A 282,291-nucleotide genomic window follows, 5' to 3' on the forward strand; every position below is an offset into this window, starting at 1 on the left:
CTTGCACAGGGATGTTACAGCAGTCTCTTACACAGTTGCCAAAAGCAACCAAGATGTCTTTCAGTAGGTGAACACATAAGCTGTGGTCCACCCAGACAGGGCAATTTCATCCAGCACTAAAAAGAAATGAGCTACCAAGCCATGATGAAACATGGAGGCAACTCAGCTGCACATCACCATGTGAAAGAAGTCAACCTACAAAAGCCACTTATTATATGACATTCTGGAAAAAGCAAAATTATGGAGACAGTAAACGGATGGTTACCAGAAGTTAGGTAAGGAACGGAATGAATAATCAGAGCACAGAGGAATCTTTAGGGAAGTGGAAACACTCTGTAGGATATTATAATGATGAACACATGTCATTCATACATTTGTTCAAACCCAGTAGAATGCACACCACCAAGAGTGAACACTAGGGGAAACTATGGACTTTGAGTGATAACAATGTATCAGCATAGTTTCATCATTTGTAACAAATGCACCACACTGGTGAGCCAGGATACTAAGAGATCTCTGCACGCTTTATTTCCAACCTAAAGCTTCTCTTAAAAGGAACAGCGTTATACTTCCCTAGCGGCACAGTGGATAGGAGTCTGCCTGCCAATGCAGGGGACGTCAGTTCAGCACCAGATCTGGGAAGGTCCCACACAGCATGGAGCAATAAAGCCCTGTGCCGCAACTCCCAAAGCCCATGTGCCCAGAGCCTGCGCTCTGCGCCTCGAGAAAGCCCGCACGCAGCGACAAGACCCAGGAACCAAAGTAGACAAATAAATCTGATTAAAAAATAAAGTCAATTTTTAAAAACTGGAATTGGGAGCAGGGAACATACTCACTCATGCTTTTCTGATTTCCTTACCTTCTTCTGTAGGCATCTTTGTATACAGATATAACACACAGGAATGCTCTCCCCCCTTCTCATTTTGACATAATCTTCTCCTCTCCTTTTCACCAAGGTGAGTCAGCATGGCCACAGGTTCTCCTTTCGCTGTGATCATTCCAGGGGTTCTGCGCTCCGTCTCCCTCTCCTGTGGTTGCCCCCACAGGTCCCCGAATGACGCAGACAGAGTAGCCTCGGTGGGGCAGGTTCTCCAGGGCAGACACAGCCCAGATGGAGACGCCAGCAGGGGCCCCCACCTGCTCCCTCCCAACATCTCTAATGCTCTGGAAAACGGGAAATCAACTTTATGAATACCCACACAGCATTCCCCAGGATTAGGGTCTGTCCTCATCCCTTCTCCTCAAGACATCCTCACCTCTCCTCCATGTGTCCCCCATTTTATTCCCCATCAAGCAGAATAGAGACCAGAGGGTGGAAAGGCTTCTCCACCAACTACCCCAAGGTCATAGTACAATGAGTGCCTGCAGCCCCAACATCCACCCCAAGGAAAGAAGAAGCTCACAAGAGCTGGAAACCTAAAGCTTTGGCTTAAACAGTCATCAAATATGGCTTTCTACTTTAAAACACATCTGCTTGAAGGCATCTGGTTTTGGTTAAAGGCACAGACCCTGGAGCCTTAGCACAGGGGTTTGAATCTTGCGCTTCAGTTTACCAGATGGGAGACCTCAGGCAAGGAGCTTCACCTCCAAGATTTCCTCATGGCTTTAGTGTGACGAATCGATGTGTTTAACAGACATCAAGTTCTTTCATGAGGGACAGTCACACGGTAAGCACTATCTAGGTCAGCTATTACTGTTGCTGCTGTTTTTCAGCCACTATGTCCAACTCTGTGCGACCCCATAGGATATACACCTGGCTCCTCTGTCCTCCACTGTCTCCCAGAGTTTGCTCAACTCATGTCCATTGAGTTGGTGATGCTATCGAACCATTTCATCCTCTGCCACCCTCTTCTTTTGCCTTCTATCTTTCCCAACATCAGGGTCTTTTCCAATGAGTCAGCTCATTGCATCAGGTGGCCAAACTATTGGAGCTTCAGCTTCAGCATCAGTCCTTCCAATGAATATTCAGGGTTGGTTTCCTTTAGGATTGACTGGTTTGATCTCCTTGCTGTCCAGGGGACTCTCAAGTCTTCTCTAGCACCACAATTTGAAAGCATAAATTTTTTGGCTTCTTTACAGACTAACTCTCACATCTGTACACGACTACGGGAAAAACTATAGCTTTGACTACACGAACCTTTGTCAGCAAAGTGATGTCTCTGCCTTTTAACACAGTCTAAGTTTGTCATAGCTTTCCTTCCAAGAAACAAGCATCTTTTAATTTCATGGCTTCAGTCACCGTTCACTATTATTACTTTAATATAAAAAAATGTGTTCAATTACTAGCTAGAATCCGAAACTTCCACCACTCCGTCTCTGTCCTCATCAAGTCTGAGCAAAACTGATGATATCTGATATGCTGTGTTCTAGAACCCTTGATACAACACTAGTGATCCATGTCTTAAAGGATCCAAGTAGGGAAAAGATGACTCCAGACCAACTCCAGCCAAAACCCCTGTAGCTGGCTAGTGCCAAATGGACCCATTGCTTCCCGCAGGGAGACTAAAACCACTTTGCTTGGCGTCAGAGCCCAGGTCAACCTTACTGAACCATGGATCTCCCTTGCAGTATCTTACTCCTGAGCACCCTCCGGGTAAATGTGACTTGTCTGACTACTAAAGGAACCTTCCCCCAAACCAGTATTTTGAAACATTTTTATACTTTAAGACAGTAAAACAATTGCTCAGGTGGAAAAGGCGCTACTTTTTGTTCTAATTTTTATTTTATACTGGACGATACTTGCTTCACAGTACTGTGTTAGTTTCAGGTGTACAGCAAGGGATCCCACTATGCGTACACGTGTAGCTATTCTCTTTCTAATTGCTTCCCATTTAGGTAACTGAAAACCAGTGAGTGGAGTTCCCTGTGCTATACAATAAGTCCTTGTTGGTTATCTACTTTGCTTTCTTAATTAATTTCATCTTTAAACTTAGCTGCACTGGATCTTCGCTGTGGTGTGCGGTCTCTTTGCCACAGTGTGCAGGCTTCTCCAGCTGTGGTCTGTGGGCTCCAGAGAGCGGGGGTTCTGTAGCTGTGACCTATGGGCTTAGCCACCCTGTGGCATGTGGGATCTTAGCTTCTGGACCAGGGATCGAATCCGCATCCCTTGCACTGAAAGGCAGATTCTTAACCGTTGGACCACCAGGGAAGTCTCCTGATTATCTATTTTTAAATATAACAGTATGTGTGTGTCAATCCCAAACTCCCAATTTACCAACCTTTCCCCTTTGGTATCCATAGGATTGTGTTCTATGTCTGCGAGTCTGTTTCTGTTTTGTAAATAAGTTCATTTGTATCAATTTTTTTAGATTCCACATATAAGCAATATGATACGGTACTTGTCTTTCTCTGCCTGATTTACTTCACTTAGACTGATAATCTCCAAGGCCATCCATGTTGTTACAAATGGCATTAGTCCATCCTTTTAAATGGCTGGACAATATTCCATTGTAGATAGGTACCACGTCTTCTTTATCCATTCATCTGTCAGTGGACATTCAAATTGCTTCCACATCTTGGCTGTTGTAAATAGTGCTGCAACGGACATTGCAGGGCATGTATCGTCTCAAACCATGGCTTTCTCCAATTACATGCCCAGGAGTGGGATTGCTGGACCACGTGGTAACTCTATTTTTAATTTTTTAAGAAACCTCAATACTGTTCTCCATAGTGGCTGTACCAATTTACAATCCCACCAACAGGGTAGGAGGGTTCTATAAAGGGGTTATTTCGTATGCAGGCCTCTTCTCAGACAGTTTTAGGAAACACAAAGAATTGAGGACCTAGAAACCAATATACTTAAAACTACTCTTGTGCGCATACTTCCTGAAAAGTCTCTGGCTACCCACAAAGACAGATCTACCCCATCTTGAAGACTGACGTTACAGACTACGATGCCTTGAAGTGGTTGGCACTTGCTACATTTAAATTTATTTGTTCTGGAGAAGAAACTACAGAGGTAAAAGCATGAAGACAAGCAAGCTTGAGGAACAGAAGAGAGCCTGCTCTGGCTGCAGTTAGGTATGTAAGTAAAGAGACTCCTAGGAAACGAGGCTGGAAAGGAAGGTTGGAGTGTGAGTACCAGGGCTTGACCGCCATGCTAAGGTGGTTGGGCTTCAGCTTTACTCAACAGTGGCTGAAGAGTCTTGAGCAGAAGCAGCAGCTGTGGGATGATGCCAAGAACACTTCCTGGAAATCCGAGGGCCTGGGTGCAAATTGTGCTTCGATCACCGTGCGACTTCAAGGAAGTCCTTCTGAGGTTTTGTGCCTTTGGTCAGGTTTCCCAGAAGCAGAGCCTCAGACAGGCTGTGCCCATGACTTCTGGGGGGAGGCGGGAAGCTGGGTGAAGAGGAAGTTGCCAAGCCAGACTGTGTCTCAGGTAAAGACCTCGGCCTGATCCACAGGTGCTCGGGGTATAACTCTGTGGCACAGTCCTCCCTGGGCCAGGGGTCAGGCGTTGCACTCCGCATGAGTTATCATCGGCCTGCAGGCCACCCAGAGGGGCACCCCGGTCAGCCAGAGCAGCCCCCAAAGGGTAGAGGGGATGGATACTGCAGCGGGGGGAGGGCACTGGGCGCTCAGGTGGCTGCGTGGTGTCTCCCGCAGCCGGGTTCTACTTTTTTCACACAGGCCTAATATACTGACGCTGCTGAAGTTTTCGTGGGAGCCACGAAACAGACATTCTGGGCTAGGAAGTCGCAAAGGCAGGGACAGAACCGTGTGACTGCATGGCTTCAGGACGGTAGTGTGCCTGAGCCAGGCTGTGTCAGCCTACAAGAGCTCCCGGCTACATTTTCAGGGACCTTGCAGTCTAGTTGTAAAACACAGTGGTTGCTGTTGTTGCCCTTTAGTCATTAAATCATATTCAAGTCTAGGCTACCCCGTGGACTGTAGCCTGCCAGTCTCCTCTGTCCATAGGATTTCCCAAACAAGAATACTGAAGTGGGTTACCATATCCTTCTCCAGGGGATCTTTCCTACCCAGGGACCAAACTTGCGTCTTCTGCTTTGGCAGGCAGATTCTTTACCGCTGAGCCACCAGGGTAGCCCCAACACCGTCATTACTTAAAATTAAGTCACAGAAGCTCACAATTAAATGATTATATTGAAGACAAAAGTAATAACTACTGCAAGACTTCATTTCTAATTAGTCTACTATCATTTATGTCATCTCTGATCATGAGGCTGTTCACGTCGACTGTTCTGGTGTGCGGGACGTAATATAATCCTGAGCCACTCAGTGCGTGCGTCTTCCCATCTTCACATTCAGTGACCGGAAGTAACTGTGGTGGAAGAATTTGCACCACAGAAATCAGAAAACGCTACACATCAGGGCTTCCCCTTTTCCCCTGGTGAACCTATTGTTATATATTTACCAGGACATCTGTGCTTCAGACAGACTCATTCTCGCCCTAACACACAAAAATATGTACACAATGGCCAAGTGACTGCCCAAAGAAGGGTCTCTCTGGGCAAGAGGATGGGCAGGTGAGAAGCCTTTGTTTGTTCCTGGATTTTTTACACCTGGGTGTTAGTGAGGGAAGAAACAGTATGTGGGGTTCTTCTCCCCATCCTGGCCCCCTCAGTTCAGTTCAGTCACTCAGTCGTGTCCGACTCTTTGTGACCCCATGGACTGCAGCGCGCCAGGCCTCCCTGTCCATCACCAACTCCCAGAGCGTGCTTAAACTCTTGTTTGTTGAGTCGGTGATGCCATCCAAGCATCTCATCCTCTGTCATCCCTTTCTCCTCCCGCCTTCAACCTTTCCCAGCATCAGGGTCTTTTCCAATGAGTCAGTTCTTCGCATCAGGTGCCAAAGTATTGGAGCTTCAGCTTCAGCACCAGTCCTTCCAGTGAACACCCAGGACTGATCTCCTTTAGGATGGACTGGCTGGGTCTCCTTCTAGGATCTCCTTGGTCATGGTGCCTGATCTCTATGAAGCAAAAGGAGTTTGTGGCCCCTGAAACTTTCTCATGTGCTTTGAATCCAATTATGGCTAGTCATCCATTCATTTCAAATTCTCTCCTGTGTCTGAGAGGGTAGGTCCCCCTTACTCCAGCCTCAGCTTCAACACGGGAATGAGTGATGGGGACTCAGGCTGACGCAGGCGCTCCTCAGCAGGAAGACGGCATTTCCCCAGCTCCTGACATTCAGAGTCGAAAGACTTAGTCCATCTGAAGCCCCAAGAGAGAGCAAGATGTAATTATTAAGGCAGCTTTATTTACAAAAGAATTATTATTTATTAGAGAAATTATTTTTGTAAATAGACTCTTAGAGGATCCTTAACAGGAATTCTGCACACAAAACTCTAAAACTGTGACGAACCTTGGGTTTAAGGTTTAGAAGCACACACCAGTCCATCTGCCCAGACAGATCAGTACTCTCCTGGGTCCACCCACCCAGAGGAGGTGGGAGGCAGGAGGGCTACCCATCCAGGCCTGAGTCTACAGACACAATGTACTGATGCTTGTTTAGAACAGAAACCTCCTCCTACTATCTCCCGGGGATTCTGTGCTAATAAACCGGCACTAATATGACCAACCCAGGTAGCATATTCAAAAGCAGAGACATTACTTTGCCAACTAAGGTCCGTCTAGTCAAGGCTATGGTTTTTCCAGTAGTCATGTATGGATGTGAGAGTTGGACTGTGAAGAAGGCTGAGCACTGAAGAATAGATGCTTTTGAACTGTGGTGTTGGAGAAGACTCTTTGAGAGTCCCTTGGACTGCAAGGAGATCCAACCAGTCCATTCTGAAGGCGATCAGCCCTGGGATTTCTTTGGAAGGAATGATGCTAAAGCTGAAACTCCAGTACTTTGGCCGCCTCATGCGAAGAGTTGACTCATTGGAAAAGACTTTGGTGCTGGGAAGGGTTGGTGGCAGGAGGAGAAGGGGACGACAGAGGATGAGATGGCTGGATGGCATCACTGAATGAATCGATGAATGTGAATCTGAGTGAACTCCGGGAGTTGGTGATGGACAGGGAGGCCTGGCGTGCCGCGATTCATGGGGTTGCAGAGTCGGACACAACTGAGCGACTGAACTGAACTGAACTGAATAAGATAAACGAACAGGGGTGGCCAGCCTATAGGCCAGGCTCTCATCTGCCCCCTCCTGGCTCCCAGCTCATGCTGGTCCTGGCAGTCAGCAGGGAATGTGCTGAGGGCCAGTGGGTAGGGGAGGGCAGAGCAGAGAAGCCTGGGTTCTGGGGCTGCAGAGTGCAGGTGCAGCCCGGAGGGTCTGGTCCAGGGCAGAAGGAGGCGTCCCGAACCATGTAGACTTCTGGTCCCTTTAGCAGAGTGCGACCACAGTCTGCAGAAGATGGGAAGGACCTGCAAGGTACAGGGATGGACAACCAAGAAACACTGACAGACAAGAAATGTTTGCATGTTTGCTGTGTGCAAGAGGCAGCATCAGAAATGTAATTTGGAGGTTGAAGGGTTGCAAAGGGTAAGGCATTTCCATGGTTTATGGAAAACAACAGGAAAGACCATTGGAAATCTTAAAATCTCACCTAGAATATCAGTGGCTACCATGTTACAAATCTTTTGTGGTTGTTACATGTGGTTGATATATATATATGATATATATATATATGGCTATATTTCCATAGCCAGCATGTTTATTTCTGTCAAATATGTTTACTTCTCCAAGAAATAATTCTAATAAAGTAACATTCATTTCATACAGAAGAAGGGAAGCAGACGGTTTTCAGGCTATGAAGACAGCCACATCTATTTACATTTCGTTTCTTTGGTCTGCTCACTATTTATGTGTTTGGCAATACCTAACCCTAGTGTGTTTACTTCAGTTAGCCTGTATTTATTTATTAACAGGGCATTCTTTAAATGTTCTCATGTCTGCCTTAGACCGTAAATGTCTGTGTGCTTCCTTGACCAGCAGCCTGCACAGCGCCACCTGCCGGGAGGTGCTTCATTCATAGACGCCTGCTCCGAACAACTGTGCAAGCCGTGCGCGGCCCAGCTCCAGGGGCCGCCAATGCTCTTCAACAGAACTTTCTTTAACGACAGAAATGTTCTTCAGTCTTGGCTGAAATGTGGCTACTGTGACTGAATTGAATTTGTGATTTTAATTACTTTAATTTTTTAAGAATTAATTTGTCTGTGCTGGGTCTTCGTTGCTGCGTGTGGGCCTTCTCTAGTTGCAGGGAGCAGGGCCGGGGGCCACGCTCTGGTCGAGGCGTGTGGGCTGCTCACCATGGCGGCTCCTGTTGTGGAGCGCAAGCTCTCGGGCACGCAGGCTTCAGCAGTCGTGGCCCTCGGGACGCTTGCCCTGTGGTGGGTGGGATCTCCCCAGACCAGGGACAGAGCCCAGGTCCACTGCTTTGACAGGCGGATTCTTAACCACTGGACAGCCAGGGAATTCCAATTAGTTAGATTAAACTTAAATAGCCGCCTGTGGCTTGTGGCTGGCACCACTGGGCAGTGTGGTCTATACTCACAGAAGCTCTGCTTTCATTCGTACATTCGTTCAACTGTTGAATAAATATTTATGGAGCTTCAGCTACGAGCAGCACGCGGTGTTTGACTCTGTAGAGGCACAGAGAATAAAACCTCCCTACTGTCAGGAAACTTCCAGTCTAGTTAGGGAGACACGTCTGTAAAGAAACGTGATATCACAAGCTATGAAGAGGACGTGTGACATGCACACTGCTGCCCAGGTGAAGGCAAAGGGAGAGGGGTGGGGCCTGGCAAAGGGAGAGGGCGGGGCCTGGCAAAGGGAGAGGGCGGGGCCTGGCAAAGGGAGAGGGCGGGGCCTGGCAAAGGGAGAGGGCGGGGCCTGGCAAAGGGAGGGTGGTTTTTCCCCACCAGAGAGATGTTTAAGCAGGGTCTTAAAATAGGAGTCTACTGCTAAATAAAGTGAGAGAGAGGTTTCGGAAAGAGGAATTGTTTAACATGTTTTAACCATTTGATTGTGGTGATACGGATGCTCTTGTGGTTAGCAGAGCCTGATCCCTCTCAGGACTATTTGTACAAGTGAATTTGCAAGACAGCTGCAGAAGAAAAAGCTCTTTCGGCAAGGATTTTCTAAATGCCAGGACTCTATGCTGGTGAAGGATCTTATTCATTCCTGTTTGGGGACAGGATTATGCCTAGAAAATGAGTCCTTATAGGCCTCTGGAAAACCAAGCTTTCATATATTTAGAGAAAAACAGTTTGAAGCTGGGCTGTCTTCGTGCTGGCTGGCTGGCTGGAGGAGAGAGGAAAATGTAAACAGGTGTGGGCTTTTCACTGCGGTGGAGAATAGCTCCGAACAGCCTACGTTCTCCAGCACATTTATGCGGGTGAAATTTGCCCCAAACGATCATAGTGGGCAGCCTTTAAAGGGGGAAATATGCTTCGTGTACAAGCATGAACTGGAGTGATTGCAACTCTCGCTCACAGATGAGGGACAGGGCTGCAACAAAGGCTGTTCCAGGGCCTCGCCTCCCCTCTGCCTGCCTCCTTGTTCCCTGCCAAGGGTGCAAGACTGATTCCACACCTTGCAGAGGGTTCCACATCTGGGAGCTAACAACACAGACATTGTGTGTGCTTTTCAAGTAAACTCAGGGCCTCAAGCCCTCCTGCCCTCAGTAGTAGATGACTTTTTAAAAAAAAAATTCCAAAGCAGGAAGTGAGAAATCAGGTCGAAAGGTGCTCTCCAGCTTGGAACTAAACTGGACCTTTCCTTTGGGGGCTGAGAGTAGGTAGTCAAGAATGTGCCAGATGCGAGGGCATTATGGGGCTCGTGGAAAGGACCATGTGTGTCCCCAAGTAGGGGAAGGATCAGGGCCCAGTCTCAGTTTTCTCCCTCTTTCCCTCAACAGTGGGTGAGTGAGTGAAGTCTCTCAGTCGTGTCCGACTCTGTGTGACCCCATGGACTGTAGCCCACCAGGCTCTTCCATCCATGGGATTCTACAGGCAAGAATACTGGAGTGGGTTGCCATTTCCTTCTCCAGGGGATCTTCCCCACCCAGGGATCGAACTGAGGTCTCCCGCATTGGAGGCAGATGCCTTCCCTTAAATCTACATACAAATCGAGGTTTAAACTCCCCTTCTGGCTTAGGGGACTTCCCTGGTGGCTCAGATGGTAATGAGTTTCTGCCTGCAATGCAGAAGACCCGGGATCAATCCCTGGGTCGGGAAGATCTCCTGGAGAAGGAAATGGCAACCCACTCCAGTATTCTTGCCTGGAAAATCCCATGGATGGAGGAGCCTGGGGGGCTACAGTCCACGGTGTCGGAAAGAGTCAGACACGACGGAGCGACTTCACTTCACTTCTGCCTTAGGGAGGGGAGGAAATGCTGAGGGAAAAGGAAGAGGGGGTGAAGGTTTCTAGCTTCTTAGGAGACCTATGGAAAATGGGGCTCCCTAGTGACATCTTCCATTGACTTTCTCTGGGCCTGCCCCCCTCCACGCCCTGCACTGCGAGGGGCACAAGCTCCTGGATCCTTCTAAAATCTTCAGTACTCCGTCTGAGCGCACCTCTCAGCTTGCTTGGCCACATCCTCACCCACCTCCCTGCCCCTTAGTGTGGCCATCATTCTGTTCTCCTTGCCCATCCACAGGAAGCTAGAATGTCTATCTTTCAGCACTGGTCACACAACGGGGCAGTGTAGGCAGTGCGGGGGACATGGGGAGGGGGCACACTGGCATCTCTGAGACTTTTGCGGGACTCCAGATTCCACCACTTACCATCTTCAGAGTTGGGGAGCAGTCCCCAGAACCACCTGCACTTTGTCACCAGTTGCAAGCTTGGGCATCCTCCAAGACCACCTCAGGTCCAATAATTTGCTGGGAGGACTCACAGAACTCACTGGAAGCTAGTATACGGCTGGTTATGCTCTATCACAGTGAAAGGACTCAGAGTAATGTAGACACAGGAAAAGGCGGAGCCCAGGAGAGCTCCACGTGCAGGGCCTCTGGACGTCCTCCCCAGAGGAGACACAGGGACAGGACCAAACCCCAGCAGGGATGTGTGATGGTGCGCACAGAGGACAGCCAGCCAGGGAGGCTCACCTGAGCCTCAGTGTGAGCGTCTTTATTGAGGCTCCATCACTTCCCCAGGGGCTCAGCTGGTAAAGAACACGCCTGCCGTGCAGGAGACCTGGGTTCGATCCCAGGGTTGGGAAGATCTCTGGAAAAGGGCATGGCAACCCACTCCAGTATTCTCGGGCTCCCCTGGTGGCTCAGATGGTAAAGAATCTGCTTGCAATGCAGGAGACCTGGGTTCAGTCCCTGGGTTGGAAAGATCCCCTGGAGGAGGGTATGGGAACCCACTCCAGTTCAGTTCAGTTCAGTTCAATTCAGTCGCTCAGTCGTGTCCGACTCTGCGACCCCATGAATCGCAGCATGCCAGGCCTCCCTGTCCATCACCAACTCCCAGAGTTCACTCAGACTCACGTCCATTGAGTCGGTGATGCCATCCAGCCATCTCATCCTTTGTTGTCCCCTTTCTTTCTGCCCCCAATCCCTCCCAGCATCAGAGTCTTTTCCAATGAGTCAACTCTTCACATGAGGTGGCCAAAGTACTGGAGTTTCAGCTTTAGCATCATTCCTTCCAAAGAACACCCAGGGCTGATCTCCTTTAGAATGGACTGGATCTCCTTGCAGTCCAAGGGACTCTCAAGAGTCTTCTCCAACACCACAGTTCAAAAGCATCAGTTCTTTGGTGCTCAGCCTTCTTCTCCCACTCCAGGACTCTTGCCTGAAAAATCCCATGGATGGAGGAGCCTGGTGGGCTGCAATCCATGGGGTCACGAAGAGTCGGACGCGACTAAGCGACTTCACTTTCTCTTTTCACTTTCATGCGTCGGAGAAGGAAATGGCAACCTACTCCAGTATTCTTGCCTGGAGAATCCCAGGGACCGCCGAGCCTGGTGGGCTGCTGTCTATGGGATCGCACAGAGTCGAACACGACTGAAGTGACTTAGCAGCAGCTTTCTTCACAGTCCAACTCTCACACCCATACATGACCACTGGAAAAACCATAGCCTTGACTAGATGGACCTTAGTCGGCAAAGTAATGTCTCTGCTTTTGAATATGCTATCTAGGTTGGTCACAACTTTTCTTCCAAGGAGTAAGTGTCTTTTAATTTCATGGCTGCAGTCACCATCTGCAGTGATTTTGGAGCCCCCCAAAATAAAGTCTGACACCATTTCCACTGTTTCCCCATCTATTTCCCATGAAGTGATGGGACCAGATGCGATGATCTTCGTTTCCTGAATGTTGAGCCTTAAGCCAACTTTCTCACCCACTCCGGTATTCTTGCCTACAGAGTCCCCATGGACAGCAGAGCCTGGCGGGCTAGAGTTCATGGGGTTGCAGAATCAGACACGACTGAGCGGCTAAGCAGCAGCAGCACTTAGACTTGGCTGACCCCCTTGTGGTTGTTTCCAGCCCTCTGGCGGTCATGCCTCAAACCCCCACCATAAACCACATTGTCGGCATAGACTATCTAGTGAGGCTGAGCCCCTACAAACAGACAAAGACCCTCTTGTCATGCAGGACATCGCTGGGCATCCCAGGGGTTCAGAGATGACCTCCCAGGGGCCAGGGGCAAAGGCTAAGCCTGTCTTTGGGCAAGGTTAATCCTTTACCTGGTTACCCAGGTGGTGCAGCGGTAACAAATTCTCCTGCCAATGCAGGAGATACAAAAGATGCAGGTTCAATCCCTGGGTTGGGAAGATCCTCTGGCTAGGAAATGGCAACCCACTCCAGTATTCTCCCATGGAGAGAGGAGCCTGGTGGACTAAGGGGTCTCAGAGTCGAACACAACCAAACACACACACACACACACACAACCCTTTACCACATCCCACCTGCAGATGCTGCAGTTTCAGGAGACACAAGATCCCTGGGTCGGGAAGATCCCCCGCAGGAGGGCATGGCAACCCTCTCCGGTATTCTTGCTGGAAAATCCCATAGACAGAGGAGCCTGGTGGGCTACAGTCCATGAGGTCGAAAAGAGTCAGACACGACTAAAGCAACTTAGCAGGCACACATACCTCTCTACCCCATAGATTATACAACCTATTTGACCACTGACGTCTGGATGGGCTACACTGAACGTCCTTGTGCATACACATTTTTGTGATTTGCGCCAGTGTTTCTGTAGGCTAGAGTCTTAGAGGTAGCACTGATGAGTTAAAGGCTACATTAAAGTTTTTGATGGCACTGGCAAATTGCCCTGTATCAAGTTAAACCTCCAGCAATAATGCAGGAACTGTCTGTTTCCCCACACCTGCTAGGAGCCATGCAGAAAAGGGTGGCTGAGGGTATAACGGATGCTGGTGGGACCCAGCCGTGTCCCTCAGCACTCCCAGGCCAGTGTCCCACAAGCACTTGAGACAGCGCAGAGTCTTTCTTTTGGCCTGAGCACAGGGTAAGGCAGGGCTTGTGCAATTGGGTTGGGAGCCATGAGATGCTAGGGGATGTAAGAATCATTTGTAAGAATCATTCGTGACTCAACACTCAGTATTACAGAGAACACAGGAAGTGGGGCTTCAAGTCTAGGGTCAGCAGAGTGATGCCTGCTGGAGTTTCAGACAGAACTAGAGACACACACTCAGGGAAGAAAAGGGTGCAGGAAGGCCAGAGAAAGGTCTGGAGAGAGAAAGCAACCGCTTTCTGCCCTTGGCACCGAGTCAGCCTGTTCCCGACACACAACCGTGAGCCCAAGCCGGTCCCTGTCCCCAGAGCCTGTCGCCAGCAGGTGGCGCCGTCCCCTAGTCAGGGGGACGCCTCGGAGGAGAGAGCACCTGCTGCGCGCGCTCCGCCCACTCCCCTCTGGCCCAGAGTTCATTTCTTCACACTACAGCTGTGAGACGCGAGTTCCAGTTCAGTTTCCACTACCAAATCAAAGCCTCAGTTTTCTTAGCTGTTTTGAAAAAGATGAAGGGAAGGAAGAGAAAGCTGGGCAACAGCTAACATGTGCGCAGAGCGTTTTAGTTTACGAAGGAACTTACCTGATTGGTGTTCACTTTATCCCTATTTTACAGATGAGAAAAGTAAGTCTTCGGTTAAATGATCTGCCCAAGTTCACTCTGCTGGTCAGCTAGGACTTTCTTGGCAAATCCCATGCTCCTTCAACATCAGAAGGCTCTAGGAGAGAATCTTCAAGAAGAGAAAAATTAATATAATACTTGAAAGCTCTGAACAAATGGAGACAACTGATGGAGAGTTTAGAGTTGAATTATAGATAATTGCTATATGTGAGGGCTTCCCTGGTGGCAACAAAACAAACCCAAAATGAAATATATTAAGTCCAGAAAAAAAACCAAAAAGTTTGCAGGAACGGAAAAGGTCAGTTGTAAATAGGATTTAAGTAATCATAATAAATGGAGAAGGCAATGGCAACCCACTCCAGTACTCTTGCCTGGAAAATCCCATGGACAGAGGAGCCTGGTAGACTGCAGTCCATGAGGTCGCTAGGAGTTGGACACAACTGAGCGACTTAATTTTCACTTTTCACTTTCATGCATTGGAGAGGGAAACGGCAACCCACTCCAGTGTTCTTGCCTGGAGAATCCCAGGGACAGGGGAGCCTGTTGGGCTGTCGTCTATGGGGTCGCACAGAGTCGGACACGACTGAAGTGACTTAGCAGCATCATAATAAACACTAGTTCTGATTTAACCAAAGTTGATATCTGACTAGATTGGGAGGTTGGAGAAGAGAACAGGACGGGTATATATGAAGAGTGTCTTTCATAGGGTGGAATCAAGAGATAATGCCTAAACAGAAGCAAGAAGTTGCAACATAGCATCTTATCAGATACACGGAAGTAAATAGGCAATAATCAAAGATCAAAAGGGTTGACAGTGATGGCTTCTAGAGAGGGGAAAGCATGAGAGAAACATATTTTGTAAGAAATCTTATAGAATGATTTGGCTCTAATTCATACTTGTAATTCTATACTTGTATAGATTTAATAATATTTTTCAAAAGAAGTAAAGGAAATTGCCCACATTCATCCACATCTGATGCAGTGGAGGTGGGATCTGAATCCCAGCAGGTGTCTCTGGCTGGTGTCATCACCACAGGCAATACCACCTAAAAAGTATCTCCATCTCATCACTGTAAAGAGCCAGCAAATGATCTAAACAGGAAACCCAGCAGCTGACATACAACAGATGCTTAGAAAAGGGAAATTATTTTCTTTATTCTTTGGAGACAGCCACAGCTGGACACGTCCAGTGAGAGAGTAAGGGGGTCCTGCCCTGAGTCCAGGCCTAAGGGCCCTGGTGCTTTGAAGCAACTTTCTCTAATTTTTCTAAGTTTCTCCTTAGTGCTTGGGACCAACTGGGGCCAGTAATGCATCTGGATGGGGCTCCCCAGTGTCCAGATTCTCCCCTTCAGAGAAATTTATAGCATTCTACCTCACCTGCCAGTGGGGCTGACCAGACCCCCCCAAGAGGCTCCTGGATGCTGCAGGGTCATCCCAGGGCCTTGTGGTTAGGCCCCACTCCAGGAGCATGCACTGTTCTGTTCATAGGATTGTGTGAGTGGGCTGCCAGAATGATGTTGAGACTAGATGTTGAATGAAGTCAAATTGTTTGTATAGATACGGGACCCTGCAGAAACTTTTCCCCAGGGTTCCTTACACCTAGAGGCAGCCATGCTTTCAGGTCCTGTCATATCAACACCTTCCTTTCCCATCGTATAGACTTTGCCTAATAGCTGTAATTGTAAGTCTCAAAGCACCTAACTTTGTTGGGTATTTGGATGATTCCTTTATTACTAGCCGTCATTCATTCCTTGATCAAGTATTGATTGAGCACCTACTGTGTGCTATGGCTGGGAACAGCTTGCGGAACAAGACGCATTCCTGCTCTCCAGGAGCCCACAGGCTGGAGAGGGGACAGAGAGGCTGGGGTGCAGCTCAGCAATCGTGGTGCTAGGGCAGGGGCTGTGTGAGCACAGGGAAGGGGGCTGAGTGTGCTTTTTCTTTTTCCTTGGCTTCTTTGACTGTGCCACATGGTACGTGGGGTCTTAGTTTCCAAATCAGAGACTCCTGCATTGGAAGCGGGGAGTCTTAACCACTGGACCACCAGGGAAATTCCCTGAACATGACTTTGAATGGGACCTCAGAGGGACCTGCCAAGGACCTGCCAAGGGAACTGTGGTTTGGGACGACAGATAGACTAGAAACTTCTTCCAAGTGCTTTTCCCGCCTAAGGTTATGTGATGCCCCAATCCAGATCTCTCCATGGTTTCAGGTGACAATGAGCTCGTGTCTCACTCAGCCTGCACTGGGCCTCACAGTTCCTAGTTCTGAGTTCAGTCCAGTTCAGTCGCTCAGTCGTGTCTGACTCTTTGCGACCCCATGAATCGCAGTCCATCACCAACTCCTGGAGTTCACTCGAACTCATGTCCATCAAGTCAGTGATGCCATCCAGCCATCTCATCCTCGGTCGTCCCCTTCTTCTCCTGCCCCCAATTCCTCCCAGCATCAAAGTCTTTTCCAATGAGTCAACCCTTCTCATGAGGTGGCCAAAGTACTAGAGTTTCAGCTTTAGCATCAGTGCTTCCAAAGAAATCCCAGGGCTGATCTCCTTCAGAATGGACTGGTTGGATCTCCTTGCAGTCCAAGGGACTCTCAAGAGTCTTCTCCAATACCACAGTTCAAAAGCATCAATTCTTCAGCGCTCAGCTTTCTTCACAGTCCAAGTCTCACATCCATACATGACCACAGGAAAAACCGTAGCCTTGACTCTTAGTTCTGAAGGGATCATCTAATCAACTCTTCGTCGTCCAGTTGAGAAAACAGGCCCACAGAAAAGCATCTCACCACGTCAGAGAGTCAGAGTCAGAAGGAGACTTTGGATGTCTGGCCTCCCAGTCCTGGGCTTCCTCCGCCTTAACTCAAGTCTGGGCAGGGCCTGAGCCCATTTAAATGAAATTTCCCGCTTTTAAAAGACCACTCCACCATCAGCAGGTGTCACAGCATTGCTCACGTCTCCAGTTCGGGATTCAACAGCTCTCCAGGAAAGAAAAGCTCCCGAGAGTCTACCAGAAGTCTTCCTGGGAACAAGCCCCCCAAGGAGTCCCAGTCTGATGGTGGAGGGGCGTGCACAGGACAAACGCGATAGTCCCGGATAGCCCGCCAGCGTGTTCCCTCCTGCAGGTCTGGCTCGGCGAACCGAAACCGGAGCGGATCACTACCGTCCCCAACCCCGGTGCGCAAAGAGGCCGGGGGTCCGTGCGAAGAGAAAGGCGGCGCGGGCCGGGCCCGCAAGCCTCTAGCCCGCGCCCCGCCAGGCCCAGCCGGGTCCAGGCCCAGCCGGGTCCCGGCCCGCGCGCTCCCGCATCCGGCCCTCCCTCCCCTCCCCTCCCCCGCCCCGCCCCGCCCCGCCCCGCCCCGCCCCGCCCCGCCCCGCCCCGCCCCTCCCCGCCCCTCCCCCTCCCCCGCCTCTCCCCTCCTCTCCCTTCCCCCCCCCGTCCCGGCGCGCGCGGGGAGGCGCGGGCGCGCGCACGCAGGCGGTCGGGGGCGCGCGGCCGCCGGGGCGCGCACGGGCCGCGCTCTGCCCTAATGCGGCGGCGGGCGGCGAGCGGCGCTGTGGGGGACGACAGGCAAGCGGCGGCGCGGGCGGCGGACAGCGCCGACTGCACCCGGGGCCGGAGCCCCAGCCCTTGCAGGTAGGCACGCGCGGAAGCCGGAGACGAGCTGCGGGTGGAACGGGGCCGTGGAGGCCCGTCCAGCGCCGTCGCCTTGCTCCCGCCCTTCGCTGCCTGTCTCCATCTCTCACCCAAGCCCATCCCCTCCTTCCACGCCCCGACCTCTCTCTCCGCGTCGTCACCTGCCCGAGCCCCGAGTCTGCACCGGGACCCTGCCCGACCCGGCTCCCCGCCCCAGCCCCCCGCACGCCTTTGCTCCTTGGCCGTCTCCCCTCCCCCTCCCTCCCCTCCGTCTCTTCGCCTGTCCTTCCGTCCCCGCCGCACCCCGAGCTCTCCCCTGACCTGTTTACCACCGCACCCCACTTTGTGCGACCCCGTCCCTTCTGTTTTCCCTTGCCCGCACCCCCGCCTCTCTCCTGCCCTTACTGCTCCGGCCCCCGATTCATGCCCCCGTCCCTCCGTGTGCGTCTCTCTATCAGCTCCCTCGCAGTTTCTGTCCCCACCGCGTCCCTTCTGCACACCGGGGCCCAGCCCCTTCCCAGCTGCCTCCTGGTGTCCGCCTCCACCTTCTCCAGAAGGCCGCCTTCTCCCCTTGGCTGTTACCTGGCGAGCCCCCCATCACTTTCCCCACCTGCCCTTCCTGGTGCTGTTTGTAGCCACACAGTCTTGTCCCAAGCCCCCTCACCTGCCCCTGGGCCCTCCTCCTCTGCTTGGGGAGGCCTAGGACTCTGAAGGCCCTGTGTGCTCACTGTGGCAGAATCCACTTATACCCCTTTCTGCGTGTTTGATCCTATTCATGGCTCCGCGGTGGGGAAGGGCAAAGGATGCTGCGTGTTATTAGGCCTCTCTTATGTTCCTCTTGAGCCACTGTCTTCCTGTAGCTGTTCAGGTTTGTTTCCTAGAGGGCTGGGGGTGGGGGGGAGGAGGTGTTAAGCTTAGGAAAACTAGGAAGGAGGAGAGGCAGAATCCAAAGAATGGCTTCACAGCCTCTTCCTGGTCTTGATCTGAGCCCTGGGATGCAAAGGCCTGGATGAGGAGCCTCTCTGGAGGGCAGGAAAATTTCAGATTTTAGAAAGGATTCTTTCACAGCCTCCAAGTCAGCACTTTGGCATCGAGAGCTGTCATGAGTGTGGCCCATGGGCTGGGCTGAGTGGGCAGAGTGCTGAATCACCTTAGGCTCTGGTCCCCATGGCAGTCCCTCTTGCCCTGAGCTGGGTTCTGTGCCTCATTCCTTACTTGGCATTTGGCAGTGGTGTGTGTGTGTGTCTGTGTGTGTGTGTTGGGCAGAGATCCCTCCTTCCTCAGTCCAACGGAGTGGATGACGATGTCCCTTTTCTGTCTGTCTGTCTCCCTGGCCTAAGGGCCCGGTGTGTATTATCTACCCTTGGAACTCGGATGAGCCCTTGCTGGGCCCTAATCACGTCTCCGGCAAGGGCAGACCACAGGGCTTGGAGACCTGGGTGGGCAGGAAGCAGATTTTTCGTCTAGAGCTGGAGACCAGCAGATTCACAACCCGTTGAACTTGAACCATAAGTAAGAGAGGCCCAGGGAAAATGTGTAGAGACCCTGGAGACTGGTCACACCGGCTGGTGGAACAGAGGGAGGAGGAGGACAGGAGCCTGCCCCCCCCTCCCCCCCCCCCCCCCCCCCAGTTTAGGGGCGATTGGATTTGGTGGCTTTGCATTGCAGGAAGATTTAAAGAAGATGGGGGTGGAATCTGCTCTGCCTCTAATAATTCTACTTTTTGTCCTGATAGAACTGGCACTTCGGAGGGAGTAATTTCTTCCTCTCCTGTTTAGATTCAGCTGAAGGGGTGTGTGTGTGTGTCTGTGTGTCTGTGTGTGCACACGCACACGCACATGCGTGTGTATAGAAAGAGAGAGAGCAAAGAGAATGAGAATGAATAACACAAATGAGGAAAGAGACTGTTACACTTAGCCCAGAAATTGTGTTTGGCACCGCGAACCAGGCAATGGCAGCCCAATTCCTGCCCTGGGGACCTCAGCTAAAAATCCCAAGTCTTAAATTGGAGGTTGAGAGCAAATTGCTGGTGGATCCTGCCCCTTCTCCACAAGGCTCCCTCACTTTAGAATAGAGAGTGGACTCCTTCAGCTCATGAGCAGCATCTGTGAATGAGCAGGCACAGGCAGGGCCCAGCAAGGGGCTGGGGGTTCGAGTGTGCTGCTGAGGGACTGGCTGTCCTCTGCTTTGTCAGTCTTCCGCGTTCCTCCCCGCATGAGTGGGGTGGGGTGGTAGCTTCCCCTGGCATCAGCATTCCCAGGGCCCACAGCTTTTCCTGCTCCAGGGAGGAGGTATCACCTGGAGCCATCTTTGAGAGCTGATTGGATTAAGTTACTGATGTTGAAATGCTTGCTTGGGGCTCAGGTTTAGTGGGGGATTCTGATAATTGTGTATATATCTCCTAGTTCTGTGCAGTGCATCTCATCTCTCATCCCTTGTTTGATATCACAGAGGCTATGGCAGGGATAAATTGAGGCACACAGAATGGAAAGCCAGCTCCCTGTGGGCTGAGACAGGCTGGGCTTATGGGGTCAGGCTGTATCGGTCAGGGGTACATTGAGGAGGTGGCCGGTGTTTGGGGGTTGGGTCCTCGCTTTGGATATCTGGTGGCAGAGGCACAGAAGATGGTCCTGTTTCTGCAGTGACGGAGAGACAGGATTCCAAGCTTCCTGTTAGTTGTTGCAGTGTGTTCCCTTTCCCTGGTGCCCCTCTTCTCTACGATCATCCAAGAGCTGGGGTGTGAGGATCATCACTTAGTCTTTAGAAAAAGAGTTTCCTAGGAAACTAGAAAGAGAGAGGCAGAGAAGTTCAGTCTTCAGTCTGTTTGGCTTGGGAGAAGAGGAGGGAAGGAAGTAAGGGGAATTTAAGGCTGGTTACCTACTTTCTCATTCAACAAATGCTAGTTAAATCCTACAGTGTGCTAGGTGCTGGGATCATAGAGATGGAAAGTAAAACAGGGTCTCTCAGAGCTGCCAGTGTGATGGAAAAGAGAGACAAGCGATCAGACAAATAGCACAGATAAGCTTGAGTGAGGACATGGGGCCAGGGGTGAGGGACGTCTTTCCCTCCAGCAGCATCGGCCCCCTCCACCGCAGCTGGGAAGAGGGCTGGGTTGGTGGTGTCAGAATGGGGCCCAGGGCTGACTTGGAGGTTGAATGTGAGGAAGAAGGTGGTGCAAGATATTAGCAGATCCCTGACTCGAGGGGGAAGAGGTGATGTTCTGCATGCAGCTGAACCCTGCTGGCTGCTGCCTCAGCCTGATGGGGGAACCCTGGGACGAGACTGAGGCTCCTCAACTCTCCCATTCTCATTTCTTAAGCACTTGTATTTTAGGGGCAAAGGATGGTCAAAATATGCTTAGAATGTCAGAGTGAGCCAGAGGAAAGAGGCCCAGGATCTGCCCTCAGGGAGCTCCTAACTGATGGAGAGACAGCGAGTACAGATACTTGCTCAGGAGCAAGGTGAGTAAAATTATTGTGAGCTCGACATGGGCAGAAGGGTCTTGGAGTTCTGGGAGGTCACGGTCAGGTGGGGGTCATCGGAGAAATTCAGATGGGAGGGAGGAGGCTGATGGTGACAGAGGGATCCGTAGAAGCTACACTCTTGAGCACAGGTTGCCGTGAACATCCACGGCAGCCCAGGATAAAGACAGCCATCCTCACCTTTCTGAGGAAGCCCCCTCCTCCCTACACATCTGCTTTACCTCATTTCATTAGTGTGTCCCAAGCCTTTGAATATATCCTCGGGCATATTGTTGTATGCCCAACTAAGCTACATGTTGGGCATATAAGTTGAGTTGGAGTTACAGAAATGAAAACAAATGTAAGTTCACTACAAGAAATGCTCCGCCAGAGGCAGATGGCTTCCTGGCCTTGTAGGAGCATGGCTGAGGGGTCCCGGCGGGCAGGAGGGCCTGGGATGACTGTACCGCCCTGTTTGGATCGACGGCCGCTTTGGCTAGAAAAGCCTCATGTCAGACTTTTGAGCGTTTACTCCCAATGCCCAGCTAAGGCTCAGGCCTGGCGGCAAGGGCAGATGTTAAATGTGTGCGGCCTGGTCCCTGGGGCTTCAGGGAGGGCTCTGGGAGCTAATGACTGTGCTGGGTGCTTGAGGAGGCGCTTCTCACAGCTTTGCTGACCCGGGGCATTGGTCAGACTTTGCCAGCCAGCTGGAGATCTCTTGATCCACCCTCTTTGCTTAGGTTTTGAGACAAGCGAGGAAAAATAAAAGTGGCGTAATTCAAAAGTGGCACCAAAGTGGTATCGTATAATTAAGTCTTCAGACCCTGGGCAGTGAGATTTCCAAGGAAGGAGTTATGCCTCAGTATGGCTTATGGAGTCAGGGAGGTGACAGCATTGTGAAAACTGCTCAGCTTTGGCTTCAGACAGACCTTCTGTCAAAGCTTGGTTCTTCTACTTACTGGCTGAGGAGCTTCAGTCTCCCCGTCTGTAAAATGGGACTGTTAATATGAAGTCTGCAGAGCTGTGTTAGGAATTACATGTGATAAGACAGAGAAGACTCCAACACCCTCCCTGGCCAGCAGTAAATACCACATGCTAACTGTTCTTCACAGGGGGGTGGAAATGGAGCTGAACCTTGAAAGGTCGGTAGAGTTTTGGTAAGGAAGGGAAGGTGAGAATTTTCTAGATGAGGGAACCCACCAGGGGTATAAGCAAGAACTCTGTAGAATCAGATTCTCTGGAAAGAAGTGACGTGCCTCCCCTGTCTGCTTGCCCCATTTTCCTGCAGTAGAGCCTTACCGAAGGGACATCATCATGAACAGCAGGAGGGGCTTGTTTTACTTTCAGCCCCATCATTCAGTGCAGTTCAGCTCAGTCGCTCAGTCGTGTCCGACTCTTTGTGACCCCATGAACTGCAGCACGCCAGGCTGCCCTGTCCATCATGAACTCCGGAGCTTGTCCAAACTTCTATCCATCGAGTCAGTGATGCCATCATTAACAGAGCTTCAATATGTTTCTCTCTCTCTCTAACACTAGAAGATTGCTAGAAGTCTCTAGTCCCAGAAGCTTGTGTCTCTGGAATTTATGTTATGGATTAATTTCTTGTCTTGCCTTCTCTCTCCCAAAAGCCATGCCTTGGAAAAGTCGGAGTGCCTGGGCCTGTCGGATCATCCCCTCCGGCTGTCACCATCTCCACTGACTCCACCAGCCCCTCTGACCCCGTAGCTCCCCTCCTCTGGGAAGCAGCTGTCTGAGCATCTGCCTTCTCCTTCACCTGCTCCCGCTCACTCTTCCCCTCCCAGACTGGGCCAGGCCCTCCTGAAAGGCCTGCGCGGCAGCCCATCTCCCCAGCATTATGATGCTAATCATGTTGTTAATTTTTCTGAGATGCAGAAAGAAAGCCCCAATCTGTTCTAATGAATTTAATTAGAGAGGGGCTTGGAGGGCTTCAGAACCTCTTACCAGGATCACAATAAACAGGGTTAACGAGATAAACAGCTTGGGAGCAGCGGCTCAAGGGTAGGAAGGGAGGATTTCTGACTCAGTCCTAGAATGAGGAAGCTCTTGGCACTGGAGTTGGAGGAAGGCTCTGTGAGCTGTTGCTCACCATGTGGGTTCCCTTTTGGGTTCCTTCTGCCTGCCCCACGCAGTCCCATGGACATAGTTGTATATCTAGGTCTGTCCTTGGGTAACAGGAACCTTTGGAGAGGTCTTACTATTCTTACCATAATCACCAAACATTTATTGAGCATGTGCTATGTGGGTAATGGGTACCACACCATCTTCTGGACCAAAATGGAGGCTCACAAGACCTTGTCTCTACTCTAATGAAGATAAGATAAATATATATATATATATATAGAAATATAAGAAACAGTTGCTAATTCCGGACAGTAAATGCTGAAAGGTTGACAGGAGATTATATTGGGCTTGGACGATCTGGAAAAGCCTCTTGCAGGAGGAGATAATTGAGGGGGATCTTGAGACATCGAGATTTGAAGACTTGGTAATCAGAGCTGCTGGAGGACTGCGGATTCAGTGGCAGGAATGTGCAGGGGTGTTTGAGTCACGATGAATAAATGGCATGGCTTGCGTGGTGGATGCGTGCAATTCAGTAGTGAGGGACGTTTTTGGAGCACGGTACTGAGACACAGTCATAGGGGTCCCTGAGTGCCGGAGTCTACTTTTCTAACCTGATTACGCTGGAGTCTCACTGCTTTCCCTCTCTGAGCACTTAGAATGGTCGGCTTGGGGAAGGGCTTGGGACAGGATGATTGTGGCCTTCATGCTGGGCTCACTTGCCTGCGTCCAGTTTAGACCAACTGGGGTCAGTTGACCAGATGCTAAATTTTGTTCTCAGATCTTGTGACTTTCTGGGATGAGAGTGAATGGCTGGCAGAGCAATTCCAAGGACTTTTCCCAGTGATGATAGTTCCTGGCCAATTTGCTTTGGCAGTAACACTTTTTTGCAAGAATTCAGTGGAATCTTCCAGTTCCAGGCTCAGTGAATTTCATAACTCATCTCTTTCTATTACTAAGAGTTCTTTGAATGTATGTGTATACAAGTATATGTATATTTATGTGTGCGTGTTGCTTTTGCTATTGAAATTGTTTCAACTGGATTCTCATTCTAACGTGATCTTTATTTGCAATCCAAAAGGTTTTAAACTCTTCTGGGTCTTAATTTCTCCATGTGCGTGAGGGAAAGAACCATCCCAGTATCCTATTGCATGTGGATCTGGAAGCTGGTGCTTTGAGAACAGGATTTTAAACCCAAGGGGGTCATATAACAATCATTTTGACAAGAAGTAAAATGTTGAGCTGAAATTTTAAGCCAGTGCTCGCTCCCCTTTGGAACCTCTTGACTTGTAAGACCAGTCAGAATTTTATTTGGGGGCACCAACAAAATTATGTTTTTTGTTATTTTCCATAGTCGGTCTGGGCTTATGCCTAATAAGTAGTGAGGTGAGTGCACTGCGGTCAGGTACTGGTTGGCCTGTCCATGGATGTCTGTATGAGAAACATTGTTATAATGCCAGTATTATAATACACTGTGCGATATTTTTCCCCATGTTAAAGGTGACGTGTTCTCTGAGGCCACAGGCAGTTTTCCTGTGCTGTGACGTAGGAAAGGACAGAAACAGGATCTCTTTCTGATCGTCATCACACACTGAGTGGAAATGAAGCCTTTGTGACTCATGTTGGAAGCTAAACCAGGGTTCTCTAGCTGTTCCCAGCTCTGAGCTGTGCCTTGGTTTTGTTTTTTTTTTTTTTTGGTGTGTTTTTTTTTTTACGTGGTGTTCATTGCATCTGCAGTTAGTCTTTGAAGCCTCTATTATGAGCACAGCACACTTCTGGGTGGCAATTTAAGAGAATCTTCAACTCAGAGAATGTTAGAGATGGTTTCATCTAAGATCATTATTTTATGATCAAAATGTCTAGTTGCTGGCAAAGGTAGGTCTTCCATGTACCAGGACACTGGGAACTTTAAACTCTGTATATGAACCTAGTAATTGTACAGGAGGGTATGTACTTAAGTTCCTTAAAGCATGATCTAAACTGGAAATGCCTTGGTATGTCAGAAAAGAGAGGATACCAGTGTAGACTAAAGTCCTTTGGGAAGATTTTGAAGATGCAGGGGCTGATCTGGGTCCCCAGAGATGGGTAGGAGATAAAGGTAAGGAAATGGGCTAAAGGAGCATAATCAAAGGTTTAGAGGAGGGAAGTGGTCCTCTGGCATTGACTTGGCCAGGCTGGAACAGTGGAAGGTACAGCTGGAGGGGCCAGCTGGGGCCAGACTCCAGAGAGTCCTTAATCTAACTAGAAATTGGACTTTGTCTTGAAGTTGGTGAGGAGCATTTAGGCTTCTTAGCTGAGCTTGCTCTTGTTCTGAAGACAAGATTGTGGCGTTAGGAGACGTGAGTGACATCCCTGCACAGGCAGTGCTGTCTGGGGAGTGTTGTTTCTGAAGGGTGTCTCGGGCGATGGGGAGGACTGGAACTCTTCCTTGGCAGGCAGGGAGCTTGTCGCTGTCCAGGGTGCTGACCTGCCATCTGAAAGATTTTTCTCCCCAGTGATGCCATGTTAAAAGGTAAAGCCAGGGAATGCTTAGAACCATCCAAGAGGGATCTGGAAAACAGTTCTGGCTAGGACTAGGTAGCATGTGGGCTTTTTGGCACCAAATTGGTTTGCAGCATTTGACTTCACAATCTTTGTGATGAAAGCAACAGTTTGGGTTAGGAGAAACTAGTAATAGCCCTTTTAAGAAGGAGAGACTGTGTGTGTGCACATATGCATGTTAAAATGACCCAGTTTGTAGCCTTGTAAATTTTCCCTTAGAGTGTTTGTGTTTACATGAGACTCCCAGCACGTTGCCTCTTTCATTGTGAAAAGGTACTCTTTCTACCCAGCATTCTGAAATGTACCTAAAACCTCTCCAGCACACCTGGATAGAACAACAGAAGTCCCCAGAAGACCCTACTCATTTCTTTAAATGAAAATCTAGATGTTCAATATTCGTGCTGTCCAATAGAGCCTTCTGTGATGGTAGGACTATTCTGTATCAGCATTGTCCAGCACGGTAACCACTGGCCACACTTAGCTGTTGAGCACTTGAAACGTGGCTAATGGGATTGAGAACTGAAATTTAATTTAATTTAAATATCCTGCACAGCTCTAGTGTCAGAATCTTTGCAATTTGCCACTTACATTTGCATATTTGTCTCTCACACTCGAATCTGTTTGACTTAGAACAAAAGTGGACTTTTGAATGGGGAGGAGTTTGACGCACTGCTGGAGAAGGCGTCATGCTGAATCTGAACTGAAGGTCTGTACGTGGCTGTGAGTTTTGCCCTTTTTTGTCACAGTGAGAACAACCATACGTGATGCACTGCGGTTTTCCTTTCAAGGGCAGGGAGAAGGCTCCTTGGATTCTGGCTCTAGTCCCAGGGACCTGATCCGAGACTTTTTGGAGCCTTGAATGGGCCAGGAACTCAGTGTGTATGGCTCTGGACACTTGACTCTGTGGTGAGATGGGGTACAGATTTTGTACTGTAACAGTAGATGTCAGATGTTTGTGGGCATCCAACAGAGAGAAGTTGCTGGTCTTGATTCATCTTCCTTTCTTACTGTAGGCGTCATTTCACCTTGTTTACCTGGTATAGTGGATGTGGTCAGTGGTAGAAATACCAGAGGGGAAAACGCTTCAAAATGCCAATCAATAGGCAAGTAATAACAAACTGTCAGAAAACTGAAATAGAAGATTTCCATTGTGTTGTTATGAGTCTGTGCACAGAGGTCTGTGTAAGCTTATTCTAAATATGTTTGATTTCTTTGCATCTCAGTCTTAGGCTTTCTGTGTATAAGTCTAGTTTTCTTAACCACAGTGTGTGCTTTTTTGAAGCCATGCTTTCTAGTTTTCTTACATAGAATCTCAGTTTTCTGATAATAATCCTTAATAAATGCCTGCTTGTGAGTAGCTCTTTGTTACCCTGGAGCTCTGGGTTTGACTCCTAGGAAATGCATGCGCATGAATACGGATAATATTTCTCAAACCCCTGCTGGGCCTAAGCCTCTGTACTTGGTATTACGGGCAGTGACAAAGGAGGAGCCAGGGAGGGTCGATCTCAGTCTAACAGGAGAGCAAAGGCCAGCACGTGAGAAAAATTACACGCACACACACACACTGATGGAAACAAAGACTGGAGGGCAGCGGGGGTGCAGAGCTGGGGGAGGGGCACGGGCCGCTGGCAGGGCCGCCCTGTGTGTGTGTCTCTGGCCTTCTCTTGAGGATTCCCTCCTTCGCGAGGCTTAGCCGGTACCAGCCACCCCGTGCCTGCAGAGACAGAGCTGCCTTTATGGTGGATCGAGCTGCCCACTGTCTTTCTGAGGCTGGGCTGAGGCGCCGCTGTCCTGAGCTTGCCTCTTCTGTGGTGGAGACGCTCCGATGGGGGGAGGGAGATGCAAGGGGAAGAAACTCCTTTTTCTTCTTGTCACTGAAACCGTGGCAGGGTCCTGCTCTCAGATTCCCTCCTGCTCGCAGAGGGGCTTGCTGGGGCTCCGGCGGCTCTGGTCCGTGGAGCAGCATCGTGCAGGCTCAGGTGTGACTCTGCGGGGACAGGAGGTGCAGAGCTGAGTGAGGCAGCTCCCCGCGGTCAGCCCAGCTCTCCTCTCAGGGGTGTGCCCTGCGTGGTGGGGAGCAGGTGGGCTGTATCTCTCAGCAGGGCTGGGAGGGCCTTCTCTGATTGACTCTCAGGACGGAGCCTGCCCTTGCCCATCCTCCACCTGCCCATGAGTCCCCGGGGATCTTGTTAAAGTGCGGGGCAGAATCAGTGGCTTTGGACTGGGCCTGAGCATCTGCATTTCTGACAAGCTCCGTACTGGGGCTGGTACCACTCGTCAGTAAACCGCACCGATTGGCAGCGCCCCGCACGTGTGTTCTCAACCTGGCAATGAGTTAGCTTCACCTGGAGAGATGTTCAGATGTGCTGATGCTGGGACCCACTTGCTGCCCATTAAATCACAGTCGCTAAGAGTCGAACCTCAGCATAGGAGTGTTTCAGTTTCCTCTCGGTGATCTGTAAGGTTATTTACTGATTTATTTTTGGCTGTGCTGGGTCTTCGCTGTGCACGGGCGTTTCTCTAGGTGGGGCCGGCGGGGGTCTGCCCTTGTTGCAGCGTGTGGGCCTCTCATGCAGTGGCCTCTCTCGTGCAGGGCACAGGCCCTAGGCACACGGGCTTTGGCAGTTGTGGTGCACGGGCACAGTTGCTGTTCCCCAGCTCTAGAGCACAGCGTGTGGGCTCCGCTGCTCTGAGGCATGAGGGGTCTTCTCAGACCAGACATCCCATCCACGTCCCCTGCCCTGGCAGGTGGATTCTGTACACGGAGCCACCAGGAAAGCCCCTCATTGATTCTAATGTACAACCCAGGCTGAGAACCACTGGCTCTCTGGATGGGTTTTCTCTTCCTCAGACCTGCTTTTCACCTGGCTATTTATTCCTCTCTTAGTGCAAGAGATAAGAAGTGCCTTTAGGGCGCGGAATGTCTTATCCACCAGCCTTGCCCACCAGCAGTCCTCAGTCAGCACACGGGTGGTCAGCTCGGCTGGCTGTATCACGCTGACCTCTGCTCCCAGAGGCGCACCACCAGCCGTGAGGCACAGAAGCCGGTGGCTGGCATAGGGTAGGCTGGTGCTGCTCCTGGAGCCGGTCACGTGGGCCTCCAGCCCTGCATTCAGGCCCAGGACAGAGTAGACTTAGAAGAAGCAAATAGTAAATGGATGATTATTCTAGTATCGGGTGGCAGGAAGGGCACTGGGTCAGGGATCTGAAGGGACTAGAACCAGTTATTTACCCTTCTTTAGCTTTAATTTTCTCAGTTGTGGAGTGGGGATAATAATGCCTACCTAACAGGACTGTGTAAGAGCTATATAGGAGAAGGTGCTCTATAAACGCTGTCGTGCATTTAAGCGCTTGTGTTTGTGTAAGGGTCTGTTTACACAGTGGCTGGCTGAGCTGTAGGTGCTGGGCTTCCAGCCCTTGTCGGAAGAGCCTCCCTCGTCCCACCGTGTGTGCCTCTGTCCACAGGACAGCCAGGGGCTGAGGGAGGCACGGTTGACCGGACATCGGCCCTGTGTCAAGGACTGTGCTAGACGCGTGCCTTCTGCCGATTCACTGACCCATCACAGCCTTGGACTGGATATTTATCCCCATCACCTGGAAGGGTAGAGGCTCAGAATGGGCCTGAAGTAAGATATCTCTGAGTGGCAAAGCTGGGATTGAATCTGATTCCAAAGTCATTCCTGGCTCATTACCCAATGGACAGCTCTGAATTCCAATATGTGCTGATGGTCCCTTGTTTGAGAAGTTTACGTGTCTGAGAGTCACTTGTATTGAAGAGTGAGATAAAAGTCTGGGAACACAGAAGCTCCGGTCTTCTGTTAGGAAATGTTAGGGTCTGATGGCCCTGGAGCCTTCTGAGTCTTGACCAACATGATACTGTAACACCACGGCTCGGAGGCTTCATCAGGACCTGGGGTGGAAGCTACGGCCCCTTCCCCATGCAAGAATCACCATCTGCCCCCGCGGTGCCCTCTCTGCTGGACGGAGCCTCTGAGCCCAGCTCTCATCTGCTTTGCCTGTCTGGGCTTGCCTTTCATGCTGGTGCTCTGTAAGAAAACGGGGCCCTGAAAGGGGACACTCCCAGGAGCCTCCTTTATGCACAAGTGTGACATCAGCAGATGATTTTCATCTCCTGGCTCCCGAGCTCCCACCCTGCGGTGTGTTGGGGGGGGTCTTCTCCAGTAGACCCAGCGCAGAGAGGAGACCCAATGTCTGCTGTCCTCCTGTCCACCTCTCTAAGCTCAGTAATGCTGCTGTTATTACAAAGACACACCCTGGCAGAAGCTATCCTGGTGAAAGAGAGAGGAGGGCTGTCTTCATGGTCTGACCAGTTAATGGAGGGACCTACCTCGTCCAGGTGCTTATCTGTCTTTACTTGGAGTTGGAAGAGTTCTTTAATTAAAGACCTTATCAGGTGTTAGCTGAGACTAATGGAATCTATACTTAGAGGACCCCAAAAAAAAAAAAAAAAAATTGACTGTAGGATGGGAATTTTCTCTCCTGTGTATCTGGCTAGGAAACTCAGGCATGACTGTACACGCACTGCAGATATCCCAGGTTGTGGCTTTGCTATGAATTTCTAATGCTCCTCACTGAGAAATGACTGACTCTCTCTTCTCTCTGGTCCACATTTACCCTCTTGCTCTGTTCCAGTTTGACTGGTTTTTTCCTCTTGTACATGCCATGAAATTCTGGGCTGAGATACTGCTTTCCTGTTTCAGAGCCAGTATGACAGCATCCAGACCTCTCTTAAACTTTGTTGATGAGTTGTTCAGTGTTTACTTTTAAGCACAGAGTGTTTATGCGTAGTGTTGCTTCGGTATTTTCTCCGCTAAATCTCCATTTCGTATTTTGGCTTTTCTTTCTCTCGGAGTGTCCCTAGGGTTTTCTGTTTCTGAGAGCTCTGTTTCCTGTCTCTGGTTGTGCACGATCAGCATATGCTGCCCTTCTGATAAGAATAAGGACATCCAGTTAGGCCTGGGCTACAAAATGAATCCTCTGTCACCTGGAGGAACTGATGCTTTTGAACTGTGGTGTTGGAGACTCTTGAGAGTCCCTTGGACTGCAAGGAGATCCAACCAGTCCATCCAAAGGAAATCAGTCCTGAATATTCATTGGAAGGACTGATGCTGAAGCTGAAGCTCCAGTACTTTGGCCACCTCATGCGAAGACTTGACTCATTGGAAAAGACTCTGATGCTGGGAGGGATTGGGGGCAGGAGGAGAAGGGGATGACAGAGGATGAGATGGTTGGTTGGCATCACCGACTCAATGGACATGAGTTTCAGTAAGCTCCAGGAGTTGGTGATGGACAGGGAAGCCTGGCATGCTGCAGTCCATCGGGTCGAAAAGAGTCAGACACGACTGAGCGACTGAACTGAACTGACTGATAACCCAGAAGCTTGGCCACCCACAACCTGTCTGTGTAACACTGTTAAATACCCTGTCTAACTTAGAGGTCTGGGGTCTTAGTACTTTAATCTTTTTCACTCTCCTGGACTGGGGTGTTCCAGCACAACCCATCCTGGGTTGTATAGGAATCAGCGTGAGCCTCCTGGGCTCTGGGACTTGGGTGGGTTTGGCCGGTGGCCCCGGGTCTCTGGCTCTTCCTTCTTCATCTGGCTGCCTTCACGCAGTGGGGGCCTTCATGCTGCACTGACAGATGTGGAGTGTGCAGGTTAGGGGAGTTCAGTTCAGTTGCTCAGTCGTGTCTGACTCCTTGTGACCCCATGGACTGCAGCACACCAGCTTCCCTGTCCATCACCAACTCCCAGAGTTTACTCAGACTCATGTCCATTGAGTTGGTGATGCCATCCAACCGTCTCATCCTCTGTTGTCCCCTTCTCCTCCTGCCCCCAATCCCTCCCAGCATCAGGGTCTTTTCCAAGGAGTCAGTTCTTCACATCAGGTGGCCAAAGTATTGGAGCTTCAGCTTCAGCATCAGTCCTTCCAAAGAATATTCAGGACTGATTTTCTTTAGGATAGATTGGTTGGGTCTCCTTCCAAGGGACTCTCAAGAGTCTTCCCCAACACCACCGTTCAAAAGCATCAATTCTTTGGTGCTCGGCTTTCTTTATAGTCCAACTCTCACATCCATATATGACTACTGGAAAAACCATAGCTTTGGCTAGATGGATCTTTGTTGGCAAAGTGATGTCTCTGCTTTTTAATATGCTGTCTAGGTTGGTCATAGCTTTTTTTTCCAAGGAGCAAGCGTCTTTTAATTTCATGGCTGTAGTCACCATCTGCCAAGATAAAAGGGAGCTTCCCCTGGTTGTTCAGCAGAAAAGAGTCTGCCTGCAGTTCAGGAGCCAGAGGACATGTGGGGTCAATCCCTGGGTTGGGAAGATCCCCTGGAGGAAGCTATGGCAACCCACTCCACTTTTCTTGCTTGGAGAATGCCATGGACAGAAGAACCTGGTGGGCTAAATCCATAGGGCTGAAAAAAGAGTCCTGCATAACTGAAGCAACTTAGCACGCATGCAAGATAAAATGAGATGTAGCAAAAGACTATGAGTGCTGTGTGGCTGGACCCTTCTGGAAGGTTCTGGTGCAGGAGCGGGGTCAGGGCCCCATTCCAAGTCAAACTGAGAAAGTCTCTGAACACATCCCGTGGTTCCTCTGCATTATTAAGCCTTGAAAAATAAAGAAAAAGCTTTCGGATGGCAACCTAAAAAATTACAGTGGGGCTTCTGAGAGCAAGAATGCTTTTGTTTCTCACCAGGCTGGTGACATCATCTTGGGTCTACCCAGATGTGTTATGTCGGGGACAGACTAAAACAGGCCAAGGACTACTCAGTAGTGGCTAAAGATATTCTATTGCCTTGGACTATTTTTGCTCCCGATTATTTGCTGCGTTCTTTTCTTTCTGCCCTCCCAGGTTTGTTTTTCTCAGCTCCCAAAGTGGAATGCTCAAGGGCATGCATCTGGTCTTGGAAGTAGAAGATGGTGCAAGAGCAAGGGTCTGGAGTCAGGCTGCCTGGATTCCAGCCTGCCTATCTGCTCATTAGTGGTGTGATCTTTGGCAGATAAGAAGCACCTGATGAAAGTGAGCTGCTGCTGTTACTTCCCCACCTTCCCGTCTGTAGCTTCATGCCCAGCCTTATTCAAGTACACCTAAAGACTTTGGGGAGCAACCAAAAAATATTTTTGAGCTTCATACAGGTGCTCATTTGCGTGCTGGGTACTGTGAGAATTCCAGTGGAGAGGGAAGAGGCCATCTTTGCTCAGAAACCTTGCGCTCTAGTTGAGCAAGCGTTCCAGGCATCCGTGCGTGGTGAAGATGGCTAACTATACAAAGTGATAAAGGGGGATGCCAATGCATGGTTTGGAGCACAGAGCTCTTGGAGTTTGAGAGTTCATTTCAGTCTACGGTAGCTTGGAAGATTCAAGGAGGCGATTCAGAGTGGAGCTTTGAAGGATGGAGCTGTAACTTTTTCTGTGTGCCTAGCAAGCTCATTAGATTGTCTCCTGTAAACAAGGGCCGATAGAAATTCAGAAGAAATGGATAGTCTGGTGATCCTCGAGCTCTAATTTCCTAATTTCATTTTGGCCACACCTACAAGGAAAAAGGGTGGCGGGGAGAAAGGGATGGCTTCTCTGAGGCACAGACACAGCAAGGTAATCAACACAAGGTTAATCAGTGAAACAGAGGCAGAAGTGAGACCACCTATCAGGCCAGAGTATGAGAGTTCATTTCCAATTATAAACCATTTCATTTCCCTTGTCTTGCTTCCTATAATCTACTTGTATCTTAATCATCTGTTTGCTACACTGAGTTAATACCCTAAGCTCATGATCGTTTCCGCTGTAGAGGTGGGGAAACCGAAGCATAGGGAGCTGGTGACCAGCTGAGGAAGCAGTGTGCATCAGAGCAGAGGCAAGCCACGTTTTCTACCTGTGGATTCCCAGTCTGCTCTCTTCTGGGTGTCTCCTGGGACATGGGGCTCAGCTGGTGTCCAGTGTAAGGCAGGCCCTGGATCCCCCGGTGGGCGATGGCGACCAGCTCAAGCAGCTCTGGCCCAGAACGTCATTGACCATTGATACCCCCTCCCAGCTCTGGCAGGGCTTCAAGTCCTGGTCTCACCAGCCCTGGGACTTGGTGGCCAGGCCTGGGAAGGGCCCACTGTCCTCTTGCATCACCACTGGCTGTGTGGCTGCTGGCTGGCTGGCTTGTTTGGCTTTAACTTGTTTTGTGTAGCTTGCTCTGAGCCCTGTATTCAGCTGCAGCTGGCAGCTGGCACCTGCTCAACCTTGGCCCCAGTGTGTCCTAGAATCCTCCGTGGTACCGATGGAAAACTGCTGGCTCTGTGAGTGCGTGTGCATGCATGTGCGTGTATATGTGTGTGTGTGCACGTGAGTGGAGATGGAGGGAGAGGATGGGGGTGTGTGTGCGTGTGTGTGTGCGTGAGTGGAGATGGAGGGAGAGGATGGGTGTGTGTGTGCGTGAGTGGAGACGGAGGGAGAGGATGGGTGTGTGTGCATGCATGCGTGTGTGTGTGTGTGTGTGTGTGTGAGCACGTGTGAGTAGAGACGGAAAGGATGGGGGTGAGTGTGCATGCACGTGAGTAGAGACAGAGGGAGAGGATGGGTGTGTGTGTGTGTGTGTGCATGAGTGGGAGAGGGAGGGAGAGGATGGGTAAGGAAGGTATTAAGCCTCCTGAAAAGCAGACCTCTTTCTTTATTGGGGGTTCCTCTGGGTGGAGGTAACTCAGAGCTGATGTGTGATTGTCAGGAACCTGTGTGGTTTTCTTCTTGCAGATGTGGGAAGCTGCCCTTGGTTAGCTGCCTGACCCCCAGTGGGAGGACAGGAAGTGTGGCGTGGTCATGAGTCCTGGCCATTAGTGGCCTGTGACCCTCCCCACACCGACTCCCCCCACCCCCGCCCTGGCTGTTGTCATAGCAGCAAACAGCAGTAACAGTAGCAAGAGTGAGCTTAGAATAATGGCAGTTTCCAGATAGTCAGAGCTTACCCTAGGCTAAGGGCTTTTAATCAATGTCTCCCCACTCAGGAAGTATTATTCTCAGTGGCCCTGCTTTACGAGTGAGTGAAGGGAAGTTCGGGGAGCTGGATGGCTTTTTTCTGAGGTTCCTCGGCTAGGAAGCTGTGCACCTGGGGCTTCGATTCAGATCCTTTTGATTCCAGTCAGATTCCATCTAACTGAGCTCGCAACCTCCGGTGCCCTCCTGAAGGCCGAGGAGGTCCTTTCCCACTAGAGAGCCCACTGTCGGCTGGACCGCCCCCCGCTGCCTCCTGGTGGAGTAGGAAGAGGCACCCATCCGGCAGCTCATGGGCTCCTTGGTTCTGTATCTCACGAGAGACTTGGCCGTCTGAGCTGGGGAGGCCCTCCCTCTGGGTGGGAGGAGGACGAAGCCTGGGGAAGGGACTCGCTCAGAGCTGGCGGCAACCTAGTGGCAAAGTGAGGGGTAGAACCCGGTCCCCCCACCGCCTGTTTGTCGATCACCTTTCTAGCCCACTTCCACCCCCAGATGCCAGTGTGAGACGGTGGGGAGGAGGAAGGCCAGGCCAGCTCTCTTTTCCCTACTGGGCTGTCGGCTTGAATGGGCAGCGGAGATTCCGCCAGCTTCTTTTCCTTTGTGTTTGTTACCCACTGGTGCACTTGGGAAGCTGGGGGGCTATAGAGGACTTGACTCTTTCCTGGCACTCCCCAACCCTCCTATTTTTTCTTTCCAGAAAATTTCACAACCCGAGTAGGTTCTTAGAGACCCCTCCCGGGCCGGGTGACGGATGCGCCTCCACCTCCATCTGGAGGCAGGCCACTTTGTATTTTGCACCTTCCCCTGGAGCAGTAGGCCTGGTGGGGGGTGGGGGGGGGGGCTGGCGCCGTGGTGGGAGTTGTCAGGTTTGCCTCCTTCTGAGGTGAAAAGCTCGCGGGATCCCTCCAGAGCCAGAGGGGCACAGTTGCGTTAGTCTCAGCTGTGATGTCGATGAGACGATGGATACACAGACAGGTGGGGCAATACGGGCTTTGGGGATTCATTTCTGACTCTGCGTCTGTCTTCCTGTCAACCCACTGGAAACAGTTATTTCCCCGTTTCCTGGAGGGACACACAGAGACTCAGGGACCCAGAGCCCCACCCAGGGAAATCTGGAGAACTCATCCTGTCCATTTCACCCATCCTGCCTGAAAACCGATGCTACCTTGTAGCAGGGATCAGCAGGACTCAGTGGGTTGGATGCACTCCCCTTTGTTATTATTTTTTTAAATAACTTGTATTAAAATAAAATGTATATACAGTAAAAGTATAGAAATCCACATTTTATGTTTCTTAAATGTAAGTTTTCTGGTTATAAAGGTAAAATTATAAAATTTGAAAAGCATTAACAAACCAAAAACCCCAAGCACTTAGAAATCACAGTCATTAAGAGGTGATGTGTATGTTTTCAGTTGCTCTTCTCCTGGTTTGAGAGGTATTACCAGAAGTCGGCTGCTGGGAACAGAGGACACGGACAGGGTCATGGAGGATCCTTTGCCCCTTCTCAGGATGCCTCACTGCTGGTCACAGCTGCTGCCTAGCTTCTATTCTTCACCTGCAAGTTAAAGACACGATCATCCCTGCCCCAGCTGTTAATAAATCAAATAATTAGTAGTAACACCATGCAAGCCATTATTTGAATTTTCCTGCATTGTTCAAAGTATAGAAGTCAGATGTGATGAGTTGGGAAGAGAGTCCAGAGTACTGAGGGCAGGTGCGGCTCAGGGAGGCCAGTTGGCCTGGGTAAAGGCTGCTGCTTGGGTCTCCCGCTGGGGCCTGTGGACAAGGCTTCGAGGGCAGCAGCCCCTGAGTGGGAGGATGTGGCCCCACTCTTGGGCATGTCAGCTGCAGCCACTTGCAGCTGCGCCTCCCTCCAGAGATCGCCTTCCACTGGGGCACTGAGTCATTTTACGTGGAGTGTTCAGAAAGTGCTTGGGGCTGCGACAACTCTGCCAGTGTTTGTGGATGCCGTCGTCATCCAAATCACCATCTCATTATTCAGGCTGGGATAGAAACTGTCAGAGCTGCAAGGGACCGTGAACACAGGCTAGTCTGTGATTCTCAGACCGGCCTGCGCCGCTGTACCCTGGATGGCCTCTTAGAACACTGGCCACTGGGCCCCGCCCCCACAGTTTCTGAGTCAGGCGTTCTGGGGCGGGGCCCTGAAGTGCGCATTTCTAGCAAGCTAGCAGCGATCCGCTACTGCTGGTTCAGGGACCGAACTCGGAGGATGGCTAATCCAGTTCTTTCATTTTCGGAAGTGTGGGCCTGCTGTGGTCTGAAAGTGTGTGTGTCCCCGCCCCCTACCCCTGCCAAAGTATCTGGGTTGAAAACCTAATGCTTAAGGTGATTGTATTACGAGGTAGGGCCTTTGGGAGTTCAGGAGGGTGGCACCCTCGTGAATGGGATTAGTGCCCTTACTTATAGAAGATCCCTGAGCTAGCTCTTCCCTTCCACTACGTGAGGATGCAGTGAGAAGGCAGACGTCTGTCCCAAGAGAGGCTGCTCACAGAACCTGACCATGCCGGCACCCTGACCTAAAACTCCCAGCCTCCAGCACTGTGAGAAGGAAGTATCTGTTGTTTGTAAACCGGCCAGCCTGCGGGATTTTGTTGCAGCAGTCGAAGGGGCTGAGACAGCATGGTGGACCACACTGTGTCCTGGGCCGCTTATGCTCCAGGAAGTGCCAGCAGCTGGGTCTTCAGAAGCTGCTTTCTTGATGAGATAGAAGCTGTCCCGACTCTGGAAAGGGGACAAGAACAGGCACCCCTTGACTCGGGGAGAGGCAGAAGCAGGAGTACACACCCTGACCCGCTGCGGCTTCATTCGTTACTTTGATCGAGTACTGGGCGGGGAGCTGCGCCTGGCTGTGGGGTGGCCTGCAGACGGGAGGGTCTGCGTGCTGTGCAGCTCTTTCCCGCTCCCCTCTCTGGTCCCCTGACAGGGCCTCACCCTCAGATGGCTTTGCAGCCACCCTGGCACTGCCAGGCTCACAGGGAGAGCAGAGGACCCAGAGTCAGGAGCTGGGTCCTGAGCCTCCTCCGCCCCGACTCTCAGGTGACCTCAGCTAAATCCTTGCCTGGAGACCTCGGTTTCTTCACTAAAAAATTCAGTGTAGCCATAGATGAGGTTGTGGTTGAACAAGACCTTTTCCTACCTTGTGATTCTGAAACTCTGGGGACTCTCAAGTAGTTAAAGTGTCGTCTGACTTCATTTCTGCTTTTAATCAGTTAATAGCTCTATTCTGTTTCTTCCTCCTTAATAGGAGACAGATTGGGCTCTGCTGGTATGTGAGGGGTGAGGATTTGGAGGTTAGTGATGTATTGTATTACCTGCTGAACCCTGCTGGCTGCAGGGTGCTTTTGCTCTCAGAGTTTTAATTTGCTTTTCTTCATAGTCATCTATGGTTTCTTTTATCCATAATGAACCATGAGTGGAGACAGGAAACATATGGAACGTTAGAGAGCTAATGGGGAACACAGTAATAATTCTACAAATTTCCCTGAAGATGGTGGTTACCATATTGTAATCATTTGACCAGAATTTTTATATAGCACATCAAGATGTTTCTAGTACTCAGAAAAAGTGATAATTATACCTAAAGTAGCTTTTCATTCACTGGGAATAAACACTATTTACACCTATAAAAGAGAAATGCATGTAAATTAGTCTGAACACTTTTCTCTTACAGAAACAAAATTTCAAACTTAACAGAGCAACCAAGAATAAGAAGTTCCAACTTCAGGATGTGAGAGCAGGTTTTGATTATTTTTATATCTTAACATTTGATTAAGTTAGTATAATTTTTTCACCAAGCCCGACTTGATATAATATACCATCTAAAAATGTGTCAACAGGGAATTCCCTGATGGTCCAGTGATTAGCAATGTGAACTCTCACTGCCAAGGGCCCAGGTTCAGTCTCTTCTCAGGAAACTAATATCCTGTGCCTGGCACGGCCAAAAAATGAATTTTAAAAAATGTGTGCTTTTTTTTAAGTCTAGTTAACCTGAACTAATTGGGCAACTTGTTAAGTTGGGAACGTGGAGAGTTCAGTTTATTCCTACAATAACCATTAGTAAGGATTGTGTTACAACCGCAGTTTATCAAAGTTTTGATAGTAATCTAATCTAAGAAAAGGCAGAGGAATCAGAGATCAAATTGCCAACATCTGCTGGATCATGGAAAAAGCAAGAGGGTTCCAGATAAACATTTATTTCTGCTTTATTGACTATGCCAAAGCCTTGACTGTGTGGATCACAATAAACTGTGGAAAATCCTGAAAGAGATGGGAATACCAGACCACCTGACCTGCCTCTTGAGAAATCTGTACGCAGGTCAGGAAGCAACAGTTAAAACTGGACATGGAGCAACAGACTGGTTCCAAATAGGAAAAGGAGTACGTCAAGGCTATATATTGTCACCCTGCTTATTTAACTTATGTGCAGAGTACATCATGTGAAATGCTGGGCTGGATGAAGCACAAGCTGGAATCAAGACTGCTGGGAAAAATATCAATAACCTCAGATATGCAGATGACACCACCCTTATGGCAGAAAGTAAAGAACTAAAGAGTCTCTTGATGAAAGTGAAAGAGGAGGGTGAAAAAGTTGGCTTAAAGCTCAACATTCAGAAAACGAAGATCATGGCATCTGGTTCCATTACTTCATGGGAAATAGATGGGGAATCAGTGGAAACAGTGTCAGACTTTATTTATTTCTGGGCTCCAAAATCACTGCAGATGGTGACTGCAGCCATGAAATTAAAAGACGCTTACTCCTTGGAAGGAAAGTTATGACCAACCTAGACAGCATATTAAAGCCCTCCCCCACCTGCTTCCGGCCGCGGCCCACTTCTCCCGCCTCCGCCTCCGCCGCGGCTCGCGGTCGTCCCGCCATGGCACTGTCGCGGGGGCTGCCCCGGGAACTGGCTGAGGCCGTGGCCGGGGGCCGGGTCCTGGTGGTGGGGGCGGGCGGCATCGGCTGCGAGCTCCTCGAAAACCTCGTGCTCACCGGCTTCTCCCACATCGACCTGATTGATCTGGATACTATTGATGTCAGCAACCTCAACAGGCAGCTTTTGTTTCAAAAGAAACATGTTGGAAGATCAAAGGCCCAGGTTGCCAAAGAGAGTGTACCGCAGTTTTACCCGAAAGCTAATATCATAGCCTACCATGACAGCACCATGAACCCTGACTATAATGTGGGATTTTTTCGACGATTTATATTGGTTATGAATGCTTTAGATAACAGAGCTGCCCGCAACCATGTTAATAGAATGTGTCTAGCAGCTGATGTCCCTCTTATTGAGAGTGGAACTGCTGGTTATCTTGGGCAAGTAACCACCATCAAAAAGGGTGGGACTGAGTGTTATGAATGTCATCCCAAACCAACCCAGAGAACTTTTCCTGGCTGTACAGTTCGTAACACGCCTTCAGAACCTATTCATTGCATTGTCTGGGCGAAATGTTTGTTCAACCAGTTGTTTGGAGAAGAAGATGCTGATCAAGGAGTATCTCCTGACAGAGCTGACCCTGAAGCTCCCTGGGAACCAGTGGAAGCCGAAGCCAGAGCCAGAGAATCTAACGAAGACGGTGACATTAAACGTGTTCCCACCAAGGAATGGGCTAAATCAACTGGATATGATCCAGGTAAGCTTTCTACCAAGCTTTTTAAAGATGACCGCAGGTATCTGTTGACGATGGACAAACTATGGCGGAAAAGGAAACCTCCAGTTCCACTGGATTGGGCTGAAGTGCAAAGTCAAGGAGAAGAAACCAGTGCATCAGATCAACAAAATGAACCCCAGTTAGGTCTGAAAGACCAGCAGGTTCTAGATGTCAAGAGCTATGCGTGTCTTTTTTCAAAGAGCATTGAGACTTTGAGAGTTCATTTAGCAGAAAAGGGGGATGGAGCTGAGCTCATATGGGACAAGGATGACCCATCTGCAATGGATTTTGTCACCTCTGCTGCAAATCTCAGGATGCATATTTTCAGTATGAATATGAAAAGCAGATTCGATATCAAATCAATGGCAGGGAACATTATTCCTGCTATCGCTACTACTAATGCAGTGATTGCTGGGTTGATAGTATTGGAAGGATTGAAGATTTTATCAGGAAAAATAGACCAGTGTAGAACAATTTTTTTGAATAACCAACCAAACCCAAGAAAGAAGCTTCTTGTGCCTTGTGCATTGCATGCTCCCAACCCTAACTGTTACGTATGTGCCAGCAAGCCAGAGGTGACCGTGCGGCTGAATGTTCATAAACTGACTGTTCTCATCTTACAAGATAAGATTGTGAAAGAAAAATTTGCTATGGTAGCACCAGATGTCCAAATTGAAGATGGAAAAGGAACAATCCTAATATCTTCAGAAGAGGGAGAGACAGAAGCTAATAATCACAAGAAATTGTCAGAACTTGGAATTAGAAATGGGAGCCGACTTCAAGCAGATGACTTCCTTCAGGACTACACTTTATTGATCAACATCCTTCATAGTGAAGACCTAGGAAAGGATGTTGAATTTGAAGTTGTTGGTGATGCTCCAGAAAAAGTGGGGCCCAAGCAAGCTGAAGATGCCGCCAAAAGCATAACCAATGGCAGCGATGATGGAGCTCAGCCTTCCACATCCACAGCACAAGAGCAAGATGATGTGCTCATAGTTGATTCGGATGAAGAAGGTCCCTCAAATAATGCTGATATCAGTGAAGAAGAAAGAAGTCGCAAGAGGAAGCTAGATGAGAAAGAGAGTGTCAGTGCGAAAAGGTCACGCATAGAGCAGGCAGAGGAGCTTGATGAGGTTATAGCATTAGATTGAACAGAAATGCCTCTGAACGGAACCTCTTATACTCCATTAAGGCCTTCTGGGCAGAACCAGGTTATTTGTTACGTCCTTTGTTCCAAAGGGAGGAAATTGACACCAGTGACTTGAAGATGATTCTGCTCTCTTTGAAAGCATTCATTTTGCTAGAACTATTAGAAACATTGCAGTATGCTATATTGAAAGTAGGAATATAGTTTTAAAACCCTTTGAACAAAGTATGTGCATAACCAGTCCATGAGATGAAACAACACAATGCATGTTGCCTTTTTAATGTAAATACCCTTAGGTATCATTTGACAGTTTTAAAATATTGTGGTTTAGTAAAGGTGATACCTGGTTATAAATATTATGCCTTTATTTTTGGTTAGAAGAAGAATTATTTTTAGCCTAGATCTAACCATTTTCATACTCTTAACTGACTGAAACAGGTTCAAAGAAGTATCGAGTGCTATGCATTGAAACTTGTTTTTAAATGTTAACTGGCACTATGTATATTAATGTAAAACAGTTGTTAATTTACTCAAGTTTTCAGCTTGTACTGCCTGGTATGTCTGTGTAAGAAGCCAATTTTTGTGTATTGTTACAGTTTCAGGTTATTTATATTTGATGTTTTGTAAAACTCAAATACAACTATACTGTACTTATGGACCAAATAAATGACATCTGCATACTTGTTAAAAAAAAAAAGCATATTAAAAAGCAGAGACATTACTTTGCCAACAAAGGTCTGTCTAGTCAAGGCTATGGCTTTTCCAGTAGTCATGTATGGATGTTAGAGTTGGACTATAAAGAAAGCTGAGCACTGAAGAATTGATGCTTTTGAACTGTGGCGTTGGAGAGAACTCCTGAGAGTCCCTTGGATTGCAAGGAGATCCAACCAGTTCATCCTAAAGGAGATCATTCTTGGGTGTTCATTGGAAGGACTGATGTTGAAGTGGTAACTCCAGTATTTTGGCCACCTGATGTGAAGAGCTGACTCATTGGAAAAGACCCTGATGCTGGGAAAGATTGAAGGCGGGAGGAGAAGGGGATGACAGAGGATGAGATGGCTGGATGGCATCACCGACGCAATGGACATGTGTTTGAGTAAATTCTGGGAGTTGGTGATGGACAGGGAAGCCTGGCGTGCTGCAGTCCATGGGGTTGCAGAGTCGGACATGACTGAGCGACTGAACGGACTGACTGACTGAATCTGATCTAAAACAGCATACTTTTAAACTTAAAAGTATGCAAAAATAGTCAAATTATATCAGCATTTCCTTGGCATGATTACATGCTAGAAAGATGAGAACCATTAATAAGAACAACCTGTAAGGTACCTTCTGGTTCCACTAGGATTCTAGGATGGTGTGGGGTCTGAAAACCATGAAGAATGTGACAGTTCTTCAAATGATACATCGGGGTTGGTGAACACAGTGTGCCCCCTTCCTCCTAGGTTGTTTATGGAGATAGGATTGGATGCGGTCTTTGAGGGTCCAGGTGTCAGAACTACAACAAGCAACATTCTGTCCAACTTACTTAAGAACTTCGGATTGGATCAGAGAATTGGAGGGGATCTTAGATATCATCTAACCCTTTAAGAGCTGGCCCCAAATAGGAAGTGGAGTGAGAAGCCTTGCAAGAAGTGAACTCTGTGTCTTAGGAAGTGTTTAAGTAGAGGCCAGTTGACCCCAGGCCTGGGATGATGGCCTGCTCTGCTGGCCTGCACAGCTGGAGCCTGCCAGTGGGGCTCAGAAATGAGCTTGGCCAAATGGTCACTGCTCTCCCCTCTCCCACCAGCTAAAAGCTGTCTTTGGCAAAGGTCAGTCCAGGGATGGATGGGTGTGGGACCTGGTCTTGGAACTCCTGGGAACACTGCTGCAGTGCTCCCTCTCGCCAGTCTCCTAGGCATGCCTCTGCTGGGTGAGCTGGTTGCGTGCCTTCTGTGCCATCAGAATTTTAGCTGCATGTTTGAAAGAAGCACTAATGACGTGGTCTGGTGGCCATTAGGTGTGGAGCCTGGTGTAATGGCCCTTGGCCTTGGGACGCATCTGAGGCCTCACGTCGCTTATAGCATCCTCTGCTGGGTCAGTAGACATTGTCTCCCTGCCACTTCCTACCAGCCTGGCTTGCTGCTTTTCTGACCACATTAACAGATGGGAAGCAATGTCACAGAAAGTGCAAACCCTAGATAATCTACGGTCCACATTAGGTTTATGAATGACTGATTACATGTCATTTTTGCACAGATTATCTTCCTTAACTTCTCTTTCATTGAGGCTGAAAATGAATGCTTTTACATATACTTGGAACCCATATTAGAAGTGGGGTACCCACTGAATTCATTCAGGCTCAGAAGTAAGCTGTTTGCTGCAAATAATTGATTGCTTTTCGTTTCCCACAGTCACATTAGCTTATGTTTTTATATGTTAATCCTCTTCAGCTTTGGTCATTTCCTGTGTGTGTGTGTGTCTCCTCATATACCCCATTTAGACTTGACCTTCCTCTCCGAGCCCAGCCTAGAGCATCTTTCTGCATCTTTCTATAGTCAAGACTCCGTAGCCGGCTCCCCTACTCTGGGGAGTGCAGTTTTAAGATGCAGCCAGCTGAAGCACAGGGGCTGTAACCCTGAACCAGTCCTCTGTGTTCTGTCCCTGTCCATGGGAGGCGTTTGCTGTGTGTGTGTGTGCTGAATGCAGCTGTTCACACAGTGCGCACCTCCTGGCATGATGTCAAGCCCAGCCAGCCCCTCCACAGCTCACTGACATATTGAGAGAAGTCTCTGATGTTCTTGACCTGCCCACTTGGAGAGTGAGAAGGACTCCCCATGGTGAAGGTGTGAATGAGTTTCTCAGTGGGGTTCTCAGGACACACCCTTTCTGCCTGCGACTCTGCCACCGTAGGAAATGGGGGGGCGCGGGGTGGGGAGATTGGAGACATATGGACCACAGGAGAGCTGATTAGCTTCTTTCCTGCTCTTCTGAGTGGGGTTAGCAAGCTTCCTGACAGTCTCTCACACCTAGACTTGACCATTAGCGTAATCTTGCTGCTGGACCGTTCCCCGACTGCCATGAGGCTCCTCTCCGCCCTCAGCTTTATGTCTGACCTGATCATAGCCTCTCAGCAGGAGCCCAGATCCTGCCACTTCTCTTTCTCTTGTTCATTCTGACCCTTGGGCGAGGACCATCCCACTGTGACTGGGGGTTGCGTGTAAGTGGCCCCAACTGCTTCCACTTTTCAAGCCAGGCCCCTTCATTCTGCGGCAGACCCTCCACCTGGGAGGTGCCAGACCCTCCACTGCAGAGATGAGCCCCTGTCTTGTGGGAAGGGCTGGCTCAGCAGGGAGCTTGGCCTGGGACTATGGGGCTCCGTTGCGTTGCCTCCCCTACCCTCCAGACCGGGAAATCCTCTAAGCTGACCTAATTACCTACATCGAGGAACAGTTTGAGGAGGGCGGGGACCCTTGGACTGGGGGTGTGCACCACTCTGGGATTAACCTTTTGGTTGCTGCCGCCTGAGGACAAGTATCTTCTTTCGGTTTGCAATCCTTGTGGAGGTGAACCCCTTTGGAGTCCTTCCAGCCTGGACAGTCCTCCCCTGGTCATTCATTCGTCTCAGGGTTGCAGGAACCACAGTCCCAGCTTGGCATAGATCTGCTTTGAAAGTGGTAAAGTGTTAGTCACTCAGTCATGTCTGATTCTTTGCAAGCCCATGGACTGCAGCCCACCAGGCTCCTCTGTCCATGGTTATCTCCAGGCAAGAATGCTGGAGTGAAGAAGCCATTCTCTTCTCTAGGGGATCTTCTCAACCCAGGGAGTGAACTCAGGTCTCCTGCATTGCAGGCAGATTCTTTACTCTCTGAGCCACCAGGGGAGCCCTTCAGTTCAGTTCAGTTCAGTCACTCAGTCGTGTCCGACTCTTTGCGACCCCATGAATCGCAGCACGCCAGGCCTCCCTGTCCATCACCAACTCCCGGAGTTCACTCAGACTCGCTTCCATCGAGTCGGTGATGCCATCCAGCCATCTCATCCTCGGTCGTCCCCTTCTCCTGCCCCCAATCCCTCCCAGCATCAGAGTCTTTTCCAATGAGTCAACTCTTCACATGAGGTGGCCAAAGTACTGGAGTTTCAGCTTTAGCATCAGTCCTTCCAAAGAAATCCCAGGGCTGATCTCCTTCAGAATGGACTGGTTGGATCTCCTTGCAGTCCAAGGGACCCTCAAGAGTCTTCTCCAACACCACAGTTCAAAAGCATCAATTCTTCAGTGCTCAGCCTTCTTCACAGTCCAACTCTCACATCCATACATGACCACAGGAAAAACCATAGCCTTGACTAGACAGACCTTAGTCGGCAAAGTAAGGTCTCTGCTTTTGAATATACTATCTAGGTTGGTCATAACTTTTCTTCCAAGGAGTAAGCGTCTTTTAATTTCATGGCTGCAGTCACCATCTGCAGTGATTTTGGAGCCCCCCAAAATAAAGTCTGACACCGTTTCCACTGTTTCCCCATCTATTTGCCATGAAATGATGGGACCGGATGCCATGATCTTCGTTTTCTGAATGTTGAGCTTTAGGCCAACTTTTCCACTCTCCTCTTTCACTTTCATCAAGAGGCTTTTTAGTTCCTCTTCACTTTTTGCCATAACGGTGGTGTCATCTGCATACCTGAGGTTATTGGTATTTCTCTCGGCACTCTTGATTCCAGCTTGTGTTTCTTCCAGTCCAGCGTTTCTCATGATGTACTCTGCATACTTACCTGGGCGCATCTCCACTCCTCTTTCTCAGCGGGGACCCTCAGGTGATGGTGTGTTTAGCCAGAAGCCCCAGTCTGTCCTCCTGCAGGGTCCCCTTCCACCCCGGTCCAGGCAGAGCCGTTCAGTCCCCTGGGGAGTCCCTGGAGAGACACAGGTTTCTGATGGACCCTCTCCAGGCCTGGCTGTGCTGACACCTGCTTCTCCAGACCCACTGCCTTCAGGGATGCTGGAACCTGGGGGTTTGCTGTGCGGGCAGCTCTCCGTGCTCATCAAGCAGTTATGGAGCGTGTGCTTTATGACGAGTGCCTTCTGTGGCCTCATGCTTCCCAGGGTGCAGGATTCTTTACCTGTAAGGCTGCTGCATTTGACCTTCCTTACAGTGCTTGGAGAACTCTGACTGGGAGCCTAGAAGAGGACCCCTGGGACTCAGGCTTAGTTAGTGAGGGAGACATGGAGCTGGGATCAGCTTTCAGCCCGCCTGCCTCCAGGAATGGGTTTCTGCAGCATGGCAGAGGCTGTATTAGGCCTCAGCAGATAGAGCACATGTGTGCAGCTCAGTGTCTTCCTCAAGGTTATAATCTTAATGTGGGAACGAGATTTACACACGCAGAAAAAGACTCAAGAAGGCCATTCCATGCGCGAACATAATTGACTCAATTGGCAACTGATAAACCGCAGTGGGGTTAGGAGGGAGGAAGTCCACCGTTGACTGGGGTCGTTGAGGAAGGCTTTGTGGAAAAGTCAGGTTGTGAGCTTGATGTGCAAAGATCAGCAGTATTTTGATGCGTGGAGAAAAGGAGAGAGGATGATTAATAGGCAGAGCGAGAGGGACGAGTGAGGAAACCTGTAGCAGCAGGGCAGGATACGTGTGTGGAGCAGGGAGGCCGAGCAGTCCCTGCTCGTGTCTGTGCGTGTGTGCGCACGAGTGGAAATGTCTGGGAAGCACCCGCCTAACTACCCATATACCTAGGGCTTAACTTAAAAAAGTAATCTGTTGAGAGGCAATTTGCATGACATAACGGTTTTAAAGTGGTGTTTAGTAGATTCACCGTGTTGCCCCACCACCTCTTTCTAGCTTCAGAACTCTCCCATCACCCCAGAAGAGCAGCCCATACCACTTGTTGAGCGCTTGTTCTCCATTTCCCCCTCCCCTGTCCCCTGGCAACCATTCATCTGCTTTCTGTCTGTATGGATTGGCCTGTCCTGGACATTTCATATCAGAGAAACCATGCAATGTGTAGCCTTTTGGGTCTGGCTTCTTCTACTTGGCTTTCACTAATCCACGTTGTAGCGTGTATCGTCCCTTTTCATGGCTAAGTAATATTCCATCACATGCATATATCATAACCTGTTTATCAGTTCAGCCGCTGGTGGCCTTTGCACTGTTTCACCTTTCAGCCCTTGTGAATGGCTGCTGTGAAACTGTGCACACGCACTTGTTTGGGTGCCTGTTTTCAGTTCTGGAGGTGTCTGCCTAGCAGTAGAATTGTGGCTCATGTAATTTATGGTTAAGTGGCGGAGGAACCACCAAACGGTTTTTTCCACCGGTCGCACCATTTTGTGCTCCCGCAGTGATGCCCTGGGAGTCCAGTGACTCACGTCTCCCTCCTGGTGCTTGTCCTTTGACCTGAAGATTGCTCTGCACAGTTTTACACCCTGGACTTCGAGGAGCAGGTGCTTCTTTCTCCCAGTAGGACTTAAGCCTGCTCACCTCAGGCTGGAGGCCCTGGCCGCTTCTGGTTCTTTTCATCCCTTGCTGTGCACTGGTCCTGCCCTCAGGGCAGCCTTGTGCTCTTCAGGTTAGGGCACGGGGCCCAGGAGGTGGGGTGACTCTGCTGTGCTCAGCCCAAGCAGAGGAGCCCGGGATGCCTGCAGCAGCCTGCCTCCCCGGCACTGAGTCTGCCGGCCGCTTTCCGGGCTGGGCCATCCCGTCTCCCAGCCTCATGCCCCTGGAAGCCCGCTGCATGGACACATGGCACCTCTGATTTCTCTGACTCTGCTGCTGAGATGATGTTTCCATTTTGGTTGGCACCCCAGAATGGCAGCTGGCTTTGAGGGGGTCCTATTTGGGTGGCATATTGCTGGGACAGCCATAACGAAGTACCACAGACTGGGTGACTTGAACAGCAGAAGCTTGTTTCCTCCCAGTTCTGAAGCCTGGAAGTCCAAGGTCAGAGCAGCAGCAGGGCCGGCTTCTCGCGCGCCTCCCCCTAGGCTTGGGACGGCCCCCTTCGCCCGGGTCCTTGCTTGCGTTTCCCTCTGCTCATGCCTGCGTCCCGCCTTCTGTTCTCATAAGAACACCAGTCATGCTGGGTTCGAGCCCGCACTAAGGACCTCATTTTACTGTAATTATCTCTTCAGGAGGTCTGAATTCTGTCCCATTCTGAGGTTCTGGAGGTTCGGACTTCAGCATAAGAGTGTTGGGGGCCGTGGTTCAGCCTGTGACGGGTGGAGAGGGCAGCCAGGGTGAGAAGGACGGGGGGCAGAGCGGTGCGGGGAGGGCCTTGGGGACCTGTGATGTCTCTGGGTTCCTGTTTGGTTCCTCTTTCAGCCAAACGCAGAACAGGTGGAGGAGGGGAGATGAATGGTGGCAGCCAGGAGGGCACTGGGGGCTGTGGGCAGGCAGGAAAGCAGTGTCCACGATCAATAATTTATTCCTGGGTGCCACGCAGGAGGGCGTCGTCATGGCAACGCTGGCCTGACAGTTGCCTCTCTGAGCTGCCCCTCCCCTCTCAGCTCCTCCCGCCCTCCCTCGCCTTCCCCTCGTTTTTCTTGTGGGGATGTTATCCTCACAGGAGCTGTAGCAGCCCCGTCTCCATCCCCGCGTGTCCACAGTTAGGGGGAATGATCAGGGCCTGACTCCTTTCTCAGAGGTCATCCCACTGCCTTTTCAGCTGCCGGGCCCCTCGCCTTAGTGCAGACGCCCTGGGTGCTGCTTTTTCTGCCGCCTGTTTCGCGCTACACCTCGCCATCTCCCAGCGAGTGGAATGAATCAGCTCCTTGTCACGCTCGCTGTGCTTGGAGCTGCCGTCTGTGGGGAGGTCCCTTCGAGCCTGGCTGCTGGGCAGTGCCTCCCCTGCCTGAGGCATCCTTGCGCTGCAGTCAGTAGCGACAGAAGTTGGTCCTTCGTTCCTTTCTCCCGACCTCAGGGGACTGGAAGACGCCAGAAGCACGCAGGAGGTCTGTAGTCCCCCCTGGTGCTGAGTGTGCAAGGTGTGAAGGCGGCCTCCGGTAATCCCTGAGTCAGGAGGAGGCCTCACATGCCTGGGTTGCTCTCCCGTCTTTCCCAGAGCCTGGGTCTCAGGTCCAGCAGCTGCACTGAGCCTTAGCCAGAGAGACAAAGTTACTTTTCATATGCACTACAATTCACTGCTTCCCCAGTTCACTGACTGTCACAACTAATAAGGGATCCGGGTTGGTAATAACCATTTAAGACTTAATGTTATTAGTCTTGTAATTGCTGCTAAGGGTCTTGTCTGTTCTCTGGATTTGTAAATCCTCACGCATGAAGATTAGGAAAACATACCCTAAGCTGGAGGCTGCCGGGGGCCGGTGGTTGGAGAGCAGCCTCAGCTGCCTGACTGGTGTGTGTTTCCTGCTCGAGCCTTGAGCTGGCCATGCAGAGAGGCGCCGGGAGCGTCCGTGAGCCCTTCGGGGAGCTAGGGGAGGAGGGGAGGGGTGCCTTGCAGAGCAGTGTGGCCTGGGTTGCCCTCCTGACAAGCAGCTGCTGGTGGAGGGAAGAATCTCATCTGCAGGGAAGGACAGCTCTTTCCCTGCCCCCGGCCCAGCCCCCAGGCTCCCTGCGCTGATGACCCAGAAGAGACAGGAGTGCTGTCCTAGGCAGCCAGTCAGGATGCCGCAGGCAGAAATGAGAGTCGACAGGGAAACCAGCTGAATTAGAAACGCTCTCCTCTGGCTTTGTCTTGGGAAATGTCCCTGCTTCTCACCACAGGGGATCTTTTGTCACACATGGCTTGAGTTGCGTTTGCTGCGGGCTGGCTGGTGTTGGTGGTGGTTGCTCCCGGCACCCCTTCTCCTCTCGCACCTGTGAGGCTCTCGGCCCTGCTGCCTGTGTGCTCCGCCAGCCCTCGCCAGCACCGCTGCCCTCTGCAAAGTGCTTTCTTGCCAGAGGTGAGCGTAGAAACCCTGCCCACTTACTTCTTTTGTCTTTTTCTCCTTTTCGTAGAATACCCACAACATAAAATTGACCGTTTTAAAATACACAGTTCCGTGGCATTTCGTTTATTCACACTGCTGGGTAGCATCACCACTGTCTAGTTCCAGACCCCTTCCATCACTCCCATCGCCCTTGGCCATCTCTTCTCTGCACACACCTCTTCTGGACATTTCATAGCAATGGAATCGTGTGCTCTGCGGCCTGTTGTGACTGGCTTCTTTCACCTAGCACGATGTTTTTAAGGTACGTTCATGCTGTAGCAGGTCCTGTGTGTGGCTCTATAATTCATCTGTATACACCACGTTTTGTTTATCCGTTGATCTGCAGGTAGGCATTTCGTTTCTTGTGAATAGTGCTTTCGCGAACGTTTGTGTTCACGTTTTTGTCTGAGCACTTGTTTTCAGGATTCTGGCATGTATACCTAGGAGTGGAGTTTCTAGTCCGTGTGTTTAACTTAACGAGGACCCGCCAGACTTTGCCCGCATCTCTGCACGTCCCAGTCTCTGTCTTCTTTAGAGAGCAGGCAGCCTGCTCCCTGTGCCCACTCTAGGCCGTTGGCTTTGGCAGCCACTTCTGGAAAGTTTCTAGTTCCATGGACGGGGGAGCCTGGTGGGCTGCAGTCCATGGGATCACTACGAGTCGGACACGACTGAGCAACTTCACTTTCACTTTTCACTTTCATGCATTGGAGGAGGAAATGGCAGCCCATTCCAGTGATCTTGCCTGGAGAATCCCAGGGATGGTGGAGCCTGGTGGGCTGCCTTCTCTGGGGATTGCACAGAATTGGACACGACTGAAGCAACTTAGCAGCAGCAGCAGCAGCACCCAGCCAGACACAGTGACGTGAGTGGATACAGCAAGGGATCTGTGGTGACAGTAGCGTGATTTCAGATTGCTCTTAATTGTATAACCAGATCTTACTCATTCACACATGTGTTGTCCTCCAAAACTGCACCATTTGAGGGCTGTGTATTTATCCCTATAAGGGGGCCAGTGCTCAGAATCTTGTTTCATCCTCCTAGGAATAGTGTTCGGAGATCTATCCTCGATAATAGTAATTCTCCGCTTTTAACATCAAATAGTATTCCCAACTGCGTCACCAGCTCTCTTTCCCATTCTTAGCCCTATCTTTCAAGCTAAGAAAAAAAATCGAATCTACCCACATAGGATAAACATTTGCCACCTTGGGGGCCCATCAAAAGTTATGCTATCGGCTTTGAAAGCAGTTCCAAAGAGAAGCTTCAGGAATGTTCTAAGGACAGGCAAGTGCCTTGTTGGAATATGTATATAGCCTCCCAAGGGGACTTCTTGGAAGGAGTCAGTAGTCATCCGAATGTAAAAATTCTGGTGTGTTCATTTAAAAGATCAGTCAGAAAGCCTTATAGGCATACACTAAAAAAGATGATGTGAATAGTTATTGAATTATGTACCCCTCCAAGATACCAAGAAAAATATGCATTTTAGGAGTTTGAGAGAGACCAAGTCCAAAATATAACTTGGGAATGTGGTGGGCTGCTAAACACAAAATAGCATTGCCTAACTGCTGGGGAGGAGGGGTCAGTGGGGAGCCCCGTCTTCATGAGGGTCGGTGGGGCAGTTAGGTGTTTGCAGTCATCGGTCTGGCTGGGAAGTGAACTACGCACAGATCATTCTCCCTCTTAAGGGGCAGTGTGGGAAGGGAGACTGGTGATGAGTGCAGGTGAACTGGTACCTTGGCAAGTGGAATTTTAAAAATTTTAAAATAGCACATCTCTTGGCGTCTATCTTCCCTGGTGGCTCAGACGGTAAAGCATCTGCCTACAGTGAAGGAGATCCGGGTCCAGTCCCTGGGTGGGGAAGATCTCCTGGGGAAGGAAATGGCAACCCACTCCAGTAGTCTTGCCTGGAAAACCCCATGGATGGAGGAGCCTGGTAGGCTACAGTCCATGAGGTCGCAAAGAGTCGGACACGACTGAGCGACTTCACTTTTCACTTTCACTTGCCGTAGCCTGAACAATCCAGGGCTTCTCTTTAAAGGTTAAATATTTCAGCCAGCTTTGGAAGTCTGGCAAAGAACTCAGGGCAAAGGCCCTAGGCCAGTGTGCTGGATATATTTTACCTACTGGGTGACAGAAGCTGAAGTCAGCAGTGGAGAGGGTGGAACTAAAGACATCTGGAGAGGGGCCTGGAGGGGAGGGGCCTGGAGGGAAGGTGCTGGGTCAGAGACAAGCAGTCTGGTTCTCAGGAGATTTCAGACGCACGTTGGAGGCTGGTGACGTGTCCCAGTTCTACAGCCAGGCCCAGGAAGTGAGTGACAAGGTCGGTGGAATTTCACGAATAGATCCCTCCACCACTGCATCATCACAGCAACTCACTCAAAGGTTTGCAGAGTATCGCCCTCTGGGGAAATAGCGCTTCTGAAATCTTCTGTCTTTGTCGCATTTATCCCTGACAGGCATTTGTTTGTAGTCTGATATTGATGGGTTTGGCAGCAAAGCAGGGGAGGGTGCTGCAGTGATTTTTGAAAAAATCTTTTTTATTGCTGTAACTACGTGTGTGCGTGTGGCACGAGATTTGCCGTTTTAACCATTTTAAGTGTACTGTTCCTGGCATTTAGGATATTATGTGATACAGCTGTCACTGCTCTCTATTTCCAAAATGTTTTCATTACTCCAGTGGAAACTCTGTAAACATTCAGCAGCAACTCCCCATTCTCTGCTGCCCCAGCCCCTGGCGACCTTTACCTACTCTCTGTTTCTGTGAATTTGACCGCATAGGTCCCTCATATAGGCAGAATCGTAGCGTTCTAGACACAACATTTATCACTTTGTGTCTTGCTTGCTTCACCTGGCATGTTTTCAGAACTCATCCGTGTCTCCGCATGACTCAGAGCTTCATTCCTTTTTATTGCTGGGTAATATTCTGTAGTTTGGATAGACCACATTCTTTTTAATCCTTTCATTCATTGATGAACTCTGGTGTTTGTTTTCCCCACCATTCGGCTATTTTGAATAATGCTGTGATGAACACTGGTGTGTAGCTATCTGTTTGAGTTCCTGTTTTCAGTGCTTTGGGTATGTCTGTGGGACTAGAATTGCTGGATTGCATGGTGATTCTGTGTTTAACTTTTTGAGGAACTGCCAAACGGTTTTCCACGGTGTCTGCACCGTATTGCCTTCCCGCCAGCAGTGTGGAAGGGTTCCACTGTCTCCACCTCACCAGCACGTGTTATCTTTCATTTTACTGACTGTGGCTATGCTAATAGGTATGGAGCAGTATCTCTTTATGGTTTTGACTCGCATTTTCCTAATGGTTAGTGGTATCAAGTGTGTTTTCATATATCTTATTTGGAGAAATGTCTTTTCTAATCCTCTATTTGTTGTTTGGCTTTTTTGTTGTTGAGTTTTAGGAGTTCTTTATATGTTACGGATGTTAAGATTTTATCAGATATGTGATTTGCAAATATTTTCTAATCTGCGGATCTTTTCACTTTATTGATGATGTCCTCTGATGCATATAAATTTTAAAGTTTCATGAATTCCGATTTATTTCTTCTTTTGTTTTTTGTGCTTCCACATCTAAGAAGCTATTACAAAACCCAGGGCCATGAAGACATATTTCTAGTTTTCTTCTAAGAATTTAGCGGTTGTAACTCATACTTACGTCATCGGTCCATTTTGAGTTAATTTTTGTGTATCATGTGGAATAGGGATCTAAAATCATTGGTTTTCATGTGTAAATCCAGTTGTCCTAGCACCATTTGTCGAAGAAACTGTTCTTTCTCCATTAAGTAGTTTTGGTACTCTGGTCTAGAATCAATTAGTCATACGATCATCAAAAAATCCACAGACAACAAGTGCTGGAGAGGCTGTGGGGAGGAAGAACCCTCCTACGCTACTGGTAGAGTGTGAATTGGTATAGCCACTCTGGAGAACCGTATGGAGGTTCCTTAAAACACTAAAAGCAGAGCTACCATGCTTCCCTGCAGTCCCACTCCTGGGCATCCATCCGGAGAAGAACACGATCTGAAAGGATGCATGCACCCGTGTCCATTGCAGCACTGTTTACAGCAGCCAAGATGTGGAAGCAACCTGAGTGTCCATCGACAGAGGGATGAGTGAAGAAGTTGTGGTGTGTATATCCAGCGGAATATTACTCAGCCATAAACAGAATGAAATAAAGCCGTTTGCAGCAACGTGGATGGACCTAGAGAGTGTCATACTGAGTGAGGTCAGACAGAAAAGGAGAAATACTTCTGACATCCCTTCTACGCCTAAAAAGAAATGGTACAAATATACTTACAAAACAGAGACTCACAGACTTAGAAAACGAACTTATGGTTGCCAGGGGTAAAGGATAGTTAGGGAGTTTGGGAAGGTCCTGTACACACTGCTGTATTCAAAATGGGTAACCAATGGACCTCTTGTACAACTCTGCTCAATGCTATGTGCCAGCCTGGATGGGAGCGGGGTTTGGGGAAGAATGGATACATGTATATGTGCGGCTGAGTCCCTTCACCGTTCACCGGAAACTACCACAACATTGTTAATGAGCAGGCGGATTCTTTACCAGCTGAGCCACCAGGGAAGCCCGAGAACACTGGAGTGGGTAGCCTGTCCCTTCTACAGCGGATCTTCCCGACCCAGGAATCGAACTGGAGTCTCCTGCATTGCAGGCGGATTCTTCACCAGCTGAGCTATGAGGGAAGCCCAATCAGCTATATCCCAATACAAAATAAAAAGTTTATAAAGTTTGAAAAAAAGATCAGTTGGCCATAGACGTATGAGTTCATTTCTGAACTCTAAATTCTGTTTCGTTGGTCGGTCTATCCTTGTGCCAATACGACACTGATTTGATTGCTGTGGTTTTATCGTGGTGGTGGTGCTTGTTCAGTCACTAAGTCGTGTCCGACTCTTGCGACCCTATGGACTGTAGCCTACCAGGCTCATCCATGGGAATCCATGGGATTCTCCAGGCAAGAATACTGGTAGTGGATTGCCATTTCCTTCTCCAGGAGTTTTGCCATAAGTTTTGCAGTTCAGAAATGTGAGTCTCTGGTTTGTTGTTGTTCTTCAAAATTGTTTTGGCCCTTCAGGTCCTCTCACAAGTCTGTATGAATCTGAGCACAGTCAGTCACTGCTGAACAAACCTTTGCGTGGATGTGAGTGCTGACTTCCGCTGGGTGAGCGCCCGGAGGTGGGCTGCCGGACTGCAGGTGTTAGTGTGCCTGGCTTTAGTGCGCACTGCCCAGCAGTCTTCCGAAGTGACTGTCCCAGTTCCTGCTTCCGCCAGCAGTGTACATGTTCCAGTTACACCACATCTTTACCAACGTTTAGTATTGTCAATTTTTTAGTCGAATTTTAGCCACTCCGGTATATTGGCCCAAAGTATGAGTCAAACACCACTCTTATTCTTGAATTCTTTGCTCAGGGGCTCTTTCTCCTGGCACCAGGCCTTGAAGAGTACTCCTTGCTCCCTTCCCCATCACTGTGAGCCAGGGTCTTCCTCTGGATGCTGGAGATCTGGCTGGTGGGCAGGCAGAATGGGCTGCAGAATTTCACCCTCCCTGGGGAAACCTCAGGATTGGGAGTGTGTGTGTAGGGTTGCTGAAGGAAATTTGTAACTGGACTCTATCCTGGCTGCAGCAGCAGATGGTATGTATTCCAGTGTGGATAGGGCTTTGGAGCTGTGCCCAGCTGCTGAGAGAGGTCAGTTGTTAGGTAACCATGCTTCACAAGAATGAAGAAGCTGGCAGAACTGTCCCATCTGACCTTGGGCATTTGCTCCCAGAGGCGGCTCCTTTAGGCACAGAACCTGAGACCACAGAGGCTAATAATAGGTTTTCCTAGCCCTGCAGCTCACCAGGGCTAGAGACTTGCAGGCCTTTATCTTGTACTTGCCCGGTTCTAAAGACTCCAAGACAGTACACGTCATTTCCATTTTCAGCTTGCTGGGTAGCTAAACCCAGTGAACGTTGGCTGCAGGCTCTATGCACCAGATATTGAACCAGGCACTTAGGGAGCTGCAAAGAACTGGGTGAAGTTCCTGACTCTAAGTGCTTCATCATCCAATAGTGGAAGAAATGCTTGTGCCCATCATTGCAATGAAAGGAGGGCAGGATCTGTGCTTAGTGAGGGATATAAGTAATTTGCTTGGAAGCCGGAGGCAGGAATGGTCACATCTTGCTAGAGGATAGGTCTCGTGGCTTCCTGGAGGAGGTGGCATTGGCTCTAGGCCTTAGAGGATGGGTAGGATTTTGTTGGGCGGGGCAGACGGGGTAAAGGAACTCCAGGCAAAGAAGCAGAGAAAGCAGAGGTAGAGATGGCCCATCTCAGACATTTGGAGAAAAGCAAGCGTAGCAGATTACTGGGTGTTGACGAGTTCCCTGGGTGTTAGCCTGGGAGAGGTGGGTTTTATTCTTCAGAAGCAGGGTTTGCAGGTGGCCGATTCATGCAGTGCTGTTCCTGACTAGAGAGCAGCAGGGAGACCTGGGCCTGTCCCACCCTCTCCTGACCCTTCTCCTCCACACCCATACACAGGCATATGCAGACACACGTAGAAAGATGGTACACACATCAGGATAGACACACATACCCATAAACATGCACAGAGGAGCCAGGACCAACACATGTGTGAGATTAACAGACCCACACATCAAAACACATATCCTTCCATTTTTAACTTACACACACGTATTTGTGCTCACATACCTACACGATGATGCCAACCCATAAACCCAAGGAGCACACATCCCATACCATGCATGTGTGTTGAAATACCTGTGCACATGCCCAAATACCCACACATATCGAGTCACACTAAAGTTGCACGCCCAGACCACTAGACAGACATTCTGGGACAGTCACACACATAAGCTCACCAAGCCAGGCATGTAGGTATGCACTAGGATGTACATACATTGAGACATCTTCACGCAGCGAAGGGTGCTCACACTCACGGGGGCACACATGTGGGAGTCAAAGCCCTCCCCCAGGTGTGTGCCTTCACACAGACTCACAAATGCACGCTCACACATAGGCACAGCCACAGACAGATCCGGGTGGCACAGCCCTGGGCTGGCTGCTCTGGGAACACCCGTCCTCCTCACCCCAGCTTCACATCGGAGCGACTGGCTTCCTGCTGGCCGCCTGCAGCCACGTGCACTCCTGGCATCTCGGCCCTGGATGAGCCCTCAGAGGCTCTCCTAGCCCGTCTCCCACTCCCTGTGGGCATTTTTAAACTGTCGTTGGGGGTCTCCCAGCTATTACTTAACCACTTTAAGGGAAGTGTTTCTTGACAGCAAGTTTCTGGCTTTAGTAGAATTTGCTTTTCTTTCTAGAAAGTGAGGATTCTGTGCCTGGAGGTGAGGCTGAACCCTTCACCGCAGGAGTTAATAAATGTGATGTGAGGACCTCAGGCGGGGACTCAGACCCGCCCCGAGCCTGCAGTTCCTATGCACCGTGGGTCACGCTCTGGCCGAGTTGCCAGTCCCCAGACGGTTTCATTGCTGACTGTCCTGGGGTGGAAGAGTAGCATTCCAGTCCTGCCAGCAGGGGCTGCAGATGGCAGAGGGGTGCTCCTGATCACTGGGGGCGAGGGGCTGCCCTCCCAGAACGGGAGGGGCTTCTCCCCCGGGCACAGCAGCCCAGCTGTTGTTCCAGCCTCTGCGGACGTGACCCACAATCCAGCCGGCCGCCCCGCAGCTCTCTGCCCTCTCCTGCCTGCCCCCCTCTAGCTGCCCACCCACCCCACCCCTGCTCTGCCCTGGGCCGTCACCCCGCATCCAGAAAGGGGCTGCCATCAGTGGGGGCTCCGAGGGACCGGCTAGCGTGGCTGCGCCCGTGAGAAGAGCCACAGACACCGAGAGCAGGAGAGGTGGGGCAGGGAGCGCTGCCCTCCGGGGGCACCCCGTCTGGATGCTTGACTGGCTTTCTCAGTCTTTCTCTCTATTCCTCTTCAACGTGGGATAAATCTGGTCTCTCCAGTCACCCCTGCCTACCCTACTGATGCGCAGGGGGATTTGCTTCTGCCCCTCATCTGAGAGGTGCCCTCTTCCAGCTCTGAACCTTAGGCCACACCTTCCACTCTGGCCTGGCCCTTCTCAACGATCCTTCCCAGACTTTCCCACACTCCACTAGCCCCACGTTCCTCATTGGCAAGAGAAAGGGCCCTAAGCAGCCCCTGGGGAATGGCCAAGTGGGATGCAAGTTGGGCTGAGGGAGCCGGGCCCAGGGCTGGGTTACCACCTTGCCACTCAGTGTGGGGCAGCCGTGGGAAGAGAAGGTCCAGGGTCCAGAGGGGCTTCCCCGAGGGAGGTCACGGCAGGGACCAGGGCTGCCCTGTCTCTGGGCTGGGGGTGGGACCATCCTGTTACACATACTTCTTGTCCACCAGAGTAATTTATGTTCTTTGCAGAAAATTTAGAAAATGTAAATAAGCACAAAGCAAAAATGCAAATTATCTATAATTGCACTATTCAAAGGTAGCCATTCTTACCCTATTTTTGTAATCTGCCTTTTTTTCACTTTTTCATATTATTAAGATGTCCTGCATTGTCTCATCATTTTAACAATTATGTAATATTTTGTGGCCTGCGGTAATAATAAGAATCAAAGCTTTTTTATTTTAAGCATTTACCTTATTTATCAGGTACTGTCGTTGTTGAATTGACTGATTGTTTTATTATGCCAATTATACAAATAGTGAGGCATAGAGAGGCTCAGGAATTCGCCTGAAGTAACACAGCCAGTAAATGGCAGAGTCGGAACCTTTGTTTCCATAGTCCACAGCCTGTCAAACGTAGGAGCTGCCATAGTGTGGTTAACATTTCCCCTAGTGATGGCTGTCTAGGGGTCTTCTAATTTTTTACCTTTATAAGCAATACCCTGATAAACATTTGTGTGACGTATCTAATTAAACTTGATTATTTGCTTAAGATCTACTCCTAAAATGGAATTTACAGAACAAAGGGCATAAACGTTTTAGAGACATTTGAATGTATCTCCAAGCTTTCCCCCGGAAGAATGTTACAAGGGACTCTCTCACCAGCAGGCTAGGAGAGCTTGAGGGAAAGCCTGACCTTCTGAAGTCTGGCCCTCTTAGGGGGAGCAGGCGGGAGCAGTAGCCTGGAGATAGCTTCCTGCGGGGTGGTTGGAGAGACTGGAGACATTTAGCCCAGAGGAGACTGGCAGTTTTGGCAGAGGCTACACGCATGGCCGCCATCAAATGTGCGATGGGCTGTTGAGAGGAAGAGAGACGGTTTGTCCTGGAGCCCTGAAGCAGAGGTGGGCCAGTGGGCTGAGCCAAGGTGTGCGGAGAGCCGCCCCCTCGTGTGGGCAGCACCTGGCTGCGATGGGCAGGGTAGGGGTTGAGTAAATGCTCCCTGACCCGCTGCCGCCCTGACTTGCCGGGGGGGGCCGGTACCACCCACAGCACACTGTGCTCCTCCACGACCATGACGTCTCCAGGTCTTAGCTGGGGGGTCTGCGCCCTATCCGCCCCTGCCTTGGGGAGCCTGGCTCGGCCTGGCACTTGTCTACGTCTGTCCCCCTCGAAGCCTGAGCAACACAGCCTGGCCTGTGTCACGGGTCGCACAACCCCTCCATTATGCAGGAGGGGACCCGGCGGGGAGAGAGCTAGCAGGCCGGCTGGGGGTGGGGACCCGAGTGCTTATTAATAAACAAGAGCATTGTGTGGCGTCTCATTCACAGCCTTCTCAGGGGACATGGTGGGCTTGCGATAACAGAGCCCTGTTTGTGCCAGGAGGGCCGGGGAGGTGGCACGTGGGAGGTGGCGAGGAGCAGGGAAGCCACGAGCTATTTTGACTCCACCGAGGGCCTGGCTGCTGTGTTGGCTCTGCGGGAGGCGGCCAAAGGGAAGTCCTAGCTAGGAATTCGCTCAGGCCTGCATCTGCCCCCCGGGGTGGCCTAAAGCACGCCTCGCTGTCCATCCCACCTGTCCCCACAGAGGGAGACTGAGCAGGCTCTGGGTGGACTGGCCGCCTCCCCCCGGACGGAGCTGGGATGCTTGCCTCTGCCCTGTCCCTTGGCCTCCTGTCCCCGCCCGATGCCTCCTTCCAGGTGAGTCCCGCTTCGGCCTATGTGGGATTCTGCATAATTCCCTGACACTGCTAGAGCTCTGCTTGTGTGCAAGGTCTGCAAAAAGCTTCCATGCCAGAGAGTGGACCTGTTTGGTGTTAGAATCAGGAACATGAAGCAGGTGGGCTAGAAGGGAGAGTTGCGATTGTGATGAATGAACTGAAACGTAGGAGGGAGGCAGGTGCGGGCGAGGTGGCAGGGGCGCTTTGGGCTGAGGAACAGGGGTGTCGGGAAAGGGCGGTGCTGAAGCTCGTTTCAGCCCAGGGAGGACTCGGTGCTGCAGACCTCACTGCATGGCTCTCTGCGTTAACGCTGTGACCTGGCCTTCCCCTCTTTCCTGTCTTTCCTGGCCTCTCCCTTTCTCTCCTCCAGCTCCTTTCTCTGGGTTCCACCAGCCCAGGCGAGCCCCTTGCCTTCCAGGCCTGCCAGGAAGGCTCAGTGTTGGCATCTCCGGGTCTCAGGTCAGAAGGCAGAAGCTGCTGCTTGTAGAGAAGTGAGAACAGGCCGTTTCCCCCTCATCTGGCTTCCAGGGATGAGAGCAGCTCCTAGTTCAGGGGAGTCCTGGTTCCCTGTCATTCAGTGCTAAACCAGAACAAGCGGGGAGTCAGATGCCTGGGTCAGCTGGCTTTCCCAGGAACTGATGGTGCCTCCCTTTCAGCCTTGGAAGTGAGTCTGGCTAGGAGCTACCTTGAATTAGGAAACCCTTCCATCCTAAGACAGCTCTGAGAGATGCATGCTGATCTGGTTGTGAGTTGGGAGGGAAAAGGAAGGGGCTCCTCCCGGCGCAGAGCAGACAAGGCAGGCTCTGAGCCTGACGCACCCCTGGTGTTGCCTGCCCGGGCCCCGGCCTCAGCGCGACAGGTGATGAGCAGGCTCTGCAGAGAACGCTGCCCTCCCGGGCTCTCCACAGCTGCCCGGCCGGGCATTTGCCTCCCTCCCTCCTCTACAGTGTGAAGCAGCAGTGACTATTTTTAGAAGCATCTGCATGCTCTTGGGAGCACTGTTTCTGTGGTTTATCTGCTGGGCCGGATGCTCGTCTGCTTAGTGCGTGAGCCCTGGAGAACCAGCTGGACGTGGGGTGGGGGAGTGTGTGCACATAGAGAGCCCCATGGGAGTCAGCCGCCCGGAGGGATGACCCAGCGTCCTCCACCAAGCTTTTGGGGTTTCCTTCTGGCTCTGTCTGTGACTGGCAGTTGCTCTGGGAGGTTCCTGAAAGGTCCAGGAGCAGAGACAAGGGCCTTCCCCAGGAGGGGGCGTGCTGAGTCACTGTGGGCACACCACCTTCCGAGGCTTCCTTGCACATGGGGCTCCAGGAGGAACCGGCCAGGTGGCCTCCCCGGTGATGCGGACACCATCAACAGCCGTAACAGTGGCGAACATTCGTGGAGAGCTTGCCCTGGGGCCCACGCTGCTGGAGCCTTGAGCTCTGTCATCTCCTGGAACTGTCCCAGTTAACTGTGCCGCTCTGCGCCGGGCTTGAGGAGGGAAGCATGCCCAGTGTCACACTGTCTGCCCCGCTCCAGAGCCCGCGCCCTCCAACCCGAGTGCCAGTAGATGGAAACAGTGCTTGTGGCCTCGGCAGCCACGAGGACCGAGGTCAGATGCAAGGATACTTCCTGACGGTGACAGGGGGCTGGGTGGGATGTTCCTCCTTGGAGATCTTTGAGAAGCACCCAGCTCTGCAGAAGAGGGAGGGGGCCTTCCTGCAGGCCGGACTCCGGGTTCATGACCACTCGAGGGATTTTCTTTCTTGGGGTCTTGGCAGCTTTGTTTCCTGGACCCCTGACCACCTCTGAAAGATGCCGGACTGTGTGTCAGTAACACAGGGTGCCCACCGCCAGCGGCTTCTGGGCGCACCAGGGACTCACCCAGGATCTGGGATGTGGAAAGCTGGGAGACTGGACCATTCACGAGGCCCCAGGAGGAAGGCTGAGAGAGGGGAACTACTCCTGGGAACTCTGGAGCGCCCGGGGGTTAGTGGCCTTCCAGGCGGATGTACCTTGCTCCCCTAGCAAGCAGTGCTTGGCGTTGCCGGGGCTTGTGGCCCTGGCCCTCTGCACACAGGCGTCTGTGGTGGATGCATGCTCAGCGAGAGCTGCTGGAAGCTCTCCAAGCAGACACCTTGTAGGTGCCAGAGCAAAGGGCCCCTCGGTGAGATCCGTGAGCTGTCGGGGAAGGGCTGGGGGCTCCGTGTGTCAACTGCTCAAGCAGTTTCTGCCCCCGTCACCCTGCCGGTACCGTGGAGCAGCCTCAGAAGGATGGGGAGTCTGTCCTCCCCCGATGGGCTCTGTGAGCAGCAATTGCAGTGTCCTGGAGGCAGTGTGGCAGGGTGGTCAGATATTGATAGCAGGTGCCTCTTGGTTTTTTGAAGGTGAGTGAATGACCCAGGAAACCGTTTAGCACAGGAGGAAGGAGCCGGGGCCCCTCTGTCGAGGGCTACATGGGTCTCTGTCCTGTGTGGGGCTGTGCTTCCACGTGCTGGTTTCCCCGCCGCTCACCTGGGCTCAGTGAAGGGGCCCAGCGGACCCTGGCTGCCTCCTGCCCCCTTGAGCTCTGGGAGCCAGCACCAGGCTGGACACTCAAGGCCCAGGGCTCCTGCTCTCCGGGCTGCCTTTGGCCCTGGTCGCTTCAGGTTTCTGGAGGTGAGCGTCCTCTTGTAGTTTATGCCAGGTTTGTGACTCCATGGGTCTGCCACACGGCTCACCTGTTAGCAGCACTTGGGGGTCTGGGAACCAAACCGCGGCTCCATTCCGTCCCCTTTCTGCCCTGTGACAGGCTCTCCAGGGCCCTGCCTCCAGTTCTAGCCTGCTCTCCTGCTGCCGCCTCCTCCCTCGCCTTTCTGACCCCTGTCCTGGTTGCATCTGCCGAGATCCTGCCCTTTCTCCGCCAGCGCCCTTCTCCCCTCCCGCCTCTGTCTCGTCCCTGCTCTGAACCTCACCTGGGTCATCCTTCTCAGTGATTCTGGCACACTGTGTCATGCCTACTGCACACATCTGTGGACATTTAAAAGTACTTCAAGGCCCACACAGCGTACCCTCTTTCTGGGGTGGGAGACTTAAAGCGGCCCCTGTGATGTGTCAGCCTGCATTTATCATCGCTTCTGAAAATGAGAGGTAACTGTCCACTTCACTCTGGACTGAGCAGGGGAGGAAGGCGGTGGATGCCCTCTGGCTGCCCCCAGGCACTGCCCAGGCTTCTGACACATGTCCTCATTCATTTCCGTCAGTAATCTGAGGAGGCAGGTACTACAATCCCCATTTCACTGACTGGGAAACAGAAAGGTTAAGTGACTTACCTAAGGTCACACAGCGATTAAGCGAGAGAGTCAGAATTTGAGTGTGGGTCTGTTTGTTTCTACTGAAATCATGCAGCTTCTAGAAGGAGGTGGGTCAAATAGGGGATGAGGGGGTGACAGAGGATGAGATGCTAGGACGGCATCATCAGTTCAATGGACACGAGTTTGAGCAAGCTCCGGGAGACAGTGAAGGACAGGGAAGCCTGGCTTGCTGCAGTCCAAGAGATCGCAAAGAATCAGACACAACTGAGCGACTGAACAACGTCAGAATTTTGATTACCTGGGAGCTGGATTTTTGACCCTGAGCAAATCCAAGCGTCCTGTTCACATCCCTTCCTTGCAACTCTCATCTCTTCGCCATGGACCTCCCTGAAGGCAAGATGGGAGACCCCAGCGTCCCATTGCTCTGTCAGCCTCTGGTTAGACCAGGCGTGGGGGGCACCACTGACGTTCAGATTACCAGAAGTCACACGTGCCTGAGAGTAGATGATATTTTGCCAGAGAAGGGAAAGGAAGACAGATCTGGAAGTGCCTGAATGATACAGCATTAGGAAGTTGAAGTGCTTTCCTCCCTAAGAACAGGCTGGAAAGGCATATCCTGCAAAGCTCTTGCAGACTGTCCGGGAGGCTTGAGTGCTGGGCACCTGCTCAGTCTGTGGGGTATCACTGCTCCTGTCACCGTCTCGGGGCTCTCCTCAGAGCTTTCTCGGTCCCCAAGCCCTCAGCTCCCCTGCTGGAGGCTTTTATAGGGAAAGATATAAGTGGCAGGTAATGGTCCTGAGCACACACCAAGAGCCAGTGACAGGGGCCAGCCACCTGGGTCCCCCTCCTCAAGTCCCCAACCAAGACAGGATGTTACTAACTAGTTCTGAGGGAGCATTTGAAGTTCGGCCTGCGCGGTCTGATTGGGTCTTTGTCTGCCTGACTCTGAAATCCTAGGGTTAGTGGGAGGAGACGGAGGCAGGTCTGTGGGTCTCTTAGACTCAACACAGAGCAGCCTGGCCTACACACAGTCATTTGGGATGTATCGTCTTCCTTCTCGAGCCCTTTAGGTTTACCTCCTAAATTACTACCAAAGCGTGTGACTTTGTTACCCGTGCTCTTTTTTTTAAACTTCAAAAATAAACTGTATTGAGGTATAATTTTCATTCAATAAAGTGTGCTCGTTTTAAAGGTATCGTCAGATGAGTGTTGATAGATGTGTACGCCCACGTAACCACCACTGCAATCAGGATAAAGGTTATTTCCTCTCCCCTAAAACTGCCCTCATCCCTCTGCAGTGAGTTTCCGCTCAGGCGCCGGCCCAGGCAGCCTCCCAGGGCGCTCTGTCGCTGAGACTGTCTCTGCCGCAGAGATGGCCTCTTTGTGCCGCTTCTGGGGTCTGATGAGATGCGGGGGAGAGGGAGTGGCTCGACTCCCCGGGTCTCTGCGCCCTTGCCGGCCTCCCGCCGTGCTCCCGTCTGCAGCTCACCGTGTCCTCAGGCAGGCAGGGGGACCGCTGTGCTCACCCTGGCGCTCCTGCGGCAGAGCCGCCCCTGGTGGCCCCTGCTGGAGGACACACCGCTAACGATTTGCTGCAGCTTACGAGACCTTTCTGGGATCCAGTTCACCTGTGCTTCAAGTGGCCTATTTGGGGATATATTGAGGTTGCTTTCAGCCTTTGGGAAAAAGGGATACAAGCTAAAACCAAGATGCTATCAATATGGCACTTTTCCCCCTCTTTATCATCATCACCATTATTGTTTAATTGTGGTTAAACATATGCAACATAAAACTTGCCATTTTAAACATTTTTAAATGTTCGGTTCAGGGGCGTGAAGTCCGTTCACTTCATGTGCAGTCACCATCTCCAGAACCTTCCGTCCTGCCCGACTGGAATTTTGTGCCCATTAGATACTAACTGCCCATGGGCCCCCCCTACTCTGGTAACCACCATCCTACTTCCTGTCTCTATGAATGTGGCTACTCTAGTAACCTCGTGTTAGGGAATCAGTGTTTGTTTATCTGGTTTATTTCATTTAGCATAATGTCTTCCAGGGTCATCCATGTTGCAGCGAGTATCAGAATTCCGTTCCTTTAAAAAACTGAACGTTATTTCATTGTATAAATAGAGTACGTTTTGTTTATCTGTCAGTGGCTATCTGGGTTGTTTCTGCATTTTGGCTATTGTGGATAATGCTGATGTTATGAACATTTGTGTACAAATATCGGTCTGGTCTTCGTGGTATTTAAATGCTCAGCAGACCCTTCTAGCATCTCCTCTTGCTTAAACCTGCTGCTGCCCGAGGCCTGGGAGAGGAATGCCCTTCTCCTTCTTAGCCCGCCGCCCTATCCCTTCTGGCTTAGTGCCTGTGACAAGCGATGCTATTCACACACTTCAGTCTTGGATGGGTATTGGGAGCTCAGGTTTCCCAGGCAGTAGAGTTGACTTCCTTTCTTTAGAAGCATTCTTTTGTGTCTTAGTTACTAATGTGTCTTAGTTATTCTTGGCCACCAGCTAATTTCTGGAGTTTGATTCCACAAGCTTCTTAAGAATATAATAGAACAGCTTTGTTTCATTAAGGGAAGAAAATAAATTTTATCCAGCATCTACTATGTGCTAGGTACCTTTTGAGGTGCTTTCACAGTACTGGAAGCTTCACTTTCTTTGCCTCACTGGGTAGCCCTGTGACGTAGGGACAAAGCCTAAGTTTTAAGGGTAAGGAAGCAGAGGAGAGGCTTAGAGGGCTTGGGTTACTTGCCCAAGCTCAGAGGCCAACACTCTTGCTATATACCACCTAAATACCATACTGATCTTTCAAATGCCAGAGATATTTTCCAGATCTTTTCTTTTACAATATAAATCCAGGCCTGGCGTTCCACCTGTGATTTGGAAAGAGTAAGCCTTTGGGCTTCTTTGCCCTGCTGCTGCTAAGTCGCTTCAGTCGTGTCCAACTCTGTGCAGCTCCATAGACGGCAGCCTACCAGGCTCCCCCGTCCCTGGGATTCTCCAGGCAAGAACACTGGAGTGGGTTGCCATTCTCTTCTCCAATGCATGCATGCATGCTAAGTTGCTTCAGTCGTGTCTGACTCTCTGCGACCCTATGGACAGCAGCCTACCAGGCTCCTCTGTCCATGAGATTCTCCAGGCAAGAATACTAGAGTGAGTTGCCGTTTCCTTCTCCCTAGTTCTGTAAAAGAAGGAATTATTAATCAAGGTTTTGTTTATTTTTCAAAATATACAAGAGTAGAGAGAACAGTCTCATGGATCCCCACGTCTCCCATGTCACCAGTCTTGTTTCATTGACCAGGTTCTTCTTTTTGGTCTGTGGGGTCCTCCCATGTGGATTGGTAGCAGTTGGCGTTTTCTGGAAGAGGGAAGGGGAGTCGGCAGATCTGGGCACCATGAAGTTAAATCTCTTCCCAGCTGGAAGAGTGTTAATTGCCATCAGTTGGAATCCCCTCTGATGGTTCATTATTCAGCTGGTTACTGAACAGCATCCAGGAGGCAGGGGGAGGGGACCAATCTTTTGAGAGGCCTGGTGAGTCCTGGCGAGGTGACGTGCAGAGAGACTCTTAAAGCACTTTCCTCTTTCCGTTTGATTTTACTGGAATTTTTCTGAGTAGGAGGAGAGGTTATGTGAGGATAGCCATCCCTTTAGGGGAACAGCCAAGGCAATCTACTATGAAGTGGGAACCAATAGGAAATAAGCTTATGGCCTCTTCAACTAGATTTATTTAACAGACATTTTAATTTTCTTTTTTTTTTAATATCCACCATGCGCCAGACACTGAGCTTCATCCTGGGAATCCAACTATGTAATGTTGATATCTGCTCTGGAAAAATTTGTGGTCCACAAAAATAGCAGCTATTATTAGCAACTAATGTAACAGCTGATAATAACAACTCACATATGTATGTGCTAGACGCTTGACATACATTGTCTGATTATACCCCCCAAAGCAATCTGTAAGATGGGTACAGTTTGTGTCTATTTTGTAGACAGTGACACTGGGGCCACCGCATCCCGCCTCTGGCAGAGGTGTGGCGCTGTGTGTGTTCTTGCCGTCCTGTCTGAGCAGAATGAATGTCGGGAGGGGAGACCGCAGGTGACGGAGGGTGGAGGGGACCAGGGGCCATCTCTGGGGCATAAGCGCCACCAGATGTGCTTTCGCAAAGGATTGGGGCAGCCAAATGGTACATTTTTTTCTCTCAACTTTGCAGAGGATTGTGGGATTCCTTGTATTTCAAAGCCAGGGCAGCTCTTTGGGAGAAAGGGAAGAGTGAAGACTGGAATTTAAGAGTGCTTTTTGGAGGCTGCAGAAAGTGATAGAGAAAAGACAGCGGGCTAGGTTTGTTCTGTTTTTGTTTTAAAAGAAAAAAAAGATTTGCCGTCTTTCAAGGGAGAAGAGTTGGGAAATGAGAGAAATGGTTTCTCGTGTGAGGAAGGGGCAGTTTCTGCTCTGGTTGACATAGCCCAGCTATCATATGGCTGGGACTCTGGTGGTGGGGTGTGGCTCCCTGTTCACGGGAGCTGGTGGTGACGTCACTCTCTTTCTGGGGTGAAGGTGGCTTGCTGTGCCCAGTTTCTTTCGCGTGGAAGCCTGCTTTCTGAGTTTGAATATATTTTCTAGGGTCAGATCGGTTAGTATCTCTGTCGAACGGGGCACCAAATTATTTGCATATTTTAAAAGAAAACCTGTGACTGTCTTTCGCATTCACCCCAGCAAGCCCCTCACCCCTACCCACGTTTAACCTGTAACCTATGGTGTAAGGAAAACGCAGACCCTCTGCCTCCCTGACTCAAAAGGAATATGAGACATTGAGATGAGGGTCCCAGGCTGAGATCCCTTTTAAGGGAAGCGTTTATTATGAGCGTTTTAATTTTTAACTCATTTAAAAAGATGTTCTTGATTTTGCCATGAGATCGGGTGAGGTGCCATCCGGCTCAGAGGCAGGGCGGCAGGACATCTCAGGTTCCTACCACCTGTATGATTTGTGTTTTTCTAGTTGTCCCTACTCCGAGCTCCCAGGTAACATAGAAGCAAGATTTTATGCAGGATCAGCTTCAAGTAGAATCCGGGAGAACATCCTACCTTTCAATCAGTGTATCATCTCCATGTATACCTTGCTGACAGAGAGGGGAAACAGACCAAAGTGTGTGAGGATACCTCTGTCAGGAATGGAGCCCTTCCCAAACCAGCAGGAGAAAAGCCTGTCTCCACTCAGAGTAAACAGCAAGAGTGATGCTGCCTGCCCTCCCTCCAGGGATGGCAAGTCACAAATGCCGGTTGCTATGGATACAGGCTCCCCTGGGGCAGCGGTGGCGGTGGAGGCCTCAAGGCTGTTGCAGCGATGCAGGGCTTGGGGTGGTGTGTTCCCTGCAACGGTGCCTCAGCGCGGGGCAGGGGCCAGCCTTGCCTGCACCTCCACCTGGGCTCCCCTGAGGGGCTCTGGTGGCCAAGCCTGCAGGGCGGGTGGGGCAGCTGGGGTCAGCCACGCTGTGTGGAGCCACTGTGCCGTAGGTGGCAGGTGGGGGTTCAGGATTGGGCCCCGAGGGGAGACATCAGTAGGAAGGGGAAGCATGGCCTGTACCATCAGGGAGCTCTGGTATGAGAGGCTCAGTGGGCTCCCAGTCTGATGGGGCCAACCAGAGGCACAGGAAGAGCCAGGGTGGGGGCAGAGACGAGGAAACAGCTGTCACCCCGTTTCGAGCCCTCCAGTGGCCTCCGTTTTGGCTCGCCATGAAGTCGGACTCCCCTGCGTGGTGCACACGTTCCTCCCCCAGGCTTCCGCCGCCCTGGGCTCTGGGCTTCAGGATTCCAGCTGGCCCCTGCCTTGGGGCCCTTCCCTGCTGTGCCCTGGCCTAGAGCTGTTCGCCCGTCACCTCCTCTGCCTTCACTTCATTCGGGCCTCTGCTTTGGTATCCTTTCCTGACCACCCCGTGTCAAATCAGGACTTCCTTCCTTCCTACACCCTTCACTTACCCGCTTTCCCTGCCTTGCTTTTCCTCACAGCACTTGTATACTTACTTGTTCAATGTGTGATTGCCTGCCCCCCCCCCCCCTCCTGGAAGGTCCGCTCCTCCAGTGCTGGGACAATGTCTTATTCATCCCAGAATCCCATTGCTAAAAGCATCGCCTGGCACATGGGAAGCACTCGATAAATATTGGATGACTAAGTGACAAACTGTGTAGCTCAGAGAATTGCATTTGGTCATGTGAGATTCTGTGAGAATGTTTACAATATGCTTTTGTATTGCTCTAACAGTTGTCAAGAGAAAACTTCTCTAAGTCAAGGAGAAAGACAAATACCATATGATATTGCTTATGTATGGCCTCTAAACTATGATACAAATGAATTTATCTACAAAGCAGACTTATAGATAGAGGGAACAGATTTGTGGTCGCCACGGGGGTGGGTGGGGGAGCGATGCATTGGTGTTTGAGGTTAGCAGATCCGAACTATTATATAGAGGATGAGCAGAAAACAGGGCCCTACTGTGTGACACAGGGAACTGTATTCACTATCCTGTGATAAACCATGATGGAAAGGAACGTGAAAAAGAGTGTGTGTGTGTGTGTGTGTGTGTGTGTGTGTGTGTGTGTGTGTGTGTATAACTGAATCACTTGCTGTGACAGCAGAAATTAACACAACACTATAAATCAACTATACTTCAATAAAATAAATTTTTTTAACATTTAAAAAGAAAAATTCTCTTGTACAATTCGAAGTTGCAATTAAGAGACAGTGTTTATAAAATTAGATTTTGGTTTTTTTAAGACAGTACCTCTTACGCTGGGATATACAGACCCCTTGGGGGGGTGCGGTTCTTAGATATGCCCGTGAGAATTTGGGGATTGTTTTTTCTTTGGGAGATGCTGTATGTTAGTCAGTTTTGGGAAATCCATGTGAATCACGCACAAAACGACTCATGAGGTAGAGTACGTTGGAGGTGGACTCTGGAGGACTTTCTGGAAAACAGATCTTAATCAGTAGTTATAGGAAAAAGGCAGGTCTTCATACAGGACAGAAGAGCTTTGGGTGACTCACTTTGAGGGCCTGGTTTGTAATGCTGAGAAGCCACAGTGGGCACGCTCTCACGGGCCACGGGGAGCAAGTGTGCCTGGCCGAAATGGAGTCTGAACTTGGGTAGAGCAAGGCGAAGCAGTGACGCTGAGGGTCTTTCCTGCTCTGAAAGCCTGGGCGGGAGTGACAGCTGTGCAGTGAGCTGTGACCCATGAACTCTGCTTTCTGGCCCCTTCCTCGTCACTCACGTCTCACTGGAGTCCTGTTGGCATGATGCCCCCCATGGCCTGTGCAGCTGGGGCGTGGAGAGTGTGCGAGAGTCAGCTGGCAGGTGGAAGATGGCCCGCCCTAGGGCAGGCGGCCCCCAGTTCACCAACTTGCAGTCCTTTGTTTAACTCGGAGTCATCCAGGCCAGAGGTCAGCCTTTTCCTTGGGAGACCGTCAGAGCTGGCCTGAGGTTGAGGGGGAGCGGGCCAGGGTGTGACCCTACCTCCTGCATCTGCCCTCCACTGTCCGCAGCCTGGCTGCCTGTGGCATGTGGTTGGCAAGCCTGGTCACAGGCTGCAGACCTGAGGGGCTGGAAGGCCATCTGCAAGCCTTGCGGCGGTGCCCTTGCCGTAGGGACGAGGTGCCTGGGGCCCCGAGAGTTCCAGAAGAGCCGGGACGCTGTCCCCACTCCCAGCTCGGAGCTCTTTGCACTGTCTCCTGTTTAGGGCAAGAGCCCAGGCGGGTGACCCGTGGGCAGCAGTGCATCAGCACCTCGGTTTTCAGCCCTGTGCCCCACCCGAAGCACTGAGGTTTGCTCTGGGAAGTTAGAATAAGTGGGTCCTGTTCTCTGCTGGAGTGACAGTTACTCTCCTTGGACACCGACTGCGATGGGGCTTCCTACCCTGTCGGGCTCCAGGCAGGACGTGTCAGGGGTGTCAGCCCTGTGGATGGAGTGGCCTCTGGATGGAAAGGCCGTTGGCCCACGGGAGGTATCTTTGCCCTGCAGTGCCCTCCCCTTCTCTGTCCAGTTTCCTGTCTGCCTCCTGCTGCTGCTTCTGGGGTCAGTCGTCTTGGTGGGCGCGTGCCTAGTTGCTCAGTCCTGTCCGACCTTTTGCGACTTTTTGGACCGTAGCCCACCAGGCTCCTCTGTCCATGGGATTTTTCAGGCAAGAATAGTGGAGTGGGCTGCCATATCTTCCTCCAGGGGATCTTCCCCACCCAGGGGTCAAACCCGAGTCTCCTGTGTCTCCTGCATTGCAGGCAGATTCTTTACCCGCTGAGCCATCAGGGAAGTCCAGTCATCTTGAAAGTGGTTCCTAGAACCACCACGTGGGCTGTGCACTCCCTTCTTCCTAACCCCTTAGCCTGGAGGGGCAGAGTGTGGAGATTAGGGAGGATCAAGTAGAACCTTTGGGGCTGAAATGCCTGAAGCAGAAGGTAAAGTCAGGAGTGTTCTGACCCCTTAATTTGGGATCTTGAGAAATGAGCCACATCGAAGCGCTGAGAGCTCTGCTTTTGGAGCCCAGGAGACATAGATTTGTACCCCAGCCTCTCCTCTTGACCTTGGATAGGCTACTTAACCTCCTTGACCTTGAATAGGCTACTTAAGTTTCTTGAGTCTTGGTTTTCTTATCTGAAAAGTGAATTTAATGGCCCCTGGCACCTTGCACTGTGTGGTGAGCTACCACATTACCCTGCATTACCCTGAGATGATGCCTATCAGCAGAGCATTTATCCAGGAACCCAGCACCTCGTGGGCACAGGTGATAAGGTGACTTAGCATCGCCGTCAGCACCACTTGACGGTGCTGCGCCTGTGTCGTGCCCAGTGCCATGCTGGACGCTGAAAAACACAGAGAATCACATGTCAGCCACCGAGGACGTAAGTTGGCTGGAAAGAGAAACACACACAAGACAGAGGACAGTGTACAACATACATAGAAATCTAAGATGAGGTTTAGACCGTAAGGGTGTTGGGGAGAGACCCATGGAGGGAAGAAGCCTGTTGAGGAGCTAAGGGTAGGGTTAGGAAAAAACTTGATATATATTCAAAGTAATACTCTACTTTTAGTATCTCCCTGCCCCTGCAAGTGAACACTTTATAATAACACACGTGGAGCAAGGAGGAAGCCCTCTGGCTGAGGGGCCAGGTAGAAGGTCCAAGTGGCCAGAGCCTTCTAGCCCCACCCTCGCCATGATCTCCGAGGGGCTCCTCCATGGGCGCCTCCTTCCCAAAGAGCAGAAGGTCTTTGTGGCTAGATAGAGGAGGAATCTTCCACCCCTTCGCTCTCACTGGACTCTGTGGGATGCTAGAAATATTTTCCAACCCACCGAAGGAGAAAGAATCGACCAGGGCGGGTGCCAAAATATTCAGTAAATTCGAAAGAGTCTTTTGTTTGCTGAAGAAAGCGCCTGGGCTGGAGCCTCCTCTTCTGATCTGACATCACAGCCTGGGGGGTTGGGCCTCCTGTTCTGGTCCAGCCCCCACTCCCAGGCTCCAGGGTCTTAGCCTGTGCAGGGTTCTACCTGTTAGTTCCGTCACCTTCAGCAAATCCGTCAGCCCCTCTGGCCTTAGTCGCTTCACATGTGAGATGGTGGCGGCAATTCCGCTCGCTTTGAAGGGGGTTTGGGAGGGTGGGATGATCTTTCACTCCCCTCCAGCTCTGATGCAGCACCCTTTCCAGATGGGCACTCTGAGATGCCAGACACACAGCTGTCATTGTTTGGAACACGTGAGAGCTGTGCTTTGGATCTGCCTTTGAGCCTCCAGCTCAGGCACATTCACGCTTCCTCAGGGATGGGTTCTCTTCTTTCTCTTAGAGGGAATCTAGTTTGGGGGAGTAGCTTAATCAGGAAAATAAGTATAAGATCAAGCTGAATGGAGATTCTTTTAGTTGCAAACAAATGAAGCTGATTTCATCCAACTTCTAACTGACCCAGAAATGGATTCCAAATGAAATTTCAAAACTGTTTTGTGCAAAGACTCATCCTTAGAAAACAGGTGGTAGGTTCTTATTATTTTAAAGACAGGACTCATGTGGGCATATTAATTCTGATATTTTTAATGGAGTTTGCTGTTTACATTTATATCTCATGTTTTTAAAAAAGTGATCCTCTTCATTCCTGTTCATTTCCTAATGCATTTGTTTTATATGGGTGGATACTTGTGCTTTTTATTTTATTAAAAATGTGGCTTACGGAGTTCATTATCAATTATAAAAACATAAAATGTTTTATGTCAGTGGTTCTCAAACCTTTCAGCTTGTTCAAACCCAAGTGGCTGGGCTCAGGCACAGAGCTTCTAATTCAGTAAGTTTGGGGTGAGGCTCAGTAATTTGCATTTTAATATACTCCCAGGGGATGCTGTTGCTCCTGGTCCATATCTTGAGACACCTCCTGAGCTAACTGAAAGGGGCTTTTGGTCAGCAAATCCAACCTCATTATTTTACATGTTGGTTAACTGAAGTATAGGAAGAAGTGGCCCCTTTACCAAGTGTTGTGTAATTAGATTAGTAAGAAAGCTGGATCTGAAACCCAGGCGTTCAATATGCCCAGTCTAATGCTTTGCGAATTATTATTTCTTGGTTGGAGGCTAGTTAACATGAGTGTGAGTTTTTAAGATTTTGTAAGACCTTCCTGGTTTCAAATAATCTGGCCTGTTATCCCCTTTAGTTCAACTGGGCCTTGATTTTTATTTCACCACAGGAATAACTTGTGTTGGATTTGCTTTTTAAAAACTTGTGATAAAATGCACACAACACAAAATTTAAAATGCTGACCATTTTTAAGTGTACTTAGGACACGTTGTCACGCTGCGTCACCACCACCAGGACATTTCTTATCCTCCGCAAGGGAAACTCTACCCAGTAAAGTGAAAGTGAAAGTGAAGTCGCTCAGTCATGAACCACTCTTTGCGACCCCATGGACTGCAGCCTGCCAGGCTCCTCTGTCCATGGGATTTTCCAGGCAGTAGTACTGGAGTGGGGTGCCATTGCCTTCTCCATGTGCCCAGTAAACAGCTCCCCATTTCTTTGTCCTCCCGCCCCTGATAGCCACCATTCTACTTTCTACCTCTATGAATTTAACTGCGTCGGGTATCTCATGTAAGTGTAACCATCTTAGTATTTGTCCTTGTGTGTTTGGCTTATTTCACTTAGCTCAGTGTCTTCAGGCTTCGTCCGTGTTGAAGCATGTGTCAGAATGTGCTTCCTTTTTCAGGCTGCATAATATTCCATTGTATGTACACACCATATTCTGTTCGTCCATTCCTCCGTTGATGGACACTCGGGTTGCTTCTGCCTCTTGGTTACTATGAATAATGCTGCTTTGAACACGGATGTGCGAATATCCCTTCAAGCCCCTGCTTTCAGTTCGGGGAATGTACCCAGAAGTGGAATTGCTGGGTCACACTTTGAGGTACTTGATTTTCTTTTGATTCTGTGAGCTTGCGGCTAGAAATATGGATCTGCTATTAACAATTAGTGGGTAAACAGAGCGGGAACGGTCCCTGGCTCTTACTCATCTGGTGCTCATGTTGGAAGGTGAATTCACTGCCCTGAGGCCTTGCGACAGAGACCCTGTTATTTTCAGTCTGCTGCCAGAGATTGCAAATGCTCCCCTGCGTTTTCTCTCTTCTGCTCCTGACTCTGCTCTGACTTCACTACCGCCAGTCTTCATTCTGGTTTGCCTCCTTCTTTGAGCATTTTCCTGATAGTTTGTATTCCTGTCCATCAAATCTTGCCAGCCCCAAGCACTCCCACTGCATTGCAGAATGCAGTCTGGAACCGATAGATCCAACCCCGTTACACTGCACCTTCAGTTTTCTAAATGGAATGTGACTGTGATCAGGGAGGCAGCATGCCAGGCAGCGGCATGGGAAGACCTTACATGTAGTAGAGATTAGAAAAAATACTTGTAGAATTAATGAATGAGTGTGACAAGAGAGCGAGAAGCTAGCAGACAGGGTTCCAAAGCTGGGCATTTGGCAGGAAAGAACCAGTTACTTGGATTGGTGTTTTGCCACCACCCAGCTACCTCTTGTGTTACTCTGCAATTGGTGAGGCCAGTTGGGAAGTCTGGCGCTTGCTGCTTACAAACGGGTGTCAGCTTGAGGGTCGAAGAAGGTGTCTTCCTTGGGATCCGCTCCTGTCTGGAGGGACCTAGAGCAGCTGCTTTTAGCAGCTTTTTGGGGGGGCTGAAGGGGAAGAAACAACAGGCCCTAGGCTTGCCAGCTCACAGTCCCAACCCAGTGTGCAGAATCCAGATGCCTCTTTAGCTGACTCAGGAGGATGTTGTGAAACTTAACGAAAATCGTAATATTTTTAAGTGTAAGGAAAGTTGAGACTAAATAGCATTCCTTTTCTGGTTGACTTATAAAATTCTTCTGTCAATAAAGTTAGACCAAAAGCATCAGGTGTGGGACTCCTGAAAGGTGTGTATCACCTTCACTTTCCCAGCTACCCAGGATCAGGGAAGCAAGCGGCCAGGTTGCTTGCTCTTCTCCAGTTTTGAGTTTTAAAGCAGCAGGATGCCCATTATTGAGGCCATCAGAAATGACTCTGTTGGCCTAGCTCTGGAGCTCCATTATCCAGGTTAACTGAGGGGAACCGGGAACAGTGAAGCAGATGGGGCCGTTAATCCACAGAATCCCTGTGGGCCCAGAACAGCATCGCTTTTACTTATTTGTTTCAGCAGACGATGCTGCCTTTCTGTATAGAGTTCCCTGGTTACAGTCCCCTTTCCCCGCTTCGCTCCATCTCTCCGCAGTGGTAAATGTCTTGGCAGGTCCCAGGGCATTTTCCCAGGGGCAGTAGTCCAGACATCCACCTCTAAATGTCTGTCATCTGTGTTTCCTTTCACTCACGTTAGAATGGAGGCTTGTAAGAGTTCTCAGATCCCAGGAGCAATTGTGGAAGGTAAATGTCCTGGGTGGTAATTGGTGATCTCTCTGGCTGTTCGGGTCTTCAGAGTACAAATCTGTAGATTCCATTGACATCAGTGGCTTGCTCCTAATTGTAACCAGACCCTACCTTATCTCAGCATCGTGCTGCAGCTTAAAAAGTAATTCCCCTCCAGTAACTGACTACCTTCTCCTGTCGCGCTATAACAGTGATCACAGGAGACCAGCAAGCGGGCCTCCTCTGTCTCTGGGAGCTCCCTCGTGCGTCTGCTTAGGGTGCTACGTAGCACAGAGGCAGATGTGGCTGGCTCTCCGGGCGTTAGACCTGTGGGAGAGTTGGTGCTTTGAGTCCCCTGAGGCGCCTCCTTGGTAACATCTGTCTCTTCCTCCGTCCATTCATTCAGATAGTGTTTGCTTGTGCTAGGAGTGGCCTGGGGGCCAGAGCTGAGTGAGACCTGGCGTGTGCCTTCACAGGGCTTCCAGGATGCTTGGGAAAATCAGACTGCTCTGTGTGAGACTGTTGGCAGAATGTAGAGCACACAACCCTGGCATCCCACAGGTAAATCAAGGTGAAACTCAAGCTCTTGTTCCTAAACTCGGCATAAAATAGTATCAAAAGAAGGGGAGAAGTGAAGTATTTTAAGCATCCTGAGTAAACGTACTTAAGAAAAACAGTGTCTGTGTCTTTGGAAAGTGAGGGGCTCTTTTCCAGGAGGGGTGGTAGAGGGGAAGGACATGTTTGCGCTGGTTGTGGGCTGGGCTCTCTCGGGCAAGCAGAGTGGGATGGGAGGGGTCCTCAGTTGGGAGCCGAAGAAATGTCGATCTCCCTTGAAGCCCCTAGACACAAGGTGTTTAGCGTCATATTTGAGTGGAATCTACCCCCTGGAAGAATCCTAGATGACCCAGAGTCTGGAGAACACAGCCTCAGGCGAAGACTTGTGTGCCCCACCTTTGCAGGTGAGAGCAACCCCAGACAGCAGTGCGGCCGCAGGTGACGCAGGGAGAGAGGGCGCGTCAGCACGCGGACGCACTACTGCTCTGCCGCTACTTAGTATCAAGCCCAGCCAGGGGTTCCGTCTCTCAGGCTTGTAAGAGCTGACGCTCCTCAGTCGGGAGCAGAGGGTATCCCTTCTCCCATGGGTCAGTAGCTCGTCCCACTGGACCTCATTCCCTGGCATTTCTGGGTCGCACTTGCCTGGCCTCCCCTAGTAGGCCCTGCCGTGTCTCAGCCCACAGGGTCAATAGGGAGCCCTCGGGCTGGAAGCAGGAGGTGCTGGGAGTGGGCAGAAGTCTAGGCACAGCCGGGTGGTGCCCACGTGATGTGGGCAGTTCTGTACAGCTGGTCACTGAAGCAGTGTCGGGCTGGAGGGAAAGGCTGAAGGCCCAGGCGGCAGATGTGGCTGAGGCAGGGCCAGACCACACGCTCGCACACCGTAGTGGACAAGAGGCAAGATAAATTTGCTTTCAATATTGGCAAGAATGTAGGGCATAGGATGGGGCTGGGGGTGGTGCCAGGAAGGATTGGTTTTCCTTTGCATGAAGATAAAGAGGAAAGATATCCAGGTAAGCAGCAACAGCTTCCATGCAGTCCACTGTGGGCCAACCTCTGGTCAAACGAACCTAGTCTACAAGGAAACCATTAACCTCTCCAGTCCTCCTCCATGGAGCCTGCACCTAACCCAGCCCAGATAAAAGAGTTCTGTGGACTCCTCAGTTAGTACTGAGTGCCAAGGATATGCCTGGCATCTGTGTAGGCAAGTGATACTTTAGCAAGCAATATACAAGCATTAAAGGGGGCTCAGTGTTGGCAAAATTGAAACATTTTGAATAAACTGAATCTCTGACAGGGACTATCCCTTTGCACTTTTCTTTTACTAGCTTCCATTCACACTTCAATAGTTAACCCCTTCCTCCCTTGAACTCTTAAAACCTTCATTTCTTTAGTAAACGCAGCAACATTATCTATGTTGTATCCGGTTTTTACTGCTTCATAACAAGCCACCCCCAAAACTTAAGGGCTTAAAACAACCACCATATCATTTATTCACAATTCTCTGGTCAGTAGTTTAAGAACAGTGTGGTTCAGACATTCTTCTGCCTGGAGTCACTCACGTGGTTGAACCCACCAGGCAGCCCAAAGGGACGGTGTCAGACAGCCTTGCTCATCTGGCATGAGCTGTTACCAGCTGCCTGGCTGAGGGCTGTGCTGCCCCGTATGGTAGCAACTAGCCATGTATGGCTGTTGAAATGGGGCTGGCTCAATTTAAGATGTGCTGTAAATATAGAATACACTAGAGTTTGAAGACTTAGCAACTATATCTAATGTAATATATCTCATTAATAATTGTGATATATTAATTTTGTGTTTTTTAAATGTTGAGTTTTAAGCCAGCTTTTTCACTCTCCTCTTTCACTTTCATCAAGAGGCTCTTTAGTTCCTCTTTGCTTTCTGCCATAAGGGTGGTGTCATCTGCATATCTGAAGCTATTGATATTTCTCCCTGTAGTCTTGACTCCAGCTTGTAGCTTCATCCAACCTGGCATTTCTCATGATATACTCTGCATAGAAGTTAAATAAGCAGACTGACAATATACAGCCTTGATGTACTCCTTTCCCAATTTTGAACTAGTCCATTGTTCCATGTCTGGTTCTAACTGTTGCTTCTTGACCTGCATGCAGGTTTCCTAGGACATAGATGAGGTAGTCTGATACTCCCATCTCTTTAAGAATTTTCCACAGTTTGTTTTAATCCACACAGTCAAAAGCTTTAGTGTAGTCAATGAAGCAGAAGTAGATGTTTTTCTGGAATTGTCTTGCTTTCTCTATGATCCAAAGGATGTTGGGAATTTGATCTCTGGTTCCTCTGCGTTTTCTAAATCCAGCTTGAACATCTGGAAGTTCTCAGTTCACGTATTGTTGAAGCCTGGCTTAGAGAATTTTGAGCATTACTTTGCTAGCGTGTGAGATGAGTGCAATTGTACAATAGTTTGAGCATTCTTTGGCATTGCCCTTCTTTGGGATTGGAATGAAAACTGACCTTTTCCAGTCCTGTGGCCACTGCTGAGTTTTCCAAATTTGTTGGCATATTGAGTGCAGCATTTTCACAGCATCATCTTTTAGAGTTTGAAACAGCTCAGCTGAAATTCCATCACCTCCACTAGCTTTATTCATGGTGATGCTTCCTAAGGCTCACTTGACTTCTCACTCCAGGATGTCTGGCTCTAGGTAAATGACCACACCATCGTGGTTATCTGGTTCAGTCAGATCTTTTTTGTATAGTTCTTCTGTGTATTCTTGCCACCTCTTCTTAGTATCTTCTGCTTCTGTTAGGTCCATACCATTTCTGTCCTTTCTTTTGCCCATCTTTGCATGAAATGTCCCCTTGGTATCTCCAATTTTCTTGAAGAGATCTCTAGTCTTTCCCATTCTGTTGTTTTTCTCTATTTCTTTGGATTGTTCAGTTAGGAAGGCTTTCTTATCTTTCCTTGCTGTGATGGATGTGTCTTTCCTTTTCTCCTTTGCCTTCACTTCTCTTCTTTTCTCAGCTATTTGTAAGGCCTCCTCAGACAACCATGTTGCCTTTTTGCATTTCCTTTTTCTTGGGGATGGTCTTGATCACCGCCTCCTGTACAATGTCATGAACCTCTGTCCATAGTTCATCAGGCGCTCTATCAGATCTAATCCCTTGAATCTATTTGTCAATTTCACTGTATAATAGTAAGGGACTTGATTTAGGTCATACCTGAATAGCCTAATGGTTTTCCCCACTTTCTTCAATTTCAGTCTGAATTTGGCAATAAGGAGTTCATGATCTGAGCCACAGTAGCTCCTGGTCTTGCTTTTGCTGACTGTATAGAGCTTCTCCATCTTCAAACTCAACATTCAGAAAATGAAGATCTTGGCATCCAGTCCCACCATTTCATAGCAAATAGATGGGGAAACAATGGAAACAGTGAGAGACTTTATTTTCTTGGGGTCCAAAATCACCGCAGCTGGTGACTGCAGCCGTGAAATTAAAAGGTGCTTGCTCCTTGGAGGAAAAGCTATAACAAACCTAGATAGCATGTTAAAGAAGCGTGTAAAGAAGGCTGAGCACTAAAGAATTGATGCTTTGGAACTGTGGTGTTGGTGAAGAATCTTGAGAGTCCCTTGGACAGCAAGGAGATCAAACTAGTCAATCCTAAAGGAAGTCAACCCTGAATATTCATTGGAAGGACTGATGCTGAAGCTGAAGCTCAAGTACGTTGGCCACCTGATGCAAAGCACTGACTCATTAGAAAAGACCCTGATGCTGGGAAAGATTGAGGGCAGGAGGAGAAGGGGATGACAGAGGACGTGATGGTTGGATGGCATCACTGACTCAATGGATATGAGTTTGAACAAGCTCTGGGAGATGGTGAAGAACAGGGAGGCCTGGTGTGCTTCAGTCCATGGGGTTGCGAAGAGTTAGACACGACTGGGTGACTGAACAACAACAATTATGTGTTGAAATGATAATTTGTAATATTGGATTAAATAAAATGCTAATTCTACTTGTTTCTATTTATCAGTTTCTTTTTAGTATTTTAATATAAGTATTAGAAAATTTTTAACTATATATGTGGCTTATATTTCATTGGACAGCATTATACTATATGAATGAAATATGTAGTTGTGTTACAAATGAAACTATGATTTCACAGTTTATACACATAAATGATGAAATAGATAAATGGTCCTACGTTTCACCTCTGTCCCATACATTTCACTTCTGGTAGAAGGATCCAGAATTATTTAAGGTTGAGGAGCTTGGGCTAGTGTGCAGAGTCTTGCTTTGTAACACCTCTGTTTGAAGGAAGAACGCGAAGGTCCGGAGGGCTCAGTGACTTGGTGAGACCTAGAGCCTAGGGCTGCTCCAGTCCGGGCCTGGGCTGTGCTGCTCAGGCCCCTCACTGACATGTTGGTGAATGCCAGGCTTCTCCGCGGACCACCTGCTTCTCCAGCTTCGGTGCTTTCCTCCTGCTGGACACCTCCATACCCTTCCCCACCCCCCGTTGCACCCTGTGCCTTCATGCCACAGACAGCCCAAGTCGATCCCAAGCACCAGAAGCAGACACAGTAACTCAGTCCTGTAGTCTGGCATTCTGCTGTAGTCAGCTGATGCCGACTCGTGTTGCTGGGACAATGTGGGGAACAGTCATCAAGCCAACCAAAGGACGGAAAGTAGACACTGCTCTTAGTGATAGTCGTCGAGCTTGACTGAAGGACATCCACCTAGTCTTTTGACCCAGAGGCTCTAGGTCCTGAGGGAGTCTGCAACCTCTGGGACCACCGTAACGCAACCGCACCCTTTACCTTGCTGAGACTCAGAGATCGGTATTATTAGCAGGGAAACAGTTATCAGGGTTTATAGTGATCTTGCTGAGGCTTGCACTAACGCACAGCGGGAGGCATGACTAGTGAGGGACAGGGTAATTAGATTCTTTGGAGCCAAAATGGATAGACATTGATTGTGGAAGGCTTAGTGAGACAGAAGGCTTCCCTTGCGGCTCAGCTGGTAAAGAATCCACCTGCAGTGTGGGAGACCTGGGTTCGATCCCCAGAGAAGGGAGAAGGCTAGCCACTCCAGTATTCTGGCCTGGAGAATTCCACAGACTGTATAGCCCATGGGGTCGCAAGGAGTCAGAGCCAACTGAACGACTTTCACTTTTCACTTTAGAGAAAGAGAAGAGTCTGGTTCTCAAGTCTAGGTAGGTGGATAATTGTGTTATTCACGGATAATGTGACTACAAGGAAGAGGAATAGGTTTGATAGAGAAGATCATATGTCTTGTTTAATTATGTTGTTTTTAAGGTACCTACAGGAGACCCAAGTAGAGCTGGTCAGTTGCTGCTGCTGCTGCTACTCACAACTGTAAATATGAATTTAACTGTGGGAGAGAAGGAGGGACAGGAGAAATTGATTGGGAATCTTATCAAGTAGGAGATGATTAAAACCATTGGAGAGATAGGATTCTCCAGAGCGGTGCTTGGAAAACTAAGAAGATATTGCTTGGGAGTGAGACCCTGGGAAATAGCCATGTTTGAAGTACAAGGAAGGTAAACAGAACCTTCAAAGTAGGCCAAAAAGTGATCTAGTAACAGGATCTTGTGCTTAATCTATAATTGCTGAAGAAAAGGAGAAAGATTCCTGGAACATAGTGGGCCATGTATTCAGCATTTTATTCCCCCCCAAAGCTTTGTATACAGAAAGTGAAAGTGAAAATGAAGTTGCTCAGTCGTGCCGGACTCTTTGTGACACCATGGACTGTAGCCTACCAGGCTTCTTCATCCATGGAATTTTCCAGGCAAGAGTACTGGAGTGGCTTGCCATTTCCTTCTCCAGGGGATCTTCCTGACCCAGGGATCGAACCTGGGTCTCGTGCATTGCAGGCTTTACCGTCTGAGCCACCAGGCAAGCCCTTGTACACAGAAGACACATAATATTTGTTGAATACGATTAAGTCGCATTGTATCATACTGCACTTGTTTGAACTGAATTGGGTTTACTGCTTCCTGGGCTGCTCTAGCTATTTTAGGCTTTTTCTCTGCTCTGTTCAGCTTCTCGCCTTTCCCTCCTCTTGTTCACTAAGTCCAGTATACAGCAAGAACTTTGCTTCCCAATTAAACATTTCAGGGTCTTAGTAAAAGCTGTTAACACATTACCTCACCAGTTACCATTTGCCAGCCTTCAGATGACTGTGAACAGAATAGCCAGACGGCAGAGGCTTAAGTAAAAGGACACTTAATTACCTCTCTGAGCAGTCTAAAGGTATGTAGCCTCAGGTTTGGGGTAGGACTTATAGGACTCAGCTTTTGTTTCTCTCCTCTTTGGTGTCTTAAGTTTGCTGATCCTTAAGTCTCCAGGTTTAGCGCCTCATGATTATGGGATGGTTGCCATACTTCTAAGCATCATATCCTAAAATAGTCAAGTTCTTGGAAGGAATAAAATGTCACGCCTGTGCTTTATCTTTGTCAGAGATAAAAAATCTTTGTCAGACGTTTCCCTGGCCAGTTTCCTTTTATGTCTCATTGGCCAACTTGGCGATTTCTAAACCAAGCACGAGCAAACAGAGATGGTATTACTGTGCTGACTTAACCAAATCATGGCTCATACCTTGGAGCAAGAGGATGATCCACCTTCTCTGAGCCTGGCACTAACAGGAAAAAAAAAATAGGATCCTAAATCCAGGGAAGAAGGAGGGATGACTTTTGGATGGGAAACCAATGGTGTCTCCATACCCATATTTTTGGCCCTTGCAATTTAGGCTTGAAAACATTCAACCCAACATTTATTAAGGGGCTCAGTTCAGTTCAGTTCAGTCGCTCAGTCATGTCCGACTCTTTGTGACCCCATGAATCGCAGCACGCCAGGCCTCCTTGTCCATCACCAACTCCCGGAGTTCACTCAGACTCATGTCTATAAAGTCAGTGATGCCATCCAGCCATCTGATCCCCTGTCGTCCCCTTCTCCTCCTGCCCCCAATCCCTCCCAGCATCACAGTCTTTTCCAATGAGTCAACTCTTCACATGAGGTGGCCAAAGTACTGGAGTTTCAGCTTTAGCATCATTCCTTCCAAAGAAATCCCAGGGCTGATCTCCTTCAGAATGGACTGTTTGGATCTCCTTGCAGTCCAAGGGACTCTCAAGAGTCTTCTCCAACACCACAGTTCAAAAGCATCAATTCTTCAGCGCTCAGCTTTCTTCACAGTCCAACTCTCACATCCATGCATGACCACAGGAAAAACCATGGCCTTGACTAGACGGACCTTAGCTGGCAGCTATGTGGCAAAACAGTTATTTCACCTACTTCACCACTGAGGCAGGTAACAGGTCAGACTTTAAAATACTGAGTAGACCCTTCTGCCTACTATCTTTCGTTGGCCTCTGTCATTCCTGGGAGGTCTTTAGTGCTTGGCATACTAAATTGGCCGACTGATTCTGCTCAGTTCTAAATCAGTGTTGCAGCCACATTCCTCACCATCTTGGTTGATGCAGCCAGCCCTGACTTTGCAAATCCTGTGTTCATATCACAGTCACTCTCTTCCACCTCCTGCCTTGCATTACTCCATTCTTGAGGAGTCACCTGCTCACCTCTGCTTCTGTTCTGATTCGAACACAGTATCTGACGTAGAATGTTCCAGTGAGTCCATTTCCTGTTCATGAAGTCTCGCCCGACAGAAGGGTCGCCACTGAGCCAATAACAGTAGTTATCTATGTAGGAGAGACTTGAGGTGTTAAGGGGTTTGTTAACTTCATCTGTATTACATCTCTTACTGCAAGAATGTATTGTGTTACTTGAAGAATTTAAAAAGAAAAAACCTCTAGCCTAGCTTTCAAAGCTTCCCACACTCCCCATTGTGCTTCTGCATGAACTTCCCTCTCCATTTAAATTGGCATCCTTCCTGCCCTCAAGACCAGCCTTGAGTCTTTCATTCCACAAACACAGCCCAGGATCGAATGATGCGCGCGTTCCCTGCCTGGGATCGAATGATGCGCGCGTTCCCTGCCTGGGATCGAATGATGCACGCGTTCCCTGCCTGACTTGCTTACTTCCTACCCCGTCTTGAAGCTTCCAAGAACTAGACTGTCTGCTCAGCAGCCCCCATGCCATCTCTTTAGCAGCTGCAGCTCCTCCCCATGAGTCTCCCACAACCCTTTCCTTCTCTGAACTCTGATGCACTTTTGCTGTGGTATATACATCAGTGTTCCAAACACATCTGCCCCTTGGTGTCATTGATCTCAGCTCTTTGTTCTTGTTCTTCAGTTGCTAAGTCCTGTCTGACTCTGCAACCCCGTGGACTGCACTACACGAGGCTTCCCTGTCCTTCAGTGTCTCCCAGAGTTTGCTCAAATTCGTGTCCATTGAGTCAGTGATGCCATCTAACCGTCTCATCCTCTGCTGCCCCCTTCTCCTCTTGCCGTCAGTCTTTCCCAGCATCAGGATTTTTCCCAAAGAGTCAGCTCTTCATGTCAGGTGGCCAGGGTACGGGAGCTTCAGTTTCAGCATCAGTCCTTCCAGTGAGTTTTCAGGGTTGATTTTCTTTATGATTGACTGGCTTGATCTCCGTGCTGTCCAAGGGACTCTCAAAAGTCTTCTCTGGCACCACAGTTGGAAAGCATCAGTTTTTCAGCTCTCAGCCTGCTTTACAGTCCAACTCCCCATCTGTACATGACCACTGGAAAAACCATAGCCTTGACTAGACAGACTTTTGTTAGCAAAGTGATGGCTCTGCTTTTGAATATGCTGTCTAGGTTTGTCATAGCTTTTCTTCCAAGGAGTGAGCTTCTTTCAATTTCATGGCAGCGGTCACTGTCTGCAGTGATTTTGGAGCTCAAGAAAATAAAATCTGTCACTGCTTCTACCTTTTCCCCTTCTATTTGCCATGAACTGATGGCACCAGATGCCATGGTCTTAGTTTTTTGAATGTTGAAGGTTTTTCGGTAATTTTAAACTTTTTATTTTGTATTACGGTGTAACTGACTGCTGTGTGGTAGTTTCAGGTGAAGAGCGAAGGAACTCTGTATCCATTGAATGTTGAGTTTTAAGCCAGGTTTTTCACTTCCCTCTTTCACCGTCATCAAGAGGTTCTTTAGTTCCTCTTTACTTAACTGCCAGTGGTATCATCTATATATCTGAGGTTGTTGGTATTTCTCCCAGCAGCCTTGATTCCAGCTGTGATTCATCCAGCCCCACATCTCACATGATGTACTCTGCATATAAGTTAAATAAATAGGGTGACTATATATAGCCTTGATGTACTCCCTTCCCAGCTTTGAACCAGTTCATTGTTCCATGTTCGGTTCAAACTTGCTTCTTGACCTGCATATAGGTTTCTTAGGACATAGGTAAGGTAGTCTGGTATTCCCATCTCCTCACGAATTTTCCAGTTTGTTGTGATCTACACAGAGACTTTAATGTGGTCAATGAAGCAGAAGTAGATGTTTTTCTGGAATTTCCTTGTTTTCTCTGTGATCCAGTGAATGTTAGCAATTTGATCTCTGGCTCTTCTGCCTTTTCTAAACCCAGTTTGTACATCAGGAAGTTCTCAGTTCACATACTGCTGAAACCTAGCCTGAGGGATTGTGAGCATAACCTTACTAGCATGCAGAATGAGCGCAGTCTTCCAGTAGTTTGAATGTTCTTTGGCACTGTCCTTCCTTGGGATTGGAAAGACGGCTGACCTTTTCCAGTCCTGTGGCCACTGCTGAGGTTTCCAAATTTGCAGACACACGGACTGCAGCACTATAATAGGGCCATCCTTTGGTGTTTTAAATATCTCAGCTGGGATCCCATCACCTCCATTAACGTTGTTCATAGTGACGCTTCTTCCTAAGGCCCACTTGACTTCACACTTCGGGATGTCTGGCTCTAGATGAGTGATCGCACCATCGCGGTTATCCCAGTCATTAAGACCTTTTTTGTATGGTTCTTCTGTGTATTCTTGCCACCTCTTCCTAATCTCTTCTGCTTCTGTTAAGTCCTTACTGTTTCTGTCCTGTATCATGTCCATCCTTGCATGAAGTATTCCCTCGATAGCGCCAGTGTTCTTTAAGAGATCTCTAGTCTTCCCCATTCTATTCTTTTCCTCTACTACTTTGCATTGTTCATTGAAAAAGGCCTTCTTATCCCTCCTTGCTGTTCTCTGAAACTCTGTGTTCGTTTGGGTATGTCTTTCCCTTTCTCTGTTGCTTTTTGCTTCTCTTCTTTCCTCAGCTGTTTGCAAAGCCTGCTCAGACAGCCACTTTGCCTTCTGACATTTCTTTTTCTTGGGGATAGTTCTGGTCAGTGCCTCCTGTATAATGTTGTGACCCTCTGTCCATAGTTTTCCAGACACTCTGTCTACCAAAGATCTAATCTCTTGAATCTCTTCATCATCTCTGCTCTACCAGAGATCAAATTGTGAACATCTGTTCAATCATAGAAAAAGCAAGAGAATTCCAGAAAGACATCTACTTCTGCTTCATTGACTACACTAAAGCCTTTGACTATGTGGATCACAACAGACTGGAAAGTTCTTAAAGAGATGAGCGTACCGGATCATCTTACATGTCTTCTGAGAAACATGTTTGCAGGTCAAGAAGCAACAGATAGAATTGAACACGAAACAATGGACTGGTTCAAAATCAGGAAAGGAGTACATCAAGGCTGTATGTTGTCACCCTGCTTATTTAACTTCAATGCAGAGTACATCATGCGAAATGCCAGGCTAGATGAATCACAAGCTAGAATCAAGATTGCTGGGAGAAATATCAATAACCTTAGATATGCAGATGACACCACCCTTATGGCAAAAAGCAAAGAGGAACTGAAGAGCGTCTTGATGAAGGTGAAAGAGGAGAGTGAAAAAGCTGGCTTAAAATTCAACATTCAGAATACTAAGATCAGTATTACTCAGCCATAAAAAGAAATGCATTTGAGTCAGTTCTGATGAGGCGGATGAATCTAGAACCTGTTATACAGAGTGAAGTGAGTCAGAAAGGGAAAGATAAATATCATATTCTAACACATATATGTGCAGTCTAGAAAAATGCTACTGAAGAATTTTACAGGGCAGCAGTGGAGAAACAGACATAGAGAACAGACTTAGGGACATGGGGAGAGGGGAGGAGAGGGTGAGGTGTACGGCAAGAGTAACAGGGAAACTTACATTACCATGTGTGAAATAGAGAGCCAATGGGAATTCGCTGTATGGCTCAGGAAACTCAAACAGGGGCTCTGTATCAACCTAGAGGGGTGGCACTGGGAGGGAGATGGGAGGGGAGGTTCAGAAGGGAGGGGATGTATACCTATGACTGATTGATGTTGAGGTTTGACAGAAAACAGCAACATTCTGTAAAGCTGTAATCTGTAATCCTTCAATTAAAAAAAAAACTGAGGTCATGACATCCGGTGCCATCACTTCGTGGCAAATAGAAGGGGAATAGCAGTAGAAGAAGTGACAGATTTTGTTTTCTTGAGCTCCAAAATCACTGCAGACAGTGACTGCAGCCATGGAATTGGAAGATGCTCACTCCTTGGAAGAAAAGCTATGACACACCTAGACAGCATAATTAAAAAGTAGAGACATTACTTTGCCGACAAAGGTCCCATGTAGTCAAAGCTGTGGTTTTTCTAGTAGTCATGTATGGATGTGAGAGTTGAACCATAAAGAAGGCTGAATGCTGAAGAAGTGGTGCTTTTGAGCTGTGGTGTTGGAGAAGACTCTTGAGAGTCCCTTAGACTGCAAAGAGATCCAACCAGTCCATCCTAAAGGAAATCAATCCTGAATATTTATTAGAAGGATTGTTATTGAAGATGAATTTTGGCCACCTGATGCGAAGAGCCAACTCATTAGAAAAGACCCTGATGCTGGGAAAGATTGAAGGCAGAAGGATAAGGGGACAACAGAGGACAGATGGTTGGATGGCATCACCGACTCAATGGACATGAAGTTGAGCAAGCTCTGGAAGATGGTGAAGGACAGGGAAGCCTGGCATGCTGCAGTCCATGGGGTCACAAGGAGTCAGACACAACTGAGTGATTGAACAACAGCAACTGTATAAGGGATTTGATTTAGGTCATATCTGAATAGCCTAGTGGTTTTCCCTATTTTCTTCAATTTAAGCCTGAATTTTGCCATAAGGAGCTGATGATCTAAGCCACAGTCAGCTCCAGGTTGTGTTTTTTTTTTTTTTTTTTCTTTTTTTTTTCAGGTTGTGTTTGTGCTGACTGTGTAGAGCTTCTCTATCTTCAGCTGCAAAGAATATAATCAGTATGATTTTGATATTGACCCTTTGGTGATGCCCATGTGTAGAGCTGTCGCTTGTGTTGCTGAAAAGGGTGTTTTCTATGACCAGTGTGTTCTTTTGACGAAACTCTGTCAGCCCTGCTTCATTTTGTACTCCAAGGCCGAACTTGCCTGTTATTCCAGGTATCTCTTGACTTTCTGCTTTTGCATTCCAGTCCCCTATGATGAAAAGGACGTCTTCTTTTGGTGTTAGGGAGGTCTTGTAGGTCTTCATAGCACCAGTCAACTTCAGCTTCTTTGGCATCAGTGGTTGGGGCATAGACTTGGATTACTGTGGTGTTGAATGGTTTGCCTTAAAAACAAACAGATCATTCTGACATTTTTGAGATTGCACCCACGTACTGCATTTTGGACTCTCTTGTTGGCTGTGAGGGCTACTCCACTTCTTCTAAGGGATTCCTGCCCACAGTAGTAGATGTAATGGTCGTCTGAGTTAAATTCCCCCATGCCCATCCATTTTAGTTCACTGCTTCCTAAGACGCCAGTGTTCACTCTTACCGTCTCCTACTTGACCATGTCCATGGACCTAACATTCCAGGTTCCTCTGCAACGTTGTTCTTTACAGCATCGGACTTTGCTTTCACCGCTAGACACTCCCACATCCCAGTGCCATTTCTGCTTGGGCCCCGCTGCTTCATTCTTACTGTAGCTGTTAGTAATTGCCCCCCGCTTTTCCTCAGTAGCATATTGGACACCTTTTGACTTGGGGGCTCAACTTCTGGTGTCATATCTTTTTGCTTTTTCATGCTGTTCATGGGATCCTCATGGTGAGAATACTGGAGTGATTTGCCATTCCCTCCTCCAGTGACCACGTTTTGTCAGAACTCTGTACTATGACCTGTCCATCTTGGGTGGCCCTACACGGCAAGACTCATAGCTTTGTTGAGTTACCCAAGCCCCTTCGCCATGACAAGGCTGTGATCCATGAAGGGGTACTTTGGGGACTCACTCCCAGGTCATCCATTCTCGCTGCCTTTGTTTATGCACATTCTGATTTTAGCTGATAACACAGGATAACAGGATTTCACGCGACAAAAGTGAAGTTTAAGATGTGTTCCCAGAAATGCCTTGCCAGTGGCGTGGAACCCCTGCACTGTTCCTTCAGCTTTTAGAGATGTACCTCATGGTAACGTCTCTGGTGTTGTAGACTTGATGCATTACTTAAATGCCACATTGTTACTTACTATTCTTATTTATCTCATCCCCCTAACAAGACTGTAAGTATGGTCAATGTCCTGTTTTGTTTATTTCTATTTAACCCCCACAGTATCTTTCCCAGTAAATATTTGTTGGTTTGATTTCAGTCTTATTTCCTTACAACATTTTGTTCCTATGAGGAAAATGCAAATCAGCACTCAAGACTGTCTCCTCTTTTAATACTTAAGATCCCGCATTTGAATGTGAGGGCCGATGTTCCCAACCCCCTTTCTCTGTGTGGCTCCTCTGGTCCTGCATTCATCTACGTGGAGGCACAAAGTCTTTCAGCACCTTCTCCGGGTTTCTACTTTCCTCCCTCATCTGCAGGCGGTTGAGAATGAAGGAATTGGTTCTGGTGATGGGTTAGGTTGCCTGGAGATGGCCTGATCCACTGGTGTCCTTGTGGTTATTCTGTTTAGAAGCTTCTAAACTGCACACAGGTCTGCCCACTCTCTGGCCTGAAGGAGACAGCATGGAATTGGCCAAAAGGAACAAGATGGAGGCGGGGAAGCCAGAGTGGGGTAATCAGAAAAGCTGAATGCCGAGAAATGAGGCTCACTGCCTGAAGTCACTGTGAAATTGGTGGGAAGGATAGCATTGCAGCCTCCGCCTGTGGCTGATGCTTGCTGGGTTTAGTAATTGTATTCCGAGTAGCATTTAGGCTGGCATTTAGACAGGCCTAGAATGTGAATTCTTGCAGGGGAGGCAGCCAACACAATCCTGCTTTGTTCCAGTTCTTTGAGGACTAAGGAAATAATTTTTAAAACAATACTCTCCTTCCTGGGCTGTCACTTGTTTTGTTTGTTCTGAGGATTTCTCAGTAACTCCTTGGTCTCTGTTCTTTTTAAATTGTATGCTCCTAACCACAAGCAGCGGGGTTGCAAAGAGTCGGACCCGACCGAGCTACTGAACTGAACTGAACCACAAGCAGAAATTGGTAGAAGGGAGGGTTTGGGTTTATATGAATGGCTGGGGACGTATTAAATGTGACATTCTGTGCATGCTGAACACTCATAAAGGGCCCTGGATCAGAGCCTCTCATTCACTTGTTCCTTTAGGCATCCATGCAGTAAACACATTCCAGGCCTTGGTTTTGTGTCCAGGACCATCCAAAGAACTGTTTGGGTTGGGAGAGAAGTGAAAGACAGGAAGCTGTGGTGAGCGTGCAATCATGATATTATCAATGATGATTGGCACCATTTATTGAACCTCTTTTTTTCTGACCAGAGACCAGGCTAGCGATATCACAGATATTGCTCAGCTTGATCAGCCAGCATCTCTCGAGTGCTTCTGGTCTCGGCACTGTGCCTGGGCCTGGGGTACGGAGCTTGGTCTAGCAGGAAGACAGATACCATTAAACAAATGACCACAGGTGTGCGAGAGTGCCTTGTCGCTCTCAAGGGCACTCCTCCCAGCAGCATCCAGACCACCTGCATGCAGCTTGTTACAAATAACAAAGGCAGGGCCCCACCCAGGCATGCTGTAGTTTAGTAAGATCACTGAAGTTTGGGAAGCACTGGCCAGCAGACTGGGATTATCTTGGTCTAAAGTAAGAGATGAAGGAAGGCCTCGCCCAAGCAGAGACTTTTACACTGAGATGTCATGAGGATCCAGCAGGAAAGGCAACAGGTGAGGCCAGGGGGGAGCGAGCCCCAGGCGGCGGCAACAGCCTGTGAGCACGTGGGGCTGTGAAGTCCAGTGTGGTCGCAGAGCAGAGGGCTAGGCGGGGGCCGGGACGGGGAGGCCTGGTAAAAGATTTAGATCAGTGAGAATGGGTTGCAGAGATGCTGTCCCCAGTGTATCAGCGAGGCAACCAGATTACAGAGGGGTTGAATGAGTGGCCCACAGCGACACAGTAATTCACTGGTAAACTAATGGAAGCTGTGGTGTGTGTCCAGGTCTCTAACTCCAAAGCCCATTTTATGAATCACTGCATAGTTTTGTCCTCTCAGATCACTGATAAGACAAAAATATATACACAATATAATTTTAACGCATCTTTGTATAATTTAGGATTTAAAGTCGCAAAGAGTTGGACACGACTGAGCAACCAAACTGAACTGAACTGAACTGAACTGTGATGGCTTAAATAGAACAAGATGATTAAATTTGGAATAAAATAATAAAATCCATGAGCTGAGGGCAGATAGAAATTCCATCTGAGCACAGATTTTTTTCCCCCTAAGTTTCTTAGGAGATGCAGAATAAAAGGAGAAACTGTAAGTTTCGTCACTCAGTTGTGTCCGACTCTTTGCAACCCCATGGACTATAGCCTGCTAGGCCCCTCTGCCCGTGGGATTCTCCAGGCAAGAATACTGGAGCGGGTAGCCATGCCCTTCTCCAGGGGATCTTCCCGACCCAGGGATCGAATCTGGATCTCCTGCATTGTAGGTGGATTCTTTACCATCTGAGCCACCTGTAAGTTGTATAGCTAACCCTTATCATCTGAAAAACCTGAAGTAGCCCTCTTCCTCAGGAAGCACCTGTTTCTTTTTCCTGTCATTCGACTGTAAGAGGAAGCATGAAACTATTAATTGTGAGGGCAAAGCGCTCTGTGATTAAACTAGGGCTGTGCTGCTGGGCTGAGGGGCCCCTTCCTTTCTGTCTGCTCCCAGGGTGGGCAGCAGGACGCATGGGGCCAGAATGTAGAGGGAGAGACAGGGAGGGAGCGGAGAGACCAAGCACGGTCAGTTGTTCCACATCTCGTCCAGAAAGGTGAGGCTCGGGCGTCGAGGATGAGCTGAGTGCCTGATCCTCTCCCAAGAGTCTGATCTTCTCCCAGGTTCCCTCACGTGGTTCATGGATTTCTGAGAGGTCAGATTGCAGGGGAGAAGAGAACACAATCCCCTGTCCTTGGTGTTGGGGGGGATCAAAAGAGGAGATGGGAGTCCTGGGTTTCAGGGCACTCTAAAGTTGTTGGGAAATGTGACCTTTAATCTGAGGTAGCTTCCAGTCTAATGGAAGAGACACATCCCCTGCCTTCAGACAGCTCCCAGTGTGGTGGGGGAGGCACAGTTCATGAAATCCAGACTGAAGGGGAGGGAAGACCTACCCCAGGGAGTCTCCAGGCTGATGGGAGAGAGAGAAAGCCTAGACACAGGAGAGTAAATAGAGCACAGTGACCAGAGTTACCAAAGCCAGGTAGAAAAGTCACATTACTTGGGTCCCCATGATGCCACCAGAGGACTTTGAAATGTTCGCTGCTTCTTGCCTTCTCCTGGCTGCTGCAAAAGCAGCAAGTGCTCATCATACCTGCAAAATGGGAAGCTGGTGAGGTCAGTCGTTTCCGAGATTGGGCCCATCTTAGTTGAGCCAGTCTCCTCTACCTGTGACTTGTTTTAGGCGCCTCCTTAAGGCTCTGGCAGGATGTAGGGAGACAGGTAACTGGCAACACTCAGGCTGTCTTTCCACTCCCCTCATCCAAACCCCAGCTTTGGCTCACAACTCACATTCCACTGTGTGGGCCGGGCTCGTGGTGCGGGTAGGAGCCAGCTCCTGCCTCTGCAGAACAGCTGGGCCTCTAGCTGATGCTCTAGGGTGCTGTCCAGCATACAGGGTGTGTGTCTGGCCGTCCTTGGCGAAATGGAATCCTTCTGTCTCCCTGCCCTTCCTCCGTAGCACCTCCCTGGGAGCCTCTGACTGCTGATGTCAGGAAAGAGAGAAAGAAAACTTGAGGTCTACTGCAGGCAAAGTTGAATTAATCAGGAAGCTCTTGCTTTTGTCCCACAAATGACTTAATGTCACCTTGAGCAAATTGAGAGTTGGACTATAAAGAAAGCTGAGCACTGAAGAATTGATGCTTTTGAACTGTGGTGTTGGAGAAGACTCTTGAGAGTCCCTTGGACTGCAAGGAGATCCTACTAGTCCATCCTAAAGGAAATCAGTCCTGGGTGTTCATTGGAAGGACTGATGTTGAAACTGAAACTCCAGTATTTTGGCCACCTGATGAGAAGAGCTGACTCCTTGGAAAAGACCCTGATGCTGGGAAAGATTGAGGGCGGGAGGAGAAGGGGACAACAGAGGATGAGATGGTTGGATGGTATCACTGACTCAATGGACATGAGTTTGGGTGGACTCTGGGAGTTGGTGATGGACAGGGAGGCCTGGCGTGCTGTGGTTCATGGGGTCGCAAAGAGTTGGACATGACTGAGCGACTGAGCTGAACTGAACTGAGCAAATTCTCCTTCATTCCATTGCTGTATTACCAGGGCCACTGGTTTTCCCATCAGTATTAAACTAAGGAAGCATGGTGGACAGGAAAGACCATGTGATGTGAAATCATGGGCCTCAGATTCAATTGCTGGCTCTCCTGCTTCTAACTCTATGATCTTGGGTAAGGCAAATCTCTTTCCCTCAGATAAAGGATTTTCAAAAATCATTTGAGCGTCAGTTTTCTTATCTGTCAAATGGAAATAATGGGAATAATGTCTACCATACAAGGAGGTTGTGAGGATTAGTTATAGTGAAAATGCTGAAACACTTTGACAAGTTTAAAGCATTTAAAAGCCAGTGTTCTTTGTTGAAGGGAAGAGTGATACCCTTCCCTTTGCACGTGGTTGTGGTGGTGGTAATATTGGGGGGAAAAGGTCTTAGTGAAAGCAAAACGTTTATTAAAATACAAGAGTCTGTGCTTGTGCTTAGTTGCTCAGTCGTGTCCGACTCTTTGCAACCCCGTGGACTGCGGCCCACCAGGCTCCTCTGTCCATGGGGATTCTCCAGGTCAGAGTACTAGAGTGGGTTGCCATGCCTACCCCCAGGGAATCTTCCCAACCCAGGAATGGAACGCAGGTCTCCCACATTACAGGGGAATTATTTACTGTCTGAGCCCCCAGGGAAGACAGGGAAGCCCCCAATACTGGAGTGGGTAGCCTATCCCTTCTCCAGGGGATCTTCCTGACCCCAGGAATTGAACCGGCATCAGCTGCATTGCAGGTGGATTCTTTACCAGTTAGAGATTTAAAATTGGGAGTTTTCAGCATATAGTGTTAAATCTTAGTCTCTCAGTTGTGTCTGATTCTGCAGCCCCTGGCACTATCCCTTTTCAGCGTATACATGGTGTTTAGTGCCGTGAGACTGGGTGAGATCCCAAGGCAAAGAGCCTAAGTAGAGAAGACCTCCTAGGATATGGCGTGGGGCACTCCAGCCCTAGAAGATGGGCAGAAGAGGAGGATCCGGCAGAGGAGATGGAGAGGGAAGAGCAGTAAGGAAGGAGGAAGATGGTGCTGTTTCAGATGCCAAGTGAAGTGTTTTCAGGAACACACAGCAATCGCTTGTGTTAGAGCAAGAAAGATGAGACTAGGAATTTATTTACCACTGGACTTACACTGTTGAGGTGACCTTGATAAAACCAGTTTTGGTTGAGTTGTATGGGAAAATCTTGGTTGGTACAGGTTTACAAGGAGTTTGGAGAAGAGAAATTAAAGGATATAAGCATTGGCAGGCCTGTAAGGATTTTTCTTGTAAAGGGAAGAGAAGTAGGGCCACAGCCAGAGGTGAAAGTTCAGCGAGAGAAGGCTAATCCTTGGCTTGGGATAAACTGCAGCATATTTGTAAACTAGTGGGCACGATCCAATAAGCAAGGAAAACTTGATGAGGCGGGAGGACAAGAAGCCTTGCTGGAGCTCGTTGCTGAGCCAGCAAGAGGAGACTGGGCCCAGAGCCAGACAGGTCACCCGTGGGGAAGGACGAGGAGCTGGGATGTGCAGGACATCAGCTGGCAGGCAGGCATGCGGGGCGGTGGCTTCTGTGGAGGTTCCTGCTTGTTATCTCTGTTTTCTGTCGAGGAATAAACATGGCCATCAGCCAAGAGCAAAAAAAGATGGGAGAGTCCCAGTTTCTTTAAGCTGTAAAGTGTCAGGCATTCTTCTCAAGTGTACATGGAACATCTCCAGGATTGACCACATGCTGGGTCACAAGGTGGGCCTTGGTAAACTCAAGAAAATTGAAATCATGTCAAGCATCTTTTCTGATCACAAAGCTATGAGATTAGAAGTAAATGACAAGGAAAAAACTCTAAAAAACACAGACACGTGGAAGCTAAACAGTATGCTACTAAACAACCAATGGGCCACTGAGGAAATCAAAGAGGAAGTCAGAAAATACCCAGAGACAAGTGAAAATGAGAGCACCACAGTCCAAAACCAGTGGGATGCAGCGAAAGCAATGCTTAGAGGAAAGTGCATAGCACTACAATCTTTCCTCAGAAAACAAGAAAAATCTCAAATGAACAATCTAGCCTCACCCCTAAGACAACTGGAAAAAGAAGAACAAACAAAATCTAAAGTTGGTAGAAGAAAAGAAATCATAAAGATCAGAGCAGAAATGAATGGAAACAAAACTATTACAAAGATCAATGAAACTAAGAGCTGCTGCTTTGAAAAGATAAATAACATTTATAAACCTTTAGCCAGGCTCCTCAAGGGAAAAAGAGAAAAGACTCAAATCAATAAAACTGGAAATAAGAAAGAAGTTAAAACCGACTCCACAGAAATACCAAGGGTTATAAGAGACTATGAGTAACTGTATGCCAATAAAATGGACAACGTGGAAGAAATGGACACATACTTAGAAAGGTACAGTTGCCCAAGAATGAACCAGAAAGAAGTAGAAATTATGAACAGACCAATCACAAGCACTGACATTGAAACTGTGATTAAAACCCTCCCAACACACAAAAGTCCAGGACCAGATGGCTTCACAGGTGAATTTTATCAAACATTTAGGAGAGAGTTAACACCTATCCTTATGAAGCTGTTCCAAAAAATTGCAAGGGAAGGAAAACATCCAAACTCATTTTATGAGGCCACCATCACCCTGATACCAACACCAGACAAAGATACCGCAAAAAAGAGAAAATTAGAAGCCAATATCACTGATGAACATACGTGCGTAACTCCTCAACAAAATACTACCAATCTGTATCCAACAATACAAAAAAGATCAAGTGGGATTCATCCCAAGGATTTTTCACCATCCACAAATCAATCAATGTGATACACCATGTCAACAAATTGAAGAATAAAAATCATGATCCTCTCAGTAGATGAAGAGAAAGCTTTTGACAAAAGTCAGCACCCATTTATGATAAAAAACTGTCCAGAAAGTGGGCAGAGAGGGAGCAGACCTTGACAGAGTAAAGGCTATACAGGACAAGCCTACAGTCAGCACCATGCTCGATGGTGAGAAGCTAAAGGCGCTCCCTCTAAGATCAGGGGCAAGACAAGGATGTCCACTCTCCCCACTTTCGTCCAACATAGTTTTGGAAGTCCTAGCTGTAGCGATCAGAGAAGAAAAAGAAGTAAAAGGAATCCAAATTGGCACAGAAGTTAGACTGTCACTGTTTACAGGTGACATTATATTATACGTAGAAGACATGAAGACACTACCGGAAAACCACTAGACCTCATCAATGAATTTGGTAAAGCTGCAGGTTACAAAATTAAGACACAGAAATCTGTTGCGTTTCTATTCACTAACAGCAAAAGATCAGAAAGAGAAATTCAAGAAACACTCCCTTTTACCGACACATCAAAAAGGATAAAACACTTAGGAATAAACCTACTTAAGGAGACAAAAGACTTGTACGCTGAAAACTATAAGATGTTAATGAAAGAAATCAAAGAAGACATAAACAGATGGAAAGATATACCATGATCATTGATTGGAAGGCTCAATATTGTCAAAATGACTGTACTACCCAAGGCAACCTACAGATTCAATGCAGTCTCTGTGGAAATTAACAATGGCATTTTTTCACAGAACTAGAACAAAAAAAAATCTCAAAACTTGTATGGAGAAACAAGAGACCCCAAATAGCCAAAGCAGTCTTGAAAAAGAAAGATGGATTTGGAGGTATCAGGCTCCTTGACTTCAGTGTATACTACAAAGGTACAGTCATCAAAATAGTATGATATTGACACAAAAATAGAAACATAGATCAATGGAACAGAATAGAAAACCCAGAGTTAAGCCCATGTACCTATGGACACTTGATCTATGACAAAGGGGGCAGGTCTTCACAATGTTGGAAAGACAGTCTCCTCAAATGGTGCTGGGACAGCTACATATGAAAAATGAAATTAAATCATTCTTTAACTCCATACACAAAAATAAGCTCAAAATACCCAAGTGTGAGACCAGACACTATAAAGCTTCCAGAGGAAAACATAGAACACTCCCTGACATAAATCACAGCAGTATCTTTTTCAGCTTATCTCCTAGAACAATGGAAATAAAAGCAAAAATAAACAAATGGGACCTACTTAAACTCAAAAGCTTTTGGACAGCAGAAGAAACAAAAAACAAAAAGACAACCCACAGATAGGGAGAAAATATTTGAAAATGACATGACCGATAAGGGATTAGTCTTCAAAATTTACAGCTAATGACTCTTAACAGCGTCAAAACAAAAAAGCCACTCAAAATTGGGCAAAAGACCTAGATAGACATTTCTTCAAAGAACAATTACAGATGGCTAATAGGCACATGAAAAGATGTTCAGCATCTTTAATTATTAGAGAAATGCAAATCAGAACTACAATGAGATATCACATCACACCAACCAGAATAGCTATCATCAGAAAAATCCACAAACAATAATTGCTGGAGAGGATGTGGAGAGAAGGGAAACCTTCCCATACACTCTTGATGGGAATGTAACTTGGTACAGTCACTACAGAGAACAGTACGGAGGTTCCTTAAAAAACTCAAAATAGAACTGCCGTATGACCCTGCAGTCCCGCTCCCAGGCAAGTATCTGGAGAAAAACATAATCCAAAAAGAAATATGCACCCCAGTGTTCATCATATCAGTGTTTACAATAACAAAGACATCGAAGCAACCTCAATGAACGTCTACAAAGGGATGAATAAAGAAGATGTGGTATATATATATACAATGGAATAGTACTCAGCCATAAAAAGAATTAGGCAATGCCATCTGCGGCGACATGGGTGGACCCAGAGAGCATCATGCTGAGTGAATCAGGCAGAGAAGGAGGAATGTCATATGACATCTCTTATATGTGGAGTCTAAAAAGAAATGATACAAATGTACTTACTTACAAAATAGACTCATAGATTTCGAAAATGAAATTACGAGAGGGAAAGGGACAGTAAGGGAGTTTGGGAAGGACATGTACACATTGCTGTATTTAAAATGGGTTAACGACAAGGACCTGCTGTATGGCACATGGAACTCTGCCCAGTGTTATGTGGCAGCCTGGATGGGAGGGGAGTTTGGGGGAAAATCTTGTTGTTCAGTTGCTAAGTCGTTTCCAATTCTTTGCAGCCCCATGGACTGCTGCACACCGGGCTTCCCTGTCCTTCACTATCCCCTGGAGTTGGCTCAGATTCATGTCCATTGAGTCTATGATGCTCTCTAACCATCCCCAACTAACCACTGGGGGAGAATGGATACATATACATGTATGGTTGAGTCCCTTCACTGTTCACCGGAAACTATCACAACATTGTTTTTTAATCAGCCATACCCCAAAATAAAAGTTAATAAAACGTAAAGGAAAAAAGAGAGAGAGAACTCCAGTTTATTTTTTTTTAATGTCTAAGGGAAAAAAAGAGATGAAGTTAAAAGAGATGTAATAATTATCAGCTAGTTTGTGGATCTTATTTGGGCTCTGATTCAAACAGTGAATAAAACCGCCATTTGCGAACCCATTGGAAGTTTAAACAATGAGTGAATATTTGACAATAATAAAAGTTTTATTTTACTTTTATTTCTTTTATATTTCTATTTTAAATAGTGCTGCAATGAACATTGGCATACACGTGTCTTTTTGAGTTGTGATTTTCTCAGGGCATGCTGGCAGGAAGCTACTACGTAGCACAGGGACCTCAGCTCTGGGCTCTGTGATGAGCAAGAGAGGTGGAATGGGAAGGTGGGAGGGAGGCTTAAGAGGGATGGCATCTATGTATACACATGGCTGATTCACGATGTTGTACAGTAGAAACTAACGTAACATTGTAAGGCAGTTATATTCCAATAAAAATTTTTAGGTTATTGATCATTTTGGAGGTGTGATGTTATTGAGGTTATGTTTTGTGAAAGTGTCGTCTTTTAGAGATAGATGCCAAAATATCTATAGATGAAATTGTCCAGTGACAGGGGATTGCTTCAAAATAATCCAGTGGAGAAGAGTGGAGAAGCGTGTGTGTGTGTGTGTGTGTGTGTGTGTGTGATGACGTGTGATTGGCCTTGGGTCAGTAATTGTCAATGTTGGCAGGTGTGCTCATGGAGATTCATTATGTTTTTTCCTACTTCATAATGAAATTAAAACAAGGGAAAAAAGAATGGGAAAGGAGAGGTCGGGGGTTAAGAAGAGAACGTAGGAATTGCCATCTGGGAGAGCAGATGAGCAGGAGATGCGTTTGATTGGCATGTGCCGTTAAGGACCCACTTGAGATTCAAGAGCGTGAATTAAAATGAGAACAGACTGCATGGACATATATATTTCCCTAGCCGTGACCAGCTGCACATGTAGGGATCAGTTCAGGTGGGGCCTTGTGGGCTTAGGACGAATTAATATCATCTTCCCGTCATAATGATAAAGTCGTGGAGGATCAGAGTCCTGTTTTTGCTTCACAGATAATTTGACTAACTGATTCCCCAGCCCACTCACATGTTTTGACTAAACTCAGTAGTCTACCGCAAGTACTTTAGAATGGTTTATTTGCAGGTGCTAAATAGAGGAGGGAATATGGGAATTGATTGTTTACTGGCTGTGGAGTGTCGGTTTAGGGAGATGAAGACGTTCTTAGGAGGAATGGTGATGATGACTGCACAACAGTGTGAATGTACGTAACGCTGCGGAAACGTACGCTTAAAATGATCAGAAGGGTAAATTTTATGTTGTGTGTATTTTGTGGTTGTTCAGTTGCCCAGTCGTGTCCAACTCTTCTCAATCCCATGGACTGCAGCACACCAGGCCTCCCTGTCCCTCACCATCTCCTGAAGTTTGCCCCCAAGTTCATGTCCGTTGCATCGGTGATGCCATCCAGCCATCTCATCCTCTGATGCCCTCTTCTCCTTCTGCCCTCAGTCTTTTAAAGCATCAGGGACTTTTCCAGTGAGTTGGCTGTTTGTATCAGATGACCAAAATATTGGAGCTTCAGTTTCAGCATCAGTCCTTTCAACGAGTATTCAGGGCTGATTTCCCTTAAGATTGACTGGTTTGATCTTGCTGTCCAAGGGATTTTCCAGAGTCTTCTCCAGCACCACAGTTATAGATTCTTTGGCATTCTGCCTTCTTGATAATCCAGCTCTCACAACCGTTCATGACCACCGGGAAGACCATAGCTTCGACTCTGCAGACCTTTGTCGGCAGAGTAATGTCTCTGCTTTTCGACACACTCTCTAGGTTTGTCATAGCTTTCCTGCCAAGGAGCAATTGTCTTGTCACGGCTGGGATCACTGTCTACAATGACTTTAGAGCCCCAGAAGAGGAAATCTGTCACTGCTTCCACCTTTTCCCTTCTGTTTGCCATGCAGTAATGGGCCCGGACACCCTGATCTTAGTTTTTTTTAATAGTTTTAAGTCGGCTCTTTCACTCTCCTCCTTTACCCTCCCTAAGAAGCTTTTTAGTTCCTCTTTGCTTTCTGCCATTAGAGTCGTATCATCCACATATCTGAGGTTGTTGATGTTTCTCCCTCCTATCTTGATCCCAGCTTGTAACTCACCCAGCCTGGCATTTCTCATGATGTGCTCAGCGTATAGGTTAAACAAACAGGGTGACAGCAGACAGCTCTGTTACACTACTTTCTCAGTCTGGAACTAATCAGTTGTTCCATACAGAGTTCTAACGGTTGCTTCTTGACCCTCATACAGGTTTCTCAGGAGACAGGTAAGATGGTCTGGTATTCCCACCTCTCTAAGAGCTTTCCACAGTTTGTTATGGTCCACACATAGAAAAAGAAATGGCAACCCACTCCAGTGTTCTTGTCTGGAAAATCCCAATGGACAGAGGAGCCTGGCGGGCTACAGTCCATGGGGTCACAAAGAGTCGGGCACAACTGAGCGACTAACACTTACACACACAGCGTAACCGATGAAACAGAGGTAGCCGTTTCTCTGGGATTCCCTTGCTTTCTCTATGATCCAGCGAATGTTGGCAATTTGATCTCTGGTTCCTCTTCCTTTTCAAAGCCCAGCCTGGGCATCTGGAATGTCTTGGTTCGCATAATGCTGAAGCCTAGCATGCAAGATTTTAAGCATGACCTTACTAGCATGGGAGATGAGTGCAACTGTCCCATGGTGAGCACATTCTTTAGTACTGTCCTTCTTGGGAACTGGGATGAGGACTGACCTTTTCCAGTTTTGTAGCCACTGCTGGGTCTCCCAGATTTACTAACATATTGAATGCAACACCTTGATGGTATCACCCTTTCAGGTGTTGAATCTATATTTTGCCAGTGGTTTTCTTTTCTTTTTTTTTTTTTTTAATATTTACTTGGTTGCATCTACAGGGGAAAAAAGTGGAAATAGAAGTGATTGCAATTGCCTTGTGTCCCGCGCTCCTCCTCTTTGGTCCTAATTAGGGGGTAATCTTTGGAGAAGGAAATGGCAACCCACTCCAGTATTCTTCCCTGGGGAATCCCATGGACAGAGGAGCCTGGTGGACTACAGTCCATGGGGTTGCAAGAGTAGGACGTGACCTAGCGACTAAACCACCACCACCAGGGCATAATCTTTCCCCACGTGCGTGTGGCTGGGATGGGTGTGCTATTATTGCCTCTTGTGAACAGTGTCAGATCCTCATTTTCACTTGTTAGCTTGTTCTGTGGAGGATGTCGCTGAGGTCTAGTTGGGAGTCAAAGCATGCTCTAAAGATGTAGGGCATTCCCCACCCCTAATGATGGCTCGGGTCTTGTAGAGTGCTGCCTTCACCCGCTCCTGTCAGTTTGTGAACTTTCCCAGGCTCTTCCATCTGAAGTGAGAGCCTGTCTTTCCTTGGAGCCTTTCTTCCCAAGTCCCAGTCACAGGAATAGGGCTTGCTGTGACATCATGTCTGTTCTCTGGCCAGTTCGTGTTATCTTTACAAATTTGCCTCTCATTCATGGTGTATTTTAAAACCAAGACATATGGAATATATAAACTAATTATAGTTATACCCTTTTCCCCCTTAGGGAAACAATTTTCTGATACAGTCACAGTAACCATTTTCTGATATAATTACAAAGAGAAAGCAAGGTGAAAAGACAACCCTCAGAATGTGAGAAAATAATAGCAAATGAAACAACTGACAAAGGACTAATTTCCTAAACATACAAGCAGCTCATGCAACTCACGGAGAAGGCAGTGGCACCCACTCCAGCACTCTTGCCTGGAAAATCCCATGGGTGGAAGAGCCGGGTGGGCTGCAGGCCATGGGGTCGCTGAGAGTCAGACACAACTGAGCGACTTCACTTTCACTTTTCACTTTCATGCTTTGGAGAAGGAAATGGCAACCCACTCCAGCGTTCTTGCCTGGAGAATCCCAGGGACGGGGGAGCCTGGTGGGCTGCCATCTGTGGGGTCGCACAGAGTCGGACACGACTAAAGCGACTTAGCAGCAGCATACAACTCAATACCAGAAAAACCGACAACCCAATCAAAAAGTGGGGAAAAGACCTAAACAGACATTTCTCCAAAGAAGACATACAGATGGCTAACAAACACATGAAAAGATTCTCAACATCACTCATTATTAGAGAAATGCAAATCAAAAATACAATGAGATATCACCTCACACCGGTCAGAATGGCCATCGTCAAAAATCTACAGACAATAAATGCTGGAGAGGGTATAGAGAAAAGGGAATGCTCTTGCACTGTTGGTGGGAATGTAAATATGTGAAAGTGAAGTCGCTCAGTCGTGTCAGACTCTTTGAGACCCCGTGGACACCAGGCTCCTCCATCCATGGGATTTTCTCGGCAGGAGTACTGGAGCGGGTTGCCTTTTCCTTCTCCAGGGAACTTCCAGACCCAGGGATCGAACCCAGGTCACCTGCATTGTAGACAGATGCTTTACCATCTGAGCCACCATGGAAGATGGTATAGAGAGTCCTTAAAAAACTAGAAATAAAACTGCATAAGACCCAGCAATCCCACTCCTAGGCATATACCCTGAGGAGACCAAAATTGAAAGAGACAGATGTATCCCATGGTTCATTGCAACACTATTTACAACACCTAGAACAGGGAAGCAGCCTAGAAGTCCATAGACAGATGAATGGATAAAGAAGTTAAATACACATTGGAATATTACTCAGCCATGAAAAGGAATGCATCTGAGTTGGGGTGGATGAATCTAGAGCCTATTATACAGAGTGAAGTGAGTCTGAAAGAGAAAGATAAATACCTTATTCTAACACATATATATGGAATTTAGAAAAATGGTACTGAAGAATTTATTTACAGGGCAACAGTGGAGAAACTGACATAGAAAATAGACTTATGGACATGGGGAGAGGGGAGGAGAGGGTGAGATGTGTGGAGAGAGTAACACGGAAACTTACATTACCATATGTGAAATAGATAGCCAATGGGAATTTTCTATATGGCTCAGGAAACTCAAACAGGGGCTCTGTATCAATCTACAGGGGTAGGATGGGGCGGGAGATGGGAGGGAGGTTCAAAAGGGAGGGGACATATGTATACCTAAGGCTGATTCATATTGAGGTTTGACAGAAAACAGCAAAATTCTGTGAAGCAATAAAATTCAATAATTAATAAATAAACTTTAAAAATTACAAAGAGAACTTTTAAATGAACTTGAGGGCCGTTCACAAAGTAGCGGCAGGAATGTTGCCCTGTTGCTGTGAACCAGGCTTCTGAGTGGCATCAAAGGAGTGTGGATTCTGAAGACACCCACCAACCTGGATTTGAGTGTTGACTCTGCCTCTTACCAGCTGAGAAACCTTAGGCAAGTTTTTTTCTTTTTTTTTAACATCATTAGGCTTCAAATTTCTCATTTGTAAAATCTGAATAATAATTCCTTCCTTATAGGAATGTTGTAAGAATTAAAAGGGCTGGTTGTTTGTAAGAATGGGCGTCTGTTCTTAATTTGCTGTTTAATTTGCTGTTCTTAATTTGCTTTAACGTCTGTTCTTCATTGCTACTGTCTGTTTTAGCAAACGTGGCTGAGGAAGGATTTGAATGCGGGTATCTGTGTGACTTTAGAGAAATCACTGAACTTCTCAGAGCATCATTCACATTTCTCATCTATTTCTGCATCACTTTTCTCATCACCTTGAACGATGGAATTCAGTTAGTGGTTTCTGAGATCCCTTTCATTTTAGATAATCTAGGATTCTTTTGACCCACTGAATATTTTTAGGGGAGGACCTCAGGAACACAGCATTGGATTAATCATGATCCTTGTCTTATGACTCATTCTCATCATGGGTCCCAGCATGCCCTGCTGTTTTTCTTTCTTTTATTCCTTCTCTCCCTCCTTCCTTATCTCTCCCTTCTTCCTCCCTTCCTTCTTACTTTTTTTCCCTTCCTAATCATCCGTTTACTTATTTATTTATAACGATATTGTTCAGTTCCGTTCAGTCGCTCAGTCGTGTCTGACTCTTTCGACCCCATGAATCACAGCACGCCAGGCCTCCCTGTCCATCACCAACTCCCGGAGTTCAAACTCACGTCCATTAAGTCAGTGATGCCCCAGCCATCTCATCCTCTGTCGTCCCCTTCTCCTCCTGCCCCCAATCCCTCCCAGCATCAAAGTCTTTTCCAGTGAGTCAACTCTTCTCATGAGGTGGCCAAAGTACTGGAGCTTCAGCTTTAGCATCATTCCTTCCAAAGAAATCCCAGGGCTGATCTCCTTCAGAATGGACTGGTTGGATCTCCTTGCAGTCCGAGGGACTCTCAAGAGTCTTCTCCAACACCACAGTTCAAAAGCATCAATTCTTCAGCGCTCAGCCTTCTTCACAGTCCAACTCTCACATCCGTACATACTGGAAAAACCATAGCCTTGACTAGACGGACCTTAGTCGGCAAAGTAATGTCTCTGCTTTTGAATATGCTATCTAGGTTGGTCATAACTTTTCTTCCAAGGAGTAAGCGTCTTTTAATTTCATGGCTGCAGCCACCATCTGCAGTGATAACAATATTGTAAGTACCTGCAAATCCACCACATACAACAAAATATAAGACTTTGAGAACTAGCAAATATCTAGTCTTATGGTCCCATCACAACTAAGCTGTTCTTGCTACCTCTCCCACTACCAGAAGTAATCATTATCTTTCTTTTTAATTGTAGTAAAATATGCATGACATAAAATTGACCATTTGACCCATTTTTAAAGTGTGTGCCTCTATAGTGTTTAGTACACTTGTATAGTTGTGCAACTCATCTTCAGAACTGTTTTCATCTTGCAAGACTTAAACTCTGTGCCCATTAAAGAACAGCTCCTTATTCCTCCTCCCCTTGGCAACCAGCATTCTACTTTCTGTCTTTATGAGATCTGACTACTCTAGGTATCACATATAAGTAGAATCATATAGTATTTGTCCTTTTGTGACTGACATTTTAATTTACATAGTATCCTCAAAGTTTATCCATGTTGTCGCACATGATAGAATTTCCTTCCTTTTTAAGGCTGGAAAATATTCCATTGTATGTTTATACCACATTTTGATTATCCTTTCATCTGTTGATGAATACTTGAGTTACTTACACCTTTTGGCTATCTTGAATAATGCTACTATGAACATGGGTATGCAGATATTTCTTTGAAATCTTGCTTTCTTTTTTCTTAATTTAAAAAATTTAAATAATTTTTTGACTGCACTACACAGCACACGGGATCTTAGTTCCCCAACCAGGGATCAAACCCACACCTCGTGTAGTGGAAGCATGAAGTTTTAACCACTAGACCACCAGGGAAGTCCCTCCATTCTTTTTTATATGTACCCAGGTCATGTATGGATGTGAGAGTTGGACTGTGAAGAAAGCTGAGCACCGAAGAATTGATGCTTTTGAACTGTGGTATTGGAGAAGACTCTTGAGAGTCCCTTGGACTGCAAGGAGATCCAACCAGTCCATTCTAAAGGAAATCAGTCCTGGGTGTTCATTAGAAGAACTGATGCTAAAGCTGACACTCCAATACTTTGGCCACCTCATGTGAAGAGTTGACTCATTGGAAAAGACTCTGATGCTGGGAGGGGTTGGGGGCGGGAGGAGAAGGGACGACAGAGGATGAGATGGCTGGATGGCATCACTGACTCGATGGACGTGAGTTTGAGTGAACTTCGGGAGTTGGTGATGGACAGGGAGGCCTGGCGTGCTGCGATTCATGGGGTCGCAAAGAGTCAGACACGACTGAGCAACTGAACTGAACTGAGAATGGAATTGCTGGATTATATAGTAATTCTATTTGTAATTTTTTGAGGAACCGTCCTGCTGCTTTCCGTAAAGGCTGCACTATACTCCCCCCAGCAATGGAGGAGGGTTCCAGTTTCTCCACATCCTTGGCAACACTTGTTATTTTCTGTTTGTTTGGTTTAGATAGCAGCCATCCTAATGGGTATGTGATGATTTCCCATTGTGGTTTTGATTTGCATTTCCCTATTGAACATCTTTTTATATGCTTGTTGGTCATTTATGTATCTTCTTTGGAGAAACGTCTCTTCAAGTCCTTTGCCCATGTTTTAATTGTATGTGTTTTGTTGTTGAGTTGTAGTAATCATTATTTTGAATCCATTAGTTTGACTAAAATTTTCTTTTATTTCCTCTTTATTATATCACTTTATTGCATAGCACTCTAATTCACTTATTTTTTCTGCTTTGTGTATTTCACTGTTTGACTCTAACACAATTTAATTTTCCATTTCTTTGTTGATGAACTTTTGGGGCATTTCTAGGTTTCTCCTGTAGTGAACAGTGCTGCCAGAGACATAGTTTTACATATACAAGAGTTTCTTATGGATCTATATCAAGGAGTAAATTTGCTAAATCATTGTGAATGTTCAACTTCAGGGGGTGATGTTAAACTTTTTCTGAAGTGATTGTACCCTTAGCAATGTATAAGAAACTTTCTATATCTTCAGCCTCTTTCAGCAGTTGATATCATCCGATTTAGCAATTTTTGCCAATTGAATGAGTTTGTAAATTGGTCCTGATTTGCATTTCCCAAGTACCAATACTATGGTTATTAACCATATGCATTCTTGTCTCCTTCCTGTATTTCTATTGGACTAGTTATCCTCTTATTTACTTACGGAACTTCTTATATATTCCTGAGAGTAATCCTTTGTCAGAGACGGCAATGGTAGCCCACTCCAGTACTCTTGCCTGGAAAATTCCATGGGCGGAGGAGCCTGGTAGGCTGCAGTCCATGGGGTCGCGAAGAGTTGGACACAACTGACCAACTTCACTTTCACTTTTCACTTTCCTGCATTGGAGAAGGAAATGGCAACCCACTCCAGTGTTCTTGCCTGGAGAATCCCAGGGACGGGGGAGCCTGGTGGGCTTCCGTCTATGGGGTCGCACAGAGTGGGACACGACTGAAGTGACTTAGCAGCAATCCTTTGTCAGATCTGTATATCCAATATCGTCCCTCAGGTTTTAATCTGCCTTTCATATACCTTAAAGGTTTTTTTTCCAAGTTCAGTCAATGGAGATATACCTCAGAACAAAATCCACTTTTGTTAGGTGTTCAGTCCTATAAATTTTGCAAATACATACAGTTAGGTAACAATCACCATAATCAAAATACAGAGCATTTCCATCATTCCATAAAAGTTCTGATATACCCACTTTTGGTTAATCTTCTCCCCGCAATCCCAGCTTCTGGTAACCACTGATCTGTACTATGTACCTGGAGTATGCATTTCTTAAAATGTCATATAAATGAAATCATATGAAACAGGCTGCTTTTACCTAACAGTGCATTGGAGATGCCTCTAATTTGCTGCTTATATCAGTTCAGTTCAGTCGCTCAGTCGTGTCCGACTCTTTGCGACCCCATGAATCGCAGCACGCCAGGCCTCCCTGTCCATCACCAGCTCCCGAAGTTCACTCAGACTCACGCCCATTGAGTCAGTGACGCCATCCAGCCATCTCATCCTCTGTCGTCCCCTTCTCCTCCTGCCCCTAATCCCTCCCAGCATCAGACTCTTTTCCAATGAGTCACCTCTACGCATGAGGTGGCCAAAGTACTGGAGTTTCAGCTTCAGCATCAGTCCTTCCAAAGAAATCCCAGGGTTGATCTCCTTCAGAATGGACTGGTTGGATCTCCTTGCAGTCCAGAGGACTTTCAAGAGTCTTCTCCAACACCACAGTTCAAAAGCATCAATTCTTCGGCCCTCAGCCTTCTTCCCAGTCCAACTCTCACATCCATACATGACCACAGGAAAAACCATAGCCTTGACTAGATGGACCTTAGTTGGCAAAGTAATGTCTCTGCTTTTGAATAGGTTATCTAGGTTGGTCATAACTTTTCTTCCAAGGGGTAAGGGTCTTTTAATTTCATGGCTGCAATCACCATCTGCAGTGATTTTGGAGCCCCCCAAAATAAAGTCTGACACTGTTTCCACTGTTTCCCCATCTATTTCCCATGAAGTGATGGGACCAGATGCCATGATCTTCGTTTTCTGAATGTTGAGCTTTAAGCCAACTTTTTCACTCTCCTCTTTCACTTTCATCAAGAGGCTTTTTAGCTCCTCTTCACTTTCTGCCATAAGGGTGGTGTCATCTGCATATCTGAGGTTATTGATATTTCTCCCGGCAATCTTGATTCCAGCTTGTGTTGCTTCCAGCCCAGCGTTTCTCATGATGTTCTCTGCATAGAAGTTAAATAAGCAGGGTGACAATATATAGCCTCGACGTACTCCTTTTCCTATTTGGAACCAGTCTATTGTTCCATGTCCAGTTCTAACTGTTGCTTCCTGACCTGCATACAGATTTCTCAAGAGGCAGGTCAGGTGGTCTGGTATTCCCATTTCTTTCAGAATTTTCCACAGTTTATTGTGATCCACACAGTCAAAGGCTTTGGCATAGTCAATAAAGCAGAAATAGATGTTTTTTTGGAACTCGCTTGCTTTTTCCACGATCCAGCAGATGTTGGCAATTTGATCTCTGGTTCCTCTGCCTTTTCTAAAACCAGCTTGAACATCAGGGAGTTCACGGTTCACGTATTGCTGAAGCCTGGCTTGGAGAATTTTGAGCATTACTTTACTAGCATGTGAAATGCATGCAATTGTGTGGTAGTTTGAACATTCTTTGGCATTGCCTTTCATTGGGATTGGAATGAAAACTGACCTTTTCCAATCCTGTGGCCACTGCTGAGTTTTCCAAATTTGCTGGCATATTGAGTGCAGCACTTTCATAGCATCATCTTTCAGGATTTGAAATAGCTCAACTGGAATTCCATCACCTCCACTAGCTTTGTTCGTAGTGATGCTTTCTAGGGCCCATTTGACTTCACATTCCAGGATGTCTGGCTCTAGCTGAGTGATCACACCATCGTGATTATCCGGGTCGTGAAGATCTTTTTTGTACATATCTTGTGTGTATTCTTGCCACCTCTTCTTAATATCTTCTGCTTCTGTTAGGTCCATACCATTTCTGTCCTTTATCGAGCCCACTTTGCATGAAATGTTCCCTTGGTATCTCTAATTTTCTTAAAGAGATCTCTAGTCTTTTCCATTTTCTTCTTTTCCTCTATTTCTTTGCATTGATCCCTGAAGAAGCCTTTCTTATCTCTTCTTGCTATTCTTTGGAATTCTGCATTCAGATGCTTATATCAGAAAACTAGTCAATCTAATCACACTAGGACCACAGCCTTGTCTAACTTAATGAAACTAAGCCATGCCTGGGGGGCAACCCAAGATGGGCGGGTCATGGTGGAGAGGTCTGACAGAATGTGGTCCACTGGAGAAGGGAATGGCAAACCACTTCAGTATTCTTGCCTTGAGAACCCCATGAACAGTATGAAAAGGCAAAATGCTTATATCAGTAGATCTCTTTTTTTATTGGTAAGTAGTTTTCCATTGTATTACATACACAGTTCATTCATCCACTCACTTGTTGACAGATATTTGGCTTATTTCTAGCTTTTTGCAATTATGAACAAACTTGCTATGAATATTCATGTGTAGGTTTTTGTGGATCGCAATAAACTGTGGAAAATTCTTCAAGAGATGGGAATACCAGACCACCTAACCTGCCTCTTGAGAAATCTGTATGCAGGTCAGGAAGCAACAGTTAGAACTGGACATGGGACAACAGACTGGTTCCAAATAGGAAAAGGAGTACCTCAAGACTGTATATTGTCACCCTGCTTATTTAACTTCTATGCAGAGTACATCATGAGAAACGCTGGGCTGGAAGCAACACAAGCTGGAATCAAGATTGCCAGGAGAAGTATCAATAACCTCAGATATGCAGATGACACCACCCTTATGGCAGAAAGTGAAGAGGAGCTAAAAAGCCTCTTGATGAAAGTGAAAGAGGAGAGTGAAAAAGTTGGTTTAAAGCTCAACATTCAGAAAACGAAGATCATGGCATCTGGTCCCATCACTTCATGGGAAATAGATGGGGAAACAGTGGAAACAGTGTCAGACTTTATTTTGGGGGGCTCCAAAATCACTGCAGATGGTGATTGCAGCCATGAAATTAAAAGACGCTTACCCCCTGGAAGAAAAGTTATGACCAACCTAGATAACCTATTCAAAAGCAGAGACATTACTTTGCCAACTAAGGTCCATCTAGTCAAGGCTATGGTTTTTCCTGTGGTCATGTATGGATGTGAGAGTTGGACTGTGAAGAAGGCTGAGGGCCGAAGAATTGATGCTTTTGAACTGTGGTGTTGGAGAAGACTCTTGAAAGTCCTCTGGACTGCAAGGAGATCCAACCAGTCCATTCTGAAGGAGATCAGCCCTGGGATTTCTTTGGAAGGAATGATGCTAAAGCTGAAGCTCCAGTACTTTGGCCACTTCATGTGTAGAGGTGACTCATTGGAAAAGAGTCTGATGCTGGGAGGGATTAGGGGCAGGAGGAGAAGGGGACGACAGAGGATGAGATGGCTGGATGGCATCACTGACTCGATGGACGTGAGTCTGAGTGAACTTCGGGAGCTGGTGATGGACAGGGAGGCCTGGCGTGCTGCAATTCATGGGGTCGCAAAGAGTCGGACACGACTGAGCGACTGAACTGAACTGAGATTTTTCTGTAGAAATATATATTCAATTCCCTTGGGTAAATACCCAGGAGTGGAATTACTGAGTCATATAGTAACTATATGTTTCACCTTTAAGAATCTGCCAAGTGGTTTTCCAAAGTAGGTGTACTATTTCTATGTATGTTAGGTCCAGTGGCCTCATATCCTCACCAGCACATGGTATTGTGAGGTTTTCGTTTGGAGGTTTTTGAGCTATTCTTCTAACAGGTATATAATAGTGTCTTGTGGTATCTCATTGTGGTTTTAATTTGCACTTCCCTAATGACAAGTAGTGCTGAGTATCTTTTTGAGTGCTTATTTGCCAGAAGTATCTCCTTTGCTGAAGATCTATTGAGATCTTTTGCTTATTTTTCATGGGTTGTTTATCGGCTTCTTATACAGCTGAGAATTCATTGTGTATCCTGCAGCCAGCCCTTTACCGGATTTGTCTTTCAAACATTTTCTCTAAGTCTGCGGCTTCTCTTAGAAGTGTCTCTGTTAGTGGCTGTGCAGGCCTCTCTAGCCTTTCCTGGTTATTCCTCCCCTTACTGTGCAGATGAGCTTTTAAATACATCTGGGAAAATGTTTTAGTTTTTAAAAATAATGTCAAAAGTCTGTAATCTGTGCTAGCACATAATGAAAATATGTTAAAAAGATACTTCTATCCAGTTTGTATTACTTTATGTAATAGCACATTTTTCTTCCCAATTTGTTTTTCCAATGCCCGACATTAAGTTGAATCTGCCAAAAGAAGGAAATGAGGCATAAAAATTGGAAAGGAGAAAATAACATTATAATTTTTTACAGATGATATTATTATGTGAAGTACGAAGAGAATCAACTAAAAACTACTTTAATTATATTTTTTATTTGAGACAATTATAGGTTCATATGCAGTCAAAGCAAATAATACAGAGAGATCCTTTATACGCTTTGACTGTGTGTGCTCAGTTATGTCCGACTCTTTACAGTCCTTTGAACTGAAGCCTGCCAGGCTCTCCTGTCCATGGAATTCTCTCGGCAAGAATCCTTGAATGGGTTGCCATTTCCTTCTCCAGGGGATCTTCCTGGCCCAGGGATCGAACCCATGTCTCCTGTGTCTGCTGTATTGGCAGGCTGATTCTTTACCATTGGGCCTCCTGGGAAGCCCTGTGCTTTTCCCAGTTTCCCTCAATAGTAACACCTTGCAAAACTGTAGTATAATATCACACTAGGATACTGACAATGTACTGTCAAGAGAAAAACATTTCTGTCAGTACAGAGATCTCTCTTGTTAACCTTTCGTAGACACACCCATCTTTTCCTATCACAAACCCCCTTTCTTAACCCATGGCAACCAATAATCTGTTTTGTTTCTATAATTTTTGTCATTTCCAAAATGTTATATGAGTGGAATTACACAATATTTAACCATTTGGGTTGACTTTTTTCACTCAGCATAATTTAGTGGAGATTTGTCCAAGTTATTGCATGTTTCAATAATTACTTCTTTTTTATTGCTGGGTAGTGCTCTATGATGTGGACATATGCTGTTTGTTTAACCTTTCATCCTTTAAAAGATACTGGAATTACATTCAGTTCAGTTCAGTCGCTCAGTCGTGTCCGACTCTTTGTGACCCCATGAACTGCAGCACGCCAGGCCTCCCTCTCCATCACCAACTCCCGGAGTTCACTCAGACTCACGTCCATCGAGTCGGTGATGCCATCCAGCCATCTCATCCTCGGTCGTCCCTTCTCCTCCTGCCCCCAATCCCTCCCAGCATCAGAGTCTTTTCCAGTGAGTCAACTCTTCGCATGAGGTGGCCAAAGTACTGGAGTTTCAGCTTCAGCATCATTCCCTCCAAAGAAATCCCAGGGCTGATCTCCTTCAGAATGGACTGGTTGGATCTCCTTGCAGTCCAAGGGACTCTCAAGAGTCTTCTCCAACACCACAGTTCAAAAGCATCAATTCTTCAGCGCTCAGCCTTCTTCACAGTCCAACTCTCACATCCATACATGACCACTGGAAAAACCATAGCCTTGACTAGACGGACCTTAGTCGGCAAAGTAATGTCTCTGCTTTTGAATATGCTGTCTAGGTTGGTCATAACTTTTCTTCCAAGGGGTAAGCGTCTTTTAATTTCATGGCTGCAATCACCATCTGCAGTGATTTTGGAGCCCCCAAAAATATATGTAAAATAGATAGCCAAGGGAAAAAAAATACTGGGGTTGTTTCCATCTGTGGGGGTTATTATGAATTCAGTTCAGTTCAGTTCAGTTCAGTCGCTCAGTCGTGTCCAACTCTTTGCGACCCCATGAATCGGAGCATGCCAGGCCTCCCTGTCCATCACCAACTCCTGGAGTTTACCCATACTCATGTCCATCAAGGCGGTGATGCCATCCAGCCATCTCATCCTCTGTTGTCCCCTTCTCCTCCTGCCCCCAGTCCCTCCCAGCATCAGGGTCTTTTCCAGTGAGTCAACTCTTCGCATGAGGTGGCGAAAGTATTGGAGTTTCAGCTTCAACATCAGTCCTTCCAATGAACACCCAGGACTGATCTCCTTTAGGATGGACTGGTTGGATCTCCTTGCAGTCCAAGGGACTCTCAAGAGTCTTCTCCAACACCACAGTTCAAAAGCATCAATTCTTCAGGGCTCAGATTTCTTTATAGTCCAACTCTCACATCCATACATGACCACTGGTAAAACCATAGCCTTGAAGTAGACGGACCTTTGTTGGCAAAGTAATGTCTCTGCTTTTTAATATGCTATCTAGTTGGTCATAGCTTTCCTTATTAGAGAAATGCAAATCAAAACTACAATGAGGTATCACCTCACGCCATTCAGAATGGCCATCATCAAAAAATCTGTGATCAATCAGTGCTGGAGAGGATGTGGAGAAAAGGGAATCCTCCTGTACTGTTGGTGGGAATGTAAACTGATACAGCCATTAGGGAGAACAGTATGGAGATTTCTTAAAAAAAACAAAGTAGAAATAAATCTACCATATGAGCTAGTAACCCCACTCCTGGGCCTATACCCTGAGAAAAGCATAAATTGAAAAAGACATGTGCCCCAGTGTTCACAGCAGCACTGTTTACAATGGCCAGGACAGGGAAGCAGCCTAGATGTCCAGTGACAGACGAATGGATAAAGATGTGGTATATTTATACAATGGAATATGAACCATAAAAAAGAACAAATCTGAGTCAGTTCTAGTGAGGTGGACAGAGTGAAGTAAGTCAGAAAGAGAAAAACAAACACATTAACACACATATATGGAATCTAGAAAAATTGTAGTGACCAAGCTATTTGCAGGGAAGGAATGGAGATGCAGGTGTAGAGAGTGGGCTCGTGGACACAGTGGGGGAGGAAGAGAAGGGGACGGAAGGAGAAGGTAGTATCCGCATACATGCGCCGTCAGGTGTAAGGCGGACAGCTGGTGAGAAGTTGCTGTGTAGCAGACAGAGCCGAGCCTGGCGCTCTGGGCTGACCTGCAGGAATGGGCTGGGGAGGGGAGGGAGGACGGGGAGAGATGTATAATTATGGCCGATTCACGTTGCTGTATGACAGAGATCAACGCAACGCTGTAGAAGTTAAAAAAACAAATATACATAAACAGGCTACTGGCTGAAAATGGTATAGTAAATTTAACATACTAATATGGTATTAAATAACCATTAATATGGAAATTATAAGAAAGGAATCTTTAATTTTTAAAAAATCTTTCTGTACAAGTAAACTCCATATAATTTTGAATTTTAAGAATCTATGTTCTAAGAAAAAAAGTATAAAGCGTTCCTTCAAACTGACAAGAATAAACCAACTACCCAGTAGAGAAATGGGCAAAGAATACAATAATTCAAAGAAAATAAAATTGCTGAACCTCACTTATAATAAAAGAACCTCAAAGGGATGCCAATTTGTGGGCATCTGATGGTCAAAGGTTAAAAATAATAATAACATAGCATGTTGGAGAAGAAATGGGAAGCAGGAACTTTTATAAATTGATCGTGGGAGTTTAAGTTGTGCAAACTTTCATGGAGAACAATTTAGCCACATTACCTTTGGCCTAGGAATTCTGCATCTGAGAATTTATCCTAAAAATAATCTTACAAACAAGAGAAATTATATTTATCCAAAGATAATGTACCACAGCAATTTTCCACGTTCAGTGATTACAAACATTCTAAGTGTCTATCAGTAGAGGATTATTATTTATTTTTTTCATACAGTAGAATACTATACAGCTGCTATATACAGCTGTAATAAGGCAGTTTCATATGAACTAATATTGAAAGATACCTAAGATATTAACTGAAAAAGACAAGTTTGAAGAAAATATGTATAGTATGCTATGATTTTTACAGTGTATCTATGTATACATAGAAAGTCTATGGGAGGATATACAAAACACTGTTAGAAGTAGCTGGCAGGGGAGAGGTTCTCAGTAGGACTGGGAACCTGCAGACAGTCTCGGGAAGGAAGTTTCCTTATATATGCTCTACTTTTACTGTGAGCCCTTGTAACTTTGGGGTTTTATATCATGTGAAAAGATTACCTATTCAGAGTACAAAGTAGCTTTTTAAATGTTTAAGAAAGAACCTCAAGCAAGAGACAGAGAAAGTCCTTGTTCTCTGAGCTCAGACTAAATATCTCAGGGAATTGTTTGGTCGCTCAGTTGTGTCTGATTCTTTGCAACCCCACGGACTGCAGCACACCAAGCTTCCCTCTCCCTCACTATCTCTTGGAGTTTGTTCAAACTCATGTTCATTGAGTCGATGAGGCCATCCAACTGTCTCATCCTCTGTAGCCCCCTTCACCTCCCGCCTTCAATCTTTCCCAGTGTCAGGGTCTTTTCCAATGAGTCAGTTCTCTTTGCATCAGGTGGCCAAAGTATTGGAGCTTCAGCTTCAGCATCAGTCCTTCCAGTGAACATTCAGGACTGATCTCCTTTAGGATGGACTCGTTTGATCTCCTTGCTGTCCAAGGGACTCTCAGGAGTCTTCTCCAGCACCACAGTTCAGAAACATCGGCGCTCTGCCTTCTTTGGGACACGGGAACCAGGATCCAGGAGGAGCCTGACTTTGTACTTCTCCAAAAATAGGCACTTATAGTATCATGAAATTCCAAGGTAAAAAGTGCTAGAGACACACTGTTCTTCTGTGGCAGAGGGAGGGACAATCTGGGAATAAACATTTGCTGAGAAGAGACCTGTGAGTCCTCTCCAGGCAGGCACTAGGATTACAAATGCCAAGAGAGAGCAGTTTGGAGCTGGTGAGCAGCCCCAGGCACTCCCCCCGTGTCTGACATGCTCTGCCTTCTTGTCCCTAGAAAGCCACGTTCCACTGCCCACCGCACTCCCTCCAGCCCGGGCCTCATTCAGGGAACGCAGCAGGTGTCTGGCCTTCTGGAATCTGGAGGCAGTGCCCAAGATGCCCAGCAGCGTGACCAGGGACCCCACCCACCTGTGACTCCAAGCCACTTTTTTTGCAGTCTGCAGGGTGTCAGGTATCTTTTTGATCCCTGATCGTCTCCAGAGCATCAGGTATTGAGGACCATCCTATTCCTGGGTCAGCTGGAGAGTCTATATCCTGAGTTCAAAGCCTCATTTCTCATTTAACCCTCACGTCCTGTGAGTGATGGTAAAGGCATTGGGGTAATTGTAATCTCAGTCATCTTTAAGGGTTCTCTGTTTATCTCTCTTGATATCTGTCCATCTTCAAATCCCAGTTCCCGCTGGATCCTCACAACAACTACATAGGACAAATCTGGTCCCCAATTTTCAAGTGACAGAAAGATGAATATACAAAGATTTGTTTTCCAAGGACTTTTCTCGTGGTAGCTCCCGTTAACCTCATGTAGGCAATGAAAATTTTATTAATGCAGATATAAAAGATGAGAATATTAAAGAAGCAACTGTTAAATAGTGAACTTTGGAATAAGAATGTGTGCACTTGAATCCTGACTCAAAGGATTCTTTACACTTATTTCTTTCAGTGCAAAGTGGGGATAATAATGTCTGTATCCTTGGCTACCATATAGCATTGTTGTTAGGATTAAATAACTATGGTTCTAAAGTTTCAAGAATTAGCATTCTAAGATTTCTCATTTCTCAACCTGTCCTATCGTTTAAAGTTTACCTTTATTCTGAAAATGTTTTACAACCAGGAGAGAGTACTATAACGGACCTGATGTATCCATCACTCTCTTCAACATCGGTTAGTACAAGGCCAGCCTTGTCTCAGCAACGATGCTACCCACTCCTCCCCCTTTTGCTTTATTGACCAGATTTTAAAATGATGAACTATGTTCCTAGCATCCCTAGAAGGTGACTCATGGGTTATCTGGGGTTTTAAAGAATCTTATTGGGGATTTGTAGGATTTAAACACATTTGTTATGTTTCAACCTATTGTAGCCATGATTTTGTTTTAATTCTCAACTTAACCAGGGACATGCTAGGCTGGGTAGCTTCTGAATCTTTTTGGTGTAACTCTAGAAATGTTCTAGAAATCATTAACACTTTGTTTGCTTTTCTGATGTGACAAGATGTTCTAGACTCAACTTACACATTTGCTGTATCAGACCTTCCTCCAAGAAAGCCTGATTCCTTTAGGGGATGGTACATAGAGTTCACGATCTGATTCTGGGCATACTCATTCCTTTTAGGATGATCCTTGTTTCTAGGCCTGGCTAGGAAGTGTGTGTGTGTGTGTGTGTGTGTGTGTGTGTGTATGGATGTAGGTAAAACATGGAGTTCATCCTGATACTCCCAGTTCACACTCAGGACTACAAAATTTTAACTTGATCTCATCAAGCTCACATTTATTTCTTCTTTCAACAAGAAACTCTTATTTTTCAGTAATATAAATATTATTACTCATTTGGCTTATCCCACAATATACATACAAAAGTCTCAGAATGACAACAATTAAAACACCATATCTTCATCAATAATACGCTTACGGAAAACAATTTAGGGTATTGGGTGGGGGGATGAGGGATGGGGCAGTTCTTTTTATTAAGGTGTATCCCTCTAATGATATACAGCCAAACTGCCATATTTGAGTTTCTCTATGTGTAGCTATACCAACCAACTGGACACATAGACTCATTTGCTACACTTTCATTTTAGGAATGTCTTTAAAAAATATTGTGCCTTATTATTATGTCAAATACTGACATGTTTCAAAGCACATCCACAAAACAAGATGTATTCAGTGTCCCTGTTCCCTCCACATTATTCTTCCCTTTCCCTATAGATCCTTTAAATTTTATTTTATGCTTTATCTTTTTCTTGTCTTTTCAGAATATGTATATATATATGCATTTGTTTTCCCTTTCTTAAATGATAGCATATTAAACACACTTTTTCCTACCATGGTTTTTTTCACTTAACAGTAATCCTCGAGGTCACAACATGGGCATCATACAGGATGTATTTTGTAAAGATTCCTAGAACTGAGACTGCTGGGCCAAAAAGGAAATGCACACTTATTTTGATAGAGATTGCCACATTCCCCTCCACACAGGCGGATGCTACCATTTCCTACCGACACATCTTAGTGTTAAAGCAAATGACTGAGGTATGTTATCTGTACTGAGAAGGGCTAAATGATTGCCCCAAAGGATCAGACCTGGGGCTTGAACATTTGAAATGTCAGCTAATGGTCTGGTGATCTGCTGCACTGCCCTGTACCTTCTCCCCATTTTACAGATGAGGAAAATGAGTTACCCGTCGCTCAGTCGTGTCCTACTCTCTGCGACCCCACCCTAAATAATAAAAAAAAGCTAGGACCTAAAACCCATGTCTCCTACCACCAAAATCAGGTCTCCTTTTAATGTACAATTTATTTATGATGAACTCGGTTTGATTATCTGTAGATGGGGAAGAAGAACATAATACTTAAGTAAGAAAATTAATGAACTAATTATTGGGTAAATTCTCCCTTGGGTGTAGGAGAAATTCTTTTGAGATATGGTTTCCCTCCTTTAGGTGACTAAGGATTCTGCAGTTTGATTATGGTGTCAGGTCACAATAATGATCTTATGGAGAGAGAGAGAGACGACCTTCCTTCCCCAGAGTCCAGCACGCTTAGGCACCTTGCAGAATCTCTCCCATTTCTTGCAGAGTGCTTTGAATTTCTGTGAACAAAGATGCTCTTATGCTATGTGAAACTGTGCAAACGGGTGTAGACAAAGATGTAATTTCCCAGTGAATGAACAAGCTACAAAGCACAAAGCCTTTTCTCTTTCTTTCCTCGAGTGACCCTGGGGTTCTTCTTTGTGTTTGCTTTGTGACAGGTTGATTGACTTCTGTGCAGTTTGGGACGCTGGAGTTTTCCTTGCCTCTGCAGCCGGGAAGGGAGCCCCCTCTGGCGTTCCAGGAAGGAGGCTGAATGAGGCAGAGACCGTGAGTGCCTAGCTCCCTGGCTCCGGGGCGGGGTGGGGGGAATTTCTTGCCTCCTGCCCCTTCTCTTTGATGAGAGAAGTTTCTGGCTCTGGAATCTTCTGAGGGACAGCTCCATCCTCCTCCCCATAGTGGGCCACAGAGCCAGACTGCAAGGCTGGCCTTGGCCGGGAGGCTGACTTTGGGGAAGCTCTTGTTCCTCTTTCTCCAGCAGATGTAGTGAGCCGGCGTTAGCTCTGCATATTGTCCCGACTGTTCACCTCATTTGAAAAACTGGGGAACAGCTGTGTTTGTGGCCCGCACCCCCCTTAGCCTGGCCTCTGCAACCCGGGAGCCTCCTGAATGACATCACCAGCATATGGGGGCCCTTGTGAGAACCCCTTCTCTGGGTGGGTGGGGCCCCTGGTGGATGGACAGCTGTCCAGGGCATGGTTCGTGGCTGAAGCTGACGTCCCTGAAGCCACACCCTGTGTCCAGGGTCTGCATTGTTCCATTCTGGGATGAAATTTGCTGCTGCTCCTGGCAGCTCCTGTTTCAGTCTCTAGGCAGGAATGTCAGAGGAGAACATGCAAGAATTAAGGGCTACAGTTTTAACCAAGGAGTAATTGGCACTGAACCACAAACAAGCAGCCTGGAGGCTTCTGGGCTGAGGGAGTCTGTCCTGGAAGCCTGAACAGAGAAGCGTTTCCCCATTCTTGAGTGGGGGTATCTCTGCCTCATTGCTCCAGTTCCCTTTTCAGACGTCTTCCTTCCTCCCAGAAAGAGTTGGGGATTTGGGCTGGGAGGCTGCAGGCAGGGAGGGAGCTGAAAGTTAGGAACGGGACATGCTGATAACATGGATTTGGGCTCTGGACAAAATCCAGCTCTCCTTGCTTTGTGACTATAGGAAAGTTTCAAGCCACTCTAGCTGTCTACATGGGGGTAACAAGGACTATCTTGTGGTCAAGATGAAACATAGAGGAGCCCTACACTGTGCCTGGCATATGGTAGGCTTAGAGTAGGTATTCTGGAGAAGGCAATGGCACCCCACTCCAGGACTCTTGCCTGGAAAATCCCATGGACGGAGGAGCCTGGTAGGATGCAGTCCATGGGGTCGCTAAGAGTCAGACACGACTGAGCGACTTCACTTTCACTTTTCACTTTCCTGCATTGGAGAAGGGAATGGCAACCCACTCCAGTGTTCTTGCCTGGAGAATCCCAGGGACAGGGGAGCCTGGTGGGCTGCCTTCTATGGGGTCGCACAGAGTCGGACACGACTGAAGCGACTTAGCAGCAGCAGCAGGTGTTCAGTATATGAAAGTTATTATTTGTCATAGCAGCAGTGGCTCAGATATACCTGTTTTGTGAAGTTAGTCTCTGTGGGGGTTCTTCTAGATCTGCAGCTTGCCCTAGAACAGTGTCAGGTTTCAGGGACCACCTGGGAAATCCATCTGACCACAGGACTTTTGCACCTGATCGTTGTTACTAAAGACTGAACTTAAACATACTGGCAGTAGCAGGGGGACACCAGGGGTATTTTGCTTTGTATTTGGAGGACTCTGGTTGCAAAAATAATGCATAGGTTATTATAACGGGCACATAAGTATCTGTGGCACAGCATAGGAACAGACCCCAGGTGTGTGCAGAGTCAGGGGCTGGTCCTGCTTTGGGTCGCTGTGCCCCCTCTCTTGGTACTTGCACCCTCCCTACTTTCTGTCTCTGTGCGCTCTCCTCGCTGGGCACACACATTCAGGGTTGCCCAGCCAGATCCCTCCCTGAGGAACCCGCTTCTCTGATGATAGCAGGTCCTTGTCCAGCAGTCCATCTGACTGGCAGCTGGAGTCCCACCCTGCCGCAGCCTGCCTGATGCAGGGCAAACCTGTTCTAGTTCATACGTCTGGACACTTCCAGTCTCATCTGCAAGCCTAATATTGGTTCAGAGCTTTTATTTTTATAGTGCATTTGTTTAGATTAGTTGTGTCATTTGACTTTCATGAAAGTTCTGGGATGAGGGCAAGGCTGGTGTCAGCATTCCCATTTGATTGATGGATAAACTGAGGCTCAAGAAGTTATTTCTCTAACATCCGCAAAACGAATTCCTAACAGAGCTCATATGAGGACTCAGATGTCCTGGGTTGTGAGCCATTTTTCTTGCTGGGACACCACACCGCCTACTCCAGTCTGAGGCATCATGAAAGGTCAAAGGATCAGAGGACTTTCAGATTGACTGGGAAACTTAAAAAAAGAAGAAAGCAAGAGTACACACTGTGGCTACTGAGGGCCCAGGAAGTTCTGAGAGGAGGAGGACTGAGCAGGCTCTTTAGAGGATGGTAACAGTCAGCCTTGCCTGAATCAGCCCCGGAGGGCCCCCGGCCCGCGCTCGGTGTGTTCCCTGTAATCCTCCGCACGGCAACTCTGTGAAACGGCGCACATTGTTACCACGTTTTACGGGTGTCACGACGACAGGTGAAGGAGTGTGCTCAGCGCTCACGGCTGAGAAAGCGCCCGCGCCCGGATGGAAACCCAAGCCATCCTGCAGCGCTGGGACCACGCAGCTGGCCGTTTGACTTCGGCGCTGCGGAGCGTTCTCAGGGTGGGCTGGGCTGCACAGATGATTCTGAGCAGGACTCTAGCCAGGTTCTAGGTAGAAATCTGATTTTGTGTCTCCGCTTGGGAGGCCTCAGATGAGGAAGTCATCTGTCGGTCTGCCCTCCTGCTCTCTGCTTTTCCTCTTGTTCCGGGCCATAGCCATCTGGGGCCGCCCCGGGTCTGCTCCCGCACACGCCCCCTCCGCCCTCCCCCTCTGCCAGGCCAGCGTGAGCACCTGCCCGCTCAGACTAACCTCTCCCTCCCTCGGTGCTTCAGCTCCCGGGCCTGCCGGGCGCTCGGAGCAGACACCTGCCCTCTGACGCAGGCAGAGGAACCACCAGCCTCCCCAGGCCTTCGGGGTCTCAGATGGCGTCATTTGGTTAATTGCATTCACACCCCTCAGCCTCCCTGCCAGGTGCTGGGCCTTCTCCCTCCAAAAACACTGCAGCAGGCCTCCCTGGCCAGGCTGGGAGATGATCGGGGGTGGGCCGTGGGGCTTCACTGGGAACTCTCCCCCCCCAGGACCAACTCCGGGCCCCTGAGACAGCACCTATGCTTACCACCCTCTCCTGGGTGCTGAGGTGTGCAGGGCTGGGTGTGGAGCCACCGGTGACCGCAGGGAGAGCTGGCCCCCTCAGTGGCGTGTGCCGTCCGCCTCATCTCTGTGGACGCTATGCACTCACTTCTGCACCACCCCCCAGCCTTTCTGCAGCCCTGCTGAACCCGCCTGTATAGCGGAGGTGGGGCTGCGTGTCACTCCGTGAGTTTCTGATTCTAACGGGAGGACTAGAGACTACAGCAAAGAGAGGCCCTGCCTCACACAGGTGTGTGCACTCACTGGGGGCGTTAAGGCAGCTTTCCCCTCCACCGCTGGAGCCGGCGGTGTCTTTGGCGTAAGCATCGTAGCCAGCACTCAGCCGCAGACCCCTAGACAAACAGCGCATCTCATAACACAGGGAACGGCCGTCCCCTGTCTGTCCCACACCCCCTCCTCCACGCTCCTGTATTTTCACATCTCCAGCCTGCAGAAGCCTGCCAGGACGGAAGTTGGACCCAGACCAGTGTCTGAGTTGGATGTAAATGCAGAGGGCTGGAGGGAGGGGAGGGAACAGATGCCGCTCCCTCCTGCTGTCTTGGTCCTTTCCTCCCTGTGCCTCCCTGTCATGTCAGACAGGAGCCTTAAAAATGCAGCCAGGGACGTGCTATCCTTGGAATATCAGCAGCTAGGCCAATATTGACAGCAGGATGGAAGCCTCAGAAGAACGGACCCGGCTCCTTTCAGGTCGACTCCCGCCTGGCATGGTTGACGTCATGGGGCGTGGGGCCACTGGTGGAAGAGGCTGGGGGAGCAGGGGCGGAATGGGGGTGGGGGAGTGGTCTCCAGGAGCTCCTAGCGCTTTGGTTCACGGCGCAGGGTTGAGGCAGGAGAGAGGGAAGCAAAGGGCTGCTTTGGCTGCTCTGGAATCTCACAGGAGCTGCCCTTCTGTCTGGTCCACAGTAGACAGCACTTATGCAGATGACTGTACGACCAGAGGGTAATGATTCCTTGGCCCCAGAGCTGCTGCTGCTGCTGCTAAGTGGCTTCAGTCATGTCCGACTCTGTGCGACCCCATAGACGGCAGCCCACCAGGCTCCTCCGTCTCCGGGATTCTCCAGGCAAGAACACTGGAGTGGGTCACCATTGCCTTCTCCAGGCCCCAGAGCTAGGTTATGGTTACTAGCACAGGCACTGTGTATTTTGTAGGTCTATAAGACACAGCTAGGGTCGAAAGTCCAGCTCGTCCAAAGCCATGTAGCAAAGCATTGTACCATCTGTCACATGTGGGGAAGAAGAAATAACCAACAGCTTTTGAAAGTCCAGTTTGGGCCAGGCCTTGCCTTAGATGCTATCGTGGTGGTGGTTTAGTTGCTAAGTCGTGTCTGACTCTTGCCACCCCAGGCTCCTCTGTCCATGGGATTTCCCAGGCAAGAATACTGGAGTGGGTTGCCATTTCCTTCTCCAGGGGATCTTCCCAACCCAGGGGTTGAACATGGGTCTCCTGCATTACAGGCCGGTTCTTTACCAACTGAGCTACAAGGGAAGCCCATTAGATGCTATACAAATGCATTAGCCCATTAATTCACTTAAAATGAATTAAATAAACTCATTTAATTAATAATCACAATAATATTATAATAAACGTGTATTATCCCATTCAAAGACAAGCAAGCTAAGGCTCTGACGGAGAGAGAGGGCAAACAAATTGCTGAACCGTGAGGTGAGAGGGAACCTCGGGTATGTGGCTCCCAAGCCTGCACCCCCTTCCTGAGCCAGACGGATCACAGCACATCCCTTCCTCCTGAGGCTGTGGCTCGGAACCCCTGTCTGGCGTGTTTCCCCCGGGCTGCATGTTCCCAGTTGGTCCTGTTCTGCTTTCATCTGGTGCTCATTTCTACGAAGAGTACAAGAAAGAAGGAGAAGGCACCGCCCTCGGCCCCAAAAAGCTCAGTCAGTGGAGGCGCTGGAGGTCCGTCCTCCTTTCCCCACCCCAAGCGTCTTCAAACAGCCTTCCTGCTCCCCTGCCCCCATCCTTTTCTTTCCTGCTTGAGCTCATCCTGTGGTTTTCAAATGGCTTTAGAACCCTAGTCTGTTGAAACTGGGCCTGGAATCCCACAAAGAGAGGGTGGAGTAAGCAGCTTAACATGAGTGACATGGTGAACAGATGGGTCCAGATGGTAGCTCCTCAGATGGACAGGGGCCTGGCTGCAAGCAGACAGCCCGCTCAGGGAGCCTGGGAATGCAGCGGCCGGTGACTGGAGTGCAGAAGCGAGGGTCTGGAAGCAAGCCGGCTGGGGCACAGCCGCCAGCCTTCAGGGGAGCTGCCGAGATGGAGACTGAGGGCTCCGGCCGCGCTTCTTGCAGCTCTCCGTCTGCACAGCGCTGTGCAGCTTACTGCGGAGGCAGGGGGTACGCAGACTCGGACTTGTTCTGGGTGGCATCCAAGGAGTTAGCCCAAAGTCTTTTTTAAAAAATCAATATTCAATATACTGATCCCCAAACCTAGTTTTTTCTTAAACCATTCAACTGATACATTTTACAATTCTTTTTATAAATCTCATAAATTTTAATAATCATCTGTTTGAGTCCATTAATAAACTTGAGTTCCTTTGAACATTTGAAGCTACGTTTATAAATTTAATCGTTTATTTTCCTTATTGAAGTATCAGTTTTCTAACAAAGTCTTCCAAGTTCTTACGTAATTAATCCTTTTTTCCTCATTGATGTTTTAAACAATAGTTTCATCGAGATAGAATTCACATACCATACAATTCACCATTATAAAATACACAACTTGCATATCAACTATACTTCAATAAAAAATAAGTTTAAAAAATATTATGCACTGATTTTTAATATATTCACAGAGTTGGGCACTAATCACCACAGTTAACTTTAGAACATTTTCATCACCTTCTCCATTCACCAGAAAGCCCCGTACCCATTAGCAGCCCCTCCTCTTCCCCCGACCACGGTCTTTCTCTCAGGGAGTGAGGGTTAGTCACTCAGTTATGTCCAACTCTTTGCGATCCCATGGCCTGTAGCCCACTAGGTCCTCTGTCCATGGAGTTCTCCAGACAAGAATACTGGTTTGGTAGCCTTTCTCTTCTCCAGGGCATCTTCCTGACCCAGGGGTCGAACCTGGGTCTCCTGCATTGCAGGCAGACCTTTTACTATCCCTGGGTCCCCTGCATTGCAGGCAGACCTTTTACTATCCCTGGGTCTCCTGCATTGCAGGCAGATCTTTTACTATCCCTGGGTCTCCTGCATTGCAGGCAGACCGTTTACTATCCCTGGGTCTCCTGCATTGCAGGCAGACCTTTTACTATCCCTGGGTCTCCTGCATTGCAGGCAGACCGTTTACTATCCCTGGGTCTCCTGCATTGCAGGCAGACCTTTTACTATCTGAGCCACCAGAGAAGCTCAGTCTTCCTCTAGCCCTAGACAATCATCAATCTGTTTCCTACTGCTGTGGGTTTGCCTATCTCAGACATTTCAGATTAATGGAATGGTACAATACGTGGTCGTTTGTGTCTGGCTTCTTTTACTTAGCGTGGTGTTTTCAAGGTTCATCCGCATTGTAGCACGTCTCTCTGTATCATTCCGCTTTGGTGCTTAAATAATATTCCATTATATATACAGATATACTGCATTTTATTTATCCATCCTCAGCTGATAGACGTTCAGGCTGTTTCCACTGTTTGTCTGTGATCAGCTATGCTGCTGAACACATTTATGCACAAGTTCTCATGTGGACATATATTTTTAGTTCTTTGGTGTATACCCAGGAGTGGTTTGCTGGGGCATACAGTAATTCTCTGTTTCATGTTTTGAGGAACCCTAGGTCTTTTCATACTAAATCCAAGCCCCCTTTCAGGCCTTCTGTCTCCAGTCTCTATCTTTCCTCTGAACCCGGGTCCGTCCTCACCCTCCCTAGACCTTGGACTGCACCCTTGCACACACAGGATCTCGTCTGTAGGTTATGATTACTCTTCTCTCTAGCCTCTGCTAACAGGCCGTCAGCCAGCAGGGGGCCAGCTCTGCTATCCTGCTGTTTTCTCCCCCACGTTGGCGGGGTGGGGAGCTTCACAAGCCCTCTCTCCTCTCCCTCCAGCTGTGAAAAAGATGTGTGTCTAATTGCTGTGAAACTCTCTCCCTGAGGGTGGAAAACAGGGAGATGGACGCGAAGCTGGCTCTTGAGTTATGGAGAGGTGGGGGCTCTCCTTGTCCTCCCTGGAGGCGGCAGAACTTCTCCCCCCACTGAGGGAAGGCTGTTGCCTGTGCCTCTAGCTGGTGTCTCCAAGCTGGAGGCTGTCTGAATACCCTACTTGTTAACTTCTGTTTCCTCTGCAGTCTGTTTTACCTGCTAGTCTTTGTAAGGAGCCTGGTCAGAGCTCAGTTAACACTGAGCAGTGGCAGTGAGCGGAGCCAGAATAACGGAAATTCACAGATATCCACAAACCGTATCGAAAGCAGCCCCTGTGCAGAGTCTGACCAGCTAACAGGCAGCGGCACTGGCTACATTTGAGAGCCTTTTCCATTCCGCACGTGCTTCCTAGTCCTGCCTTTTGGAGGATGAGCGAGTAAGCAATAATAATAATGTGGAGAAAATGCGCAGCCCCAGAGAACGTCAGAAAGCTGGCTCGGTTGGATTGCAGCACCGGTGCAGTCCCTCCCAGTGTGTCCAGCAACTACTGGCTTGTGCGGTGGGATGTCCAGGGTTGAACTGGCCGCTTATACTTCGGGCTGCCTCTCTATACCAGGCGAAGATATATTTCAGGTTCCAGTTGGCGTGGGGTTAAAGAGACAGGATAAGGCAGCCACCCCATTTCCTCTGTATTATATGTAGAGGGATATTCATTGAAGCATTGTGGTGATGGGGAGAAATAAATAAAAATAACCCAGGATCCATTGTAAGCGGAAGGTTAAAAGGCTTTTGGTAGACCCACGCAAATCAGCTACGCAAAATCACGCAGCTGGTCTCCCTGTCCAAGCTCTGTTGACTTAGTGTCCCAGCCAGCTCTGCCCCCGCAATGAGGGGCCTGCACCTTCTGCCCGGAAGGGGGACACGTGCCGGGTGGGCGCAGCCTTCACGACCGGCCTGGTGGCTTGTGAGCACCAAGGCGCCTGCCCGTGCTCTGGGCCCCTGGCAGCCTGGAGGGAGCCTGAGAAGCTCACCTGATACTTACGGTGGGCATCCCAAGGGAGAGGCCTCTTCCCTCTTTCTCCTTTCCTGCCCCCTCCTTCCCTTGTTCCCAACCTAATAAATAGCCAAGTGGTGTGGTTTCAACCAATAGATAAGTTCTGGGTGTTGGGCAGGAAACAGTTGTTTTCAGCCAAATCCTTAATCCTAAACCCAGGTGTCCCCCTCCGCCCCCTTCCCTGGTGGGAATCGGGGTCACCTGATATTGTTGCTCCCCATCCCCCACTCCTGCTGAGACCCCGTGACCTCAGGCAGGGCGAGGAGGGGCCAGACCTGCCGGTGCCCCTGCCGCCAAGGGAGCCCTCTCAATGGTTAAACACAGCCCCTGTCTCCCCCCAGATCGCTCCCTCTGACAATGCCAGGGAGCCAGGCAGGCAGCACAGCCACCGAGCAGATGGAGACCACCCTCCTCCATCCCTGAGAAGGGAGGAGGGGGAAGGGGGCTTGAATCCACATACAAGGTGTCCTTAGTTGTTGGAAAATCCTAGAAGACAACTGGTCGGACCCCACGCAGGGAGGAAGCGGGTCTCCTCTCCTGGGCAGGGGAGAGGCAGATGAAGAAGCAGGCTGGTGAGTGCTTTCTTAGGCTGTCAAGTCCTGGGGCCCCAGGAGGGCTCAGCCCTGAAAGGGAGAGGGGGAGGGTTGCATGGGCAGCGAAACTTTGTGAAGATGCTGAGACTGTGGCCGGCTTGTGGGGGTGAAGGGGAGATGTGAGGCGTCTAGCTTCACTGGGGAAACTTGGAAGGAAGGCATGGAGCTCCTCCTGCACCTTCCCATCTGTCTCATCTTCCCCTCTGTCTTCCTCCTCCCTGCTTGGTGCTCTCTTTGGGAGAGGCTGGGGATCACCAGTATGGGGCACTTGAGTTTCCTAGGAAACCCGTCCGGCCTTCAGATGCCTGTGAGTGGAGGGAGCACGCGGGCTGGGGTCACCATCTGTTGCCTGGTTCCTCCCTTGGCATAAGAGATGGAAGGGAGCTGTGGACCTGCAGAAGGAGGGGAGCAGGGAGGAGGGTCCTCCCCGGCGCCTGGGGCACCCCTCTGCAGAAGGTGACCTCAGAATCAGAGCGGCTGAGCTGAAACCCTCAGGATGAGGGTGCAGGGAGGCTGGGAACAGAATAGATGGCCATTCAGGGGTTAGTGCCTGGAGCCCCCGAATCCCAAGTTCTGAGAGTCTGTCTGCAGGATGGAGGAAATGGGGAGGCCCTGACTGAGATCAGACAGATGCCCTGAGAGGGAGTAGGGGGGGAGTAGGGGGACGAGTGTGTCTGCTGAGCAGGGACAGGGTCTGTCTACTTCATAGGATGCTTCATAGATGTTATTAGGTTATTGCTGTTATTTTTATTACTCAAGTGTATGCTGTAACAAGTTTTATTATATATGATTTAATCAAGAATTTCTAATACAGTAATTCTTGATGGATGCATATCTCTCAATTAAGAGGAAGTGTCTGATAAGATGGCTGTTCACTCACTCCACGCATATTTATTGTACTGGTTTGCTACTGAGGGAGACAAAACATAGACTCAGGAACTTCAGAGTCTGATGCAGGAGATGGTTGTAGGAACAGCTAGTCTCACTGGCAGGAGGATATGTATAACCCCTGGAACAGAGCGTGCTGAGGGTTCAGGGGTAATTGCAGCCCACTTTCAGTGGGAAGGTAGGGTCTGCGCTGCAGAGGGGTTGCCACTGAGGGCCTTGGTGAGGAGGGGCATTTGCACTGTAGAGAGGTAAGGGGGGTAGCACTTCCAGCCTTCACAGGGGTGGCTGAAGGTCCAGAAAATTCCTGGCTGGTCTGGGGGGCGGGGGGTGCAAGGCCCGGGCTGGCCCTGCAGGAGAAGAGGCCGCGTGGGGTGGGAGCCAGGTCACAGGGCTTGAGCGGTGCACAGACAGTGTAGGTCAGCTCCTCGGGTATTTTTTCTGCCAAAACAAACATAATAGAGGACACATACCAGCTCTTTCTCTGTTCTTGAAGAAAGAAAATGAAAAGTGAGTGAAAATGTGATTATTACAAGTTTTATATATTATATATCTATATGACCTGAGCCAGTTGGATTTATATTTATGTATATATCATTTGCAACTGTTCCTCGTTGATACTGGGAACAAATGACAAGAAATTCCTTACATCCTAGTCCTGAGTTCCCCTAAGAGGGCCTGCCTGCCTGTCTGCAGGGAGCCCAGGGCCTGGCTTGGGATACTCCTGAGTTCTTTTGAGACCGCACGCACACGGTCCTTCCCCACTCCTTGTTTTGATGGGCTTCTATTTGCTCTTTTGTTTCAGCTCCTCTCTCTGATTTCTGAACAGGTTGCTTCCAGGCAGCCACAGGAATATGCCTGCTGCGTGTTTGTTTTTTTAATCTGATGCAGGGTGACTGAGTTTTGCGTTGGCTCGGTCGGGCTTTTATTATCTCTCTGCTCCCCCCACAATATCCTGTGGCAGTGATGTGTGAGCGTATTCCTTACTTGGCTCTTGTGGTACTATTCTAGTCATTTCATTAATTTATTCTGAGAGCTAGCTGCTGGCACGTGGCCCTGTAGCACTAATCTGTCGCTGTGCGTATCTGCAGGCAGTAATTCAGAAACACAGCATCAGGCTACCTGCAGAGGTGTATTGTTCACAGCCCTGGGCATTTCGAACCGGACATATTTGGTTCCAAGCTCATGATCTCCCTAGCCCCAGTCACTTCCAGACGTTTCCCCTTCCTTAATTCTTGATGCCAGTCATGAGTGTCATCCCATCCAGTCTCCCAGCCTAGGAACCTTGATGCCGTCCTCCTTCTCACCATCCACTACCAGGCTGCCATCAGCTTCTACCTCTGTTGATTCTAACCCAGAGAACCTGCTCTAGTCTCTGGGAGGCCTCAGAGGCCATCGAGCCATTCATCTGTCACAAACACACTCTGTTTCACACCTGCCCAGGTGGAGGCAACTATGGAATCTGGAAGCTAGGACAAAGCAAGTGGAGCAATGGGGAGAGGAGAAATGGTTGAGGAGCCTCGCCCCTGGGCGTCCCCAGAGCTAGACGAAGTGGTAGGGCACGGAGTGGGCTGCGGCCAAGCCCCACGCCACCCACCAGACGGGCGGAGCGATGGCAGGTAGATCACAGACCCTCTCCCGGGTTCAGACTCACAGGATAAAGGTCTGTGTAGTGGCGTCACGCGAGCAGTGAGACCGCTTCCGTTTGTGCTGGGCTTCACGTTCCTACGCACTGTTCGTGGGGTTCTCGCAACCACCATCTGCAGCAGACAAAGCAGGAGTATTTATTTCCATTTATGAGATTTTAAAAAAGGTTTGTAAAACACGTAGTTTACAGAAGATAAGTGGCAGGTCTGAAACGTTTACTTGGATCTTCCTTTCCCTAAATATTTCCTGCCAGGGACCCTGCCAGGCACTGGAGACGCAAAAATGAGCAGGGCATGGTCTGAGCCTCGAGAATTCCACAAAGATGGGAGAAAGCTTAAGGCAGTGGTGAGCAACCTGCAGCCCCCGGGCCAATCCCACTCCGCTGCCTGTTTTGTGAATAAAGTTTTATTAGTGGATAGACACACCCATCCACTCACTCCTTAATGGTAAAGTTCAGCACTTGCGACAGAAACTGTCTTCAGTTCAGTTCAGTTGCTCAGTCGTGTCCGACTCTTTGCAGCACACCAGGCCTCCCCGTCCATCACCAACTCCCGAAGTTCACTCAGACTCACGTCCATCGAGTCAGTGACGCCATCCAGCCATCTCATCCTCGGTCGTCCCCTTCTCCTCCTGCCCCCAATCCCTCCCAGCATCAGAGTCTTTTCCAATGAGTCAACTCTTCGCATGAGGTGGCCAAACTACTGGAGCTTCAGCTTTAGCATCATTCCCTCCAAAGAAATCCCAAGGCTGATCTCCTTCAGAATGGACTGGCTGGATCTCCTAGCAGTCCAAGGGACCCTCAAGAGTCTTCTCCAACACCACAGTTCAAAAGCATCAATTCTTCGGCGCTCAGCTTTCTTCAAAGGCATCAGTTCTTCAGCACCCAGCTTTCTTCACAGTCCAACTCTCACATCCATACATGACCACACAAAAAACCATAGCCTTGACTAGACAGACCTTAGTCGGCAAAGTAATGTCTCTGCTTTCCAATATGCTATCTAGGTTGGTCATAACTTTCCTTCAAAGGAATAAGCGTCTTTTAATTTCATGGCTGCAATCACCATCTGCAGTGATTTTGGAGCCCCCCAAAATAAAGTCTGACACTGTTTCCACTGTTTGCCCATCTGTTTCCCATGAAGTGATGGGACCAGATTCCATGATCTTCGTTTTCTGAATGTTGAGCTTTAAGCCAACTTTTTCACTCTCCTCTTTCACTTTCATCAAGAGGCATTTTAGCTCCTGTTCACTTTCTGCCATAAGGGTGGTGTCATCTGCATATCTGAGGTTATTGATATTTCTCCCGGCAATCTTGATTCCAGCTTGTGTTGCTTCCAGCCCAGCGTTTCTCATGATGTACTCTGCATAGAAGTTAAATAAGCAAGGTGACAATATACAGCCTTGAGGTACTCCTTTTCCTATTTGGAACCAGTCTGTTGTTCCATGTCCAGTTCTAACTGTTGCTTCCTGACCTGCATACAGATTTCTCAAGAGGCAGGTCAGGTGGTCTGGTATTCCCATCTCTTTCAGAATTTTCCAGTTTATTGTGATCCACACAGTCAAAGGCTTTGGCATAGTCAATAAAGCAGAAATAGATGTTTTTCTGGAACTCTCTTGCTTTTTCTATGATCCAGCAGATGTTGGCAATTTGATCTCTGCTTCCTCTGCCTTTTCTAAAACCAGCTTGAACATCAGGGAGTTCACGGTTCATGTATTGCTGAAGCCTGGCTTGGAGGATTTTGAGCATTACTTTACTAGCATGTGAGATGAGTGCAATTGTGTGGTAGTTTGAGCATTCTTTGGCATTGCCTTTCTTTGGGATTGGAATGAAAACTGACCTTTTCCAGTCCTGTGGCCACTGCTGAGTTTTCCAAATTTGCTGGCATATTGAGTGCAGCACTTTCATAGCATCATCTTTCAGGATTTGAAATAGCTCAACTGGAATTCCATCACCTCCACTAGCTTTGTTCGTAGTGATGCTTTCTAAGACCCACTTGACTTCACATTCCAGGATGTCTGGCTCTAGATGAGTGATCACACCCTCATGATTATCTGGGTCGTGAAGATCTTTTTTGTACAGTTCTTCCGTGTATTCTTGCCACCTCTTCTTAATATCTTCTGCTTCTGTTAGGTCCAGACCATTTCTGTCCTTTATCGAGCCCATCTTTGCATGAAATGTTCCCTTGGTATCTCTAATTTCCTTGAAGAGATCTCTAGTCTTTCCCATTCTGTTGTTTTCCTCTATTTCTTTGCATTGATTGCTGAAGAAGGCTTTCTTATCTCTTCTTGCTATTCTTTGGAACTCTGCATTCAGATGCTTATATCTTTCCTTTTCTCCTTTGCTTTTCACTTCTCTTCTTTTCACAGCTATTTGTAAGGCCTCCCCAGACAGCCATTTTGCTTTTTTGCATTTCTTTTCCATGGGGATGGTCTTGATCCCTGTCTCCTGTACAATGTCACGAACCTCTGCCCATAGCTCATCAGGCACTCTATCTATCAGATCTAGGCCCTTAAATCTATTTCTCACTTCCACTGTATAATCATAAGGGATTTGATTTAGGTCATACCTGAATGGTCTAGTGGTTTCCCCTACTTTCTTCAATTTAAGTCTGAATTTGGCAATAAGGAGTTCATGATCTGAGCCACAGTAGCTCCTGGTCTTGTTTTTGCTGACTGTATAGAGCTTCTCCATCTTTGCCTGCAAAGAATATAATCAATCTGATTTCGGTGTTGACCATCTGGTGATGTCCATGTGTAGAGTCTTCTCTTGTGTTGTTGGAAGAGGGTGTTTGCTATGACCAGTGCATTTTCTTGGCAAAACTCTATTAGTCTGTGCCCCGCTTCATTCCATATTCCAAGGCCAAATTTGCCTGTTACTCCAGGTGTTTCTTGACTTCCTACTTAAAATACTTACTATCTAGACTTCTACAGAAAAGGCCTCCAAGCCTTAGTTTAATCATACAGGTTTGCCCAGAGAGGCAGTTTAAGCTATAGTGGAGATGAGAGGGACTCCCGGCTCTGCTGGCAGTAGGGGGCACGGAGGGGCGCAAGGCGTTCTTTACTCTGCAGAAGATGTCTGAGCAGTGAAGTCTTGAAGACTGAGTAGGAATTAATCACATGACAAGGAGGGAAGGCCTTTACAGGCACAGGGGCTGGCATGGATAAATTATGGAGGTTGAATACAGTGTGACATGCTTGATCTCTGGGTCGGGAAGATTGCCTGGAGAAGGGACTGGCTACCCCCTCCAGGATTCTTGCCTGGAGAATTCCATTGACAGAGGAACCTGGTGGGCTACAGTCCATGGGGCTGCAAAAGAGTCAGACACAACTGAGCAACTAACACACAAGGAAGCATTTAGGGTTTGGCCAGGCTTGGAGGGGACTCCAGAGACCTGGTCTTACGGGGCCTTATGTGCTGTGTTCAGTGGTTTGGATTTGATCTTACATAGAGCGATGGGGAGAAATGGGAAGGTTTTCAGCAGAGCGGTGACATGATCAGGTGGGGATTTAGAAAAATCACTGTAATAGCAACATGGAGAATGGATTGGAAGGAGACCAGGCGCGAGGTTATTGCAATGAGACGTGATGTTATGAGAGGCAGGCAGCTGGGAATGTGCAGAAGAGGGGAATGAGAGACACCCAGAGGGAGGCGTCCAGGGGCCTTGGTGCCTGGATGTGAGGTGTGAGGAGAAGTGGGGGGTAAGAGTGGTTCAAGAGCCTGGCTCGGTGACTTAGGTGGGCATCAGCAAACACAGAAGAGAGATGGAAGGCCAGGGCGCCAGTGAAGACGCTGAGGACATCAGGCAGGGAAAAGGGTCCAGCAGGTGATCGGTGCTGCCACGGAGGCTATGAGGGCTGGGAAGAGAACGAGCCCCCAGAGTGGGGTTTCAGAGGCAACAGGCGGGAAAGGATGTTAGGAAGGGCGAAGGACGGGTTGGGTGATTAACAGTCGTTAATGCCTCCAAGGGGCCTGGCAAGATAAAGACTGCAGACCCTGAATCTGGCCATCTGGAGGCCAGTGCGGGGTCCAGACAGGAGAGGTTCAGAGTGTGGTTGGAGGAGTAATGAATGGGAACAAAATCGGCAAACATAGAAGCCATTGACCTCTACTGAGGGGGAAAAAACACCTTTCATGAGAAGAAATGAAAGAAAAAATTAGGTACCTATAGGGAGCTGTGCAATACAGAGAATGATCTTTTGGTTTCATTATGAGAGAACTTGAAAATGTTTCTCTGCGAAGGCAGAGAGCCAGTTAAGAAGAGTTTGGAAACCTTCAGGAGGGCAGAGAGTTGGTGGTCAGAGACCCTGCAGAGGGATGGGGCCGGGTCCAGGCAGAGGCAGGCAGGCGGAGGGAGACCTGCTTCTTTAATACAGAAAGTGAAGATCACGGGAAGCTTGTGGCTTCAACGAACATTCTAGGGGCATTGCTGATTCTGATAGCACTCTCAGTTGCGAGTGATAGAAAACAACTCCAGCTGGCTTAAAAATTCAAAAGAATTTTTAATATAAACACACATATAATTTAAAATCCCCAAGTAGGGCTTTGTTCAGGAAACCCTCCCTCAGTGACGGAAACAGTGACGCGAAGGGTCAGGTCTCGCTGCATCTTCTGTTTGCTTTCTGCATTGTTGGGGTGTCCCCACAGGACGCTCCGAGACCCCCCCCCCCCCCCCCCCCCCGTCCCTGAAGCTCCACCCTCTCCCGCTGGGGGCGCCCTCACTGCATCTTGTTCAAGAGACGGGGAAACTTGTCTTTCTCAGAGCTTTTAGCAGAAGTCTCCATGAAGCACAGTGCTTCTGGCTGGATAAGGTGTCCATTCCTAAACCGGCCATATGGGTGAGAGTTAGAAAGTGCTAATTTTTTTATACTAATCACAGCCCAACCCTAGAATTGGGTAGGATCACTCTAGAGACAAATTCGCTGAAGGAAAATGTCTGTACTATTACAGACTGAGTTGTGCCCCTCCTTAAAATTCATGTGTTGAAGGTCTACCCACATGTAACTATATTTGGAGATTGGGTCTGTACAGAAGTAATTGACATTGAATGATGTCAGCAGGGTGGGCTCTCACCCAGTAGGACTGGTGACCCTATAAAGAGAGGAGGAAACACCAGGGGTGTGTTTGCGCGGAGGAAAGGCCATGTGAGCACACTGTGGGAAGGCACGCACGTGCAAGCTAAGGCAAGAGGCCTCGCGAGAGACCAGCCCTGCTGACACCCTGACCCTGGGCTGCCAGCTTCCAGAACTCTGAGACAGTGAGTTTCCGGTCTGTGGTACTTTGCGACGGCAGTGCTAGCTAATGGATACAGGTACAGTGGATGGGAGGAGGAGAGCAGGGGTGCTGGATAAACATTCAGTAAATGCCCATGAGGTTCTCTGTGTCCTTGACATTGTGTGGGTTGGATAAGACACTGTCCCGCATCCTCAGGGAACTCATTGCGTAGTTGGGAGACAACGTTCTACACCAAGATCTAGCACTCATTACAGCAGGTATATCCCAGAATTCTCTGAGGGCATGGAGGGTGAGGACCGGATCCGGTCTTGGTGGTCCAGGGAAACCAAGGAAGGCTTCCCAGAGGTGGTGTCACCTGACCTGCGCCTGAAAGATAACAGAAAGTTGGGTGAAAGAACAGAAAAGGCAGACTAGGAAAAGAGAGTGATTGTGTAAAGTTGATGTGAAGATAAATGCCACCCAAGTGAGCACAAGCAGAGGCTCTTTATTCAGAGTGAACTGCAGCAAGGGGGTTGGCCACCATCACTTGCTCTGGCAGAGACTTAAGGCAGAGTTCCGCCTTTTCCAGAATGTCCCATATGATTTATGCACTCACCTGCTGAAAGACAGTTTGGTTGCTTGCGAGCTTTGGCAATCATGGGAAAGGCTGCTGTAAACACTGTGTGCAGGTCGGGTTGTGTTTTCTTCTTCGCACTTCCTGGTGCCTCACTCTGTTGTTACTGCCGTTCGAGGTTTATCTCCTGTCTTCCCCACTGGAACGCTGTAAGCCCTGTGACAGTAGAGCTTGGCCCTTGTCCCCGTCTCCGTCTCTCGTCCCTGTTCTTTCTCTGAAACCAGGTCTGGTAAGTGATCGAATGGCTGGCCGACTGCCGCCCAGGAGTCCATGGCGGACTCTGCAGCATGGGGTGTGGAGCTGCCAACCGGGCTGTGTCTCGGCACAGCCTGTCTTTTCTCCCCGTCACTTCAAATGTGTTGTGACCACCAGTACAGCCTGCTCAGAATGGGGCTGTGAGAATGTGGGGAGCTCCCCATTGCAACAGCTTGCAGTCGTCTCATCCATCTGCCGGGGACAGCTTGAGGAATCAACACCGGGGCCCCCCCAGTCTGGGGAGAGAAAGCAAACCAGGACCCACAAGAAAGGAAAAAGAGAAAAGCAGAAAGTGACTATGCTGAATAAGTAGTATTGCTCCTTGGGGCTGTTGCTGGTAGTGTCTTGGAGGTAGGTCGAAGCCTGCTGGGTAGCAGCAGCTAACATTTCTTGAGCTTTTGCCTTAAGCTTTAAGTGCTTTGTATAGGATTAGGGTATCAAGTCACAATTGCAGCCCTTCAGAATAGGTGCTCCTCTTACAGTTTTCAGATGAGAAATGCCGAGACCTGAAGTCTCAGTACTTCCTCACCTTCAGTACTCTGCACCTTGCAAGCGGGGAGCAGCTTCAGACCCAGGTGGTCTTTCTGCATAGCCGCTGCTCTTGAACTTGGTCAAGACAGGCTGCCATTTCCAGATGTCTCCACCAGTGGCTGATCATCACTCAACTCACATGTGCTTCCCTAGGCCCCGTCTTAAGATAATTTGAATTCATATCTCCCACAAGGCTTGCAGATATAAAGGCCTTGCCTTCAGGAAGGTTGCCCAAGTATGTGAAGCATCCTCGTGTAAGATGACAACAGTTTTAAAGGCCTTCAAATTGAAAAAGGCTTTTCTAATCAGCAGGCTTGATTTGGTCCCTGCCTAGAAGTTTGAGGGTCCAGAGATTTGTGTGCTTACAGTAGTGCCAAGGTGATCCTAAGAAGCATCCAGTTGCCTTCCTGAGGGGGCAGGAACACACCTGACCAAATGCCATTTGCATTCTTTATGAAAAGCAGTGTCACTTGCGGAACACTTCATGTTCAGTTCAGTTCAGTCGCTCAGTCGTGTCCGACTCTTTCTGACCCCAGGAATCGCAGCACGCCAGGCCTCCCTGTCCATCACCAACTCCCGGAGTTCACTCAGACTCACGTCCATCAGGTCGGTGATGCCATCGAGCCATCTCACCCTCGGTCGTCTGAAGGGTTAATAAGGTAGCCGAGATGTGCCTGCAGACGGGCCTCTCTGCTAGGGCTGGACGTCCTTGCAAACGAGGCGTTCTGCCAAAGAGTCTGGACACAGCCTTGAGTTTCATGGTCCCTTGCAAACGAGGGAGCACTCCCTTCTTGTGATAAGGAAGGCATAGAGGGCTTTGTACAGACTCTGCAGTAGACGAGGATTTTACTCCCCTTTGCTGTGCGATAACATGTATGCACCTGCGCTGTGCTGAAAAGGCTTATTCATGCAGTCTGGAATTCTGCCTAGGGGGCTTTTATAATAAACGGCAATTAGTTTTTTGCCCAGTTCTGTTCCTCCGGCCAGAGTGTGCGTGTCGTCTGTCTTTTGTGTGTCTTGTTCTGTGTCACTTCACTCGTAATCTCCAACAGTCGTCCCCTTTTCCTCCTGCCCCCAATCCCTCCCAGCATCAGAGTCTTTTCCAATGAGTCAGCTCTTCCCATGAACTGGCCAAAGTACTGGAGCTTCAGCTTCAGCATCATTCCCTTCAAAGAACAGCCAGGGCTGATCTCCTTTAGAATGGACTAGTTGGATCTCCTTGCAGTCCAAGGGACTCTCAAGAGTCTTCTCCAACACCACAGTTCAAAAGCATCAATTCTTTGGCACTCAGCTTTCTTCGCAGTCCAACTCTCACATCCATACATGACCACAGGAGAAACCATACCCTTGGCTAGAGGGACCTTAGTTGGCAGACTAATGTCTCTGCTTTTCAATATGCTGTCTACGTTGGTCATCACTTTTCTTCCAAGGAGTGAGTGTCTTTTAATTTCATGGCTGCAGTCACCATCTGCAGTGATTTTGGAGCCCCCCAAAATAAAGTCTGACACTGTTTCCACTGTTTCCCCATCTATTTGCCACGAAGTGATGGGACCAGATGCCATGATCTTCGTTTTCTGAATGTTGAGCTTTAAGTCAACTTTTTCACTCTCCTCTTTCACTTTCAGCGAGACGCTTTCTAGTTCCTTTTCACTTTCTGCCATAAGGGTGGTGTCATCTGCATATCTGAGGTTATTGGTATTTCTCCCGACAATCTTGATTCCAGCTTGGGCTGTTTGGGTGACTCTATTCTCTTTTTTTCTTCTCTTTCATTTACTTTTCACACAGAGTGTTGGGGAGTGGGGCTCGCAGATATGCAAGACTTGAACTAATCATAGTCCCTAGTTCATGGTATCAGAGAAGGCGATGGCACCCCACTCCAGGACTCTTGCCTGGAAAATCCCAGGGACGGAGGAGCCTGGCAGGCTGCAGTCCATGGGGTCGCTAAGAGTCGGGCACGACTGAGCAACTTCACTTTCACTTTTCACTTTCATGCACTGGAGAAGGACATGGCAACCCACTCCAGTGTTCTTGCCTGGAGAATCCCGGGGATGGGGGAGCCTGGTGGGCTGCTGTCTCTGGGGTCGCACAGAGTCGGACACGACTGAAGCCACTTAGCAGCAGCAGCAGTTCATCGTACACCTCAATTCACACAAGATTTCTCTTTTGGTTTTCTTTATTGTTGTTCTTTTCCTTACTCTCTCCCCCTGCAGTAGACCTCCCGTTAATGTATTTTATATCCTTATCGTCCACCTCTTACCTGTTTAATTCAATGTAAGAGGACTGTTCAAATGCACCATAGTGGTAGCTTGTGTGGGTGGTGTTTCATTTCATAGATGGTTTTGTATGATGGCTGTATGTATTAGATTATTCTTCTCTGCATCTCAGAGAAGCAGCTGCCTCTCTGGAACTTCTTCTCATTTGATCCTTTTTTTGCCCCCATGAAGCTAAACAGAAGAAATCCACACCCTCCTCCAACTTTCCAAGACAGTCATCACCACCCCCTCTTCTGCAGCCTCCACCTGCCCTTTCAAGGATATGTGGCTTTCCTTACTCCTCCATGGGATGCTCCGTAGTTAGTGGCATTCCCCTTGAAGGGCCCTGACAATTCCGCCCCCAAACCCCGCCCCTGGCTGCTCAGCTTCTCCCACCTATATCCAGCAATTTGTTTATTCATTTATCAACTGATGGACACTGGGCTGCTTCAACCCCTTGGCTATTGTGAATGATGCTGCTATGAACATGTGTGTACGTGTACTTGCTTGGGGCTTCCCTGGCGGCTCAGTGGTAGAGAATCTGCCTGCAATGCAAGTGCTGCAGGAGATGTGGTATTTGATCCCTGGCTCAGGAAGACCCCCTGGAGGAGGTGATGGCATCCCACTCCAGTATTCTTGCCTGGAGAATCCCATGGACAGAGGAGACTGGAGGGCTCCAGTCCGTGGGGTCACAAAGAGTCGGACACGACTGAAGCAACTTAGCATGCAGCATGCATGTACTTGTTCATGTCCCTGATTTTAATTCTTTAGGGCATATACTTAAGAGCAGAAATATGGGGTCATATGGTAACTTATATGCAGAGTACATCATGAGAAACGCTGGGCTGGATGAAACACAAGCTAGAATCAAGATTGCCGGGAGAAATATCAATAATGTCAGATATGCAGATGACACCACCCTTATGGCAGAAAGTGGACAGGAACTAAAAAGCCTTTTGATGAAAGTGAAAGAGGAGAGTGAAAAAGTTGGCTTAAAGCTCAGCATTCATAAAACAAAGATCATGGCATCTGGTCCCACCACTTCATGGGAAATAGATGGGGAAACAGTGGAAACAGTATTAGACTTTATTTTTGGGGGCTCCAAAATCACTGCAGATGGTGACTGCAGCCATGAAATTAAAAGACGCTTATTCCTTTGAAGGAAAGTTATGACCAACCTAGACAGCATATTGGAAAGCAGAGACATTACTTTGCCGACTAAGTTCTGTCTAGTCAAGGCTATGGTTTTTCATGTGGTCATGTATGGATGTGAGAGTTGGACTGTGAAGAAGGCTGAGCACCGAAGAATTGATGCTTTTGAACTGTGGTGTTGGAGAAGACTCTTGAGAGTCCCTTGGACTGCAAGGAGATTCAACCAGTCCATTCTGAAGGAGATAGGTCCTGGGTTTTCTTTGGAAGGAATGATGCTAAAGCTGAAGCTCCAGTACTTTGGCCACCTCATGTGAAGAGCTGACTCATTGGAAACGACTCTGATGCTGGGAGGGATTGGGGGCAGGAGGAGAAGGGGACAACAGAGGATGAGATGGCTGGATGGCATCACCGACTTGATGGACGTTGCTGCTGCTGCTAAGTCGTTTCAGTTGTGTCCGACTCTGATGGATGTTGAGTTTGAGTGAACTCCGGGAGTTGGTGATGGACAGGGAGGCCTGGGGTGCTGCGATTCATGGGGTCGGAAAGAGTCGGACACGACTGAGCGACTGAACTGAGCTGAACTGATGGTAATTTTATGTTTAATTTTTGAGATACTGCCAAACTATACATTTCTTTTTTAAATTGCAGCTTTGCTCGGTAATTTTCATATATATGGAGAGACAGGGAAATCTGATGGAAAAACCCTGGGCTACCAGTCAGGAGACCTGGGTTCTTTTCTTAGTTTTGCCACAAAGCCGTGTGTGAGGTGACATTGAGGATATCACTTCCCCTTTCTAGGCTCTTGTGTCCTCATCTGAGAAGTAAGGCGATTCCATAAAGCCAAATAATCTTTAAAGTTTCTTCCTCTGTAAAGACTTTATCGGAAAAGTTGGATTCCAAGGGAAGAGGGAGAGAGAATTGCCAAATAGCTAAATGAGATTATTTCTCTGTTCTTTTCCTACTGTGTTGTTTAAATTGTGGGTTAAAGACACCGCAAATAATTGGCCTCTTTTCCTGCCAGTGTGTATCTAGTTAATGAATAGCTTCTGGCTTCCGGTTTCCATCAAGATTCCCAGAAAAAGATACCCTTCTCTTTCCCATCACTTCCTCCCACTTGGCGGCTCCTGAACAAAACGTGGTGCTCTCAGAGCCAAAACTGGAGTCATCCCCACTGTCCTCCTGGGAGGAGTGCCGAGCCTCTGCCTGGCCCCTCAGCACCAAGGTTTCAGATGGACAGCCTGAGTCTCGTCTTTGGAGGTGAGGAACCACGGAGGGGCAATCGCAGCCTCTTTCCGAGACACTGTAAGGGTCATTTTAGAGAAGAGGAAGAAGCAGAGACCTCCTGCGAGGCCTTCCAGCCAGTCTCCCGTCTGGAGCTGTTCTACCTTCGTAACTCACTCCCAGCTGAACGGTTCCCAGCCGGAGAGCAGCGCCTGTGTTGTAGGAAGGGGATTTTCCCCCAGGGACTAAACGCCCTCACGGGTTCCGGGTCCAAAGCCTGTGCTCTCCTGCGCCGCCTGGTGGTTTCATGGGGAAACACGCGGTCTAAAACAGGGGAACCAAGTGGTTTGTTTTGCTCAGGCATTCCTCTGCGCATTTTGCATCCATCTATCACATGGTTCTGAGCGCCTGCTATGTTTGAGGCATTATGCTATACTCTAGGAATAAACAAGAAGCGGCACCTTCCCTACAGTACCTTCCTTTTTATAGGGTGTACAGAGGAGTGACTTTGGGAATGAATTCATAGTGACAAGTGCTGTAATAGGGGAGTGGCGTTCAGGAGCACAGACAAGGGGGCACGTCAGTCATACTTGGCACACCCTAATGAGAGCGGGCAGACGCAGGAAGTGTTCTAGACAGAAGTCAGTCTGTGCAGAAGTCGGCACAGTAGAGCTTTAGAATCTACCCATGTGGGCTGGGATTCAGAATGCACGGGGAGGGTAAGAAATGGTCTTGCAGTTGGGGCTGCATCACACAGGGCTTCCAGGCAAGTCACGGACTTCAGCTTCAATTTTGGGGCAGCAGTGAGGCAGTGAGTTTGACTAGGGGATACCGTATCTATATTTGCATTTGCACAAAGATCATGGCATCTGGTCCCATCACTTCATAGCAGGTAGATGGGGAAACAGTGGAAACAGTGTCAGACTTTATTTTCTTGGGCCCCAAAATCACTGCAGATGGTGACTACAGCCATGAAATTAAAAGACGCTTGCTCCTTGGAAGAAAAGCTATGACCAACCTAGACAGCATATTAAAAAGCAGAGACATTACTTTGCCAACAAAAGGTCCATCTAGTCAAAGCTATGGTTTTTCCAGTGGTCATGTATGGATGTGAGAGTTGAACTATGAAGAAAGCTGAGCACAGAAGAATTGATGCTTTTGAACTGTGGTGTTGGAGAAGACTCTTGAGAGTCCCTTGGACTGCAAGGAGATCCAACCACTCCATCCTAAGGGAGATCAGTCCTGAATATTCATTGGAAGGACTGATGCTGAAGCTGAAGTTACAATACTTTGGCCATCTGATGCGAAGAACTGACTCACTGGAAAAGACCCTGATGCTGGGAAAGACTGAAGGCGGGGGGGAAAGGGGACTACAGAGTTGGATGGCATCACCAACTCAATGGACATGAGTTTGAGTAAACTCCAGGAGTTGGTGATGGACAGGGAGGCCTGGCGTGCTGCAGTCCATGGGGTCGCAAAGAGTCGGACATAACTGAGCTGAACTGAACTGAACTGATTTGCTCTGAGGAGTAAGTGCTCTGGTTATGGATGGAGAATGAGTCAGAGGGGAAAGGGCAGAAGTGGGGAGAGACCACTTAGGAAGCTGTTGCAGTAACTGATGTAAACCACTGTTTGGCAACTTCCTTGGCAACACCAAGGAAGAAGCAGTGGGAAGGGAGACAGCAGACAAGGAAAGGAGACCAGAAATACACATGAGGTGAGGGGCTGGCATCAGGCCCAGCTTCCGTTGGTTTGCCCACATTCAGGCACAAGGGATCCCCTATACCCTCAGTCAGGATATATGGGAGCTGGCAGGCGTGTACGGGTGATAGCAAGGCTTCACATTGCTGCCAAATTGTTTTAAGCAGTGTATCCATTTGCTAGGTGGCTACTCATCCAGAAAAGCCGGAGGAATCGTGGGGAAACTGCTTCCCACTGTCCTCTGTGGTTTGTTTGGCCCCGTGATAGTCAGAGCAGCAAACTGGACCACTTTTTAAGATTCCGTGTTTCAGAGCCTCAGGCAGTTTAAAGGTTGGTATCTGAGTCTCGGCTGTAAGCCATTCTTGCTCCTCTGTCTCAGGACCAGGCGGGGGGATTTGTCTCTCCAGGACCACCCCAGGCTCCTTGGACAGGCATGTTTAGCCCTTACCCCTGTCAGCCCTGGGACGATGTCTTGTGCCTGAGGGTGTGAGCATCACGCTGTCACGAATCTTGCTTATTCTCCCAACCCGCTGGAGCCTTCTGTCCGGAGCTGTCATGTCCGCACTGCCATTATCCCTAAAGGGACACCGTCAGCGACCACTGCCAAATCGTTAGCTGCACAAAGTATCTGCAGAAATCATTCATGTACAAACTCTTGTGGGCAACCAAGTTTCCACTTACCCAACTTCTGCCCCGTACCGCCGCCTCCTTCGCTCTCCCCGACTCTGGGTCAAAGGACACATGAGGTGAGGGGCTGGCGTTGGGATCTTGTCTCTATGCCGCTGACCCAGACACACTCAGCCTCAGGCCCCCTCATCACATGTGGGTCAGAAAGGCTGTGAGATAGGTGTGTTTCCTATAGGTTCAGTGCATGGGGTTTCCCTGGTGGCTCCGACGGTAAAGAATCTGTCTATAAAGCAGGAGACCTGAGTTCAGTCCTGGGTCGGGAAGACCCCCTGGAGGAGGGCATGGCAACCCACTCCAGTATTCTTGCCTGGGGAATTCCATGGATGGGGGACCCTGGCGGGCTACAGTCCATGGGGTTGCAAAGAGTCGGACACAACCGAGCAACTAACAGTGCGTGGCACCTTCCAGGTGCTGGGCCTGCGAGCCAGTATTTGTTTTTACAACTATTCTATGTAGAGTTGTCCTTCCTTCTGGAAAACTGGTTCTTAACTAGGGGTGGTTTGCCCTCCCTCCAGGGGACAGTTGGCGATTCTGGAGACGTCTTCAGTTGAGGGCAGGAGTAGGGCATCCTGGCATCTAGGGGGCAGAGACCAGGGGTGCTGCTCAGCACCCTACAATACCCAAGACGGTCCCCACACAAAGGATTGTCAGGTCCCAAAAGTCGATAGTGCAAGGTTAAAAAAAACTGTGTTAGAATGTAGGTCTGTAATCAAGGGGTCCCTGAATCCTCAAGGCTCTGTAGGATTTCTAGAGCAGACCAGGAGTTCAGGGAACACTCACTTGGCATCATATTTCTTTCCGCAGCTGAACTCCGTCCGGGAGGCTCAGTTCCAGCGACTGGAGGCAGAGAGACCTCGCAGGCCAGGGTGCGGGGCGCGAGGCCCGGTGCTCAGGATGGCTGGGCAGCCGCCGCCCTGGGCCTACACAGCCATCCTCCTCTGCGCACTCAGCCTCGGCAGGGCCATCGAGATTCCCATGGACCGTGAGTCTCCTGTCCGCTTGGAATCTGCTGACTGGGGCAGAGGAGTCGGGGGGCGGGGAGGGGCAGGGAGAGTGAGGACCCTTCAGAGAAGGCAGGGACAGCAGAAGCAGTGGCTTCTGGATTCAGAGCGGGTTTTCCTCCAGAGGATCAACCCGGGCGAGCTCCTGCTTGGGAACCTGGGACCTGGAGCCGCTGGGCCATCTCTCAGGGCCGCGGCTTTGTTGAATCACTGCCCGGAGCCTGCTGAGAGTCTGGAAGCCCGCGCGTCACTTGGGAGTCCTTCCCTTCACACCCCTCTCTCATCCCTCTGTGGTCTTGACTAACCTATCAGAGCGGAGATTCCAGGGGCCGAGCATGGTGGACGGCTCTGATTTGCCTTTCTCATATAGCCAGGTCCTTTTGGCTGAAGTGGTGAGGACAGATGGCCTGGGGAGAGTTGTAAAGGAGGTGACTTTTGCAAAAGACTGTGACTAAGTGAGACATTAAAATAAAGAACCCCATTATAGTGTCACTGTGGGAGAACCAGGCACGAATTCCTTCTGTTTGTGTTCAACTTTCCCATGGTAAAGTTGAAAAGTAAAATCCATGGCATCCGCTTCCTATGGTGGGACATTATTGGGCCCTCAAGATCATAAAGTCAAGATGAAAATGCTGGTCTGCCAGCTGTGTCTCCACCAGCCGTATCTGATGTTACATTTGTAAGTGGCCTGTTGACTGGCAGCCGCACTCCTTGGCCCTGTATTTAGATGGGTGCCACCTTTGCTACAGTTCTGACTCTTCTGCCAGGAATTCTGGGCATCCCAGAGCTATGATGTGGACACACCACCTCTGTCCCCCGTTCCTGCTTCGAGGAATGGACGGGACCTATGTGACGCCAGTGTTAACTTGGACTCTCTCCAGGCGACAGGTGTCTGGGGAGGGGTGGGAGAGCGATACAGCCTCAAAGAAGGCCCCACGGAGCTCTCCAAAGCCGGCCTCTGGGGCCCGGAGCTAGCACAGCCTGGAGAAGAGCTGCAGGTCTCAGCTCCCTGCCGCCGCCCGCCCGCACTTCACCAGGACCCGCTGCCCAGAGAGGGGGTACTTCTGGGTGGAGAAGGCCAGGAGAACGTGTGCCTGGACCCAGAGCAAGATGGACAGGGCCCCCACGGCCCTCCTGATGGCCCAGCCTCTGTGTGTGTGTGTGTGTGTGTGTGTGTGTGTGTGTGTGTGTACGCTCACATACACAGGGAGGCAGTGGGAGGGCAGTTGTGAAGGAGACCATTCCCGTGGAGACCGTCTGCACTGCTGGCTCAAGGATAGTTTCTCACGAACGGTCCCAGGCAGACAGTCTAATGAGGAGCATGGTAAGGCCACGTCCCTGGAGAGGAGAGGGGCTGAGGAGGAAGCTGGCTTACGCAGGACGCGGTGAAGGCTTGTTTTGCTTCTGCCACCTCTCCTTGGTTACTCGCCTGCCACTGGTCCCTGGGGCAGGTGGGTCGGGGGTGAACCTGTGAACCGAGGGCTTCGACGTCCATGTTAGGAATCTGGATCCTAAAGCTCAGGGGCCCTGGGCAGGACCCCACAGCCAAGTCTCTGCAGAGCACCAGCCGTGGGGCAGAGCTGCCAGCCCCGAGGAGGGCCTGCAGGGCGTCTTCCTGAGTGTCCACCGGGACCCGGGACCCTGCTTCCTCAGGGCCACGCAGCAGGTGGGCGACGGACTCGTGGAAAGAGCCCCGCCCCCCCGGCCCCCAGGCTGGCACCACGTGCCACACCCCGCCTCTGTTGGCCTGCCCCCTTTAGCTCATCTCGGGTCTCCCTGGAATAGCAGCTGCCTCAGACAGAGAGCTCGGAGCTCTCCAGGCACACTCTCACAGCCCGTCCACGGAGTCGGTGTCATCCTCGGCCGACCACGAGGGGCAGAGAAATGGAGCTGCTTTCTCCAGCTCACGCAGGCAGGGCCAGGACTTGACCGAGGCTTCCGTCCTAACAAGAAGGCCTTCTGCAGAGCCGCTCCCGGTGCCCCGGCCATGTCAAGAAGCTCCCGCTGCCGCCGGCGCCTGTCGCATGCGTCCTGTGCCTCCCTGGCCGCTGCAGGCGCGGTGGCCGTGGGCGCGTCTGCAGCCTGAGTCTGAGAAGATGAGCGCAAGGCGAGAGTGAGGCAGGCTCTTCAGAGGGCACCCAGGTGCCCTGGGAAGAGGCACTCATCAGCCAGGGTTTCCCTGCCCCTGGGCCCAGCAGGGTGGATGCCTCCCAGACGATCTGAGCCGGTCCTTCCATCTCACCCAGCGGAACGGGCTGGGGAAAGGTCAGGCTTTCTCCCCTCCAGCCCCAGCTTTACTGAGATATTACTGACATAAAAATATGTTTATTTACGGTGTAGAACTCAGAGAAGAAGTTACCTTTGTGGGTGTGTGGGGGTAACTTCTAAGATCTCCCGTGCCGGCTTGTAAGAATAGAATACAGCATAGTTAATAGTAGTCGCCTCGCTGCACACAGGAGCCCCGGAATTCACCCATCTTGTCGTTGAAAGTTGCACCCCTTGACCAGCGTCTCCCTACTTCCCCACCCCCAGCCAATTGCCATCCTACTCTGTTTCTTTGATTTTAACTTTTCGATTCTACATGTAAGTGATAACACACAGTGTTTGTCCTGCATGTGACTTATTTCACTTAGCATTGACCCCAGGGTCCATCTGTGTCGGTGCAAAAGGCAGGAAAGGTGCCTGCACTCCTGTGTGCACACGGCTTTGCTCACAGTAGCCGGTGGGAACGCCCTCAGCTTTCTCTGTGTGCCGGCTGGCGGGGGTGGGCAGAGGGGCTCAGGCTACGGGCTGCCCGGCGTGTCCGCTGCTCGCTTCCCCTTTGGGGGCATCATCTGGGCCTCAGGGGGCTTGGGCGCAGCAGGTGTCCTAGAACAGAGCCCAGGCCACAGCCCAATCCCTCACTGAACACGCGGCCTCCCGCTGCGGCTGCTCCACCAGCAGTCACATGCACCCCACCCCGCCCCCAAGCAGAACAGCGTGACCTTTGGAAAAACCAAAGGGTTGCTTTTGCCCCATCCATCAGAGTGATTTTGCCAAAAAAGTGAGTCTGATGGCAGCTTGCTCCTCCATCTCCCTCCTCACATCAAGGAACTTGGCGTTTTCCCCTCTAGGGACCCACAGAGGGGCAGCGGGGTAGGAGAGCGCTCCCGCCTCACTGTCGGGCCAGGGCATGAGGCTGGGGTGGCCTGACAGTGCGCACGCACAGGCACTCCATCCTCCATGGGGCCGGGGTGCCAGGGGCTCAGAGCCAGGGAAGGGAAAGGGCTCATGAGTGCAGCAAGCCTGCAGACTGAGCGGGCGTCTGTCTCGCTCCCAGCAGAGCCCACGGGAAGACTTTTCCTCCCGCTTGGAAGTGAAACAGCAAATCCGTCCTCACTCGACATCGCCCCTCAGCAGGTTCCGTGGGAGAGGAGGGCCGGGTGTGCACAGGGCTAGGTGGAGACGGGCATTCTGTCCCCGGGCAGGCTGTCCTTGCTGTCTTCCCACTCTGGCGGCGTGTCCTCTGGGCTAACCGTGTCCCTGTGATAAATGCCTTGGCTGCACAGTGGTGGCTGCAGGTGTCATTACCTCTTTAGGCAAATAGTCAGCGTGATCCCCGGCCAGATGTCAGCGTGGGGCTGGGGGCAGAATCCAGAGAACCTGCGCTCTCCCAGGCTCTGTCCAGCGTGTCCGGGAGAGCGGAGTGCCAGGCCCCCCGCTGGCTGGCTGGCTGGCTCACCTCTCCAGCCGAGAGTGGATATGTGAAAGGAGCTCTCGACCAACAGTGGGAGAGCTGATTTTCCTTGCAATAATACATCGCCCCAAACTTCCTCTGGGACCTTAAATGAGTCAACTTCCCTTTCAAGAACCAGACACTCCCTGGGCGATGTCTCAGGCGGCCTCCATTGAACTGGCCTATGTGTAAAAGAGACTTGAAACCCATGTGGGCAAAGCAGACTGTGTTAGGCTTCCCATCCGGGGCGAGGCCAGGGCCCTCAACTGGATATGAGGACCCAAAAGACGTCAGATGTATCCTAAGATGAAGTAACCAGGGGCCCAGGCTGGTAGTCAGGGAAGTGGGTCAGGGGTCAGCCCTGCTGCTCCTAACCGTGGGCCCCTCCCCCTCCTTACCCCTCCCTGCCCAACGCCCCTGGCTTTCCAGAGTCACCTTTCTTGGGTCCTGGCAGGAGAATCATAGATGGTTGAAGGTGCTGCGGTGGGGAGCTTTCCAGAGCCTGTGTTCAGAAACCAAGATTTCTGCTGTTCCCCTTGCCTTTTCCTTCCTTTTCTATTTCTTGCCAAGGTCGCCCCAGGCACATGGTAAAGCAGATAAAATTTCTCTTTAATCCGTGAACAGGCCACCCACCCCAGCCCACTGAAAGAATCCCTTTGAGCCTTTCCATGAGCCTTATTGTCAAGACTTTCACTTCCCAACAGTGTGTAGCAGGGCCCTCGCCCCTGCTGCCCCCCACCTCCCCTCTCGATCTTCCCTGTCCTGTGGCTCCTCTGTGTCGCTTGGTCCTGTCTTAACTCTGCTTTCTCCAGGCCGCCCCCTCAGAGCCTCTAATCTCCTCTTGCACATCTCACTGATCAAGTCAGAAAGTTTTGAGGGCATCATGGTACAGCCTTCCCCCAGGGAGTGCTCACTTGGAAAAGATCAGCTCACCACACCAGCAGTGTCTGACCTCTCCACTGGCCTGAAATAAGAGTGGTCTACAGTAATGTAATTGTGTAATATATATAGTGATGTAACTGTGAGGAAAAGACATCTTAAAAAGTTATAGCAACACGTGTTCTCTTCTCTGCAGAGAAATTTTCGCCAAACCCTTCTCCCCACGAAGAATAAACCCTCTAAAACCTTGCTGTTCACTGTGTGGCCCGCAAACCACAGGCACCAGCGTCACCTGGCTGCTTGTTAGAAATGCAGGCACTCAGACCCCCCCAGACCTACTGAGTCAGAGCCTGCATGTTTACCAGACAACCTCCCCCCGGGGGATTCTCACGCTGATTAAGATGTGAAAGGCCCACACCCCGAACACCCCTGTGCATGAGCACCGCACGTCTCAGGTGAGGCCGGGGGAAATCCGTGCCCCCTGCCGCTTTGCCCTCCTTGTAAAAAGCACAGAAAGCAGTGGTGGGTTCTGCTGCGTCTCCAGAGCTGTTCAGAAGCAGGGTTTCCGTAGAACAGTGCACCTGTGCCGTGAGCAAATGACAATAGTTCATCCTTCCCTTGAGTTTTCCAAAGGATGGCAGAGGAGGAGACGGTGGGAAGATGCTTTCAGGTGTGAAGGAGAAGGTGCGGAGCAATGAGGCTGCGGACCTGACTGGCCCTTGGGCTTCGCCCTGCAGCAGTGGTTCAGCTCCACCCCTTCCGCGGCCCTCCAGCCTCACCCTCGCACCCCTGGCTGAGGAGCCTGCTTTCCTCGGGGGCATCTGGAGATGACGAGTGGCGTCCTCAGACCTCAGCCTCTTTTGAGCAGCATTGCCAGTTCTGACTTGCAGATTTCCCTGGAAATCACTCGGCCAGAAGCTGGTCATTTGCTCAGCTGTGCGGTCTGGTCCCCTGGGGGAGGCGTCCCCTTCTCCATGAAGCGTCGCTGGGTCTGTCCCCACCCCTGCGTGGCTATCCCACAGAGCTCCGAGGCCGGGAGGAGACAGCCACGCTGGCCTTCCCTCCCCCTGCAGGCCGGGGCCTGAGGCCGCCTGGGTGACAGTCCTGCCGATAACTGATAACCGTTGTCTTCTTTTCTCCCCTCACAATGCTAACCCTCGGGAACTAACAGCAAGCATTCAGAATGAGCGTAAGTCCCCTGGGGGCCTGTCTGCACTGCGCCTCTGGGAGGTGGCGGGCAGTAAGAAGGGGCGGGAGAAGGTGGAGGACACTGGGGTGCTAGCGGCTTCTGGAAGGACCGCTGCCTCCCGTCCTCAGTGGCTGGCATGGCAGTGCAACGAGGGCTTCGGATCTTGGGGCTGGGAGCTGGAGCTGGCTCTTTGGCTGCAGACAAGCCCCTGGGAAGGCCTCTGGGGACTAAAGCGGCTTTCAGCCCTAGCCTCACCGCAGTTTGCCAACTATTGATCCTACAGGGCTCAGAACCATCATGGCAACTAGGTTCTGGAAATCGAGCTGCTTTTGGTTCCTTTATTCATTCAATGAACATTTATCAAGAGCTGTTGTACGCTAGACATTGTACTAAGCATTAGCATATATGAACGAGTACACCAAAAGCCTGGCCTTCAGTTTCTCATAAAGATGAGAACGTAAAGGGGTTCTTCTTATGCTCAGTCCTTGACGCACCACGCCCTTTCTTGCGACCCTGTTTAAGCAGTTGGGTCTCTGGAACGGGGCACTGCTCACCGCTGCTGGCCTGCTTGTCTGGGTGGCTCCTGAAGCTCTTAATTTCAGCCGTTCCCCAAGGGCAGGTCCCCTGACTGCTCACTGTGTGTGCTCTTGCAGTGTCCCAGCCCCCGACCATCACCAAGCAGTCAGTTAAGGACCACATTGTGGACCCCCGTGACAACATCTTGATTGAGTGTGAAGCCAAGGGGAACCCTGCCCCCAGGTGAGTGCACGGTAAATCCAAGCTGGGTGGAGGGAGCAGGACCTGCAAAAAGGGCACCGAAGCAGCCCCTCCCCCGGAGCCTGATGCTAGTTGAAGCAGCTGAGAAATCCATTCAGAAAATGTCCACTAGGCACCTTCTAGGTAGAAGGTACAGTTTGGATAACTAGGAAATGTAGTTGATGAGGAATCTGGGGGCCGGAAAACTTAACTGGCTTCAGTTCTCACCAAAAAGCCAGGACTAGATGTGAAGTTTTCTGACTTTGAATACAATTCTTCCCACTGTTTATGTTTCCAGCATCCACCCAGTGCTTAGCTTACAGGAAGTCCCTCTTCGCGCTAACTTTGGTCTTCCATTCTGAGTTCATATCCGCTGATTTATGTGCATATTAAGATCATACGGTGGGCTTCCCTAGTAGCTCAGATGGTAAAGCGTCTGCCTGCAATGCAGGAGACCCAGGCTCAATCCCTGGGTCAGGGAGATTCCCCTGGAGAAGGAAATGGCAACCCACTCCAGTATTCTTGCCTGGAGAATTTCAGGGACAGAGGAGCCTGGTGCGCTGCAGTCCATGGGGTCGCAAAGAGTCGGCACGTCTAACACACACACGAGAGCATATGAGATGTCAGCAGACATGAACCGCAGGCCTGCCGTGGCAGGCTCTGTGTAAATGTTCCTCACACCGTCTGTTCGCCCACCTCACCGCCCTTCAGGGAAGGACCCGTGTCCTTGTGGAGAGGAAGTGACATGGAGGCACAGAGATGTCAGGTACCTAACCCCAGGCCTCTGACACCCCAGACCAGGGATAGCTTCTACCAAGTGATAAGCACTGGGGATGGCAATGCCCACCCTCTTCGAAGCAGCAGCCACAGGCTGGAGCTCCGGCAGCCTCATGGCGGACTTGTACCCAGACGTGACAGGCCCTCAGGTCGTGTGTGTCTGTCGCAGGAGTCGTGAGGTGGGCAGGGCCTCGGGGTGGGCACCCTGCTTCTGCCTCCCTCCACGGGTGTGCCCGAGGCGGCTGGCCCAGAGCAGCGAGCCCAGAAGCAAGCAGGGCCTCGCTTGCCCGTGAAGAAGCAGGAGTCTCCAGCAGGGCATCTTGACCTCGCTTCTCAGGGTTGTCTTTCTCCCACAGTCCTTTGCCAGGCAGTGCCTGAGATTCCGAGAAGCTGCTGTCGTCCCTGCTTCTTTTAGGCTATGTCCTGGGCAGACACACGTCCGCCCCCAGAAAAACAGAGGGTGTCCTAGTCTCCTCATGCTAGGGCCCAGTTTTATTAAGGCTACTTTGTATTTTAAAACTGCTCCTCCGGGGTTGTAATGTACAGCTGCCATTTTATAATGTACATCCTCTGAGCAGCTCACAGATAACCTGGGGCCGTTTCACTTCGACCTTAGAGTCAGTTATCGAATAATGACACAGGCGGAGAAGGGCCCATTCCCTGATGTGTTGGGACCGGTGGAATAGGAATTTGGATTTGGGTTGAGAATGCTTAGGGGTGGGAGTAGCTGCTCACTCTGGATTTTAAAAAACCAGAATTGCTGCCTAGTCTTTCGAAGAGCACAGTCCCCACGGCCGCTTGGTATCTCTCACTTCAGTCATGGTCCCAGCCTCTGTTGGGTGGCACAACTTCTGCCGGGGGCCTCCTCAGAGACTCCCCTGGGTGGGACCCAGGACCCAGCACTTTATCAGGTGTCTGAGCAGGTCCTGCTGCTCAGCCAGGGCTGGGACCCACCGGTCTGGAGGAATGGTTACGGCCCGAGTCCCACTCTAGGGCCCTGAGGTTCTGGCCTGGAGCCGGGAGCCTGGAGCCCGCCCTCTACTCTTGGTTGTCCCTGACCCTAACCCCCAGCCCACGTCATCCACAGCTTCCACTGGACACGCAACAGCAAGTTCTTTAACATCGCCAAGGACCCCCGGGTGTCGATGAGGCGGCGGTCCGGGACGCTAGTGATCGACTTCCGCAGCGGCGGGCGGCCGGAGGAGTACGAGGGGGAATACCAGTGCTTTGCCCGCAACAAGTTTGGCACTGCCCTGTCCAATCGGATTCGCCTGCAGGTGTCCAGTGAGTGCTCGGGCCGGGCCCAGGATGCCCCGCTGCTGGGTTGGTGGAGGGCAGGGCGTAGAGGGTTGTTCCAGAAGGGCCGCCCGCCCTCGGCCTGCCGCTACCCGGGGCATCGGCGTGCCTGGCCTCTGAGCAGGGGTGCGCCTCCCCCAACTCAAAAAGGTTCCTTGGAAAGGAAGTTTCCAGACCGCTGTGGAACAACCTCACTGACCTGTCCGGGGCACAGGGCAGGGAAGGAGAAGAGCCTTGGGAGATGTGTGTTCGTTCAGTCTGATGAAAGGCCTCCCCTGCCTCTCCAGGCCACGCCTGGCTCAGACACACAGACCCTGTCCCTCTCGCGGCCCTTCTTTGCCCTCCCGTTTCCTCTTCTCTTTGCCCTCCTCGCCGCCACCTTCTAACCCAGCTCCTTGCCCAGCCCAGCCGTCACCCTCATCGAATCCTCCTTTGTTTCTCCCCAGAATCCCCCCTGTGGCCCAAGGAAAACCTAGACCCTGTCGTGGTTCAAGAAGGTGCCCCCTTGACGCTCCAGTGCAACCCCCCACCTGGGCTTCCGTCCCCGGTCATCTTCTGGATGAGCAGCTGTAAGTCTCGAGGGCCTGGTGCTTTATTGCTGTTTTAATCTTAGGGAGCATTAAATGGGAAGGGGTCTTCCCAAGGCTAGACGACCTTGACTCGTGAGAACAGATATAAGGTGACTGTGTGACTGAGAACACGGGCTTTGCAGAGAGAGGTCGCTGGGGCTCACTGTTGAGCCTGCCTGCTATTAGCTGTGTGATCTCAAGCAACTTGTTTAACGTCTCTGGGCCGCAGTTTCCTCTTTAAAAAAAACTAGGGCTGATAAATGTATTTATCTAATAGAATTATTGTGAGAATTCAAATAACAATATATCCAAAGTGCTTATAAGAGGGCCAGACATACAGTAAGTGTTCAGTAATATTTGTGATGATGGGTAAGAGCAAGAGAAAAAGAAATGGGTCAGAGGACGAACTGTCAATCAGCCGGTTGAAGGCAGGTTGAAACCAAGCCTCTGTCGATCTTTGGTTCATCTGGATCTGCTCTGCTTCAGTCTTCTCGTAGGACAGAAAAGGGATTTGGGAATGAAACTTTGGATAAAGGAGTGATGGGGAGACAGGGTGTTTGGAGCAGGGAGGACAGAGTACCTCATTCAGAGCTTGTCCTGACTCAGTTTTGGACAGAGGCTCTCTGAACTGTCCGCTGTTTCTTCCTGTGTTTTCAGTCAGAATAAAGGGAGGGGGCATTATGAAGATGGATAGAAGGCTGCCATCTCTCTGAGCATCTCCCTGGCTTCCTGCCCCCCTCCCGTCCTGAATGGATGGCTTTGTGCTCAGTCGTTGCCCCGGCCTTGCCTCATCACAGTGCGGATGTGTGGGGAAGGCAGCTGGCCACAGGCCGGAGGGTTGGTCTGTGAGCCCCTCTCAGCCCCGCACCGCGCCGGGTGGTGTTCACGCTGCTTCCTGAGCATATCCCATGACCCTGCTCTTCCATTCTCTCCGCCACCTCCCTAGCGTGAGCCACCATCAGCTTTTCCTTGGGTTACAATCATCATCCATACCTGGCCTCCCTGGTCTTTCTAAAAATGATCCTTTCATTCATATGCCCTCCCCACCCCCCCGACTCCCCAGTTCAGGCTGTTGGTTCTTACCTTTAGCACACACTGTTCCTGCTGCTTAGAAACGCCTTAGCTCCTTCCTCTTCTGCCTGGTAAATGTCACGGGACCTTCAAGCCTCAGCGCAAATCCCAGGATGGACTGGGCACTCCTCTCAGCTTATCCCCTTGTCACCGCATGGCGAAATTAATTAAATAGAACTACCTTTCAAGAGAAAGAGACAGAAATGGTGACTTGAGAAGCAGTTGTCAGGGATAAGAAGGAGATACCTGTGAGTAAGTTGTCAGCCTCATGTTTTTACAAACCTAGCAGCCTAGAAACCTGGTCATTTGTGTTTACAGATACAGTGCTTGAGGAAAAAATGCAGACAATGTGGTCAGCATTCTCAGCCCCTCCTATGATGTCATTAATCTTGAAAAAAGCACATATTTGCATATTTTAGCATCACTAAAATTGGAGAGTGTCCTAAAGTCGACACTATGCATCACTGATTGGTGCATATCTTACAGTTGGTGGTGCTTTTTTCTTTCTTGGGGATGCGTGGAGGTTTAAAAAATAAGACAAGCGAACGTGCCTCCCGGTTTGGGGAACATCTGAAGGACTGTGTTTCCTCCCTCTGGCCTCGGAGCCAGTCAGATCTTTTGTGGTATGAATGGGAAATAGAAAGGTGTGGTCACAGACCATGAACATGGTGGGCAGACAGGTCTGAATGGAAATGCCACTCCCCTTCACTGCTTTTGCAACCCGGATCTTGTTAAATCCTCTGCTTTCTTATCTCTAAAATGGGAATGACCCCTGCCTCAGGGTTGACAGTATTCAATCAAATACTGTGGAGCTCCTGGCCCCGACCTGGCCCTCGGTAGGTGTTCAATCTCCAGAACTATGATGATGTTTCTTACTGTTCTCAGTACTGCTAACCTCCCCCTGTACCCCTGCTTCCTTGTAGCCATGGAGCCCATCACCCAAGACAAGCGTGTCTCCCAGGGCCATAATGGAGACCTGTATTTCTCTAATGTGATGCTGCAGGACATGCAGACGGACTACAGCTGCAATGCCCGCTTCCACTTCACCCACACCATCCAGCAGAAGAACCCGTTCACCCTCAAAGTCCTGACCAGTGAGTGTGCGGGCCCCTGCCCGGGGCTGGGGGCCTGGGGCTGGGAACAGCAGCCCACTGAGCCCAGACAGCCCTGGGCACCTGGATCTGGGAAGTGCCTTGTCCCCACGGCTGACCTAGAAATTCTCCCAGCGCACTGTGCCTGAGTGACTCTAGCTGCTCTTTAGCCGTCTCTCTTGATTCTGGAGCCTTGAGTTAAATTTGGTCCTGCTCCAAATCAGTGCTTCTCAAACTTTGGTGGAGGAGTCAGAGTCACCTGGCAAGCTCGGCACTCTCACTTGCACCCAGTCCCTCGCCTGCCCGGGAGTCCTGGGCCTCTCTGGTCTGCATTAGTTCTCCAGGTGTCCTGGGGACACACCGGAATTTGAGACGCACTGCTGTCAGTGGCCATTCAGCACCTCCCTGGTGCAGTTGGCTTGACTATTTTTCGTCATCGTTTGGTTATCTTTATTTCTAAAATAAAGCAATCGCATGGAATATCGAAATTAGTGATACAGCAAAATAAATTGTGTTTGATTCTGTAATGTCAATAAGTGTATGCTGGACCGTATGGAATCGCTGTGTTTGCAAGTTGCAGGTTTATCTTTTTGTTTTATCTGTTTTCATTTTTGTTCCCTGATTGTTTGGCTGGTACCAGAATGAATCAGTGTTTCCTGACCCATTTTAGCATTGATGACCCTTCACCAGGAAAGAGAGAAGCTCTCAGTCTAGAGAGTCACTTTTTGCCAGAGACAAGCCAGCCTGGAGCTTTGGCTACAAAGTCCTCAGCCTGCTCAGGACACTGGAAGTGGCTGTATTGGTTTATACTGTGGTTTTGTCACCGACCTTCGGTATAAAAGCCGCCAAAGATGTTCATCTGTCTCAGGCAGTTGTGAATGTTTCAGTACCGTGGACAGAGGCAGTAGGGGAGGCGGTTGGGCAGAGGGCCCCCTGTGGGGCTGGCCGTTTCCACAGGTTAAAGGAAAGGGGCTGAGGCCTGGCTTCCCGGCTTCCCAGAGCGGACCGTGGGTGATTGGTGCTGCCTCCTGGGTGGGCGCGGGAGGCAGAGGAAGGCAGCGGTGAGCTCGCCCCTCTCTCAGGACATGTGGGCTCTTCTTGCCTCACTGGCCCCTGCGTGATGGGAACCGCGGTGCTGCGGGGCGGCCCGGCCCCACCCTCCAGCCGTCCCACGGGTGGAGATGGGCCCCCGAAGCAGCTTCCCTCCTGTGCACCTTCTGTTGTGGGTTTTTTCTCTTTTTCGTTCTCTTCACATTCTTCCCTTTTTTTCCCTTCTTCTCTGTTTCGCCTCCCCTTTCCTCTTTTCCCCGTTCATCTCTCTCTGAACCCCATTTCCTCCTCCCCTAATCTCCCCCTCCGACCTCTGCGGCTCCCCACACCCTGCTCAGAGCTGCCAGTACTCTGATAGCCAACAGGATGGCCAGCAACCAGGGACAAGCCTCGCTTGTTCCTAGCAGGGTTGCCCAGCTTCAGTCCACTTGCTGCCTCTTCCCTGGTGTTTTTTATTTCTGGATCCAGGCCCAGAGAGGACCCCTGAGAAGAAAGTTGGGTTGTCTGAGATGTCGCCTCAGTGCAGAAGGGACTGCCTGCCAGCTGGCTGAGCTGAGGAGGACAGTCTGGTCTGCCCAGGGGCCTCTGGAGCCAGGACAGGGCAGGCAGCCTCAGGCAGCGGTGGAGGGGCAGGATGTTAAGGCCGCACCTCCCTGGACCTCCTTCATTGCCTCACCGGGGTCCCTCTCTCCCGACCCAGGCTTGGAGCCTGCCTGCCAGGTGGGGACTGCAGAGTCAGGTGGCCACTGCAGTCCTGGGCAGAAGCTCTCACTGGTACTTGGGGTAGAGGCAGGGAGACAGAGGTGGTGAAGAGCCTTCCTTTGTAGAATTAAGCGGTTGAAGATTTCAACAACCTTTAGAAGCTGGACTTTCCAGAAACATCCTTTTCTCTACCAGAGTTAGGTAAGGGATATTTGTTTCTGCTGCATTTCTGGGTCCCCTTCTCCACCGAAACTCTCACCTCCAGTTGCTGAGAAATGTGCTGAGCGTTGGGGACAGAATCCTGTCGGCTTCCTGGAGTTCTCCCAGGGGCAGCTTTGGCTGGGAGCAAGTTCTGGGCATCCGTGCCAGCTCAGAACTGGGCTCAGTTGCTTAAAATAACTCAGCTGTGCTTTCTCTGCTTTCCTGCCTGGAAAGGACACAAGCGTTTTCTTGTACCTTCAGAACCAGGTCTGGGAGTGGGAGACAAATCAGACAAGTTGGGACAGCTTCAAAGACTGTTCTCACCAGGGGTTTCTTTCACAGTCTGCCCACTGAGGAAGAAATAAATCTCATCACAGCCAATTTTTTATTACCTGCATTAAAGGAAGGAGAGAAAGGATCTGATACAGAACACTGGGCAATATAAAATTATTTTAAAATCTTGCCTTGGGAGGTAGTCAAAGACAGTGAAGTGGGAATAACAAAGAGATGCCTGTCCCACTTTGGTCCCGGGTGCCTCCCGGGGACAGGAGGCAGCCATGGGGAAGGAGCAGGGCTGTCCTTGAGTCAGGCTGGAAAACTAACCCTCCTTCCTCTGACATCTGTTGTCTAAGTAACCTTCTTAGAGGCGTCAGGAAGTCTCCCTGAGTTTCTCAGATGTGCTTCCGAGTCCACGAAGCGTGGGGTCAGTTCTGAGCGTGGGCCCTTCTGTCGCAGCTGGTGGCACAGGAGCGTGGGGCGGCCCCGTCCTCCGAGGCCCAGCCACTGCCCCTCCCGCCCCACGCTGCCCTCCCTTTTCATGCCAGTGAGGGTCGGGTTCCACCTTTACCTCCAGATAAACCCAAGCTGCCTTCCCACACACAGGCAAGGTCTTTTACAACCAGCACACCCCTGTTTAAAGAATGGTCCTAAATAACGAAACTCCTTCCAGTGGACGTTAAGCGACTCTGGGACGCAGAGCGATGCCGATGCTCCTGTTGTCTCCCCGCCATGAGTGATAAGAGGATTTGATCCGCCTTCCAAGATGCAAATGTTCTGGCAGCCTCTCCTCCCTCAGGCTGCGGGGCTGGCTCCAGGCTTCTCGGGGCATCTGCTTGGCTTCCAGTCGGCTCTCCCATCCCTACCCTCTGTTGGTGCTGTCAAAACTTGAACCAGTAGCTGGATGGGGATGTTGGTAGGAGAATGAAAAGCTCTTTAAGGATGTTGGCATGATCATAAGCCCCATTCCAAAATGTCTTTCTCACTGAGGATTAAATGCCCAAAGGTTTTCATTACCCAACATCAGAGCCTGCTGGTCTTGTTCTGTAAGGGATGGCTTCATCCTAAGCTAGTCTAGAGAGCTTTGAACCTCTATCTTGTTAGCAGGCCTTTCCCTATTCTAAGTGTAGAACTCACAGCTCACGCACTCTCTCCTCTCCCAGGCTCCCTTTCTGAGCCTAAACTCCGAAGCTCAGCCTAGCTGTCCCCCTCTCCCTGAATCACTCCTCGCCTCCGCAGAAGGAGGCATTTCTGCCAACAGACTCAGTCTGGAGACCAGGATAGTGCCCATCTGGGCAGGCTGGGGAGTTCCTGTTGCTGCTCAGCACATGATTGCTGGGCCCTCCCAGCGCTCCTCCTGTCCCATTCTGTTGATGATCTGTCTCTACCTTCTCCCCTCATTTACCTCCCACCCCTCGCGAGCTGGCTTCTGCTTGGGTGGGTCTTTGCTCTTGCCCCAGGGCTCACTAACACTCCTTTTTCTTTAGCAACCCCAGAAGCTGGCCCGACCCAGAGTCCTGGGAACAGAGGATTTTGGTGGAAAAGAGTTGTTCAAATTGCTACAGGATACCACTAATTCATATCTCATTTGTTTGAAATTATAGTATGACCAAGCAATTAGAGGTCATGCCTAATTTCTTTATTAAAAAAGAAACTTATTACTGCCTTCTTTTGCAGGATTTAACCTTTTCTTCCCTTTTGGGAGCTGTTTTGTGTTGCTTGTTTTTCACCAAGCGTATTTCCTTTCCAAATATGCTGTGTGTTTCCTTTGCAAAAGGCCACTGGTGCTCGCTGGTTGTGTTGTGGCTTCGCATTTCTGTTGTTCTCTCCCGTTTATTGCCTCCTTGACCTCTCCGTGGTCCCTGTTTGCTCACCCTCTTTTGTTTATTGCAGACCACCCTTATAATGACTCGTCCTTAAGAAACCACCCTGACATGTACAGTGGTGAGTCGCCGTGGTAACCTTGGGAGTAACCTTGCCTGTCCTAACCCCAGTTGGCCTAACTCGACTGACACCGTGTCATTAACTCGTGCCGGCTGCCAAGTCTTACAGTTGGCCAGGTCAGGGTACCAAGGTGACTCCTGCAGAACTGGGAGGAAGGTGGCCAGTGTGGAGGGCGGAGGTGCTTGTGCGATGGTGTGGTCTCCTCGGAGATGCCAGCCTCCAGCTGTGAATTCTGGACAAGTTGACCTACCTGGTCAAACCAGGGTAGGACTTCAAAACAGCTTCTCAGAGGTTCAGTAGAAACTTAGGAATCAGTGGTGGGTGGACAGAGAATATCTGAAAATAAGGGACTTCGCACAGTCAGGAGGAAACAGGAAGTCTCATTTCCATCGGTGGCTTGAAGAGCACAGAAAACTTTGTAGTGTTTGTTTAGCCGGGTTTAAGTATCTGCATGTGAATTGCCTGCATCGTGCTCTGGCCTTAGTCACTGGGAATACATTTCACAGGTCCTACATCTCTTTAAAATTCACCTGGGAAATAGGAAGAAGAATCTTGCTCTGAGTTTTCTTTCCAGGTAAGTATAAATGAAGTTGGACCATCCGTTGCGGCCTATTACCCGATTCTCTTCCCTCCTCTGGAAGTGTGCTCAGATCCAGTCCCACCCCCTCCGCCACACATTTGCAAGTCATGGAACAGTTTCCATGAGGCATATTTCTAACTCATCACACAACTGGTTGCTCAAGCTGATTAGGAGAGTAATTGGCTCTTTCCACACCTGAGCTACCCCCCAAGCATGGCTCAAGGATGTCTCGTTTTCCTTGAGCAACCAGAGGCATCATCATTTGCTGGCTCTGGAGATGCAGCTGCTCCCAGCATCAGTTGTGACTCAGAGCTAAGGCTGCAGGTTCCCAGGGGGGTCACTGTGGGCTCAGAAAGATAGGAAGTGTCTGTGTGGTGATGTGCTAATATAAACTGATCAGTATCTGGAGTGAAGGAAGGGAAGGGGGAGTGAGAGCCAGGGAGACAGGCAAAGGCTTTAACTTGGCATCAAGCAGCCAGAGCTGCGCTGAGATCCTGCCAAAGAGATTTACTGCCCAAGAATGCAGGGGACCTCTGTTGGATGCTGGACATTGCTTTCAAAATAATGGGGCCAACCACCATTATGTCAAGAGCCTCAGAGTGCTGGTGTGAAATGTGCCTTCTTCTAAATTAGATTCTGGGTAATCTGTCATGGATGTAGTCTTTAGGTTGGAGTCGATAGAAGCCAGTAAGTCTCATAGAGGCCATCTGGTCCAAGCTCCTTGCTTTATATAAGGTAAACCATCGAGGCAGATGTGTAGAGTTATTCTGTCAGTGATAAGTTTGAGTGATTCTAGCCATTTAATAAACTAGTATGTGACTGGTGGTGGATAGTATTATGAGTAAGCAGGAGTTAGAAGAATCATCCAAGGCTGGGAAACTAAACAAAGCTCACGGGAGCTCACAGGAAGATTAGCCTCATATCCTCAATCCAAGGTGCATGGGGCTGACCAAGTATGACCTGGGCTAGAAAGAGCATGAAGTCAAAGTGAGGCACGTGCTGAACCAAGGACAACTGGCTCACATGCTTCTAGAAGAAAACAGAAGGTGACAAGGAAGGAGAGAAGATATAGTCCTTCCCTGAGTTCCTGGACAGAGAGGCATAGTGTGATGAATAATGCCCATCATTGGAAAAGACCCTGATGCTGGGAGGGACTGGGGGCCGGAGGAGAAGGGGACGACCCAGGATGAGATGGCTGGATGGCATCACGGACTCAATGGACGTGAGTCTGAGTGAACTCCAGGAGATGGTGATGGACAGGGAGGCCTGGCGTGGTGCGATTCATGGGGTCGCAAAGAGTTGGACACGACTGAGCGACTGAACTGAACTGAACTGAACTGACCCCTCTGGGCTTAGCTTTGAAATATGCCCCTTTTGTAACAGCAGGGCCAGATCATAATCACACTTTTCCTAGAGTGGTTTCGTATCCTGTGAATGTATGCCAGGTGTCCCCTGACATGCTAAGTAGCAGGGAGAAGCTGGTCTGAGATGGTAACTTGCCACTTAGAATTCATCCTGGCAAGGAGACGGGCAGAGCGTGCCCTCTGAGGCAGTCTGCCTGGAATTAAACTTAGGCTCCAAGACATCCCATCAAGTGACCTTGGGCAAGTCATTCAGTCTGTTGGGACTTTACTCTCCTTATCTGCAGAATGGGTAATTACCTGCTCCAAAAGATTGCTCTGAAGATTAAATAGCATAATGTGCATATGTCCTTAGTGAGATGTGAAACACATTCATGATTAATAAATGTTACCATTGTTGGTGTTAAAGAGGATGGTTTAGTGTTGACTGGATCAAGCACGGTTGTTCTTTGCTTCTTAAACTGAGGGATGTGGAGGAACTGAAGGGGAGAGAGACAGGCACAATCACAGGAAGAAGGTACTATGGAGGGAGAAATTGTAGGGCAAACTAGAAAAACAAAAGCTTTTCCGATTCTCAGCTACGCTGAGAGCACAGTAAGAACAAAGCTCCAGCTACTGCATGAGGGGCTGGGGTAGATTTATGGAAGAGATTTCTTGGCAGTAGAAGATATTAAATGTCACTAGCAAAGAGTTTTGCTCACCTTCTGGGGTTGCTTGGTCAGCCGTTTCTAGAGCCAGAGAGGTGGTGAGATGCCAGGAATCCAGCCCCATGAGTTCTCAGTTCCGAGAACCGGAAGCAGCAAAGGTAGGATCCAGTCACCCCTAAAAGCTGTGTGTGGCAGAGGTTTTCAGACACGTCTGATTCAGTGAACTCTCTTCTGCTAACACGCAGCACTCGACAGAGGCAAGCAACTCGGATTTCCCTTAGTCTTGCCGTGTCCTCTTGCAGGAGGCGAGTTTGTGCTGAGGCAGTTTTCATTGTCTCTGTAAAGCCAAGGTGGTTGAGGCAGAGGCGTCTCCTGATGAGCCCCTGCTGACCCGATCCCCTGGAAACCCATGAGCCCACTCTTGCCCCACAGCAAGAGCAGCAGAGGATGGACTGCCCGTGACCTCGAGGTCAGATGAGCCCATGTGGGGAGCTGTGAGTCTTCAGAGATGTGAGTGTTAGCGGCTGGATTCTGAGTTTGTTCAGATATCAGGTCTGACTCCAGCCTTGATGATTTATGAGAATAAGAGAAGCACCATCACGCTAGAGAGGCTGGATCCCCAGCTCTGAGAATCACGCTGGAGAGGCTGGATCCCCAGCTCTGAGAATCACGCTGGAGAGGCTGGATCCCCAGCTCTGAGACAGATCCTGTGAAATGCTCTGTCATCTTCCAGCACACACAGCTCATAGAGTAATCACCTTTGTCTCTAGCACTCTTCCTGGATCTCCCAGGAAAGAAATGAGCTACCCTCCCTTGGGAGCAGTGGCTCCCAAAGGTACCAGCTGGTTTATCCTTCGTAAACTTTCCTGTAAATCCGTTTCATGTAAGAGGACACTTCTTCACAGCCTCCCCTTTGAGTCCAGCCTTTTCATCCCTTAACGATCCCATATGTCACCCTGACTCCTCCTTAAGCTTTCCGTGGCCTTAACAATCCAGTTGAGATGTCTTTGGAGCCTCTTAATTTCCAGCCCAGCTTCTGTTTTTCCAGTTTGGGAGAGAAGGATCTCCCCAACTTTATTGAATAGACATCGAGGAGAGAAGGACTCTCAGCTGAGATGGCAAGAACAATATTTGAGGGAAACATCGTGGAATAGTTTCACCAGAGAAGCCCATTAAAACAAAAATATCTTTCTCCATTATCTCTTTTGCCCTTGAATTTTGGTATTCTTTGGTTTGAGTTAAGAAAGATCTTCCCAAAACTGACTGTCAGTCGTAGGAACAAGTAGGGTATCTATCTTTAAAGAGAGGGGCAGTATAGAATAGATGCTGCAACTGAAGCTTTGGCACCAGTGGTCCAGAATCCAAACATGACTGGCTCGTGACTTTGCCAAGTCTGTTGACTCTGCTGAGCCTCTGTGTCCTCTCTGGAAAGTGAGAGGCATACCCCAGGTTTGCTGTGATTTCCGAACGTGACGATGGTGGTAGAGACGGAGCCGAGCCTGGTGCTTGGCCCGCAGTGAGCGGCCAAGTGGCAGCCCTGACTATGACCTCTGCCCTTAAGACACTCTTCCCTGTGTTTCTGAACTTTGGCCTGGTTGCAGTGGCTTCCCCTCCTTTGGGACCACTCTGGTTGCTAGCCCGCATCCTGTAAATGAGGGATGCTGTGGCCTTTTTATAGGCCCAGCTGCAGTGTGTCCAGGCAGCCACAGGGGGCCGCTGTGCTCCCTTCCCCCTCTCCCATACTGGCCGTGCTGGTCACGTGTGCTTACAGGGCTGCATGCTAAGGTGTGAATTAAATGTCCACAGGGACACACATTGGTTGCCGCAGGTTTGGGTCCCACGTGGAAGGAATATGCTGACTGAACTTCCATGTAACCCCCCAGTTCCCAGCTCTCAACAGATTCGCCAAACTGGCACCAGAGCCTCCTGCCTTCAGACCTCCTTCTCCTCCCGGTGCCCCTGGCCTTGTGCTGTCTGACCATTTGGGTGACTCCAGGTTGACGGGTGGGAGGAAGCTGCTGCCTTGGCATCAGGCTTCTTTGGTACTGAGAGCTGGATGCGCTTAGAGTTGCAGATGGTAACGAATTAACCACATAATGGATTAACCCCTTGAGTAGCCCATGTTGTATGTGTGTATGCTGGTGGGACGGATGAGGGCATCTGCATAGAGAGATGACAGGGGGTAAACCGTTGCCTTCTTTTTTCTTCTTTCCTCCTCTTGAATTTGTTCATTCCACAAACATCTACCGAACACTTGCTACACTGCATGTATTGGGCCAGCAGACTAATTACCTCCACGTATGTTTCATCATTCCTTCCCCCTGATGAAAGGGTAAAATACATGCCAGTTCTGTGATACACCCTCCTCTGATGGCTGATAGAGAGAAGCTGGGTACCTGTAGGACAGGAGCCCCGCTGCGCCAGCCAGACCCCAGCTAGCCCCTGAGCCCAGCAGGGGCACTGAGACAGGGTCCCCGCCACTCTGTCCTCATTCCACCAGCACCCAGTAACAGTACCTGCCCCGCCTGGAAGCATGCCTGTTCTCACTCCAGGCACCCAGTAACAGTACCTGCCCCACCTGGAAGCATGCCTGTTCTCACTCCAGGCACCCAGTAACAGTACCTGCCCCACCTGGAAGCATGCCCGGCTCTCACTGCAGGCACGTCTGAGGGCTCCCAGCCCCTGGCAGCCCCACCTCCCCTCCAGCTGAGTCAGAGACCCATTAAACCTGTGGGTAGGCCCAGCTTGTGTTTATATTTTTAACTCTTCTTGTTGACAGTCATACACCTTTTGAGCAAAGGTGACCCCTCCAGTTTCCCCTTGCTTTGGGGTTCCTGGTTACAGAATCCTTGTTCTTCCTCGTCCCATCTCATTCATTCCCGTAGAACTGTGCAGAGAGCTCTAGGGGAGAGGTGAGGCTCAGGTAAGGTGTGGTCCACTGCGCTGGGGTGTCCCCAGACTTGCATGACCCCCTCCACAGGGAAAGAGCCACCCTGAGCGTGTCGCCTCTGTGAGCCCCTGTCCTTGGAAAGCTGTGTGTGCCTCACCGATTGCAGGCCCCAGGGCTGCTCCAGCCGGGTCGAGTGGTGGAGCGGCTCCTCCGTCTCGGCTGCACTTGCTTCTCACCCCTCCCTCAGTCTCTCACATCCAATTAACGCCCTCCTCCCTGCCGTGCCAAAGTCACTAGTGAAGCAGCAGATTGGTTTCTAGCCCCACAGTGATTTCCTGTCATCCCTGTTCATTAATTCTCCCCCTGTCTTTGCTAAGCCGTTAATAATACTCCTTGCATCTCTGACTGTTCATCTGAGTCTTCGTGGCTTCATCCCGGCTCCTTGTCTCTGGGCTCCCGAAGAGCAGGTTGTCTGTCCTGTGGCCCCAAGCTGAGAGGGCCTCCCTGGAGCCACCGTGCTGGCCTCTGGATCCCAGCATGGGATGCGCAGGGAGTGGACTGTCCCTGCTCAGGCAGCCCTTGCCCCTTCCAGGGACAGAGAGGCTTACTGAACTGGGGGGACGCTGGGCTCCTCTTGGCAGAGCCTTTCAGAGCTTAGGGCTGCTCACACACGTGTGCCGGTGGGGCCAAGGAGCCCCGCGCTTCCTAACACACCTCTCTTAATAATGCCCCGGCCCCTGGGGTGGTTTCAGCGGCGCGGCAGGGGGTGGGGGTCTGGGGCTGGTGCCTCTGCGGATAAGGGCATCATCAGGAGGGCATGACGACCTTTCTCTCTAGTCCAGTAGCTCGGCCCAGCTGGGACAGCCCTCTGGGCAGTAAGCTCACAGAGCTTGTTCCATCCTGTTTCAGCCCGAGGAGTTGCAGAGAGAACACCCAGCTTCATGTATCCCCAGGGCACCGCGAGCAGTCAGATGGTGCTGCGTGGCATGGACCTCCTGCTGGAGTGCATCGCCTCCGGGGTGTATGTACAGGGTGTTTGCACCCCGACTTCTGCCCGCCTTTGAGGAGGATGGGTTGGGGGATTGTGCATGCTCTTGTTGCAGCATTTTTCCGAGGGTGGGGTGGGAGAGAGAAGCAGACAGCTCCTAGTGAGGACGCTGCCAATCACCGTCATCCCATTCCGGCCACCTTTCTTTCTCAGATACTGAGAAGAGGCGGGAGCTAGGCTTCCTGTATGTGTTAGACCCCCTTGTGATCTTAGCTGAGTCCTTCGTGTGCCCTGTGGCCGAGCATCCCCTTTGCACAGGAGGGATCAGCCCTCGAAGGACACACGTCCTCCTGAGCCCAAGGACACCATAAGCACACCATGGTGTCCTGGGCTCCACAGGCGTGGCAGAGCCACATTTGGTGGTAAGTCCCTGTTTTTCGCTTGGTCTCTCTTAGCCCCACACCAGACATTGCATGGTACAAGAAAGGCGGGGATCTGCCATCCGACAAGGCCAAGTTTGAGAACTTCAACAAGGCCCTGCGCATCACCAACGTGTCCGAGGAAGACTCCGGGGAGTATTTCTGCCTGGCCTCCAACAAGATGGGCAGTATCCGGCACACGATCTCGGTGAGAGTGAAGGGTACGTTGTGCGCATTTCTCATTACGACAGTCTCGCCAGCCCTCAACTCCACGGCCATCCCTCCCTCTCGGGGTGGTTGCGTGAGTGGGGAAAACACCAGCACACTGATGAGTGCCAATAGCGACCTGCAGGAGTGTGTAAGGGCAGGGAGGAAGGGGGGTGTCACGGGCGGAGATCCCCCCACCATTGCCCTCCTCCCCTGAGCGCCCGGGGCTCTCTCAGCAGGCGCACTCTCTTCTGTGGCCCGTTTGGATGACCCGGAACCTGTCTTTCGTGTCTCATTCATGGTGTGTTGTCTTAGCCCTGTGCTGTCTGTGTACTTGAACGTGGTTCTTCTTAAAAACGGGGAGGGATCATGGCCTGAATTATTTTTTTAGGAAATCACTTCCCTCCCCTAAAAACACCTGAGCTGTTGTCAGCAATGGAGCACGTGTCTTTGTGGGTCCCAGCCATGGGGCTGGGAGGTCCACCAATCACTTCTCAGTCTGAATGGCGGGGCTGAATGGATGATCAGGGTGATGAGGTTAAATACTACAGGACAAGAACTTTCTTAGCACAAGCTCATTGACCTATGACCTTGGTTTCAGCACCACACTCAGAATAGGGGTGCTTAACATTTATTGGGGTTTCAAGATCTTTGAATTCTGATCTGAAGGACCCTCTTCTCAGAGAAATCCACATATTCACAAAATTTTCAAACAGTTGGAAGGAGTGGCCAGCTAAGAGCTTCTGCTGACCAAAGGTCAACAGTAAAAGAATGAGCAGCATGCCTTTCCTAAGTGGTCTGATCTTGCAGCAATAGCGTGGAAATCCAGCGGGGCCGGCCCCTGCTACTTTACTGCCCTCCCCGGCTCGAACCCTTGGGTGCACATCAGGAGGGCCTGCTGCTGCTGCTGCTGCTAAGTCGCTTCAGCCGTGTCCGACTCTGTGTGACCCCATAGACGGCAGCCCACCAGGCTCCGCCGTCCCTGGGAGTCTCCAGGCAAGAACACTGGAGTGGGGTGCCATTGCCTTCTCCAGTGCATGAAAGTGAAAAGTGAAAGTGAAGTAGCTCAGTCGTGTCTGACTCTTAATGACCCCATGGACTGCAGCCTGCCAGGCTCCTCCATCCATGGGATTTCCCAGGCAAGAGTCCTGGGGTGGGGTGCCATCGCCTTTTCTGAGTAGCTCTCAAATCATTGGCTGCCTGGGCTTCCCCCGGGGATTCTGACTTACTAGGTTGAAGATGGGCCCTGGCATTTGTGTTTCTTAAAAGCTCTTCAGGAGGCCTCAGTTTAGAACTCTTGTTCTGTGAACTTGAAATAAACCAGTCCGCATCTGCAGTGCCGAGTCGACCAGAGGTCTGGACCGTCATCCCAGGACGAGCCCTGGGCTGGTGGGGGCGGGGGGGGTGGGGGGGGGAGGGGAGGGGCTGGCACTTGGGGCTCCTGCCTTCCGAGAGGGAGCCCACTGGGTTTCTTCTGCCTGCTGGTGTCATCTGACAGCCCTGCCTGTGCCTGTCCTTGCCTTCCAGCTGCTCCATACTGGCTGGATGAACCCAAGAACCTCATCCTGGCTCCTGGTGAGGATGGGAGACTGGTGTGTCGAGCCAATGGAAACCCCAAGCCCACGGTCCAGTGGATGGTGAACGGGGAACCTCTGCAATGTGAGTAACCGCTGCTGTCCTGCCTGTCTCTGCTCTCCCTCCTGGGAGCATCCAGCTCCCCAGCCCTGTGGACCAGCTCTGTGCCATCAGAAGTGAGGGAGCGGCCCATCCCTTTGGACCCTTCAAGAGGGAGGAAACCTGCCTCCTTTGTGCGAGAGAGAACAGGAGGCCCGCGCCCGTGTTTAGGGGATTTCTGCTCCCTCGGGTTTTTTCATAAATGTCTGCTTTCTGCCCCTAATAACTGCAAACCCCGTTCAAGAGCTGGGGACCTCAGCTGTGTCCCTGAGATTATGGGCTCTGGGTCATGGGGCTCAGGAGGTAGAGGAGACCTTGGTAGCTCATCTTCATTGCCCCCCACCAAACCCCTCCCTCTGCTGAGGGTATAATAAGAGGCAGGGTTGTGCGACAACATGGGCGATACGATCGGAAATGAGGGGAAGCCCCTCTGAGAGCAGAGCTGCCCAGAGCAGTTACTGAGTGCACACTGGCGTCCAGGGAGGTTTAGTCCCCTCCAGATGCAGGGGTGCGTGGCTCCAGGCTCCTTCCAGCCAGAGTCTCAGTCGAAGTTTCACATCTGAATTCACTCTAGTTGCATTTACTCTTTAAGCAATAACTTTATTTGGTTTTGGCTGCACTGCGCCTTCATTGCCGCGCAGGCTTTTCTCTAACTGAGGGGAGCGGGGGGCCCTCCCTGGCTGTGGGGGGCGGGGGCTCATCTCCGGTTGCGGTGTGCGGGCTTCTCACTGCAGTGGCCTCTCTGCTCGTGGAGCTCGGGCTCCAGGGCGCAGGCCCAGTGGCTGCGGCCCCCCGGGCTCCAGGGCGCAGGCCCAGTAGCTGCAGCCCCAGGCTCCAGGGCGCAGTAGTTTGCTGCTTGGGCTTAGTTGCCCCGTGGCATGTGGGATCTTCCCGGGCCAGGGAGTGAACCTGTGTCTTCTGCATTGGCAGGTGGATCCCTTACCACTCTCCACTACCAGGGAAGCCCTGCTTCACATTTTAAATGTTCCGTCCTTACTTTCTCTGAAGGGTCAGAGCAAATACAAACTGTATTATCAACCAGATGGGACAGAAACTAGATGGCAAGAACTCAGAGCCTAACTCGTGAGCAACAGCTGATAAAAGGTGGAGAGGTAGGGTGACAGGCAGAGGAGAAGGCGTGAATGCACCTTTCTAGACATTTACTGGGTGCTGGGCGCTGAGCATCCCTCTTACCTCATTAACCTCAGCCGTGGAAGATGAGGAAATGAAGTGCTGCCTTTGCAGCAGCTGCCCAAGGTCACACGACCTGGGACTGAGGGAGCTGGAGGCTGCTGTGACAATGCCCAATCTGCCCTGTTTGGTCCTGAGCCTCTGGTTATCCTGGGAGATAGCTTCCCCCTGCATGCAAGCCACTTACTGACTGGGCCTGCCCTCTGCCCTTCTCCCTGTCCTGATGGCACTTTGGGGATAAGGCAGACAAAGACTCTAAACTCCACAGCACCATTAAAGAAATGCAGAGCCCGGGATTTGCAGCTGAGCCCTGGCCCTGGCAAGGTCCCCCATCATTCAAAGGAGTGACTGGGAGAAACGCTGGTCGCCTCACCAGGCGAGGAGACGTAAAGTTGCTGGCGTTGCTTCCTTTGTGCCTTTTTGCTGAGATGCCGGAAGAAGGGTAAGAATGCTGACCTTGGCTTTGCTCACCGGCTGACTCCACATCTCCAGGCTCAGACCTGCTGTCTGTGGGGTGGCGCCCGTGGGGCCGGGCCCTGGGTCCCCCTCTGCCACTCCTGGGGAAGGTCTGAGTGACCCTGGGTGAGGTCATAGATCACACAAGCCGAGTCATCTGGCCCAGGCCCAGAACCTTACAGAGGAAAGGCACCTCGTGGTGTGAAAGATGAGAAAAGGGTGGATTCTTTACATTTCTGGAAAACTTTTATTTGTATCACTTGTTATCTCATTCTTGCTCTCTTACCCTACCCGTCCTCAGAGGAGGGGAAGATGGAAGAAATGCTTCCCTACTTGACAGGTGAAGGAAGTGAGGCCCGGAGGAGCTACTGATTTGCCCCAACTCTTAGAGTGATTTGGGCTTCCCTGGGAGCTGGTGGTAAAGAACCCCCCTGCCAGTTCAGGAGACATAAGAGATGCGGGTTCGATCCCTGGGTCGGGAAGATCTCCTGGCGGAGGGCGTGGCACCCACTCCAGTATTCTTGCCTGGAGAATCCTGTGAACAGAGGAGCCTGGCAGGCTAAGGTCCATAGGGTTGCAAAGAGTCGGACGTGCCTGAAGCGACTCCCCAGCCTCCGCTCTCTGCATCCGCGGCCAGGAGAACTGCGGCAGGGTGTCCTCTCAGTGTGCACGTGTCTTGGGAAGGTTAGGTCCCTTTGGCAAATGCAAGGGCGCATCAACTTTCAGCAGGCGTGCACCTCCAGGTTTAACTTTGTGGACGTCTGCAGAGTGCTCTGCTCAGAGGATGGGAAGCGGGCAGGTCCCACCTAGTTGTGTATTGCTTTTCAAAACACTTTTCATATGCTTTTCAAAATCCTTTTGAGTGTATGCACATTGGGTTAAGATGCTAACAGCAACCAGCCAGCCCTCCCACCACATGTGCTCAGCCCTCTTCTAAGGACATGCTCAGACTCTTCATTCACCCTCATAGAAATGCCACGGGGTGGTGTTATCCCCAGACAAGGAGACCGAGGCGTTTAGAGCCAGTAGGGCCAGTGCATAATGTGGTTAGAATTCAAACCACAGCTGCCCAGCTGCCATGTAGCTTTGACCAGGATTCCTGTTCCCAGTGGACGGATTGAGAAATAGACTCTGGCTCAGTCCTAGCAGAGTCCCACACGCCCTCTGCCCGCCCTCCCCATCTTACGAGGAGCACCTTCCTGTCTGTAGCGGCGCCGCCCAACCCCAACCGAGAGGTGGCCGGGGACACCATCATCTTCCGTGACACGCAGATCAGCAGCCGGGCCGTGTATCAGTGCAACAGCTCCAACGAGCACGGCTACCTGCTGGCCAATGCCTTCGTCAGCGTGCTGGGTGAGTGCGCCCCTCTCCGCTCGCCTGCCGGGGGCCTCCCGGCCCCTGCTCGCAGCGTGGGCTCCCTCTCTGCTTGAGAGATCGGTCAGGCTGCGGGGAGAAGGGCAGCGGAGTGGGGAAGTGTGGAGACCCAGGGTGAAATGAGGAGGGGTGATGGAGGACTTGAAATCTGCAGAGCTGGATGTGCAGATGGTTCATTCCACTCAGAGGATGAACGGAGAGCTGAAACGCCAGTGTCAGTCCCCTCCCTCCCCCGACAAGAGAAGGGACCATCTCACCTTCTTGGTGTGTCCATGTTGAGTCTCCCCTGGGTTCTCCATGGCCTTAGGGTAGAAACTACCCTGAGTGTGTTTGTGGCCCTCCTGGAGCAGACAGAGGGCAGTGGGCAGGTGCCACTAGGAGAAGCCTTGGGGCTGTGGAGGGGCGGATACAGAAGCTGCTGGAAGGCTGGGGGCGTCCTCTGCAAAAGTGGGGCTGGATGTAGACTAGGTGCAGATAGGTAAGCTTCCTCCCTCCTCACCTAATCTGGGAGGGAGGTTGATGGGGGAGGTCACACTGGTATTTAGAAAGCTGCCCCGAGGAGAAGGCACACAGAGATAAGACTGGTCCCCAAGGAGGGGGAGGAAGGCAGACCCCCGCCCAAGGTCAGGGTTAGGTCTCTCGGGTCCCAGAGGAAGGCAGACGCCCGCCCAAGGTCAGGGTTAGGTCTCTGGGGTTGCAGACGTGCCGCCTCGGATGCTGTCGCCCCGGAACCAGCTCATCAGGGTGATCCTGTACAACCGGACCCGGCTGGACTGCCCGTTCTTTGGGTCTCCCATCCCCACGCTCCGATGGTAAGTTCCAGGAGACCAGGCTTCCCCCACGGGGGCATCTGGAGGGGCATCTGTCTCACCTCTCTCATCGCATTCGGCCCATGAGAGGGGTTCAGCAAGTCCTGGGAACCGCAAAGGGTGGAGGCTGAGACGAAGCTGGCAGAGCATCTGGGTCAGGCCTCTTATTGTGCAAGGAAGGAAACCGAGGCCAGAGGCTTGCCAAGGCCAGCCCTGGGTGGGGGGCAGGCACGCGGCCCTGGGCCCCTCCCCCCCGGGGCCCCTCCCCCCCGGGGCCCCTCCCCCCCGGGCCCCTCCCCCCGGGGCCCCTCCCCCCGGGGCCCCTCCCCCCGGGGCCCCTCCCCCCGGGGCCCCTCCCCCCGGGGCCCCTCCCCCCGGGGCCCCTCCCCCCGGGGCCCCTCCCCCCGGGCTGGCCCTTTCTCAGCATGCTGTGTGTCCTGCTGCCCCGTTGTGAGGTTTAAGAATGGACAAGGAAGCAACCTGGACGGTGGCAACTACCACGTCTATGAGAACGGCAGCCTGGAGATCAAGATGATCCGAAAAGAGGACCAGGGCATCTACACCTGTGTTGCCACCAACATCCTGGGCAAAGCAGAGAACCAGGTCCGCCTTGAGGTCAAAGGTAAAGGAGAGGGTCGCTAGGTAGAGGGCGCAGTGAGTTGGGGAGTGGGGGGCATTTTTTACTTGGAGAATGCCAAGTCCTCAAAGCTATCCGTGTGTGTCACTTTGAAAGCGCACCACCCTTAATGTGTAATCCCTAGTGGGACCTCCCTCAGGGCCCCCAGCTGGCCTGGGTGCTGCACACACTTCCCTAGGCAGGGAGGCCTGCTCCCCACACCAGCTCCCCACCACCGCCCCAGAAAGCACGTCCTGTGTTCCTGAGCCAGCGAGGAAGGACCTGGGCATTATTCCCACTGGGGATCTCCTATTCCGGGCCTCCCCGACCAGTTCACCTAACTGAATCCTGCTTCTGCCACGCTCCGCGGTCCATGCAAGCTAGGCTTGCGTGTCACCCTGTGGCCGCTCGCGGGTGGGGGTGGCAGAGAGGAGCTCGAGCTCAGGCGCTTCTCCGCAGACCCCACGAGGATCTACCGGATGCCGGAGGACCAGGTCGCCAAGAGGGGCAGCACGGTGCAGCTGGAGTGCCGCGTGAAGCACGACCCGTCCCTGAAGCTCACAGTCTCCTGGCTGAAGGATGACGAGCCGCTGTACATCAGTAACAGGTCTCCACTCCTGCCTCCCTGCCTGCTGCTCTCTGGGGCCCTGCCTTCTCCCTTGCTCCTGGCGATGCGTGGACGCACCTGCGGCTCCTATGTCGGTGTTTCGCTGCAGAGCCGCCGAAGAGGGTTCTGGACCCCTCAGGGGAGACCCCCTCCAGTGCCTGCCCTCTCTCCGCTCAGCACCCTGCTCCTCTCCCCTCCTTCCCTCCTTTCCCTCCTCTCTCCATCTGCACTCTCTTCTCTGTCCTTCGGCCCCTCCTTGCTCCTCTTTGGCGTCCAGACTGGACGCCCCCCCGCCTCCTTGCAGCCCAGCCAGCAGTTCCGCATCCCCCGACAGAGGGCGGGGCTGCCTGAGCAGGCTCTGACCCTGTGGTTAGTTGGCTCACCCTTACTGTGCCCTGGGCCCACGCCTGTCCTCTCCCTCAGCCAGATTCGGATCTGACTGGAGTTGACGGCAGGCCCAGGCGTAGATGGTGTGTAAAGTCCCCCAGCTGTTGGGAATATGCAGCTGGGGCTGAGAACGCTCTGAGCCTCTCCCCAGGCTCTCTTCTGTGCCAGCTTCGGTCTTGGGGCAGGGTGCACGTGGGTACCAGCTGGGTCTGCTGATCATCTGGTTTCCTGGAGGGGCATAATCCTCCAGTGGGCACGGGTTTGCTGGCACCCAGCTCCTGGGTGCCCTCCTCCTGCTGTGGAGACAGTTCAGGGGAGCCCAGGGCACTTGGCTGAGTGCAGGCATCGCTCTGGGTTGGAGACAGAGCTGGGAGCTTGAGAAGACCTGCCTTCAGGGGTGTGCCAAGCTATGCCCTAATTCAGGAGGGGAGCGCAGAGGACCTGGGGTTGGGGGGGATCCGAGCACGGTGAATACAGAGGGGGCCGCTCTAGTGCCACCTGTGTTCCGTCCCTTCCGTGAAGCTGCACGAGTGCTCAGCGTGACAGGAAGACCCTGCCCCCCCACAGCACTGTGATGAGCCCCCGTCCCCTAGGAGGGGCTGCAGCTGCCCGCTCGGACCACTGTCCCCACCCCAGGGAGAAGGTGGACAGGCAGTGCCCGCCAGCCCCACCTCCCCACCTCACTGTCTCCCCTCCACCTTCCTCCAACCCCTCCCTGTTCCTTTGCAGAATGAAGAAGGAGGAGGACTCCCTGACCATCTTCGGCGTGGCCGAGCGGGACCAGGGCAGCTACACGTGTGTTGCCAGCACTGAGCTAGACCAAGACCTGGCGAAAGCCTACCTGACCGTGCTAGGTAACCACCGCTGCCCCCGCCCCGCCTCCCCGCGTTCAGAGAAGTGGGGGTGGCTCGGAGGGCAGCGCTAGGTAACCGCTGCCCTCACCCCACCTCCCAGCGTCCAGAGAGGTGGGGGTGGCTCGGAGGGCAGCGCCCGCGGTCAGCCAGCCAGCCAGGCGTGGGGGTCCTCTTGTCTAAGGGTCTGAGGGTTAGGAAGCTGCTCCTCTCAGAGCAGGCTGTACTGGATGCCTTACCTCCTGAATGGAATCACTGACTCGCCTCAATCCTCAACTGAAAGGTCCCAGAGGAGAGAGGGATGGACGGGGTTCTTATTGTGGTCATCTTTACCAACTTTACAGCTGACTCTAAACCACTAAGTCAATTAAAACTGCCTATCCAACAAGACAGCTCTGTTTGGCCTTCCAACACCCGCTGCTGCTTTATCTGCCCACGTCTCCTGGAGGGATTTCACAGGGTGCCGGGCACTCCCGATGACTCCCTCTTGGAGGCTCGCCCCCAAGCCAGCCTGTAAATACGAAGCCATCCCAAACCCGGGGGTGTGGTCTCCCGCCCAGCAGGGTGTATCCTCTTTTCACCTCTGCCATCTCGGTGTGTCCCTGCACTGTCCCGGGGAGCAGTGGGCCCAGACACGGTGCCAGCACCAGGATAGCAAGCAGACCGCGTGCCCGCCCCTGGCTGCGGAGGGAGCACGGGAAGGCCTTTGTGAGGGCCGGGGCACCCTCCGGGGATGGGGGGTGAGGCCAAGCAGGGGCTGCTGTTCAAGCCTGGCCTCCTGATCCCACCCTTAGAGCACCTTTATCCCCAGATGACCTGCTAACCTGGATAACCCGTCTTACCTTTGCAGCTGATCAGGCCACTCCAACTAACCGTTTGGCTGCCCTTCCCAAAGGTAATTCGTACTAACCCCGGGACTCACGCCAAGCACTCCAGGTGCCTCAGAGGGGCGCGCAGGAAAGGAGTGCTGTGCACAGGGGAGGGGCCAGCTCGCCCCACCCCCACCAAGTCTGAGCCCTCTCAGGAGGCCCGTCCCCTCCCTGAGCCCTTCTAGTCCCGCCCCTCTGGCAGACTGAGTTGCGGTCCCTTCCCACCCCTTACCTCTGGCCACGCCCACCACTCCCCTGGGTGGCCTGTTCTCCACGCGGTCTCGGAACGCTTGCTTCCAGTCATCCGTAGGCCCATCTCTTTGGCAGCCTCTCCAGATCTGCTGTTACGCACCCATTTACAGTCCACGTGCACGTGCGTGCAACACGTAAATGTGGCTGCTGGGACCCACCTTTCGGATCCTTCCAGTTACCAGCCAAAATGTGGAAATAACTAGTTCAAGGGGCCAGGATGGGAGAAAAGAAACACGCCTGCTCTCCCCAGTCGGTGGCCAGGAGGGCACTCACACCCACTTCAGAAACCCAGTGAGACTGGAGCTCCCAAAGGCACTGCCCCACCCTTGTGGGGGGACACTGTCCTGCTGTCCATCATGGAAGCTTCTAGACGGAGCTGCTCTCTCCTCCCTGGCCTGGTCCTCTGTGTTTGTCGGCCACCCCCCCATCCCCCTAACTGCTCTGCCCTGCAAGCTCTCCAAACACCCTCCTGGGCTCCTGCCCTCTCAGAGCCTCAGCACACAGAGTAGAAGATAATTATAGACGGAAGTCCCATACTTCTTTCCTAAAGGTGTGACTCCCAAATGTTTCCACTCCAAGAACACCCACAGATTGGGGTGGGTTGGCCCCAATTCTCACTGCTCCCTGCACCCCTTGATATTCTTTGGGGGTGGAATTTGGGGGTCTTTCCTCTTTGTCCTTCCTTGAACCCCGAGGGCAGGGGTGGCCCCTGGGCTGACCCTCCAGCACAGGCTGGGGTTGGTCCCTGCGGGGGGTGAACTCAGCCCACCCGAGTCCTGTCTGCTGGACGGTGGCCGGGGTTGGGGCCCGTGCAGGCCGGGCCGGCTCTGACTCTGGAGGCCCCTCCCTCTGCTGCCAGGACGACCGGACCGACCCCGGGACCTGGAGCTCACTGACCTGGCCGAGAGAAGCGTGAGGCTGACCTGGATCCCAGGGGACGACAACAACAGCCCCATCACAGGTCAGCCACGGGCTCGCGCCGACCAGGAGAGAGGGATGCAGCCTGGTGGCCGGCCCGGCCCTGGCTTCGGGCCCCGCCACCCCTCACTGGGCGTGTGCCCTGGGCTGTCGACAGGAAGAGGCTGTGGTCTGTCTCCCGTTCTGTGTTTGGGAAGGGTTCTTGTGCCTCTGTCTCCCTACGGGAGGCTGTCAACACTGCTGGGAACCCGAGGGACACCCTGGGAAAGAGCTCACTGACTCAGCTCCCCAGACAGTCCCGACTTCCTTGCCTCCTCAGACTACGTCGTCCAGTTTGAAGAAGACCAGTTCCAGCCAGGGGTCTGGCATGACCATTCCAAGTTCCCGGGCAGTGTCAACTCAGCTGTGCTCCGGCTATCGCCCTACGTCAACTACCAGTTCCGGGTCATCGCCATCAATGAGGTGGGCAGCAGCCACCCCAGCCTCCCATCTGAGCGCTACCGAACCAGCGGAGCACGTGAGTGCTTGAGGGCTAACGGCAGGTGCTGACGCCGGGCACCCGAGTACAAAGTTCCCCAGGTCCCCCGCCACATGAATTTAGGCAAGCTACTCCAGGCCTCCTCATCTATGAAACAGAATAATTATGCCATCTCCGTTATAGGGCTATTGTGAAAATACAGTGGTTTGAAAATATAATTCAGGTCCCTAATGTAATGTGCATGGAGTAAGCACACAATAAATGTTAACTGACATTTTTATTATTACTTATTAGTAATAATTATGAATAATTCTTGATCTGCTTTAAAGGGAAGAGCTGTGAAGACTGGCAGTAGAAACATATACTCTTATGTCGCATAAGGTCTCTTGACATACTTGGGTAATGAAATGCTTAGATTTCTGAAATCACACTGGCTCACTGAGGGTGAAAGCCGCTCCCCCAAAATGTTGAATGCCAGGATAAACCGAGTTGGTATTAAACACCCTTAGTGGATAATCCACATTGAGTTGGCTCTGTTGAGCATCTGAAGTATGGAAAGCCTTATAATAAATGCTATCTTGTCAGAGATTAAAACTCAGAAGAAACTATCCCTCCTTTGGGGGTTGAAGTCTCAGCTAGGAAGGCACATCGTATGTACCACAGAGTGGCAGAGCGAGCTCAGCTGCGTAGGGGACGGAGTGTGTTGAGAAGTGCAGAGACGAGCACGGAAGGGGCCAGTCAGCTGGGGAGGAGAGGCTGTTTACTGTGCCCTGTGAAGCATGCCCTGGGTTTGAACTTTGTCTCCATTTGGGTTCCAGCCCCCGAGTCCAACCCCTCTGATGTGAAGGGAGAGGGGACCAGGAAGAACAACATGGAGATCACGTGGACGGTGAGAGCCCCTCCAGCCCGCCTGCGATGCTTGCCTGGCAGTCTTAGGGGCCCTCACCCTGTACACCCCTGGGGCCCCCAGGCTGCAGGATGGCCCAGGCGTCCTGCCTGGTGTGAGGGCCACTCTTTGCATCGAGCATCAAGAAATCAAACAGGAGAGTATCTAAGAGCAACCTTTAAGGCAGGAGCAGAGGTGACTTAGGAAACAGACGCTATCATTCTGGCAAAAGCAGAGAGAGAGTCCCACAAAACCAAAGCACTTCTTTAGAAGAAGGAGAGGTTTAGATTAGTCCCCAGAAAAGATGTAGCCTAAACACCGGTACCTCACTTCAGTGAGTTCTGAGCTCCTCTCGCTGGAGATTGTTGAGTGTGGAGAGAGACCAGCCTAGTGGTGGGCCTCCAGTGGCAGCCGTCTGTAAGTCCAGGATGGACAGAGGGACTCCGAAGATAACTGCCAGACCAGGATTGAAAAACTCATCTTCCATCTTGGCTCACCTGACCACATTTTCCAAACCAAAACTGGGATATGTGGCCTCCAAATGACATTTTTTTTTTTTTTCCCAAACTGCTTCTAAGTCTGAGATGCAAATTCAGCCACTGAACACTTTTTATTTTTGGCTGCTCTGGGTCTCTGTTGCTGCGCGAGGGCTTTCTCCAGCTGTGGAGAGAAGGGGCTGCTCTCTAGCTGTGGTGTGGGGGCTTCTTTTGTTACAGAGCACAGGCTCCAGGGCACATGGGCTTCAGTAATTGTGGTGCACAGGCTTGGTCGCTCCGCAACATGTGCCACCAGGGAAGTCCCAGCCACTGAAATTTTAACGTTTTTGTGCTGTTGCTGTGCATAATGGAAACAGACGGATGCAGAGTTTAGAATCACGACCATCACTGTCTGCCGAGGGCCTGGTCTCACAGCAGCCTTGGCAGTTGGGCTGAGCCCAGACTTAAGACTCCAGGGCTCATCTTTAGGACCTGGCAAGAAGTGGTTCAGCTCCATATTGCAGATGCCCAGGGAACGGTTCCTGGACCAGCCCTTGGGGAACAAAGACAGAGTTACGCCCGCTCCCAGCTCCAGCCTTGTAAGAAGGGTAGGGCAGATAGGCGTGGATTCGCTAGGACTGAAGTCGGGAATTTTGACTCATTGGCAGCAGGCGTGCCATGGCTGAACCAGAACCCGCTCCTCTGACTCTGGAGGCTTGTCACATCACCGTGCACATTCTGCTTCTGGTTGCTCCATCACTGCAGAGTCCTGTTGACAGTGATGCTTTTACTGCCTGTGTACCTGCCGAGGGGGGGCTGTGAGGTCACAGGGACTGGGGCCTGGGTGGGGGATCTGCGCGCTGCTGGCTTTGCAGGACTCTGGGCTCCCGGGGGACTCAGAGTGGGGGCCAGGCTCTCCCCAGCTCTGCAAGGGGCTGGCTATGGTTGGGCAGGCTGGGGACAGGGGCCTGCCACAGGAAGAGGGCGAGGCAGGGTGGCCCGGGCTCCTCGCCAGTGCCCCACCACTCCTGCCATCTCTCCCCACTCAGCCCATGAATGCCACTTCCGCCTTCGGCCCCAACCTGCGCTACATCGTCAAGTGGCGGCGGAGAGAGGCCCGCGAGGCCTGGAACAACGTCACCGTGTGGGGCTCCCGCTACGTGGTGGGGCAGACCCCCGTCTATGTGCCCTACGAGATCCGAGTCCAGGCTGAAAATGACTTTGGGAAGGGCCCTGAGCCAGACACCGTCATCGGTTACTCTGGAGAAGATTGTGAGTACCCGCCCTCCCTCCACCCCGGGCCCGCACGGCTGGGCTGCCCAGGCCATCCCCACAGACCAGGAACCTTGGCGTGGGCCCTGGGTCTTCTAAGAGCATCCTGGAGGACAGCGAGTTACCAGGAAAGAGGGGTTTCCAGCAGTGACCTAGAGCAGACAGGCCCCAGGCGGTGCCGGGAGCAGAGATGGTATCATCTGAATGCTAGTTAGAATTAATGAACATCTTCACACAGCCCAATACTCTCACGTTATAAACATGAAAACTGGGGTCCTGCAAGGGAAACCCCCGCCCATATTGCACAATAGCAAACTCCAGGCTTAAGAACAGAACCCAGGTTTGTGGTCTATCTTACTGGCAGGCCTTGCTAGCCCCAAGGACCATCTGACCCAAAGGCCATAACTAGATGCCTCCACAGGAAGCAGGGCCAGGCCAGACTCCTCCCTGGGCTCCCCAGGGGAATCCTGGAGGGCCTGAAGTCCACAGCTCCCCAGACCGAACGCTCCAGGCCAGCCACTGCAACACTGGGCATAAAAAGAGGAGTTCTCTGGAGGCTGTCACTGGATAAATCAACGTGATTGTGGGATATGTGTAGAAGTGTGTACCTGCCTCTCCAGACAGTGGGAGCAGTACATCAGTACATAGTCCTGCAGGCTGCTGAGCAAGGCCGGAGGGTTAGTGATGCCCCTCCTGGTCAGGGTAATCCATACCCTGGTGGATGTGGGTCTGATCCGAGAAGAAACCATGGAGGTGGGTGGGGTGACCCAAAGGAAGGAGGGAGGAGAGTCTTGGGAAAGAGTGGGTTCAGGGGGCCAGTGCTGGGGTCATGAGCAGGGCCAGTAGGGTTCACGACAGTGAGCTAGGAGGGAGTGAGGATCAGGTCCCGTGCCCCACTTCCGTGGAGGTGATTGTGGATCGGACCCCCTTGGGAGATAAGGAGTGGGGATCAGAAGGCCCTCTGTCCATCCCGCTCCTCATTTCCATGGTGGCAGACATTTCCAGACAGAAGGCGGTGGGGACTTCTGGAGGGTAAGTATGGAAAAGCCAGCATCTAGCCATGGACTCATGGACCAGCCCACCGTTTCCATCGCATCTGTGTACCCCGCGGCCGATATGTTAGAGGGGATAGGGCAGAACCACTGTTGGGGCAGAGTAGAAAAAATGGGGGAGAGAGCCAATTATGGGCTCAGTGGCCCTCCCTCTGCAGGTAGTCACAGGATCAGAGTCTTTTCCTGAACTAGGCTAGGGTGTCTTTAGTCTGCGGGCAGGGTTTCCTGCGGGGCGCTGGCAAGAAACAAATGCCACTCAAGGGGGACTATTTCCAGTGTGAGGACAGGGTTAGAGGGGAAACAGCAAGGTTGATAAGCCACCGGGAGGCCAGCCACAGTGGAGTGCCATCACGCCACTTGGCCTGGAGGGAGTGCCCAACGTCCAGAGTGGGCTGAAGGCGCAAGCCAGCAGAGGGCAAGCAGGTCGGAGGGGACCCTGGAGTCAGGGAGGGGCAGCCCCACCTGCATAACCAGCTCTCTGTCCCGACACATTGCAGATCCCAGGGCTGCACCCACAGATGTTAAAATCCGAGTCCTGAACAGCACCGCCATCAGCCTTCAGTGGAACCGCGTCTACTCCGACACGGTCCAGGGCCAGCTCAGAGAATATCGAGTGAGGAAGCCAGCTGCAGGCCCCGTCTAACCACGCAGCTCCCTAACAGGGCGAGGGGGTAGCAGACGCGGTACATGAGATGTTTGGAAGGGGTCCTTGGGATAGTTGTTGGATCCAGAGTTGGTTTAAGAAGATGATGTCTGAGGAATTCCCTGGTGGTCCAGCGGTCAGGACTCCACACTTTCAGCTCCTTGGCCTGGTCGGGAAACTACGATCCTGCAAGCCATGCAGCACAGCCAGAACAAAAAAGAGGATGTCTAGAGCGAGCTGTTCAAAATATCCTCAGAGAAACACCAGGTGTCTCCTGCACCAGGTGTGCTGGGTGTGCCTTGGCCACACAGAACACATTATGCTTGCCCTCCGTGTGAGGACACGCATGTATCTTCAGAGGCAGTGTTGAGGCACCGCTGAGCTACACCCTCCCCTCTCCTACAGGCCCTTCTGGGCTGCTTGCCTCACCCAATCTGATTTCATGAAGCCCCAGCTAACCGGAAGAGCTACTGCAAGGGTACAAACCCTTCCCTGTTGCCACAGCCAACTGCAGTTATTATGGCCCTTGACTTCCCCCACCCGCCCCTTCTCTCCCTGATGTTTCTCTCTTTGAATGAGCCTTGAATGGGTATTCAAGGCTCTCCCTGATGAGCTGCTCTATTTAAAACTCCTGGAGAGGCTGTGGCCCTGGGGTAACATGGGTTCTGTGCCTTAGGGGTCATCGGGGGTTGGCTGATGGACAGTTGGTGGCACAGAGGGAGTCAGTCTCTTCTAGGGAAATGGATTCGGCAGACCGAGGAAGGAAAGGGAGATGATATATATGCTTGAATGAGCTCTTCCCCAACTTGCACCTTGAACCTACTTGCCTGGAGATGTTTTTGGCTAAAGCTCTCTTTGGGTCCCCTTCTTAAGTCTGGACTTCCTCCATACCTTGTCCTTGGAAGCCCCGGGTGATGCTGGTGTGATGGCCTGACCTGGGGCTTCCCTTCCACTGCTTATCACACCCCATGCCACAGCCTTCTGACTGTGGCACTACCACCTTCCACAGGCTGTCCCATCCCACCCCAGCTCTTGCCATCCCACAGCCTGGTCTCCCATTGGCTTGGACATGTCACTATCCTAATGGTTTTTAAATAGTATCAAGAGGAAGCTTTTGATTTTAAAGGACTAAATCAACCCTGTCTTGTATTCAGACGTCTGGGGCTAACCTGCTACTTTTCAGCTCCTGTCTGCTGCCAATCTAAACCATACTAAATCTAACTCAAGGTGATGTGGTCTCTGAGCACAGAAAAGAGCTCTCCATGCCTGGGCCCTTGGCTCGAATTTGTGCTTTTGGTACAGACTCCCTGAGCAACCTATCCCCTGCTTGGAAATAAGTCTCAAGATGGAGCATCTCGGCTGTACGTTTGGCCAGCATGCCTGTTCCCCAGAGAGACGACACAGCTCAGAAAATGATCGAAAACAAAAACTCTATTTGGTTTGACATCGGTCCCCACGTGCTAGTGGCTCATGATCGGGGACTGTCAGGTTGCCTCCCCCAGCCCTCTGCGGGGCTGCTGAGGGCCTCTGCGATTTGGAGCCCGTGGCCAGGAAAGGGAAGACCAGTCACCACCAGCACCACCACTAACAACTAACCCTGCCCTTTCCGGCTGAGCCCTCACCAGCCCGCCTCTGTCCCAAGGCCTACTACTGGAGGGAGAGCAGCTTGCTGAAGAACCTGTGGGTGTCTCAGAAGAGGCAGCAAGCTGGCTTCCCCGGCGACCGCCTGCGTGGTGTGGTGTCCCGCCTCTTCCCCTACAGCAACTACAAGCTGGAGATGGTTGTGGTCAATGGGCGAGGCGATGGGCCTCGCAGTGAAACCAAGGAGTTCACCACCCCGGAAGGAGGTAGGTCCGGCTGCTGCTCCCCAGGGAGGGCAGGACGGGGGTGGCATGGCCGAGTGGCCCCAAGCGCCTCCAGCACGCCTCTCCCCGCATGACACAAGTTGATCTCTGCACAACCTCGTGGAGGGATGACTGGCACACTGATGGCACCCATGGAGCGCTGTCCCCGAGGCGGCTGCCCTGACGGGCGGTTCTATGTAGAACAAGACTGTGAGGCGGCTGACAGAACTCTGGACAGGCTGTGCACATGAACTCCTAAGGGCACTGCGGGAGCCGCCCACAGCATCTTGAGGGAGCCCAGGCACCTGGATTCCCAGGAGGCACCTGGACTCCCAGAAGGCACCTGGACTCCCAGGAGGCACCTGGACTCCCAGAAGGCACCTGGACTCCCAGAAGGCACCCGGACTCCCAGGAGGCATCTGCTTGGTTCGCCAGCCTCAGCCCCAAGGACCTTCCCTCCTGTCACCACTGTGACCTAGAGGCTGTCCTTCAAGGGTGCCCAGTCCTGGGAGCTGGACACCTGGGCAGGTCCCCGCACATCTCCTGTTCCTGCCAGGCCCCCCAGACCAGGCCCTCTTCTGTTTCTCCTTCCTGCCTTCTTACCTGTTACTTTCCCCCATTCTTCTGCCCCTCTTCCTTTTTCCTCTCCTGTGTTTCCCTGCCCTTGTTTCTTTATTCCTGTATCCCTTCCTCCTTGTCTGGTTGTCATCACCAGCCTCTCCCCATTGCTCCTGCTCCTGGCCCCATCCATGTGTTCCAATGTGGGTTTCTCTCTCCTCACCCCTGAACCTGGCGTTCTCAGCCCAGAGGCCAAGGTTTGATACTTTGACCCTGTGGTAAGAATCCTTGTCTGAAGGTTGAGAACTGCGGTTTCTGTTACCAAACAGAGGCTAAAGTCGGTTTCCTACCTGAGGATGATTCTGCCCAACCTGGAGGTTTTTTTGCAGGATCAGAGTCTAATGTGTGCTATATTCAGGGTAGTTTTTAAAGGAGAACTTGACTGATTCCTTCCCCAGATAAACCAAGTCTGAGCCGTGCTTGTCCTAGATGTGGGGAAATGCCATCCTGGATGAGGCAGTAGGTGCTAGCCACCTCACAGCCCTCCAGGTTCTGGCTTAGCAGCAATCCAGCACAGGGGTTGTCCAGAGGTCAATGCCTTCATACTTGTGCTTTGTTTCTTGTGTTTTCCTCATCCTGCCCGCCCCTTTCTCTCCCCCCGTCCCCCGCTCTCTCCTCCTTCCCCAAGTACCCAGTGCCCCCAGGCGTTTCCGAGTCCGGCAGCCCAACCTGGAGACAATCAACCTGGAATGGGATCATCCAGAACACCCCAATGGGATCCTGATTGGATATACTCTCAAATACGTGGCCTGTACGTTCTGCCCTTCTTTCTCTTGGATAATCTGAGAATCAGAAACCCCATTCTCACCACTTTTCCTAAGGAATCAAGGTAGAAAGCCTCCAGGTACACAGGGCATTGTGGAGGGATGCAAGGGGAAGGGAAAAAGCTTCCTATAGGATTATGGGAGGCAAGTGAGACCCAATCCCTGCTCTCTTGTCACAGCTTCTCCTTCAGGGGGCTTCCACTCACCTGGTGAGGCATAGGGGGCATCTGGTCTGATGAGGGATTCAACTCCCAGGCTCAGGAGTCTTAGAGTCTCTAATTCCTAAAAGTCTAGGACAGAACATTTCTTACTTGACAGAGCTTCCATCCGCTAGGGCAGACAGTACATGCATAGGGATCCACATGACACTGACCCTCGGGGCCACCTTAACACGTTGCCATTTTGGGTAAAGCAGCTGTTTGTGGAGTTGCCATGGAATATTAAATATTCAGTATTGGATATTGGCTCACTCAGGAGCCTGGGTTGGGATGACCTCACCTAAAGAATTCAGCATCACCAGGCAGGGACAGGAGCATCATTCGTTTGGAAGACTTCAAATGTCATCTAAAGTAGGTGATGTTATACCTTACTGTGAGGCTCAAAGGGCAGGCATTGTGTTATTAAGGATTTTAATAGCCAACTGTGTGCTTGTATGTGATTCTGAATCCACCTCTGGACCTGACCTTCCCCCTCTGAGGTATATAGTGAATAGAACTTTTACAAAGGAGGAACTAACAATGAAAGGCTCTAGTGGTTTTGCCCTAGTTCTGTTGAAAGGGAAAAAGGAACTCAAGTTTGTCCTTGTTGAAAAAGCTCGAGGATTAAAAGTTGAATCTTTCAGAATCAGCCACATAACCTTGTGTTGAGCTAGCAATAATGAGATCAGTGGGCAAGTGTTAACCCTAGTGCGTCATTGAAGAGCCAGAGAGGAGTTGTGGCCCAACACTCAGCCTTTGAAACGTCTCCCAGGCCGAGTCCTTAAGATCACGAGCAGGCTTCATGGGTTCCCTTCCCAGCAGAGTCGAGAAGGCTTCCTCCTTCCAGCAGCAGTTTATATATAAGCCATCATGGTCAACATTGCTAAAGCTCAATTCCACTTACCTGTCTCTCTCCAGTTAATGGAACCAAAGTAGGAAAGCAGATAGTGGAAAACTTCTCTCCCAATCAGACCAAGTTCACGGTGCAGAGAGCAGACCCCGTGTCGCGCTACCGCTTTTCCCTCAGTGCCAGGACGCAGGTGGGCTCGGGGGAAGCAGTCACCGAGGAGTCGCCAGCACCCCCGAATGAAGGTAGGTGCACTGCGGCGGCCGCGGGGCGATGGTCCCGGGAAGTGCAGATGCCTAGAGAAACCCTGAGCTGGCCTCTGGCCTCCTGGGATAGCGGGGCCATGGCCCGCAGGCCCACAGAGGGAGAAGCCAGCCTGCATGCTGAGAGGTAGGTGCCGGCGATGGACCTGGAAGACATGTCTTCATACTGTCCCAGTCAGACCTGGGTCCCCACGTGGCCTCGACTTGCTCAGCTGTTTACCTGTTGGGGGTACAGGGGAGAGAGAGTGACTGGTGGCTGAGCTGAGGGGACGAGAGAGAATGCACGTTGGAAGTAAGTGTGCTCATGGACTCCACAGAGCAGGACGGTGTTTGCCAGGTGAGGGAGGCAGCGCTGTGATGGAGGTGGCCCCTGAGGGCCCTGGGGCTGCCCCTTCTCTGAGGGTGCCTGGCGCTGAGGGGAACAGGGACCAACCGTGACTGACGCTGACTGCTGGCGTCCTGGGTCGAGCAGGAGACAGATGTAGCCCTCCTGGCGGCCTGAAGGGAGTGAGCTGTCAGGCCGAGGAGAGGACAGGGAGCTGGGAAACAGCCGTCGGCCCAACCAGCTTCACAGAGAGCGCGCGTGAGCTCCTTCCTGGGCTCTGGCGTCTTCCCACCGCGAGCGCCCGGTCCGGAGCTGCGTGTGCTCGCGAGGTCCACTAGAGGGCGCCCGGCCCGGAGCTGCGCGTGCTCGCGAGGTCCACTAGAGGGCGCCCGGCCTGGAGCTGCGCGTGCTCGCGAGGTCCACTAGAGGGCGCCCGGCCCGGAGCTGCGCGTGCTCGCGAGGTCCACTAGAGGGCGCCCGGCCTGGAGCTGCGCGCACACGCTATGTCCATTAGAGGGCGCCCGGCCCGGAGCTGCGCGTGCTCGCGAGGTCCACTAGAGGGCGCCCGGCCCGGAGCTGCGCGTGTTCGCGAGGTCCACTAGAGGGCGTCCGGCCCGGAGCTGCGCACACACGCGGTGTCCACTAGAGGGCGCCCGGCACCCCTGCTCGTGGCGTCCAGGAGCTCTCGGGTCGGAGAGACTCTGAAAGCCCTGGCGTCCATCCGCAGACCCCCTGTGAGAGAGGGTGGGGGCTTTGCCTCCCCAGAGGCACCGTGGGCTGTTCAACAGCCACTGCCCGAGGTGCCAGACAGCTGTGCCAAAAACCAGGAATATAAAACTAATGAGCTCCCCCAGTCTAGACGGAGGGACACCCACAAGAGGATCCAACTGTGAGTCACCACAAGCAGCGCTGCGTTTAGGTGACGGAAGTGCAGAGGCTGGCCAGGGGATAGGGTTGAGTCCACAAGGGAAGGCTGCAAAGAAGGGGCCATGTGGTTAGGGACCTCTGACGCTGACCACAGATTACCGCGTCCAGCACTCTCCCAAGGAGGCTGAGGTCTGCTGGCCTGGGGGGCCTCCTGGGCATCCCCACCCCCAGCCCAGGAGAGCAGTTGTACCTCCAGGCCTGCTGCCTCCCCCCATGCTCCCAGCTGAGCTCCACAAGCAGTCCCGCGTCGCTCCCCTGGCCCTGCTCGCCTGACCAACAGGCCAGCACTGAAGCAGAAGGGCGAGGGGCCAGGCGGAAGCTGGGGAAGGCTGACGGTGCTCTGTGTGTTCCTGTCTGCGCCTGTAAACCAGGAGTGCGCCACACAACACAGCCCTCTCCCCCAGTCTCCCTTCCAGTTTCTCGGGTACTTGGACAGTGTATTAGGCCTGGGTGACTTTGGGTAAGTGGTTGATACATGCCTGTTACCAAAGGTCAGGCCAGGGATGGTGCACTTTCTTGACTGCTTCACTCTACAAGGAGATATGTAGAGAGCCTCTTCTCCCTCCCTTTTCCCGCCCCCACCAATACTGAACATCAGATAAACAAAGCCTCACTACCCAGCTCCGGTGACCACCGCAGGGAAGGATCTCAGTGCCAGGGGGCAAGAGAACAAAGAGGGGTGCTCAGCCCCACTCAGCCAAGGGCTTTGCAGCAGATTCAGGAGTTCCTTTTAGGCTCTCAGTCTGCAGCTGCATTTCCTCTTTCATGCAGTCCAGTGGGCGGCAGGACATGGGACAGGGCCCCGCGCTCCCGTTCATCACAGGCCCCAGCTTTCCAGGCTGAGATGGTGCAGGGAGGGCCACCAAACCCATTCTCCGTCTCCCTCCACCCCAGCATGGTTCAGCTACCCACTGCCTGCCCCTGGGGATAAAGAAGGCTTCCTTTTGCCCGAAATTGGTATCCTCCTATACACCTCTGTCTTATGCCCTCAATTCCTGGCACCATCAAGGGTCACCCAGCTCCTTCTTAAAGATCAGCCCCGCTAGAGAAGGACACACCCTTCAAAACAGACATGGAAACGTGGCATTCTAGGTGGGCTGTTCTGCGGCCACCTCCTAGATTTCCTTGAGTTGAGATAGAAGCAAAGATGTTAGAAAGGTCTCCAAGACCCAGGAAGGTTTTCTGTAGCAACGTGGCAGACCCCCGTGGGGTTGAACACGATCCCTGAAGGCCAGGTGGTATCCGCAGGGCTGTGGCCAGCACCCAGCCACGCCATCTGGGTCAGTTTGAGCCAGAACCGTCTCTCCTGTGAATGCTTGTCCTGTGGTCTCACCTGTGCTGTTTTCTCTTCCCTCTCATTCTTTCCACCTCTCCCTCTCTGGCTATCTTGGGTGCCGTGTTCTGAAGCCACACCGACCGCAGGTACTGTACCAACCACAGAGGTAACGGGCGTGGCATGGGGCAGTGCAGGCAGAGGCCAGCCTGGCGGGGCAGACAGAGGGAGAGGCCTGGGGTGAAAGCATGCTCTCGGCACGCACCCTTTCAGCAGGTGGGAAGCCGGATTCTGCAGGAGGCTGTGGGGGGGGGGGGCAGGGCCAGAGGAGTGCCAGCACCTTCCCCTCCCTTCGCTAACGAAGGTGGCTGGCTTGGAAGGGAGCCCATTCAGCGGCTCCAGACCTGCTCCCTGGAGCTTCAGCTTTCTCTGGAGCTGAGTGGTTACTTCCTCTGAGCACCTGGTCTCTTGCCTGGCTTGCCATCTCAGAGCACAGCAGGAGCAGAGCCCTTGGGTGACCTGCTGTGCCCTGGGGGTGGGGACAGCTGGCTCCTGTCTCCGGGTCAGGCTGCCACCCCCTGAAAGGGTGACCCGAGGGTGAGCGTGCCGTGCATGCTGGCCTTGCATGCTGCATGGGGCCGGGCACCAGCTCTGCCATCTCCCATGGGTTCCGCTCAGTGAGTCTGTGTCCTAGATGGGCCAGGTACCCCCGACCTGGAGTCTCAGAGGACGCCATGGGCTGAGAGTCCCATCAGCCTGCAGAAACCCAGCTTCTCAGTCTTGTGTGTTAAGGACAGTGCCCACTTCTGGGGTCTGGGAGGCAGATATACCGTGAGGAGCTGGGTGGGCAGGTCTGGAGCAGGAGGTGACCTGCCCTCTGAGGCCCTCCTCCCAAGCCCCCTCACACTGTGGTCTGAGGAGCATCAGCAAGGCCGGCCCTCAAGCTGGAGGGGCTGGGCAGGGACCCAGGCTGCCGCCCCTGCCCTCCTTCAAGGCAGAGTAGAGGCCGTGAGGTGGGTGCACCGGGGCCGCTTCAGGCTGCAGGCAGCAGGGAGGCTGAGAGCCGGGTGAGGAGCTGGAGGGCTGGCTTGCGTGGAGGACCCTACCTTCCTGGGTTGGTTCCCCTCCACCCTCACTCACAGCCCCCCATGCTTTAGGTTGGTTCTGTTTCTGTTGCGCACCCTGCTTCCTCTGTTTGCATTTGTCCCATCAGCCAGACCTCTGGGAGGTGCGCGGTCATCGTGCTCCCCTTTCCTCCATCCTACCCTCAGATAACCCAGCCCAACGGCCAGTGCCTCCCTGCCTCTGCTGGGATGGGAGACAGAGAGGGGTCCTGGGCCTGGAGACCGGGGGAGGGCCATCCATGCAGCCTGGGGGTGGCCCTGACTTCCTGATCCGAGTTTGCATGGGTGCCCGTGGGGCTGGCCCAGCAGGTGCCCAGGGTCCCGAAACCACTCAGTGCAGGCAGAAGGAGAGAGACAGTGAGGGAGCCACGCAGATCACCTGGAAGCTCTCTGGTCAAACAGCTCACAGTCCCCTCCCCATGCTGGCACCCGGGACCCGAGGCAGCTGGGCCTGGTGGCAGGGAGCCTGTTTTGCTCGGTGGGATCCACGCCAGGCTGTGATACCCCTCTCGCGTGGCAGGTGTGAGAGGGATGGGTGTAGTTCCAAACCCCCACTTCCTCCTCATTTAAGAAGGATCCAAGCTCACCCTGTTGTGCAGAGGGAGCCAGGACCTCTGTCTGTCGGCCACGTGTTTCCTGGGCTCCGCTTCCGCGGGGCACAGGGCATTTCTTGGTAAATGAGCTGTGCCAGTAGCCCCGGCTGTTCCCAGCCTTGAAGGCGCCAGTGGCGGCGCCCAGGGTCTCCATCGTCGGCGTGGTCTGGACCCTAGCCCGCTGCTCCCTTCTCTCTCCTTCTCGCCAATTGTGGGTGTTTTTCCCCAAAACTGACGTGTCCCTCTCACCCGGGAGATGGCCCCTTTCCTGCGCCCGTGTCTGCAGCCTCTTACGGCTGCTGCCCATCTGTTCTGGCCGCCTGTGTTTGGCCAAGGTAGTCTGTCCACCGGGTGGACACTTTTGGACCAAGCCATCCACCTTGGAATGTCTGGGAACTGCTGCCCTTGTGTTTGGCTCAGCTCTTATCTGCCAGCGTTTGCTGGGCAGCTCCGTGGTGGGTTCTGGGCAACAAAAGATGAATAAGAGACATGTTGTCTCTTAATTTTCTCCATTTCTTGCATGGTATCACCCACAACTCTGGTGGAAAACCCTTGGCCTTGGCTGGGGTGTCTTCCAGAGTGTGTTAGCACACTGGGTTGAGTACTTCAGGGAGGGGTCCTATGCCTCCAGGTCCACCCTGGCCCTCCGTCACCCTCGGTTATCACCCTGGCCCTCCATCACTCAGTTTCCAGCCTGGTGGTCTCTGCTGAGCAGTGAGCGTATTGGTTCTGCTGTGTTTGGAGATGGCATCCCAGCCCAGCGATGGGTCTGTCCAGCCCGTGGGCCATTCGCCTATAAGCCCCACTGCTGAGCCTTATTTCCAGGCTACCCTGGGTAGCCTGGAAATAAGGGTATCTTGTCTGCTACCCTAACCCTGCCCCAGGGGTTGAAGTTATCTGAATCCCCTTAGACCCAAACACTGGGCAGTTTCCCCTGGAAAGCCCGCCCTTCCCTCCTGTCTGCACACGGCTCTTGACAGCTCACTCACTGACTTCCAGCCCTTCCCTCAGAACCTTGCCTTCTTGCCTCTGCCCTCCCAGTCTCTCTGGCCCTGCCCATCCCTGGGACAATCGACACTGTTAGCAGTGGGCCAGAGAGAGTGCCGATTCACCAGCTGTGACTGTGGCCAGCTAAGGTGCCACCGCTACTGCACCTGCAATGCTGGGCATCCTCTGGGAGAGTGCTGGGAAGCGATTCCTTTCCTCCTGCTCCTCTTGGGCCCCTCTCACTAACGCCTGATAATTGCTGCCAAGCTGAAGGAAGAGCATCTAGTAGCCATCATCAGAGAAAACCCTTGCTCCAGCCAAACTGGGTGGAGGGACCGGAGAGGGAGGGGTTGAGACTGTGGCAGCATCTTCATTTTTCGTTCTTGTCTCTGCCCAGCAGAGCCCAGGACGGACTTGTCCTGGCCCTCTCCACATCTCTGTTTCTAGGGCTGCTCGCTGCAGTGCCTGGGGATGCACGTGGGCCTCCAGTCGGCCCTGTGTCCACTTGAGCGTGTGTCCCTACCCGTGGGAGGCCCAGCGCTCACAGGAAAGTGTGTGTAGTCTCCAGGGGCTGGAGTGCAGAACCACTGTGCACATGGGGGGAAGCCCACATCTCCACACTATACAGAGGGGGGTGACTTAACTTAAAAGTGAGGATCAGTTCTTTGATGATGTCTTTAGCAAAGGTGAGCCTTCTGAAATTATTAGAAAACACATCAGAGTAGTTCTGTCCAGATGGACAAAATAGCTTCTCAGGGTTCCTTCCAGCAGCTCAGAACAGCAGGAAAAGCCCGTGTGTGTCCATGGCCATAGAGCTGCAAGTACCAGGCCTAGGTGGGAGCTCGCCTTTGCCCTGTGGGTCTCAGACTCGTGTGTGTGCACGTCTGTCTCGTTGCCTGTCTTGGTGAGTGGGATGAGAAAATTCCCGCTGGCTGATCCTTCAAACACCAGGCTTGCCTTGCAGGCCTGGGCCACCTGAAATGCATCCTTGAGTACTCACTGTGAGAGGGAGAGTTTTTCCCACTACATGTTCCCCTCACACCCACCTTCCTGATGTCCGTGTTGACTGGGTTTGGGGAACGTAGCGCTATCTGGTCCTGACTTTGTCCAGGAATCTCTGGAATGCATGGGGCACAGTCAGTTGCCCACTGTGACCTCTGTGATCAGCACCCTCAGGCCCAGTAACGCCTCTGATCTTATAAACAGGGAAGCAACTGGGATCCCAGGAACAGTCACTCCTTTTCTGTGGGGAACTTGTAACGTGGAGGCCCACGGGAATGAAAAGGGCTTTCGTTGGTCAGGCTCTTGTTGAGAAAGCTTAGGATCTCTTAATTCTTGAGAGAAGCTTTCTGGCAGTTTTCTCTCTGGTCTCTTTCTTGCTTTGGCCCTCTCCTGGGGAGTGTGGATAGTATTTTCCTGAACTTCTGGAGATTTGAGATAAGATAGGATATCTCTCTTCGTTGGAAGTTAGAGTTACCTATTTGTGTCTTTAGGGCTTCCCTGATAGCTTAGTTGGTAAAAAATCCACCTGCAATGCAGGAGAGGCTGGTTTGATTCCTGGGTCAGGAAGATCCCCTGGAGAAGGGACAGGCTACCCACTCCAGTATTCTGGCCTGGATAATTCCATGTACAGAGGAGCCTGGCATACTACAGTCCATGGGGTCACAAAGAGTCAGACACAGCTGAGTGATACCCTGGCTTCTGCCCTGTTAGCAGAAAGTAGGCTGGTCAGATCGCAGGAGATAGCAGGTAAGGAGGAGCGGTATCCCTGGCTCTCTTGATTTCCCATCATTCTTCTCAGAATTAGCAGTACTGGAACTGAAGAGTGACAGGTCCGCCCTTTGTTAGCATCCACAGCTCTTCTACAGAAAGAAAGAGGGTCTACGGAAACATTGTCATGATAGACCTAACCCCCTACGGCTCACCCCTGTCAAAGGGCAGCTTTGGATGGGAGATGAGAAAGTAAGAGTTACGGCAGATGTGAAGCCCTCTGAAGATTTATGCAAAAAAGCAGCCCGCATGTGCCTCACTCATATCTTGGGATTTCTGCATTTACTGTGGACTGGGGAGGTGGGGCCCAGGACCCAAATGTCCTAGAGAGAAAGGCAGTTACTACAAGCCAGGGTGGTGGTGGTTGTTTAATCGCTAAATTATGTCCAACTCTTTGTGACCCCCTGGACTGCAGCACGCCAGGCTTCCCTGTCCTTCACTATCTCCCTGAGTTTGCTCAAACTTATGTCCATTGAGTCAGTGATGCCATTCAACCATCTTATCCTCTGTCGCCCCCAGGATGGATTGGGGTAATTGCAGGAGGGACCATCCCTGGGCAGAGAAGAAGAGAAGAGAGGCAGGAAATAAATATGAGCTGAGAGCCTGGGGAAGGGGTGACAGTGGAGGCAGAAAAGAGGAAGCACGGGACAAGGCTTGCCTGCAGAGTGGGAATGGTTCTCTCTCTGTCGTTGGGTTTGGGTGGTATTAGGACTCAGGCAGGTGGGAGGAAGTGTCATTTTGGAGTGAACGGTTGGGAATGGCAGGCTTCCTGGTGCTCCTGCAGATAGGGCCCTGCCAGCTGCCCATCTCAAGGCCCAGGCCCCAGGCCTGGACCCGAGTGATGCTGCTTGGCCTCTGCTGGGTGGCGCTTGGCCTGGGACTCCATGTCACCCTTGGGGTCTGAGCGACTCAGTCCATGTGCCATCTTCGTCACTGCCCTTGGCTGGGTGCATGCTGGGCGCTTTGAGCCACATAGGCCGTGAGAAGAAAATGAAACACTCAGGCTTCATTCTCTTCCCTTCCCGCGGCCCTGTACCTGCCTGACCCATCTGTCCTGCTTGGAGAGCCTTCCGGTCACTGAGCTCCATCTGTCCCGTGGGCTGCCTGCCTTGCACGCGGGGCCCTGCGTCCAGCCTTGGGACAGCCAGACCGACCAGACGCGACTATTTTACATTTCCCCTTAGCGCCTCCCACGTCGCCCCCGACCACGGTGGGCGCGCCCGGCACGGTGAGCAGTACCGATGCCACTGCCACCGCCGCCGAAGCCACAGCAGTCCCCACCGTCCCACCCGTCTCTCCTACCACCACCGCCACCACCGAAGCCACAGCCACTGCCGCCTCCACCGCCTCCACCACCACCACCACCACCACGGAGAGTCCCGCCACCACCAGGACTGAGATCCGGGAATCCGGTACTGCCCATCGTCCGTGCCCCTGCCCCTCCATCCGCAGGCCTCCCCAGGCAGGAGGGGGGAGACTGGATTCTCAGGCTGGTGGCCTCGAGGCACAGAGCACCCTGCCCCCACTCTTTGAGGGGTCTCCACCGCTCAGACCCTGTCCTAACCTCAGATCCTTGTTCTTTAACAGAGGGCTACACCACGCAGGCAGGCACTCCAGGGCCCAGACAGTAGGGCCGCCTCCAGCTACATACTGAGGGATCGGCTGAGGGCTGAGCACTGCAGAGGGGGCGAGGGGGGAAGGAGAGGGGCCGGACATTGGCCAACTACGAAGGCCTCCTGCCCTTGCCGTGTTGCCCCAGCCTTGCGGCAGAGCCTGGGGAGGGGGGCGTAGCTGGCCGAGCCAGGCGGCTCTGTTCCCAGAATCCCGTGCCTCCCTTGAGCCTCTCCTGGAAAAGCAGGTTTATCGGCTTTTTTTATAAGGTCAGAGCTTCCAGGAAATGGTACTGCCGAGGAGTTCTGAAATGCTGGCGAGTGCTTTGTTGCTCTCTCCCCTCGTATTCCCCACACCCCCAGATTATACACACGGAGGGGAAACCACAGGCTTTCTAGGGGCCCCTGGGAAGGATCGATCCCAGGGCTGGCCTGCTGAGCCCAGACAATGTGCTGTTCCTGCATCAGGCAGCCAGGCCGGGAAGCTCTGTACTTCCAGCCCGCGGAGACCCCTTGGGGACCCAGCAGTGCTTCTGAGAACTGACATCAAACACTCCTATTACCGCGGAGGGGAGGGCCTCCAGCTTGTGGAGCCCAGAGACCAACTGTCAAGCCAGCGTGATGCGGCAGCAGGGCTGCTGGCAGGAAGCTCCCAGAACGCTCCTCCAGCAGCTGCGGGGCCGTAGGCCCCCCTCTCTCCTGGGCACGTCCCTCCAGCTGCCAGGGCTGCACTCACCCCACCCCTGTTCTCTCAGCACCCGAGTGAGAATGCAGGCTTAATGCACGTGTGAGTCTCTTCTTTAATCCAGTTACATGGAGTTGTGTGAGCCGTAAGTGAGACATGCAATGTGTAGCTGACATGATGCTCCTCAGACCTTGAAAACTGATTTAGCTTAAAGCTGCAGTATTGAAAATGTAAACAGCCTGCTCTGCAAGAAAAAGTTGGCTAAGGAGAAACCTGCTAGGCTATCAGGAGCTGCCCCTGGCAGTTTGGTGATGGATGTTCTTTGGGGCCATGGGAGGCTTCAGGTGGGCCTCTGTGTCCCACGTGGATGCTCCAAATTCACAGAAGAGATGTACCGAGAATGAAGACAGGGAGTGGGTCTTGCTCTTGGAAGGGTTGGCCCTGATGCCACAGAGGACGAGCCTGTGGACGTGCACGCAGAGTTGTAGCTGCACCTGAGATGCTGCAGGGGCCACGCCGCCCTCCGAGTTTGTCCTTGCGGGCCCCCTCGACATCCCCGGTCCCTGCACGCAGCGCAGCGGCTCTGCTGCCCAGGGTTTCCCAAAGCAATGTGCATCTTTATCATGTCTTACAACTGAGGATAGGATTGTTCCTAAGTTTACTTTTTTTTCTAGGGTGAAATGGGACTTTGTCCTTTGGTTCTCCTTTTTTGATCTCAAGGGATAGCCCTTACGTCTCACATCCCAGGAGTCGACAGAACAATCCCTGCTTCCCTTCAGTTCTTGTTGTTGTTATAGTCCAGGATAGCTTTCCTTATTGCTGCCTCTCTCTGAGCTTTTCATTTTTTAATGATCATCATCTTGGTATTTCTAGACGGCAGAGCCTTCCTCCACCTCCCACTAAAAATCATTTGGTTTCCCACTGCTTGACTGCTCCCATTTCCATTACCTTTAAGACAGTCAGCCTTGGGCCAGGGTTGTATTGGTAGTCAAACTGTTTAAACCCAAATCCTTGGGGTTATTTCCAGGGCCCAGAGCTGAGGAGGGAAAACGTCAAGTCCCCAGACCATAGCCAATCAGAATTCACTCCCACTAGAAAGAGCCATGAGCTCCTAAGGAGCTGGGATTCGGGCTGACTTAAAGCAGCCGATACAGTGGAAACCGTAGACAGATCAGTAAGGAAGCCTGCCTTCTGCCCTGCCCGCAGAGAAGGCCTGGCGCCATCAATGGAATCTCTTTCTTGCTCCTCTCCTAAAACGAATCACATTCACCTGGGGCGACCGGCAACTAACAAGGTTGGAGTAGAAAAGGCGCTGCTTTGGAGTGAAGACCAGGAGATCGTTTATCACTTCCCGAGCCCTGCAGACTCGGTCACGTGTCAGATAGATAATGCACACATCACCAATGTGCTCTGTTCATTTATTTTTTCAAGTGAGTTGGTGACAGTGCCCCCTTGCGTGCTAATAAAAGATTCAGGAGCCGCACTGGTAAAGTCTTTGAGATACAGGGCTTCGTGCTAGTACTCCGCTGTGAAATCTTTGCTGAGAAATGGGGTACAGAGACTAGACTGCTGGGTTGTGGGAAAATGATTGCGTTTGAAGATTCCTGCCACTATCCTGTCCGCAGGCTATAGCTTCAGATTGTGTGATGGCTTTAATAAAGCAGCTCCCAGCTCATAGGAACTACATAATTAATGTCTTCTGTGTTGCATGGAGATCAGGCCTCAAAGATGCCAACAGAACAGGATTCTTCTGGTGTCTGGGCCTCTGAATGTTGGGTGTCAAGAAGGAGTTACCTTCTATGTGCCATGAAAGGGAGAGGAAGGGTTCGTACTGTCTTCTCGGAGCCCTGGGGTTTTAGGCCCAAGTCCCGTTAGACAGTCTGAGGCCCTTTTTCACAGAGTTCAGCGTCTTGGTGACCAAGAATGACCCCAAGGGCTCTGTGTAAGCTGCCGCTCTCCGTCTCCAGTTTCAGGAGCGCAGTAAGGTTTTCCTTTGGTCGTGTCCTTTGTGCAGATCTCATCTCTCTCTCGACCGGCTTTTCAAGATGTCTTTTTCCTTTCTGTAGAATGTCTGTAGCTGATGGGAAAGAGGCACATTTCCCCCCTGCCCCTCGCCCCCCGCCCCACCCGGTCTGCATCCTAGCTAACAGGGCTTTTCACTGCACGGTGGAAATCTGTGAGAAGGGACCTAAAAAGGGAAGGAACCCTGGCTAGGGCCTCCGGTGGCCTGGGCCACACCCACTCTTTCAGTCGCACCCCCGCCTATGTGGACACACAGTTTCCAGCTCTGCCTCACACGCAGGGCCCCTGACTGTCCTGCTCGTGCCTGGATGGCGACCTCTGGCCTGGCCGCCAAGGCTGCAGCTTGGAGCTCCATCAGGCCCTGTGTGCAGCCCCTTCCTACTTACCCTGTCCTAGCTGCCCGTGTGTGTGTGTCTGTCTGTCTGTCTCCAGTGCCTCCTCCCTCCTCACCACTAACTCCTCTTCTAACCCCCGCCAGCCCCCGACGAGCAGTCCATCTGGAACGTCACTGTGGTCCCCAACAGTAAATGGGCCAACATCACCTGGAAGCACAGTTTCGGGCCGGGAACTGACTTTGTGGTTGAGTACATCGACAGTAAGCATTGCTGTGTGGGTGCGGCAGCAGCTGCCGCGGGTAGCACGGATGCCCTTCGAGAGGCGCAGGGCGCGCCCCCGGGCTCGGGGAGGCCTTTCAGCCGCCCCACTGTGGCTTCATGAAGTCGATGCGTGCTCAGGCGGCAGGGGTGGGCAGAGCAAGCTCGAGGTGAAGAGGGGTTTCTGCGCCATCAGTGGCGGTCCAGGGGTGCCTTGCTCGGCAGCAGGGGCGTGGCCTGGCTGAGGGCCCTCTGTCCATTTCCTGCCCAGAACAAGGGTTTCGACAGGACCCCAGTGAGCTCACTCTCGCTGCTGTGTGGATTCCTTCATTTAGGATCCTTACTCTTAGGGTCTCCCCTGGACAGTTGGACCCCCAACTGTACTTGGCTCACAGAGGGACGCCAGCTGCCCACAGGTCAGAGACGCCATCCAGGGTCACACGTCTTAGCTTGAGCTGAGCTGGTGCTCCTTTACTGGATATTTGTGAGACTGGAGTGAGATCGGGGTAGCTGGGTGAAGGCCCCATTCTGGAGGGCTCAGACCCGCTGTGCTGGCCTGTTAAACTTGTGCTGGAAGGGCACCCGAAGCTCTGAGAGAGAACAAAACCAACTCGGTTCTCTGTGGTTGGAGAACCCAGAACTGCTAGTTTGCCGTAATTTTCCAGTGCTTCCCATGACCAGCATTCACCCCACCCCCCAGACAACCAGGCTGTCGCTTCTCCTGAAGTGCGAGCTCACGCAGCAAGAAATGAGAGGGGAAGCCGGGAGTGAGGCCTGAGGAGCAGAGCCACCCTGCGGGGTGCTGAGTTACCCTCTCCAGGGTAGCGGAGCGCTGGCTGACACCCTGAGAGCCTAAGGAAGCGGGTCCTAGTGTGCTCAGCACCTCAGCCTGTGGTGAGCACAGGAAGCCTCACGAGGGGCAGTGTCCTGCGGGACGGCCTGGCCCCTGCCGCCCCCACCGTGCCTCCGCCTTTGGCAGGCGCCCAGGCGTCTAGGCATTGCCTCTCCAGCTCCCCGTGCCCAGCCTTAGGCTGACTGAGGTTTCTGTTCCCCAGGCAATCATACGAAAAAAACTGTCCCTGTTAAGGCCCAGGCCCAGCCTGTACAGCTGACAGACCTCTATCCCGGGATGACATACACGTTGCGCGTTTATTCCCGGGACAACGAGGGCATCAGCAGTGCCGTCATCACCTTTATGACCAGTGCAGGTGAGAGGGGTCTGGCCTGGCCGTCCCCGGCAAGCATGGGCATGTCGTGCTCATCCTCAGCTTCCCGCTTGTCTCTCCTGCCGGGAAGGAAGACTCACCCTCCCGTTCCTCACCTTGCATGGCGTGGCTCGGCTCTTCTTACGTGTCAGTCTGCAGCTACCGGAAAGACAGAATGAGCCAAAAGTGCATGCCGCCAGAGAGGAAAGTGCGCGCCCGACCCTGTGGGGATGAGGGGGCATCACACAGCCTGAGGACAGCGGAGCCCCCCAGCCTCCACTGTGCTGGAAACGAGGGCTCGGTGTGAGCATAAACATGGTCTTTGTGTGGGGGTCTCGGGGCAGTGCGACCTGGCCTCACACAGGCTCGCTTCCTGCATGTGGGGTTAGGGGATAGGACCAGGTCTTTACCCCAGGAATCTTCCCAGGAACCAAACCAAGGATCAGCGTGTATGGCATTGCCTTGCCACTGCCAACTGTTGTTTAAAAACTCCAAGGGGTGTGACCCGAATTGTTTGGAGCTTTGTTTTTGGGCTTCCCTGGTGGCGCAGAGGTTAAAGCGTCTGCCTGCAATGTGGGAGACCTGGGTTCGATCCCTGGGTCAGGAAGATCCCCTGGAGAAGGAAATGGCAACCCACTCCAGTATTCCTGCCTGGAGAATCCCATGGACGGAGGAGCTTGGTGGGCTACAGTCCATGGGTCGCAGAGTCGGACACGACTGAGCGACTTCACTTCACTTTGTTTTAGTTTAACTTTGCCCCAGATTTGTCATGGCTTAAAAGTAGTTGACCTTTTGTTGCACTGAGGAGGAGAAACTTTCCAGTCCTAGAAGAGCTCTGGACCTTCCCGGCCTTCAGCTGTGGATGGAGAAGCGTCTTCCTTTGTACCAAACCAACAGGGAAACTGGGGCTCAGTTAACAAGGTTCAGAAATCTCTCTGTTCGTCAGGGTGGCTGGCAGTCTGGAGGGCACTTGCTTGCCTGTTTGTGTCTCTCTTTAAAATCAGCTGGGCAAGCTGGCCAAGGGGCTGGCGTGCTAAGCCCTGGGGAAAGGAGGAGTCTGGGGAAAGAGACAGAGAAGAAAGGACCAGTCCCTGCCCTCAGGCACGTCCTGCTCAGGTGCAGGTTACTAGACACAAGGCTAAAGGAAAGAACACACCATGGTTTATGTGGAGCTCCAAATGTGGACTTACGTGTCCTCCTGTGCCTGGCTTGAGGCTGATCCTGGTGGCTTGCGTCTCGAGAGTCTCAGCCCGTGTGTGTAATGCCTCCCGCCACCCCTTCCAGCCTGGTCCCTCGCGGTCTGGGTGTCCCGGCCTCCCCCCTGTGTCTCCGCCTGTTCTGCGCACGTGCATGTCCATGCCTATCCATGCCATCAAGACTCGGGGAGTCTGAGTCCTGCTGCCTGCTTGAGGCTCACCAGGCCAGCTAGGACAGGAAGTCTGCAAGCAGCCAGGCCATCCTGGGAGCCAGGCCCGGAGACTGGGCAGTTGACGGACTGAAGCAGGCGGCTGGACTCTGTCTGACCCAGTCAGGGCTCCAGGCTGTTGCTCACATGTGTGCATGCGTTTGCTTTTGCTTTGTTACAAACTTGAGTCCAGCCCAGAGGCAGAAAGCAAGGATGAGGTCTGATGAAAGAGTTCCATCCTAGGGAATGCAGCAAAAGCCGGCTCAGCCTGCTTGCAGAGCTTAACTTTGCCCAGTGCTGAGCCCAGGGGCTGTGGGTGTGGGCTGGGGAGAAAGAGCCAGAGGGGAAAGGGCCCGTCCCTGCCCTCAGGGCCGCCCCAGTCTGCTCTGAAGTCCCAGCATTCCGTGCAAAGGAAAGCAGTGATAGTGACTGACGATGCCCTTCTGAACACTGACTTAGATGTTCATTTCCCCTTTCCTGTGGTTGCTATGGAGAGGCTGACCCCATAGCTTGCTTTCAGGGTGTGAGGCCTGCAGCGCCCGCATGTGTCCCCACCTCCTCCCCATGCAAGCTGGAGAGGGCAGGCTCGTGACCCTCGCTCTGGGCACTTATTGCTCCCTTTCCTCACGGGCTGGCTGGAAATGACTATGTGCAAACCACATAGAGAAGAAAACTGTTTTTACTTTCTAAACTTCGTGTATGCCTGTGAGTGTGTGTCCAGATCCTCTGAAAATACACGAAGGAGTGGGTGGACTCCAGAGCCAAGTTCACACAATCATCTCCCAGGTCCCTGGGTCTCATCAAGTTTATGACCATCCTGGGGCCCAACCACTGGTCTTTAGACAACCACAGGCTATCACTTCTGTCCATAGACTCAAACATGTTACAATCGTTCATGAAGGAAATGGGAAAAAAACCACAAGGAATGCTCGCAGGCTCCCTGACTCTCACCAGACAGATCCCACATGAGAAGTTAATCACTTTCTTGAAGCTTTTGAAACCAAAGATGCCTGAGGGGCCCCAACACATAACCCTGGATTCCAAGAGACCTTTCAGCTCTCACATCCTGGAGCAGGCTGGATGGGGTGCTGACGGGCCCAGCGAGACAGACAGCAAGCTGCCTTAGGCCTCAGGGACATGGGAGGAGGGACATTAGGGGACCTGTGGTCGGCCTCTTTTCGCTGTGCTGGGAGAAACCCAGGATGGAGTGAGGTGAAGATGGAGAGGTGTAAAATGATGCGTAAGTGAGAGCAGCCATGCCAAACTGCATTTGAAGAAAGCCCATCCCTGTCATATTTGTTCATCCACCCTATTTCTGAAATAGTTTTTCTGCCTGCTTTGAGTGACTGGCCTCTCTCCAATGATCAAACCAATTTCCTCTTGATTAGAGTGAAGAGCCTAAGGGACCTGTGCTTTGCAAGTAAACTACACATTTCCGAGCAGGATTGTAGAGAATGGTTGTGACCTCTAAGCCAGAGTAGGAGATACTAGAACCTGTGTGTTCCCAGTGAACAGGTGCTGTCCTGGGTTCTGTTAGCTCCAACAAAGGTCGAAAATGTAGATATTCACTGATCTTGGGATGTTGCTATTACTGTGACCATTAGGGATCTGGAAACATGTTGAATGGATCGATTAAGAATGGTCTTGGCAGACAAATGTAATTGCCCTGAAGCCCTGCAAAAATGCCGCCTCCTCTCAGGGTCTTTGGAGTCATGTGAGTGAGATTATGTCCTAACTTTCTTTTGGTTCTTGAGAAACTAAATCATTTTGGTGGAGTCTGATTGAGCCCACCTTACCCCAGATCCCACTGGGTTTTTTGTGTCTTTGTTATTGTGTATCATTGACATTGATTAGTTTTAGGCATACAACATAATCATTCGATCTATGCAAAATGATTATCACGACAAGTTTAGTTAACATCTATCACCAAACATAGTTACAAAATCTGCTTGGTTTTGAAGAGCCTTGTATGTCTGAACTTCACAGAAAATTCTTTGATCTTTTCAGTAAGGACTGGAAGTAACATTTGAACTTTGCATGGTGGTGTCAGGAATGGAAAGCTATATTTAATTTGTAAATTTCTCATATGGCCACCTTCCATGGAATTGTGCCTTTCTTTCCCAAGAGAAAGGAGTCTCATGGGAGACAGCTGTCAGCAAGATAGTGGAGCAAACAGGTCACTGCAGACATTCAGACCAACTTCTTTGCAAAAGATGGGAACCACCGTTCAAACATAAGTTGAAGTGACTCCTTCATCCCAGTGCCCAGGTGGCATGTGGTGAAGCCAATATCCTTGTGACCCTTTGGCTGGTATGAAGAAAAAATGAAAGAGATAGCCCGTGTTAACCTTAGTGGTGGTGGTGGTTTATTTGCTAAGTCATGTCCAACTCTTGCAACCCCATGGACTATAGCCTGCCAGGCTCCTCTGTCTATGGGATTTCCCAGGCAAGGATGCTAGAGTGGGTTGCCATTTCCTTCTCCATAGTTATATTAGGATTAAATTGGCCATTAGTCAGTAAGTAGTCGGTGACAACTAGTTGGGTGACCAGCATCATGCTAAGGACAAGGGGGCTCAAAGGATCCCCAGGTCTCCAGCCTTTGTAATATCATTGGACATCAGAACCCAGGAAACAGAGCAATTAAATATTGCATCATGTGGAGTAAAGGGGGCTGAAACTGGAGTTAAGAGACTGGTGTGAGCTGAAGGAATCGGAGATTCAGGAAGGAGGGGGTTGAACGTGGAAAGGGGAAGGACGGGAAGGGTGGCTGTCCAGGCTCTCTGGGGCAGGGTGGGGAGGGTGCAGAAGGGGACGACCAGGGCATCTGACTTGATTGAAGTGTTCTGGAAACATAACAGCATGATGTATCATTGTATCCTTGGAATCTGACAAACACAGACTGAGTGGAACCCTTTAGAACTGGGTAGTGACGTGACTATGGGAAACATTTTGGAAGGAGCAAATGATAGCCCTTAGAGGTGAGATGTGAGGTGCTGGCAGAAGCAGGGGCAGATGGGTGATCCAGGGAGATGTCGGGAGCAAGCCCCGGGCTTGCAGTGTGGAACTGGCTGGAAGGACAAGGGGAGATGAAAGGAGTTTGGAAAGGCACGGCCAGAGGACAGGTGAGAGTCAGAGTCCAGAGAGTGAGTCTGGGAAAGGTGCCCTTGGTGGTGGTGGGTGAGCATGGAGTACAGCGGGCGTGGAGGCCAGCACGTGGGGCACAGAAGAGCTGGCAGGAATCGGTGATGATGGCAGAAGGTTGGAGCATTTCTCTGTAAGAGGACAGTGTGCGCACGAGAGCCAAAAAGCCTGGCAGGCTCCTCAGAAATGCCTTAAAACAGGGAGCTGCAGCGCGTTTAACAGAGAAAGGGGAGAGACAGCACGGGGGGAGAAACTGAGAAATGCTGGAGTTTTCAGAGATCCTTACAGGACAGAGCCACCAAGGAGATGAGGTGTTGGGTCCCTGCAGAGGGGAGAGAGGAGAGCCCTCTCGGGTATGGAAGGAGACGGCTGCAGAGGCTGTGAAGCTCCAGTGTGGGGCAGGTGAGCATGACCCCAAGACACAGACTGGGAGGGAGGGTCACGTCGAATCAGCGGGAGGGAGAGGGGAGCAGGGAGGAGCGGAAGGGGGGCCGCTGCCGTGGAGGGCCCGCTGAAGTATGACTCCGTGAGACTGTGACGGGCCTGGTCTGCGTCTTCCGCCAGCGAAGCTCACTGTGAGAGCAGGAGAGCACAGTAACTGCCAAGGGGAGCTGCAGCAGGCGATTAAGTCAGGTGTGGCATGGAAGGGAGGGCAGCATGGAGCCTGCGGGAGGCAGAGCCCCATCAGGCCCAGAGGGTGAGGGGGTGGGCCAGGGGACGAAGCCAAGGAGCAGATGAGAACCGAGTGCCCTGTGTTCCGGGCTCTGGCCCAGCCCCGGGGACGACAGTCCCTCCTTCAAGGAGCTCACCTTCTGAGTGGAGTGGTGAAGAGCACAGACTCAAACCAGATAGCCTGGGGCCACAGCTCAACTCTACCACTTACCCGTTCCAGGGCCCTGAGCCGATCACTGACCTCAGCGCATCGGTTGCCTCACCTATGAAATAGGGTAATAGTACAAATGCACCTTTTTGCCTTTTCCTGCTGTTGAAGAGGTTTGCCATTCCCTTCTCCAGTGGACCAGGTTTTGTCAGAACTCTCCACCATGAAACATCCGTCTCGGGTGGCTCTGCACAGCATGGCTCACGGCTTCATTGAGTTACACAGGGCTGTGATCTATGCGATCATTTTGGTTAGTTTTCTGTGATTGTACTTTTCATTCTGGAGGCCATGGGATTGCAGTTCTTGCTGCTGCTTAAGGAGGAGAAGGGATGACAGAGGACAAGATGGTTGGATAGTATCACCGTCTCAATGGATGCGAGTTTGAGCAAGCTCTGGGAGATAGTGAAGGACAGGGGAGCCTGGCGTGCTGCAGTCCACGCGGTCGCAAAGAGTCAGACACGACTTCGTGACCGAACAACAAATCCACCCTATGGGACTCTTGTGAGGCTTAAACTAGATAACTGTGGGAAAGTGCTTTGAGCTGTGTCAGCCCATAGGAAGTGCTTAAACAAGTGTAAGCTGTGAGCAGTAGTAGTCTAGCCAGTTGTTATATGTGCCATGAAAAGGGCAAGTGCAGTCCTGCAGATAGAGTGGCTGGGTGGGAAAGAGAGTTTTGTCTTAGCTGGGAAGGTCCGGGAAGGCCTCTCTGAAGAGACGACATTGGATGAGGCCGCCATCTCATCAGATCTCAGGGCAGCAGATGCAGAGGCCCCTGAGGCAGGCGTGGGAGCAGCCAGGGGGCCCGGAGCGGCCCAGGTGGTGGGAGAGGCGACTGATGGAGCCCGGTGGGTCAGGGCAGGGAATGGAGGAGTTTTTCCTAATGGGAGTGAGAAACACCGGAGGTTGAAATCAGGTAATCTGATCCTGTGTGGGGCCTGGGAAGACCTCTCAGATCTTGTGTGGGACGTAGCCTGTGGACGCAGGGCTGGGACTTCCCCCACAGCACCCGGATCAGCGTGGTAATGGCCGTGTTCTTATGGAACTTTCCAGCCCGGACTGCCTGGGCAGCCAGGCTGCAGAGAGAGGGGAAGGTCTTGCTCATCAATCTTCATTGTTTATTGAGACCCAGCTTGGTGCAAGGCCCTTGGCTGGACGCTGAGGACTGGTAGAGACAGTTTCTCCGCCCATGAAGAGCCAAGAGTAGGCCACACCTGGATACCTGCCCCGCATGATGGTGTGACGCAGAGCCTGGGGTCGCATCTCTGCCGCTGTGCTTCTTCCCTAGGAGGCCTGGAGCCTCAGCTCAGGCCGCGTGGCTCCCAGCGCTCCCACCATAGTCTGGGTCTCCCAGAGGCTCCTCCGCTGGCTCTGCCTGCCCCGGGTTCCCTGCGGTCTCCTCTGTCCCTGATCCTGTCCTCCAAGTCGTGGTTTCCATGGAAGGCTGCGTCTTTTCTTCTTCAGTCCGTAGACAGGAAGAGGGCAGGTGACTCCTATGCGTCCCACCCCTTCCCATCTCCACCCTCAGTCCTGGGTCCTCCAGGACACCGTCAGACGTGCCTCTGGTCTCCAGGCCCATGCAGCCTGCCCCTGGAGTCATGAAGGGGTCTCCCACCTTGAGACAGGCCTCCACGTGTCTAGGCAGGGATGGCAAGGGGCCGTCTGTCGCAGGGGTCTCTGCGTGTGGTGGAGTGGCGTGGGGTGTGCTGAAGGCACGGCCCCTCCACGGGCCCATCTGAGGGGCCCACGCTGGGACGTCTTTGCTGCTAGCCGCAGTGCCGTTGGAAAGACACGAGGGAGCGCGCGGCACCCTGGACTGCACCGCGCCCAGGTCCCGCTTCGGGGACGGCCAACTGGCTGCTAGGACAGGTCTCTGTCACAGTGTCTGTGCCGGCCTGCAGAGGCGTTCCTCCAGGGTTGTGCGTGTGACCGCGGCCCCCGTTCCTGGGTGGGCAGCGCGCCAGCTCAGCCCGGCTCATCCGCAGGGAGTCACAGTCAATCGCTGGCCTTCCCTCCTTCCCCACCAGGCTGTGCCCAGCCACTGTGCTTGCAAGAATGCCAGTGCCTCAAGCTTAGGACAGTCCTCTCCCCAGAGGGCCTGCTCAGCCTTCTGCTGCTTATTCCGTTCCCTCTGCTCCTTCCTTGGTGGTGCCTCTTTTCTGACCTTTGGCCCTCGCCTTTTCGTCCCTGTAGTGGGGTGGTTTGAGCCAGAGGGCTGCCGGGTGGTAGCAGTAGGCTGCAGGAGGAAGCTGGCCATGAAATAGCTGAAATTCTCCCTTCTCCTTGCCTGCCACCTTGCGAACCATTCATTCATGTGTTTGCCTCTGGCCCTCCCCCGCAGCCTACACCAACAACCAGGCGGACATTGCCACCCAGGGCTGGTTCATCGGGCTCATGTGTGCCATCGCCCTGCTGGTGCTGATCCTGCTCATCGTCTGTTTCATCAAGAGGAGTCGCGGCGGCAAATACCCTGGTAAGATGTGTCCAAGGAGCCGGCTTCGGGGACAGGGCCAGCAGGCTCTCCTGTGAGTCGCCATTCTCTCAGCAAGCACAGCCCTTCCCCAGGCTGGGACAAATGGTCCTTTTGCCTGTTCTGTGCACCGTAGAGTTGCCAGAAAGCACTTGAGTTAATTAAGCTCCCCTGAGATGGGGGGATGGAGCGGTCCAAGCAGCCAGAGAGGGGATGGAAGGAACCCTGGCTCCCATTAAGAGTGACCTTCCCTCCCCTGAACTCACCACCCATCTGCTCAGTAATTGGCTTTTTTCAGCCTGAATCTCATTAGGATCCTGTATCCCAGTGAAGGAGAAAGGAGAGATGCTTTTCTGTAACCATGAGAGAGAGAGGCTGGAGGGAGGAGAGGTCTGGACAGAAGAAGCACACACATGAGAGAGGCCGTGGAGCTGGGCGCTCAGCACGGCGGCGGGGTTGCAATCACAATACCTCAACAGGAGGGCAGACGGCCCTATATGAGGAGCAGGCAGAGGCTGGGGGGTAGGTTGCACCGAGAGGACCCCCACCCCTTGCTAGTCCTTAAAGGGCTTTGGGCTTTTATTTGATTCCCAGAGAGGTACTTCTGTGGCCTCAAGATCCTCCAGCCCAGACAAACCAAGGTCAAGGACAAGGACCTCTGGCTTTTTTGTTTCTGGAAATATTGATTGTTTTTCAAACAGGGACAAGAAAGCCATCTGTCTGCGGTGGGGTGGGGAGGGTGCCAGGAGACAGGATAATGGATGACCCTGAGAACAGACGTCTGGCTGGACTGCAGGGTGAAATTGTTCCCTGCCCCCGGAGCCATCACCAGACACACCCTGAGCTCTCCAAGTGCTGGCTCCTCCCCGTCTCTATGGACAAGTCCTCCACGATCTAAAACTCAGCCCAGAGAGAGGAGATTCTGTTTTATTTTCGTCCTCTGGCCCACGTGCTCTCAGACCCTAGGATTCTAAAGGACTCCTTGACGGACTCCTTCAAGTCAGGAAAGGCAGGAAACTATACTTCATTATTGGTGAATGATGGAGAGGGAAATGGCAATCCACTCCAGTATTCTTGCCTGGAGAATCCCCATGGACAGAGGAGCCTGGCGGGCTACAGTCCACGGGGTCACAAAGAGTCGGACACGACTGAGCTACTTAGCGCTTAGCGTGCACATTGGTGAACGAGTCCTTCACTTTGTTGCACTGTGTTGGGATTGTTTTTCTTCTGTAAGAAAGACTGAGGAAGGGCAGCCTTTCTGATCTCACTCCTTGTTCCAGGTGGAACTGGGACACCTGAGAACTGATCAGATAACTCTGTACCTTCCTCTGCCCATTTTAGAAAGTTCTTACAGTTAAGCTCCTTTCCTTACATCAGAGGATAAATGAACCGGGAGCCATGAGACTGGGGCTCCAGTGTCCATCCTACACTTTGTTTAGTTGCTAATTGTCATGTGACATCTTCCGGGCTTCAGCTTCCCTCCGCTAAAATAGGGGTGGTTATCCCGCCTTGTCCTCAAAAAGAAGCACAGTCATTCACCTAAGTGTCTGCGGTGTACCAGTCCTGGTGCTTGGTGCAGAGGATTCTAGAAGAAGTGACCGCTCCATCAAGGACAGGGCAGCTGGTGCCGTAGGCGGGTCACAGCACCAGACAGGGCCTGGGAGGAGTGCTGGCCGTTCACGGGGCGGAGTGGGAAAGGGGAGTCACGCAGACAAGTGGGGTCCCAGTTAGGGGAGCACCTTCCATTCCAGAGGCGTGTGCAGCGTGTCCTCTCTGCCCAGGGCACTCTCCTAGGAGCTTTGAAGAGACACACAGGCCCCACCCTCAAGGAAAGAACTGGCATTCTATTATGGGCGTCATAAATGTGCACAAGTAATTGTAACACAGAGCAGGATTAAGAAAGGTGCCAAGGAATTCCCTGACAACCCAGGGGTTAGGACTCCGTGCTAAGGAGTGCAGGAGGCATGGGTTGGATCCCTGTTCAGGGAACTAAGATCTCGCCTGCCACACAGTGTGGCTAAAAGTTGCCAAGGAAAGGACAGCGTCCAGGTGTTTGGGGAAGACCTCATGGAGAGGCTGAGGTGAGCCAGGTTGGGGAAGATTTCAGTGGTCAGTGGAGATGATGGTGAGGAGGCGGCGGAATTAGCTTGGAACCTGCTTAAATGCGGGAGGCAAGAACCAGAGGCCGTGGGTGGTGCGGTATTGAGAAGGAGAGGTATTGAGCCCAGAGGCCGCGTCTTTGGCTGTTCCTTTGGGGCCAGTCATCACCTCTGTGTCTTTGTTTCTCTTCCTGACCAAGTACGAGAAAAGAAGGATGTGCCCCTTGGCCCTGAAGACCCCAAAGAAGAGGATGGCTCCTTTGATTACAGGTGTGCGGTCCCCTTCACTCCTGCTCACACTCAGCACCCCTGTCTGGTGGGTTTTCCTTCCTGCCCTCAGAGGCCTGGGCTGGGCTCAGAGGCCGCCAGGTGGATGTCCTCCCATCACCTCTGCCTGTGGTGGGAGCACTGCCAACACACTCACACTCATTTGATGAACAGCGTTCTATTCATCCGGCTGCACAACTCAGGTTTACTGTGTGTATGTATGTTTCCGCCTTTTTGCTCTGAAAGCGCGCCCCAGGCTCCCTCTTGCTGTGAAATGAGCTCTGTTCTCAGCTTCCCATCTGCCTGTACCCTACCCCAGCCCTGAAAATGATGATGACACAGGAAAGTAGTGTTATATTTGAGACTCAACTACGGGAGGGTGAAGGGAGCGATGTTCTGGGCCTCCCCCTCAGGACCTAGAATGATGTCTCTGGGCTGCAGCCTGGAATGGGCCTTGGACAGCATTTGGTCCGGCGCCCGTGTCCCCAGTGAGAGGACCAAGGCCTGGACTAGGAAGTGGCCTGGCGCAGCCTCATGCACTCCCCACTGTGCGCTAGTGCAGAACTGGGGAGGCTGGGGCCCAGCGTCCGGCTACTGCCCTTGTCCTGCGCCCATGCTCCCACTCAGGTCTGGACGGGCCTTTGTATCTGGCTTAGCAGAATTGCCACCTGCCCATTTTAATGGCAAGTGTGCTTTGAGCAAAGGACTAGTGCAGAATGAGTCGTAGAGGTCCCGTTCCCTGGCCAGGTGTGATGGGAGGAAGCACTCAGATCAGAGCCCACCCCAACCCGGTCTCTCAGGGCCAGGCCACCCCCTCGTCCTCTGACCTCTCCTTAGCCTGTCTTGGGCCTCTGCCACGCTGCCCGTCAGCGACCTCTCAGACAGGATCAGATCGACGAGCAGCAGAGCCGCTGCCCACACAGGAGCCGTCTGCCTCAGCTTCCCCTCTGCCTGTACCCCACCCCGGCCCTGAAAATGGTGACGACACGGGGAAGTTGTATTGTGTTTGAGACTCAGCCGGGTGAGGGATGAAGGGAGCGGTGTTCTGGGCCTTCCCCTCAGGACCTAGAATGGCACCTCTGGGCTGCAGCCTGGAATGGGCCTTGGACAGCATTTGGTCCGGCGCCCGTGTCCCCAGCGAGAGGACCAAGGCCCAGGCTGGGGAGTGTGTGCGCCTTATAGACTGCCTGTCCATCCACTGTGCATCCTCATAAGCCTCCCAGAGGGCAAGTGTGAGAGGCCCTTCCCTGACGGCCTCAGCACCCCTCGTGGGGCCCAGCTTCCCCGTGGGCCGAGGGTCCTTCTCTGGCCATGAGTCCCAGAGAGCCTGGGCCTTCTCTCCCCAGACCCTCAGTGCACCCCGAGGCAGCGTGAGGGGAGGGCCCAGGGACCTGTGCTCAGAGAAGCCGCTTCCTCGGGCACCTCTCCTCCCAGACACCACAGTTGCTGGGTGAAAGCGTCTGCTTCCTCCCCACTCCCACCCCCGGCCCCACTGACTCTGAGGCCGGAGACACAAATACTGGTGCATACACGCATGGGCTTACGCAGCACACACATGTGCACACATGCACGTGTGCACATGCACACCCCTTCGCTGTGGCTCTGGGGCCCCTGCAGCATCCATCCTGGAGCCCCACTTGGATGAGTCCAAGAGTCGGAAGTTGGAAAGGGCGAAAATCAGTATGTTAGAGGAGAAGCCAGGTTCCCAGGCAGGACAGCCTGGGGTGCGGGCTCGCCCTGCTCGTCTGGGACCCCCCTGCCCAGCACCTCTCTGGTGGGGCTCTCTCTGCTTCTCTCTCCCTGGTCTGTCCGCCTGGTCCTCAGAGGTCTTCTGGAAGGGAGGCAAACGGGTGCCTAGACCACGAGGTCGCAGTCCTTTCCCGGATGTAGGTCTTTCCCCACAAGAACCTGACACGGTGAAGACCTCTCCCACCACTTCCACGCCCACTGGGCCAGCCTCTCCAGAGTGCCTGCATGTAGCTTGGGGGCCTGGAGTTCACAAGAATCACACAGACACAGTCATCATGGCCCTGCAGCAGGGGTGGAGAGCTCCGGGGGAGGGTGCCTGTGAAATAGAGTGGCAAGTGGGCTAAGGAGCTTGGTCATTAGAATCTGCTGGTTTTCAAACCATGAAATTTCACCCCCTGAACAAAGATAACATAACGCTGCAGGCCCACTTCCCTCTCAGCTGCCCTTCCCGCAGCCCTGCCATCAGTTAGGCCAGGAGACAGGGCCACTGTCCCTCAGCGCATGGCGGGGGTACCTTGCTCGGCGCGGCAGGGGTGGGCTGCTAGCTTCCCACTTGCTGGTGCCCAGCTCCTCTGCTCTGGTTCACAGTCCTCCCCGCCCCTGGCAGCTGCCTGTGCCCGGTGCTGAGGCAAGAACTCCCTTCCCACTCTAGTGACAATCCAGTGTTTGCCACAAGCCCAGGGATGGCTAGGTGTGGCCTGGGGCAGAGGAGTGGGCTGCGGGGTGTCTGCTCAGCCTGCCAGGCCTGCTGTGTTCCTGCCTGCCGGGACCTCTCTCTCTTCTGAAGTGCAGCATCTGGTCCCCACCTCAGGGGACGGGATGCGGTGCCAGAGCAGATGCCCACCCCCTCCGGGTGTCTCCCTCCCTGGGGGCACAGCAGGCACCCCAGCAGGCAGATGCCACTGTAATGACCAGCTCTCTCTGCATGCGAGGAGCTTAAGGGCAGGGCCTGCAGGGCCTCCGAGGGAGCTGGGCACAGTCCTCCGCGCCTGGCTAGTTTTGTCTCTGATTGCCGGCCCTCCTGTCTCATACGCACACCCTCCCGCCTCCCTCCACTTGCCCTGAAACCAGCACCTTTCTGTGGATAAACCAGAGCTGAGGGTAACACCGCCAAGAAAGAGAAGAGGAAAGGCAGGGAGGGGTTTGTCTTTCTCAGGCTCGGACTCTCACTCCTTGCCAAGGGCAGTCTTTCCAGAGAGAGTCACAGATCACGGAGTCAGAGCTAGATGGACCTTCTTGATGGCAGGACTAAGGCCCAGTGAAAAGGAAGGGCTTTCCCAAAGCCGCAGGGACACGGGACCAGAACTCAGAGTCCTTGACCCCTTTCTTTGACCCTTCCTGTCCCCGCTGGTCCACAAGCAGTTCCCTCTGCCTCCTGGGGGCAGGGGGCTGGCTGCTTCTGCCTGCTTCCACCCCAGAGAGCCAGCAGCCCGGCCTCACAGAAAAGACCCCCGCCCAGGCGTCCAGGAGTGTGGGCCCACGCTGGCATCCTGGCCCAGCACCACCCTGCCCCTCTGCCTTAGAGAAGTGTCCTCTCTTGGCCTCAGCTTCCCCTGCAGACCTGGCCAGACAGGCCAGCAAGTGAGGGCTGTCTGGGTCATCCTGGGGTCCGGCCCTCTGGAGGCCCTCTCCCTTCCGGCCGGGGTGTGGGTGGCACTGAGTGGGCTGGCTCTGATCCTCCATCTCTCCCCGTCCAGTGACGAGGACAACAAGCCCCTGCAGGGCAGCCAGACGTCCCTGGACGGCACCGTCAAGCAGCAGGAGAGCGACGACAGCCTGGTGGATTATGGCGAGGGCGGCGAGGGCCAGTTCAACGAGGACGGCTCCTTCATCGGCCAGTACACGGTCAAGAAGGACAGGGAGGAGACGGAGGGCAACGAGAGCTCGGAGGCCACGTCTCCGGTCAACGCCATCTATTCTCTGGCCTAGCGGAGCCTTGCAGGCACGACCGCTACTCTGCAAGCAGGAGGGGAGAGGGGAGAGAGCCGCTGCAGACCTGCCCCAGAGCCGCCACCACCTTCAGGGACGGGGGACAGCGTGAGAGGCTGCCCAGCTGTGAGGGCCGGCGACCGTCCAGCCGGCCGCAAGCCCCCTCCCGGTGACCCCCCGGTGCCCACCGTGGGCAAGCTGCTGCCTCGGCTCAGCTCCGCCGGGGGGAGCCCCGGTCTCTCGCTCAGCCCCACGGTCACCCCAGGCCTCCGCCCACTGCCCGCCCCGACCTCCACACACACACTCACCAGGTTTCCGCTGGTTACAGTCCTTCTCGTTGTCTCTGTTTTTGCTGTGAGTCTTACCCCTCCAGACCCAACATGTCCATTTTCTTTTCCTTTTGAAGAAATGTCCCTGAAAAAAAGAAACGATAGGCGGATTCTCCCCCAGGAAACTGCAAAGATAAGCAAAAAGGATTGATCTGTAAGCGAACGTACAGAAGAGCTGTAGTATTCAAACCGCTGCTGGGCCCATGTATTTCCCAAGGATGCCTTTCTCTTCACACGCCTCCCCCGGCCCCCAACCCCTCCACCTCAACCTTGTCAGCTGCTGAGCTGGGCTTGGCGCCTTTCTGGGAAACGACAGTATTTTTGGCAGGGAGGGAGAGGGGGTCAGGCCTCCTCACCTGGCTCTGGTTCAGCTGTGGGGGTGGGCTTACCTCTTGCTCCTCGCTCTCACCCTGCCCCTTGCTCTGGAGTGTCCGAGACAAAAGCTGTGCTGCCTGAAGGCCTCTGAGGAACAGGAGTGGGCACCAAGGCGAAGGACTTGTACCCCAAGCAGAAGGAAGCCAGGCGTCTGGTCCCTGGGGAGCCGTGCCCACCTCAAGAGAGAAGGGAAGGGCTGGGTTTGGACTGCCTTCCTCCTCATCAGTGAGACTCAGGCTGTGGGGCAGAGGACCACGCCCCCCGCATCCAGGGTGGGGACTGCCCCCCACTGGGTCAGCGTCTGTGCTGCTGCCCCCAGGAGATGGACCGCACGATGCAAAGACTGTGCTGGTGTGCCTGGGGGTGGATCTGCACTCCCCTTGCCTGTCTGGCAGGTAGCCTCTCCTCGGTCGGCTCTGTCGGCTCTGTGTGACGGTGAATCTGGTGTTTTATGGTGTGTGCATGGGGCGCAGCTACCCCCAGGACCGAGCCTGCTTGTCCGTTCCTTAGGGTGTTCACGATCAGGAGCCCCCGCAGGACCGTGGGACCTGGTGCTGCAGAGCTGGGCCTGGCAGGGCTCTCCGTATGCCTTACGCAGCTCTGACCTGTCCCTGCAGTCCCCAGCTCCGCAGCCCTTCCCTGCAAGCCTTGAAGCCTCCAGTGACACCTGTCTCGAGAGCGGGGTGGCCTATGCAAGCATCCCAGCAGAACCCGAAGCAGCCACTCAAAACGTGCCCCAGATGGAGACACTCGAAGACCTGCGGTTCTCAGAGACCCAGGGCTCTGCCTTCATCCTCCCCACCTATTCCATTTTGAAACCAAAGGTACCTAGCCTCAGAGAGAGATCTTGAGCCTAAGGATAGCCCTTCAGCTGTTGCTGCAGCTAGAGTTGCTTTTAGGAGAGAGGAGCTGACCCCCAGAGTGGACTGCCTGCCACAGACACAGCCTCCGCCGGGAGCCTCCAGCTACTTGCCAGGGCACCTGGGCCGGAGCAGCACTGTGTTCTTCAGAGACCTTATTTAAGCCTCGTTTGCCACATGTTTAAGCCACAAAGGTATTAGCAATGCTTGAGTCACTTACTGGTCAGTTGAAGGTCAAGCCCCTAGACACGTGTACTCTGCAGATAAGAAAAGGTAGCCCTGAGCTGTGCCAGCTGTGCTGTTTGAACCGAAGGGCAGGCAGCTCTCCACTGGCCCAGGCCGCAGGAGGTGTGTGGGCAGGAGGCCTGGGCGGGCTCTCGCTAGAGGGACAGGGTGACCGGCAGGGGCTGAGGAGCTAGCTCAGGGGCGCCTTCCCGGGCATTCACCTCCCACCTGCCTGGATGCCGCTGGGCATTCCCGGAGCCTGGGCAGGGAATGGCAGGGAGGTGTGCCTGTGAGCTGGATTTCTGGGGAACACTCTGGATGTGAGCAGAGCGGTTGTTACTCAGGCCTTCACTCCACATCACACTGGCCGCACTCGCTGCGCGGGAAGCAAGCTCTGCGAGCAGGGTGAACGGTGAGCTGTCCTCACACCATCCCCCTGCCTCAGGAAAGCCCTTCACACGGCCGATGACGGGAAGGGGTTCTGCTCCCGGGGGCTCGGGGGGTGATGACCCCTCAGCCTGTCTCCATGTCCTGCCAGGCTTGCCCCCTCGTGTGTGAAGGCAGTGCCACCAGCCCCCTTGTGCACTGTTGTGCTGAGAGCCACATACCACGTGACCGCCGCCCTCCTGGCAGGTGGGGCCCAGGTTGACTCCGATCGAAGACGGCAGGGGCCCAGAGGGCTGTGTGGGCTGCAGGGTTAGGCCGAGGAGAGTGCATCTTCCGTGGAGCCCGCGCCAGAGCCCACCTAGCTCAGCTGGAGGGCAGCATTGTCCAGCGCTCCCTGCCAAGCAGGGTGCTCAAGAGCCACCCCAAACATACCCACCGCAATGCCAGGAGAGCTCCACCACTGGTGCTTCGGCCTGCCTGGCCAGGGGCAGGGGAGGGGGTGGAAGTGTAGGCCGTTCCGGCTCCGGAAATCCCCAGCCTGAGCCCCCGTCCAACCGCGGGGCTCAGCCATGGCGCCTCCTGCTCTCAGCTGTCCGTCCGTCCCTCTGTGCCGCAGATGCTTAGGAGCAGCTGGCCTGAGCCCTGGAGACCGCGGTGATGGGCAGCCGCGGCCCCTGTCCTCAGCACGAAGCCTTGTGACAGGCGGTGGTGACGGGAGCGCTCTGGTGCTCAAGCCACCCGTGGCTGCAGGTTGAAGGGAGGGTCCTTGCAGGGACAGCTCGCTTACCCAGGCTGGGCCGGACGGGAGCGGTCCTCCCGGGCCGCTCTGCGCCGCGCTTGGGGCAGGCTGCTTGACTGGCCTGTATTTCGGTGCCTCTGTCTCCCCTAGTCAGTCCCTCCTCTGAAAACCTGTCCCCACAGAGGGGCATGTGCCCAGCTAAAGGACCGGGTGCCAGTCTCTAGGGAGCACACGCCTGCAGGACCGGGGGGCAGTGCTTGCTCCTTGGCCAGGGTCGTGGTGAACAGGCCCCTTCGCCCCTTGCCTTGCTTTTGAGGAAATGGTTGAGCTTACGCTTGTCCCCTGGCCATCGCCTTGGCCCCCTTCCCAGCAAGTCCCGAGGCCTAGAGAAACGTTCACCTGTCCGAGAGGCTGCCGGGGTCGGGACTGCTCTCCCCACGAGGACATCTGTGGCCTGGGCCCAGAGAGTACCCTCGTGGTTTCCCTGAACACAATTAGCCTTAGAAGAGGGCTGGAGACAGATCCGTGGATGTCTGTGGCTTTTCCAGCCAAGAGAGGGCCTCCCCTGCTCACACTCAGCACCCGCACGGACGTGCACACGCAGCAGGCCGAGGCTCCGTCACCAGGTAGCGCTTTCAGGAAGAGCAGTACAGAGCGTGACCTTGTCTGGAAGAGGCTGAGTCCACTCCCAGATGCGGAGATGAAGTGTGAAGGGCTGTGGGGAAGTGTGTTGGAAGTGTCAGGGCAGTGGTAGGAGGCTGCCCATGCCGGACCCCGTCTGGGCAATTCCTGTGGGCAAACCCAGGACAGAGTCTGATCCAAAGGAAAAGGAGTTCTCCCTGGGAACAGCATAGGCCGCAGCTCTCCAAGGCTCCTGGAGCCCTCTGCAGGGCCAGGGCCAAGTCACAGAGCATCCCCAAAAGCCGTGTGACGAGAGCGGTAGGGGTTTCCCACCCTCGCCATGGGGGTTTCCCACCCTTGCCTCGGTCTCTGCGAGGCTGCCCCGCTAAGGGCTGAAGAGCGCCTTCCTGGCCTCTGAGCTCGGGGGCGGGAGGGCATCTCCATGGGAGGACGCAGCACACGCCCCGTCTGTGATGCCTTGATCACTCCGCCAGCAGCACGTACACCCCGGCCCGTGCTGTGATTCAGTCCCTGGGAAAGAAACCTCCCTGCAGATCCTGTTTGATCACTAGGTGGGGGGCTTAAGAGGTGCATAGAGGGAGATCCTTGATTAAAATAAATCAGAGGCGTCAACAAATAAAGCAAAGAGCTTGAAATTACAGGAGGACCCTCAGTGGCCTTTGCAGAGCCCAACTCCTGGGCAGCCCCTCTTTAGGACAGGCAGGGGCAACCTGTGGGAGTTCACGCTGAACTATGGCTGTGCGCAGCCTGCCCAGCTTACCCTCCCACCACTACTGAGAACGGGTTCTGAGAGGGGATGGGGAAGGGAGGACAGCCATCCAGGGAAGCCGCCAGACCCCACTACACGGCGTCTCAAGCCAAAACCAGTGCCCCATGCTGGTCTATTAGTGTTAAGTGGTAGTTTCATCATAATAAGGATGGAAGTGAAATAGGTACAAAGGTGTCTAGCTTAAACAGGATCAGATTTCAGCATGCATGGGAACCACAGAGCTGATCTGATTGAAATGACTCATTGTACGGTAAAATCCAGAGAGGGGAAGGGACTGTCTGTGGTCACACAGCTGGTAAATCGAGGTGAGGTCCAGCCTTGAACTCGGGCCCTCTGACTCCTTGTCCAGTGTTCCTTCATCTCAGCACAGCTGGAAACAGCGGTGTTCCCACCTTGGACACAGTGATGTTACTTAAGAGCTGGCCCACATTGTTTTCTGCTTCTCCCACATGCCCTTATACCTCCAAAAATGAAATCACAGGATTTTTCTGAGTCCCAGGTCAGTCAGTCTGCCAGCCCGTGGTGAACCGGTTGTGCTGTTCAGGAGAAGAGGGACCAGCTGATTGGTGTTTGTCACCACGAAGCTCTCCCCTCAGGTGGCATCTCTTGCCTCATGATGCATCGGGCCCCCAGCATACTGCATCCCTGCAAGAGGGGCCTGGGGGGCTCTGTCCCCTCCACCCTGGCTGCAGGGCGCTGAGGGGGAGCAGGGCCGTGGAAGTTCTGCCCCTGGATCCGCCAGGCTGGAGGGCAGCACGTGCAAAGACTTCAGTGAAGCAATAAACACAAAACTCTGGGAGAAGAAATCCGGAGTTTTGTGCACGTCTCTTGTTTCTCTTTCAAAGAGGATGCAGGTTGGATGACTGCCCTGCTCTCCTTTCTGACTCCCAGATTCAGTGTCCTCATCAGCTGTCCCCGCCCAGCTCCCAGCCTGTGCCAGCCTCGCGCCCTCCTGCTCTGAGCACCGGTCTGTCCTGCCCCTCCCTCCCCAACACTGGGCCCCAGGGACCTCTGGCCCTGCAGCCTCCCCAGCACACACATTTTCCAGTTTGTTCCATTCAGCAGGGAAATCTTTTCCAAATGTCTCCATCCCTTCCCACATACCCACACACCCACAAGTTGGCCTGATCTTTTTTTTCCCATTGGTTAAATATTTTAACTCACCAAGGCACACCTTGTTTTAACCCCTCTCACATCGTGTTCTTTCCTTTTTTCGAGTTATTTTGCATTAACCAACGTTGTCAGTGACAGATGCGTATCTGAGGGTGTCATACTCGACCTTCAGCAGGGAAGGCTTCTGGGCCATAGAGGACCATCTAATACGTGGACTTATAGACTGACTGCATGAGCAATGGAAAGGCCAAATTATTCAGAATTTTTTTTTGAATCACTGTAAAAAAAAAACTGATTTCTTTTGTATAGAGAACACTAAACGTATAATAAAAGTTGTTCACAATGGACTCTGGCCATGTAATTTGTTCAATTTCCTTAGTTGGTGTCTAGAAGAGGGATGTTTGGGGGTTAATGACAGAAATGAGTCACAGGGGCCATCCCTGGTGGTCCAGTGGTTATGAATCCACCTACCGATGCAGGGGACACAGATCTGACGCCTGGTCCAGGAAGATCCCACGTGCTGCAGGGCAACTAAGCCTGTGCTCCACTTCTGCCGGCCAAACCCCAGAGCCTGCACTCCGCGACGAGAAGGCCCACCCCCACCCAGTGAGACCCACAACAATGAACACCCGGTACAGCCAAAGTACATTTTAAAAGAATAAAAATGAAATTGTATATAAAAAGAAATGAATCATAGGGTTTTTCATGGGCGTTAGGCAGCATACACACAGAACTCTGTGATAGCAGCCTCTCTCTTTTCTTCATTTGGCTGCACTGAGTCAGTGGCGGAACGTGGGCGCTCCGATCTTCATAGCAGCGTGCAGGATCTAGTTCTGTGACCAGGGATTGATCCCAGGCCTCCTGCATGCAGAATGTAAAGTCTTAGCCACTGGACCACCAGGGCAGTCCCACCAGCCCCCGTGTTGAAGTTGGTCATATCCTGGAAAACTCACTGGCACAGTCTGTGTTTTCAGCGTAGACGGAGAGGCACGGAAGCATGCTCGGTTGTGGAGACACTGCTGACTCCCTGCAGCTGCGCGCCTGCTGCTGCACCCCCGCCTCTAGAGGAGCGCCGGGCCCGGGGGTGGGGAGTGGGGCGCGGGGGGCACGAGGAGTGACTGCTGGCCACTCCGCCCGCGCAGCCCTGCCCTGAGATGGAAGAGCTCCATCACATGCCTGGCCTGATATCTGCTGCAATGTAATATTGTTGAATTTTAATACTTAATATTAAATACTGTGGAAAGAATGAATAAAACTGCTTACGATGCACCAAAAGCCCCTCCTAATAGACTCAGAGGCTGTCTGTGGCACAGGGAGCCCAGGGCTAGTGTTCTGCGACAACCTGGAGGGGTGGACGGGGTGGGACGAGGGGGGGAGATTGAAGAGGAAGCGGCATAAGCATACTTAGGGCCGATTCACGTTGGCGTATGGCAGAAACCATCACAATATTGTAAAGTAGTTATCCTCCAATTAAAAATAAAATTAGATTGGAAACAAGTAGACTCAAAGGAATATCAACCAATGAGCAAAGAGAGAAGGGAAGGAGCCAGAGGGGCCCCTGTTGGCGAGGAACATGGCTCCAGCCCCACCGCACCTCCTTTCCTTTGCTTTGGCTCACGGCAGCGCGCGTTTTCCCCGAGGAGCGGCTGCAGACCATCACCAGGCAGGGTGGATGGTGAGGGATGCACCCAGACTATGTCAGCCCCCTCCCTTTCCTCAGGACAGTGTGGGCATATAGCGGTTCTGCTTGTGCAGAAAAGTAACTAGTGGTTTATAGACAGTAATGGGAAATAGAGGCAAAAAGGTTCCCCTGCAAATGCAGACCCAAATCTCTGGGACAAAGAACCACCAAGTTCCAAGCAACTGGTATTTATTCTTTCCTCGGAAAAGATCATTGACTTGAGGAGTTACTGCTTCACTAGATTAAAATAAGAACGTATTTCCAGGTCTAGTTCCTTCTGAATAACTCATTGGGTTTATCACACACCACTTCTGAACTTCCCTGTGCACTTGTTCTAATGCGAGAAAGATCTTATCATTCTCAGGTTCACAAACTATCTCAGAAATTTGCTCCTTGTGTTCTTTTGCACTGTCCCCAGCGTTAGTCCGCGGCCTCATGCTGAACTGACAGTGTCCTTGCCAAGAGTGTTGCCTACTCCCTCTTGAAACTGTAGCCAAAAGATCTAAAACACAAATCTGACCATGTCACTCCTTTACTTGAAAACTTCAAGTTTGCTACAATAAGATAAAGTCTAAACTCCTTGGTTTGACATGTTAGATCTTTCATGATCTGACCCTTACCTCTGCAGTCTTATTTATTACTTTTACTATTCTTTGAGAGTCCCTTGGACTGCAAGGAGATCCAGTCCATTCTGAAGGAGATCAACCCTGGGATTTCTTTGGAGGGAATGATGCTGAAGCTGAAACTCCAGTACTTTGGCCACCTCATGCGAAGAGTTGACTCACTGGAAAAGACTCTGATGCTGGGAGGGATTGGGGGCAGTAGAAGAAAGGGACAACTGAGGATGACATGGCTGGATGGCATCACGGACTCGATGGATGTGAGTCTGAGTGAACTCCGGGAGATGGTGATGGACAGGGAGGCCTGGCGTGCTGCGATTCATGGGGTCGCAAAGAGTCGGACACGACTGAGCGACTGAACTGAACTGAACTATTCTTCACATATACCCTAAATTCTAGCCAGTTCAAGCTATTTCTAGTGCCTTTGACATGCAATTTCTCAGACTTCTCAATTTTGGCAATTTAATTCCCCTCAAAAAGCACCTATTAATAACTTTTTCTGGACCAGTTAATGACATAAAATAAGTAGGATAGATTTCCAGTCCTCAGGAAACTCAGACTATCAAGGGAAATGGCCAGGTAAGCAAAAGCAATGTGACAATGTCCAGGACAACGGGGTAAATCAAACTGTGGATTCAATAAATGAATTATCATCAAAAGTTGGCAGGCTTGAAATACTCTCCTCTCAACTTTACAGACACCTATCCAACCGGATAATTCATAATCTGATGCTCACAACCAGGCCTTGAAACACCTAATTCCAGGCTCTTTCATCTTTCCCAAATCTCTCTAACCACATTTCCCCTACAGACACATGCACACACACACACACAGAGAGCAGTCTGGTTAAGATTCCCTCTCTAAGCCCAGAACACCTATTTCACGTCTCTCCCGGGGGCTTAGTATACAACACTTATTTTCTGCTTCTTTCACTAAATGATGAACAGCCTGAATTAATATCATTTTTTCACCTCTGTATCCGCAGGCCAGCCTGGCACACAGTAAGGACAGAATGACTATGGATGAATGAATGACACGGCTGTGCTTTTGAAGAAAAGAAATAGCCAGGTGAATTCGAAACTTTTGTGTCATCCTTTTGGATATTTGGATTTTGGACTTGGATATATTTGGGGGGTCCACTGGCCCATTTTTAGAGCAGGAGCCCCCACTCAAGAGCACAGAAGTAGAGAGATGAAGCAACTGTCTTACTCGAAGAACACGGACCTCGATTCAACTGAGTCCAAACAAAGAGAGGCCGGCCTCCCTTCAGAGCCCCCAGGGACCCCCAGAATATCTGTCATCCCTCATCCCCGTCTTCTGAAGGCTGTGCCTCCCAGCCCATTAGAAATGCTAATCCCCAGTGTGGAGCTGGATTAACTGACCCAGTGGGAGGGAGCGAGGCATCCTCCAATCTTTATTAAGAGTGAAGGCTATACCCCCTCTTGCCCAGCTGCCCCCGAAGGGATGGAATCTGGGAATTCGTTATGGTCCCTCTCATCAAGGCAGCCTCTACTGCTCAACACTGCATTAGGTGGGGGACGGGTGGGGGAGGGCCTATTTCAGCCTCCCTCTCCCCACTTAATGCATCAGAGCCCATTTGTTTGATGTGGTTCCTGCCGAATTGCGGACCAGGCAGTGGGCCTCAGAGCAATTTGGAGCCACAGCTGCGGCCCAGCAGCCCCAGGTCCCAGCCCCCTCTCCCCTCCCCCACCCCCCCCCCACCCCCCCTCCACCCCAGAGCTTGCGGCTGTTGAGCCTCAGACCCTTAGCAAAGAAGCGCGGCTTTGTGTAGACAGGGATGGGTCTGCTAGGGTCCTGGGCAGGGTTCCATAGGAACTCATCCTATTCTCAACAGGAACTCAGCTTCAAGAGAACTAGGGAAGGGTGAGCTGTGGCTGGCAGGTGAGAGTAGATTACTATGAAACAAAACAAAACAAAATTACTGAGGAGATATTTAAAATCACAATTGCCCTCTAACAGGCCTGATTCCTACTAGTGGAGGGTCTGGGGCTGACCTGGGTGGAGCGTTCCCAGAGAGCAGTGAGGGAAGCCTGCATGACAGAGGGGGCAGGTCTGAGGACTCCGGAGCAATCCAGGGCAGGAGACAGCTGCAGCGTGGCGACGGCAGGAGGAAGATGAGGGCGCGGTCCCAGAGGGTGGTCCCCGACCAGCAGTGGGCTCAGGGTATGGTGCCCGGACCAGCAGTGGTCCCAGAGTGTGGTCCCCGGACCAGCAGTGGTCCCAGGGTGTGGTCCCCGGACCAGCAGTGGTCTCAGGGTGTGGTCCCCGGACCAGCAGTGGTCTCAGAGAGTGGTCCCCGACCAGCAGTGGTCTCAGGGTATGGTCCTAGACCAGCAGTGGTCTCAGAGTGTGGTCCCTGGACCAGCAGTGGTCTCAGGGTATGGTCCTTAGACCAGCAGTGGTCCCAGGGTGTGGTCCCCGGACCAGCAGTGGTCTCAGGGTGTGGTCCCCGGACCAGCAGTGGTCTCAGGGTATGGTCCTAGACCAGCAGTGGTCTCAGAGTGTGGTCCCCGGACCAGCAGTGATCTCAGAGTGTGGTCCCTGACCAGCAGTGGTCTCAGGGTGTGGTCCCCGACCAGCAGTGGTCTCAGGGTGTGGTCCCCGGACCAGCAGTGGTCCCAGGGTGTGGTCCCTGACCAGCAGTGATCTCAGGGTGTGGTCCCCGACCAGCAGTGGTCTCAGAGTGTGGTCCCCGGACCAGCAGTGATCTCAGAGTGTGGTCCCCGACCAGCAGTGATCTCAGGGTGTGGTCCCCGACCAGCAGTGATCTCAGGGTGTGGTCCCCGGACCAGCAGTGGTCCCAGGGTGTGGTCCCTAGACCAGCAGTGGTATAAGTGTGTGGTCCTCAGACCAGCAGTGGTCTCAGGGTGTGGTCCCCGGACCAGCAGTGGTCCCCAAGGGTGGCCCCCGGACCAGCAGTGGTATCAGAGTGTGGTTCCCAGACCAGCAGTGGTTTCAGAGTGTGGTCCTTGGACCAGCGCTGATTTCAGGGTGTGGTCCTTAGACCAGCAGTGATATCAGAGTGTGGTCCCTTGACCAGCACTGGTCTCAGGGTGTGGTCCCTGGACCAGCAGTGGTCTCAGAGTGTGGCTCTTAGACCAGCAGTGGTTTCAGAGTGTGGTCCCTGGACCAGCGGTGGTCTCAGAGTGTGGTTCTTAGACCAGCAGTGATAGGATCACCTGGGAGCAGTAGGATCACCTGCAGAAATGCAGATTTCTTGCCCCGCTCCCATATACTGCCTCAGAAACTCTGGAATATGTGTTTTAACAAACCCTCGAGGCAGACTGATGCTTGAGGACCCCTAGATTAGAGGATCCACAAGGAAAAGCCTGGGAACTCTGGGATGTAGCCCTACCCACTGCCCCCAAATTGTCAGTCAAGTCTACCCAATTGATGGATTAGCTTTGTGTGAGTCAATGTTTTATAAAAACTAGCAAAGTTGGTGACTGCTACATCCAAACTGATGCAAAGGGAAGCAGAGGCCACAGGAGAATGTAGAGGTCAGAGCACAAGGCCTCAGGAATTAGCAAGAATTATGGGAGACTTTGACTTCTACAGACCATGGAATTGGCAGGCAACTAAGCCGTTTATGGGAGAAGGCAGTGGCACCCCACTCCAGTACTCCTGCCTGGAAAATCCCATGGACAGAGGAGCCTGGAAGCCTGCAGTCCATGGGGTTGCTGAGGGTCGGACACGACTGAGCGACTTCCCTTTCACTTTTCACTTTCATGCATTGGAGAAGAAAATGGCAACCCACTCCAGTGTTCTTGCCTGGAGAATCCCAGGGACGGGGGAGCCTGGTGGGCTGCAGTCCATGGGGTCGCACAGAGTCGGACACGACTGAAGCGACTTAGCAGCAGCAGCAGCAGCAGCAGCAAGCCGTTTATACATAGATGTCAAAGAGGCAAGAGGCACCAGCTGGCATTTGGGTCACAGTACATCTACATTAAGTGATTCAGGAGAAGAGTAACTAATAACGTGGAGGCTGGCCGACCGTGCGAGGCAGAGGCTGTGTGCTTTACGCAAACGGTCTCTTAACCTCACAGCCGCCCTCTGAGGAGGCAGCTTTATGTCCTGTTATGCATGAGGAAGCTGCAGCTCCATGCGGCTGAATCTCTGGCCCAAGGTGGGTGACGAAGCCAGAACCAGCCGTCAGGGCTTTCTGACCCTGACCCCTCAGCTCTCACGGCTACACTCGGGTGTGAATGCGCGTCTCTGTGAAGAGTTAGCCCTGGCATCTTGCTTTCAAGGCTTCATGCCGGAGCGGCCCCTGCTAGCTCTTCACGGGATCCGGCAGCAGTTGGTCTCTTTCTGCTCTGCTCTGCTGCGGTAGCACATGTGGGCCCCTGAACCCACTCCAAGAAAGCCCAGAGAACCCAGGGAAGGGCTGTGGGTGCCTACAGCCCCTGGCCACATGACAAGGGGCAGCAAAGCCCTAGGTATGCATCCTTCCACAAGTCAGCCTTGAGTACCAAGAAAGAGCCAGGGCTCAGTGGACAGTCAGTAAGATCCCAGCTGTGTGACTGCAGACAGGTTACCTGGCCTTGCTTTGCCTCAGTTTCTTCATCTCTAGAGCAGGGATTATCATTGCAGCAACCTTTAGGTTGCTGTAAGAATCAAATTTGGCTTCCTTTGTAGCTCAACGGTGAAGAGTCTGCCTGCCAATGCAGGAGACGCAAGTTCGATCCCTGGGTCGGGACTATCCCCTGAAGAAGGAAGTGGCAACCCACTCCAGTATTCTTGCCTCAAGAATCTTACAGACAGAGGAGCCTGGAGGGCTACAGTCCATTGGGTCTCAAAGAGTTAGCCATGACTTAGCAACTAAACAACACCAAGGATCAAATTAGTTAAAATATGAAAAAATGCCTGATGCATAGTAAGTATTATATAATACTTTGTTAAATTTAAATAAATGAATGAATCCCCTTATACTTCTGCCTTCTTCTGCCTTCTAGGATGTTCTCCCTAGCCTGATTCCTTCCTTTGAAAGTCCTTCCCATCCTCCCAGGGGGGCTCAAGTCCCTCCTTTCAAAAGTACCTTGGCCCACAATTCCATCTCTCTCCAAACAGCTTCCCCTGACCTCCCCCTTCCTCTGCCCCAGCCTTCAGCACAAGTGCCCAAGTTGTCTCCTCCACGCCTGGCCAGGCTGTAGGCCTCTGGTGGGCAGGAGCAGTGGCCCGTGACTCGGTAACTCTGTGGCCCCTCACGTGCAGTGGGTGGTCCCCACAGGCTGAGCAGGCCCGTTTGTCTTCAAGCTGTCTGCATGATGGTATTTACTGCCCAGCTAGTGGTTTAGTCTGGGTGGTGCTGACTGTGTGGGGGCAGGTGGGAGGGGATGGGAGCGGGCAGTATTTATCTTCCTAAAAGCAGGTTTACCAGGTTCCAAGAGGTTGGATGTAATGGCTGGTGATGGATATTGAGAGCTAGACGCTCATTTTACAGCCCCATTAATTAAGTTTCCCAAAGTCCCCTAAGTGCTTTTGTCTCCCTTGAAAGCCAAGGAACCCACTCTCATTTATGGGAAAGAACTGTCCATCTTGAACCTCCCCCCCTCCTGCCCCTGCTCTCTCCAGCCTAACCATTAGGACACAGCACAACCCCCTCCCCACCAGACGACCCACAGAAGAGGAATAGGCTAGACATCCGGAAGGCCTGGATCTGTCCCAAGAGAGAATGGCCCCACGGCAGAACTCGGCCAGGTTCCCCTCCTGAGTTCTCGCCCAGAATGGAATCGGGTACAGTTACCTCCCTGGGGCCATTTCCCCTGGGACTGAGGAGCCAACGCCCAAGCTCGGCGGGAGGAACCACTCATCCAGGCCACAGGGATGGGACTCAGGGCTCCTTCTGGCTCCACACTGACACATCTGTCACCGGGGAAGGGGTGTTTGTCAGAGACCATCACTGATGCCATCAGCTCTTAAGTCCAGAGAAGCTAAAATCCGTCATCCCTCTCCCTCCCAAAGCCGAGCAACAGCCTCCACTAGAAACAAAAGCCAGAAAGTCCTTCCTCCCGAGCCACACGCACCTCCTCCCCAAGTTTTCCACGTGACGATGCCCTGGGCTGCCTGCTGCGGTCAAGGCCACAGGCCAGCTGCTGCGATGGGACGTGGGCTGGGCCGGGTGTGCACAAGGGCCGCAAGCGCAGTCTTCAGTCGGCAGGGGCTCCTGGATGGACCCAGCCCTCCCAACTCTGTGCATGTGGCTCGGACCTGAGGTAGGAGACGGACGGGCCCCTGGGCTGGACGGCGGGTTTCTGTCAAGCGGAGTAAAATTCAAATGTCGTTCTCACTCAGGTATTCCAAAGGCAAAGCTAGTGGCAGAAGCTAAGCTCTGCTGAAGCAAAGAGATAAGATGGCCTCTCTTGAGGTCAAGGGAGACGTCCCTCTGCACACGTGCAGGAAGGTTTATTGGGGGTCGAAAGGGGAGGGGCCCCCATCCCACCCCGTAATGAGTGTGGACCTCTGCGGTGGGATCCGTCTCAGCAGAAAGTTGTGCGTGCATCTTGGGGAGGGTCCAAGGACCTGTCAGCTGTGAAGAAAGGAACAAGTAATTGGCCAAATGAAAACAAAGACCCAAAGGGCCGTCCTATATTGGTGATTTAAATCACTTTAGTGTGTCCACACCCCTCTCCCAGTGTGTATTTCTGTGCTGCTTCGGACAAAAATAAATGTTCCTCTGTGTGCTCCCATATACACTGGGCTGTGTCTCTAATAATAAACTTTGTGCGTGTTTTGCAGTTTCTGACTCCTTGAAGCGTTTTTTGCTTTTAAATGGGGTAAGAATCAGGAAATTTGGCTTCTAGCCTCTAGCCCCTGGTAGAAGGGCAGCAAGGTTCAATCCCTGAACGGGAAGTAAGATCCTGGCCCTCAGGAAACAGCCCTGCAGAAAGTGAAGGCCAGTGTGAGCCCCGGTCCGTCCCCTCCTTTCCCAGCAAACACTGAGTCCCCAGCCCCCAGTGATCGCCCTGGCCCTGCCTTCCCTTTTAGCCAAGCCCTCCTTGGCGAAAGCAGGCTCACGTTTCTCATTATGCTCACCTGGACCGCATCCGAAAGGGCTGAGGGGTTTTCTAGAAGAAACAAAATATGTACAAACCTGAGGATAGATTCATTCTAAAGACAGGTAGAAATAGTTTGGGATTTTCAGCTGTCTCTATCCCCCACCAAACCAGGTAGCTAGGAGCTGTGCTGGGTTTGGGAAAACTGGGGACATGATGGTTCTCAGGAATCTCGTCTTATCCTGGACCGAGGACCGTGCTGGTGCGACTTGCTCCCAGAAGCACAGCCTCTGCGCCCTCTCCCTGCCCAGCACCCACCCTTCCCACCTCCGACACCCGGCCCTCTGCAGAGCCGTCAGGCACACGCGGGGCCATCAGTGGCTTTAGCGGAGCCACGGGTTTTCATCCCATTAGTGAGCCCGGGAGTAATTACAACTTCATTAGACAAATAGGTTCTTGGTTCAGAGACTCCCCTGCCCCCAAAACAAAACAGACACCCGCTTCGCTCCATCTGCAGTCTTTCCCCCGGGGGGCCGGCTAACAATGCAGCAGGCTCCAGGGGACCGGGACAGGGAGAAGCCGGGGCCGTGCGGAGGAGGCCGGCAGCCCCTCCTCAGGGGCGCATCTGTCGCCGGCTGGCCCCCTGGAGAGAGTTGTGACAAGGAGACGGATGACACTGGAGCAAATGAGGAGCGTGACCCCTCGCCTCTCTGCTGCCCCTCGCCCTCCGCTCCTGCTCGCCTCCCAGTCACCAGTGGCCCTCACGATGGCCGGCTCACTTTCCGAGGGTGGACGAGACAATCGCCTCCTCTGGGGGCTCCCTGGCCCATGCCCAGGGGCCTCCAGAGTGTCGGAGCCCCTGGCTCCCGCCCCCCAGTCTCCCATCCTTAATTCAGCTGCTGCAGCTCCAGGGGTCAGAAAGCAGAGGGTCTGCCAGAGCGATGCCCCAGGACCACCCGACTGGGGGGCTTTAGCCAGGCCAGGCATCCAGGGCAGGCAGGCAGGTCCCTGACCCCGCAGAGATTGCACTGCTCCCCTGTCTGACCTCCCGGCTTGGGAAAGTTCTCTTTGGGTGGACGAACCTAGAGAATGCCACGCTAAGTGAAGTAAGTCAGACACAGAAAGACAAAATGTGATGGATGATATCACCTATATGCAGAACCTAAAAAATAATACAACTGAATCCATTTGTAAAACAGAAACCAACTCACAGATACAGAAAACAAACTTATAGGTGAAGGGTGGGAAGGGGTAAAATTAGGATTAACAGATACACACCACTATGTATATAATATATACACAACATGGATTTACTATGTAGCACAGAGAATTATATTCAATCTCATAATAACCCATAATGGAAAATACTCGTAATACATACGTATGTATGTGTGTGTGTGTACACTTGAAATGAACACAGTATTTTAAATCAGCTATACAGTACGCCTGAAACTAACAGTGTTGAAAGTCAGCTATACCCCAATTTAAAAAAAGAAAAGAAAAGAAAGCGTTTTCTTTGAGTCTAAATTAGCTCCACATTGCAATTAAAACCATCCCCTCTTGGGACACTGCTTATCATCCGCTCCTTTCCTGTTCTTCTAATAGGTCTAGAAGCACGGCGTCTGAGCCTCCTGCCTCTGAGTGGGACTGGCCAGCCAGCTCTGGTCTGCACCTTCCTCGGTTACCCCAGCCACGCGGTGCGCACACCGGCTCCCCCTCCCCGGTGAGCGTCCAAGAGGCAACCGCACCGCTGCGGGCCATCCTGCCGCCCAGCTCTCCACCAGGAGGAAGTGCAGGCTCCCTTCAGACCCTCAGGCCCTTGCCTCTTTGTCCGTGAAGCTTCCAGAGAGAGCTGGCTGCTGCTTCTGGGGCCTCTGCAAGTAACAGCTGGTGAATTCGCATTCCTGCTGAGGGCCCCTCTGTGTGGAGCCTCAGCCGGCAGGACACCGTCTGCTGAGGAGCAGAAGTAGAGATGAGATGACCTCCAAACAGCCCTGCCACTTGCCAGGCTCCAAGCTGCGTGCAGACTGGCCTGACTCTGACCTGACCCTGTTCTGCCCCCAGACCCGACCCTCTGCTTCATCCCCCTGTCCCCCAGTCCCGACCCGCAAGAGGCCCAGAAGCCAGGCAGGAGGACCCCTGCTCGCTGCTCTTCCAGGAAAAGGAGTCCCCAGAGTCCAGCCCAGCTGTCCACGCTGTGCCCCTGCTTGTGTTCCCTGAAAGCAACCGTCCTTTTGTTAATTCTGCAATTTCCCAAAGTGCCAGGAGCATCTCATCTGACAGTCACAGCATCTGTTCTTCTCACTTTCCAGAAGGTTGGGTGGGAGCCGTGCCAAACCCCTTCCCTGAGGCTCCCCCCGCCTCATGCACCTTCTGTCAGTTTGGGCACCCTGATCACCTGGGCCCCTGCGAGCACCTCCAGTTCCCCCTACCCCTGGCCCTGGCACCCCTCCCTATGTCCTCAGCTGGCAGCCTTGGTAACCATCTCCCCTTCTGGAACCAAACTCACCTGCCCAAGCAGGCAGACACCTGTCCTGTCCTTTGGGGCACACAGGAAAGAGGTTAGTCTTCCCCTGGAGGTTTGCCCAGGGCCCCTAGCAGGTACAGCAGCCTCAGGGGCCAAGAAAGGAACTGGCCTGTCTGCCCCTCCCCTACACACACAACCAGTGAACTGCTCTGTTCCAGAGCAGTGGAAGCTCCGGCTGGCTCCTCAGCCCGGAAGACCAGCCAGGAACCTGTCCGGCCCTGTGCTGACCTTCCACACAGGGATTCTCAATGATGCTTGAGGCTGGGGTAATTCTTGGGTGTGGGGCTGCCCTATGCTTTATAGGCTATTGACCTTTACCCCCTAGATGCCTGATACACATCCCATACCCTGCCCCACAACTCCGATTGTGATAAAATGTCTGCAGACTTCACCAAATATCCCCTGGTCGAGAAGCACTGAGCTAAGGCAAGAGGAAAACCGACACCTCCACACCAGAGCCTGCCACCCCTCGAGCCTCAGACCCCCCAGGCGACAAAGGGACGGCTCAGACGCAGCACCGGCAAACAGCTCCTGCGCAGCGCCCGACAGGGAGTATTTCCAGCTGTGCAGGCCATACAGACTCTCTGGCAACTCTTCCACTGCCAGAGCATCAGGAAAGTGGCCGGAAATGCACGAATGAATAAATGTAGCGGTGTTCCAAGAAATGTTTATTATGAACATTGAAATTTGCATTTCATATTCTTTTTGTGTCTCCCAAAACATCTTTCCTTTTTCAACTCTTTGAAAATTTGAAACACACTCTTAGCACTTGGGCCTAAGACTCTCAAAGGGATCACGATATCAGGACCTTTGGGATGGGGAGGGAGGTGGCCAGCTGTGGTCCAGCATGGTCTCTTCCTCTGCCGCATCCTGAACCCCGAAGAAGAATGGGTGCCACACTCATCAAGCCGTTTAACAAACACGTTTCGAGGAGCGATACTGCACTGACGGTGCAAAGATGTAAGGCACAGGGTGAGACAGCCCGTCCCCACGCAGGTGAGTGAGGAGCATTCCCGTGTGACAAGGGCACCGGGGAGGGCACCTCGTGCCCGAGAAAGGCGGGCACACGAGGCTCCCTGGAGGCACGACCTCCAGGCCAATTCTCGAGAGCAAGGAGGACGTAGCCAGGCATACCTAAGAAAGACAGCCATTTTCAGCAAAGAACACCACCAAAAGAGTGAAGCTGGAGTCCAGCACCTCCCAGAAAGGGCAGACAGGTCAGTGTGCTTGGAGCGAGCGGGGGATACTCTGGACGGGGGCTGAGCTAAAGGGGACGGGGCAGGCGACACTAGACCACGAGTCCCAGCAAGGAGCCTGGCACCAGCCTGGAGGCGGAGAAGCTGAAGAATTTTTAGCAGGAAAGTGGTATGATCTGATTTGCATTTTAGGAGGCTCCCTCTGACTGCAGTCTGGAGGGTGAATGGGAGCGGGCCAGACTGGAAACAGAAAGCCTGGGGAGGACAGATGGTAAGAGCGCAGGTGAAAACAGGTGAGCATCAGAGCTAAGACTGCCGGAGGGGGACCAGGGCAGGGCATGCATGGGAGAGGCCCCTGGGGGGCAGAACTAGCAGGACTGAGTGGCTGGCAGGACACAGGAGGCAGGGGGAGGGGCTGGGTCACAGAGGGTCACAGAGGGTGTAAAGGGCGGGGCGCCATTCATGAGGCAGGGAAGCCAAGAGGAGAGGCCGGTGGACAGGGTAAAGGGGGGGGTTATCGACCGGGGTTCTCCCAAGAAAGAAAACAAGATGTGTGCGTGCGTATGTGTGTACAAATACACGTGAAACAAATATGCTTCATTTCAAGGAACTGATTTACGTAACTGTGAGGGCTATCGAGTCTGTTTGCTTATTACAAGCTGGCAGGTTGGAAACTCAGGTGAGAGCTGAGGCTGCAGACTGAGGGCAGAATTTCTTCCTCCGGAAAATCTCAGCTGTGCTTTTCAAGCCCTTCAGCTGATTGGATGAGGCTGCCCACATTATGGAAGGTAACCTCCTTACTTGAAGTCAACTGATGTTAGATGTGAACCACATCTGCAAAATCACTTCTCAGCAACACCTAGATCAGTGTTTGGTTAGACAGCTGGGTACTGTGGTCTAGCCAAGTTGACACACAAAACTGACCATCACAGGGGTGGATACAGGGGCTGGTCCCATGTAGAGGTGTGAGAGCCCTGTGGTCATCTGATGAAGACTCCTGGCTGGCCAGCACAGGTCTGAGCCCCATGCTCAGAACACTTCCAAGTCCCTATCTCTTCTCCTCTGACAGTGGCTGAGTACACTGCCTCCCTGCCTCCAGGTCTGTGTCTGCCCTGTGCATTCCCCCTTCCCTGCCACCCCTGAGTGGACTTTCCAAAGCACACATCTCAGCCTGTCTCTTGCCAGCTTAGACCCCTCTGATGGTCCCCACTGCCCTCAGATAAAGCTCCTCCTGGACTCATAAGGTTCCTTGAGGATTGACCACAGCCTTCCCCTCCAACCTCATCCCTTCCTTGAATCCTCAACCCTAGACCAACTCCTTTCCCAAACATACCATGTTCTGCCACACTGCTGCCGTTGCACAAACGGTTGCTCCTTCCTGGAACCACATCCTCCTCGCCCCTCCAGTTCAGTCAGTCAGTTAGTTCAGTCGCTCAGTCGTGTCCGACTCTTTGCGACACCATGAATCGCAGCACGCCAGACCTCCCTGTCCATCACCAACTCCCGAAGTTCACTCAAACTCACGTCCATCGAGTCGGTGATGCCATCCAGCCATCTCATCCTCTGTCGTCCCCTTCTCCTCCTGCCCCCAATCCCTCCCAGCATCAGAGTCTTTTCCAATGAGTCAGCTCTTCGCATGAGGTGGCCAAAGTACTGGAGTTTCAGCTTTAGCATCATTCCTTCCAAAGAACACCCAGGGGTGATCTCCTTTAGAATGAACTGGTTGGATCTCCTTGCAGTCCAAGGGACTCTCAAGAGTCTTCTCCAACACCACAGTTCAAAAGCATCAATTCTTTGGCACTCAGCTTTCTTCACAGTCCAACTCTCAAATCCAGACATGACCCCTGGAAAAACCATAGCCTTGACTAGACGGACCTTTGTTGGCAAAGTAATGTCTCTGCTTTTCAATATGCTATCTAGGTTGGTCATAACTTTCCTTCCAAGGAGTAAGCGTCTCCAAGCCCATGCCAAATATACCTGGCCTACCTCATGAGCTCAGAGTATACCTCCAAGACTCAATTAAAATGTTTTCTCTGTTCCTGAGCCTCACTGTGGTTCCACTAGGCCAAGGCAGGTACCCCTCCATGATACTTTGTGCGAGCCTGGGTTACAGCACTCAATGGGTTGTGTTCTGATCATTTTTCACGTCATCCCACCATTCTGCTGTGAGCTCCGTAAGAGGGCATCCCCTGCCTTATTCTTCTCAGTGTCCCCAGTACCCAGCGCAGTGCTTGGTACAAGAGGACTCAATATCTGCTTGTTAAATGGATGGATGGATGGAAGGACGGATGTGGTTGGGTGGGTGAGAACAACAATTTTCTCCCAGCTTCTGGCTGGCCATTTCTTCTGTTCCGGGCACTGTGCTAGGAACTTTGAATCCTGAGTCCAGGCTCTGGGTTGCAGGCAGCAGAAGCAGACTTCGGCTGTCGTAAGCAAAAAGGACATTCACCAGGAGGCTATCAGATGGATCACAGAACCAGAGGAGGCTATAGAAACCGACTCAGAAATGCACAGAAACAGAGGGAGGCTAGGCAGCAGAGGCGGCAAGGTCACATCTCAGGACAGCCTGCTCAGGACACCACCACGGGCATCACTCACACCAGACGCTCCCCTACGGGTGCCAGAGCCGTAAGCGTCCTGCCGCCTCCTCTGCTTTGGTCCAACACGGGTGCCTCCCTCCTCTGACCCACGCAGCCCTCTGAGGCAGATCATCTCACCTCTATTTTACAGAAGAGGAAATTGAGGCTCAGAGAAGCCTAAGGTCACCAGACAATCAATACAGTGAGTGGGACTGGAATCAATAGCTGTCAGACGCCAAAGCCCGTAGCCTTCTACTCTGTTCCACACCGTCTCCTTCAAGGGGCACCACCCAGCATGCCTATATAAGGGCAGCTCCCTGGATAGTGCCTCGTAGCAGCCCCGACATTCTAATGTGCCGGCTTTTTGTGACTGCATCTTTGGGGTATGTTTCTGGCCCTGACAGAGTGTAGCAGGGAATATAAAGACAGCAAATTCAGCACAAGAAGACTGAGCAGAGAGACGGCCTGCACCCTGACGTGGGTGGAGTGAAGCTGCTTCTAGGGGATGACATCTCAGCCATCCAGGGACGCTGGACAGCAAGGCCTGACCTGAGGCTCAGGGAGGCCTGCAGAATCTGGCCAAGGACCAGCGTCCTCACCTGCCCCTCCGGCTCCCATGTGCCCAGGCTGCGCGTTAGTCATACAGGGCGGGCTTTGTAAAGAGCACTCAGAGGCCGCTGCCCAGCAGCCGTGCCCCATCCAGGGCCGTGCTTTGAGGAGCAGGCCGTCCTTGGTGGGGGAGTCTTGTGACAAAGTCAAAACATGACCCTGCATGTCCTGGAGAGGCAGAGGGCAGAGCCCCAGATGGGGAACCCCAGCACCCGATCCCAGCCCAGCTCCACCTCCACCATCCGGGACCCTGGGCCAGCCTTTCTGGGCTTCGGTTCCCCTATGGCTCCGTCCTTTGTTGGCTGCCCCTGCCCTCCCACCCTCTACCTCCCACACTGGCCAAATTGTGCATAAAAAAAGATCTCAGGGTTCTTTGAGCTCTTTGGAGAGACCGCATAAATGCAAGGCATTATTAGCATCATTACTATTAAATATTAATAATGACATTAGCATTATCCATTATAAGCCTGAAAAGAAGCTCCAAGAGCCCTGGGTTGAAATGGCTAAGAGAGTAATTAGGCCCCTCCGGGCCACAGGCCCCTTCAGGCCCTCACGCAACATTAGGAAGGCAGATGTGGGTGGGGTACTGAGACTTCCCTTCCAGCCCCCTGCTCAGTTCAACTTGACTCCTCCCGGACCCACACGGATCACGCTCTTTCCAGTCCCCAGCAACCCCATGCCAGAAATGCGTTCTCCGCCTCTACACTGTTAATTCCAGTTCAGGAAGCACCCCCAACCCATCCGCCAAAACCTTTGCCCACCTCCTAGCTCCCGCTCTCCCCCATCTGAACTGTCAGAGCAGTCATTCTCCCCCATTTATTCACCAGTCAACGGATAGTTATTTGAGTCTCTGCTAGGCATCAGTCACTAGGTCACGCTGGGGGTGGGGGTGCGGGAAACATGGGCAGGAATGAGAAAGTCTTTGCCCGCAGAGACTGCGTGGTCGAGGGAATCGTCACCAGTGTTTTGCATGGCGATTCCCTGGCGGCTCAGACGGTAAAACGTCTGCCTACAATGCAGGAGACCTGGGTTCGATCCCTGGGTCGGGAAGATCCCCTAGAGAAGGAAATGGCAACCCACTCCAGTATTCTTGCCTGGAAGATTCCAGGGACGGTGGAACTGAGCGACTTCACTTCCACTTTCACACAAACAGTGCCTATAAAAGTCATATTTTAATCTACTTGTCCTTACACTATTCTAAGTTAAGAATAGGATTATTTGCATTTTGGTGATGAGAACCTGGATTCTCAGAGAAATTAAACATCTGTCAGTGACCTGCCATTATCCTCCAGCTGGGTCATCTAGAGCAGAGCGAGTCCAGCTCTCCTGAAAGTGAATCCAGAGTCCCCCAACCCTTGAAGCAGAGAAGGGCTCAGCTATGAAGGTGCACACACTCATTATAGACAGGGAAGTTGAATCCTAAAAGGGCCCAAAGGGAAGTATGAATGTTTACTGAGTTACCTACCATATGCTTAATTCAGCGTTCACACCAACTAGGTGAGGTTTGTATCTTCACCCCTGTTTTTCAGATGGAGAACCTGGGACTCTGAGATTAGTGACTTGCTTGGGTCCTCGCAGCCCAGAAGTAGCAGGACTACGTGTCAAGCTGGTCTGGTTTCAGAGCTTTGCCTAACCCGCCTGTCCCTCTTCCTGGAGGCTGCGGATGGACCATCCCCCTCCCACTGCCAGACTGCTTCCAGAAAGTTTACAGGCACACTGAAGACAGACCATATCCGGTGGCTCTTGAACACCCTGCTGTTCTAGGTAGAGACCCGGCTCCATAAACACATGAAGACTCCTGGGAGTGCTAGAAAACTTCTGAAGCCTGAGACCAGAGGTGAAAAGCCTGCTTGCAGGAGGGGCTGGGAAAGGCCATGTGAGGCTCGGAACTAACACGGGAGGAGAGCCACACCATCAGAGGCCTGCGTCCTGGCAGACAGCTCCTCCCCACTGGTCCCCTGGGGCTGACCTGAGGCCCCTCCTTGACCACAGGAGATCCCCTGGTGGGCCTCCGGAGTGGGGAGCAGGTGGCCAGAGCAGGGTTAAGTGGCCCTCAAGATGCCTCCTGGAAGCCCCCACTCGGGGTCACCACATTGCCAGGCAAACAGTGGCCATTTGATTAGCTGCCCGATCGTCTTCAGCTGACCTTCTCTGCCCGTCTGGAAGTCTGTGGACCCGACTTGGGGATGAGGTGTCCAGCTCTAGACAACAGCAAGACACACTGATTAGCCCCGGAAAGAAGAGGTGCCCCTTGTAATCAACTATGCTGAGGATTCTGGGATCTGACAGGAACTAAAAGAAAGTATACCGCCCTGTCCCCTGCTCTGCCCACCCCAGAGGGGCCTGCAATGAGGGCTGGAGTACGTGGATACTGCAGTCAGGCCAGCATCCCCCACTTCTCCTCTTGCTTACTCTGAGCAGGTTCTTCAGCCTCTCGGAGCCTCACCTGTAGAGGGAGCATAATGATAACAACGCACACCCCCTTGGGTGGGCAATTCAGATAAAGCACTTAGTACAGTTCCTGGCCCGTTGGAGACACTCAAGTTGCTGTTAATAGTTTATACAATGACTAATAGTAATATTATAAAATGCTGTTGCCATTATCAATCTAATGGACCCACAGGCAAAACTCAGCCTAGACCCCCAAAGTCTCAGCCCACTCTTTTGTCAGAAACAGAAGCACCTGAGAGGCAGTGAGGAGCCCCCAATCCCGCTAAATCCACCCGAGATGAAACTTTGGGAGATATTGCCCCCAATCCAGTCCTGGGCTCAGTTAGCACTCTTGTTTGCACTTACTGTGGCTTCTGGAGCCCACGGGCAGGGCAGGCAGGTTGCAGAGGGGTCTGAGAACATCTTAGAGCCCCCAGTCACCTGTATCATTGGGATGGGAACCGTGGCCTCCCCAAGGAACCACCTCCCGCCACAAGGGCGGCAGCTGTCCTAAAACAGTCATAAAGACAGCAGTGTCAATCTATAGCAATCCTCCCTGCAAACATTTCCAGACTATTGGCCCCTGAGTCAGCCAATGCCCGTTCCGCCTCTCCCAGGGCAGCAGCTGAGCCAACCCCTCTTGGCAGCTGTTTCTGCTTGGAGAGAACTCGGGGCGCTCTCCTTGGAGCCTTGGTTGACGTGAGTGGGGTCAGAGGGCAGGGCTCACCTCAGAAGCTTGAGGCCAACTGCCAGCCTCAGGAAGACAGAGAGACAAGGACAACGTGGGCAGAGGCAGAAGAAGGAAGGACATCCCAGAAGGGACTTGCTCAGCAGCAGTCCAAGTTATCCAGGAGACGTGGCTCACAGAGCCTCCATCAGGAGCGAGGAAGACTGTCCCTGAGCTGGGAAAGCTCCATGCAGGGGCAGGCCCGGGCGGGGGGGAAGTGGATGGGACCCGGGCAGGCATTCCGGCCTTGGAGGCTGAGCTACAGACCCTCCCTCGGACCACACCTCCTTCTCCCTTTCCAGTCCCCTTCTCTGTCGACCCCGGCCCGTCCCAAGCCTCTGTGTCCCTCTCCACTCAAAGATACATGGAGCCACGCTCCAGGCTTGACAGGTATGTCCCCTGAAAGCTCTGATGGCCATGCTCCAGGCTTGACAGGTATGCCCCCTGAAAGCTCTGACGTTGGCGTGGCCCCACCAGCTGCTTCAGCATCTGGACCGCTCACTGGTCTCGTCTGTGTGAGCTAGACAGCAGGTGGACCGGAATGGGGACACAGTGACAGCCTGCCAGGCCACGGCCGCCACAGACGGCTCATCCCTCCTCCTCCAGGCCCCAGCCTCCCAGGGCACGCCTGCCACACAACAGGAGCAGAGAGCGGGAGACGCGCCACTCACCGGTGAGCACCTAGAGTCTCAGAGCCGACAGGGACCCTGGCCACCTTTAGCCCCTTCAGGTTATCAGTGATACTCAGGAAGACGGCGCACTCAGCCTAGAACACTCAGTTGAGCTAGTCGCAGGGCCCAGACTGCCTTGCAGAGACCCAGACTCAACCTAGTGGGCTTTTCATGACAACACACTGCGAGCTGCATAAAATAATACTAATAATCCACGTAATTATTTACATGAAAATAATAAACCCGGAGGCATGTAATTTAAATCTGTTAAGGTACATTCACTCTCTATGTTAAAATTTCCTCTACTGTTCGGTTATCTTGACCAAGAGCCCACCTTACTCTCATAAACGGGAAACAATAAAGACGATCGGAGGCAGCCCTCCACCCGACTCGGCCCGCACCTCATTTCTAATTGGCAGCCCTTCCTCTAAGAGTCGATTCCATGGAATTTGCTGCCATGGGTCTCGGGGTTTGAGGACTAAGCGGCTCTCTCGTACTTCCTCAGCGCACCCTCTGCAGCCCTTCAGCTCGGCGCTGGGCAGGGAGGGCGGGGGCAGAGGCCAGGCGGCGCAGGGGCCGAGCCGCCCGAGCCTTACGGAAGACGCGCCGGGCCCTTAAACACGGGAAGCAAATGAGGTGAAGCAGGGCGGCTGGGGAAGGGAGGGGCCGGGGCGCGTCTCCAGGCTGAGACCGAGCCAGCCAGTGAGCGGCGCCGGCGAGAGGGAGGAGCACATCTCGGTGCAGAGATGCTGCAGTGAACCGGCGGCACACAGGCGCACACACACGCACACGCGCACACGCGCGCCCTCGCCCGCCGCTGCACCAGGACGGCAGCGAGCGCTGGGGCTGAGGGAGCGGAGCAGAGGAGGGCGGCCCGGGGCCGGCAGCCCGGCTGGCTCGGCTCCCCGGCGTGAGCGGCGTCCCCCTTCCCGGCCAACACCCTCCTTGCATCCCAGGTAGGTGCCAGCCGCTTTTGTCTCCTCCAGCCCAGGGGCTTCCCGGGGCACCGCTGTGGGCAGGGGCTGGGCGCTCAGTTCCTTTGCGGGGAGCAGGGCACAGGGCCAGAGCAGAAACCCCAGCTGGCTGGCAGGGGCCGTCTGACTTCTCACCCCAGCCCCCCAGGGGCCGCCAAGACCGAGACCCCCTCCGCCCTGTCGACGTAGGTGGCACCCTGCAGGGCCCTGGCAGGCCAGGCCTGGCTGGGAAGCTGAACCCCAAGAGTGTGTCCAGGAGCTCAAGCCACAGGCTGGCAGCAGTGACTGCCCCCAGAGTGGGCAGAGGCCACAGCCCTGCCCTGTGCCCCTGGCCCAGGGCTTGACTGTCTGTGAGTGAGGCGAGGCCCCCTGGCCTGCCGTGTCCCTGGAAGGGAGCGAACCTGACTGGCCGGACGTGAGGCCGCCCTGGCCTGCCTGTGCAGAGTGACCTCTTTATAAAGTCCTGCTTCTGTTAGACGGAGGGGGAGGCTGCGGGAGGTGAGGGGAGACTGGAGCGCAAGTTTAGGCAATGGCCCGTCCAGGAGCCTGGACTTAGGGAGGAGAACCTGGGTCAAGTCACATCCCTTCTGCCCTGCCCACCCTCCTCGTCTCCTCGGGCCACCCCATCCTCGCTGGTGGTGGTGAAGGAGGCGCAGAAGTTTGACTTTCCAGCAGGGGAGGGATGGGCCGGAAGGGAGAGGGCTGCCAAGTCGGGGGTGTTGAAAGAGAAGGCAGTCCTATGGGCCAGAGGCAGAGGGGGCGGTGCGCAGCCATCTCCTCCTCCAGGAGGGGTCCCCACGTCTGGGGAGCGGAAGGGGGTGAGCTGAGACAGCGCCTGTGGAAGGAGAGTGTTCGCGCCGCGTGGGGACAAAGCCACAGACGAGTGGGGGCTGAGCCTGAGTCCTAGGGGAGAAGCTGTCGGTCCAGGCTGTTTAGAGGTTGGGGAGCTGTGAGTGCCCATGACCCCTGCCCCGGAGAATCTGGGCTTGCTTGCCCCCAGGTTTCCTGCTCCTAACTTCCCCCTGCTTCACATCCAGCTTGCAGTGGGTCAGACTCCTCTCACCCTTGCCTTCCAGCCTGACCCCCAAAGCCCCAGCCTCCCTCCCCAGCCCAGCTGGCATCCTGTCCTTCTGCCCGGAGGGAGGCGAGAGGAGGAAGACTCCACGTTAGCCAGGGTGTCGCTGGTCTGATCACATTCCCGGCGGCCGTCTGGGACTCCTCTCCCAGCCTCCCGGCCAGAGAGCCCTCCGCGTCCCTGCCTCCCAGGGGCCCTCAGAGAGACCCGATGCAACCGAGGGCAGAGAGGGTGGGCCGGAGGTGGGGCAGAGACGTGCCCGACCCTGGCCTTGGGAGCAGGGAGGTCCATGCCCCACCCGGGGCCCACCACCTAACCCTCTCCAGCCAGGCTGCAGGTCCCCTCGAGGATGGCTTTCACCTGAGGTCAGAGTTCTCTCTCCTTGCTCATGAGATCTGCCAGGAGCTCCCAGCCATCAGGAGGGGGTTGAGGTGAGACTGACATGGAGGGGCCGCTGTGCCCACGGCAGCAAAGTCCCCGATGCCCCCTCTCCTTCTGGGGCCCCCCTGAGTGGCGGGGGACGCAGAAGCACACTGCCCGTGCAGAGGGGCCCCACTTACTCCCCTCTTACTCCCCACCCAGCGTCTACACCCGCAAGCTGTCTCCGCGCGGTCCCTGCCGGTCAAATGCACCCCCCCACCCCATAGCATCCCCCCCAACCCCGGATTTCACTCCTTATGCAACTCCGTTCCAACACCTTCTCTGCCAGCAGTAGTTTAAATAGACACGTGTGGGAAGGGCCTCTGAGGCAGTGCGCTCAGCAGGATGGTCTCTGACTGGCTGACCAGACTCGCTCCTCAGGAGCAGTACTAAGAAGGAGGTGCCCGCAAAGTGTCTTCCTTGACTTGAAGACCACTGGGGAAGCCACGCCCTTTGAGAAGGCACAGTGCCCCCACCCCCAGAGATGTCCTCAGCCAAATGTTTGTGAGAAAGCTTATCTCAGAAGCCTAAGGTCAGAACCACAGGGTTGATTCACAGGAAAAGAACTAGAGCAACAGATATGCCAATGAAGCAAGAGAGACTGAAGCTAGACTGCAGGAGCGACTTCCTCACCAGGACGATGAGCCATGAAGAGTGGGGGCAGCCTTCTTTCCCATGACTGTGTGAGGGGCGGGGACGTGGGGTCCGGGCCAGGCTGAGAGGCACTTCTGCCTGGAGTAGAAGTTGGGCTGGATGACCCTGTAAATTTCTCCCAGCCTCAGGTCATCCTGCAATAAATACAGGCAGGAGTGACTCAGGAATCCATGGGCAGACAGGCATCCTTTTCTCTCCCTCTTCCATGCTGGCCACCTCTCACCCTTCTGGACCTCCCCAGTCTAGACCAAACCCCCTGGGGCTTTGCTAACTTGGAATATTCATGGAAGTTTTTGTGGGTTCTGTGCCCTGATGGTAACCATCCTGGAGTGAAGAAGTCCTTCCATGGGTTTAATGAGTTATCTTGCTATAAACTGAGCCCATGTTTCCTTGTTTACCCAAAGAGGGTGCAAATCACAGCTAAGGTGTGTGATGGTCTCACCCAAAACCGAGCACACTCCATCGCAGGACTTGGGCCGACCCAAGGGCACCTCCGCTTCTGTATCTGATGACTCCCACCCCACACGCAGGGCACCCACCCGGATGACACCAGCTGGCCTCCTCCAGCCTGCACCCTCTCCATGTCTGCCCGCCGCATAGACCAAAGGCTTCTCCACCCTGGGTCTGGCGGAAGGGTGGCCCTCCTGCAGCATAGCCCCACAGGTGCCATTAACCGGGGCCGTGGCGTGGACACTAGCCGAAGGGGAGGAGCAAGTTCAAACCCAGCCCAACCAGGTTTGGTTCCAAACCAGCCTGTCCAGAAACGGGGGAATCGCTCAGCAGAGAAGAGGGGACATGCAAAATTGCTCCACTGATTTATTCCTGATTTGGATTTTCCAAACCAAGTTGGAACAATTGCTCCCACTCCTGATATCGCAGAAAGGGACTCTCCTCCAAAGCCCTCTCTCCTTCTGCCCCCAGACCCCACGCTTAGCAGGCAGGCAGGCAGACAGGAACCCTGGAGTCTGGGTGCTGCCAGCCCCACCTCCAGGTCGCCTCAGAAGCCCGCAGAGCTCGCCCCTTCTGTCCACTCCCCACTTTGCGGGGTCTCTTCAGTGGAGAGAATGGGCACAGGAGGGAAAGACTCCAGACCGCAGATCAAGGACTGACTCTCCCAGACCAGGGCCCAACGCTTAGGCAGATCCGCAAGCCTGGGAGTCCCAGCTCTCCCCGGATGGCACGATCATGCCGTGGCAGGGCCTCAGGGTGCCAGCTGCAAATACAAAGAGGCTGCAGAGACCAGCAGGGCCCAGGAGGGAGGCAGCATAAGGAGCAGGCAGGGGCGGGACCGCGGCCAGGCTGCCCTGTCCCCAAGCAGTCCCTGTTCCCACAGGGACTGAGGGGTTCCCCTCCCGCCCAACACTCCCGGGGACCTGCTCCAGCTCAGGACACCAGCCGCCCGCCGCCGAGGCCTCAAAGGCACAGTCCTCTTCCCACCAGCTCCTGCCCCACCGGGCACGCAGCCCCACGAGGCCTGTGCAGACCCCGTCCTCCCAGGGGCATGGAGATGGTTTAGACCTTTCTGGAAGACAGTGGTCACGTCCCAGGACCCTTTCACAGGCAATTCCTTTTGTAGCCAGAGTCCCCTTCCCATCTTAGACCCCACAGGCAGGAGGTGGGGCGGCTGATGAGAAGTACCTGCTCAGGGGAGCCCACATGTGTGTCTGAGCCAGGCGCCCTCCTGCACGCACAGAGCCTGGGTGTGACCGTGTGCCCCTGTGTCCTCGTCTGCAACGGCATGCCTGTGGGTGCTTGCCCAGGCCCCCCACACCCATGGGGGTGAAGGGGGAAGGCGCCCGTCCAGGGAGACAGGAAGAGGGGAGTGTTCATGCATGTGAGTGTGGCCCAAATGTTGTGACCATGTGGAACCTAGGCTCACAGCCAGGCGCGGTGTCTGTGGGCACACTTGTGTGTCCCTCAGTGTGCTGGTGCCTGCGCTTGAGACTGGTGAGGGTTCTCAGTGACAAGCTCTGATGTTTCTCAAGCACTTGCTATGGGCCAGGAATGGTGCTGACCTCACAGGAGTTCCGGGAGGTGGGTACTTCCCTTCTCATTCCCATTCTGCAGACGGAGACTGAGGCTCAGAGTTCTGGAACATACAGTAACTGGGGTTATACCGGTTAGTTACCCTGAGGTTACACTGGCTAGTAAGCATGAGGCCTGTCAACACCGGACCCGACCCCCGCCTTTAAGCAGTGTGCCGGGGGCGGGGAACCCAGGGTGCCCCTGTAAGGCCTGGTGGCTTATAAGAAGTCACTGAGTCTCTGGCCTCAACTGGGCTCCTAACTCCTTTTCCTACCCCCATTCATCCCAGACCTGCTCAGATCTCCGTTGTCAGGGGAAAGGAGAGACGGGTTCCAGGGCCGGGAACTCAGTACCCTAGTAGAGGGCGTCTTTCATTTGCTGACTAGCCCTGAGCAGGGGTCCTCAGCCCGCAGACCCTGGTGGAGTTCAGCTCCCAGCCTCCCAATCCCCAGTTGTCTTCCAGATCCTTTGTCTCCAGGGCCCAGCAACTCAGCCAGCTCCCCTGAACCTCGAGCAGCTATGAACTCCCACGTTCTCTCAGGATGGGTCCCAAATAGTGGCAGCCTGTGCCCGCCTGTGCCAGCCTGCGCTTGCCCCCCTGCACCAGGGCAGCTGCCTGGGGCCAGCTCTGGCCTGGCATAGCTCCACTCCAGCCTGAGCTCCATCCTGGGCATTCTAGTGTGTCACAGGGCTGGTGTGGAAGACGACTGGCCCCTGAGGCTCTCGAGCACATCCCCCAGTTGCATTCAGCTGGGCAGGGGCTCTGCAAGCGTGGTGGTGTTGTTCCTGCCCACCCCTCATGCTTAGCACAGTGCCTGGCACACAGTGTTAAATATACAACAGAGACAGACGCAGGACAAGGCTGGATGCCAGTGCCTCGTATCAGGGAGGCAGTGAGGTCCCATCTCTGCCCCAGGCTCTGTGGTGGGAGTGGGAGGCGGTGGGGGGGGGGGGTGTTCACACAGGCCTTGGCTCAGTGCACATCTGGTTGAGTTGATCAGTCTCCAGTGCTCCCAGAGGACAGCCCTAGATGCGCCCAGTCCCAGCCCCTCTGCATCCACGTCTCCTCTGGGGCCACAGGTCTCAGTCCCCAGGGACGCCCAGGGCGCTTGAACCCAGAGGTGACTGATTGAACCCTGGATTAAACTGAAGGATGAGTAGAGGAATCGTGTTATTCATGATGAGTTATAATTACTTATAGTAAGAGAGAGAACCTGGTGACTCAACGATAAAGAATCCGCCTGCCAATGCAAGAGACGCAGGTTCAGTCCCTGGGTGGGGAAGATCTCCTGGAGAAGCAAATGGAAACCCACTCCAGTATTCTTGCCTGGAAAGTCCCATGGACAGAGGAGTTTGGTGGGCTACAATCCTTGGGGTCTCAAAGAGTCAGACATGACTTAGCAACAATAGCAAACAAAAGAGATGGCAGATACTTCTGACCACTGTTGTGCGGAGGTGAATGATCCAGGGTGTAGATCACAGAGAAGCAAGGCAGGGCTGGGTCCTCACACCCTGTGCTGGGTGGAGACGTAAGACACACACACACACTCACACACACAGGCATATACACAAAGAACAGATACTGCCCCCACACACAGACACAGGTACGTGCATACACACAGAGACAGAAGGCCAGACCACACACATACAGACGGACGCACAGACATCACACACGTGTGTACACACGCACACCCACCCACTCTCTCCAGCACTGCTGGTGGGCGCAGCAGACCCCTGCCCAAGTCTGTAGACCAGCCTCCGGTCCCTGTCCGTCCGTCTCTGCACCGCTCGGGCAGCTCAGGATAAGGGCATGTCTCCCCCAGCCTGCACCCTCCCCCTTGTGAGCTCTCAGGACTGGCAGACAGACAAAGGGCAGGCAGCGAAGGATGACTGAGCACCTTCTCTGGGCCAGACTCTGGATGGGGCACACTGCCAAAGAGACGTTTTCAAACCATTCGGAACCACGGATCCCTTTGTGTAGAGGGAACCTGGGAGGGAAGCCCAGCGGATACAGCAAGTGTGAGGGGAGCTGCTCTGGCTGGAGCGGGGAGGGGTCCGCTGCCCCATCCTCTGTCCATGCCCCCGGCCCCACCGTCAGCCAGGGCAAGTCCAAACAGCCCGAGGACTGCCCCTGCGGGGCGCTCCACACCTCACTGACCACTCAGAACCACTCTGGGAAGGAAGTGTTATGGTCTCCACTTGGCAGATGAGAACACTGAGGTCCACCAGGGGAGAAGACTCGTCCAAGCTCACAACACTGTTAGGAGACGAAGCCAAGGTCACCGACTCCTGTCGTGATTCCAAAGCCTGCGGTGGTTTCCGGTGCCCAGTGGCTCCCTGTCATGAGGACAGCTTCCTGCATTTGTGACCCTCCAGGGTCCTGCTTCTAGATTCTTCCATGACTGAGCACCCTGCTGACCCTGTGTGAGAGTGTGTGTGTGTGAGGGAGTGTGTGTGAGAGTAGGAGGGTATGCGTGTGTGTCTGTCTGCCCTGGGTTAACCCTTAAGCAGGACTGAAGCCTGGTCAACCCGCCGTGTGAGTGTGTAAGCGTCTGACACGACAGCTGTTCTCAGGCAGGTGAGCATGACACACACGTGGTGCCCGTTCTGCACCGAGGGCCCTGGGGGAGTGTCCGACCGGCTGGAAGTGCTGAAACCTTGGGTCGAGGTCTGGAGCGGAAAGGGACAAGGATGGGGATGGGCAAGTCCGGGCCCGCCTGACATGGGGAGGGGCACGATGCCGGAGCTGGGGCAGGGGAGGGGGTGCACCAGTTTAAGCTCACCCCCCACAGAACACCCAGCTCCTCAGCCCACATCTTCCCTGAGCCCTGCGGCCGCTTCTCCCCGCAACCTTCCCAGCTGAGGCTGCTGGGGAGGCAGGAAAAGGGCGGTGCTGGCCTATGCTGAGGCTGAAAGAGGTTTGGGAGCCCTTCTTTGCGGGGAGTGGAGCCCACAGTGAGGCAGAGAGACCCTGAGCTTGCCTGGTCTGCAGGCCCTGCACGGGCCCCAGGCCTCCACTGCCCACCCCCATCCAGGCCAGCCTTCCCAGGCCCTCGGGAGCACTGCTGTCTCACAGCTGCAGGAGACACCGGAGCACCCACTTGCCACAGGAGGACGCTGAAGCACAGGAGCACCTGGGTTTCGGAGCAAGCTAGCAGCGGAGTCCCCAACCAGGCTGTTTCCCTCAACCTTAGACCTTCTCCTCCTGCTCTTAGCTTCCTGCAAAGCAGGTGGTGGGGCTGAGAGGTGGGACCTGCAGTGGTGTGACCTCTCCCTGCAGCCTGGGGGCCCCACAACCCAGGCTCACTCTGACCACCGGAAGGAGGCCCCTGGACTCTACACTCCCCCAAACTGTGCGGGTTTGCCTGGAGATGGGGGTAGGTGGCCCCACTCCTGCTCCAGGATGAGGCCCCCACCTCTCAGACTGATGGAGAGAGCCTCTGATTGCTACTGGTGCCCCCAGGGAGCACGTTTTCCAGGTCTTCAGGATTTAACCACGCCTCTGCTCATCCTGACTTCCCTGGTAGCTCAGGCGGTAAAGAATCTGCCTGTAAGGCAGAACCACGTTCGATCCCTGGGCTGATCGAACCTGGTTCAACTGATCCCAGGTTGGATACCTGGATCTATCAATCCCTGGGCTGATCGAACCCGGTTCAACTGCCCCCAGATTGGATCCCTGGGTCAATCCCTGGTTGATCCCTGGGTTAATCGAACCCGGTTTGATTGATCCCAGGTTGGGTCCCTGGGTCAAGAGGATCCCCTGGAGAAGGGCAACTCATCTCGGCAGGCAGGAAGTCCATCTAGGAGCTGTGTTATCTCTTGCCCAGAGGCCTGTCGGGGCCACTAGTCCACCTGGCGGGGAGCCTTGCTAAGGGGGCCACAGTTACGGCTCCATCATGCACTGCACATAAGGGTGTGAGGGGAGGGATGCATCAGTGAAACTCCTCCCCACTGCTAGAAAATAAGGCTGGTTCCTGGAGACTAGAGGCAGCTCACAGAGGCCCTCATTACCCTCCAACCCAGCCACTGTGGGAGCGGAACCGGGGAGAGTGGGCCTGAGAAGATGAAGCCAGTTCCCCACACCCGGCCTGAGCTCTCCAGCCCTCCAGGAGAGCTGTTCCCGGTGAACAGGCAGCGGCTTCTTGCCTCCCGATTAGTCACTGCCTTCACTTCCCGAGCAGCACCACTCAGCAGGCGGCAGGAGGAGGGGAGGGGCCCAGGGCAGAGCCAGACCCCCAGGGGGCCAGCAGGAGGCACTCAGCCCGGGAAGAGCTACTGGGCAATAGCCAGGCCCTTCCCCGGGGCCCTGGAGAGGGTGGGAGCGACTCCAGCCTTTCCTCGGGCTGAGGCAGAAGCGTTGCCGGCCCGTGCGCCCAGAGCCGGGAGTGCACTGCTCAGCTCCGAGGCCTCCCCATCCCTCTGCCCCACCAGGTCCCTCTCGGCCTCCAGCCGGACGCTCCCTGTGCTGGGCTGAGGCTCGTCTCCGCTGCCCGCCCCAGCCTGGAGCCCACCATGGGGACGCCCCTCGGGAGGAGAGCATGCCTGCTGATGCTGGTAGCCGCGGCCCTAGTCTCCACACCAGGTAAGAGGGCTTGTCCGGAGCCAGCAGCGATGGGTCGGGTGTTCTGTCATTGTTAGGGATGACTACAGAGATGACTGACTCTGCGCTTCAGCATGAGGCCATTTCCTCGTGGAATTTTCATGTCTGTGGATTTTACTTTTCCTGAGATTAGGAGGAGAGGGGAAGAGTCTTTGTCTCATTGTAGATGAATGAAACATGATCCAGAGAGGGTGAGTGGCTTGCCCTGGGTCACACAGCAAGACTACGGCCCAGCCAGAGCTCCACATTAGCGCAGTTGTAGCCCTTAAGGCTGCAAGATGAAATTAAAAATTAGCTGCTTAATTGTCCTAGCCGCACTTCAAGGCCTCATGGCCATATGGAACGGCACAGATAATAGAATATTTCCATCCTCACATACTGCTCTGTTGGATAGGACTGCTCTAAGGTCCCCTGACCACAAAACCCTGGGAGGGCGGGCTCCTCAGGGCAACACTGAGGCCTGGCAAGTAGACGAGATATGGAACAGGATCTGCGCAGAGATGAGGCAGAGCAGAGGGTGCCCAGGAAGCAGGCAGGAGAGGCCCAAGGAAAGGTTCTCGCGCCAGGGATCCCGGGGTGGGGGGCTGGCAGAAGAGAAGGGGGCAGGGCGGAGCAAGCTGCAGGCCCCCAGGCTGGGCTGGCAGAGCCGGAGCATCTCTAGCAGCCTCTGCAGCTCAAGTACCTGCTGGGACCGCTGCTCCGTCTCTCCGCCCTGACCCCCAGCCTAGACCCACAGACGTGTCCTTTCCCCTTCAAGATCGCCACGGGAGAAAGCGTGCCCATCGTCTGATGGCCTTCTGGAGCCCTAACCGCTGCAGACTCCACCTCCCCACCCCGCGGTCCCCTGCGGGGCTTCACGTCTTAAATTCTTCGTCTTGGCTGGGAGGGACCCCACTGGTATAGTGTCAGATGTCCTCATTATGTTCTGACCGCCTCCCAGCCCTGCACCCAGGTCAGTGAGGCTGCTAGGAAGTAAGGGAGCCTCCCGGGCGCCCAGCCCAGGCCTAGCTCCTGGTGCCGGGGCTTCTAGGCCTGGAGGTGCTGCTGGGGAAGGGAGCCCAGGCTTCAGGAGCAGGAGACGTCTAGCCCAGAGAAAGCAGAGGAGGGGGGTGCCTGGGCTCCGCCACATTCCTGACCCTCAGGGGCAGCTCAGTCCTGGGGCTCCAGCCCCCGAGGCAGACAGCGGAGTCCTCAGACCCTGAGAGGCAGGAAGGCCCAGGGAGGTGGGACCTGGCCGGCCCCCTGGAGACCGGCAGAGGGAGGAGCGGAGTGTCCCACAGCCGTGTGTCCTGGGAGGGGCCTCGGCTCTTAGCTGTCTCTGTGTACCCACCCTGAGGACACAGCTTTGGACTCCTACGCCCCAGTGCAAAGCAGCGCTGTGCGGCTTCCCCCGCAGGCTCCCAGCTCCCTCTCTGCTTCCTCTGCGAGGCCCCGATGCCTGTGCACTGAGGAGCAGGGTTGTCTGGACAGGGAATCAGGAGAAAATCAGAGAGGCTGTCAAACAAGGAGAGCATGGAGGGGGTGGGTTTGCCTGGGAGTCTGTGTGTGTGTGTGTGCGTGTGGATGTGGGTGGATGTGTGTGTAGCTTCACAGGGAGGCCTGGGGTTGAGTGAGTGTGTGCCTGTGGATGTCTGGGAGGGTAGAGATGTGAGCGAGTTATTGCATGGAGGACATGCTACATTTTGGGGGATGACAAACGTGAATAGACATCCTTACACACGGTGCAGTGGCTCGCAACTCTAACTGCCCTTCAGAACGTCCACGCAGCCCCTTTAAAATCTAGATTCTTTGGCCTCTCTTCTAGAGATGCTGATTCGGTACCTTCAGGATGGACCAGCACCTCTGATGCTTCTGCTGGGAGCCCTGAGCCCGGTGGCTGAGGATGTGGCTCTGGGGGAGGCTGGCCAGGGTCCACACCCTAGATCTGCTCCTTCTCACTGTGTGATTTGGGGCCAGTTTTTTAACCTCTAAGTCTCAGTTTTCAGATTAGCCAAACAATAAAATGGCGGTACCTATCTTGTAAAGAGGTTACAAAAAAGAAATGTGGAGCATGATATTTGATAAAGAGTAAGCCCTCAAGAGATAGAATCTATGTTGTGATTATTAACGCCTGGATGTTATGAACGCCTGTTTTGTATATGTATACACATATGCAAGTATATGTGGACATTTGTAGCCGTCTGTGCGTGGAAACCGATGTGTGTATAAATGTATGTATCTGACTCCTGGAGTAGCTTAGAGAGTCATGTATGTATATATGTGTGATGTCCGTGTGCACGTGAGGAAGTGGGCGTACATGACAGGCGTGGAAAGTGTGCCTGTGTGGATGTCGGGGTGAGGGTGTGTATATGGCCAAGTGCAGGGGGTCAAGCTTGGGATCAAGTGCAGAAGGAAGCCAGTCTTAAAGCATCAGCGTGCCCCGGGCCCACTCAGCCCCCCACCCCCACCATGAAGACAGACTTCCTGGGAGCTGCGATTATGCAGGGCCGTTCCCAGCAGCCTGGCTGCCTCCCCCGCCCCTCCGCACAGTCCCAGCTGGGGCAGGGGTCCCTCCCCTCCACCACCATCATTAACTCGGGATTAAGCTGGGCCATCTCTGAGGCCCAGGGCAGCCATGAGGGAGAGAGACGGCTGAGGGGGCAGGAGGCAGGGTGCCGTTTCAGGAAGCCCTGCCTCCTCCTCCATTCTGAGAGCTGCTTAGCAGCTGCCGTCATTCCCAGGGGTCTGGAACCAAGCCTCAGCTGTGGCATGGGGTCCATCCCCGCCCCTGGACTAAGGCTGACAGCTGGATGAACCAGGAGAGTAGTTAATGGGGACCCCACCCCACGACCGACCAAGGAAGCTAAAATCAGCTTCACTAAGGGACAGGAGCCAACTAGGGGTGGCCCGGCTCCCGCCTGACACCACAAAGGCAAGGCATGCCCAGCCCTGGTCAGCACATCGAGGCGGGTGTGGGACCTTGCCCTTTGCCTCGCATCCCCTGCCCAGGGAGACTGGACCCGCGCCGGGAAGAGCAAGGCGTCTGCTCTGGGAGGGGCCAGGCAGAGAAACGCCACCGTTTGCATGCGGGGTGCCCATCCGCTCAGCAGACCCAGGAGCCCAGGGTCCAGACCTATGTGTGCCCCAGGCTTGCCCTGTGACGACGGGCAAGTTGTTCCCCTTTCTGGGCCTCTCTTTCTTGAACTGTCACATGGAAATTTTATACAATGCCCTAAAGCCACCTGTACAGCATCCACCCGCCCCTGAGCCTGCCTTCCCCTGGTCCCCGCCCCACGCCTCACTTGGGTCCTGTGCCAGGCTGGCCCTGCTCTGGGCCTCGAGGGGCGGTCACCTTTCCACCTCCCAGGTGAGGAAGCTGAGGCCGAGGGTCCTGTGACAGCCCACAGAGGCCCAAGCCCCAGCACTTTCCCTGGGGACGCCCCCCCAGAAGGAGCACAGGCCCAGGGCCACGCGTCCTCTCCCTGCCGCTTGGCCTGTGGCTTCCAGGCGTCTCTCCAGGCCCCTCTCACACCCCACAGGCCAGGTTTCCCGTGAGTCCTCTGGCCTCTTCCACTCCAAGGGTCCCTGCACGTGACCCTAAGCCACTATCACGGTCCTTGCCTCCTTGCACTGCCAGCTTTCTGCCTTCCTTCCTGGGCCTCCTGCTCCATGTGATGGAAGGAGTCGCTGTGCTACCCAGTGCTAAGTATACAGCAGGTACTCAGTGCCTGCGAGGGAGGGGTGGCTGACTCATCTAACTTGACGAGATGGAATCTGCCTTGCTGTTTCGTCATTAAGTCACGTCCAGCTCTTTGCAGCTCCATGAACTGCGGCGCACCAGGCTTCCCTGTCCTCGCCATCTCCTGGCATTTGCTCAAACTCATGTCCATTGAGTTGGTGATGCCATCTCACCATCTCAGCCTCTACTGCCTCCTTCTCTTGCCTTCAGTCTTTCCCAGCATCAGGCTCTTTTCCAAAAAGTTGGCTCTTTGCATCAGATGGTCAAGTATTGGAGCTTCCAATGAATGTTCAGGGGTGGTTTCCTTTAGGATAGACTGGTTTGATCTGGCCTTCCAAAGGACTCTCAAGAGTCTTCTCCAGCTTCACAGTTTGAAAGCATCAATTCTTCGGCACTCAGCCATCTTTACGGTCCAACTCTCACATCTGTACTTGACTACTGGAAAAACCATAGCTTCGACTACATGGACCTTTGCCAGCAAAGTGATGTCTCTGCTTTTTAATACGCTGTCGAGGTTGTCATGACTTGTCTTCCAAGGAGCAAGCATCTTTTAATTTCATGGCTGCAGTCCCTGTCCACAGTGATTTTGGAGCCGAAGAAAATAAAGTCTGACATTGTTCCCACTGTTTCCCCATCTATTTGCCATGAAGTGATGGGACTGGGTGCCATGATCTTAGTTTTTTGAAAGTTGTGTTTTAAGCCAGCTTTTTCACTCTCCTCTTTCACTCTCATCAAGAGGCTCTTTAGTTTCTCTTCACTTTCTGCCTTAAGGGTGGTATCATCTGAATATCTGAAGTTGTTGATATTTGTTTCTCCTGCCAGTCTTTATCTCAGCTTGTGACTCATCCAGCCTGGCGTTTCGCATGATGTACTCTGCATATGAGTTAAATAAGCAGGGTGACGATATACAGCCTTGACGTGCTCCTTTCCTGATTTTGAACCAGCCCATTGTTCCATGTCCAGTTCTAACCATTGCTTCTTGACCTGTATACACGTTTCTCAGGAGACAGGAAGGTGATCTGATATTCCCATCTCTTTAAGAATTTTCCAGTTTATTGTGATTCACACAGTCAAAGGCTTTCTCATAGTCAATGAGGGAGATGTTTTTGGAATTCTCTTGCTTTTTCTGTGATTCAACAGATGTTGGCAATTTGATCTCTGGTTCCTCTGCCTTTTCTAAATCCAGCTTTTACATTTGGAAGTTCTCAGTTCACGTACTGTTGAAACCTAGCTTGAAGAATTTTGAGCGTTATCTTGCTAGCATGTAAAATGAGTGCAACTATATAGTAAGCTGAACATTCTTTGGCACTGTCTTTCTTTGGGATGTGAATGAAAAGTGACCTTTTCCAGTCTTGTGGCCACTGCTGAGTTTTCCAAATTTGTGGTCTGCCTAACCTATTGAAATTGAATTTTTAATTAATTATAATCAAATAAAATTAAAAATCTGGTTACTCGGCTGCACCAGCCATATTTCAGGGGCACAGTGGCCAGTGGCTACTATACTGGACAGTTCAGAAAATGGAAGCTTCCCATCACTGCAGAAAGTTCTATTGGAGATCAGGCTCCAGCTGGCCCCGAGGCCCTGAGACGTCTGGTGTTGTCCCCCATCTGCAGCTTGGAGCTCGGCCTGGGGATCCCCAGCTACCTTTGGGCCTGTCTTTGAAGAGCAGCCCCTTGGCCTGCTATTCCCAGAGGAGTCCACAGAGGAGAAGGTGACGCTGGCCTGCCGTGCGCGGGCCAGCCCTCCGGCCACCTATAGGTGAGGCCCCGCGTCGGTGAAGGGAGGCCCTGGGCGGCGGCAGGCTGTCCTCACATCAGCCCCCGCCACCCCCACTGCAGGTGGAAGATGAACGGCACCGACATGAAGCTGGAGCCAGGCTCCCGCCAGCAGCTGGTTGGGGGCAACCTGGTCATCATGAACCCCAGCAAGGCCCAGGATGCTGGTGTCTACCAGTGCCTGGCCTCCAACCCCGTGGGCACTGTCGTCAGCAGAGAGGCTGTCCTCCGCTTCGGCTGTGAGCCCCATGGGGGGCTGAGATGCTGTGGGGGTGGCACAGAGGGTGCTGGGAGGTGTCCAGAAAGGGCAAGTGACTCCTGCCCCATGGAGGCTGACGGGGCAGGGGCCGCAGGCTTGAAGGCCAGCGCCTGAGGGCCTGGTTTCCACCTCCAGTTCTGCAGGAATTCTCCAAGGAGGAGCGAGACCCAGTGAAGACCCACGAAGGCTGGGGGGTGATGCTACCCTGTAACCCACCCGCCCACTACCCAGGTGAGCCAGGCCCCGGGTGATGCCGATGCGAGAGGGTACAGGAGGCGTCCGGCCACTTACGGAAGAGGGATGGAGTAAGCGGTGGTGAGGGGCCCTGGAGTGCTGATCCCTGGGTCCCCAGCTCCAGATGATTCTGTGCCCCCCAGCACGCCAGACTAGGAGTGTCCCGCAACCACTGCGAGCTGTCTCCCCAGCAGACCGCACTCCCTGAGAGTGGGGCTAAAGACGCGACTTCCCTCTGGGTCTCCCCCCAGCCCCAGTTCAGGGCCCCGCGCCTCTCAGGACCAGGTCTACGGGTCCCCAGTGCACTGTGGGGTCCCAGCAGAGCTGCTCCATTGACCAGCGGCCCAGGTCCCTCACACGCCCCCTTCACAGGCTTGTCCTACCGCTGGCTCCTCAATGAGTTCCCCAACTTCATCCCAACGGACGGGCGGCACTTCGTGTCCCAGACCACAGGGAACCTGTACATTGCCCGGACCAATGCCTCGGACCTGGGCAACTACTCCTGCCTGGCCACCAGCCACATGGACTTCTCCACCAAGAGCGTCTTCAGCAAGTTTGCTCAGCTCAACCTGGCCGCAGAAGGTCAGGGTCGGTGCGCAGGGCCGGGGGGAGGGGGCTGAAGGCTCAAGGGCGTTGGGAACGCGGGTTTTCCGTCTGAAGCTGTAAAGAGCAGCTCGGAGGGCACAGGGTCCGTGCCTGGACCCCGGGGCCCTCCTGCGGCCCAGCCTCAGGGCCTTGCTCCAGCCACCAACAGGAAAGGAAATCAAGAAGCGCAGGCTCTGAGCTGCGCTGAGGCCGCAGGCGCAGGAGCCCTGACCTGGAGTGTTTGTGTCTGATGCGCACACTCCCCCTCTCCGCAGACACCAGGCTCTTTGCTCCCAGCATCAAGGCCCGGTTCCCAGCAGAGACCTACGCGCTGGTGGGACAGCAGGTCACCCTGGAGTGCTTCGCCTTCGGGAAGTGAGTGGTGGGGAGGGAGGGCCAGCCCCTCCGAGCCCCCAGGGAGAGGGCAGGGCCAGCCCTCAGTCATCTTGGTGTCCCTGCGCAGGGTCTAGCAGAATGCTGGGCCCTCAGTGGACACTGAGTCTGTCGGTGAGGCATCACACACTCCAGGGCCCCGACACAGGTCGGCTCACTTGGTCTTCCCAGCCCATGACCGGTTCAGGCAGCTTATGTAGCACCACAGGCTGGAAGCAGGTAACGTGGTGCGTGGACCCAAGCTGGCCTGCTTTATTCAAACCCCAGCTCTGTCACTTGCTGACATGGAGACCTTGGGTAAACCACTTAACCTCTCTAAGCCTCAGTTTCCCTATTTGTTCAGTTCAGTTCCTCAGTCGTGTCCTACTCTTTGCGTCCCCATGAACCGCAGCACGCCAGGTCTCCTTGTCCATCACCAACTCCCGGAGTCTACCCACACCCATGTCCATTGAGTCAGTGATGCCATCCAGACGTCTCATCCTCTGTCGTCCCCTTCTCCTCCTGCCCTCAATCTTTCTCAGCATCAGAGTCATCTCTTCACATCAGGTGGCCAAAGTATTGGAATTTCAGCTTTACCATCAGTACTTCCAATGAACACCCAGGACTGATCTCCTTTAGGATGGACTGGTTGGATCTCCTTGCAGTCCCGGGGACTCTCAAGAGTCTTCTCCAGCATCACAGTTCAAAAGCATCAATTCTTCAGCACTCCGCTTTCTTTACAGTCCAGCTCTCACATTCCCTACTTGTACCTAGCGTTAATAATAGTACCTACCTCCTGGGGTTGTTATGAGGTTTGCATGAACTAATATACATACAGTGCTTAGAACAGTATCTGGCATTGAGTAAGTGTTCTATGGATGCTAACAGTTACCTTTTAAGATAGAAAGTTTGTAACAGAAATCTTCCCGGCTTGGGAGAAGAACTCACTGGACCAGTGCTAAGCTGCTAGCAGGTGCTGGATAAATGTCCCTAGAATGAATGAAAGAGTGTGACTTGACCATTGGTCCTCTCCTCCCTCCTATATCTCCTGGGTTACCCAGGATGCCCCTGCTTTGTAGAGACTGATTGGGCTTCCAGAAAACCCATATTTAAAGCACATAAGAGTCATTGAGTCCTCAGTCAATTTAGTACACAGATTACTAACAGCTAAATCCCCTTTGAAAAGTAGAGGCCAGACCCCGCTGAGGAGAAAGGAGAGGGACCCGTAGAGACCTCGGTCTCAGGCCGCTGCTGGGGAGGCAGGGCCCAGGAGAGGCCACTGCAGGGTGGGGGGAGGGCAAGCCAGCTTCGGGGTGCAGGCCCCCGGCGCGCTGAGCCCCCGGGAGCAGCTTCTCCCTGCCCCCCTCCCCGTCTCTCCTGGACCCCTCTCCCTTCCCCACCTGCCCAGCGTCCCAGGAGGGCCTGGTGGGGGTGAGGGGCAGGAGGCACGGGGCGTCTGCCCAGCCCCGCCCAGCCCCCTGGCTCTGTCTCCCCGCAGCCCCGTGCCCAGGATCAAATGGCGCAAAGTGGACGGCTCCCTGTCCCCGCAGTGGGCCACGGCCGAGCCCACCCTGCAGATCCCCAGCGTGGGCTTCGAGGACGAGGGCACCTACGAGTGTGAGGCGGAGAACGCCAAGGGTCGCGACACCGCCCAGGGCCGCATCATCGTGCAGGGTAGGCCGGCCGGCGCCCGCGGCCCCGCCGTCCCCGGTCCCGAGAGGCGGGCCCTGAGCTGCAGAGCGCACGGGACGCGCTACAGAGATTTAAGTCGCTAAAAGTTACTGGCAGAGGCGCCAAATGCCGGTTTTCGTGAACCTGCTTCTCCCCACCGCCCACCACCCCCGCCCCCGTCCCGGAACCCTCCGCCCTCTGCTGTCCGGCTGTCCCGGAGACTTAGCCCCAGGCCCTGCCCGGCTCCGCGGCAGACGCTCCCTTTGGTCTCCACAGCTCAGCCCGAGTGGCTCCGGGTCATCTCAGATAGGGAGGCTGACATCGGTTCCGATCTCCACTGGGCCTGCGCCGCCGCCGGCAAGCCCCGGCCGGCAGTGCGCTGGCTGCGGAACGGCGAGCCTCTGACCTCCCAGGTAGGAGACCTGGGGCGTCCGCCCCCCGACCCAGCTCAGTGCGCTCTGCTCCCTGGTCCCCTCCCCCCCACACACCCCCGGGGGCCCTCTGGGCCAGTAAGGGTGCCGGAGGGTAGTTCTAGGTGCTTCTGTACATCCCAGAGTCACGTTCTCCCGGTCAGCTGGAGAGAATCCTGACTGGAGGGTCCTGGGACTTGAGTCCAGGCACACCTCAGCCACAAACGCACCGGTGGTCCTGAGTGGGTCCCTCAGCCCCCTGGCTTCCACGTGCCGACAGGGAAGGGCTGGGGAACCTCTGCAGCCTGGGATCCAGGCGGCCCTGGAGAGGGACCGCACAGGGGGGGCTTTCTCCAGGCAGCCCCGTCTCCACTGCGCCCCTCTGCGAGCGCCCACGCGGGCGCTCCAGGGGTCCTGATGCCCCTGCCCTGCCCGGGGCGGGCGTTTCTGCACAGGCCCGGGTAGAAGTGCTGGCCGGGGACTTGCGGTTCTCCAAGCTGAGCCTGGAGGACTCGGGCATGTACCAGTGCGTGGCGGAGAACAAACACGGTACCATCTACGCCAGCGCGGAGCTGGCGGTGCAAGGTAGGGCCCAGGGAGAGAGGATGTCCCCAGGGACACGCGGGGGGCGAGGGGGGGGTGGGGGGGGGCGGGGGGGGCGGGGGGGGGGTCAGGAATTCTGAGCAGCGGCATGTCTACATTCAAACACTCACCTGGCAGTTTTCCAACAGCTTCTAAGTAGCACTCAGGGATTGAAGACAGGAGCTGAGGCACTAGACAGAGAGCTCCCAGAGGACAGGGTCTCCGGCTTGACCCACATCTGAAAGTAAATGTCTACTGCTGTAAAAAAAAAAAAAAAAAGTGGCGAAAGTCACTGGAAACCAAATCAACTAGATTTGGGTTTAATGCAGCCCCTTTGCTTATGTGGCCTTTGGCAAGTTATTAACCTCTTTGTGGCTCAGTTTCTTGATTAATAAAATCAAGAAATCATCGTCCAGCCCTCACACAGGCTGTGGGGTTACAGGAGATGATAGAGCTAAAGCATAGAGAACCTGCCCATCGCATAACAGGTGCCTACAAGTGTCAGCTGGTCCAGCAGCCTTAGCTGTGTGACTTGAGCTTGCAGCCTGTGTCCTGATCTGTAAAATGGACAGGATGGTGCCTATCTCAGCATGTTGTAGTGAGGCTTACCTAAGACTCACTCATTCATGCAACTAGCATTTCTTCAGCACCTCCTAAGAAGTCAGTATGGAAGATAAGGTCTCTGCCTTCAAGTATCTTACAATTCAGAGGAGAGGGGCAAACAAACAGAAAATCAAATAATTTAAAAGGATAATTTCAGACAGTCATAAAAAATACAGTATAAAGAAAATCCCTCAGAGTGGTGGGGGTAAGGTGGGCCAGTTAGAGGGAAGGGTCAAGGAAGACCTCTCTGGGGAAGTCACATTTGGGATGTGACTCAATCATGTGAGATCTGGGCATTTTGAAGCAAAATCGATGGTAAGTGCAAAGGTCCTGAGGCAGGAAAACCCATGGCATCTTCAGGGGACAGAAAAGAAAAAGGAAAAATGGCCCAGGTGATTGGAGCACAGTGGGTGCGGGAAGCAGCAAACTGCAGTCAGAGTGGAGACGGCTGTGTGAGCCCTTGGGAGGTGTCAGCTTCATTCTAAGTGTCTGACTTGCGTGACTTTAAAAAGACGTTCCTGGCGGCTGTGTGGAGAAGACTGTAGAAAGAAAATGCAAAAACAGGAAGACCAAATAAGGGGCTCTCAGTAGTCCAGCGGAGATTTGGTGGTAGTTGAGGTTGCGGGGGGTGAGGAGAAGGGGCTGCATCCTGGCTGTTTTACAAGTGGTGCCGCTGGGAGTCACTCATGGATTGGCCATAGAGGGCCCATCAGATGTTTAGCGTGTAGCCAGGTGGCGTCTTAATCAAGCACAAAGGGGCACTCTTTGGATTCCCCGGGTGACTGTGGGGCTGTCCCCTTCTTCCAGCGCTTGCCCCCGACTTCAGGCTGAACCCCGTAAGGCGTCTCATCCCTGCAGCCCGAGGAGGAGAGGTTGTGATCCCCTGTCAGCCCCGGGCCGCTCCCAAGGCCGTGGTGCTCTGGAGCAAAGGCACTGAGATTTTGGTCAACAGCAGCAGGTATGAGCCCAGCCCCCTCTACCCCCAGCGATTCCAGCTCCACTCCCTCTCCTTGGATTCCCACCCCCGTCTCAGGACCACAGGGTGTTCCTGGGTCAGCCAGGTGTGCTCCGTCCTTGCTGCAGAGTGACCGTGACTCCGGATGGCACCTTGATCATCAGAAACATCAGTCGGTCCGATGAAGGCAAATACACCTGCTTTGCTGAGAACTTCATGGGGAAAGCCAACAGCACAGGCACCCTGTCTGTGCGAGGTGAGGGCTGCGGTTCGGCTGTGGTCAGCGGCTCGGGCTCTGCAGGGCGCCCTCCCTCCCCACCATCCGGCTCTCGTCTTCCTCTGTTCCTCTCAGTTCCGTGTTTTTTTTAAATTAACTTATTTTAATTGGAGGCTAATTACTTTACAATATTGTAGTAGCTTTCAAATCAGCCTCGGGTGATGGAATGGGGAGGGATGTGGAAGGGGGTTCAGGATGGGGGACACATGTTCACCAGTTCCGTTTAGAGGCTACCCCGGGGTTTGGTCTCAATGGGGACCACCATCCAGGATATGCGCCTCCATCCCTCCCACACATTCAGGGGGCTGCTGGCAGGTCAGGGTACTGTTGCCACGCAGCCTGTTCTCTTCTTCCTGGGGTTCAAGGCAAACCCTCTCACCCTGGCCTGCTGCCCGCCGCAGCCTGCCTCCTCCTGCTCCACTCAGGGGCCCGTTGTCTTGGCAGATGCAACCAAAATCACACTAGCCCCCTCGAGCGCCGACATCAACTTAGGTGACAACCTGACCCTGCAATGCCACGCCTCCCACGACCCCACCATGGACCTCACCTTCATCTGGACCCTGGACGACTTCCCCATTGACTCTGACAAGCCTGGGGGTCATTACCAAAGGGCCAGCATGGTAAGGCCTGAGGCCAGAGAGCTCAGGGCTCCTCCTTCCTTGGTGACAGGGGACCCAAGATGTCCTTAATCATCACTACCCCAAAGCCTTTCCCCTTCCCCCAGGAATGCTGGCAAGCCCATCCCTGGGTCCATAAACACCCTCCCTTAGACACGCAGCTCCCTGGTTCCACTCAAAGTTTGTGCACGCAGGAGAAGGTTAGGGGCAAGCCTGGATTCCCAGCATCCAGGAAGATTAATTCCCCACTATCCTGCTGCCCCTCCCCACAAGGCAGATGATATTATTAACCTGAACCAACATTGACTGTCCTCTCTAAAAACAACAACAAAACTGCTGTTTAATCCCCACTGGTACCAAGTAGAAAGTAGCTGATTCCTCCCACGAAGCGAGGTGAAGAGGTCTGTGGGCATATTGGAGCAGGGGACAGTGAGCCGCACCTCCTGTCCCCTGACTCATTGCAGGGGAGGGTCCTCTGACCTACCCCGCGCCCTGTCCCTCGTGTGCAGAAGGAGACGGTTGGGGATCTGACCATCCTGAATGCCCAGCTGCGCCACGGTGGGAAGTACACATGCACAGCCCAGACAGTGGTGGACAGTGCGTCTAAGGAGGCCACGGTCCTGGTCCGAGGTAAGGCCAGGCGGTGGTGGACGGTGCGTCTAGGGAGGCCACGGTCCTGGTCCGGGGTAAGGCCAGGCGGTGGTGGACGGTGCGTCTAGGGAGGCCACGGTCCTGGTCCAGGGTAAGGCCAGGCGGTGGTGGACGGTGCGTCTAGGGAGGCCACGGTCCTGGTCCGGGGTACGGGGTTCCCACCCCACCCCCACTGTGATGGTCGTCTTAACAAGTCTGTTGAGCTGAACTCATCCCGAGGGCCTTTGCAGGTACTGAATGAATAGAATACCCTTTCTCCAAAGCCAAAATTATAAAAATCTACTTCTAAACACATTCCAAGCCTGGAGAAATTTCTTGAGGCTGGAGAAGGGGATGGCAATCCATTCCAGTATCCTTACCTGGGAAATTCCCTGGACAGAGGAGCCTGGCGGGAGCATAAAGAGGCCATAAGTTGGCAGAGTCGGACACGACTGAGTGACTAACACTTTCACTGGAGTATCAGAGGCTCATGCTGCGAAGTCCGTTCACGCCTCTGTGACTCCTCCAGCCCGGGACACGTCCTTCCTCCGGGGAGGCAGCTCACTCCGCCCGATCCTTGCCCTCCCACCGAGCGTGTTTCCTGCGCCCTCTGCTGCTCCCCCTTGGTACTGCAGCGGCCCGCGCAGGCCTGAAGGAGACTGGCTCCCATTGGAAGCTTTGCAATTCTGACCCACTTTCCTCTGACGTCTTGGCGTAGGTCCGCCAGGTGCCCCAGGAGGCGTGGTGGTGAGAGACATCAGCGACACCTCTGTCCAGCTCAGCTGGAGCCGTGGCTTTGACAACCACAGCCCCATTGCCAAGTACACCCTGCAAGCTCGCACTCTGCCTTCAGGGAGGTGGAAGCAGGTTCGGACTAGTAAGTGTGAGGTCCTACTTAGGTCAGTACTGGTTAGCCTGGTGGTTCAGATGGTAAAGAACCCACCTGCAATGCAGGACACCTGGGTTCGATCCTGGGTTGGGAAGATCCCCTGGAGGAAGACATGACAACCCACCCACTCCGGTACTCTTGCCTAGAGAATCCCATGGACAGAGTAGCCTGCTGGGCTGTGGTCCACGGGGTCGCAAAGAGTTGAACATGACTGAGCAACCAGCACGTATGCAGGAGTGCTGGAGGGGGTGGGGTTTGGGGGCCAAGGCTGAGCCTGGAGCTTCCAAGGGGGACAGGTGTAGGCCCCTCTGCCTGGAGGAGCTCCCAGGCCATTAGGGAAAAGGGCCACAGAGGGAGCAGGAGGACGGGGCAAGAGTTGGAGGAGGAGGCTCAGTGTGCACCCTTGAAGCCCTGGCAGGACCGCTGCTGGTGCGATGAAAGCATTCCTGGGCTACAGAGTGCTCACAACATCTCACAAAGGTTCCAAGGTGGGGAGGTCTGCCTCCTAGTTCCCCGTCACTGATAGAAGAGGCACTGACCTTTAGTAAACAGCAGGCACCAGTGTGAGAGCTGGATATAAGCACGTGGTGCGCACCCAGTCCCTGCCCTTTCCATCCAGACCGGTGAGACACTGACTCCCTGTGCCTTGCAGATCCCGCCAACATCGAGGGAAACGCTGAAACTGCCCAGGTGCTGGGCCTTACGCCCTGGATGGACTACGAGTTCCGGGTCTTAGCCAGCAACATCCTGGGCACTGGGGAGCCCAGTGGACCCTCCAGCAAAATCCAGACCAAGGAAGCAGGTCAGAGCCCTGGGTGAGAAGTAGTGTCAGGGCACAGACACCAGCTCTCCTTAAAGGATGCTCCAAGCCAACAGCAGTTACATGGAGCTCCAACCCTGCTCACCAGACTTCGGACTCTAACAGAACAAATGCGGAAGGAACCTATGTCAGGGCAAGGCGGCTACACTGCACGACGCACTGTGCCTTGGTCCCCAGGCGGTCAGGGCTGGAAGCCCTCCAGTCCAAACTGTTCACCCAAAGAAACAGGCCTGCCTTACCATTGCATGTGAATCTACAATTATCTAAAAGTTTAAATTTTATTTTTTAAAAATATTTATTTGGCTGCACAGGGTCTTGGTTGTGGGATGTGGGATCTACTTTCCCAACCAGGGATCAAACCCAGGACCCCAGCATTGAGAGATCAAGAGTCACGGCCACTGGACCACCAGGGGAGCCCCTAAAAGTTTAATTTTTTAAAAAAAATGGAAAAACCAAAGCTTGAAGGAAGGAAGGGTCACACTGTCAGAGCAGGGACTCGACCCGAGGAGCATGGGGTAAGGGGCAGCTCTCTTCCTTGGACAGACACGAGCTGCAGGAATCAGGTAGTGAGGAACGTGTGTGTTGTTCAGGGCACTAGGTGAGCAGCCAGCTTCTCTAAGTCCTTCTTTAGATGGTTTCTTTGGCAGCAGAAGGGATGGACAACCTGCCCACACCCCTCCCTTAAAGGCAGGTGGGGAAGGAAGAGGTGAAGGTGAAGCCCAGGACCATAGCCCTGGGCTCCCAAGGCCAGCAGCGTGGAGTCAGGACCTGCCTCCCCTTCCCCACCCACCCAGGCCCGCCCCACCGGCTGTGGGACAAGGGTCTGCCTTTTTGTGTCCCTGAAACAGCTTCCTATGTGCCCCAGGCTGACTCTCCAGGCTCCCTATGGAATCAGTCAACATTTTTAACTGGTACCTCTCCTGAGTAAGAATTCCAGAAGGAGCATTTTCTTTGGCTGAACTTGGAGAGTCAAAGGTTGAGAAGTGGTCTCCTCCACCGTAGTATTCAGGAGTTGAGTACAAAGCCATGATACAGACGAAAGATGGTGAGCTTTTCAATCAGAAGACCTGAGTTCAAATTCAAACTGTGACATTTATTAGCTGTGTGACTTTAAGCAAGTCACTTAACTGCGCTGGGCCTCAACCTTTCCACTCTGAAAACGGTAATAGGTGTTTACGTACCCTTTGCAAATGAGAAGGCCCTCAACTCTCGTCAGAACCAAGTGATAAGTCTCCATTCACTGTGTCATCTGCAGAAATATTTTGACCTTCAGCCAAGTTACTCCCTGCCAAGCTTCACAGTCTAATTAAATACATTGTTTTAATAGCAGCCTTTTTGACTACTAGAGACAATTAGGAAATTAAATCTGCCACACACACCAAAAAACACCCTGTAACCCAAAAGAAATGTTTTTTGGATTAACTGCACTTCTGGATTATTTATTCCCCTTAAAGAAAAGTGGAGTTGGTCTGTTGTTATTGAGTTTACACCAACTAGAGGAATGAGGCTAACGCTCATTTATAGAGTGTGTGCTCTATGTATATGCCAGCCACTGTCTTGTTTAATTCTGTTTGTCTTACAGCCTTTGAGAGAACATTATTATCCTTATCTTATGGAGAAGGGAATCAGAGGCTCGGAGAGGTTAAATAACTTGTCCAGAGAAACACAGCTAGTAAGTGGCAGGGGTGTAATTTGATCTCAGATCCACCTGACTCTTGAGCCCACATCCAAAGGGACCCAGCGGACAAAAGCAGGGCTCATTGGAATAGTGTCAGAAGAACAGATGTAAACTCTAATTGTTCGGTAGAATTTACCTGGAAAGCCATCTGATCCTGGACGTCTGTTTCTTGGGAGTTTCAAATTACTGATTCCATGTCAGTACTGGTAATTCGTCTGTTCCTATTTCCTATTTCTTCCTGGTTCTGGTTTGGTCTCGGGAGACTGCACATTTCTAAGCGTTTGTCCATTCCTTCCAGGTGGTCCATTCTGTGGGCGTGTAGCCAGGGCCCACTGGAAGGGAGTCCTGACCCTGCGATGCTTCTCAGCGCAGCCGCAGGCCCGTCTCCACTAACTGTCTGTCCCTTGGCCCCGACAGCCCCCTCGGTAGCCCCGTCGGGTCTCAGCGGAGGCGGTGGAGCGCCGGGAGAGCTCACTGTGACCTGGACGGTAAGCAGCGAGGACGAGGCAGGAACAGGCCTGCGGAGCTCTGGGAGGGCGGTTCTCCCCACCTGCGGCCCACCCCGCCCCTGGGCCTCATCTCCGGAGGGGCGCAGCGTGCAGAGAGGGCCCTGACTCCGGAGCGAACCTGGGCCCCGTGCCCCCGCTGCAGGCGGAAGCCGCAGTCCGCGGGGCCGCCAGTCCCGGGGACGCCGGGGGCGGGGGCCGGGCGGGGCAGGCGGCCGCCGCCCCTCGCCCACGCGCTCTCTCGCCCCCAGCCCATGTCCCGGGAGTACCAGCACGGAGGCGGCTTCGGCTACCTGCTGTCCTTCCGCAGGCAGGGCAGCACCAGCTGGCAGACCGCGAGGGTGCCCGGCGCCGACGCCCAGTACTTCGTCTACAGCAACGACAGCGTCCGGCCCTACACGCCCTTTGAGGTCAAGATCCGCAGCTACAACCGCCGCGGGGAGGGGCCCGAGAGCCTCGTGGCCGTCGTGTACTCGGCCGAGGAAGGTGGGCCACCGGGGCCACCAGGCGCCGCCACCCCTGCGGCTTGTCTGCGGGGTGTAGGGTGGGGGAAGGACCTCTCACCCCGACTGGGCTCCACAGGCGGGGCAGGGGAGACCCCTGGCTGCCTTCCCAGCCCTGGCAGCCTCCGCCGGGCTCAGGCCTGAAGGGGGAAGGCCGTCTGCGAGAGAAGTGGGCCCCCGGGGATGGGGGGTGCTCTGGGAACCCCTACCAGGCCCCTACCCTGCGCCTCGGGCATTTTAAAATCCTGCGCAAGAGCAGTTCCAGTTGGCGGCTGCTCTGCGGGACACAGGGAGGCCCCGGGAATCCACACCCATTCCGTGTTGGTCTCTAGAGCCCAGGGTGGCCCCTCCCAAGGTCTGGGCCAAAGGGGTCTCGTCCTCGGAGATGAACGTGAGCTGGGAGCCCGTGCAGCAGGACATGAACGGTATCCTCCTGGGGTACGAGGTGAGCGCTGGCAGGGCCTGGAGGGGAAGAGGGCTTGGGGTCGGGCGCAGGGCCGCCTCGCAGCTCCGCGGCCTTCCTCTCAGAAGCTCCGCTGCACTCAACGGGCACGCCACATGCAGCCTCTGCAGCACCGCGTTCGCAGCCTCGGCTCAGCCCTCTGGCCGGTGCCTGTGGACAGCCTTGACGTCACTGCCTGGTGGGAGCCTAGAGGAGGAGATCCAGGAGGGGCATGGCCTGCCCCTTCATGCCAGAGCCCAGCTCTCCTGGCATGCTCAGGGCGGCAGAGAACAGCACAGCCCCTCATCATCCTGTCCCCGAGGAACTCAGGCCTAGCGGTTTCTGACCCAAGCCTTGAGCCCACTAGGGTCCATGTGGGGGTACATGGAGAGTGAGACGGAGCAAGAGGAAGGGAAAGAAGGACCAGCAGAAAATGTCATTGTCTGAGGGGGAACCCTAGTGATGCTGTAAATCCTAGCCCCGTAGTCAGCTCTGGGCTTCAGCAAATACGCTAGGTGAGCCCACTGGAGAGAGAGCTTCAAACCCTGCCCTGATTCAGAAGAATATCTAGAAGGTCTTGGTGTCACGAGGACTGTGCCAATGGGTTTGCGTTTACTGGGCAGCCATCAGTAGCTTGCTGGCGTGGGGGCTGGAGCACTGCTTTGCAAATATGCATTCCGTGGCCTTGAAGAGTCCCCACAGGACTCCTGTGTTCATTGATTGGGGCTGGGTTTCGGCAGGCCATCTCTCAGTGGAGTCTGTACCCACCCACCTGCTCCTGCATCCAGCACAGGTACTAAGCTCTCTCCTTGGACTGGGCCCTCCACTGGGCATCAAGAAGAGAGCAGCAAATCACACTGGCTTGTCTCTTCCGTGGGCCTCATGGTCGAGTGTCTAGGCTCCAAGCCCGAGACAGAGGGGCCAGGCAGGGCCGGGGCGGCGCAGCGCTGAGACCCTGGGCGTGACCGCTAACCCCCAGCGACGCCTGCTCCCTTCAGATCCGCTACTGGAAGGCTGGTGCCAAAGCGGCAGCTGCTGAGCGAGTGAGGACTGCAGGGCTGGATACCAGCGCCCTGGTCACGGGCCTGCACGCCAGCACCAAGTACCACGTGACCGTGCGGGCCTACAACCGGGCCGGCACCGGGCCCGCCAGCCCCTCTGCCAACGCCACAACCATGAAGCCGCGTGAGTCTGGCAGCTTGGGTGCAGGAGGGGCGAGGGGCTCTCGGATCACTTTCCAAGGCCGCTCGGCTAACGGTGAGAAGGGAGTGGGGCTCACGGCCTCGAGGCACCTCTCTTCTGCAGTCTCTGTTGGAGTCTGTTTCTCAGGCAGTGGTAACAGAACGTTCCGGGCACAGCTGTGATGGGCAGATTGTCTAGAAAGTGGCCGGCTGAAAGCAGGGGGGCGCGTGGTGGGGAAACACCAGGAAGACTCCTCCTGACTCTCTCCCCGCTCTGGCAGCTCCACGGCGACCCCCTGGCAACATCTCCTGGACTTTCTCGAGCTCCAGCCTGAGTATCAAGTGGGACCCGGTAGTCCCGCTGGGTAATGAGTCTGCAGTCACCGGCTACAAGGTAAGGGACGAGCAGGCACTGAACACTGAGGGACAGCACGTTTGTGTGCCCCGTAAACAAAAGGAGCTTCAGCTCCTAGCAGCTTGTGTCTGAGTCAGATGTAAGCAGAGCGTCTGGGACCGTGAGAGGCGACTGTGTGAGTGAGTCTCCGGGGAGCATGCAGTGGAGACTGCACGGAGGAAAGAGGTGTGACTGCAGAAAAGCAGGGTTCACGAGGGCGGTGACAGACTGGGTGACGTTTGGGGCCCTTCTGGTCTGAGGAGCCTACAAAATCAGTTCAGCTGCTGGGAACAGAAAACTGGCTCCAGGGAAGAGCATATTCAAGAGGCTGGTCCTGGTCAACGGGCAACAGGAGGGGGCAGGACCTCAAGGTCAGAGAGCCACGTGGGCTCCTCCCGTTCTGGGGCCAGGGAAGGATCAGTCCCACTGTCAGGAAACCTGGCTGGCTAACCCCTTCCCACAGATGCTGTACCAGAACGACCTACACCCGACTCCCACACTGCACCTCACCAGCAAGAACTGGATAGAAATCACAGTTCCCGAGGACATCGGCCACGCCCTGGTGCAGATTCGGACCACAGGGCCAGGAGGCGACGGGGTCCCGGCAGAGGTTCACATCGTGCGCAACGGAGGTGCTGTATCCCCCGTCTTCCCCAGAAAGATCAGGGTCCATCCAGATGCAGGGATCATCCCAGCCCAAGCCAGTCCCCAGGGAGACAAAAGGCGGTGTCAGGGACCTCCTGCAAAGTAGCCCTGCACCTGCCCTTGCCGCCTCCCTCCTCCCCAAACATCCCTGAGGGCTGAGTGCGCTCCTTGCATGGGAATAAGAGCAAAAGTCCTACAAAACCCTGCCCGAGAAGGGCTGAGAGCACCTCCCAGTCCTGAAAGCAGCGCTCTGTGAGTCTCCTTAGGGAAGGTCTGGACTCTGTCCTGGGGGCGGGGCAAGGATGAGCCCCTTCAGCCCATCTCGCCTGTTGGTTTCAGGCACCAGCATGATGGTGGAGAACTCTGCGGTCTGTCCAGCCCCACATCCAGACACCGCCCTCACCCACTCTGTGGCAGCGCTGGTCCTCTTACGCTACCTGCAGCTCTAATCTCGGCACCCTGCCTCCCCACCACAGCTGGGCACCCACCTCGATGGACAGCCAGCTGGCCCCAGCCCCTTCCCGATGCCAGGGTGGCCCAGCGCTGTGCCTGAGAACTGCTGGTTTCAAACAGTGACTGTATTTACAGAGCCCTTTTTGTAGGAGGTAGGATATGTCATATTCTGCCACAGGATAGAACCCATGCAAGGATTTTTTGTTTTAATCGAGAGGCACCAGGCAGTAACTTCCATGATGATACTGAACCCTAGGCCTGGGCCCTCTAGGGTGCCTGCATGGAAGGCAGGAGGAAGGGAGTTAGACGTGTGTCTGTGTATCAGCGGAGATGGCACTCTGGGACCGTATGTGGACTCCGGCCCAGACGGCAGAGCCCCAAGCCCGGGGACACCGGACAGAAATGGGCTGAAGTGGGACAGAGCAGCAGCAGCAGCGCCACTCAGTCTAAGGAGCGGGCCCAACCCGAAGACCACGACTCTTCTTTCCCCTCTGACAGGGCCGCACGGCTGGACCCTGACTCTGTCCCCGAGGACTCCCTGGAGGCCCCCCACCCGCCCAGGCGGCTGAGAACCAGTGTCCTGGTGTCAGGCCGGCAGCCCGAGCCCTGCAGCTCTGGGTGGCCATGCTCCCACTGCTGGGTGGGAGCTCCGAAGGGCTGAGAGGCTGGGCCTCCTGCTGGAAAGCTGCACCAGACCTGGCCTGAGGCGCAGTCACCCTCTTAGCCAACACTGCCAACCCGACCCTGTCACCCCGAGTGACGGAAGCCACAACGGGGCTGGTGACTAAAGGGCTCGTCTTGGGGAGGCCCTACCACACCAAGACCCATCTGCACGGTCCCTCCAGGGTCTGGGCAGAAGGTGGGACAGCTGTCGTGACCCACCGGCTTCATCCCACAGAACGAGAGCAGTCGTTCTGAGTCTGCAGTCGGGCACCTCCCGAGAAGCCCAGAGGATAAATGCGGCCCTGCCCGCTCCCAGGAACGCCCCGAGCCGTTGGGCGAGCCGACCCCCACGTGGCCTCGGGTGCTGTTCTGCATTTCCCCTGAAGACGAGGGGGCGAGTAAGTGGGGCCCCCTGGCCTGCTCTTGGGGTGTGATGCCAGTCCTGGCACATCAGAGCTGCAAGAGGCTTGGACCTCAGCGTGCCCAGGCCCCTCCGCGTGCCCAGGCCCCTGCTCTACCGGGAGGAAGCGGAGGTTGGGAGGAGCAGGGCGTGCCTCTGGTCACACAGCCCACCAGGGACGGGGCGGAAATGGCCCTCTTCTCCCACCAGTCCCAGGCCCATTGTCTGCCGAGGAAGGGGGCCATGCTGAATGGCCATGACCTGGTTAAGAAGGTGGTCAAGAAGGGCAGAGGGGGCTGTGAAGACCCTGCTCAGGAGGCTCCGGTGGGTGACGGTGGGGTATTCGGCAGGGCTGGCTTCAGCCCACGCGTGTGCAGAGTGCCGGAGGTCCCGTCTTCCTTTGCCTCCTGAGCTGGCTTCTGCTGGGCCCTCAGCATGCAGTGCTGGCTTGGAACCCGCTGCGCCTCTTACCCTTGCTTCAAGAGAGGCCGAGGCAAGGACAGGGACCCCAAATCCAGGCAGCAGCGGAGGCATAACCAGGAGGTTCCAAAGTCTACGTTGTGACAGGTGACCCTTCGTGCACGGGAGCAGCAGGACAGGCATCTGGCAGGGGACAGGCCCCCTGAGCCTGGTTTCTGTAGTTTACAGTCAGAGCTCTATTTTGTTATGGTTTTTAAAATTTTTAAGTCCTGCTCTATTTTACTGGGCAGGTTTATGTTGATGTTTACCCACTACAGTTTTTTAACAATGTAAGCTCACATGCCTTCTCTGTGCCACCACAGTACTCACCGCCCTGCCCCTGGCCCACGGGATTGCCCCCCTGGGCCATCCGATCAAACCCTCCTCACCTGCCCCCGTCCTTCACCCCCATGCGGTGCTGGGGGCTCAGCTCCGTGACTGCTCTGCCACTGCAGAGACCCAAACCCGCCCAGCGCCCAGCCTGGTCCTGCAAGGCTGTGAGGTGGCCTGTACCCCGCTCTTGGAAAGGGGAATCTGAAAGGAGGAAGCCTCCTTCCAAGGTCGCGTTGATTCTTTCTTCGTTGCCTTAGCTGCGGCAGAAGCAGGACAGGTGTCCAGATGCCGGCCAAGAGGGCTGAGCTGCTTTGGCGCAGAACCTGTGTGGCTGCAGCTGCGGCCCTAGGCTTGCTTGAAGCCAGAGACGCAACCAAGAGTCTTAGTTCTGGGGGGGCAGACCGACCCTCTTGGAAACCCAGGAAGGATTTTTTATTAGTAACTAGGAAAACTCACCCTCAGCAACACCTGAGGCCTGTGTAGGGAGGACTTGTTTGGGGGGGGACTCAGAATTAGACAAAAACAGATGTTCCTGCAGGCCGAGACTTCAGGCCGAGAGCTGATTCAGACCGAATGAGACAGGTGACCTGAGGGCACGCCTCTTGGGGTGGTGGCTGCACAGGAGCTCCTGTGGAGGCGGAAGGTGAGATGAGGCAACTTCTGAGTCCCTCCCTGCCCGAGAGGCCGGCCTGCCACCACCTCTGCTTGGATGGGCCGAGCCCCGGGCCAGCAGCCAAGGGCAACAGCCACAAGCGAGTGCTTCCCTCTGCAGCTCAGTGGCCAGTGAGTGCCTGAGGACTGGGGGCAGAGCGTGCCTCAGGGACTGGGAGAACCTCTGCGCCGCACACGCCGGGCTTGGCCTGCCCCGGTCTGGGCTCCACCGTACTGTTTGCCCCACAGCCCCGATGTGTGCCTCAGCCCGGAGCGCTCTCCAGACGCAGCCTCAGGGCCCAGTGTTGTCAGTGCCCCCGCTGGGCCTCAGATGGCACAGGCGGTGCCAGAGAACAGGAGGGCTGTGGACCAGGGGATAAAGTGACAGCAGAGACGCCAGAGAGATGTCTGTGAGGAGACCTTTCCTAGGGGGCTCTGAGGAATTCTGACGGCTGTGTCTTGGGGTCTAGGTTAGGTGATGACGGGAGAGGATGCTCTAAGTGTCCCTCAGGACTGACATTCTTGGAATCAAAATGTGCTCAGCACAGGAAGTCTTGGCGCTCCTCCCTGCGAGGGGCCCCCGCACTGCGAGGGAGTGACTGCAGTCACCGTCATTTGCGGGGGGTGGGGGGTGGGGGGGTTGCAGGTACGGCGCACCCCAGGCATTCTCTGCCCAGCACACGCTACTGCCCCTTGGCAGTCCCGGGAGTGGTCTGGTCTCCTCTGGGCAAGAGCCTGCGCTGACTCCAGAGTGCCTCACCCCCTGGTGTCTTCCCCGCTGGAGGACTCTGCCAGTGCTGGTCTCAGAGTGACTGCCTGCTGGCTCCTCTCTGTGGAGAGGCAGCAGGGTGCTCACGCCTGGGTCTGCAGCACAGGGGCGGCGCCCTCTTTCCCTGGCTCAGGTCAGACCAAGCTTCATCCTGGAGACTAGCGAGGTGGCCGGAGAGGCCCCTGGAGCAGCACAGGGGGTCAGATGGGCACTTAAGGAGCTTCACGGAGAGCTCCACGGAAAGGTTCCTGGGAGCCAGCTGTATGTACAGGCTTTGGGAAGGCAGGACAATAAAAGGAAAATGAAGAGGGAAAAAGATGGGTCCGATAGCTTCCCCCAGTCCTAGGAAGCCTCATGCCCTCAGATGGGGTCCACCCTGCTCTGACTCCCCAGACTCCAACCGACACACCCCCTCCAGGGTCTGCATAGCTTAGAAAAGCTTGCAAGGGCAAGGGTTGGGGCTTCATCGGACCACTGTCAACTCGGCTTTTGTTAAAATGGACCCGCTCCCACTGATCTGTTATTACCTGCCTCTCTCACACTTCTTGTAATGGTAGTTATTTATTGACTCTGGTAGCGGGCAGTTCTTAAATAAAGATGATTTCTCAACCTGGTGAGGCAGCTGCCACCAGCCGTGGGTGTTTTTATCCTCAGACTGAAGAGTATCTCCTTGTTGTGTTCTCTAGGCCTCTATCCAATACCTTCAACCTTCCGCACAGCCAGCTCCAAGGAAGTCACGGCACGTGGTGTGTACTGCTGCACCCAGTGCTGCGGGGGGAGAAAAGTTAGGCTGAGCGGCCTTAAGGCAGGCTCCGCAGAGCAGAGCAGAGCTCCCTGCCTGGCTGGCTCTCCCTGACAGGCGGGCAGTAAACCGCGTTCGTGTAATGATGCTGTTCTCCGCTCCCCTGCTTTTTAAGGCATTTGAGGTACAGGTTCCCTTGCAGCTCAAACGTCAAGTGTTCCTATGAACTCTTAAGCTGAAATGGTGTAAAGCAAAGAAGCAATTACTCTTTTTTTTTTTTTAAAGGGAAAATCCTCTTCAGATATCTTTCAGTTAGTGAGAACAGGTACTAATGTAGGTTTCCCATAACTCCAAAGTGGTGGAAAGTGACCTTTCAAAAAGCAGGAGATACCTATATTGACTCAACAGTACCAAAGGGCAGTCGTCTCCCTGCAGAGACAGAGCGACCCCCTTCTGGGAAGTGGGTGCCTCCAGCCTTGGCTCACAGCAACCTAGTTTTTGAATTTCTAGTCAACATTTTCCAACCACAACACTATTCTGCATTCAACATTTACAACATCTATTACACCCGAGATGCAGGACACACGTAGGCAGCTGTTAAGTGTTCAGTTCTCTCAGTATGAAGCAGGTAGGGCCCTGTGCTGATTGCGCGGGAAACAAGGTGAGCAGTGGCCTGCCCCTGGCCTGCCAGGCACAGGGAAGCCGAGGCTGAGAGTGAGCCCCGAAAGGGCACACAGCTTCATTCCTGCCACTTTGCACCCAAAGGGATGCTGGAAGCATTGGCCATTCTGGAGCCCAAATCTAGGCAGCATCTCCTTGATCCTTTAGAGACAGACCCCATGCATAGAATTCAAAGAACTAAGTTGGGTTTGAGGCTGCATTTAATTGGGTTTTGTTCTCTTCCCAATTCAGTACCCTCACATCCTCAAACTAATGCAGAATGCTCTAAACCTAGAGCTGTAAGATATTTCATCTGATGTTTGACTACTGGCTTACAATAGAATGCTGGAGAAGGTATTTAGCTCTTCTTAGGTCTTTCCATCTGTAAAATGGGAACACACTGCACCCCTCAACCATCCTCATCGATGTAATATTAATGTTTTTCGGTCCTCTTTCAAAGCAGAGCAAGCTCTCTCCTGAATGCTTCAGCAAAGTGTCCAGGTCTGAAGTGACATTCCCCAACTCTGTACATGTCTGAACTTCACAGCTTAGAGCAGTTTGACTCACAGGATATCATCTGATCCTCAGTCATGCACTTCAAAGGTGAGGACTGCGAAGGGTCAGTTAGCTTGCTCCGTTACACAGAAAGAGGACCAAGCCAGGTCTTCTGAGTAACATCCCATCTGAGGTAGAGATTGGGAGAAAGGGTGTGTGGAGATTTTAAGGTCTTTTCAAAATAAGAGCAATAGTTAGACTCCCTATGCATGACTGTAGGCCAGTGGTTCTCAACCTTTGCTATATACCAGAATTATCTAGAAAACTTCCGAAAAACAAAGACGCTTTTGAACACATGATTTATACGGACATAGGACACACAAATGGCCTAGAAGCAGTGACCTTCCAGTGGCAATAAGCACATCTAGCACCCACGCCGTGGTTTCTAAATACTACTTCCCACACTAAAAGGAACCGGAGCCCCTTGGAGATTCCAGTTTGGAGTGCGTCTGATGCATCCTGCTGTCAACATTTGACTTTGACATGCTCAAAGGGAACCACACCAGAAGGACAAAAGAGCTGGCTTGAAGGGACTCCTGGCCCAAAGTGGGAATAACTTGAACATCAAAAATATGACAACAGTAATGGGTTATATATAATTCACTGAATAAAAAGGAGAATCCATTGAAATCTCAAAAGAATAAAAACAATAGCGCTTAAGAGAAAAACGCAGTGCGATACAAAAATGAATTTAAAACTCCATCATTTTGCAATCCCTAACGTGTAATAAGGCAAAGATCATGGATTCCAAAACACCTGTGAATATTTTTTAGAAACCAGATAATCACAAGGCATCACCCCACAGATTACAAAGGAACACATACACAGGTATACCACTGCAGAGATCCGGCAATCACCACCTTAACCGAATGATCGAGCTCACAGCCAACAGCGGGTCACCCTGACACTGGGCCTCCCGAGGTCATGCAGGAAGTACACACCATTTTCGTTGGGCTCTTGTCAAAAAAGATTCATTCCTCAGGAGTCGAATCATGAGGAAATAATTGTGGGACCTGTATGCAAGAGGTTCAAAATACCTCTTCAATGTGAATGTCATGAAAAAAATGTAGGGATCTGTTGTAAAATAAGACTTAAGAGACATAATCAAATATGATACGTGAACCTTCACTTGACCCTGAATCCAACTTTAAGAGTTCCAGGATTTTAGAAGTTGGGAGGAATGATGTATCAACTATACATAAGATTAGGGAATTGTTAGTGATAGTCGCCGTAGTTATACAGATGAATGTCCTTACCGAGAGATACATAAATGATTAAAGGGTAAAAGGTCACTCTGTCCATGACTCACTTTCGAGTCTTTCATGTAAAATCAATATGTATTTAGAGAGGAAGAGAGCTGGAGCAAAATGCTTGCAGCCGGTGAATCTAGTTAAAGGGTCTATGGGTGCCATCAAAACTTTCAACTTTATGGGCTTGAGTTTTTTTATTTAAAATAGAAGAAATAACAGAGATCCATTGGTCACAATTTAAACTGAGTTAGCATCCTCAGATTGGGACTCAGGAATCTTATTTTTCAAAAGCTTATCTGAGTGACTCAGACGTATGGCCAGAGACGATAACCACTGGTCCCAGTCTTATTGCGGCTACTTCGTCTGTACTGACAGCAAAATGAAGAGAAGAAATGCTAATTCTCTCAAACAGAATCAGCTCAGCTGGTGACCCAAGAGCCATTTCCCTGAGGGTTCCACAAGCCAAGCCAACTATCTCAGACAGAGTCTGACTGACCTCTTAAGACTGGATGTCCTGTTGAGGAAGGGAGGTACTAGCCCTCCCTCAGGGGCCCTGATTGCTTTAAGAAACCAACCTGACCTCTCCAGCAACATACACTTCAGGGCACTCACAGAAGTTGCTAGAAGGATAGGATCAGGAAGCAAGCCAAGAAACCGTTCAGGGGAAATCTACCAGCAGAAAAATCCAACGTTCCGCCAGGAATTCAATTTAGCCCTGAGCACGGAGGCTTCACCTGGGAGCTCTAAGGGTGTCAAATTAACATTCAGTGACTGTCTCTTACACACTCGAGGCTGCAGTCATCACTCTCGGCTCTGCCACAAATGGGCATATGCCGCGAACAAAGCAGTTTGTTCAATGTCTGTTCTAAAAACTCTGGTGTGAGTTTAACCCAAAACCAGACTGACTATGGTTGGACAATTTTAACAACTGACAAGAAATTTTACACTAAAAAGCAGAAAAGGTTAGGTCTCCGTATAGTTATTGTGAATTATTTTATTGAAGAGGAAAAAGCTGCTTTCACTAGAAAAGCTCTCATACCCTTCTATACATGATTATACTGCTCAGAAGGGGGATCACGGCAGGAGGCACACAGGCTGTGAAGGGCAGAAAATTAATGCACACGTGGAAGACACTACTCGTCCCAGGAGTAGGGAGATGCCTGCAGTCAGGTTTACCGGGTACCTGGTGAGCAGGGAAGGGCTGGAAGAGGTCCACCCAGGACACAGTTAGAGACTGGCCCACAGCCACCTTCGTGTTGCCTGTCCCACACGCTCCGCTCAGCTCTTTGATAACGGAAGCTCCCTCTTAGCCAGCCCACAGGCCGGCAGCCAGAATACGGCCCTGAAAGCCTAGTCTGGCTTCCTGAGCACCCCGCCCTTTGGCAGCAAGGCTTGTAACGTCTCGAGGCTGGCACTGCCGTGGATCACCCTCAGCCTGCCGCACAGCGCGATGCTCACCAACACACCACCGGTCACGCCACTGGCAACTCCTACTCCCACAGCTATGGCCACCTTCTTTTTCCACGGTGGGTGCTGAGGCCTGGAGTAGTTGCCCAGACTCACTTCCAGGCCCTCGTCCACTAACTTCTGATTCTCAGTAAGGGACTGATAGAAATCCAGGTTCACCAGATTAGGAGGAAGGACCCTCAGCCCAAAATAGAGCCTCTTGACAAGTCTCAAGTTTTTTAACAGCTGCACATCACACCGGTAGGTCCCAGAGTCATACTCTTGAATGGACTGAAACTTTATAAAGTAGGAACTGGCTCGGAAGGGTCTGAAGACTTCATCATCAGTTGAGATGATTCCCCGAGCAAGTCTCCAGGTGAATCGGAAAGCTTCCTGCCCGATCTCCAGGATGTCTGGACTCAGACAGCTCAGCTTAAATTCCTTCCCTATGAGAAGGGTGAAATGGAGCATTCCACAGAGCCAGTTGGTCAGACATTCCAGGCGCTGAGACTTACACTTCCTTCTCACTCCATCAGGGCCCACCTCACAGACAGTCTCTTCCTTAAAGCCAAGGCCACAGGTGACAGTACAGGTCGTGGCATTGACAATAACTTTCCCCACAGCTTCTTGCAGTTTCTCAGGGATGGCCAGCGTTTTAGGTGAAGTCACCAGCAAAGGTAGACAGAAGGCCAACACCAGGCTCCCAAGGATGAAACTAGTGGCCAAAGTCTTCATGTCTTAGCAGGCATTTCACTACCGTCAGCCAACACCTGAGGTTTCCAGCTAAATCCACCACCACGTCATAACTCAATTCCTTTGACATAAGATAGCCTTCAAAGTCAAAAGATATGATGCATGCATTGTCGATAAAAAATTACAATTAAAGTCCAGTCCTTATTAACAGGTGAGGTCACGGGCAGACAAAAGGCACAACACTGCTGCTTTACTGTTTGCTAACGACCACCTTCCCAAAAGTCTTCACTCTTTTCACATCTTTTTAATGAATTTAAATCCCCCTCTTGGGAAGACAGATGAAAAGGCTTCAGAAGCTGAAGTGAATTTCCAAATAACCTCAATGCCCACTGAGGCTATACTGTTCCTCACCCTTCCCAAATTGTGGGATCTGAATTCAAACGTTCCAAAATCCCCGTTAAATCTGACCAAATAAGAAATCAAATACTAACTCTAAAAAAGATAGGATTAATTTGAATTAAGCTATCACCACTTTTAAATGCTCCTAAACCTTCTATTAAAAGGATTAAGGACTCTGGACTAAGATGCAAGTGACTTCCTCTTCCTGAATTTGTTTCCTCCTTTGTAAATTGAGAACTCCTTGCCTATTTCAGGAAGGTCACTTTGAGCATCATATGATAAACTGTACCTGAAAACACTCTGTAAAGTGTGAAACACTCATGTGTAAGGAATTTTAAAGAGAAATGAAAATTCATGAAGGCAAGGGCCACGAGGTCTTCTAGAATCAATGCTTAGCAAGATAGGCAATATTAAATGCAGTTTCTCACTTGTAGGCACTCTTCCTTCCCAAGGTAACAAAAGATATATTTTGGGGGAGAGGATACCTAAACCTCCCTCTCAGTCTAGTCTGTCCACCTCACAAGACACGGAAGGAGTTCATAATTCACTTGGGTCAAGGTTGCTAGGAAACAGCTGTGATGTCAAAAAGATTCTCAGTCACCTAACAGGGAAGATTCGTAAACACACACTCAGATTTAGAGACGATTAAAATCAAGGACTTAAATATTCTTATTCTTTAGTATTTAAGTATTCAGTGGATTTCAAAGCTATTTAATTTAGGCAGAAAAAGTGCTCATGAAGAGGAATTTATCTGTAGTTACACTTTAAGAAAGATCCCTTGGGAGGCAGGAGGCGCCTCACAAGTGTTTCTGTAAGCTCTGGAACGTCTCCCAGCACTGCAGCCTCTGCAGTGTAGTCACACGCTTACTGAGCAAAAGAATTTGAAGCGAGGTCACTCCTAAATAATCTAACACTAATTTGCTTTGTTTATTTAATATAATATTGTCCAGAGGCAGATATCTAGACTACCAGGCCACCTCTCAGCCCTTCCAGCTCTGTATTTCCACACAGAAAAGATCGATTAATAACATTAACCAAGTAAGCTGTATTTTCTGTTGCACAGAGTGAAGAGGCTGGTGACTTTCAGAAGTGATTGGTTGTCTACAAGCAAACACCTACACCTGTTCTTTAATAAACATCCGATTTTATTTACAAAGCATTAAAGCTTCAGCAAGAAGTACCCGAGGCTAAGTCTCCTCTCATACAAAACTACAGGACATTAAAAAACACTGAGAGGATGGGGGTGGGGGGGGGGGGTGACAGAAGGGAAAAAAGAGTATGCATGTATTGTACAAATCTAGAGAACCAGACTGAAATGGACACAAGGTTTCAGGAGCTGAAAACAATTCCAGAAGCATAAATAATTATTAGGAGCTGCTACCAGACACTCTGGCAGGGCTGACGTTGATTTTCTCAGGAGCCAGTTTAGGAGGCGGACAGAGCCTGAACATCCAAACGCTCAGGCAGAGGACACCCAGCTACTTT

General features: G+C 52.1%; 4 protein-coding genes across 4 annotated transcripts; 3 read left to right on the forward strand and 1 right to left on the reverse strand.

Moving 5' to 3' along the window:
• Nucleotides 1-39,606: 39,606 nt before the first annotated feature.
• On the forward strand, nt 39,607-41,529 carry LOC128061830 (SUMO-activating enzyme subunit 2-like). The gene has a single exon (XM_052654214.1). The coding sequence runs from the start codon at nt 39,607-39,609 to the stop codon at nt 41,527-41,529; it is 1,923 nt and encodes a 640-aa protein (XP_052510174.1).
• Nucleotides 41,530-50,641: 9,112 nt separating this feature from the next.
• On the forward strand, nt 50,642-216,343 carry NFASC (neurofascin). The gene is made up of 33 exons (XM_052654213.1): nt 50,642-50,686; nt 121,161-121,269; nt 147,145-147,322; nt 153,107-153,124; nt 153,778-153,883; nt 155,745-155,941; nt 156,400-156,522; nt 158,517-158,687; nt 162,807-162,857; nt 169,245-169,356; nt 169,779-169,963; nt 171,477-171,608; nt 174,480-174,623; nt 175,345-175,456; nt 175,909-176,075; nt 176,529-176,676; nt 177,793-177,917; nt 178,765-178,809; nt 179,895-179,996; nt 180,273-180,470; nt 181,250-181,320; nt 182,843-183,065; nt 184,615-184,730; nt 186,403-186,607; nt 187,851-187,973; nt 189,102-189,275; nt 191,953-191,967; nt 197,477-197,704; nt 201,088-201,204; nt 202,258-202,410; nt 210,171-210,302; nt 212,599-212,668; nt 216,112-216,343. The coding sequence occupies exons 1-33, from the start codon at nt 50,676-50,678 to the stop codon at nt 216,341-216,343; spliced, it is 4,293 nt and encodes a 1,430-aa protein (XP_052510173.1). The 5' UTR covers nt 50,642-50,675.
• A 35,155-nt stretch (nt 216,344-251,498) lies between these two features.
• CNTN2 (contactin 2) lies at nt 251,499-271,782 on the forward strand. The gene is made up of 22 exons (XM_052653897.1): nt 251,499-251,568; nt 256,919-257,063; nt 257,144-257,319; nt 257,475-257,570; nt 257,946-258,155; nt 258,434-258,533; nt 260,029-260,204; nt 260,478-260,614; nt 261,067-261,196; nt 262,604-262,754; nt 262,880-263,007; nt 263,473-263,648; nt 264,155-264,275; nt 264,994-265,152; nt 265,817-265,966; nt 268,080-268,150; nt 268,420-268,654; nt 269,004-269,116; nt 270,112-270,298; nt 270,576-270,688; nt 271,152-271,320; nt 271,673-271,782. The coding sequence occupies exons 1-22, from the start codon at nt 251,499-251,501 to the stop codon at nt 271,780-271,782; spliced, it is 3,123 nt and encodes a 1,040-aa protein (XP_052509857.1).
• A 7,561-nt stretch (nt 271,783-279,343) lies between these two features.
• On the reverse strand, nt 279,344-280,467 carry TMEM81 (transmembrane protein 81). The gene has a single exon (XM_052654114.1). It carries the CDS (start codon nt 280,447-280,449, stop codon nt 279,619-279,621), a length of 831 nt encoding a protein of 276 aa, XP_052510074.1. The 5' UTR covers nt 280,450-280,467; the 3' UTR covers nt 279,344-279,618.
• Nucleotides 280,468-282,291: the final 1,824 nt, after the last annotated feature.

Source organism: Budorcas taxicolor, chromosome 16 (genome assembly GCF_023091745.1).
Source record: "Budorcas taxicolor isolate Tak-1 chromosome 16, Takin1.1, whole genome shotgun sequence".
NCBI classification, from domain to species: Eukaryota; Metazoa; Chordata; class Mammalia; order Artiodactyla; family Bovidae; genus Budorcas; species Budorcas taxicolor.

Excerpts from the sequence above, each read along its gene's own strand:
- LOC128061830 (XM_052654214.1), top strand. The coding sequence starts at position 39,607 with ATGGCACTGTCGCGGGGGCTGCCCCGGGAACTGGCTGAGGCCGTGGCC.
- NFASC (XM_052654213.1), top strand. Across the intron at positions 162,858-169,244 it reads CCACCCTGACATGTACAGTG|CCCGAGGAGTTGCAGAGAGA; the intron begins GTGAGTCGCCGT and ends ATCCTGTTTCAG. Across the intron at positions 202,411-210,170 it reads CACCTTTATGACCAGTGCAG|CCTACACCAACAACCAGGCG; the intron begins GTGAGAGGGGTC and ends CCTCCCCCGCAG.
- CNTN2 (XM_052653897.1), top strand. The coding sequence starts at position 251,499 with ATGGGGACGCCCCTCGGGAGGAGAGCATGCCTGCTGATGCTGGTAGCC. Across the intron at positions 258,534-260,028 it reads GAGTGCTTCGCCTTCGGGAA|CCCCGTGCCCAGGATCAAAT; the intron begins GTGAGTGGTGGG and ends GTCTCCCCGCAG. Across the intron at positions 264,276-264,993 it reads GGCCACGGTCCTGGTCCGAG|GTCCGCCAGGTGCCCCAGGA; the intron begins GTAAGGCCAGGC and ends GTCTTGGCGTAG.
- TMEM81 (XM_052654114.1), bottom strand. The coding sequence starts at position 280,449 with ATGAAGACTTTGGCCACTAGTTTCATCCTTGGGAGCCTGGTGTTGGCC.